General features: G+C 42.7%; 2 protein-coding genes, 1 long non-coding RNA gene, 1 other non-coding gene and 2 pseudogenes across 8 annotated transcripts; 3 read left to right on the plus strand and 3 right to left on the minus strand.

Moving 5' to 3' along the window:
• Positions 1 to 6,129: 6,129 nt before the first annotated feature.
• LOC111753741 (small nucleolar RNA SNORA2/SNORA34 family) lies at positions 6,130 to 6,266 on the plus strand. Its single transcript, XR_002788536.1, has one exon. It is a non-coding gene; the product is annotated as a small nucleolar RNA SNORA2/SNORA34 family (small nucleolar RNA).
• Positions 6,267 to 18,269: 12,003 nt separating this feature from the next.
• Positions 18,270 to 62,529, minus strand: Csnk1a1 (casein kinase 1 alpha 1). 3 transcript variants are annotated; one of them, XM_013141027.3, is made up of 12 exons: positions 62,406 to 62,529; positions 61,542 to 62,192; positions 60,832 to 60,938; positions 43,975 to 44,101; positions 40,007 to 40,105; positions 37,556 to 37,639; positions 33,251 to 33,390; positions 31,721 to 31,799; positions 30,573 to 30,647; positions 29,114 to 29,220; positions 27,850 to 27,998; positions 18,270 to 20,777 (listed from the first exon to the last, which is right to left on the minus strand). In XM_013141027.3, exons 2-12 carry the CDS (start codon positions 61,662 to 61,664, stop codon positions 20,770 to 20,772), a joined length of 1,098 nt encoding a protein of 365 aa, XP_012996481.1. In that variant the 5' UTR covers positions 61,665 to 62,192; positions 62,406 to 62,529; the 3' UTR covers positions 18,270 to 20,769. The 3 variants fall into 3 exon arrangements, with proteins under 3 accessions (XP_012996481.1, XP_012996482.1, XP_005007043.1); XM_013141028.3 differs by lacking the exon at positions 62,406 to 62,529 and having other exon boundaries at positions 27,886 to 27,998; positions 61,542 to 62,340; XM_005006986.4 differs by lacking the exons at positions 37,556 to 37,639; positions 62,406 to 62,529 and having other exon boundaries at positions 61,542 to 62,331.
• LOC111753698 (small ribosomal subunit protein uS19-like) lies at positions 55,488 to 55,879 on the plus strand (annotated as a pseudogene).
• A 21,019-nt stretch (positions 62,530 to 83,548) lies between the features above and the next one.
• Arhgef37 (Rho guanine nucleotide exchange factor 37) lies at positions 83,549 to 131,235 on the plus strand. 2 transcript variants are annotated; one of them, XM_013141201.3, is made up of 13 exons: positions 83,549 to 83,910; positions 97,941 to 98,131; positions 99,493 to 99,616; positions 105,524 to 105,671; positions 113,066 to 113,265; positions 114,687 to 114,817; positions 115,406 to 115,510; positions 117,152 to 117,259; positions 118,016 to 118,345; positions 121,358 to 121,486; positions 124,394 to 124,589; positions 126,035 to 126,189; positions 128,321 to 131,235. In XM_013141201.3, exons 2-13 carry the CDS (start codon positions 97,952 to 97,954, stop codon positions 128,528 to 128,530), a joined length of 2,016 nt encoding a protein of 671 aa, XP_012996655.1. In that variant the 5' UTR covers positions 83,549 to 83,910; positions 97,941 to 97,951; the 3' UTR covers positions 128,531 to 131,235. The 2 variants fall into 2 exon arrangements, with proteins under 2 accessions (XP_012996655.1, XP_023416239.1); XM_023560471.2 differs by having other exon boundaries at positions 83,551 to 83,887.
• Positions 131,236 to 145,234: 13,999 nt separating this feature from the next.
• LOC134471926 (uncharacterized) lies at positions 145,235 to 185,914 on the minus strand. 2 transcript variants are annotated; one of them, XR_010041676.1, is made up of 4 exons: positions 185,713 to 185,914; positions 171,427 to 171,761; positions 167,177 to 167,241; positions 145,235 to 146,287 (listed from the first exon to the last, which is right to left on the minus strand). It is a non-coding gene; the product is annotated as an uncharacterized LOC134471926 (long non-coding RNA). The 2 variants fall into 2 exon arrangements; XR_010041675.1 differs by having other exon boundaries at positions 171,485 to 171,761; positions 185,713 to 185,910.
• A 30,167-nt stretch (positions 185,915 to 216,081) lies between these two features.
• Positions 216,082 to 216,432, minus strand: LOC100734385 (eukaryotic translation initiation factor 1-like; annotated as a pseudogene).
• Between the last annotated feature and the right edge of the window lie 7,466 nt (positions 216,433 to 223,898).

Raw genomic sequence — 223,898 nt, forward strand, 5'->3', positions numbered from 1 at the left:
TTATAATTACTTTAAAGTATTAAGGAAAGTTGGGCATGGTGACTGAGGCAAGAGAATCACAAGTTTAAGGACAGCCTGCCTGCATCATGAGTTCAAGGCCAGCCTGGACTCTATAACAGAACCCTGTCTAACAAAACAAAATAAATCAAGGATTGGGGAATGTAGCTCAGTGGTAAAGTACTTGCCTACATTGTTGAAGTGCTGAGTTGGGTCCCCAATACCCCAAAACAAAAATAAAACAGGGAACAGAGTGAGGTGTGAAGGACAGGCTGTATGTTCACAGTGGGTAGCCTTGGAAGGCCTCACGGAGAAGATGGTATTTGGCAAAAGAGAAAAAGAAGATGTGGGCCCACTGGGAGTGCAAATGCCATGGGAAGTTGTGTCTCACTTATTTTTCTCTTTGTGGAAGTAAAATGCCCAACAGCCAAAGTTAAAGGAGAAAAGGTTTATTTCAGCTCATCGCAGGGCAGGGCAGCAACCGACAGGAGGTAAGCAGCAGCACCACCTCTGCTCACACCCAGGCAGGGATTCTGTCCCAAGTAAATCCACTCAGCCACACCTAGAGCTGTGCTAATACACATACACTTAATCTCAGTATCACACACCCTAGATCCAGCCAGTTTGGAAAAGCCCTACCTATGGGCACATGAGGTTTGGGGAGGACCACTAGATATAAACCATAACTGCCTAGACCTCTGGAGGGAAGCAGGAAGGGAAGAGGCCCTGTAGCTGGAGAAGAGTTTCAGGGAGGAGCTCTGGGAGCACCAGAGGACTGGTGAGTGCAGAGCTTCACCTTACTTTCGCTGAGAAGGGGCTCTCTCAGAGGGCTGAAGATCAGTAGGCTGCCACTGGCCAGGGCAGAGCGGCATGGGGTTGAAGCTCGAGGAAGCCTGGTTCTCCCACACTTGCTTTGCTTCTCTGGTCCAGCGTGGACCATGACTTGCCAGGCCAGAGAGGTGGTGGTGTGGAGGTCAGGAGGAGGGGGAAGAGGAGGGAGAGAATAGCCAAGCCTCTCTGACCATGAAGTAGGAAGCTCTCTACCAAGAGCCCCACGTGTAACAGACCCTGATTCTGGAGATGTCCTAGGGTAGTGACAGCTGCCCATCAAGGTTCACAAGTCCCTCCAGACTGCAGCAGAACAAGACCAGCCCTAGGACACACCTGCTCTCAGGCCCCTATGACTGGTGACCCAGCGGTGGCAGCCCTTCTGAGGAGGACCTGTGGACCTGGGACAGGCTCAGAGAGCCCTGTTTTAGCAGGACAACTTTCTGAGGAGGAACAGTGGAGTGAAGAGGGCCCCTGATTCTGCTGTCCGCCGTGGTGTTTGCACACAGCCAGCCAACCAAGGGAGGGCTGTGTCCCTCCCACAGCTGCTACCTTCTCTACTGTTGCTCACTTGTCTCTAACATGGGTTCCAGGCCTCCAGGAGCTGGGTCCAGAGGTACTGATCGCTTACCTCACTGAGGAGCAAGCTATGAGGCTGGTACCTGCTTGTGGGCATATCTCAAGCTGGCTGATGTTATGTCTTGTCCTCAGTGTCCATGCCCAAGGAACCATGCTGTTATGGTTGATACAATTTGTCAGCTTGAGAAGTTTAGAAGTTTAACTAAGAGAGGCAGCAGGGAGCCAGGAACTTTACTTTGTAAACATCCTCAACTTGTGCAAGAGGAGGGCACCGAGATTTTGCAAGTGCTACGTGGGTTCTGGGGGGAGTGGGAGCGGTGGCCTGTGTACAATATATGGAAGGAAGAGAGGCTTGCTTTCCTCCCTTTTTGCTCTGGCTGCTTTTGCTGGCTGCTGCCTTGAAGTGTTGCCCCAGTGCCGTGCCACCCTTGGAGCCAGCTGATTATGGACCAAAACCTCCACAGACTATGAGCTAAATAAACCTTTCCTTCCTTCATTTTGGGTGTTGCGTATTTTGTCTCAGCAACAAGAGAAAAGTAACCAAGCCACATGCCAAGCCTCACATTTGGAAACGCAGAGCCAACGGAAGTCATCCTCTGCCCTGCTGTGGACAGTTGCCCAGGTCCCGGGCTCTCCCTGGTGCTGATGACTCACTGAGCCTGGGAACTGTCTCCTGCTCATCCCCACAGCCTGCGCTCTACCTGCACACTGCTCTGTGGCCTCCCACCCTCACAACATCACTTCTGAGCCTCGGGCCATTGATGTACCTCCGCAGTGCGTGCTCCCTTCCTTCAGCAAAGGCCTGAGCTCTTCACTCGCCTGTCCCAGGCCCCTGGCCTTTCTCGGCTCTGAGTCCGTCTGAGCCCCTCACAGCCGGATGGACTGTAGCTGTCTAGTTGCATAGGCTGAACCTCCCCTCTCTTCCTAGTGGCCACCACTGTCCAAGGCCTGCTCTTTTCCTTGCTCTGCCTTGGGGCTTGGGAGGATAGGCTTTTCCCAGCAGCCACCGCTGATGCAGGCCCACCTCCCAGGTGGCCTTAGTGCTTTCTGTGCTGGGCAGGTAGGGCTGGTTGTTGTCCAGACACGCAGCTGCCATGACTCACCACAGCCTGGGCACCACCTGCTGCCTCTTGCCAGGAGCCATGAAATGCATCGGGGTGGGTACAAGCTGGCAGGAGCCATTCTCTCATCTCACTGCTAGCCCAGGCCTCAGCAACCTTGCCTAGGTGGACAAAGGACCTCATGAGCTAATGCAGTAACCTCTAAGTCCATCCACCAGTCGGACCTGTGTCTTTTTCTTCATCAAAACTACAGTCCCACTATGTTCCTGAGAACCAAGGGACATTCCTTCTGGGGGAACACACTCTCCTTATTGCTCACAACGGCAACTCACATTCATCAACAGCTGTATGCTTGACACTGTTCTAAATACAACAAAGCTTTTGCTTTTGATCTTTAATCCTAGGTAGGAGAATAGCACGAAGTGAAAATTGAATGTCTTGGCTTTGGGGGTTTTTTGATGCTGGAATTGAAGCCAGGGCCTCACCCAGACTAGACAAGTACTCCATCACTGTATCTCCAGCTCACTGGACATTTACATCCGGCTGTTTGGACACAAGAACTAAATGTCAGGGAGGAGAAGGAGTTAACCTGGTTCCTGATCGGTATCACAGTGAACTATGGAGGTTAGGACTGCAGCCAGTGGCAGAGTTCCTGCTTAGCAGGCCTGAGGCCTGGCGTTCGCATCCCACTATGACTGCAAAGAGAGTGCAAACTAATAACTTACTGGATCTGTAACAGGAACCTAGAAACTGCACCTCCGGATACCCAAAAGCAATATGAAGCTTGATGTCTCTGCCTTCATTTCACATGTCTCCTTTATTACCTTAAAACTCTGGGTCAGATTCCTGCTCAGCTCTGCACGTAAACATATTAATTCCTGTTGGAGAGTCCATCTAAAAACTAGCAACACAAAATTTATTAGCTCTAAGTTTTCTATTGCCCCTTTTCAAGACTGAAGACACCAAAATAAGAGTAACTAAGGTAATTTTCAGGATTTGTACTGACATCTAGTTACCAGCCAGTACTGGTTCACAAGGTCCCTTCCAGACCCGCTGGCGCAGAGCCTCGGTCTGGGCTCATTGTCTTAAACCTGTAGCCACCTGGCACAGACTGGAGAGCCTCTCAGAACAGATCACCTGGCGAAGACTCTGCTGCATGATGAGGTCACTCCCAAAGCAGGAGCAGTCAGTGTATGGAAACCGCCAGCCCCATGGACGGCTCCCAAAGCATCTCACAGAACCAGTTCTGAGATAGCCCATCAAGCAGACCACAGCCTGACCAAAGTCACCGCACCCCCACCCCCACCAGCTGTGCAAATCACCAACTGCTGCTTTGTTTTCCTTTCCAATAAAAGGCCCAATTTCCGGTTAGCCCCTTATAAACAAACCTGGAACCTCTTATCTGCCCTTCCCAGCACAGCCTTGAGGATTAAAACTGCTTCCCTGTTCTTCCCCATCGCGCTCCTTTGACTGATGTTTTGAGACCAGTGGCTGAGCCTGATCTGATGGGACCTTTCAAGCTGGGGCTTTTGCCCTAAAACTCCAGTAACAGATCTATCTCCTCTCACTTCAGTGCTGCTTTCATGGGGTGGAGCTGCCTCCTGGGAGCAGAGGATGCTACTTCTGTTTCAGAGCAAAGGTTAATGCAGGAGGAGATTACCAATGGCCCTGATGTGGCTTCGCCTTCATTAAGAATGGGAACAAGCCAAGGAGAGAATCCTGATGAAAGCTGAGATAATTAAAGTGGTTGGAAAGAGGCAAGAATCCAAGTAGATCTAGATACAAAAGCAAAGTTAATGGCCTGAGCTAAACTGCCAGCGGCAGCGAGTTAGGGGCCAGCCAGCATCACACAAATTTCCAGAGTGGTTCAGTGAGTTGGTAGAGCCTGCTGGCTCCCTGCATTGTGTGGAGCTGAATGTACAGGGTGCAAACAGCTGACACTGGGTGCTTTCAGCAAGCTGGCTTTAGAAAAGAACATCCTTTTGGAGGGGAGGTGAATGTGGTAGCCGGCTTTCCCAGGCCCCTCTGCTGCTGATGTCGCGTTTAAGAGCTGCATTGCAGATCACCAGATTGATTTGCTAATTATACAGGCTGAGACTGTCTGGCAGAGAAAGTCAATGGGGAAGGGAGGGATGGTTCGGTGGGAGGAAACAGAAAACAATCTCGATTTTGAGCTCAAAGAAGTTTTGGGTCCCAGATCCAGAGATGAATGCCTGGAGAGAGAAAGGAATGTGGCAGAGCTGGGCAAAAACTCCCACAGCCCCTTGGTTGGGGACCTGATGGCAACCTGGCCCAAGAAGCAGGATTTCCATGGCTCCCTATCAATGCACAGCCTGCAGGTGCTCTGCCTCGCTCTAGAGATGCCTTTATAGAACAGGTTTCCAGGAAAGAGGCTTCCGGAGTGAAAGGATTTTGCCCTAAATGGAATGTTGCTGGGGGGAGGCTGGGAGGCAGAACCAAGGGGCTCTATCTTGAGGTCACCTTCCCTGCCCCTAGGCTGTTCACCTGTGGTTCGAAATGAATTCTAATGGGCTACTTGTGCATCAGTAATACCCCTTAGGCTCCACCCCAAACCCAAGCTAGATGTATGCCCCCACACCACATGTCCGGCAGAGAGAAAAGCCAGACCTCAGTGATCTGGGTTTCTCTCTCCACATTCTTAAAATAAAGGCCACTTTTATTTCATATTTCTACCTTTTTAGCTGTGCTGAAAATTCTATCTCGGACCACACAACTCGAGGCAGGCACTGATGGATTGTTCAGTGGTTTTAATGAAAGACCTGCAACCACCCAGGCATGACTTAACCATGATTCTGGTGACCACAGGACCTCAAGATGCAACCAGCTCATGGAGTCATTAGAGATTTCTAATCAGAAATCAGGGACCAGTCCCAGGCTGAGTTCCTGCAGCCCTGGTGGGGAGGCCAGGAAGCAGTGGGAGATATTCGCTGGGCGGTTTTTACTGCTTTGGGAAGGAAGGCATTGTAACCCAGAGGCTGGCCATAGATCCGAGGGGCGGATGAAACAAGGTGGAGGCTTGGGATAGCGGGGTCCTCTATCAGAGGCACTGGTTGGGGTTAACAGTTGGTGAAGCTGAGTCGTAAACAGGGCCTTAGCGGCTCAGTGCTAGCTGCAGTGGGGCTGCAGAGAATGTTTCAAAACAAAGTTCTCACTGATCTCACCTGCAGCTGTTACCGGATTAATTTCCTGTATCTCCTGCCCTTTCACTTTCTGGCCTTTGTTATTAATTAGGACTTCTTGGAATTCCTTTATTTTTTCAATCACAGGTGTCTTGGAAAGAATCTAAAGAACTGAATGACACTGCAAAAGTAAAATGTCTTCCAGTTCCATACGATCCTGTGAGCAAGGCTTCTAAACTTCTGTTTGGAAAAAGATGAAAAAAATTAGGATAGTATTCATGGTGACCCTGTGGCAGTCCAGGAATAATGCTTACCGATTATGTATGAATATACATTTAAAAATCCATCTCCATAAATACAATTTGTTTGTTTTCTGGCGACAGAGTCTCTAATTCTGGCTGGCCTTGAATTCAGTACGTATCCTAGGTTGGCTTCAAACTTTTGGCAATCCTCCTGCCTTAGCCTCCTCAGTGCTGGGATTACAGGGGTGCACCACCATGCCCAGCTCAATAAATAGATTTTAGCTGGCCCTGAATCAAGGCCGACAGCTTCCTGACAATGGTGGTTTCAAGCAGGAGCCTAAAGAGATGTATTTCTATGGTCTGTTGGCCATTTCAGAACTTGGGCGGTGAAGTGGTCAATTCATTAGAAAGAAACAGCTTGAAGCCCCCCCCCCCCAATGGCTGTGAGCCTGGCAGGCTCCAGTGGCCCAGGACAGGAGACTCCAGCATTTACTGGCACCTGCACCATGCTGGGACCTGGAGCACCGGGAAACCAAGCAACCCCTCCCCGCTGCCTGTTTTGTTTTGTTGAACTTCAGTATACCTGAAAGTGTGGACAGCTGTTTTGAAGAGAACAAGAGACTCTATGACTGCCATTAGTGACTTCCCTATTGTCTGGTTTTGAAGACCTAAAGCGCCTTCCTCATTCTGTTCGGATCAGTTTTATACTATGTTGTTTTGTATGAACTTTCTGTATGAGAAGACATGGACAACCATTTAGAAGAAAACAAGAGGCATTATGATAGACATGAAGATCTCAGGTTGTCTAGCTTTGAAATTAAAGCTCTTACATTGCTTTCTTACGTCCTATTTTATTCTGTTTTGTTGTGTTGAATTTTACCCCTTTAAAATAAAAAGAAATAGATTTTTAACTGTTTATGTTTGAATTGTTATCAAATGTATAGTATTTGTATATGGCTTTGATCACTGGCTCTGATAACTATAATGGCAACTCTGGTTGTGGCCAGAGTGACTTTAATAATACAAGTTAAAAATGTTAAAACTGGAAGTTAAAATTTTAAATTGAGCTGGATGTAGTGGTGCATCCCTGTAATCTCAGCACTCTGGGAGGCTGACGCAGGATGATCACAAATTCAAGCCCAGTGCGGGCAATTTAGCAAGACTCTGTCTCTAAAAAAAAAAAAACTTAAAACGGGGCGGGGGTATACATCAGTAGAAAAAGCCTCAGTTTAATCCTCAGTACAGTTACACACACACACACACACATTCACAAATAAGGCACAAAAATGAATTCTGTGCCAGATGTGGTGGCAAATGCCTGTAATCCCAGTACTTGGGAGGCTGAGGCAGGAGGATCACTTTGAGTTCAAGCCCAGTCTGGACTATATAATGAATTCAAGGCCAGCCTGACCTACAAAACAAGACCCTATCTCAACAAAAACAAAACAAACAAAAAAGAATTGCATGTATATATTGATGGCGAAAGTGGAATAGAGAGAGAGATTCCAGGAGGGAAAGCATTATATAACATTTCAGACCAAAATCTGTCCCTATGTTTTCTTTTTTTGTTTTTGTCTTTTTTGAGACAGGGTCTTGCTATGCAGTTCAGGCTGGCCTTGAGCTCACTTTGTAGCCCAGGCTGGTCTCAAACTCGCAATGATCCTCCTGCCTCAGCCTCCCGTGTGCTGGGATTACAGGCATGCACCACCACACTCAGCTGTCCCTATGTTTTCAAAGGACAACAATAAGAAGGGTATGGGCAGCAAGTGCCACCAGCCCAGAACAACTGTACTTGAAAGGAGGTCACACTGTGGGTGCTTTTATCAACCTCTCATTTGGGATAACAGTGTAAACGGAAATTCCACAATGGAATTCTAACAGTCTCTGTGAAATGCAGCACCTGCAGAAACCCTCAGACTCTCCAAAAATCCTTTGCAACTACTTAAGGCTATGATAAAAAAAAAAAAGTGTCTACTTCAAAGTGTGCAAAGAGACACACCAGTTTCATGTTTCTCTTGGGGGCCTATGAATGAGAGTCTGAAGACAGAAGTGAAAAGCAGCCCTAGCAAACACCAAGATGCCCATTCATGGGCACTTTGCTTGAGGGACTCTAACCTACTTCCCAGCCTCTCACCTTGAGAGCGCTGAGAAGAATCATTTTCTCTCCTTTTCTATTCTAAGCCCCAGCGAACGTGAGAACCGTGAGGCTGTGGAAAGAACAGGATGAAGGGTGAGGAGAGTTCTGTGCCTCTGACTTGCTTTTTGGCCTGGGTGTAATCTGTGCTTCCCTTCTGGGATGATTTCTCGACTGTAGATCATCGGATCACATTCTTCAACATCCATGTGAAAGGCTCAGTCAGAGCAGGTGTGGTAGCCCACCTCTGTGATCCCAGCACTGAGAGGCGAATGCATGAGGAGGATCTCGAGCATGAGCCCAGCCTAGGGAACCTAGCAGGACCTTGTCTCAGAAGAAAAATTGGCTGGTGACACAGCTCCTTGTGAAGGGCCTCATTTGGACTCCCAGTGTTGCTAAATAGAGAGGCACAGCTGGCCCTAAAAAATTATGGCTGTGTGTATTTGTGTACCCATGTGTATGTGCGTGTGCTGGGGATTGAACCTGGGAAAGCTGGATGACTGGGCTACATCCCCAGCCTTTTTGTTTTTTACTTGAATACAGGAACACGTCAAGTTGTCAAAACTGGCTTTGAACTTGTGATCACCCTGCTTCGGCCTACTGAGCAGCTGGAATTACAAACATACACCACCATGCCCAGTAGCTTTGTGCTCTTGAATGTCCCTCCTAAGGTTTTTAGGCTCTGCTATTTTTCAACACCAAAACCTTGTATTCTCTGTCGCCTCCTGACCTATGCCTCTCTTGGAGAGGAGTGAATTCAATGATGGGTGAAACATATGCCTACTTTGAGACCCCAAATCCTTTAGATCGCGTGTTCCTTTCTGCTTAGAATTCACCTTAGCCCAAGGCTATTTGTTCAGCTGAGCTGGTGTCACCTGTGGGTTCATCGCTAAACAAATGCTCACTAAGCATAGATCTGCCGTGTGCACTGCACATGCGGGTGGAGGTGAGTTTTGGCCTTCGAGGAACTCAGTCAGGAGAGGGATAAATGTATCTAAGTAACTGCAGAAACACAACTGCAAAGACGGTTAGAGACGTGGTACAGTGAGGGCAGAGGAGGGAGTCATTAGCTTTCCTGCTGGGCATAAGGAAGCTTCCTAGAGAGATTTAAGTTGAGTTTTGAGCAGGCAGGCAGACTGGAGGAGAAACAGGAAACACAGCTGGCACACAGTGAGTCCTGGGGGCCGAGACTGTGCCTGGATACAGGGTGTGAGTGTGGAAACCCGAGCTGGGATAGAAGCCAAGAGATAAGGTAGACAGTTACGCAGGGCGCAGAGCACGGTTTGACTGTTAGCCTGAAATGGGAAAGGAGGAAGGCACACTCAAGAATCAGCCATGGAGAATGGGACCTAGCTAACCGGCTACTTCAAGTCAGTTAAGACATCTGTAATCCCAGGATTTTGGGGGGTTGAGGCAGGAGGATCAAGTTGCAAGACCAGTCTGGGCTAGTGAGCTAGTGAGCTAGTGAGACCCTGCCTGAAAAAACAGGGTTGGGGAAGTAGTTCAGTGTAAACAAAGTCCTTGGTTCAACCTTCAGACACACACACACACACACACACACACACACACACACACACACACACACACAGTTACTTATAGTGAAGAGATGGACATGTGTTAAGAGAATTACAGAAGGGACAGCAGATTTAGAGGCAAGATGCTGGGGTCATTTATAGTCACTGTGAGCCTACATTTGTATCACTGTGAGATATTTAGCTGGCCATTGCAGTGCATGGATCTTGCTTTCCAAATTGCACAAAAGGTTAAAAACCACAAAAGCACACAATGTAACCAACATACCAAACCACATTAAGCATGCATTCTGGAGCCAACTATTAAATAGAGACAAACAAGTTTTCTACAGCCTTTTGGGAAGTATAAGGGATGGCAAGTCCTTGAACAGTAAGCAAGCATAAGAAAGCACTTGTGTTTTAAAATCACTTGAAGGGTCAGCATGGATGGAAAAGGAAAAAAGAATTAAAGTTTTCAAATCTAGGCCTGCAACACTGACCATCTGGAAACATACACTAAAAACAAACAAAACCACCCAGGATGGTTCATGACCATATTCCCAGCAACTTGAGAGACTGAAGCAGGCGGATATCAGGTTTGAGGCCAGCCTGAGCAATTTAGGGAGACTAGGTCTCAAAATAAAGTAAAAAGGTAAAAAATAAAATAAGAGAGGTGGGGATGCATCTCAGCGGTAGAGTTCAATCCCCCGTCTTGCAAAAACCACAGACAAAATCCCTGATTAAATATTGATAAAATTATTTTTATAGTTAGGCAGATTACATTTCCATTTTCAAGAAACTAAATATAGGGGCTTGTTTTTATCCTTTTTGGCATAGTGCTGAGTGTTATGGATTAAGAACTAGTGGTGGGGCTGGGGATTTAGCTCAGCGGCATAAGCGCCTGCCTTGTAAGCAGGCAGTCGTGAGTTCGATCCCTGGTACCGGTAAAAAGGAAAATGACAAAAAAAAAAAAAAAAAAAAGAACTAGTGGTCAATTTAATGCCAGCTGGATTACATCAGCATGGCACTGAGTGTAGACACTCCACCTGAGGAAAGTTGCCAGCATAAATAGAGAAGTAGAGAAGGCCAAGGAGGCATTAATGCGTTATGTACTGTTGGTTCTCCTCGAGAAGCTCTGGTCCTCACATCGAGCATTGCTTCCTGGCTCCAGAGGGGAAGACATGTGCTGCTTGGTCTCCAGGGTGAACTCGTCATGCTCGCTTTCTGGCACGTACCGGACTGTGCTTGTCATTGGAGGGGGTAGGGCCTCTGTGTTGCTGAGGATGGCTGTGATGCTTTTCAGGACAGCCCTGGTCTTTGTTGTGAGTGTGACTTCTCGGCTCCAGCACAGAAGCCTCATCCCACTAGCACAGCTCCTTCACCCCGCTGGCATGGACTTTCTGGCTTCCCCCGCTGACCTTTGGGCCTTCCCGGCAAGGAGCTGTAAAAGAGACTGGCGCGAGTCCTTCTTGTGGGCTCTAGACTCATAGAGGCATTGTCATGAGCTCTGGGTCTTCATCTGGATTCAGGTGGGACACTGCTGTGGGATTTAGGCCCTTGACTAAATATTCTGTTTTTGGTGTTGCGGATAGATTTCCTGCATTTTGTGTTAACTCCCAGTGGCCATTATAAAAATATTATAAATTCCATGTCCTGATTCTAATTGTTCTCTGCACAACCCCTGACTATAACACTGAGGTCACATTTATGTACATGTATGTATAAATGTATGTACGTATGCATGGACTGCGTGGACTGGGCCATGAACCCAGAGAGTGTTGAACCTCAGCCTTTTTATTTTAAGGCAGGGCCTGGGATTACCACCATGCCAGGCTGTAAAGTCCCTTTTTTTTGGTTTGGTATAGTTTTGTTTTTTGGTACCAGGGACTGAACTCATGACCTTGTGCTTGCCATGCAGGCACTTACGTTGCTGAGCTAAATCCCCAGCCCCTGTAAAGTCATTTTTGAATCCAAAATCAGCATATAAGAATTTGTTTTCTTCCTTTCTCCTCTTCCTCTTGTTTTTGATGGGTCCAAGATAGATGCCACACATCTTGAGTAAACTACTGCAGTTTTAACACAGCCTTCCAGATACAAATCCAACAACATAACAACGCTAATACTATTCTGATCCACACTAATATTCAGTAGTGGTTTTACTGGTCACCTTTTTATGTGAGAGAGACTGAGTAAAAGGGAAAGCAGTTATGGCCTCCACCCACACTCTCATCCCAGCAGAGGTGCACTGCTCTCCACTCCTACTCACCAGCAGGGACTTCACCCCTTGGAGGTCCAACAGCTGTTGGTCATTTATGGGAAAGCTGCAACCCTAAACACTCAGCAGATTGGCAGGTAATTTCCTGCTGGTGTTTACACATTTCCTAGCAACAGAGAGACTGCATGGTTTGTTTTCCTATGGGGCAAGCCCTGAAAGAGAGGCGAGAAGCCAGCTTGAGACCCATCTGAGTTTACAGGATCCAGATGCTGTTTTCCTGGAAAATCCTGCCTGGACACGGAGGGTAGCAATGGATAGGGACTGCTTCCTCCACACATCCAACGTTCTCTACACTAGTGTGACGTTGGAACTGACTAGCCTCTTCCAGACATTTTGGGCTTCTGTTGCAAATAGGGACTGACTAGCTCTGGCCAACTGTCTGTGCAGAATTCTCCAGCTGGCATGATTTGTTGCCAATGTACTTCATTATTTTTCCATGCTGCATCAACCTGGGAGGCTTGATTTGCAGAGTGTAGTCCTAAGATAGAAGGCTTGCTACTTGGCTCGGTGAAGGGGAAGTACATTTTGTAGTTCTGTAAGACTTTGTCCCTTGCGGTAATTAACTGTGAGCACCTTGGCTAAATAAATAATGCAGCTGCCCCTTTGACCTCTGCATATGGAGCTCACTCCCTGGATGTCTTCCGTTAGGACTTCTTCCCTCTTTCTGATTCATCAGTCTTCATCGCCAGACTTGTGTTCAACACTCTTCACTTTCAGAGGAAAATTCTCAGCATAAAAAGATTTACCTGGTTCTAGAGGTGTTCAATGTTTGCCCTTAACAGGACAACTCCCAAATTCACATCTCTGACCTGGAGCACTTGTCTTCTGACCCCATGAGATTATGTGGAATGTGGGGCTTCTCAGAATTCCTGTATGAAGTCCTGTTAAAATAAACGTACAAAGCAGATTTCTCCTTTAACTGACATGTTTTTAAAGTTGCAACATTCAGGGATTCTATTATCAATTGTTTATTTAACTAATATCCTGGTAGCTACAAAATACTAAAAGAGAAATCTGATGAGTTTGTATCCTGGAACCAGTGATATATTGGTACTGATAAGGAGAAAAGCTCCGTTTGTAGGTTTTTTTTCCCCTTCCCTCCACAGTTTATCTCAACCTACTATGTTACTAAATGCAGAGCTGCAGATTTTATACATTTACCTAGTTAGCAGTACTGGGGACTGAATCCAAGGCCTTTACAGTAACCTACATACCCAGCTCCCCCACTTTTTTTGTACCCAGATGGAACTCAGGAATGCAGCAGAGCTAAATCCCCACCCAGCCCTATTTTTTGAGACAAGGTGTTGCTGAGTTGCTGAGTTGCCGAGTTGCCCAAGCTGCTGTCCACCTGTCTCAGCCTTCCAGAGTGTGGGACACATCTGGTGTTGTTTTGCTTTGCTTTGTTTCCCCACTTCTCAGCTTGTTAAAACTTCATGTATGGTATATGGAGATGAAAGAGCTCTAGGGTATCTAGCTCTAGATTTTACAAGCAGCAAAATTTTTTCTATTAGGCTCAATATTTGCTTGGGTGACAATATCTGAATATTGTCATAAAAGCCATAAAAGCTTTTATGACATAAAAGCCTCTGGCATTCACTCAGAATAAAATTCATGTATGATATTATCCTTCCTGATGTCTAATTATAAATACAACACATTCTTCCTCTAAGGATGGAAATCAAAGATACTCATCCTTTGAAAAGACATTAAAATCTATTTATGCTACAAGGGCTAATCATCAGCCTCAAACATGTCTTCAGCATCTCCTGGAGCCCAGTGAGTCAGCACTACTTCTTCAAGCTGTTCGTGAAGTTACTGTCAGCACCGCACATGGGACTTTTCAGACTTGTGACAGGATGAAGAGTTTTTCCTGGCTTCCTGCCAGGGACCAGGAAACAGCTCCATGCATATTCTACCCTTGGGACTCCTGCAAGCTCTGAAAATGGTGCCTCACTCCCCTAGTCGGCACGGCACAGCCTCCCCATGTCGGGTTTATGCGTGCTGCTTGCATTTGCTCACATTTTCTCCCTCTCCTCCTCTTCCACTTAAGGGCACTTACTATTTCTGTTCTATCTTCTTGACGGCAATGCAAGGAGTCTAGATCAATGAGTGCCTTGGTACTGGATAGGGTTCCCCTCCCCATCTATGTTCACCATTTTAACTTTGGTAAGGAATTTTTAATGACTGAAGGTTCTCAGCGCCCACAAACTTCCAGCGTTTAACCTCTGCGCGCCCTACTGCAATCTCTGCTAAGGAAATGGTACTCTGCTAGCTGCAATTGTTCAAGTGATTCTGCTACCATTCCTCCAAGTCAGTTTACTCATTACCCAAAGGAATCTCGCTCATTCTAGATACAATGGAGGCGTGATGTCTCCTGCTCACTAGTACCTCACACATTTCAATACCCCCTACTGCATATGCGTGAAATGTTACCTCTGAATTCCCAGGAGGCAAAACAGTGCCTTGCACAGATTCAGTAAATATTCTTTAATTGCTAACGAATACAATTAATCTGTGTTACTTTTTGTGTAGAACTTGCACTTTTGTACATAGGCCAAAAAATAAGCCAGGTGTGATGGTGCATACTTGTAGTTACAAGCTACTTGGGGCAATGAGGAGGAACAAAGATTACTTGATTCCAGAAATTGAGAGGGCGGCCTGGGTAACAGCAAGACCCCAGCCCAGAAGAATAAAAGCAAATCCTCCTCCACTCATGTAACATTCAAAGTAGCAATAGCTTAAACATTCTTCGTCACTCCGCAGGAAGCAGGGCAATCAATGATATAAAAAATTGCCTGAATTATTTACTTTCATTTTTCTTGGTTGCACACCAGAACTGGAATTTGTTTTACTAAATCTAGACTAAAACATAACACTCAATGGAATATTAGCACAGTGCAAATCAGTTCTGCAATTAATAAAAATATTTACTTAGCAACTGTTAAGACCAGTTTCTAAAAATACCTACCGCTTCCCTCTTCTAAATATCTAACACAGCACTTTATCACCAAGCTTTGTGCCACTGTCACTGGCATACAGAACTAATGGCTGGATGCCTAAAACCCATAGCAATTGTTTCCAACAGTTACTGTTTTCCTTCTCTGTTTGTAGCTTTGCAGACTTAATATGGTAATGTTGAGGAAAGGCTACGTTTTTGTATGAAAGATACTTTGCTCCACAAAAGACAGGCTATAAAAGTACTGTGCTTTAAGCCTTGGGAATGTCATTTCAGTTAAAGGTTGCTTGAAGCCCAGGTCAAGAAGGCATGCTTAGGATTTGATCCCTAGCCTTATCCCCAAACAAGTACTATAAACAAGAATCACTTCAGTAAATACATTGGTATATGAGAAAAATCTATATACATCTGGGCACACCGAAAAAAAATTTTTTTTGTGCAGAAATGTTTTGAGCAAATACAAGTTTTTTTTGTGGTACTGGGGATTGAACTGACAACCTCGTGCTTGCCCAGCAGGCGCTTATGCCACTGAACTAAATCCCCAGTCCTGAGCAAATATAACTTGATCAAGTATGGTTTTACTTTGCAGAGTGCAAATCATACTGTATCCCTGATCACTAGATATGTAACTTCTGTTTGTTGGTATTTTTGAGACAGGGTTTCACCATGCAGGTCAGGCTGGCCTCAAACTCAAGAGTGATCCTCCTGTCTTAGCCTCCCGAATGCCAGGATAACAGTCATGTGCCACCACGTCCTAACTTAATTTCAGTTAATAGTTAAAGCTGACTTTAAAAAATAAGTTTCAATTTTCTGGTAAGACTGTTAAGTAAGTAACTGGTTTACAATTTTCTTTTCACTATCAATACATAAATGAGATATTGGTGGTAACCAGTAAATGTTACCTGATGAATGCAATAAAGAAATTGTTCTTAATGATGTCACTACTGAAAAGTACTGCTTGGACTGGATTTTAATCTTGATTGGGGAACCTGAATTTCTTTCAACTGTTCTGCAAGACAGAATGAGCTCTCCCATTTGGTTCTCTCCCAGACCTTAGATCTGCTGTGGTTGAAATTGCTTTATTTTGGTGTGTGAGTAATGACTCCTTAGGAACAGCATCAATTCACCAGTGTCATCTTGGAAGACATACACAATTATTTTTATAGTATACACAAAATCGTCACAACCCCAACGCCTAAAGCTAGCCCTTTCACCAGTGGTCCTCGCATTCTTGCCTCAGATCATTTGAACTGTTATATTCTGAAAACCCCAACCTTACCAAACACCAGCATTTTTTTGCATATGGCTGACTCACTTTCCATTTGGTAAACTGAGTAATTCAAGAGGCTGAGGCAGGAGGACTGCTGAGTTGAAGGCCAGCTTGGGCTACAAAGGGAGTTCAAGGCCAGCCTGAGCTGCATGTTTAAAAAAAAAAAAAAAGCACTGGAAAGGAACAGCCAAGTCACCTCAAGCCTACTTACATCTACTTAACATGCTCTTCTGGGTTTGAGGACAGGAAGGTGACTGACTGCCCCTGCTGTGTAAAATGCCCACAAATTTAGAACAGAATATACTCACTTGCATATTACAGATGGGCCCTAAATGTTTTAATTAGGTTTCTGTCGACACAGTCACAACTGTCCTACACTCATTTTTATACCTGCATTACGCCTCATTTACAACACATGCTAGTTACATCACTAACCCATAAGCTTCATACTAAAAATACTTATAAATACTAATGAAGGGAACTGCAATGAAATCTTAAACCAGCTTCAAAAGGGTTGGCCGTGTAGCTCAGTGGGATACAATACCTGGGCTCAATCTTCATCACCGCCAACACCCACTCTTAATTTTGTCACCTTAGTGAAACTTACCCATTCTGTCATGCCTTGCTATACATGTGTAAGACAAGGCACATCCTACTTTATGGAGAGCTGAGCATTAGGCTAATACATATAAAGCGAAGCACTTCAAAAGCACCTGCCATATAGCATCCAACTCGCAGTAGCTTCTATTACCATTACTGGTTTCAAAGGGTGACAGAGCATCACTGTTTTAAACACAGGAAAGTGAACAGGAGGCAGGTTAGGTCCTCGCTCACCAACTGCACCAAGATGCCCCACCTCCAATAGCTTCACAGTCTCCAAACATTTTTCTTACAGTACCCATCTAGCTGTTTTGAAGATCAAAATGATATAAACTAGTTGTCCTTGTACTGCCTTTACTCGTGGGGTCTTCAGCAAGAGCTTTCTCAGAATTACAGACATTTATTCAATTAGCTGTCATGTCACCGTCAGGACTTCGGTAATGTTGACACAGATCTGACCACTCTGAACACTTCAAGTGGCTCCTGTGTTCTTTTTTTTTTTTTTGTCTTTTTCATTTTTATCGGTACCAGGGATCAAACTCACGACCGCCTGCTAGCAAGGCAGGTGCTTATGCCACTGAGCTAAATCCCCAGCCCTGCTCCTGTGTTCTTCTGACAGGAATCCACTGTACTTTGTGATCTCATTTCTGGCACAATAGGAGAGGTCCATTTTGTATCTCTCCTCAGGCTGAAGTCAATCAATACCTCTCACTGTATAACCTGGTCAGCTATCCTCGCCACACTTCCATGACTCCACTTTTAAGGGTGGTCTAGCAAGTGACTTCAGAAAACACATCACTTTACTTGATTAAACAGAATGCACAACCTCCTATTAATTTACACTTAGTTTATTGCCATCTCTGGCTGTTTCAAAAGCATACTAAAACAAAAACAAGCCAAAAAACCAAACATTTCTGAGGCTCTTTGAGTTAGGGTCTTGCAGCCCAGGATGGCCTGGAACTGATGGCTGCCCACTGCCTCAGCTTCCCAAGTGCTGGGATTTCAAGTGCACACCATCACACCCACCTATCCCTGGCTCACTGGGTGGGACAGAATGGGTCATGAATACAGCTAAATAATAGAGCTTTGGCTTTTTGGGGTTTCATTCCTAGCCCCACCCCTGCTCAGACTGCACAACTGGTATAAATTTAATACTACTACTTTATGCAGATCCTTTCACATCTTGGTCACGAGTATGAGTTTTAAAAACTGGCAAACAAAATACTGCTACTGCCAACTGTCTTGGACTCAAAGGCCTGGAAAAAAGCACTGTCAGTAAGGTTTTTCTTAGAATTCTGTGGCTTGTTCTACTCAAGAACTGCTAAGAAACTGCTCCTCAGAAATAGGATCTTGCTGTTTTACCTAAGTAGCCGGGGATACAAGTGTCACCACGCCAGGCTAGAAAGTCTTTTTCTGCAACCTTTAGGGAAAACTAGTCGGCTTTAGTTCTAAAATTCTTGATACTTATTGTACTAATGGAACTAAGCTTGTAATTATTGCAGTAATCTCTACTTGAAACATCAAACACTACTAGTATTCCAAGGACTAGTAGATGTGGGAAAATCGCTTAATAAAAACTTTGTTGGCGGGAAACCACAGTAAAGCAAATCTCCAAATATCCTTTTTTGTAGGCCTTAAGTGTAAGCACAACCGTGTGGGAGGAGATAACCAGTCTCTCCCTTCATATATATCTTTTATTTTCTTCTTATACCTTCCCAAAACAGACATTCAACAGTAGTTAGAAGGGCCATCTCCCAACATTTAGAAAAACTGCACCCCTCAATGGGTGAACAAAGTAAAGAGTAGTAACCTAGAGTTCAGCCGAGCAAGCCACTGCAGAGCCTTAAGTGGTGAGGTCTTCCAATTTCAGAGTGATGTGTCTTCAACTTGTATCATTTTGTGGAAAAACATAATTTAATTTTGGTGAAATGAGATTCATCTCCCGACAGGATTAGTAACAGCATTCACTGAATTTCACAATCTTCTTTTGTGAATTGTGCAGAAAATGAATGGTAGCTAGAAGATCAATGGGATTCCAGCTCCAGCTGCAGATGGAATAACAACATACCAGGGCAAAAACACCTATATTTTGATTTACAAAGCTAACAGCAGGTTTAAATCTGCAACTTAATTACAGACCAACTACACCACAACCTTTTCAAATGGCAAAAATACAAAAAAGTGTTACAAAAATATTTCAGAAAAAGTGCATAGTCTAAGTGCATAGTAAATAAAAGCACTGAAAAATATCTTGCTAGAGGGAGTTCAGCTTGGAAAAGTTGTTACCAAAGCTAAACAGTTTTATTTTACACAAACTATACTCAAAAATAGCTTTATGAGACTGATTTCTGGCTAAAAGTATCAAAGGGTTTATTAGTCAAGAAAAAAACACCTTAACTGACACAAGTGGTTAGAAAAGAAAACATAAGCCGCCTACCCCGAAAGTTCAGACTCGGATTTCTTCCATATCATACCAATATACCCACTAATGACAGAATGTGGCAAACATGGAATTAATTATTGCTAAAGTAGTTGTAAAATTAAAAAAGGAAAAAAAAATCCTTAAAAAACCCCCAAATCAACTTTAATACAATCTGACCAAATATGTCAACTTAGTTTCAAGGTTATTTTACAAGTAAAATACCTACATTTACACAATAAGCTCCTGGTGGCATTTTCGGACTACTGTTCTTTTAATTTATCCTGACATGCTACAACTGAATAAATTACACTATATAAAGAATTACTATCGATAAGTCTTCTTTCTCTGTGTCAGAGAAAGAGTGAGTAAATAAGACTGAGAAACTCACACGCACACACAGGTAACTTACAGAAGCGGGTGGGGGTAGAGGATAAAGAATCACTTGAACTTCACACAGCAAGACACTCGGAGGAGTCAAGTGCTTATAGCCATTTCACAAGTATTTTATAGAAAAACATTTTGGAGTCAAACCCTTTAATGCTTTCATCCTTATTCAAAATCAGCCCAGCTGTTAAGTCAGTGGCAGCAAGAATTACAAGTTCTGGCAGAGGCAAGATTAGTATTGTGCCTGCAGGTCATAAAAAAAAGAAAGGAAGAAAAGAAAAAAAAGAAAGAAAGAAAGAAAAGATGCCTTTTTCTTTCAGAGCAAAAGGGGAAAAAACTTTAAATAAAAAAAAAGAATTTTTAACACTAAATCTTTAAACAACTAGTAAAGGAGTGTCATGTAACAACAAATGGCTGAAGTAGTCTATCAAAAAATTGGGGAGATTTTTATTTCATTGAGTCAGCAAGGCATTTTGTTTGTTTTTCTTAAAAATCTCATTTCCTTACAGAAAGTTTTAAGTTTTTAATGAACTTGTAAACAAAAAAGCTCCCATTTCAAATAAAAACAAAATCCCAGATCATATAGATGTTTACAGTGATTACATATCTAAGCAACATACATACATGTTCAGTTGTAAGATGTTAACTAAACTTCTGTGACAAATATGGGTTTAATACCAAGAACATTATAGAGTTAATGCAGAGTCCTAAGGATAATCTAGTAGTCACTAAATTTTTCATAAGTCTTCGCTTTAGATGCTGTTATTTCTAGCACAAGTAAGCAGGCAGTCTTTCATATGCTCAAACACTGGAATCTTTGGTTGCTACCGTATCAGCTGGCTTGCAAACAAGAAGCCAACCATTTAAAGAATGTTTTAAGTGAACAACTTGCAAACCCCAGGGATTAAAAAACCCTAAGAATGCACAATTGTGAGCATTTACAACCATCACAACTGTGGCTGAAGACTGTTCATGCCATTCTTCTGAAATGAGATCTCAAAGCAGGATATTTCAAAATAAAAAGTTTTAACAAAAAAATTGGCATATGCACAATTTCTCCACCAATTTGTGTGTGTGTGTGTGTCTCAACCATTTAGTTAACTTTTCCACTTGAAAAAATGCAATAAAAAACCGGACACCATGTTTCACTATCTCAGTTAATATTCACAATTACAGCGGCTACAACTCCAGACAAAGCTTCAGCGACACTGCCCAGAGCCAGTTTATACTGAAATTAAGTTCTTTACACCAAGTAAATGGTTGTCCACAACCACTGGCTAGTGTACATATGAACTAAAATTTCTAGATTTGGGGAGAAACAAATGCTGCTCCGATCATCTGGTCTGCTTCTTCGGTTCTTCAATTCATGCTTAGAAGCCTGTTTAACAAAATCAAAACAGAAAAGAATGTTAAATTCCAAGTTAAGAATTCTTTTAAAAAAATGAAGGGAAACTGCGTAGAACTGAGATAACATAGCAGCTCATACCATTTTATCTAGTTGAGAGTCACAAGGCTTAGCTTTCTAAAACAAAAAGTAATCAATCGATAATTTTAAAAAAACTTTTGATTTAGATGGCCCCCAAAAGGAATGGTATACGGTGAATTAAAACCTCAGTATACAAGTCTCAAGAACTACTAGAAATTCAAATGAGTATGTTCAGTTTACTTCTTTACTACCTAGAGCATATTATGCTTTCAAAAATTTGTTCACAGTTCGGCCTTGTGGCACCCCAGCACTTTGGAGGCTGAGGCAGGAGATTACTTCACAAGTTTAAGGCCAGCCTGCGCTACATGAGCCAGTTCAAGGCCAGCCTGCATTATGTAACACCCTGTCTCCAATTCAAACATTTGTTTAAGCAATGACAAATGCATTGCTTTAACACTTAAGAGAATATAGTTTCAATCAAATATATATATTTATCAGTACCAGGGTTCGAACTCACAACCGCCTGCTTGCAAGGCAGGTGCTTATGCCGCTGAGCTAAACCCACAGCCCCAGTTTCAATCATATTTTAAGCACAAACATTTTTGTTGTTCTTGTTTAGTACTGTACTGGAGATTTGAGCTCAAGGCCCTTGAGCTATATCCCTGGCTCTTTTTTATTTTGAAATAGGGTTTCAGGCTGGCCTCAACCTCTGCATGCTAGACTGCAGGCATGTGCCAACCTGCCTAGCTATGAAAAAATGTAATTTTTAAACAGAAACTTTAAACAGCTTTAAACTTTACATCTACCTATTGACATTAAAAAAAATAGTTTTGTCAGTGATGTGAACAATGTAAACAAACAATTGATGCTTTTGGGGTTTTATTTCTCAAATCCTTGCACGCAGTACATACTTCTCTCTTCCCCTACCGGCAGACCTAGCATTTCTTCATAAAGGTAGGTCTGAATATAAGAAGTTTGCAGGTCATAAAGAGCTGTAGGTCTTATCTTTAGTTATAGGCAACGAGAAACGAAATATGCCTCTTAACCTGAAGACCCTTTATGTACCTTCTCCTTTCACCCAGTGTCAGACACTGCAATGCTCCCCTGATTCCTCTTCCAGAAAAACTCTTAACAGCTCTACTGTCTTTTTAACACCAATCATGCTTTTCACACCAAACTATTCCTTTTCTGAAATATTTGTTACATAACTTACTTTAGGTTTTAGGTGGGACACACAAAATACCCATTGTTTACTTATTGCAAGTATGATTTGGGTGTTTTTGAAAATAGTACCAAACACTTATACATTTTAACTTTTTCAATTTAAGAGTAGAAATTATCATCCTCCCTTATTTTGGTAATTGTACTAGGCCTTATACATATACAAAGATATAAGGGCTTTACTTTTTTCTTTCCATAGTGCTGGACTAAACAGTAGGTATATAACAGATATTGTTGCCTTGATGCACATTATCAAATCAGATGAACAAAGTGATCTCATTTGTTTATGATGAGGGTCTGACTATGTAACTTAAGCTCCCTTGAACTCTCAATCTTCTTGCATACAAATGTGGACCACTATTCCTGATTCTAAAATAAACTAAAAATGAACAGAAATAGTACAAAACCAAGCCTCAGGTAAAGTAACTAAATGCAGCTTTCCAAGTTAAGAAACTATGGGTTAGCCAAGTAGAAATGGCCCTTATACTATTAGGATTTGATTTCAAGTTTTGCAATTATTCAGTATGATAAAAAGAAACATTCTCACAACTACTAAAAACTGGTGTGTTTTCTTTTATCATAGTGTGCTTATGCGATCACATTGCACTGAATATTTGTCACATTCAGTATTCCCAAATGATTTCCAAGTAGAACACTCTGACCACCAACAAACTAAAAAGGAAACTTTTTATACTGTTTAGGAAACTCTTTTGTTTTAAATACTGGGAAGGCTCTAGGTAAGAATTTGATCTGTTCCAAATCAGTAGGTCAATCAGTGATTACAATTCTTTAAGAGACTGGCTAAAGGCTGGCCTAACAGTATTCTGGTCAGGGTACCGCAGCAGTCAAATCCAGATTGAACTCTTCAGATGAACCCATGTGGGAACACTCCACCCAAGACCAACAAGCTGTCTTCAGGGAATTGTCCAAAGAGATCCTGAGGTAGGTAAAATCTCAAAAGAAACATTCAGCAGGGATCCAACATTCAGTTTTCAAGTAGTAATAAACATTCTGTGCTTCAGTCTTTTTTATTTTTATCTTGCAGTCTGGATGACATCTCCTGGCTCCCAAAATTCAAGAATGTGTCTTCACTGTAACATCTTAAAATGAGGGATGAAACCTTTTATTCCTAAAATAGAGGGGAAAAGAAAATTAAAACAAAGTTGGAGGACTAATGTGATGATTCAGGAGTTAATAGCTACATTTAAGTTTCTTTTTAAATCTTAAAATGGGAAGACTTTATTATTTTTTATGTAACAAGAATATTCTACTCCTCAGTCTGTCTGAAATCTAAAAACTGAAGTATTTATGAATTCATTTCAAGTTTGATTGACTTTAAAAATACAACCAGAAACTATTTTAATGGGTTATTTATTTATAGGGTAGTTGTCTCCTCCCCCTGAACTTTTCTGAGACAGAATTTTACCATATAGTTCAGGTTGGTCTCAAATTTCTGCCTCAGCCTCCCAAGTGCTGGGATTATAGGTACGTGCCACCATACCCAGCAGGTTGTAGCAGTCTTACAAATCTGTAACAGCTTTCCACTATACAATCTCACTTTTATTAACTAACTTTACCGATATGCTTATGTGGTCTTTTGGCTACACAGAATTAAGCTCAGAGAATTTTGAATCAGACTGGTCATATATATAGTTTAAAAACAAAACAAAAACTACAGTAATTCCTCTCTGTAGAAACCATAAGTATGAAATTGGAAAAATCTCTTTATGAGTAAAAAAGACAATTGACAATTTAAGTATAGCAGATCTGTATCATCCTAACTGCATCAATAGACTAATGATCTGGATTCTCTGTCTCTACAGAATTAATTCTCAAGTAGATTTCTGAGGTCACTGAGTTTTAAAATACCTGTTACAACCGAATCCGTCTCTGGTTGGGAGATGGTCTGCATTATACACCACTGAAACACAGCAACACTGATGTTGTCCTTCTAGGTCTTCTGAAAGTTGCAGTGTCATCCAGATAATGTGACATGTTGAAAAATTTGATAGGTCCAGCTCTGTGTCACCACAAATCAATCCTTGCATACTCATCTTCATTTTCCTGTTGAGTTACTTAATTCTTTTCTCTTCAGCTTTACTGTTCACAATGAAAAAAGCTGACAAAAATTCAAGGTTTCAATGAGGAGATGAAGCTGACTGGTACTTCTTTGGGATGAGTGTATTCAGAGCAGATCATCTTCAGGTATTTCAACGTCTTCCCCTGCTATTTAGGTTATGTTGCTAAGTGACCAGCCATGTTCCTGGCAGTGATTGGTGAAGTCAGAAAGTTAAGCCAGACATGAATAGCAGGTAAAGCCCAGTACATACCAAAAGGTAATTTAAGGAAGACCACGGACACGGAGGGTTAATGTGATGGGAAAATATTTCTAATCTTTAAATGTCAACTTTTGAAATGTACTTACATTATTAGGATAAAGCTATGCTTATTATCTATGGTTGGTATGTTATGCAAACGAGTTAAGAAGACAAGAGAATATAATTATATAAAGATTCATCTTTGACTTCACTATTTTTGTAATTTCCCCCCATTTCTACCCACAGATAAAGAAATGATCAACTTATCTAGGTGATAATGCTTATTTTTTTCTCTTTTTTCAAAAAAAAAAAAAAAAGTGGGAGGGGTACCACGGATCGAACTCATAGGATTTCACGTAGTTAAAATGCGTCTATTAGTGTGTTGGGTGTGAATTTAGTTTTTCTCTTGAATGAGACTAAAAAAAATTATCTGTGGCACATGAGCACTGAAAAACTAGTACAGATAACAACCAATTGGAGAAGAGCCTTGTTTTCTTGGGCTTTGGAATGTAGCATTTGAAAAGTACTAAAGAAAAACAATCAGGGCTGCAATCTATTATATAAGCCTATGTTACCTAAATAAAATGAACTTTAGTATTTAGACATTTAAAATGAATTGCTAGAACAACTTACTGTAATTTTCCATGGCAAAAACATTAGATACAAGTATTTCAAAAATAACCATATAGAATACATTGGTGAATACTAGTATTTGGAGAATTTCCCCCAGAACAAGTATTTCCACAATACAGATTTATGAAGATTCATTTATGAAACTGAATTCACTGAAAAGCAAGCCTTAAAAAAAAGCTCTTACATAAGAAGGGAACTTCTAAAATTTTTAAGTAGAAAAATCTAATATTGTGTTCTATCATTACTGAAGAGATTTCTTGAGTTCTTCCTTAAATTAAAAAAAGCCTAATGTAGTGGGCCCAAGAGACTACGCTTTTACATATCTCTATGAATTACAGACTGAAATAAAAAGCGATCTAGATAATGCACTGGGGGTAAAGGTTTGGGGGCTAGGCTTCCCACACTTACTTGATATCACCTTCAGGCCTGCTGTATTTTCATGGGTTTACACACAAAGGGACTTGAATAGGACTTAATTAGGTACTAAATTCGATATAGGAAACAATACACATATTTTCAAGAAGTTAAGGAGCAAAAAATAATTCTGCTACTTACATTCTGTGGAGTGGCATATTTCAATAGCAAGCAATATTTTGCTTAGGGTCAATATTACCTAGGATTTCCCACCATACCCCCCCCCCCCACTTTCCTGAAACAGGGTCTTTCTGTACTCTGCAGGCTGAAATTCTGGGTTCAAGTGATTATCCTGCTTCAGAATCCCAGATGGCTGGGACTATAGGGCCACATACCCAGCCTTAGAAATTTACCTCTGAAAGTATTCAATATGTGATTATTCACTGAGACATCGAATTCTTTAGAATTTTATGAGTTCATTTAATAAATTGTATTTCTATTGTTTGGTGTGATGCTATGTTTGTAAGATTTTTACAAAAAACATACTAACTTAGTGGATCCAACTTCTCATCTTTTAAAAACTGGGATAAAGCTGGGTATAGGTGGTGCATACCTATAAACTCAGTACTTGGGACATGAGGTAGAAAGACTGGTGCAAGTTGAGGCCAGCTGTCAGCCTGAACTATATGGCAAAACCTTTTCTCAAAAAACAAATAAAAAAAAGGCTTGGATAAAGTAAGATAAAATTCTGCTTGTTGATTAAGCGATACACAATGAACAATGAAACTAGCTCAAAATAAGACAATTCTTTCTGAAGACTGCTAAATGCATGAAGTAAAATGTTCTAGACCAGATGAGATTTTAATCTAATTTTATGGTTTTAGAAACTGCAAGTCGCGATAATCCTATCATCCCAGCAGCAAGCTTGAGGCAAAATTAACTTCATTTTGTGAGAAAAAGCGAATATCCTATACATGCTAAGTATAAGAAGTCCTTGGCTTAGAAAGTATATTTGGTCTTAACTAAATAGTAGAACCATTCCTCAGTGACATTACCTATCTCATTATGGGTTTCATGACTTATCAGATATACAATCAAAACTTTTAAGAGGCAATCAAATCCCAACTAAGGTGTAGAGACAAGAGTACTGAGAAAACATTAGTGTTTGCTATCCTGACTTTAAATTTATTCATAGAATGATCCTACTACATTAAGATCTTCAGTTCTGAATCTTTCCCAAATACAGAAAGATGGTATAGAAGCACTTCAAACTTCATCTCTAATGGATAAGTTGCTAGACTAAGATAATATCACTTATACAGTACTTCCTGAAAAGTATCCTGAGATTAGAATGGATTATTAAATTACAAAAATTATTTAAATACAACCCTAAAGATATGGGTCAACAATCTATAAAGGCTAAATTCAGATTAGCAAAGTTAATCAGATTACATAATTAGAAAAAACCAAAAACACAATCTCCCCTCCAAAAAACCCCGAAAAATCTAATTCTTACCTCCCTACCACATGGAGAATGTAGGCAGGTGTTAGGAGGTAAGCTCCAGAAAGAGGAAAAGAAAATAAAAACATGAAAACAAGAGTTGAACTGAACAGCAACGGTGATTAAGAAACTGAGCTGTACCCTAACAGTCTTCCTCCACAGAAGTGAAGAGTACCAAACAAAGACAGAAAAAAAGCAGATGAGCAGTTCAGTAGCATTTGCCCCAGTTATCTTCAATGTGAGAGGCAGGCCTAACTGCACACTTACAGTCCACACTGAACACCAACCAACAGCCCGATATCTGCAGTATTTAAAATTAAGAACTGTTATAGTTGACTGTAAATAAGAGAGGTTTATTTTTGTGATTAGGAAAGATATATGTGCTTTGCAGTTGTATGAACATTTAGGAGTACATGAGATAACTCTTCAACTGAGAAGACAGGACACACTTCATTCAGGGCAATGCCAAAGTCATCGTCTTGAAATTAGAACATATTCACTATTTTCCCTTTTAAATGCTAAAGTATTAACATGCAAAAACTTCTTAACACTGTTAGTCTGAAAGAAAGTCAAAATACCATGGCAAATCAGATTCATTATTAAAAATCAACAAGTGTTAGGTCTAGGATTTTGGATTGATTGATAAAAATACCATATTCCCAACACCAAATGTTTATTTTGGAAAAGGGTTAATGAATGAGTAAAAAAGATGCAGTTGTTAAAAATGACCCAAAATCCCAAGAGAAATGATATAATAATATACACATATATATGTATATACAAATACATATACATATATATATATATGAACAAGGACATTTGGGTTTAAAGTTAGTAGTCAAATTTTCCAAGGACGTCTTTTTTTTTAAACACAGAGCCAAATTTGTATGCCTTTTAAAACCACCTCCTTGATCTAACACTGTTATAAATGAATGAATTACCCAATTTTGTATTCAATTTTTTTCCCTGTAACGTCACTTGGTTCTTGGCTACTAACCTTTCATGTTACTCTTGGTTTTGTCAGTTTGCTTGCCTGTGGGGGTTTGGGCCTGCTGACCCTGCCCACTGGAAGAGGCTGCCTGCTGTGCTGCTTTCTGCTTTAACATTGTCCAATCAAACGTGTAGTCATACTGGTGGTTCAAAGTCCTGGAAAATATAAATTACATGTTATTTCTGCCCCCAACTGAGGTATACACATTGTGGACTCTGAAAAATCACATGTTAATCCTTTCATATTATCAAGTAACCTAGTGATCTTTCAAGACATCAAAGGCATTTCTTTAGAACATCAATATTTCTTCATATAAAGATTTTTCTCCTACAAATAATTTTAACTCTTCAGTGAAATCTAACTTTTAAAATAACATGTCTGAGGGAAAGCTACTTGGGTAACACCATTTTTAGTCTCGCTACATTAGACAAAAAATAAGTCCTCTTTCAAACAGATCTGTTATTTCTTCAAAAGGGGCAAACGAGTAAGCAGGAATGAAAAGGCAACACTAGGTCAAGCACTCAGACAGGATTTTTTTTTTTTTTGTCTTTTTCCTTTTTATCGGTACTGGGGATCGAACTCATGACTGCCTATTTGCAAGGCAGGCGCTTATGCTGCTGAGCTAAACCTCCAGCCCCACAGCCCGGATATTGTAATGGAAGGTTAATTACTGAGAAGCCAAAAGAGCATTTAAGGAGCTGAAGCGTGTGAATGAGATGTGTGCATTGGTGCCCTGGGAGGAAGACTCTCCTGGGTTTAAAGAATTATCTCAATTCCCACTTTCTTCTAACTCAGAGCTTGAGCTACGTGAATGCTAAAGGAATGCCAATCTGGGACTGCCTCCTCATGGCAGATAGCCATGATGGCTATCTGGTAGTTTAATTGCTTTTTAATCTTGTACTGCACAGGGTTCTATATTAAAGCTGGAGTTCCAAGAGGACACTGACAGTTTCTTTTGTTTTTTGAGACAGGGTCTCATTATGTAGTCCTGGCTGGCTTCAAATTTATTATGTAGCCTAGCCTAACCCCAAACTTGAAGCTAACCTCCCAGATAGGTCTTTCAAGTGCTAGGATTACAGGTATGCGCCACCTCACCCATCTCGCTATTAGGTAATGTAAATTGCAATTACTTTGGAAAAATAAACTATGTTGATTCAACTGTTTCTTTGATTCACATTGGTTAACTAATTATCTGAACACACAAGTTAAGTGGAGTTAACCTATTTCCCTTGCTAAAGTTTACGGGCTTAAAAATATCTTAAAAACTGACCTGAAAAGGATGCGAAATAGCTGCCTCAGGTACATGTAATCCGGGGCTTCCTCAAAGCGCAGCCCACGGCAATAGTTTAAGTACATAGCAAATTCTGCAGGAAATCCCTAAAGATTTAAGAGTTAAAACAGAGAAAAATCTTTATTTAAAATAGGAAAATTATTAAATGCAAGCCAAAAAATGTGTCTGAATAGGATATTTTACTACTTTACAAAGATATGAAAAAATTATAGCCTGAGTATATTTCAACAGTTTTATAATTATTTTACCTACTGTTATATACATTATCTTTTCATATTTAAAGGAAATACTTATTTTTTTCCTATATAGTGGTACTATGTCCCCAAAATAATTCAGACATTCTGCTTGTTGATTTACTATCTTATCAGTGTCTAAAATATCTTGAAGATTTTTGTTTGTCTTTTTGAGACAAGATCTCACTCTACAGTTTAGGCTGGCCTTGAAGTCACTATGTAGCCCAGTCTGGCCTCAAATTCACAGTGATCCTCCTGCCTTGGTCCCCCAAGTACTAGAATTACAGGCACATGCCACCCTCCACCTCTAGCCTTTTAAGATTTTTAAGGCTCTTCTTGTCTATCACCAAGAGGATTATGCCATCAGCGATTTAAACATTAAATTCCTGTTATTTTTTTCCCTCTGAGTAAATACAAATGTGAAGGGAGCAAGTTATATAGGTGGCAATCTCTTCCCTCAACTTCATGATCTGAGAAATTTCTTATAGCCAGAAGTTAAGGCAGGACAGAATGGTTAACCCGGCAACATTTTATACTGATGACACTTATGTAATCAGGTTTAATGGTTACAAAGTACTCATGTTATTTTTGTTGTTGTTGAGTGAAGGCCCAAAACTAAAGCAATAAATATATTAATTACATACTTTTATTTTAGTTTCAGGTATGCAATTACAGTCTCAAAGAAGATCATATGGCCTTATTTCAATGAAAGAGAACATAGTTATTCATGAGGGTAAAATACTAACTCATTCTAACTTATGTGCCTTTTTATAAAGCTTGAAACTTCAGAGAAACAAGCCTAATTCATATTGTTGTCTAAATTTCTCTACTGTTGGAAAATTTCTATTTTTAGACTGGTCCTGCTTTGTTTGCCTCTTCTCTCTATTCATATACCAACTGCTAACATCCTCTCCTTTCTAACATCAGTTTATGTTGAAAGGAGACCATTTCTTAATTTTTCTCATAGATCAAAAAGGCTCTATCAGAAGTTTGCCTACCTTGTTAATTTTCCTCCACTGTTTCTATTAATTAAAGCTCTACGTTGAGACATCAAAAAAATTATTTAAAAATGATTCATATGTTTAAGCCATTGCCAAAGATACTTAGAATAACCAAAATGTAAACTTAAATCCTGGTTTGTTAAGTTTAAAAAAATCTTTTTTCTGTTCTTGTATTTTTAAATGATACTTGTCAAATACATTTACCTTACATAAAACTTCAACAGGAGTGGACATCTTCTTTTCACTAATCTTTTCGTATTTTTGTTTTTTTGTTGCAGCCTATAAAAGTAATCAACAAGATATATTTACTACTGAGAAAAATCTTAAAAAATTTAGCCCAATAAATATACACTAGACAAAGTTTAAGACCTGAGATTTAAGTAATCATAGGTGAGATAAAATTCATATTAAAGCTATCCATAAGAATGGAGCACTTTGACTATTTTGGACACTCATATATATGAACCTTTATCTTTTAATGGACCAATAAAAGATAGTCATTAAATTCTGTGTCATTATCACTGAACAAACAAAATGCTAGGAGTAATTGTACAAATAAGTACCACTCCTAAATGAACAGGTTTTACCTTATACCTTTTCAACATAATGCTTATACATGAGAATAAGAGCCCTTTCTTAGCAGGTATCAACTTTCATGTAGATAAAGTTAGCGATTAACAATGGGCACTTCTTTTCTGTCTCAAAAGAAATTAATCTCTAATTAGCTAAATTCTTACTGAAATGATCAGACTTTTCAAATAAAAGGCAAAAATCAATTCAATTCAGTCTCAGAAAAATTACAGATCTGGAAGGGACATAAAGACCATCTTCCCAATATTATTAATTTTTTTTTTGTCTTTTTGAGACTGGGTTTTGCTATGCAGTTAAGGCTAGCCTTGAACTCACTGAGATCCTCCTACCTCAGCTTCCTGAGTGCTGGGATTACAGGCATGCACAACCACATCCAGTTCCAATGTATTATTTTGGTTTGGTTTGTTTTTTTTTAAATCGGTACGACCACATGCTTGCAAGGCAGGCGCTTATGCTGCTGAGCTAAATCCCCAGCCCCCTCCAATGTATTATTTTTTGAGATGAGACTTTGTAATGTTGCCTGTGCTGGCCTCAAACACCTGGGCTCAAGTGATCTTCTCCATCAGCCTCCTTGGTGCCAAAAGTACTGGTGTGTCACCAGATCCAGCTTAATATGTTTTTTAACATTGATTTATTTATTTCGGTACCAGGGATCAAGCCCATGATCTCACATTTGCCAGGCAGGCATTTATGCTGTTGAGCTAAATCTGTAGCCTTATATTTTCTCAAAAACAAAACCCCAGTAATTTGGATCTGATTACCTTGAGTCCTTGCCATGGCAGGCTGGTTCTATTAAAATACATCAAAACATATCCTAATGATTCCATGTCATCTCGACGACTAGAAAAGAAAATGTAATTTTACAAACAGGAACTGTAATGGGTAACATGAAAAAAGCCAAATATTATATAGGGGAAAAATTTTCCCTAATGAAGATAGATTTGATGCCACATGCAAGACAGTACCTAGTTTACAATATAAAGTTCACAACAAATAATCTCTAAACAGATTTTTCTCACAAAATGTAAAATTTCAGGAGCATAGTCAAAAAAAAAAACACAAAAAAACAAAAAAACAAAAAAAAACCCAAAAAACCAAAAACAAAGGTGAGACTAGAACCCAGGGCCCTGTGCATGCAAGGCAAGAGCACTACCATTAAGCCACATCCCCAGGCTGTAAGTGTAATTTTTAAGAAAACAAGAGATTAAGCTAAGTAATTCTAAACAAGGTTAATGAAAACATAAAACTATGTAGCAAGATATTTTAGGAATGCTGAAATCACATTTTAAAGCTAATTAAACATCTACATGAATGTTACGCTCAGCACCACACATTCATTTGTGGTGCTAGTAATCAGACAGACTCCCAAGCCTTGCATATGCTAGGCAAGTGTTCTACCACTGAGCTACACTGAGCTATAAACACATATTTAAAGATAGGTTAATGTTTTAGCATACAGAAAAGGTGAAATCTTAAGATTAACCTAAGATATGCATGTTTCTTTTTAAACTGGAAATTCTCATGATGTTCTCAACCGAAAAGTATATGATTTGTTGTTATTTCTGGGGCGTAGAGGCGGAGGGCTGGGTTGTTGTTATTTCTGGGGCGTAGGGGCGGAGGGCTGGGTTGAGACAGGATCTTGCTACACAGCACAGACTGGCCTCAGACTTGCGGCACTCTTGCCTCAGCTTTCTGTATACTGGACTATAGGTATGTGCTACCACACCTGGCTGTTATTTCCATCTTTTATACGAAAAAAATTAGTAAAGAGAAATTAAAAAGCCAGAATGCAAGTGAAGATGTAGGAAGAAACCAGAGATTATTTACTTTAAACCAAAGCTTGTAATTTATGAGTAAAAAAAGTACAACAGAAGATGGTATACCAATCCTCTTCTGGCTTTTTAGTATTCTCCTAACCCTGTAAAAATAACCAATTTTCTCCCCAAATTCAACCCACATCACTAAAATATAAAATATCCAACATCAACATTTAAAACAATCAGTACATATTCACTTGTAACAAGAAATGTAAAAATAGTATTAATGCTTTTAACTTTCCATAATGCAGTATTTTATAAAGATACAAATTCGGCAAAGAAAACAAATGACCTCATATAATCGCCATCTCTGCAAAGGGCAAAAGCAGCAGGTAAAACAATTAATAAGCATCCTTTAAGTTCTCAGCCAAGAGACACATCCTTAGACACTCTAAAACACCAATTAAATATTTCAAAAGCCCATTAATAGTTTTTGCTATAGATGTGATAAACACACTCAATTTTCAGACTCACCTCTGCTCAATACCAAGATGTGCGTTGATGCTAGCGTATCGGGCAGTGCCAGTGAGGTTTTTATCTTCTCTGTATGGTATGTGTTGCCTTGTCCTGTTGTCTCTGTACTTTTTGGCCAAACCAAAATCAATAAGGAATAACTTTAAAAGAGAAATAAAGAGACATTAGGTTTTCAATCTTGCTCAAACTGTTTCTTATTCATTAACTGCAATATGTTCTATGCATTCAAATATATCAAAATAAAGTATTATAAGTTGAATAGTTAACAGACAACCCCTTAGTAATTACTAATTTTCTTCAACAAACCAAATTAAAAAACAAAGCAGAATCAAAAAACCTACTGAAGTCTAGTAGTTTATCCTTGTAATACGCACAACCTCACCAGTTTCAGGTCTGGAGCTTGTGTTTAGGAAGTAGGTACAGAAAGGTATGCACACTTGATGGCAGAGCTGTCAGCTATGCTGCCTGCCATAATGAAATCTGACAGATAATTACTACTAGTAAACAAGCATCATGTTTCAGAATCTACACATAAGCTATCTGGAACCCTTCCCTCCTACAAAGGCCACTCTTCAAAATGCCAAAACAAGACTCATTATCTAAAATAAGACAACCCTGAAAGTCTGATGGACAATAAAGACCAAGGTTTGTTTTCTTTTTAGTTACCAAAAAATAAGACTATTATAAAGAAGTATGTGTCATTCCATTACTGTGTACTGACATTATGTAATCAGATTAAACTCCCAGAAAATAGAACAAGTCCATTAAAAATCTAAAAAAGCACACTAAGATGTGATTATTGATAACAGTTTATATAAGCTAACTAAAAATAAAATTTGTGTTTTAGAATGTTTAGTTTTACATCTATACTGTACAGGCAAACAGGGTCCTTATTTAAAACACAGAATAAACTTTCTAAGTAATTCAACCTTATTCTCTAGAATTAAAAAAAAATCTTTTGAAAGAAAAAAACACTACTTTTGATAAAAAAAATTTTTTAAATGTGAATTTACCTACCATTAAAGGAAAATAAACTTTACTTCAAAATAGAGTGTTTATCATGTCACTTATTATACTATGCTATAATTAAGATTTATCCATAAGAATTATCAAGCTGGATAAGTCTATATACCCTCCTTACAGTACATAATCCTAGACTACTGGTCTTTTTGGATTATGCCTACATTTTAAAATTCTTTTCATCAGGCTATTGGGTCTCCTTCCTTCAGTGTGTAATCTGCAATGTCCTGAACAACTTGTTTATCTACCTTGCTGAAGTTTGTGTCAAAAATAGATACAGCAAGATTTAGGTTAAAAAATCTGACCAAGAGCCTTCTTTAGGAAGATGAGTATTATTTATTTCAGCCAGGCACTTTAAACTACTCTCAGTTATACTTTGGACAGTAAAGACATTACCAATTAAATTTGTTACCATGTGAACAATGAAATCCTTGTTTTCACTTGCTCTACTATTTTTTAAAAAAGATTATTAGTAAAGTATAATTATAAGATGAAAAGCTAAGTAATAAGAATAAACTCTTTAACCAATCTAGTCATTCAGGGGAATATAGAAAAGTCAATGGTATGAAACACTAAGAAGTAAAAATAAAGCTTATGTTTTAATATTGAAGCTCATTCAATATTCAACTGAGTGAAATACACTCCTGGTAAGCAAACAAAAATTTACAATTAAGTTCTGCAGATTCACAATGAAAACAGAAGCCCAGTGTAGTAGTGCACACCTGTGATTCTAGCACTTTTATGGCTCAGACAGGAGGATTGCCAGGAGGCCAGCCTAAAATATGAACTATATAGGCAAAAAGACCCTGTATCAAAAAACCTTAGTGAGGGGTGCTTAGGAAAAATTAACAGAAAAGAACATCTTAAGTATATATGAGGGGTTTGCATGAAAAGTCAGTAATCAGTACATGCAATTCCGTTTTCAGGAGAACGTCCCTTTTGTACTTAAAAAAAAAAAAAAAAAAAGGAGAAAAAGGGACCATTATAACACAGTCAAATAATTTCATTGAAGCCTATGTCTACGTTCACTATCTCATTTACAACTTAGTAATCAGACACTGACAGTCTCACAACCAGACTGCTTCATAGAAATTCAGCATTCACTAGAGTTCCTTCCTTCTACAAGGCTAAGGGGTAATTATATTTAAAAAGGCACTTCTTTTCAAAGCCTAAAAAAAAAAGAAATATTAAAGCATCTCAATCTTTAAAAACTAAAAAAGCAAATAAATCAATTTTAAAATTTCTATTACAAAAACAAGAAAAGAAATTTCATCAGCAAAGAAAGGTATTCAATGTTTAGCAAACAACAGAAAGAAAAACTACTCAAAACTTAAAAATCTCTTGGTAGAGCATTACCCCTTTGGTTACCTAGGCAAGCTTCTTTAATAGCTCTTTATAGATTTTCAATTTATAGCCAATATAAACATCTAATAAGTGTTTACATGAAACCCTGTGATATGAAAGATACAAATAACTGTAAATATATACAGTCAGTATCAAATATGCATAAGACAACATATTGATGTATCGGCTTGAATGCAGACAGGAAAATTTCTTTGGTGGGCCACCTTGCTTTTCTGTGGACTTCTACTAATATTTTAAGATTCAGTCTGTTTTAAAAACATGCAGCCTACCTATTTATTGAAAGGATGAAGAAATGAGTTAATATTTGATAGACTGGGGCCATTTTCTTTAGAAACACCACCTCTATTTTTGGTTTTTAATTTCTGGGGCAATTTTTCTCCTAAATAGAATTTATGTATTTCTGTCCTTTCAAAAGTTTTTACATCACATTACCTCACACCCTAACTAACCTGTATGTACAGAATATTAATTTAATGTAGCTTCACATGTAAATTAAAAAAACTGATAATAGGGAAGGAAACAATGGAGCTTCACAGCTTTAAAATTTCCTACTATATTATAATGTGCCTATTTACCTACCATTTGCTCTCATTCTCCAACCAAAATCTAGTCATAAAGATTTGGCATTTCTTAGCCTAAGTAAAATAACAATTTCTGAGGCCTTTTTAAAAGCAAGAAGTAGTCCCTGAAATAAGGCTGGGCAGTATATAAAAGGATTAAATTATTATTTAGATAATAAATATGTATAAAAAAGTAATACTGTTTTTTCTTTTTCGAGTACTTATACCAATACTTCATTTTGGGCATATGCTAAAGTGAAACACAAAGAATCATTTATTCAAAAGCATCAAAATGTACTCAAATTTTATTTATTTTCCTTTATTTCTTTTGAATTCATACAAGTGCCAGGCACATGATTCCAGCACTATGGAGGCTGAGACAGAAAGACAAGTTTAATCCCAGTTGGGAAACTTTATAAGATTTGCCTGAAATTTTAAAACACAATAAAAATAAGGGTTAGGGATGTAGCTCAACGTGAAGGCTCTGGGTTCAGTCCCTAGTACCACAAAACAAATCAAACGGGAAGAGCAGGGAGAGGCAGATGTGGTAGGGCATGCCTATAATCCTAGTACTTTAGAGGCCTGAGTTTGAGGGCAGCCTAGACTACATAGTGAGACCCTGTCTCAAAAAACAAAACAAAAAACGAAATCTATAAAAAAGCCTGAAGCCAGTCTTGTATTTTCTTTAATGAGACATGAATTCCTGCAATAATTTTTGGCCTGCCAAAATCTGAATCAGATTATGCATTCAGTTATATTCCATATTACTAATGATAAACTACCTTTTATTTTGGTAAGTGCTTAGTAACTATTATATTGTTAACACCTTTTAGTTCCAGGGCATGCAATGCTCTTTAAGTATCCATTTGGTGAAAGCTGAGGATTTACAGACTGTGAAAAATTGTGACCTATACTTACCTGAAATTTATTACAGAAGGAGAGAAATAAGGAAGAATAAATTCATTTTATAGTATTAATGCAACTGAATTTTTTGAGTAAGTTGTACAACTCCAAATGAATTTTAAGTACTAGTCTTTTTCAAACTTACTACTACATAAAGAATTAATACTAGACCAACACAGTATTTCCACATACGGATGTTAAGAGATCTAAAAGATAATATCCTATTTTCTTTTAGGTTTTCTCTAAAATTCACAAGTTTTAAGCAAAAGCCACAAAGGAGTATCTTAGTAATGTTATGTTTGCCAAGTATGTCTGAATAATGCCAACATAAGAGATGCTTGAGCAAGATCTACATTCTCCAGAATTAAAACAAAGTAAAAATAATCAAAATAAAGCAATAAAAAAAGAAAAGCACATGAATTTGGGATTGAGGTTGGAATAGGAGACAGTTTCAGACCTGGTTTAATCCTGAGAAAGATGGGTCCTGAGAAGTACTAACAGTCATGCTTCTTTTCCTCTTCCCCACTGGAGATTCTAAACACTAAACAGACAATAGAGGGTGGCAGTGCATCAAACAGTATTGCTTACATTGCAACAATGGCCGGCGCAGACAGGCAACACCGAGGCATTAGAGAAAGAATAGGGTAGCCAAATGCCATCCTTCTTCCACCAAGCACTGTAGCTTCTCAGTTTTCCAAATAAGAATCATATGCTTAAGAACATTTGAATTCTGGAGAATACTGGGGTTTTTAATGCCACTATATTGTGTCACTGCCGGAAACAGGGATAGCAATGGTGACATTTGGCTCTTGAATTTTTAAATCAAAAATGGGGAATTTAGATCTATAATCTTTGGCACACAATCTGCTCTTTCCCCAAAAAAGATTGCATAGGGGGATTAAAAATCTTCAGTAAGGAAGAGGTAGAAGGCATTTAGTCACCTTAAAATTTATTTTCAAAAGCATGCAGGGCTGATTACTCGAAGAGATGAGCAAATTCACTTAAGATTGTAGTGGCCACTCCTAAGTATCAAATTCAGAACAATTTTCCAAGAAAAAAATTTAAAAATTGATCTCAAAAGACCCTCCCAATTTTTCCCCCATAAATAGAAAGCTACTAGAACAAGCTGACCAAAGGATCCAGTCTTATTCAACTGGCATTTTTCAAACTACAATACAGAAAACACTAAAAACCAACTAACATAAACAGAACACTAACCTAAGATTTTCAAAAGCAACATTTATTACTTAGATCTTAGGTGAAACGCTTCACTTCTACCCTGAAGTATCTCAGAAACTAACAATAAGCAGCTCTACAAAATTTTTATCAGCAAGGAGGACACAACCTAAAAGCTTTCACCACCCAGCTACTTGGATTTCCCAACACAAATACGGGATTCACAAGGATCTTAGAGGAGGATAAAAACCAAACCAAAATAAGACCCCAAATTATCTAGGCCATCATTTAAATTTAAAGGCAAAAACCATGTACTGCACTGTCAACATGCAGACAGGTATCCTTATCTATGGGAATCTGGGTTCTTAAGGAGTAAGAAGATGTATAGAAGGGGGCTAGAAAATGGCTAAAAGAGTTACAGCGACAAAAATGTCCAAAAAATTAAATTAGTAATTTTTTCAATTAAACTCCAGGTTTTATAAGAACAATTAAGAACCTGGATGTTTCAAAGTGAGAAGCTACTTAGTCATTTTTAAAAATGCAATTTGGAAATAATAAGTTAATATGTAGACTGAAACACTTTTCATTAATAAAACCTCAATAAAAATTTAAATTCCTGAAACTTGGTCAGACCAACATTAACATCTCACACATTAACAAATAACACCAATTCTAATGGTAATGGCTCCAAGTTGGCATTCATACAGGCAAACAAAGGTAAACATTTACAGCTGGATCTAAAAACACCAAACATTCCTTAAAACAGTTTAATAAAACAAATGTGAATCTTCCTCTCAAAAACAAAACAAAACGAAACAAAACAAAAACAAAACAAAAAAGCCACAAAAACAAAAAGCCCCCAAGTTGTCCTGAAGTTGAGAATTTCTATCAAATCATTAGATCATAACATGCTTAGGGCATTGCCAATGCTGCCTGTCTGCTCGAGCTCAACAGTGAATGGATAAAGAAAGCAATTCACTCAATAAAACTAATCATTGCGGAAAACAATTCAACACAATTAGTTTCTATCTGCAATCATGCGTCACTAAACACAACCCAACCACCCTGCAGCTGGACCATCCTCAGAGACCCCAATTGCACTAGTTTTGCTGCATAGATATTCGGTTCACTTGTCTACATTTTCCTTTAAGACAGCTGAAGGAACTCACCCAACTTGGCACACAAGAAACTGTCAACTAGTTTTGAAGCAGACCCCAAGTTATCCTTTAAAATACACAAATCCAAGGACTGAGGAATTCGCAGTATCAACCATGCTCAGTCAGCAAATGTTAACACCATGGTGACAGATGGGTCAGTGGTTGCCACACTGGCACAAGCACATATATTACAAAATCCACGCTTTAGAGCCAAAGTTAAAATCTGCTTTTTTAGCATACAGGAGGGAAAGTATATATGGAGGTTTTCACTATTCAAGTGAATGAAAAATAGATACAAATCTTCCACAGTTAAATACAGATGATTACAGTTTATTATAAAGCCCTTGGAATTTTAAATATTTCCATATAGATAACTAACGTTGGTTGGGTAAGTTGGAAAAAATATATTTCAAGTTACTAAGTTAATAGAGTTAGCCGATTATCCTTCTAGCACAATCTTTTAAAGCAATTACCAATAGCAAATTCAATTTACTATGGCTTTTTAAGATTGAAAAGTTTACCAAAGCAACTCTTGTCAGTATTTCCCTCTTTCATGCAAAGAGCATTTCACTAACCTTATTACAGTGACGCCCAATACCCATTAGGAAGTTATCTGGCTTAATGTCTCTGTGTATAAAATTCTTTGTATGCACATATTCAATTCTACTGATCATCTGAAAAAAAAAGGAGGGGGAGACAAATGAGTTAAGTGATAAAACCCAACATATTTCTTCTTCAAGTATTACCATAGCTTAATTACTTAGAATTCACAACAGCATTAGACAATATTAACAAAAATTCTCCACTTATTTCTAGTTTGCTGGCTATCTAAGCATCAAGTATGATCAAAAACTAGTGAGGGTCAGGGATATGGCTAAGCAGCACAGCATCTGCTGGACAAGCTCAAGGTCCTGCATTCAATTCCCTGTACAAAAACAAACAAACAAACAAACAAACGTTGGCAAAACCTTTAACAATTCTGAATATTTTATTATAATAAAAGACACTGCTATCAATCCTCCTCAAAATATTTTCTCCTTTTTTGGGGAACACTTATTCCAGCCATTTTCTGAAGCAGTTCTGGCATTTGGTTCTTGTGAGTGTCTTCAGGAATGCTCTCGAGTCTGCCTCAATATAATAATTACTATTCATGATCCCTTTGATTTTGGGGAACAATCAGAAGTTGCAGTGCCATACATTTTTACAAGTCATTTTCTATTTGACGGCACTTGGCAGCAGCATTTGCCATATTTTTTTATCATATCTCATAAAGGCACCAAAAATACTTTCAGAACTGCTTCAGAGAGTACAACAACAATACATTTGTCCAAAGTGGCAGGAAATAGTCTGAGGGAGATTAATGACAATGTGTCTCTTACTGTAGTGAAGTTTTAAAAAAATTTAAATATTATATATTTCTATCAAACCTCATAGAAAACCTTTGGCTTATTTTTCCAATATTAATGGTTAAAAAGAGGTCTGATTTGACAGAAAACTTTTTGACATTCAAATTGTATAAAGAATATATTTGGATCTATTTAAATTGTAGGTAAAAACCTCTGTTAAAACAGCACGGTGAGGCAATGGTAGGTTAAAAACCTGTTAGAACAGCATGGCGAGGCAATGATAAACCTCTCAGTGTGTTTAGCATCTGCAAGGTCCTGGGTTGGATTGCCAATACAAAAACAAAAACAAAAAATCAGTAAAGTATGTCATTACTAAAGCCTACTTCCACACTATCCTTATAATTATACACACGGGTACTTAGGAGCAAGGGGTGTTGACTAGCCAGCAAATACAGGTAGAAGCAGCTTGCCATCTCAAACAGCCAAGCGTTCGATTATTTTTGTTCCCTCTACTCCTGACACTACACCCACTGCCTTCCATAATGGAAACTGAGCCCATGGTCTCACTGAGTCACTAGGTTGCCCAGGCTGGACTTGAACTTGTAATATCCTCTTATTCCCCCTCCCTGTTCCTGGAAGTTGGTTGTTACAACATAAACATGTTTTATATACAGAGAGACACCTACACATCAGGTTTCTTTCCTTGTGCATTAAAAAATTTCTCCCGTTTTTCTCCATGCTCATACTAACATGTCATTCTGACACACTTTTTTCATGTCTTAGAAATTATTTCAAGACAAATATCTTAATTATTACCTTTAGTGCTAGGGATATTTACAAATGTATTTCCATACCCATATGCAAGGCTACATGCATGTGAAGAACACACTCCATCAGTTAGTTACATCCTCAGTTCTGTAATATTCTTTTTAATGGCTATAAATTTTTCTCCTACTCACAGTACTGTTCCCAATTTTTCTCCCTATACTCAATGATGCTATCAACATATTTATGTATTGTTAGCCACTAGTGTTTTTACTGCTATTGATATAACTCTTAATCATAGGGGGTGAAGTGATACATACTTTTCATTTTGGTAGTTAACATTCAAATGCCTTTCAACATTTACTGACCAACTTGACTAGGACCGGGAATCAAACTCATGATCTCACACTTGCTAGTCAGGCACTGTGCCACTGAGCTGTATTTCCCACTGCCCTTCCTTTCAATTTGTAGGAGCTCTCTGCATACAACAATCTTTTTTATCTACTGCGACAATAGATTTTACTTTTAAAATATATCTTTTAGCTATTTACAGAATCTTGTATGCAATAGAAGTTTTGGCTTTTTATATTACCAAATATGTCTCTTTCTAACAAGTTACATTTTAAAAGGAATCGCAAATCTAAAGACTATTAACACTATTTTTCTACTCATATACTCTTGTTCTTCTCAGTAGTACATCTGTCCCTATTCCCCTCAGAAATCCTATTACCTTGGATATACAGATTTTAAATCATACTCTATTTTTGCATCTTTCTGAAGCAAAACTTAAACTATTTACACCCTCAAAGCAGCAAGTTTCTACAAAATACAAGTATTACCCTTTTGGTGTAGCAACTTTTACATTACAGAAAGTGAAACAAAATATTTAGATCACTTAATATGTATACTTGTCTTTGTTAAGCAATATCCATCTTTCTGTCTGTCTGTCTTTTTGAGACAGGGTCTTGCTATGCAGTTTAGGATCGTCCTAAGCTCACTTTGTAGCCCCAGCTGGTCTTGAACTTGCAAAAATCTTCCGGCATCCGCCTCCCAAGTGCTGGGATTACAGGTGTGCATCACTACACCTGGCTATATCCATCATTCTTGAGATTGTTGAATCACTGGGAAAAGGTCAACTAAAATTGCAAGGTTGAGGCAAGATGACTGTTAAGGTTGAGGTTAGTCTGGGCAATTTAGTAAGAATCAGTTTCACTAGAATAATGATAAACATGTACAAAACCCAGAAGAAGGGCTGGGGATGTAGCTGAGTGTTAGCTTGCCTAGCACTTGCAAGGTCCTGGATTCAATTCTCAGTATCAAACACACATACATGAGAAGGAAAGAAAAAGTCAATTCAACAATAATGACACAACTTCTAGCATTAGCTAATGTCTATTGAACAAGATTTTAACTGGCTTAAACAAAGCTTTCTTGCAACCCCTTTCCAGAAATTAATTCTATCTCATGTTACCAGTGTACCCAATACATACTTCCTTCACAGAACTCAAATAATTTATTTAACCATCTTTCTATCTGAGAGGAAAGGGACTTCTTAGCCCGTGCCCTCCAATAGTTAAGTACAGTGGTAGACTCTCATATATGTTCACTGTATAAATGCTTAGTATAACTGGACCTACAACAAATAAGCTATCAATCTTTTATTGATTTACCTCATATGTTAGTTAAAACACACTGAAAGGTATCATTAACTTTATGAAGCTTGAGTTTATAATACATTCCACAAATGAACACCTCAATTTGCTATTACTATTTTGTTTTAAGCCACACAGTTTTTATATTTAAGAAAGCTTGGGAAATCAGGTGCTAAAGACAGGAAATGAACACTGTTTAACAATATGAATTTATAAACTTTCTAAAATTCTACCTCAAATGCCAGTTGTTTATCATCACTTTGCTTCATGACAACTAATCTATATTTAAGAAATGTTAGCTCAGCAGCACAACACCCCCCTGGCAAGCACAATGTTCCGAGTTCGATTTCCAGTTAAAAAGAAGCGGAGGATTTAGCTCAACAGCAAAAGCGCCTGCCTGGCAAGTGAGAGGTTCTGAGTTCGATCCCCAGTACAAAAAACAAACAAACAAAAACCACCCCTCAAAAATAAAAATGAAAAATCATTATCTCAAGAAACATCTACTTAATGAAACAAATTCTTCCTTAAATCACTTTTGTGCCTCTCTTTGCTCAAAAATACAGTATAGCTTTTATAAGGATCCTTTCTCATAATCAGAGAAAATATTTATAAGGGTAGTAGGGTGGTACACTTGAATGACCACATGCTGTAACAGTGGGGTACCAAATCCCTTTTGCTTTTCCTAAAATGTTAAACAGTGACACAAGGATTGTAATATTCTAATTCATGAAATGCCACAGTAGCATTTTCAGTTTTTCTTTTTGTCAGAATTTCACATACCTGATCAGCTAACATAAGTACAGTTTTCATTGTGAACCTTCTTGAACAGAAATTGAAGAGGTCTTCAAGGCTGGGTCCCAGAAGATCCATGACTAGCACATTATAGTCTTTTTCCTGGCCATACCACCTAACAAAAGAGAAAAAGAGAAGTGAAGGTTATAATAAAACTCTAATTATCATTTAATATCATGAATTTTTAAAAATTACATTCTTAAAGCCCCAAGACAAAGACGGTTTTTCTTCTTTGGTTAAGGATATTTAGGATATTTATTTAGGATATTTATAAGGATATTTATTTAGGATAAGCTCTCTATTTAGGAGACGAATCCTCCAGTTAACTACATTGCCCAATACAAAACAGGAGTAGTTAAGATTTCTTTTCTCTTCGTGACCCCAACATCCTAAAAAGACATGCATGGCTGACTCTGACTTAACTCTCCTTGCCAGAGCAGCTGATTTTCTATACTCATCTGCCACTGAGTCCTCTGACCTTAGGCAAATTGCTTAATTCCCCCAGATCAATTTTTAACTGAAGAAATAAGTGCTACAGAAGTCACTCCAAAATGCTTCAGAAAGTAAATTTCTTTGATCATAATCCTGGTTCTCCTTTCCACCAAACTATACCTAATGATTATTTTTAAGAAGAGTTACATTTTTACAGCAAGCAACCAGTATTAACTCAAACAGATGACGCGAATCATGTTTTAATTATCTACTGCTCCATTATTATGGATAAATTTAATACATCACCAATATCTTAAGAACTAGTGTTAATTTCATTTACCCCAAGGACTAGGAATCAATCACACACAGTAAGTAATCTCAAATTTCGATGTTTATGAGTATCTACTTGAATTTCAAACTTATGCATGTAACAAATTCTGCATGGAAAGAAAACTAGCCAGGACATAAAATATTTTTTTTAAAAGTATTTGGAAAGTAGTTTTCAAGAATGGCTGAAGTTGCCCAGTACAATGCTGTACACTGATAATCCCAATTACCTGGGAGACTCAGCCAAGGAGAGTAAGTTGGAGGCTTGCCTGGCAACTTAACAAGGTTCCATCTTAAAAAGTGTACAAGTAAAACAGAAACTGGACTTCATCAATTCCAAAAAGCAACAGAATTGATACTAAGATTTACTATACTATAGTTAAGTTTGTTTTTTTTAAGTATTCAAAAAAAGGATTTTTTGAAATCTCATGGCTTAATTCATTGTTATTTTTTGAGATTTTGTTCTAACATGCTGTTTTACTAATGTTATTGATTCAAAGAAAATCAAGATAAAAAGTATCAGAATTTAATATTTTAATAACTTCATTTTTGTAGAAAATGCAGTTAGCTACATGTGTGACATTCTGGTTTCTTTTTTAAAAAATGGTCATCTACGCTTTTTTTTTTTAACTGACAATGTGGCTTTATTTGTAAAGTACCTGCCTAGCATGCATGAAACCTTAGAATCACCACCACAAAACAAAACAAAACAACAACCCAATCCAGACCAAAAACCAATCTGTTCTAACTCATAGTTTTGGATACCCATAACCATTATCCACTGATGGCATCTAGCAGAACTGCAGAATTTCAATCATAGTACCTGAGATAAATAAATAAACTTTTAATTGAGCCCTAACTCTTGAATCTAACATTGAAAGTAAAAGATCTTAGCTGGGGATTTAGCTCAGCAGCACAAGCGCCTTCCTGGCAAGCATGAGGTCATGAGTTTGATTCCCAGTACAAAAAAAAAAAAAAAAAAATCCTAAAGGGCGTAAGCTTAGAAGCTTCACATTCATTCTTGTCACTTTTGCCTGGTTTGTTGTGTACTTGGGATTGGATTCAGGGCCTTGCTCATACTATGAAAGCATACTGTTCTACAGCTGAGCTATATCCCCTTAGACATTAAAACATTTTTTTGAAATGAGGAGTTTAAATTGCCTAGCGTGGCCGCAAGTGTGCCTATAGCTGGAATTACAGATGTATGCCACTGCAATAGGCCACTTCAACCATTCTTGTGAACTACTTGCCAGATATAAAACATGGAAAAATGCCACTAAACACACAGAACACAATTTATGTTTCCCTTCCTTTTTTGGTTTTACTTAACTGAAGCCACAAATCTGTGGTAAGAGTTGTCAGTAACATCTATAAATGTCCAACAATTATGTATATATATTTTGAGATGCGGTCTTACCAAATAGCTGACCTCAAATTCTTAATCATTTTACCCCAACCTGCTGGGTGCTGGAATTACAGGTGTGTCATTTTGCCCAGCTTGAGTTGTAGCAGATTTTTAATATGAATTTAATACAAGTTTTTTTTTTTGAAAATCACAACAAATTCATAAAGTGCAAAAAAAGTGAGAGGAAGAAAAATCAACTAGGCTGAAAGGAAAGTGCAAGTCAACTCTCACAAAGACTGTCTCATTTCTATTAAACTTCAAAATAATTGGGTTGCTCTGTTCTACAAAGACTGGTACTTTCATCTCCTTAAACTCAACAGATGTTTCTTTCATTTCTTTCCACTTCAAGGAATATACAGCTTACTTCTCTAAAGTTAACACTCTACCCTCCATCTATGTTTTCTACCTGGACAAACTTACATATTGAGACTATCATTGTACGTGAATGGATTAGGAACCAGGAATGACCTGCTTTTCAAATCCTACTCCTGCTTTCTGCCATTACCTCCTATTTTCCATTCCTATTCCAGAACTTCTTTCTACTTCTAATCTCAAATTTTAAAAAAGCCTGATACAGCTGGGTGTGGTGGCTCATGCCTGTAATCCCAGCACTTGGGAGGCTGAGGTGGGAGGATCGTTGCCAGTTCGAGACCAGCCTGGGCTACAAAGTGAGCTCAAGGCCAACCTGAACTGCATAGAGAGACCCCCATCTCAAAAAAGACCAAAAAAAAAAAAAAAAGAGCCTGATAGCAGACAAACCTTCCTCATGTAGCTATCCTACACAGGTCTTCCATTTCATGCAATTTCACTCCATTGACTATTGCTTATTTCTACATTCTAACCTCCTGACAGTATAATATTCATGTAGTATTACTTGGTGTTTGGCTCTATATCTGGCTGCAAAGTGCTTACTATATTGTTTTGAACAGTCTCACAGAATTTGAGTAATAAATGCTAACCTCTTTGTAGATAATCTGAACTAAAGCAACACAAGAACATCACATCTCCATTTAACAGGTGCCTTCAATTTAGGCTCTCTCACCTTTACACATTTTTATGTGAAGTACATGTGATATTACTAAATATACTATTCAAGTGATGTGCATATTATACATCTTCAGATTATCTGTGAGATTAATGAAGTTTCATTTGCATTTTATTCTCATTATGTTACTACATGAAAGCGTTAAAATGCTCAAAGGAAAAATGTTCAAGGGACTCATTTTCTATTTTATTTTTTTAATTTATTTCCTTGGAGGGGATTGAACTTATGACCTCACACTTGTCAGGCAGGTACTTGTGCTGCTGATCCAAATCCTCAGCCCCTTTCTACTTTTTTAAATCAATACTTAAATTTATTAGATTTCAGTGCTATTTATCAGTAGGCTAAAGAATGAGTTCAAACTGATAAAAATCATCTTTCCTTACTTTGAATATTAACGGCACTTAAGGTCCAAAGAATATGCTAATAAGAAAGCAAGGTCCACCTCTCTGCTCTACTTTCCTCCAAACTCACATCCATGTAAATCTAGTTTAAAAACAAATACACAGAAAACACAAATGCAAGATACAAGCTCAAAGCCATGAGGGAACCAAAAATGTTAAGAGAATTCAAACGAGCAGGAGATACAGCGCAGCAGCACAGTGCCTGCCTGGCAAGCACCAGACACTGAAGTTCCATCACTGGTACCAAACAAAAACAAAAACCCGGTGAATCTAGACTAAAGGTCAAAGGGAACTAAACCAGTCTAAAAAATACTATGACACTGGTCTCCTGCCAAGCAAATGCTCAAGAATATATAACAGTCTGATCAAGAAGGCAGAAAAAAGTTTGTCGCTGGGATATAATAAACATGTTTTAACAGTATTTCTCAACACCAGTATGCGATTGGGAACTGGAGATGAAGAAATAATGACATGGGGACTGAGAAGTAGTGTATTGTATGTTTTAGGAATGCACTCAGTGACACCTAGGTTAAAGAATTAAAAACAAAAAACAAAGGAACAGTTGTATTATTATAGCTGAAGATGTGAAATTAGGGAGTTTTTGTTTCTCTGAAAAATCCCCTTCCAAAAATGAAAATATATGCTGGGTGTGGTGGTGAATACCTGTGAGCCTAGCACTTGGGAGGCTGAGGCTGAAGCATCATCATGAGTTCAAGGCCAGCCTTGGTTACACAGTGAATTCAAGGTCAATCTGCACTACACTGAGACTCAACAAAACAAAAAACACAAAAAGAAGAAATGTCTTGGAAAAATGAAATTTATTGCTATAAGACCCTGGGCTTTCATGAACAATACATCAGTGTAATTCTTACAATGTGCAGTTCAGATGAAAGTTCTCAAACAGACACAGTTCTCATTCAATCACTTAAGGACACACATAGAGCAAAGAATAGTATTTATTTATTTATGTCTTTTTCATTTTTATCGGTACCGGGGATCGAACTCACAACTGCCTGCTTGCAAGGCAGGTACTTATGCCGCTGAGCTAAATCCCCAGCCCCCAAGAATAGTAATCATTTAATGTAGATCCTCCACTTCAGATGTCAGCTTACTAGGCACTGCCATTTTATGTCTTGTTCACAACCCTTATTTCCAGCATCCAATGTTTTACACACAAAAAATAATAATGAATGAATTAGCTATTACAGGTTTCAAAAGAATAGGGAGTGCCTGATTTGGTAGATGAATTTAAAAAAAAAAATAAGGAATGTAAAAACATTTCCCTCAGTCAGTGTATAGTGTAACATCATAAAGAAGCATCAATTTGTCTTTGAATTACACAACTTTAAAAGTGACAGTTTTAGCTGGCTGCAAAAAAAACAATCACTTGAGACACAAGTTTCAGACCAACCTGGACAACAAAATCTATAGAGACACACAGACAGACAAACAGACAGACACACACACACAGTCTTTTCCTATGGTTCCTATGTGGAGGCTAAACTATTGCACATGTGCCACTCTGGGTTATTATCACTGCAAGCTTGAAAAGGTTTGTCAGCACCATTCTATATACCATTTATCTCCTCCATCTTTAGGTTATTAATATAGTCTTTACTGAACAGCTAAGAAGTATAAACACTGAATCAGTGCTGGAACACATTTAATGTAAGGTATCCAGATACATCTTTCAAATTTAAGACTTTTGACAATCTATCATCAAGCATCTTTTATAGGCGATCAGAACTATCATAGGGTAGTTCTGATTCTCTCCCTTGAACACTACTGCTAACAGTTCCAGATGCCCTGTGCTCTTTTCTCTGAATTTCCTTAATGTTCCTATACACTAATATTTCCCTGTGACATTATTAACCATGTTAACTTTGCCATCCATAATACAGAGCTACACCTCAAAATCATATCACTTCTTCCCATCCTTAATACCCAAACTATCCAGGCCAAACAAATCACCTTTAGGCAATTCTTGTTTACATTTCTCTATATTCCCTTAATTCCTCTTGTTTACTATAATCATGATATGTGGGATTCTTTTTTTCCCCTAAATCAACAGGTTTCAAACACTTTCTATTCTGAATTTAAATACCAGTCTCACAAGCCACCTATTCTTTTAGTATTACATTTACTAATTGATTTTTTTTTTTTTAATCGGTACCAGGGATCGAACTCACAACCAAGCGCTTGCAAGGCAGGTGCTTATGCCACTGAGCTAAATCCCCAGCCCTACTAGTTGATTATTTCTGGAAGGTGCAGGCATTTAGGCAATTATCAGCACTTACTAAACTCCATCTTATTAATGCTGTTTATTATGAAAAAGAGGATCCAAAAATGCAAGGCAGGTTCAGCTACACTTTGATTCGTGCTAGCTCTTCAGTGCTCATAAATACCCAACAAAAGTTTCTTCTGGATGTTAAGTCATCATAAACAAGAGTGCTACATGTAACTCATTTTCTTCAAGCTTCCTTGTTTGTATTTGTTCCTTTATTTCCTGGTCTTCATTTTACTTTCAATTTTAATATAACACATCAAAAATTTTATGATCTGAGCTTAAACGCCCCCCCTTTGTCTATTAGAAAAACTCAGCAAAGCATTTCCTTCTTGCTTGCAATTTTGCATTTAAAATACAATTTAGATTCTAACTGGCAAAGACTGAGTAGGAAGTGCCCAGTGTGGCAGCAGGTGCTTGGAGGTGTTCCACTCTGCATAGCTAACTTGCTCTTTCTTCTAAACCCAGAATCATGTTACAATTTTCTCAGCCATTCTACCCACTGATAACTCAGTTTCCAAAATATTCTTTCAAAGGTAAGTAACAATGTTTTACTCATACTCTTTTTGTGTGGTTTTTTTTTTTGTCTTTTTCGTTTTTATCGGTACCAGGGATCGAACTCACGACTGCCTGCATGTAAGGCAGGCGCTTATGCCGCTGAGCTAAATCCCCAGCCCCTCTCTTTTTGGATTAGGTTTTTTTTTTTTCGTCTTTGTTGAGACAGGGTTTTACTAAGCAGTTCAGGTTGGTCTTGAACTCATTTTGTAACCCAGGTTAGTTACAAAATCAAATTCCTGTCTCAGCCTCCCAAGTAATGAAGTCGATTAGTTTTTAATACAATTTCCATAAAAACAAAACACCATCAAATTAAAACTTGCAGAAATACCTTTGATATATTTGGGTCAAAAGAATTTTCACTAGAGAATTTTATTTGGGGCCATTTGGCTACTGCAAGGAACTGGAAAATTAGGTTTAGAAGAGAAAATAAAGTAAAAAGAATTCTGATAACATGATAATCTCAGGAAATGTTTGTCACTAACTCAGTTTTTAAGTATCACTGAACCTTTTGTAAAACTGTTTTAAAGCCTTCATTTCCTTTTCCTGCAGAGGTTGGATAGAACCCCAGAACTTCACATTGAGCTACATCCATGACTCATTCTTTGATTTTTGAGACAGGAGCTCACTAAGCTGCCCAGGATGGGCTCCAAATTACTATCCTTCTGCTCAATGTACCAAACTATCCATTCTACTTACTTGAGCCCCCTTCCCCCAATTTTCTCAAATTCTCAAGGGTCAAATGATACCCCTTTCAAAATAAGAGAACATGACATGCACATAAAAATGTTTGTTCTTTCCAGGCCTTGGGTTCAATCTCAAACACACACACAGAGAGAAAAATTCCCCTGCCCTACATTAATTGGCTTATCAAATTCCTTTTATTAGAACTAAGTATCTGAGGTAAACAGTATCTGAAAAGCACACAGGACAAAATTAACTGGAATTCTCTATATAAGTGGAGAAAATGAGTAAGAGAAAACAATTAACTATTTTAAAGTTTGATGCAACTTTCAAGTTGCCAAGTACAGGAAAAACAACACAAGGCCCGGGCTAGTGAAGTTGTATGAAGATACAGCAAAGGGAAAAATGGAAGAGCCAACAAGAAGCTAACACAACCTACTAGAACAGATCCACATAGTCTGAAAGAATACATGAATATCTACAAGTTCTATACACACCTAAACTAATAATAAAGAACTAAGCAAGACTCATGAAAATAAGCTCTCAGTGATCAGAAAATTAAAAATGGTCCAGTAAATCAGGAGTTGAGTTTAAGAACGGAAGGGCTGGCCTGGGCAAGTGGCTCAATGGTAGAGCACTTACTTAGCATTCACATGGCCCTGGGTTTAACCCTAACCACTACCCTCTTCCCCCGCCCCAGTGGGAATCTGGTTAAACTAAAAGTACGTATATACGTAACAGTGTACCAAGGACACAGCAAGCAGCCAGAAACACAGGTTTTAGTTCTGACTGTCATTTCCTTGCTCTGTGATTCTGAGTCATTTTTACTCATTGGTCAAAGATTCTTCATCTTTTTCTTCCTTCTGTTCTTCTTGAGATGCTAGTGTTTACTTAGAGCTTGTGCATACTAAGTGAAAGTGCTATCACTGATTTACATACCTTTAGACCTTTAAGATTCTTTATTCTACCTACTAAGAAGTTTTACAGAAATTATCTACGTAGAAGTACTTGATAAATTATAAAGCATTATGTAAATAAGAGATTATTTTACTATGAAAAGCAAATAATATATATAAAATGCTACCAACTAAGAGATGATAGCATTTGCTACATTAACCATATCCCTCATTAAAACTTGCTATTACCAGTTGTTTAATACAATGGACTGTTAAACTGCAGTACAGAATTTCTGAAAGTGGTTCTCTGGTTTTTGGGCAGAAATTACTTGAGGACAATTGTTGGAAATAACAGAATTTTCTACTCCTATTCTAAAACTGGCCAAATAATGGATGTAAGACAGAGAAACTTGGTTTCTTGACAAGCTCTACACAAGACTGGGCTTTGAGAAATGCTGGCTCAGCAGGACTCACTCATATCATAAAAACCTTAACAGGGCCTAGTGACCTGGCCAATGACAACAAGCTCTAATATGCTTCCAGGTACTCTTTCAGGCTCATACTAAATATACTATCCTCTTGATAGTAAGGAAACATTCATATCCTCAATGCTTGAGATTTAGGTATCTTTCTTAATTTTCAGTAGGAGACAAATTAACCACTGACACTATCTCAGACCATGCCAGATGCTCAAAATATAAGCCTCAAAAATTTCTGCTTGCTAAAATGTGCCCTGTATTTTAGATTGTGCCAGCAGTCAGTATACATATATATATAATACAGAAGCTGAATCAAACACTTATTACAAAGTATTATGAAATATGTTGTGTCTACCAAGACCATCAATCCAAGATTTCCTTAAAGAGACAACCATTAACCAAAGTTTTCCTTAAATAAAAGCTAATACCACTTCTGTGAAAGATACAAAGTATTAATATTATAAAAATTCAAAAATGTGAACACTACAATTCCAATTAATGGAACTTGAGGGTAAGAATAACTTCAATCATGAGTGAACAGCCAAACACGAACTAACCCAAGTAATCAATACTAAAGTGGATAGTAAGGCAATGGAAAAACGAAATTATAAGTATGAACTCCAGTCTAATTAGATTTTCATTATTTCTAGATTCAAATCTAAGGACAATGTATTAAAGACACTTCTCTAATGAAACCAAGACTTGAAAAATCTGAAACTTAAAGTCTATAAAATTTTATTCTACTACTTTCCTTTTTTTTTTTTCCTTTGTCTTTTTCCTTTTTATCGGTACCGGGGATCGAACTCATGACTGCCTGCTTGCAAGGCAGGCGCTTATGCCGCTGAGCTAAACCTCCAGCTCCCTCTACTACTTTCCAATGAAGTAGCTCTAAATCAGGCCTTATACTCCTCTTTCCATAAATGTCACCATGAGGACAGAATAATTTGTCAGTGTAGAGGAGTTAACAGAGGTTAAAAATTTAGAACGCTTCAGAGATGAGCTGAAATACAGATTGAATGCTTCTAAAAATACAAACCTTGTAACTTTTTGTAGTCAAATGTATGAACACATGCCTGTAATCCCAGATATACAGGAGGCTGATCAGTCAGCATGGGCAAATGAGGGAGACCCTGTCTCAAAATTCTAAAAAAGGGAGAGTGGAATGCTGGGCATGTAGCTCAGTACTGGAGTACATGCATAGCATGTGTGAACCCTTGGGCTCAATTCTGAGTACCACAAAACCTTTTGTGTGCCAACTTGATGCTCTAAGTGCTTCAGATTTTAAAGCATTTCAGATTTTCAGAATAAGTACCTTCAATTACTAAATAAAGTCCATATAAATATTTCAAAATTTGAATCACTTTTGGTACCAAGCATTTTAGATAAAGGATACTCACACACTACACAGAAACAACCTCAATCTCAGAAGGTTTTGCAAACTTCTTCACACTTAAAAATGGTGCAAATGAAATATATGGGTGGTTTGTACTATATTATACTATGTTGCTTCATTCTTTCTTTAAACAAAAATTCTTCAGTAAAAAATTGTTGCAAGAAACAATTTCACAATGTTGCTAACCTATAGTCAAAAGAAATTTCAAAGGGTCAACACTATTACTTATAAATTCTAAGAAGTACTAAAGTTGAATATTATCCCCTGTATGTCTTTACTATGAAGTCAAAACATGTCAGATTTTTATGACCATAGATAGTAGTACCTTTATATCAGTATACAAAACTAAAAGATCTAGTATAGCCACATTTCCATTCATAAATTAGTGGCCAGACTAGTAGCAGCTTCAACTGAATACTTAAGAAATAGAAATAACTAGTTTCTGAAAATTAGAAAATGAGGAATTGAACAATACACTATTCATGTATGTATAAACTCAATAAATATGTGTAGTAATTGTAACTTTCAGCAGAATTTCATTAAAGAATACAGCCTGGCATGGTGGTAACCTGCCTGTAACCCCAGCTATTTGGGAACCCAAAGCAGGACGATTTGAGTTTGAAGTCAATCTGGGTAACACAGCAAAACATAGTCTAACAAAGTAACAACTCTAATTCATAAAAGAGATAAATTAAAAACACAACCTCATTGAGATGTAGTTCCAGGAAAAGATGAGGGTTAAGAAGAAGGCAACGACAATTAATACCCAAAATAGTAGCTTCTGAACTTTGGGGTCCAACAAAATCACCAAATGAGCATTTAAAAAAGTAATACCTAGGGGCTGGGGATTTAGCTCAGCGGCCTAAGTACCTGCCTTGCAAGCAGGCAGTCGTGAGTTCCATCCCCAGTACCGATAAAAATAAAAAAAAGACCAAAAAAAAAAAACCACCTAATACCTAGGTCACATCCTAAAGAAATTAAATCAAAATATCAAAGTAAGAGTCTAGTCTCTCTATATATTTAAAGACTTATGTGAATTCAATGTGCAGCAAAATGTAGGAACTTCTGTATAGAGGAGAAGATTTGTTCAAATCATACATTAATGATGTAACTTTAGCTAAATCAACCCTCTTTGACATACTTACTACCTGACACCCCAAGTAACAGGGTTTTTTTTGGTTTGGTTTGGGTTTTTTTAGATAGGGTTTTGCTATGCAGTTAGGCCCCTGTCTGAGTGCTGGCACTACTGGCCTGTGGTACCAAGTTTGGCTCAGGATTGTTGTAATAATTAAAAAGATACTATATACAATATCTGGATAATGTTTGATTCTCTTCTTTTTTCTTCCATACAGGAGGAAAAAAGAATAACCACGATGAATTCAACTAACTACTCCCTTATTTTAACAGTACTTATCAATGAAAAAAAAATCAAAGGCAATTATACCACCTTACAGTTAGAATAACTGCATCAGAGAATGGAAGAAACATCTTTCATCCTACTGATTCTATCCATTTATATAATGCATTTAAAACTCAAATTTCTAAGTGAAAGCTAACATTAAAAACTACAGAATCTCATCTTTTCCAAAGATGTGGCAAGATGGAGCAGAAGCAGCAAGGAACCTTTTGCAAGTCTACCTACCTCAGCAGGGACCTTGACCAACTGCTGGGCATATCTACAAACAGCTGAGCAGCTCTACAGTGCCATGACAGCTGCAGACTTTGGCAGAAGTAGCACTTGCTGAAGTGCCTGTGGGAAGGCCAAAAAGGAAGCACCACCCATGGAAAGGCCAGAAGTGGTGAAGACACACCTTTGGGACATGATCCTTCTGCCCAAGATGGTTGAGTGTCTACAATGGTAGGACCTTCAACCAGATGGAGATCAATGGCCACTATATAGGTGAGTTCTCCATTCCCTACAAGCCCATGAAGCATGGCTAGCCTGGCATCAGGGCTACCCACTCTTCATGCTTCATCATTGCCTTCAAGTAGTCACCTGGCCAATAAAGCCACCACTGTCCCCAGTCTCAAAAAAAAAAAAAAAAAAAAAAGTACAGCTAACAAACAGAACCCAAACTCTGACTCAAAATGCTTTTTCCATTTCCCTTTAACAGAGGATCAGAATATACTCTTCAGCTAAATCTTTTTGTATAGCACTTCCAAAGCCCCTATTAGAAGAGCCACAACACATCCATCACTCACTGACCGCTCTTTAAAGGTGGAGAATAAGGTTAAGATATTAATTACCACTGAGCAGTCGCCCCAACCATCTAATTATTTTGTCAGGTAATCCTACAGTGTACTTCCATGTTGATAGATTAATAACCTGCAGTTTTCGGTATGAGCAACACATCAAATCCAGTTGTGTTAACTATCATTTAAAAACCTTTTTAAAAAAATTTAACCTTATGTGTCACAGAATGTCACTTACCAATGATTAGCAGTCTGTATATGCAAAAAGAGAAGTTATTCCTTATCTAACAGAGCTGCGGACGCACTTATCAAAACAGATCCAACCACACACTAAAATCTGCAAATTTCACTGCATGTAAATTGCACTTTCATTTTTTTAAAAATCCCATTAGGCCAGCATCAGTTCAAACTCTGTTAATATTGGTCCTCTTAAAAAAAAAAAAAAAAAAAAAATATTGGTCCTCTAAAACTGTTAAGAGCCACCCAAGAACAGTAACAGAGCCTGGCATGGCCTGTACTCCAGTACTCAGAGGCTGAGACAGGAGACTCACCTCAAGTTTGAGACCAGCTTGGGCTGCACAGCGAGATCATGTCTCAAAATAAAATAAAATACATTCACATACATACACATATACATACATAGAGGAAAGGGAAAACGACATCATTTTAAATCAGGTATTCATGCATTTAAAACTATGAAGTATTTTTATAACCCCAGCAAGATGTTTCTTTAAATTGAAGAACTGATTTATTTTGTAGTACTGGAGAACTCAATCACTTGAGCTACACTCCCACTCACTCATTTTAAAATTATTTTTATTGAGATGGTCTTGTTAACTTGCCTAGGCTGGCCTCAAACTCAGGTGGGCACCATGACATCCTAATCAAGGACTTATTTTAAAAACTCAATTTATTTTTATTTTGTTTATAGACCTGGTAATTGAAAAGGAACTCATGGCATCCCATAGTGTAATACAACTGAGGCACAACCTAGTCAGGTTTTGTGTGTGCACATGTGGTGCTGGGGATCATAGATTTCTTGACAGTAAACAACCTTTGTGAATACTGACAACTCATGAGAAAACTTTAATACTTCACATACCACTTAAACGTATTTTGAAACAAAATGATTTAGTTCTAATGACTGAAATCAAGGAAGTAAAACCCATATACTTCACATATGTTCACAAATATTTATTATAAGTTACATACAAATTAACAGTTTCCAACAAAAATTCTTATCCTGTAATCCTAAAAGGATTAAAAAAGGGAACGTATACCCTAAATTATAAACATCTAGTTAAACAGTATAAAGGTCGAGGATACAGCTCAGTGGCATTAAGTGTCTACCTGGCAAGCACAAGGTCCCGAATTCGATTCCTAGTACAAAAAAAAAAAAAAAGAAAGAAAGAAAGACTTAATACTTTTGGGACTCAACAATCTAACTTTTAATGTATGGTGATGAGGAGCAATTGGGTTATGTACATCTCTCAGTTTTTATCCAGTTCAAAAAATGCTACTGAGCATACATTTAGTGCCGAAAAGACAATTTAAATTGCTCTTAACAGTCAAGGTCAAGGACTAATTAGTACTTCATTATCTGCTGGAATACTTATCATTCTTTAGGGAAAGAACAAAAAACATGATTAAGGCCACATATGAAGATACACACACCTGCAATGCTATCCCCCAGCACTTGGAAGGCTGAGACAGAAGGATCATGGGTTTGGAGGTCAGTCTGGGTTACACAGCGAGGACTCAACCAGGACTACAAAGCAAGACTCAGTCTCAAAAATAAAAAAATAAAAAAAACCACACCAAAGAAAGAAAATCCCAAAGTTTTCTGTTTATCATCCTAGCAAAATTAGAAAATCATTAAATCAATCTTATTTTTATAGCTGAAGAAACTGAGAGGTTCAAAGAAGTTAAGAGACTGACTCTGGACCATTAGTCAATAGTACCTGCCAGATCTTGAGTTCAATCCTAACACCTACTGCATAGGATAAGCACTCTTCTGTTTACCATAATTGTTCCTTTAAAGAACATGTTAATTCAATTAAAAGGAAAAAAAAGAACTATAACAGAAACATAATAACTTTAAGTGGGCTTCCAAATGTCAATTCTGCAAGGATTTAGTTCCTTACAATATCGAGGACTGGATGCCACCCTTTCTCATTGCTTTTACACTGTACACTAGGCTTCTACTTAATAATAGGCCTCTCAAATTACACAGGAAGGACCTGATCAGGCAGGTCAGCAGCTATGCAAGCCAGGTAATTTTAAGCCCTTGTTTTAAGATACCCCAAAGCACAGCACTTTAAAAATCCAATAAACACGGGAGTGGGATGGGGTGCAACGAGTAAATGTGGCAAAAAAAAAAAATGCATTTTTTGAAATTATGTCATACTTCTAAGATTGGGTAATACAGTCTGCCTGTTTAAACAGTCAACTTAGTTCAATATTAATAAATAAATACTTAATTGGTAAAGCAAATTCTACATATAGGTGATACATAAATAATGAGGAACAAAGAAGATAGGAAGACGGATGGTTTGGTATCCAAATAATTTCCAGTCAATCTTTCTTTTGTCTTTCAGTGGAAAAACTATCGCTTCACTATTTTAAACCAGTGAACCACCTTTGTTCCTAGGTACCTGGTCCCTATCATACCTGAAACAATGCATGCTTTCCCCACCCTTAGCCAATTACATTCTGCCTTAAACATTACTCCCAGGAGCCACACACTATTCTTGGATGCCCAAACCAGTTCACTAAGCTTTCTTCCTTAGAGCCAGATCCTGAAATCTCATATCCTCTCCTAGCAAGCCTTAAATTGAAAGGCAGGTTAATCTGTTTAGCTCCACCCACAGAGTTTGTAACTACCATAACTCTCTCTGCACTCACCACCTTATAACAGGTACCTATTAGTCTGCTCACAAGTTAATTTCATTTATTTGTATGCTTTTTCAGCATCTTACTCATTGGCCTCACTAGTCTATATTGGTGTTGTCTTGAAATAAAAAGCTACCAGATAAAAGAAAATGTTCCTAACTTGGGCCTTGAAAATACATGTTCAATCATTTTAAGATTATTTCAAACACATTAAGTCCAACTTGTGAAATTCATAAAATCTCCCAACACAGATGAATATCAAAAGAATTTTGAAAGGTGCCACATTACAAATGACCTCATTATTGTCTGTATGATTCTATTTGTAAGAAATTCTGGAAAAAACAAGTGGAAAAGCAAGAGTTTTCCCTATATGGTTAAGTTTTTATTAAGGAGGGGAATTATTAAAAAGCTCAAATCTGGATTATCCCAAATTTCACAATCTTTGCTGCACAAGATAAATTTGGTCTTTTCAAGTTTTTAAAAAGTACATTGCCTAAGGGGCTGGGGATTTAGCTCAGCGGCATAAGCACCTGCCTTGCAAGCAGGCGGTCATGAGTTCGATCCCTGGTACCGATAAAAAAAGAAAAGAAAAAAAAAAAAAAGTACATTGCCATATTGCTTGTTTCCACTTCAGAATTAATGCAGGTAATACAATGCTTAATTTGGGATTTGAAAAACAAAAAGCCAGTATTGGAGAGGATACAGTATGTATCAATCCACTTAATTCTCAATCATTCTCACTCTTTTTGTAAATGTTAGAGTATTGCTGAAAATGTTATTAAGCAACGTTTAGTCTCTATCTTAGGAAAGAGGTTTCTTAATCTCAAAAATAAGTTACTCAGAATCGTTTAACCATCTAAAAGAAAAACTATCTTTTTTATCTGACTGATCACTTTTCATCATGACTATTTCTATTTGCACTCACCAATATCCAATCCCCCTACACGCCACAATTTCCTTGATGTGAACAACTCAACAGGTTAAAATTACTGATGAAACTGCGGTTAAGTGATGCTTTCTTTTACAACTGACCTAGGAATATTTCAACACAGCTGATGCTGCTCAAACTGCCTTTGCCATCACCCATTAAAACTTGGTACGGACTAAAATTATGAAGCATTACTATTCAAAAGAGAGTAGTTAACACCTTTGAGGGGAAAAGAAAGGCCTTAAAAAAAAATAAAACCAATTTCATGTTGCATCTGCTGCAGAGATCACAGACCTAACTGTCATTTCCTTCCTTATACACCACCACCTGCTGAAGCTTCATTGTTGGCTTTCCAAAGGGTTAACCCACGCAGGGCTGCTAAAGGAAGTCTCAAACAAGCAGAACTTGTAGTTGAGAAAAGGGCAGGAATATGGGGTTGAGTCACGTCGCTCCGCCATTTTCTAAGCGGAGGAGGAAGACATGTTGGAACAAAAACACAACAAAAGAGCAGCCATTTCCCTAGCCAGCTCCAATGGCAACCCGAACTGGCTAAGCCCGGTCACTCTGGCACCCTTGGATCCACTTCCCTGGACAAACCCCTGAACATCAGAGGTGCAGCCGCAAGGAGAGCAGCAGTCAACCCTCGGCGTAGGGAGCTGGACCTGAGATGACTTGCTCGCTCAACTACAAATGAAAGCCTCGGGGAGAGGGAAAACGGCGGAAGTAAAGACAGTGGAATGTAACAATGACATTTTCAACTAAGTTGCAAACTAGAATTTACCCAGTGCCTAGGATGACTAATGGTTGATGGGAAACCCCCGGGCTTAAGGAGCCAGAGCACAGTAACTGGATAGCGAGATCGGATCTGGCTGGTGCCCGTTTCCCCAGTCCACTGTCCCCGGCGGTCACCTACGTGCGCACGAGTGCTTACCGTATGTGGGGGATGCCGACCCCACCTTGAAGAATCTTATAGAGTTTGCTCTCGTACAGCAACTGGGGATGCCTGGCCTTCTGAGACTCTAGCTTCACTGCCACTTCCTGCAGGGGAAAGAGGGGGTGATGGCATCAACATCCCTACGGAGGAGCCGATGTCACTTGGGAAAGGAGAGGAGACATTAGCAAAGGTCCAGGTCGCGCTACTGGGGGAGTGGAGGGCAGGCTGGGAAGGGGAAGCTCTCGTAATTCTAAAACCGAGGCAACCAGCCTTCAAGGCCTCTTCGGGGGGTCATGACGAAATCCGCACGTCCTCTACATCTAAAGTGCAGCGCAACGATTCATCCAGCACCGGAATGCGAGATTTCGGGGGACCTGGGCCATCGGGAACTGTCCACACCGGAACAGGAGTCCCGGTCCAACCAACTATAAAGGAAAACACGGGCATCCAAGTGTTTTACCCGTTCCGCTTTTCTCTCTGACCACAGGACACTTGAGAGGCATTTTTAATAAGCTGGGAAACTTAGTGGACTCGGCCTCCTGCCGGCTCTTTCCCTTTTAGGGAAGGGGAGCGGAGCGGAGCGGAGCGGAGGAGGCTGGCGCCGGCCTCCCCGGTGCGTGCGCGCGGTGGGCAGCGGCCGGGCAGCTCGGGGCTGGAGGGGGCGAGGAAGGCGCCGCGCTACCCCGGACCCCATCCCGGGTGATTACCTCGCCGTTGGTGATGTTAATCGCCAGGTAAATATCCCCGAAGGAGCCAGACCCGATCTTCCGCACCAGTTTGTATTTCCCTCCGACAATGAACTCGGCCTTGGAACCGCTGCTGCTCGCCATCCTGGGAGACGAAGCCGGAGCCCGGGGCCGAGCCCCGACGCCTGAGGGAGGACGGAAGCCCCTGGGGCTCGTCTGCTGAGCACGGCTACGGAGGAGGGCGCAGGAACGGGAAAACGGAGGCCTTTCCCGGCGTTACAGGGCTAAGAACTGGCCGGGGGAAACCCGATCGCCGTTACTCAGTCAGATTTTTTTTTTTTTTTTTTTTTTTTTTTTTTTTAGCCAGGCCGCAGTTTGTGAGGCGTTTCTTGCTGTTACTTGGGTTAGGCTACTTGTTTCCGGGCGGCTGCCGCTGCCTCGCTTTCACTGCAGCGTCGCGGGCTGGAATAAGGGCGCGGTGAGTTAGGGCGGCGATATCGCTGCCACCACTGCCGCCGACTCCAGCCCGGGGAGACCCCTGTCACTCCGCTGACGCCGCCATCTTGTTACTCCGGCTCCAACCAACACAAAATGCCCCCAGTCCCCGGGAGTCGCTTCTTCACAGCGCAGGGCACTCTGGGAAGGGGATCGCGAGCTCTAGCCCCGAAGGGTCTGCAGTGAGAGAGAGGGCGGAACCAGACCCGTGAGACTGGCGGCCTACGCTCCGAGCGTCACTCTGTCGCCGCCCAGCCGCGCAGGCGCGTTGCGACGCCTGCCGACTGCGCAGCCGTAGCGTGGCCTAGCCTCACCCCCGCCCCGGGCTCTCTTCCACTTCCGGTCCTCGACTGTTTCAGTCTTGCTACCTGTTAGTCACTTGGGTCCCACCTGGTGTCCGTGGAGGCGCCGTGGCTAGAGGGTTGGAGGTCACGTTAGGGAAGGGGTCACCTGTATTACCGCGGAGATAAAAGCTGCAGACCTGCTTCGGAGTTGGGTACTGACCTTAGTCTTTTGTCTTTAGACGATTTTTAACCTTTGATATTTCTCGGGCCACTCCCCTGGGCGGGCCTGCGCCAGTTCGTTTCCGTTTGGAAAGCGGTTGTCGCCTCTAGTGGAGAGGAAGAGAAAAGCAGCCCTCGGCGAGCTGGGTTGAAGGGAAGGGCCTCTGGTTTCAGCAGATCTGCGCTGGTAACCCGTGGTTATAATTCTGGTCTCTCCGGAGTGTCAGAGACCCTCATTTTTACAGGAGGTGAAAAGGAGGGAAGCAGAGATTGCTTAGATGCCATGTCTTCTTGTTGTCCGTAGACTATACATCTAACAGCCGCTTGCTTCATAAAGAAATTTTAGTAATAAAAGCAACAGGAAAAGTTGACATCAGTAAAAAACCAAAACAAAACTGAACATAGTAAAAGTTGTTACTGCCTGCCCTCCCCCCAAAAGCCCTCAAAGAATCGTATCTTGGTTATATTGAAAATATACAGGATAAAAATGAAAACTGACAACGGTTAAACCACACAATACTTTCCTCTTTTTTATATTCTAAAAATTGGTCAAAAGGTCATTCTGTTTAATTTATTTCTTTTCAGCCAACGTCTCACTGTAGTCCAGGCTATCCTTGAACTCACTGTAAACCAAGCTGGCCTCAAACTGGCGGTGATCTACCTGTCTCAGCCTCCTGAGTGCTGGGAGTACAGGTGTGCGCCTCATACCCACTATAGCGTCAACTTTTGACCCTATTCTTTACAAAATTTGACCTGAGAAAATCGGACTTGGTAAATCACAAAAGAAAGCTCATGACTGACGTTCTCATCTGTAATGTGAATCTAGCATCGGCTGTAAAAATTTAAACAGAAAAACAACTCTAATATAATAATTTGTTAAAATGTAAATGAGAAAAAATGAAAATGAGAGTAAATATAAAGAGTTTAAGTGCAACTCGGAAAGCTGAAATTGTAATGGGGTTTATCTGGGAAGGTATATTGCCCAAACGGGAAAGAAACTTTCCCTAAGGTTTAGCATGGAGTTTGGAGTCACCTCCAAGATCTAGACAGCCTGACTTATCAAATCAGCACTATCAGACATTCTTTTTTTGGTGACTCTAAGTCATGTGTTCACTAATTTAAAATCCTCTGGTGTTAGAGTCTGCTAAAAAAAAAAAAAAAAAAAAAAAGTAACTGGGTGTGGTGGTGGATTTCTGTAATCCCTGTACTCTGGGCATTTGGAGTAAGGAGAATCCCAAATTTAAGCAGAATTTGAGCAATATGTACAGCAATTAAGCAAGACCCTGCGTCAAAATAAAAAATAAGGGCTGGAGATTTAGCTCAGGGTGAAGCCCCTGGGAGCTATCTCCAGTGGGCAGCGCTCCTGTGTGTGTGTGTGTGTGTGTGTGTGACTGTTAAAAAAAACCTGCTTGTGTGTGTGTGTGTGTGTGTGTGTGACTGTTAAAAAAAAAACTGCTTGAGTTATCCAGGGCATAGTTTCCTGCTGATTTCCTGTGATAGGCATTCAAAGTTGAATAAATTCCTCACCTTGAGGAATTCTTGGGTGTAGTGATACAAATTCTCAATTTTTGTGGTAGGGGTGGGGAGGGTGTTCCCAAGGGTCTATGGAAATGGATAGATACAAATGTAACATTTTTCATTTACTTAATTTCACAATCTTCTGATATTTTCTTGCACATGTATCATTATGCCTTTTTATAAAGTGATACTGATGGTAGATGATGATTTTGTGTATGTGTGTGGTCTTTTGAGACAAGATCTCCCTCTGCAGTTCTGGGTCTCTTGAGCTCATTTTGTAGCCCAGGCTGGTCTCCAATGCTCAGCAATCCTCCTGCCTCAGCCTCCCAAGTGCTGGGACTATAGGCATGATCCACCACACCTTGCTGACTGTTGTTTTTTAAAAATTTTGACAAAGTAAAAAGTCAACAATTAGACCTCCTTTTTCAGTGTTTTGTTTTTTGGAGCAGTTGTAAACCCACAAAATTTTTCTTTTGGTTCCAGGCATCAAATTCACGACTGTGTGCTTGCAAGGCAGGTACTTGTACCACTAAGCTAGATCCCAGCTCCATAAAGTCTTACTTGGGGAACCCATCAACTTTCAGCATGCTTCCAACATTGAGATTATATGTGTGTGTGTGTGTATAATTTTTATTCATATATATGTGTGTGTATATATATATATATATATATAGACACATATCAGAAAAAAATATATATATAATTTTCTGATATCTGTCCTCATTTGTTTCCTGCCATCTTTAGTCACTATTCTAGCATGGTGATATACTGAAATACTATATGAGTTGCCACAGCCTTTGCAAATGTGATTTCAATTGGATTCATTTTAAGCTTTAAATTTATTAGCTCTAAGAAGGGCAAACTCTGTGTGTGTGTGTTTAAGTGTAGGAAATGATGTTTTTAGATGTTGGCTATGACTCAAACTTCTTAACAATCCATGTATCATTTACAGTAACATTCAGCGTAAGCAAGTAAAGAATTATCTGTTTTAGATGCTGCTACTTTAAAATTACAAATCATTCTGTACGTATTCAATCAGCAGCAACCCTGGTATAATAGAAACAGCCTTAAAAGTACCAAAACACAATTGCTGGTTCCTAGGTCAGATGAATTCACTAAAAATATATTAAATAAAAATTTTAGAACTTGAGAAAAATTTAACGATCATCTAGTTAGTTCATTAGTGAAATTTATAAAGTGCGTTCACACATATCACTTGTGCCTTACTCTAGGAAAAACACCTTGCCCAAGATCATACAAATATTAGTGAGGGACACAGGAGTAGAACCCCAACTACCTAACCAAAAAGAAAAGAGAAAAAGCAAGAGAAAGAAAATTTGGAAAGGGTAGAACACAAACTGGGAAAAATAACAACTGAGTTGGTAGACAGCTCTAGATGGATTGAAAAATAACTTTCTGTTAAGCCACAGGGTTTAGTCAAGAAACGGTTACTATTCAGTGTGTTTTGAGTATATGTGCAAGAAGTTTAGATGCAAACTAAACACACATGAGTGGCCTGCCCATCTCCAGTGATCTTCAGTACAAATTAGACAAAGGCACTGCCTTAGAACATGTCAAATGCCGTCCCAGGTGTGTAACGTTTTCTTTTTGAGACAGTATCTCGCTATGTAGTTCAGGTTGGCCTGGATTCACTATGTAGCCCCGACTGGCCTCGAGCTCTCAATGATCCTCTTGCTCTCCCACCTGAGTGCTGAGATTAAAGGCATGCACCACCACACCCTGCTAAGTGTGTGACTATTATACAGCTTTTTTGCAGAGTCAGTATCAGATCATTGAAACCATGGCACTGTACACAAATGTACTGTTGGATCAGAGTGATAATCCATTCCACCTGTTTTCCAGTCTTTGCCAGTGACAGCAACTTCTGGAATGTGTTGTTTTGCTGTTAGATAGCATCTCATTCTGTATCCCAGCCTGACCTCAAAGTTTTCATCCTTCTGCCTCAGCCTCCCAAGAGTGGAATTACAGATATGTATCACCGTACTCAACTGCAACAGTAATTTCTAGATCTCTTTTTTATTTCTCAGTCTGTTTTCTTCCTTTGTATTGTTCACTGGCTTCTGTTAAAGTAGATTAAATTATTGCATCTATGATAGCAACTTCAAATACATTTAGAAATTCTTCAGGCATTTCTTATTTTTTAGGGAGTCATTAACTATAATTTATTTCAAATAATTTCATTCTTTGGACTTATTATTCTTTTGACCCATGTGGTTTCTAATTCTAAAGATCTGTAAGTTCCACGTGTTTATTACCCAATGATCTTTTAAAAGTCATAACATATATTGTTTAAAAGTCATAATTGGATGTGGTGGGACACACCTGTAATCCCAGCACTTGGGAGGCTGAGGTAGGAGGATGGCCCTGTGTTTGAGGCTAGCCTGAGCCATACAAGTTCAAAAGGCCAACCTGAACCACGTCACAAGACCCTGTCTCAAAACAAACAAACAAAAAAAATTGCTATTTGAGTCTTCTAAAAGGAACTGGCATTAGACAAAATTCACAGGAGAAATCCCTAACAAATTTACTTGATTACAATTTTATGTGATGAAAGAGCTTTCAGATTAAATCCCAAAAGACTCAGAGGATCTGATTCTATAGTTATGTCTGATGAAGCAAGGATAACCATATTAGAAGTGAGATTAGATGGGAAGTGTGTGAGCTAGCAGGAACAGACTGAGTGGGAAACTCGAAGGCCTGTCTTGGCAGGGCCTTCTTGGCCCTCAGTTGAAGCTTTCCTTCCTCCCAGGTGCAGTACAGAGCAGGACTCTGCCTAGGATGTGTTCTTAGGAGCTGCTTTCAGACAAGGTCAGAGAACTTCTTCCTGGCCAGCTCCTTGTCAGAAAGCTGGGAGAAGGTGAGAGTAATAATTCTAGTATTTATGGCTGGCTTTCAGGGCAAGGGGTTCTGGTTTCTATGACTCAACCTCGAAAAGAGGAGGGCTAGTTCTGTGATGCGCTTCAGAGGAGAGTCAGGGGCAAAACATGGAAGGGCAGATAAAGGTCAGACAGAAATGTTGTTTCTGAGGCTACTTCTGAACCTTTGCTTTGGCTTGCCGTTTTTCAGCACAGCACATCTGTCAGTATATGAGCAAAAAGTCAGAGTGCACATACTATTCAGAGACCTGTTTTTGTTTGCTTAACAATTTGTTGGAGATGTGTTTCCATATAACTAATCTTTTAAAATATTTTAAATGTCTATATGTTAAATTTGTATCATATGGATAGCATAGCAGTTAACCAATCCCAACTGAGTAGTCTGATTGCTTCCAGACTTTTGCTAGTATGAACAAACAACACTATAATGAATTTTACTATACCGAATGTTCACTCACATCCCAAACTAATTGGTTAGGATACTACTCCTCTTAAGACCCTTGAGAGCATAAAGAATGTCTCTTCATTCTGTCCCACAAAGAGGTTTGGAGGTTTTCTTTTTTTTTGACAAGCATAAGTTGACCTAATTAGTTTAATTTTTCAATCATCTCCACTTTGAAATCTCAAGACTTTTACAAGTCTTCGGTTTACAAGAATGCGTTCTTGCTATTGAAAATGTCCCTTTCGTATCACAGCTAAGAAGACATTTGTTGTTCATTAAGTAACAAATGTGATCTTGCAGGTAATTTGATTCAATTTAAGGAGAGGAGGAAAAACAGTTTCTTGGGAAGGAATGACAGAGGACCTCAGCCAAGAATACTTAAATAAATAAGTCAAAGAAAAATAAAAACTAAATATGAAGAAAAAAGAAATCTCTCATGTTTTGCATGAACTCAAGTCTTCCCACAGAAATACACATTGAACACCTTCAGGATAGGAAAGTTTCCATCTGTTACTGTTCCAAAATGAGATAAACTGAGGCCTGATGGGAAAATCTAAATGCTTGCGGTAGGTAACACAGTGAACTGAACTGCGTTAAATGTAAACGTACTTTTTAGCCTGTATGATGCGCGAAATGTTGCCATTTATTTTCAGTGTGTGTGGAAGACAGAGACATTTTCCTAACCCTATGCAAAAGCCCATGGAAATTATACTACACTTGTAGCAATCTATTTTATTGTTAACAACTAGTTGGGATGGGAGGAAAAAAAAAAACTTGTTGAGTATGTAAGAGATAGGATAAAAGGTGTAAGAAAACGTGTGTTGACCTAAACATTCATAATTTTTAAGGCCCTGGATTTGATCCCCAACAGAGAAAAAAAATCTAAATTTTAATTGTGACTCTCTCTTAAGTATTTTTCAGTGGTATAATCTTTTTTAAAAAAACAATTAAATTCTAAGATTTTTCTATAAGTTTAAAAATAAACTTAAAGATGACCTGTAGACACGAGAAACTAACATGTCTTTTTTCTTTGACAGTTGCTTAAAATTGACTCAAAATGTAAAATTCAAAATGAACAGTTCCTCACCTTGCTCCGCAATACTAAACTGTCAGGAAAAGCAGGTCCTCTGATAGTGACATTTTGTAGTAAATAGACAGAAATTAGAACAGACTACTAAATTGTTAGCGATTGGGAAGTATCTTTGATTCCAAAATATTTCAGAGAGGCACTAATTATACCTTAGTTTTCAGTATAGCTTTCCCTGGAAATAGAAGGACATCACTTAAGATGACTTTTGTGGGTCTCTTTATATCTAAAGAAACGAATCTTTGATTATATTTTCATAGAGGGAAAGCAGGAAAAGACCTTCATCTTCCACTGCAGTAGAGAAAAGAGAATGAACAGTGAAAAGTAGACAGCCTGTTTCTCTGCCTCTTAGAATATTATTTCCACTTGCCTCCCCCACTCAGAGGTGCGCTCCATCAATGCCTGTGACTTCGTTTGTCTGAAATGAACATCATGCAGTGTGATATATAAAATGATAGAGATACGTCCTGACAAGAAGGAAATACACATCAGTGGTTGAAAACCTTATAAAGGCCAGGCATGGGGGTGGGGGAGAGAGAGAGAGAGAGAGAGAGAGAGAGAGAGAGAGAGAAGAAAGGAGAGAGAAAGGGAGACAAGAAAAGACTGGAGTTTTCCTGCATCCCATAACCTCCTACTATTGTTCCGGTCAAACTGACCTGCAGTATTTAGATAATCAAATTGTATTTTAAATTTTCTGTTATAATCATATGAACTGCTAATCCCTGAAGAAGCATTGTCATGCAGAGCATTTTGGAACATTTGTGTCAGCTATTTTTATTTGGAAGACTTCTAAGTGTTGGAGTTTCTGCAGTGTCTCTGTTCCTTTCTTTTTGCAGCCCCTGTTCTCTTCCTCGGCATTGTTCATCCCCAAGGGCACGAAACCATGTTCTCTGTGACTCATGATTGCTTGCTAGAGTAATCTATTCTTCTTTGTGTGACTAAATTTGGAAGATGCTTGAGTTGCTGTTCCTGAGGAGAGCTGGTCCTAAGAATACATCCTGTTAACTCCCAGTTTTCCATGCTATTGCCAGGAGACACTGATACTTATCAATCATAGAAAACAGATTAACTGCTCCATTTGAGCCTAAATAAAGCCAACTCTGCTGAAGATTTTCTCCAGTCAGTATACAGAGTCAGGGGCAGGAATGGACAAAAAACAAAACAAAACAAAACAAAAAGCTTTGGGTTGCAGAGCACTCGTCCACAAGGCATAAAAAGTCAGATTGAGCTGGGCATGGTGGCGAACATCTGTAATTCCACCTATTCCTGTGTTGAGGTAGGAGGATCACAAGTTCTAGAGCAGGCTGGGTAACTTAGTGAAATCCTGTTACAAAATAAAAACTTTAAAAAGGCTAGCATGTAACTCAGTGGTAGAGCACCCCTGGGTTCAATCCCCAATAGAAGGAGTCAAATTATATTGACATTGACCTCTACAACTCATCGAGTGTTTTACAGCAAACTAACTTGTTCCTTTCCTAGCAGTACAGGAACCAGGCAAGCAGCTACGCTGTATCCAGCTCACGTGTGAGGAGGCTCAAGTTCTAGATGGTATAAAGACTCACTCCCAGAACACCAGCTTTGGGGAATTTCCTGCATTCCATACCACTCTTCTATGACATAGGTCGGCTCACCTTCACAGCAGAATGTTCTATTCAGTCCTTTTTGCTGCTTCTGGTGTCTTCTGGATTTGATCTGGAAAATTAGCGGTTACTGTCTAGCAGACCTACATTTGACAGAAACCATCCCCTTTCCAGCTTTTTTCCCCAGCCCATAGGCAGCTTGGTCAACTCTCAATATTAAGTTTTTTGAGACAAGGTCTCAATATGCAGTTTAGACTGGCTTTGAACTTGCTATGCAGCCCAGGCTGGTCTCTCAGTGATCCTCCTGCCTCTGCCTCCCAAGTGCTGGGATTACAGGCATGCACCACCACACCCTGCCCTCAATATTTACATTCTGCAACTTGATGTTTCATCAGGGTCTGGGGTCTGACATCTAACTGAACCTTTGAGGCCTAACTCTTCTTTTCGATGTCTAAATTTCTCTTTTTTCTATGTCTAAATTTCAAACCCAGCAATCTATGGCTCTTTGGTTCCTGATCCTGACTACCTGATCTAGTTGTTTGCCTCCATCTGTTTGTCTCTGCCAGCCAGACTTCCTAGATAATGGAGCATATTTCTGCTTCCTGAGTATTGATTTCTCCTCCTGCCCCCGACCTATTTAAATCTTAGTCACTTACCAGACTTTACAGACCCTTCTTGCTTCCCGTCAGACTCTCAACCTGGCCCACACCCCGAAAACTGCTTTTAATTTGTGTTCTTAGGCAAGTGAAGGCTTAAGCCCCTTCCTACTACCTTCTAGTTCCTCCAGCCTACACAGAGCTCATATTTTGATACGTCCTTATGTTGTTTAGAATTTCAAGTTGTTATCCTTCCTATACTGTATTGTCCCACACTACATCACTGGTTGCCATGGCCTCAGCCCCAGTTGAAATAGCATATGTGAGAGCACTTTGTTTAAGTCATAAACCTCACAGACCATACCTTGCAGCTGTTATTAGGCAATTCAAGCCCAAGGTGACTTCCTCTAACCTTCCTGGTAGAAGGAGATAGGCTGGCTGTAAGCTGAAAAAAGAACTTTGCAATTATTGTCCAAAACTCAAAATATTAAAAGTATGACAACTATAACACTACTGCAACTGATGTTTTTTATGTAGATGGTTCTTTTTAACCAGGTCATAGCAGCCTTTTAAATGTTACTGGAAATTGCAACCAAAATCTCTACATTATTCTGAAGGCTCAGAATCATTCTCCTAATCAAGTGAGACACCAAGTTTTCACATAGTATACACCCTGGTGATTTTCCCATTCTAAGGCAATAATATTTTCTCTATTTACTGTCTACAGAATTTTATATAATCCTAATAACAGCCATATTACCATGTATCATTAAAAAGATATAATAAGGAAAGTAATTGTGTTGTTTTAAAGTTTTTGGTAGGACAACTGGGGTCCAAAGATTTCACTTGTCCAAACGCACTGAGTTAGGGGAGCATCTCATGTTCTGATTTAGGTTTTATATTTTTTTTTCCCAAAGAAACTACATTTTCACTTCTCAAATGCATGCATCTCAAGGCTGCCAAATACCATGCAAACTAAACCACTCATTATTATAAGGTTAAGAAAAGATACAAAAATATACATTCACCTAATAGGTTATAAAGTATTTCACCAAAGGTTACCTTCAAGAACCTGTGGCGGATTGTTTTTCAATGATTATTCAACACTGCCATCTTGTGGATGTAGAAATTCGTTATTCCTCTAGTCAACCTCTGGCATTGTGTGGCTGGAATGACCTGGTTGAATCAGAACAATCAAATGTCAAATGCCCAGGAAGAGGCTACAGTTAGGGTGACTGAGTGAACTCTTGAAGAGTCAGCAAATTTCAGGATGTGGAGGAGCAAACTGTGGGGCTTTAAGAACAAGGTAAACAAAAGGCCCAAATCAGGACACACACAAATAATATATATAGGGTAAAGAGAAGAGGCCTTTGGTGTATTCCCAGAACATCTGTTCTTCCTTAGTGCAGCAGTATCACTCTGGGCTTCTCTTTCCTTAGTAGACTGTGAGCAGTGAGAGCAGAGATAAGGCCTTGTGGATGGTCACACCTGCACTGCATGCCAAGCATTAGTCCACTGGGTAATAAATCTGCAGCAAGCATTTTGTGAGTAAATATTTTGTGACATAGAAAACAGGACAAATTCAAAGTCATGATGGAATCCATTTTTCAGATTCCCAATCAGTGCTTCATTCACTATTCATATATATATGAACTATATATGTAACTATATATAACTATAACTATACATATAACTATATATATAATTATATATGAACTATATAACTATGATAGTTATATAACTATAACTATATAACTATATGTAACTATATATAACTATATATGAACTATATAACTATAATAGTTATATAACTATATATATATATGGAAAAACTCCTGAAAGAATTTGAAATATACCTGACCTTCAGGTGGCCACCAAGAAGAGGAACAAACAGATGGATATGGCTCTGAGCACAGCGCTGGCTTATTCACTGCGTATCTTGTTGGACCAGTTGTATAGTGCTGGGGCTGTTGTCTGGGAGGTTTGCAGTCTAGGTCTGGACTGTGCTACCCTCCTAATCCAACAGAGCTTCTCATGGTGTCATTTTTCAATCAGGAGATCTTACTCTGAGATCTAGTCTTAGTTTTTCAATGTAAGAAACTATTTTGTCTCCAGTTTCAGAATTAGTTTAAATTCACTGAATCTTCACAAAGTTAAGTGGTTAGTATTATTGTTTTATCCCATTTTGCAGCATTCTAAAGTTTACACTTTTTTCTCATAGATTATTTCATTTTTTGTCAATCGTTCCTGTAAAATATGTAAATATTTGAACACAAACCTCATAAAAATGAATAAACTGAGTCACAGGCTAGTTATCTTGTCCGATGTCACAAAAACCATGAGTCCAGTTCATGAATTTTAAAGTTCTGTGTCCTGTTATCTTGTGACAAAGACCAGTTTATTCACTATTAGATTTCTGTAGGCGCTATCAATTCAACAGGACCATTCCCTCTTTAGCATCTCCTCCCATTTCTAATTTATGGGTGTATATGTACACATATATATCATCTAACTATATATCATATCCTTTTATTCTTACACATCAGTGTGTATTTCCCCATAAGGACATTCACTTTATAACAATAGTCGTTTATAAAAATCAGGAAATTTAATATCGATACAATATGCCAGTCCACATTCCAGTTTCATCAATTGTCTCAATCATGATGTATATTTTGTCCAAGACCAGGCTCTCAATTCAAGGTCAAGCAATGTGTTATTTCTTGTTCTGTTTTCTTTAATCTGGAATCTTTAGCCTTTGTGTTCCTTTACTTGATATTTTTAAAATCTACAGGACTTTTATTACATAAAATGCAGTTTAATTTGCATTTGTCTTATGTTCCACATGGCCAAATTCACGTTATGTATTTCTTGCAGGAATATCTCTGAAGCAGCATCGTGTCCTTTGCTTTGTGGTGTATTAGAAAACACCTAATGCCAGTGTATCTCCATATTGGTTAGTCCCTGAAACGTGGCCACTTTGCCTTTGTAATTAATAAATAATGTGTGGCAAGATATTCTGAGACTATAAAAAGACCCTGTTCTACATCAAACTTTCATTGTCACATCCATTAAAATTTTTCTAAATAGATGATTATTTCTACATTTATTAGTTGCCTTTCTACTGGAAGAAGAACCTTCCCCGTCTTCTCCACTTATTTCTTTATTCCTCCAGTTATTTGTATCAACACAGATTTGTGGATGATTATTTTTGCTCAGTAGTGACCTGTTAGTGTTCGCTCTGCCATTTAAATTAGCTCAGGTTTGGCTGGTGGAAGATCCTTCAAGCTAACCCCTTTGTCCCCTGGCTCCTGTTCTTTTAATGTATTCCCTTGGTTTTTTGTTTCTTTTTTCTCACTAATCTTGTTTCAGGCTCATCAACCACTTCTTCAAGGAGCCCTGGCTCTTTTTAGTAGAAAATGGTGTTCAGAAACCAAGATCTGGGTGGCAGGTGTGTTTATTGCTACTGGTCTGTCATTACTTCTAGGACTTCCTAGATGGACAGATGACTGTTTCCCCTTCTCTCTTATCTTTCTCATCGGCTTATATACTTCAAATTCCAACCAATGCCATACATATCGTTGTGTCTTTTCCTTTCTTTCTTCTTCTTCTTTTTTTTTTGAAACCGGGAATCAAACTCATGACCTTGTGCCTGCTAGGTAGGTGCGTGTGTCGCTGAGCCAAATCCCCAGCCCCAGTTGTGTCTTTTCTTTCCATGCTTATGATTTTCTTTCTCAATGAATATTTGGTTCACCTTTATCTTTAACAGAGTCAATCGTTGCTAAGCCCTTAAATGGTATAGAAGGTAGTTTCAGAACTGTTAACATATACTACGGAGAAAAACAAGTTTAACAATTAGAATTCAATACTTACTGATACTATTTTGAAGTAAAATTTACATGCAGAGACATATAATTTTAGGAATACAATTCTGAGTTTTGCAAATGCAGATATACCTGTATCCCACAAATCCATCAAGATACAGTACATTATCATCATTCCAGAAGGTTCCTGTGTACTTTTTCTCAATCCGTCCATACCCAGAAACAACTGTTTGGACTTTTTTCAAAAAATATTTGTTCTAGAAATAATATATATATATATGTATTACATAACATGAGCTCTTTTATTCTATATTCTTTTGCTCTAATTTTTTGAGGTTTATTCATGATGTTGCATGTATTACTTCTTTCCATTATAGAGTAATATCTGTTGCACAGATATAACAAAATTTATAATACTATAAATCAATACTTATATTTTGAGATTTTGGCTATTATGCATAAAGAAATGACAAACTCTTTTATATGTGAATTTTATGGACACGTTCATTTCTTTTGGGGTAAATCCCTAAGATTTCCTGTGTCCTAATCAAGAAGCATATATTTAATTTTATTGGAAACTGTCACCATTTTTTTCAAAGTGAAAATATTGTATTATACCAGGTGTTTTCAATACTTTTAATTTTTTTTAGCCTAATATGTATGTAGTGGTAACTCTTATATGATGCAATATGAAAATATATAAAGGTATAAAAATTAGAAATAAAACTCTTTATTTAGAGATGACAGGACTATACACATAGAAAATTGTATGTATGATATTTTTAAAGATCTAGAAGAAGAATTGAATTTAGCAGGGTTTCCAGATATAAAGTCAACATATAAAAAGTTAGTTGCATTTCTATACATTAGCAACAAAGAAGTAGGAAAATAGTATTAAAAAACTAACAAACATTTTAAGGAACCAACTTAACAAAAGATAAGTATGACCTTTACACTGAAAACTGCAAAACTGCTGAGAGACATTAAAGAAAAGCTACATAAATGGAGATTTATATCATATTATGGGTTGGAAGACATTAGTGTGAAGATGTCTGTTACCAAACTTAGCTACAGATTCAACTCAATCAAAATTACAGAAGGTATTTTAAAAATAGATATCAAAGGGGCTGGGGATTTAGCTCAGCTGCGTAAGTACCTGCCTTGCAAACAGGCGGTTGCGAGTTCGATTCCCAGTACCGATAAAAAAAAAAGTTAAAAAAATAGATATCAAAAGGCTGATTTTTATGGAGTTTTATGGAAGTGTTGAGGCCTTGAATAGTCAAAACAATGTTGAAAAACAAAAGAAACTTATGATCTTATATAACCTGACTTCAAGAGTTATTACAAAGCTTATATATTCAAAATAAGGTAGTACTGGAAAAGAACAGACTAATTGATACACTGAACTGAATAGAATTCAGAAATAGACTTTCATGGTCTATTTTATATGATCTTATGTGGGGAGCTGGTAACAGCCAAGGCATAAAAGCAATTCAGTGAGAGAAAAGAGGATCTTTTCAACAAATGCTATTGGAACAAATGGTTATGTATATAGAGAATCTATACTATATATAATTTTTTGTTCTCTCCCATTCCCTTATCATATAACATAAAATTTATTGACTTTCTATCACAGTATTTATACATTATTAATTATCACAGTATTTAACAAGGGAAAGAGTAAATATCACCCAAGGACTTTGCATGTTCTTCTTGGGAAAGGGTTAGTACATTTTTGGATGTACATCAGACAATTATATAATGTTATGTGGACATACGCCCTTGTTAGTATCTAGTCTCAGAAATTAAGCATATTTTAAGGAGACACGTATGGAGATGGACATGAGCTGACACGAGACGAACTTGTGATGTGTAATGTGTCAGTTTGCAGCTAGTTGGTCACAAATGATTCTAGGTGTTTTGTGAAAGTAGTTTTTAGATAATATTAACATTTACATCAGAGGTTTTTAAGTAAAGCAGATTATCTTCCGTAATGTGGGAGGGCCTTCATTAATAAATTGAAGGTCTTAGCAAAACAAAACTATCTCCCAAAATGAAAGGAATTCTGTCAGTTGACTGCCTTTGGACTTAACCCTTCCTGGAGTCTACTACTGGGATAGCAAACTTTTTAAAGGCTGAGTGCCAAACTGCAACCCGCAACACTTACTTATTCCAAAGTGCCAACACTGAAATTAAACCTGAATACTGAGGTTTCAGTTTAGAAAAAACAACTCAAGCATTCCAATCTTTTAACACAGTAACAGGCATGCCATAGGTTCACCACCCCTGCTCTAGTCTGTTGGCTACTGCTACAGATTTTGGATTTACTAAGTTTCTGCAATTGCATGAATTTCTTAAATCTGTGCATATACATCTTGAAATGTTTGATACATTGTGTCAATTTGAGAAGTTTAGAAGTTCAACTGAGTGATTCAGCAGGGGGCTAGGGTCCTTACTTTATAAACATCCTCAGCCTAAGAGGAGGGAGGGGTGTAAGGGCTACACTCACCCTGGCCGGGTTGTGGGGGTGGGGGTGGGGGGCCGGGAAGGGGACAGGATGGGGACAGGCAGCCTATTTACAGTAGAAAGAAGAAAAGAGCCTTGCTGTGGCCTTTTTGCTCTGGCAGCTTTTGTTGTCTTCTATCGTCCTGAAATGTTGCCCTTGTGCCATGCCACCCTGCCTTGGAGCCAGCTGACTGTGGGCTGAAACCTTCCTATACTGACAGCTAAATAAACGTTTTCTTTCCTTAATTTTGAGTGTTACGTGTTTTGTTCCAGCAACGAGAGAAAAGTAACCAAGTCACATCTTTATCTGGGCAGCTCTAATGTTTCCTTAATTCAGGTCACTGCTAAAATGTTTTCTCCTTAGAAACACTTTTCTTTTTTTTTTTTAATCGGTACTGAAAGAGTTGCTGGGCCAGACCGGACACTTTAACCAGGAAAAGCTGCAGCCAAGTTAGAAAACTCCTGCCTCCCCCCACCCCCGCCCCCTATAGATTTGACTGTAACCCTATATCCCCATCCCTAAGAACCTGTGCGCCAATGAAATACCTGTACATCTCTAATGGCCTTAGGGCACTGCCCTAAGCTTAGGCTATTTATATTCCCCCACGCCACGTGTCCGAGAGAGATGCTGGCTGGTCAGAGAGAGATCGCCAGATTTTAGCAGCCAGTGCCCAGTCTCCTCTCCCCAGGATAACCACGGCCCGGGGTGCAGTGGAGAGGCTGCGCCCGGGGCCGGCGGGGGGGGCCTCTCCCCGCATTCCCGAAATAAAGCCACCGCTGCCCACTACTTTCACGGCTGTCTACTCCATTCCTTCCACGGACCTCGGACCTCTACCTCAACCTCGGACTTCTTCCTTCCTCCTCCCATCCTCCTCTCCCCTTTTTTCTCAGACCTAACAGGTACTGGGGATCGAACTCACAACCGTGCTTGCAAGGCAGGCACTTATGCCATTGAGCTAAATCCCCAGCCCTAAACACTTTTCTTGATGAAATATACATTATTATAATGTTTATATATTATTATACTGTCTATATACAATTTATATATTATATATTTATAGTAAATATGTGTGTGATGTGAAAAAAATGGAAAAATTTCCATCTTTTTCATTAATATATCCCCGGACCTGTGCCTTCTTTAGTTAAATCTGTTGTATGACTGATCTCACACATACATCTGCATATACACATATTAAGCGTAAGGTTCGGGGCTGGGGATTTAGCTCAGCGGCATAAGCGCCTGCCTTGCAAGCAGGCAGTTGTGAGTTCGATCCCTGGTACCGATAAAAAAAAAAAAAAAAAAGAAAAGCAATAAGGTTCTATGACCTGCTTTCTTCAAGTAATAATATTTCTTATCTATAAATCAGACATCTTTATATGTCTATATTAATAGACTAGCCTTCTTCTAATTGACCTCATAGTATCCTATCTGATGGACATACTGGAATTTATTTACCAGTATCCTGCTCATAATTATTTGAGCTACTTTTCTTACTTAAATTTTTAAAAGGTCTTAGCAATTTTTTTTTCTTTTTTTTTCTTTTTTTTTGTCGTTTTGAGACCCTGTGCATTCAGGCTGGCCTTGAATTTACTTTGTAGTCCAGCCTGGCCTCAAACTCCTGAGTGCTGGGATTACAGGCATGTACTATCACATTCAATTTAGCAAACATTTTTATGCGTGTACTTTTATATTCTTGTGTATGGTTTTTACAGGATACATTAATAAAAGTGAAATTTCTGAGATGAAAAGATTATTTACTATTAACTTATTTACTATTAACTTAGTTGACCTACTACAGATCATGAAATCTGTAGCAACAAATGGTTGAGATTGTACTCCAGGGCACTGCATGCAAGTTGGAGGAGGAGGAGGAGGAGGAGGAGGGGGAAGGGGAGGAGGAAGGGGAGGGAGGAGGAGGGGGAGGGGGAGGAGGAAGGGGAGGAGGGATACTTTCATCTCATGCAGTTTGCAGCAGACTCGTATTTAAGAATAAAAAAGAATAATAAGTTTTATAACATGTCTTCTTCAAAGATATCTTCATGGGGGAGAGTTTTGTTTTGTTAAGACCTTCAATTTATTAATGAAGGTTCTTAATTCAATTTATTAATGAACATGTCTTTTGATATCTTCAAAGAATAAAAAGCAAATATTACAATCCTTCAAACAATACTGGAAGGGTATTGGTCAGATATCTTAACTTGGTGGCATGGGGCCAGAATAAAACACAATAGTTGAAGGACACTACTTATCAGGAAGTTTTTAAAAAACCTGAATCTTCCTTACAGCTGTAGCTAACCCCTTTAACATACCATCATGGAAAATTCCGCATTTGACCTCATGTGAAAGTAAGCCACAGTCAAAAGGTAGTTTCACTAAAGATACTGTAAAAATAACCTCCAGCCCATGTGTATAAAGTAGATGTGAAAAATAAATGAGGTTCATATTTAGATTTGGAGGCTTACCCCAAGTTATCTCATTATATAATATATATATGCAAATATTCCAAAATTTTTAAAAAATCAGAAATTTAAAACATTTGTTGTGGTTCCAAGTATTTTGAACAGGGAAGCTTTCATTTAAAGCCTTAGTTGAAAGCCTTATTGTCTCTCCCTTGGCTGAACACCACAGCTTCCTACCTTAGCTTCAGGCTTATAGCTTTCTGGGATCCACTTTTTGTTTTGCGACAAGGTCTCACTACGTAGTTCAGGCTGCCTGAACTCACTATGTAGCCCACTCTGTCCTCAAACTTGCAGAGATCCTCCTGCTTCAACCTCGCTAATGCTGGGAAGGGATCCAGTTTCCACTCTCTAGACAGATGATGTTTCTGAAGTTCAGTGTTATGCTGGCCGTGTTCTTCAATGACTCCCTATTGCCTACGGAGAAAACTTAAATTCCTTAACAAAACACACATACTCTCCTTGATCCCGTGGCTGTTTACTTCCCAGGCTTATCTGACCCTGGACAAAGGAAAGTGTATTATTCAACCCAGTTATAATGAAATGGTTGTTACCGTATCTTTTTCTTGAAGTGCTTCCAGTCTGGCATAAGTTTCTATCGGCCTGGAAAGAATTCACCCCACCCTCACCCTCACTATGTAACTCCAGCTGGCTGCAGAGCTCAAGCTGCCCTCAAGCTTGCCTCTCTCTTTTCTCAGCCTGCTAAGTGCTGGATTACAGGCATAAACCACCTGCCCAGTTAGAAATCTCTCTCTGTAAAGATTCAATGGGCCAGGTGAGGTGGCCTGTGACACCAGCACTCTGGAAGGCTGAGGTAGGAGGATTATGGGTTTGAGCCGAGCCTGGGCAACCTCACTACTCAGCGAGACCCTGTTTCGAGGGAAAAAACAAAACTTGGGGCTGAGGATTTGGCATAGTGTAATGGTTCTGGGTTCAATCCCTAATTGGGAGCGATAGAGATAGATCCTGAAAAGGATGGAAGCAGTTGGAAGCAAGGAATGAAACCAACGACGTATGAAGTGGAGTTTGCAATACAAGTTAGAAAACAGACTCAGAGGTGATTGACATATAAATAGAAATAGAGGCTCTGAATCCACCAACATGCCTGTCCCAGTTCTGCGACTGCCTAGCAAGGATTCAGTTTCTGAACTTCTCAATTTCTGAACCTCCCTTATCTTTTAGGGTCATCTAGTAGAGTGCCTGGATTTTAATATGCCCTCAATAGAAGACATGTTATAAAAATTATTATACATTAGTAATGAGGTTACCAAACTAGTCCATTATCAGATGAATGTTTTAATTCTGTTAAAGACCCAGCAGCCAATAATGCCTTGTTTTTTTCTGACAGTTTAATACCTGATAAGACAGAAGAAATAGTTCTCAAGTTGTACACTGTGAACTCAGTAGTTTTAAAAAACAGTTATAGAATCTTGGGAAAGGTAATCATACAAGAGACAATATGGTCCCTGTCACCTATGACCCATGTAATCATGGGCAAATTACTTAATCTCTCACCCTCAATTTCTTGATCTATGAAACACAAATGATTCCTATCATGAAGAGTAGTTGTTAAAAATCTACAAAATACTAGGCACCCAGTAAGTAGTATCTTTCATTTATTACTATTGTAGAAATTAGAGAGGTACAATCCACAAAGTCAAATGAAAAGATACACATGGTCCTGAGACTGAGGCTTTCAAAGAAGTAGGCCAGTTTAAAGAAAATTTATCAGGAAATAAATTGGGTTTACACATGGTACCACGCCTGCTGGGATGCTAAGGACACATCTGACATAAGTGAACTTTTTCTCTCATCCTTCCCTTTGCTTAATTCTGTAGCTACAAATGATTCCAATAAGAAAGAAAAGGAAAGGTGTGGGACGAAAGTACAGGGACTGTAAAGAAGTTCTCTTCTGAGCTGAATTTGTGTGTCTGTGTTCCCTTGGTCATTCTGTACCTGCACTCCACCACTGAGCCGCACCCCCAGCCTAATAGCTGACATTTAAAAGGCTGAGAAACAAGTATAACAGGACCTCGTTAGCTTTTGACAGAACAGCTCAGTTGCTGCAGTAATTACATTACCCAGATTATATTCTCTCATTTTCTCAGATTTCGGTTTATAAATTATTATAAAATGACTTCAAGGTAGATATACATTTGTTATTTTCCTGCTTGCCCAACCTCCAAAGCCTTTGTACATCTGGGAAATAAGCTATCAAGGGAAACAGCCTCTGAATCTCATTGGTGAAAGCCCAAACGCCCTGGAGTCAGTTCTTCCTGACTGCTGACTGCTTGGGACCCCAGCATGGCTGATCAGCCACTGCATCGTAGGTTGTGATCATGGTGAGAGGTGTGAAGAGAAGCAGGCAACATGTAAAACTAATCAATTTTAGTGAACCACATTCAGTATTTGATGTAGTGTGACAATGGGGTCAGCTATGGCACTCCACTTTCAGGGCCAGAGTCCCATGGCAGGGCAAGCAGCACTGCTGGTGTCGAGAAGAATCCTTCCTGTGGTCTGCTTTCTTCCATAAATCTGATATCTGGCCTCCTTCAGTGTCAACATACACCCTTAGCCTAGCTCCCCAACCTTTCTATTGATTTTTTTTTTTTTTTTTTTTTTTTTTTTTTTTTTTTTTTTGTCTTTTTCCGTTTTATCGGTACCGGGGATCGAACTCACGACCGCCTGCTAGCAAGGCAGGTGCTTATGCCACTGAGCTAAATCCCCAGCCCCTGATTCTTTAAGCTCCCCCTCCTCTTTAAATGGATTCCTTTCTGTTTCAGTTAACCACCAGAATTAATCTTTGTTGCTTACAACCGAAGACGAGCTGGTGCATAATTTTTAGGGAACAATTAACCCACAAAAGTCTGAGCTCCCTGCTTGGACTAAAGATCTCTGAGGAGTCACAGTTAAATCAGCAGCTGGTTGGGACTGGGCATTTAGCTCAGCAGCATAAGTTCCTGCCTTGTAAGCATGCAGTCCTCAGTTCGATCCCCAGTACCGGGGGGCGGGGGGCGGGGGAGCAGCTGGTTTGGAAATTCCACCTGGACTCTGCAAGTCCTGTGAACTTTAGGCGAAAGAAGAAACACCAGGAAAAGGATTTGTTGTTTCTCAATTCTCCAGGGTCTGCTGCCCCATCCCAAACTACCTCTTTCTCCGCCTCTCACAATTTAACTCCCTTTCTGCATCCACCCACTCAATAAACACTGCATACAAGGCAATAGGTCAGGCACGGAGAGGAATGCCAAGATCAATGAGCCTTGACTCTCACAGTATACACCTCTGAAGTTCCAACCGTTCTTTTCAAAAAAAAAAAAAAAAAATAGCCAGAATTTAAAAATTGATTACTGTTGATGGAGGAAGGTAAGGAAAACTCTTATCTTTAGGTTTGTGTCACTGAGGCAAGCTGATGTCCATTTCTTTGGAATTGTTCTGGAAATCAACCCCATAAGGCAACTGCATTCCTTTTTAAGAGATTTCCAGTTAAAACCGAATAAGGAGCTCTCCTAAAGGATTAAGAAAACAACGCCTCTTCTAAAATTGACATGTGTGTTGCCACTGAAACTTTGGGTGCAGAGTGAGACCCTATCAAAAAACAAAAAACAAAACAAAACAAAACAAGCAATAAAACAAAAAGAGTACACCTGTTTGCCCTGATACATTTACAGCAGTTATCACTTTCAAGTGTGTGTCCAAAGTCTAGGACAGAAGGCCACACTGTTTCCAGGCAACTGATGGCCTTTGGATGCTCGGTTGCGAACATCCCTCCTTACACGCTGAATGCAGCGAGTGACTCTCCCTACCCTGCCTCCAGCCAAGCCCACACCTGGCCTGCTCAGTTAACTACAGGGTCTCCAGTCTCGCGCGCACCGGACAGCAGGGAATTCCCGCCTGTGTGCCAAGAGAGGGGAAGGCAGACTGTGGCAAGCTGTGCAGGAAAAGCGAGGCGAAAAACCCGGGATCGGGGAGCGGCGGGGGTCGCAGCCGGGACTAAAGCCAGGCCCCACCCTAAAGCTCCACGATCTGGACAGACGCACAGAAATCCAGGGACGCTAGGACCAGCGTCCCCGCCAGGTGGCCCCAGCGCTGGCCCCGGTTTTCGGGGTGGAGAGTCCGGGGCGCGGCTTTAAACCCCGCCCGCAGTGCACGGCGCGGGACGCCGGGCGCCTCTAGGAGCCGGCAGCAGAAAACAAGCCGGCTCCCGACACAGAATTAACAAAGGCGGGAGGCCGGCCGTCCTCACCGCGCGCGCACGCAGCGCCCGGAGGAGCCCCCTGGCGGCCGAGCTCGCGGGGCGCGGATCTGGACGGCGCTGGGGGCGCAAAGGCAGGGGGCGCTCGGCTCCCGGGCCCCGGACCCGCACCCGGCTTCCCGCCCCGCTCCCCACTCCACTTCCAGCGCTGCGTCCTGAGTCTGACAGCGGCGCCAGCCGCCTGATCGTGCAGATCCGAGCCTGTGTTCAGGTGGGAAACCGAGGCCCGGGGAGGTGAGCTGGGCCAGAACCACGTAACGATTCCTTGCGTCTTTTTCGCTGTCTGCTACGGTGTAGGATGCAGGGTGGCTTTTAGGGAGAAGTCATACGTTGGAACAATGGAAAAATGCAGTGATCAGAATCCTCGCCGAGAAACCGTAATTAGGACTAGGCAGTCGAGGCCGAGGGAGGAGAGAACAGAGCTCTGCGGCTGCATGGGGCCCCTCAGAAAAGTAGTGCCCCAAGTGGGTCCAGAACCCAGGACGTGCGGCCCCTGTCGGAAAGCAAGAGGGGAGCGGACCCCAGCCGCCCGCGAGGCCCTAGCCCGGGCCTTCTGCCCGCCACCGCCGCGGGACTAGCAGGTGCGGCTCCCGCAGGAGGGATCCCATCCGGCACTCCGCCCCGCCGCGTCTCCGAGCAGGAGGGGCGCACTGACAGAGCTACCTCTGCGAGCTGGAACACGCGCTCGAGCTTTCTCGGGGCCCAGGTTTAATTAAAAACTGAGATGAGATTGTTTGCTTTGTCCTCCTGGTTCTTGTGGACTTCACAATGAAGGCCAGTGCCGTGCCAGGCATGTAGTCACCTGGGTGCTCGCTGGAAAAGCCGAGACACACAGCTGTGCCAGTTAGGAAAGGAAAGAAATTGGACAGGATGCAAGATAAGATATAATGAAAATTTAAAAATAGAGAGCCAGCCCTCCCAGGACTGCGACCCTATTTACTATGCAGCTGTATCCTAGTGAAAAGATCCTACGTAAAGGTGTGTGAAGGATTGTACTGCTTAGTGTCTGACCCAAGGTCAAATGCAAAATACTCTAAGAGCTGTCTACTGTTTTTACTTGCTGTGTGTGTGCACGGGCATGTGAGGGAGGGAGAAAGAGAGAGAGAGAGAGAGAGAGAGAGAGAGAGAGAGAGAGAGAGAGAGAGACAGAGAGAGACACAGAGAGACAGAGAGAGACAGAGACAGAGACAGAGACAGAGACAGAGAGAGACAGAGAAACAGACAGAGATAGAGAGCGTGAGTCTGTCTCTGTGATCCCCAGCCTCAGCTCCAGCTCTGTGGTTCCGTGAGCCTCCCACCTCTGCCTCTCCAGTAGCTGAGACTGCAGGTGGGCCTGGCTCCCCTGCCCCTTTACATCGAGCCTGCACAATATGTTTTGCTTGGAAAGGGAGGAAAGAGGGTGCAAATCGGACACAAGCAGCACCCAGTCTGCGCAGTAATGGAGGCTGGCAGAGTCTCTGCGGCCATGCAGGCCTTGCCAACAGCTGGCTTTCATCCCACTTGAATCAGCAGCTGACTGTGGCAAGCACTGTCTTGGCTGATTCTGCTGTAGATCAAATCAATGGCTTTTTATTTAACTAATGAGGAGGGGTGAGCCTTGGGGGCTGTCACAGAAGCAGAATGGCATTTGTTGAGCTTATTGTCCAAAGAACATTGCTTGTTTATTGTCAGGCTTAGCAACTTTAAATCTGTGGATCTAAATTGTGAGGACAGGGCCTGGGTAGACCCATTTATAAAAAGAATTGCTCTTAAAAAACACTGTGTTGTCTCCTTTCTCTACCTTTTTAGGCTTTTCAAAAGAGCCAGGGAAATACGACTAAGGGCAAATAGTTACTGCTTAATTTGGGCAAAGATATTGCCACCTGTTTGGGGGATTACATTTCTCTCCCCATTTTTATGAAGGAAGATGTTGCTCATGGAGAGACAGGATGTGTGTGTGTGTGTGTGTGTGTGTGAGAGAGAGAGAGAGAGAGAGAGAGAGAGAGAGAGAGAGAGAGATATCTTGCCCACCCTCCTCCCTTCCAAACTGTCATTTCTTAATCCAAAAGAATCCTTTCTTGTCAGCATGGTGACTTTGGCATGTTTTTCTCTTCCTGGCTCTGTGATCTGATTTTGTTTCACAGTAATTTCTTAAAAATTAGAATGTTTGGCTGGGTGTGGTGGTGCGTGCCTGTAATCCCAACACTCAGGAGGCTGAGGCAAGAAGACTGCTGTGAGTTCAAGGTCAGCCTGGGCTACAGAGTGAGTTCAAGGCTAGTCTGCACTACAAAGTGAGACCCTGCCCCCCAACAAACGAACAAACAAACAAACATAGAATTTTGTGCTCCCTTGACCTTAGGTGCTCTATAGGTCAGTATAAGGCCATCACCCTATTTCAGGTACCTTATTTGAAACCACAGTCCCTCTTCTATTCCTTATAGGATATGATTAAGGGCAGAATTTCTCAAGAAATTATTTCTAGTACTCTTGCATTGGACTCCCCTGGAGATGTGTTAAAATGCCCCACCAAAAAGCACTGAATCAGAATCTTCAGGAGTGGGGCCAGTAATTTGCACCTTAGTAAGTGGTGCTCTTCGTGACTCTTACGTACCTCTGATTACATGTGTGTTGGGGTGGGGATTAGTGGGGTGGACTATGAACTCTCCTTCATACCTTTCTGTATTGTTTGTCTGGTTATGTGAGCCAGAGCCTCCTTCTTTATTGAAGCAAATGTTTTAAAATGTTGTCCAAGGGGGCTGGAGATTTAGCTCAGTGGCATAAGCACCTGCCTTGCAAGCAGGCTGTCATGAGTTTGATCCCCGGTACCGATAAAAAAAAAAAAGTTAAGTAAAATGTTGCCCCAAATAGCTATATGAGTGGCAAATAAGTGCCTTATTTAAAAAGTTGCTCAAGATCATTAAGCAGGGCTGGGAATTTAGCTCAGCGGCATAAGCACCTGCCTTGCAAGCAGGCAGTCGTGAGTTCAATCCCCCGTACCGAAAAAAAAAAAAAAAAAAAAAAAAGATCATTAAGTAGCAGGGAAATGTACATTAAATCCACAATGAAGTATTTCTTTGTGCTTTTAGGGTGGCTTAAATTTTAAAAACTGACAATATCCAGTGTTTTCAGAAGGTACAGAAACTGAAACTCTTTATATTGCTGGTGGGAGTACAAAATCATATATATAACTGCTTTTCAAAAACATTTTATTTTTTGGCTTTGCTGAGAATTGAGCCCAGGGTCTCAATGTGACAGCCAAGCACCCTACTACTGGACAGTTCCCTGTCTCTTTTTATTTTGAGATGGAGTCTTGCTAAGTCACCTAGGCTGTCCTTAAACTGACAATCTTGCTGCCTTAGCATCTCGAGTAGCTGGCATTCTAGATGTAAGTCACGGCATCTGACTTGTATACTCTTTAAAAAATCAGCATTCTCTTATAAAGTTAAGTATATACCTACTATGTGACCCAGACTTCCACTGTCAAGTCTGCTTTATTGTAATAGTAAAACAGAAAAGAGCCAGATGTTTATCTAGTGTGTTTATGAATAAATTGTTGTGTATCCATAGCAGAATACTGCTCAGCAATAAAAATAATGAAGTAGTGATACATTCTACCATCAGTGGATCTCAAAATGACTTTTTGAAGGAAAAAAAGAGTATATATTTTATACTTTCATTTCACATAAAATTCAAGACTAGTTGCTATCCCTCTCCTGACCTGAGATTTTTGGTGGCTTCCAAGAACCAAAGAGTTGTGCAGATTGTATTAATCTGAATCCATTTGCTACACTATCATTGGCAATTTGACCATTATTCTGTTGGATGCATCACATAATTTATTCATTAATTCAGTTAATTGAGCACCTATTATGTGCAGTATCTAGAGCCTAGGTAATGTATTTATGGATAAAGGAGCATGTTTCCTGTCTTCTCAGAGTTCACATTCTAGTGAATGAACCACTCAGTAATAAAATAAAGGGACTAAATAGAATAATTATTGGGAGGAAAAGGGTGAAGAGTAGTTCTTTGGTAGATGGGAGTCAAGGAAAATTTGTCTGGTTTAAAAAAAAACTTGTGAGATGGAGTCTCATTATGTAGCCCAGGCTGTCCTCCAGCTCACAGCAGTGCTGCCTCAGCTTCCTGGATGCTGGGATCACAGGTCGTGCACCACCATACCTGGCAGCTTTTAAAATTTAAAAAAAACAATTATTAGTACATATTTGTAGTACATAATGATTCCATTCATTGTGGGAATTGGTACCTGCACAACACACATTTTCATTCTTTTTACGTCTCTGTGTGGGTCTTGAGCAGAGAAGGGGCCAATTCTGGGAGTTTCTGTTTGTTCTAGTGGTGCAGGAGAAGGACCCCAGAAGTTTACACGTGAGTGGCCTTTGGGATGGGACGCACTGAAAGAATTAATGGACTGAATCAATAAAACAGGGTAGAACCTAGATGTTAGCACTAATCAACATCCCTTGAATTTGGCAGTATTTTGATATATTTATTTAGCTTCTCCTCCCTTTTTAAAATAATACTGTGGTTTATATCTGGATGTCCTCTCCAAAGTCTCATGAGTTTAGTGTCGGGGCTGATGGAAGGGGATTGAATTATGGGGTCTGACTTGCTGTCAGGAGGCGGGGAGAACAGTCCCTGAGCCAGTGACCTGCAGAGGTACCGTGTGGCTCCCTGTCCAGTGACTGCCTTCCTCCCTTCATTCCCGGGCCTCCTCCATGCCTTGAGCAGCCTTCCCCCCCCCGTTCCCCCCCAGCCTTCCATCAGAGAGTTTCTGTATTTAAGCCCACCAAACACAAAGCCTCTAAAAGCATGAACCAAAACAAACCTCTCCTTATTTTGTCAAGTGTCACGCATTGAGTTCCAGCAATGAGGAAAAGGACACAGACAAGCAGCTTTATTAGTTTTGAGGGTATACTGATGTCCTATTGCTGACCACTGGTGTCAGAGAGAATGGCGCCTTGCTGGGGCAACGTGAGATGCACAGGAGTACGGTATCTTTGATGTACAGATGTACTTGACTTCCAGTAAGGGAATGTAGGTACTCTGGCGTGACCTGCTTGTTTCTCTTTCCCTGTGCTGACCCCAAGTGATCCCATAGTTCTGATCTCCTTCAGGTCTTCTGATTAGTCAGGATTAGGTTCAGAGGCTCATTTCTTCCTTGTTACTCTAGTTTTGAAAGGGAAGGAATAATCAGGGTGACCATCACATTTCATTTGACTCCTTTGCTTTTAGTGGAATGATTCTTGGAACAAAGAACCAGGAGTGTTGAGTAATCTTTCCTTATTGCTGAAGGAGTTTTTCTTGCTGGTGGTACATGTCTGTAATTCCAGCACTTAGGAGGTTGAGGCAAGAGGATCGATGTGAGTTTCAGGCCATCCTGGGCTGCAAAGTGAGTTCAAGTCCAGCCTGTACTGCATAGTAAGATCCTGCCTTAAAACAAAACAAAACAAAACAAAACAAGACTCCAACTTGTTGCTGCATGTGAGTAGTTCTCTCCTATTTTATTTTTGAGTATTCAGTGTCATGGATATACCATAGTTTGTCTAACTGTTCATTTGTTAAAAGACATTTTAGTTATTTCCAGTTATTGATATTGCAAATAAAGCTTCTATGAATATTTGTATATAGGTTCCTGGGTGGATCTAAGTTTCTTTTCTCCAGGTTAGATATAAGGGAGTGGTGCGTATTTTATTTTTAAAGAAAGTGACAAATTATTTTGCAGAGAGGCTATAGCATTTTGCATTCCCTCCAGTAATGTATGAAAGATTTCGTCTCTCCACATCCTTGCTAGCATTTGATATTCTATAATTTTTAACAGCTTTATTGCGATGTAATTCATCCATTTAAAGTAAACAAATGGAAGTTTTTAACATCTATTTCTATATATCTAGGCATCCATCACCACAATCAATTTAGAACCTTTTTATCATTCCCAAAAGAAGCCCTGTACCTTTCAGCCCCATCTAATCCCCTACTCTTTCAGCCCTAGGAAATCATGACTCTTGTTTCTGTGTCTGTAGAGTTGTCTATTCTGGACGTCTTGTGTAAATGGAATCATAAAATATGTGGCTCTCCATGGCCGCCTTCTTTCACTTAGTATGACGTTTCCTAGATTCATTTGTGTTATAGTACACACCACTATGCTGTTCCTTTTTATTGCCAAACATATGGTATTTTTAAGGAAATCAGTGTGCGTTTCATTCCTGTACAAGTGTGCTTGTAGCCAGTGTGATTTTGAATAACAAAATGTTGCTAGAGAGATTTTACCAGGCCTAGGTGGGCCTGGTGCAATTAACCTACATGAAAATCAATGCTATTTTAAGCTTTTAGCAGTTGTCCATAAGGTATAATTTATGCTATTTATTTAACAACAGTTCTGAGTTGTGAGATCTGAATAGCTCTCCTGATAGTTTATCAGGATCTGTCCAGAGAAGCTGTGTACAAGGTAATGAATGCACGATGCAGGCCAGGGCAGCTCAGCAGACCACAGGCAGTTTTCAGTTGGTGGCTTGAACAGAGCTGTGCACCCAGCAGGATCTCACTGGGCCTTTTACCTTCTAAATAACCTTGCCCACCTCTGACGCTCACTTTAGGTACTCTCGGATCCACTAGCTGGTGTTCATTCCCAACACAGGACAATTGAACCACTATTGCAAGAACCATTTGTTTAGCAAACATGTAGTAATACACGTTGGTACTGTGAGCTGCAGAAGAGAATACAAGATCTTCCTGTCAAGCCAGAAAGGAAGTTCAGCCTAGTCCTGAACTTCCCATGGCCCAGGTCAAATGGGATGCATGCCACCATAAATATTATGCGATATTGTCTGGAAAATTTGTTATAAAGAACAATAGAATGACCACTCACATATTTATTTCCTAGCTTTGTTTAATTTTATTATTTTCATCATTTTGCCTTAAGGCTTTCTTAAGCAAATAGAGCATCTCGACAATAAAAGGAGAGAAAGGATGTATTTACATAGATGACTTAAATGAGTCCCCAGGGAATTATACTCAGTGACTAAAGCCAGGCCTATAAGGCTGCATACTGTATGATTCTCTGTCTATGAAATGGCATGATTAAAGAAAGGAAGAATAGCTTCCTAGTTGCCAAAGGTTTTAAAAATAGCAGAGCCAAAGAGTGAAAAGGCAGCCTGAAGGATACCTATAGTGATATTAAACCTTTCTGCCTGTATATGTATCTCTAGACAATATCCACAGAGTTACAAATATTAGTTACAAATAGTTACAAATAAGTTTAGAAAATAATATATTCTATGGACCTTTCTGGGACTTGCTCTGCTCCCTTCTTTACAATATTTGTGTCAACAAATTGATACATGAAGACATGGTTTAATTATTTTTCACTGTTCAGAATTCCTTTGGTGGATTACTTGACCAATTATACTGCATGTTATTTATCTGCTCTTGGTGAATATCAGCTGTTTCTAGTTTCCAGTTGTTCCTAACACTATTGCTACAAACATTCTTGTCCACATTCCTTGTATGTATGTAGAGAAATCCTTTGCAGATGAGAGGTATCTAGGAGCAGAACTGCTTGTCTTGACAGTTTGTGCATTTTCAACATTTCCAAATATTGCCAAATAGCTCTTTAGAGTGGTTGTAACATTTTACGTGATTGTATCAGTATATGAAACTTATTACCATTCTACAGTTTCATGGAGTTTGTAAAATATTTGCCAATCTAATGTGCAGGAAATGGTATTTTATTGTGGTTTTGACTATTCCCATTTGTCTTGTTACTAGTGAGTTGATCATCTTTTTATTTAGTTATTAAAGATTATACTTTCAGGGATCATTTCTATAGTGTTATTTGGTTATTAGCTATTTAAATTTCTTCTTTTGTTAATTACCTGTACATCTCTGTATTAACCAGGGTTTAGTTGGAGGTATCACAAGTCATTCTCTTAAGCAGAAAGAGATTTAAGAGGATATTGAAATATTAGGTCACTAGTCTGGAGAAGTGGGCCACAGAACAGGCTGTAGGGATGGGTCCCGAAGGAAAAGCCATTCAAAGGAGCGGTTGCCCTCTGCAACAACCAGGAAACTAGAGAGTTGGGAAACTGCTGACCCAGGTGCTGGATTCAGGATTCCTCTACTTCAGGCACAATCCATTGCATTGCCAGAACCGTTGACTTGTGAACAGTGCTGTACTTACTTGCCTAGTTAAAGGTATACGGAAAGCACTGCCTTTCTTCCTGGCTTAGTTTTAAATTCCAAGTTCAAACAAAACCATCTGATTGGTGGAGCTAAAAGTACACCTTAGACTCTCAGTAGTCAGGGAGCTGGGAAATGGGTTTTTAACTCTGATTTCGTTATAACAGCAAGACCCAATGAAAGGAGGTCAGACGTCAGGGTGAATGAACCAACATACTGTATTCTCAGCAGTTACCTTTGCCTGTTTTTCTATCAGATGACTTTGGTTTAATGATTCATGAGGGTTCTATAGATGCAAAAGTGTTAAACCTTTGCATATTACATTCAAAAACAATATCTTCTGACCCGAGTCCAGTCTTTTCCTTGATTATATAATTGTTTGATAAATTGAATATTTGGATATTAATGTAGTCAGATTTATCTGTCTTTATCAGTCTTTTCCTTTGGGATTTATACAATGTTTGTTTTATTGGAGAAATCCTCTCTAGCTTGGAAGCATAGAAAGTTTTTTTATTTTTCATCTAAAAACTTCAGGTTCACATTTAACTTTTAGGCCTTTAAAGCCATATAGAATTTACTTTGGGTGTGATGTCAGGTTGCATTTATTTATTTTCCTGAATGGGAAGCTAATTTTTCCATTATCCCTTAGACCATCCTTTCACTAGTGACTTACCATGAGACCTCTGTCATGTATCACCTTTACCTACTTACTATAGCCTGTTACGGGCTCTGATTTGTTTCACTGACTTTTTTGTTAGTGCCACCTGCTGAGTTACTGTGACTTCACAATAAATCTCACTACCTCGCAGAACAAATGCTTCAACATTTTCCCTCAGAGTTTCCTTGGCTGTTCTTGCCTTTTGTTTTATCTTTCTTTTTCTTGTCCCTGGTACTACTGGGGATTTAATCCAGGGCCGCAGTGCCGAGCTGTGCCCGGTTCTTTTTTGTTTTTTATTTTAAGACAGAGTCTCCCCAAATTGCTAAATTGCTAGTTGGGCTTCAATTTATCCTCCTGCCTCAGCTTCCCAGTGTGCTGGGATTACAGGTGTGTGCTACTGTGCCTGGTACCAGGATATTTTTGCCTTTTAATCTTCTGAGAGTTTTATTGGAAATGTGCTGAGTCAGTCTGGGGCAATTTTCATCTTTATGATACTGGATGTTATGATCCTCTCCATGATCATGTTACATTTCTACTTGTAATTAGTAAAGTGTAAAAAGTAGAAGATGGTTATGAAGAAAATATAAAGCTTTAGAGTAATTTTTAGGGTGTATTATAGCTAAATTCTAATACAAACTATTATAATTTCTTTCATAAGCATCTCATACATATTTTGCTTAATTAATATACTTGAATAAACTTTATTATTACAATTAATATACTTAAGGAATATACTTTATTATTACAACTTTTATAATTATGCTATCTTCCTTTAAATTATACTTATTAATGTTATTAGTATATATAGGAATACAATTTTTTTGACTAGTAATTTCTGACCAAACTGAGAAATTCTCATTTTTTTCTTACTTTTAGTGTTTAATTTTCATTAGTTAGGGGCTGGGGATTTAGCTCAGTGGCATAAGCGCCTGCCTTGTAAGCAGGCAGTCGTGAGTTCGATCCCTGGTACCGATAAAAAGGAAAAAGACAAAAAAAAAATTTTTTTTCATTAGTTATTAAAGCATATAATTTAAAGAGACAAATATTTCTGTTTATTATTTTAAAAACTAAGGCAGCTCATTCAAGAATTGTCCTCCTCTCTTTCTTTCTCCTCCAGCCCTTACCAGGCAATTGGTTCTACCTGTTAAGCTGATTGCTTCAGAGTTTATCTTATATCCTTAAATAGGATATTTAAGGAATTTCAAAACCTTTCTCTCTAAAAGGTTGCTATTTGAGTCTTCTGAACTAAAGTGCCAGCAGATGCATTGGAGAAAACCATAACAAATGTATTTAATCATAGTTTCACCTGAACCAGAGCATTCACATCAGGAACCCAAAGACGCAGGGGAAGCTATCTGATTTCTGCTTAGGTTTGATGAGGCAATAGCAGCCATGTGGAATATGACTGTACAAAAAGGGTATGGGATGATGGAAATAGACTGAGGAGAACCCAAGGCTTGTCTGTCCAGATTCCTCTTGACCCCTTGGTTGTAATGTGTTTTGCTCCAGGAAACAGGACAGGACCCTTTATCTTTTCTGCACAAAAATTATTACAATGATTATTTTGTTTGGTTGGTTGATTTCTTAGTTTTCTATGTATTACCACTGTAATTATACCTAAACACCAGATTCTGTACTAATTGAATAAATCAATGCTCAAGACACTCTAGAACCTTCTGGAATTCTCTAGACAAGACTGGTCTCTGCTTGGCACTGCCTGCATTCAACCCTAGATTCTTTTTTTTTTTTTTTTTTAACTTTTTATCGGTACTGGGGACTGAACTCACGACCGCCTGCTTGCAAGGCAGGTGCTTATGCCGCTGAGCTAAATCTGCAGCCCCACAACCCTAGATTCTCCATTCACATATCCCAGGCTTCTTTTGGCCCCTCCAGTGTTCCATCACCAGATTTCTATATCCTCCTCTTTCTTGGTTTATTTCTTTGTTTTTGTGCAACACATTCTCCATTAGTGTATGAAGTAAATTCCCCAGGCCTTCAGGATTGCACAGTTTCTCTTCAACATGTTTAGATGTGGATTTTTTTAAAAAAAGCTTCTTTTGGGGGCTGGGGATTTAGCTCAGCAGCATAAGCACCTGCCTTGCAAGCAGGCAGTCATGAGTTCGATCCTTGGTACCGAGAAAAACGAAAAAGACCAAAAAAAACCAAAACAAAACAAAAAACCAAAAAAAACTTCTGCTTTGGAATTGCATTTCCTAAATCTAAGTGTTTGTAACTTTTATACATTCTGAGCAGTTTTGTTATGGTTTAGATCTAAAATGGCCCTCAAAACCTTATGTTCCAAGATGGGGATTTTGAAAGGTGATTGAATTATGGGGTGTTACGGATTAATTCATTGATGAGTTCATAGCTAAGTATGCTGTGAGGCGGGAGGACCTGCTAGGCCGAGGTGAGTCATTGGCGGTGCGCCCTTGAAGGGTATATTTTCCTCCCCGGCACCTTGTTTCTACTCTTCATGAGGTAAGCAGCTGTCCTCTCCTGCTCTTCCAAAAATGCCATTTCTGCTCAGAGCCAGCTTTCCTGAACTGAATTGCCTGAACCATGAGCTAAATTAAACCTCTCCTCCTTTAAACTGTGGGTTCTGGGAATGTCCCAAAGATGGGGAAACTGACTAATACAAATTCCTAACCTTTTCTCTTCAAATATAGCCTCTCCTTGCTCTGTTTTTAGCTTCTAGAACTCATTTGTTACCTGGACTTTTTTTTTTTAAATCAGTTTCCCTATCCTTTAATCTTCTCCACTGTTTTCCATACTTTTCTCTGTTTGGCAGTCTGGATAATTTCTTATGACCTATTTTCTCTTTTTCCCTAAATGCTCTCATCATCTGTCAAAATCATTTTTAATTTCAAAGACTAAATTTTTAAATTTCTATATGTTCTGTTTGCCACTTTCAAAGTCATGTGTGTCTTTAATTATTTGGTAATATGTTTCCTTTTCTCTCATTTTTTAAGCTTTTATCTGATTAGTTGGGGTCTAATCTGTTGTTGTTTCTGTGCTGTTTGTTCACTATGGCATTCTTCTAATTTTGGATTCTTTTTTTTTTTTTAATCAGTACCGGGGATCGAACTCACGACTGCCTGTTTGCAAGGCAGGTGCTTATGCTGCTGAGCTAAATCCCCAGCCCTAATTTTGGATTCTTAACACATTTACAGGGCAAAGTTATCTGTGGCCTAGATTAAAGATGTAATCCTTCTCGAGACATTTTGTTTGTCTCTGAGTGTGGCCACTCAGAGTATATGCTGGCATCTTTTGTTTACATGAACGTTGCTGCTTTGGGACACTGGAACACATGTGATATAAATCTGAACTTAAAGCTCAGTTGGCTTGTGTCGGGGTTGGAAACCCTGAAGTGTAGGCCTCTGAAGCAGGATTTCTTTCTGCCCTCCTTCCCTTCCTTCTCTTTCCTTATTCTGCCTCAGACAAACTTTAGAAATTAGAATTTCTCTTTCCCAGGGCAGGTCATGAAAACACAGTCCCTCCCCGCAAAGCCAGCCAGAAAACCTGAAATATGTTTTTTTTTCTTTTTATCGGTACCGGGGATCAAACTCACGACCGCCTGCTTGCAAGGCAGGTGCTTATGCCGCTGAGCTAAATCCCCAGCCCCCGAAATCCTGAAATATTACTCAATTTTTCCCACCCTACTTTTCTGCCTAGAAGCTGGTCAAAAGAAGTTTTCTTGTTTTATAGTAGGTCAGAAACTTGCATTACAGAAAGGGTTCTGCCCCATACCAGAGAGGAAGGACTCCTGCACAGTGATGCCCGGAAGGACCTAAACAGACACGCCTCATGGAATTGCTTCACTGCCTCTGCTGGTAGCATGAGCTTAGACCTTTTGTTTTAATCCTATTTCGACATGCCTGTCCTGATTGTTTAATCTCAGCACAAAAATGGATAGTTTAGTCTGAGTCTTAAACTGAAGGCTCCCACGTCATTTAAAATGATAATCAAATATGTGTAGCTAGTCAGGTATGGTGGCTCAGACCTGGAATTCAACATTGTATGAAGTTGAGGCAGGATGATCACAAGTTCAAGCCCAGCCTGGGCCACTTGGAACATAGAGAGACCTTATCTCAAATTAAAAATAAAATACTTTGAGAATGTGGCTCTGTGCGAAGGCCCTGGATTCATGCCCCAGTACCAAAACAAACAACCCCTCCCCAACTATGACCAAATGCATTTGTTATGCTTTCCCATTGTTAACTTGTCTTTGTTATAGAAGAGTTGGTCCTGACTCTTCTGGTGGGCAGGAAAGGGATCATCCATTTTCTACCCTTACCTGTTACAGATTTTCAGAGATGTTTTTTACTCATATGGCGTACACACCAAAAAGGAGAAGTACTTTTGTCACTTTTTGTGAGGATGAGTGGACTTTTTTCCTGCTGATCCATCATTTCCCTGGGGGACCCCAATTTATGAAGGAGCTTATCTCCAAGTTTTCTGAGTGCCCATGCTTTCTCCCTTGCCCACGTCTCCACCCTAGGCCACAGCTGCATGAACTCAGCTGCTCCCTGCTCTGGTCTGGTTCCCCCTGGTTTGGCTCTTAAGATTTTCTTTATTCGCTTGCAAGTTCAGCCATGCAGTAAGAGGGAGGTTTACAGTTGCTGGGCCCTCTCTAAGTGGAAGTAAGGAGGGTTTTCCAGGTCATTTTATTCACACGAATATACTTTGTAGTTTTTAAATTTAGAAATAAAGGGATACTGAGAGTTTTAGAGAAGAAAATTACAGCTCGTAGCATGGGAATGCGAGGATCAGGAAAGGATGAAGTTGCGGGGTGGAGATGTCAAAGGGCACAGCAGGTCCAGAAGGGAAAGGGATGAAACCACACTGCAAATGTGGAGAAAAGCTCCGCCTTCTCCCGCTGGAGGGGAAAATGAGGTTGAATGAATCACTGAGCAGCAGAGAGCTATTAAAGTCTTACAACAGGGAGCACTGTGTTCCCGAGCTTTGTTTCAGGGACTTTAACCTGCAAGCGAGGCTGAGATGATTGTGTGTGGCTGGCAGTGGCACAGGGAGGCTTGGGTTTGGAAGGGGATCGTGGGGCCTGTGGAAATAGCCCAGGTGATAGGTTCTCTGTCCTCCTGGGGTAGTGGGAGGGAGGAGCCACTGGGAGAGAGGGGAAGAGGAACTGAGCTGAACTCAATTAAGAAATCTGGGCCATGAGCTGGAGAGAAAATAGAAGAAAAGCCAGGAAAGCGCGTTGTCTGAGTCTCAGAAAGTGAAAGGCAAATGTCAGCAGTGTGCTGAGCTGTTGTTCCTCATTCTGTCTAAACACTGCCCACAGATGCTAAGCAGGCCATCCAACAGCTTGAAGCTAAAGATGCTTTCAGGCATGTTGATGAATTGTTGTCTTTAAGTGAAGGACAACATATCCCAGTAGACCTCTCTGGAAGTGTCGGCGTGGTTTTTGTCTCTCCAGCACCTGCAGACATGGCCCATGGTGGGGCAGATGAGCCCCCCTCGGAGAGTCTGGATGGTGATGTTCAGAGCCCCAAGGACAGATCCTTGCTCCATCAGAGCCTGGCCATCAGGGAGCTCGTGGACACCGAGGTCTCCTATTTGCACATGCTGCAACTCTGTGCATCGGACATCAGGAGCCGTCTCCAGCAGGTACGTGGGAGAGGCCACTCACAGCCCGTCTTTCTAGGAGCAAACGTGGATCTGCTTCGGAGACTTCACTTTTGTCACTGGGGCAGGAAGCAGGAGGGGTGTGAAGTCGGACAGATCTGGACAGAATCCTCAGGACTGCTGGTTACTGGCCATGTCACCTTCAGCAGGGCCCTGTACGGCACAGTGTTAGTGTATTCATCTGCTAAATGGGAACAGGCACAAGCAAAAACTAAGTGTGCTGGGCTGGGGATGTGGCTCAGTGGTAAAGGTTTTATTTACCTCACAGACACAAGGTGCTGAGTTCGAGCCCCAGCACCACAAAAGCAAGCAAACAAACAAAAAAGCTTTAAAGAGGAACTAAGATATATCATGTACAGGAACAAATTCCTTGTGATCATTATGCATATCTAAATTGTACCAATAAACTTAATTATTAAAAAAAAAGCCCTAAGTATGCTAATGCATAAGCCCTTTTCCAGTTTAGAACAGATTATTTAAACTGACCTACATGCTGTGTGTTTCATTTGCAGGGTAGTGACATGGAAAATTTAACTCTCAGGGATTTTTATTGGTGTTCATTTTCAATATTTTTTCTGGTTTAGAGAAATAGAGACTCTCACTATAAAATTGCAAGGATGTGAGTTCCAGACAGGCAGACTGTTAGTGTGACATAGTCCCAGTCCTGACACATAAATACTGGGCTTTCAATTAGTGATTATTGAGTGAATGAAATACCAAAGTAAATAGCGTGGAGAATAAAATACCTCCTTCACCCTTCAGAAGTTATGAAGGCACCAAAAATATATGAATGTATGCCGTTATTTATTTTAGCAAAACTAAGAACATGCTGTACACGTTACTCAGCAGATACATTTCCTACCTGATTGTGCTTCTGGCACCTCCTTCTGTGCCTGTGTGTGTACGTAGATGTCCTGTCTCTATTTTCACAGTGGTGTAGCCAGGCTAGTCAGCCGTGGAGTTTGGAATGCATTCTCAGGGAGTGGTGGTAGAGGTCAGGTATGTCAGAGCTGGAAAGAAACTGGGTTTCCCACTGTCAAATGACAGATGGGGAAACTGGGAGGAAAAACATGACATTGGCAACAGGCTTAAGATAGATAAGTCCCCAGCTGACCTTTCCATCTGTGCTGAATGTCCATGTCTTCCTCTCCTTTTGTAGAGTAATGAAAATACCTAACTTGTAAGATTTTAAACCCTAACAAACATTCCACTAGGGCTGTCGGTCTTCCCACAAGTGGTGGACCATGACGAGCTGGGTGTTTAGAACCACTATGCGAAGCCTGCAAAGAAAGTCTCCCTGACTAGATGCTTGTCCACCTTTGTGACTTCTTTGTTCCTTTTAGCTCCCTCAGGGAGATCTGGCTATTCTGTTCTCCAACATCGATGAGATCATCCAGGTGAACAGCAAATTTCTGCATGGTCTGCAGGAGACAGCCTCCAAGGAAGAGGAGCAAGTGTACCTAATTGGTGAGCAAAAGACCTAGTGGGTGGCTGGTCTACACTTCCTGTGGAAATGTCTTCAGCTTATAGTCACTGTGGAGCTGTCCAGCGTTCCAGGGCAGTGAGGCTCAAAAGGAGTCTGTCAGAGAGAGCAGCAGCCCACAGATGTCTGGTACCCACGCCCTATCACCTCTCAACATTGTTGCGTGGATGATTAAGTCCCCAGTGCATGAACTTTGGGGTACACATTGAAACTACAGACCCTCATGGTGTTTCTTTTCTCTAGTGCAACTACATACTGGGTCACTACTCTGGCTCCTGCCGGCTCTTACTATGCAAGGGAAGCCCTTTTCCAAAGGATAACAAAAGCATTTCAAAAGATTTTTAGACCTCAGGCAAGCTGTCTGAGCAGTCTTTTTTTTTTTTTTTTTTTTTTTGTATGGGGAATTAAACTTAGGACTTAAGGACCTTGCGCTTGCCAGGCAGGTGCTTATGCTATTGAACTATATTTATGGCCCTCAAGCAGTCTTTTAACAGACCTTCCCCTTCCCAAAAATGAAAAGATAAAAGGAAAAGAAAAGCCTTTCCTTTGGTATCTTGTCTCACTTTCTGGGCATTCATCTTCCCTACACTCCAAGGACTAAATCACTCTTGCCCGAGCCACACTGGTGCGAGATAGTTTCCCTAAAACATTTGTCATACTCCAGGGTCACTTCTGCAAGAGACTTGCAGCTGACCTCCTACAGTCACAAAGACCCTCCCTAGCTGTAGCTTTGGGTCATCTTTCTCTCTTCCTGGCTCTGGCAGCTTCTCTTGGGAAACTCTTATTTCTTGGGATTGACTAGACTTGCATGAGGGAAGGGGCATAGTCCTGTGGCACTAATCCTACTCTGGGGACTTTTAGTGGGACTGTGCTTCTCTTGACATTGGCTGCCGTGCCTCAAGGGAGGCTGGTCCTGGTCAGAGGATGACTCTGTCAGTTGATGGGTTAGCTGGACTTCCTTAGTCCTTAGTCCCTGCTTCCTATTTGTGTGGTGTGGTTAAAACAGTCCTCTTTACCTTTACTGTTTCCTCCCTGGAAAGCCACCAAGTTCTCTTGTCTGAGTATTTATAATACCTTCCTAATAACTCTTTCTTCTCCTCCCCCTCCCCTCCCTCACCCCCTTCCCCTTCTGTTATCCCTCCCCCCCTTCTTCTTCTGTACTGGGAATTGTACTTATGACCTCATACTTGCCAGGCAAGTGCAGTGCTGATGAGCTATATTCCTAGCCCCCAATAACTCTTGCTTTCTTTCTTTCTTACTTCCTTTTTTTTTTGAGATAAAATTTTGCTATGCAGTTCAGGCTGGCCTTGAAGTCACTATGTAGCTGAGGCTGGCCTCAAACTCACAGTATCCTCTTGTCTCAACCTCCTGAGTGCTGAGTGTGCACCACCATGTCCAGTCCCTAGTAACTATTTCTGTTACTACTTTGTTTGTGATGCTGAGGATCAAACCTAGGGTTTCATGCATGCTAGGCAAGAGCTGTATCACTGAGCTGCATTAGCAGCCCTTCCCCCTTAAAATTTTTTTTTTTAATTTGAAAAGAGTCTCACTAAGTTGCCCAGGCTGGCTTCAAACTCAGGATCCTTCTGTTTCAGCCTCCCAGATGGCTGGGATTACAGTTCTGCACCACCACACCTTGCTCTGTCCTTATTTTTGACCCTTAGTTTAATCTCAGCATGGGACTGGACTTTTTTTTTTTAACTACTGGACTTCATTTTTTATAGCACTTTTAGGCTGATAGATGAACTGCTATGATCTCAAGAGTCAGAGCTGCACAGAGAGGTGTTTTCAGTGGGTTGTTGCTTTTTCTCTTTGATTCCTGCTGTGCATTCCATTCCTCCTTCTTCCCACCCTGTTCCATTCACACCTTTTAAGCAGCCAATCTCCTTCATTTCTGATTTTAGAATATGGAACACTTCATGCGTTAGCAGCCGTTCTTACACTGGGGTTATGCAAGTCTTCCCTGTGTTTTTCCAGCTTTAACGAATGCAGTGCAGAAATCAGATCCCAGCTCTCTTGCTCAAAGAGAGCTTCCTGCCACCTTCAGAATAAAGCAACACCTTGCTGCCCCTCACTTTGAGCCCCTGGGTGATGTGACTTTGACTTACCGTCTTGTTCTTCTCCTTTATAACCTTGCTTACTTTCCCTCAGTTGCTCTTACCTTCTTGCTGTTGCCCCCGTGCCCTCTCTAGGCCTCCGCCTAAGGATTCCTTGTGATTTCTGACAGATACCACATCTTCATGAAGACCATCCCTAAATAGAACCCTAACACCCTCTGGCTCTGTTCGGCTTGGTTTAATTCATTCATATGACTCAGGATATACGTAGTGAGCAACCATCCCTTGGCATCTGCAGGAGACGGTTATAGGATCTTTACAGATATCAACATCCACTGATGCTCGAGTTCTTTATATTAATGGCATAGTATTTGTATAGCCTATAAACATCCTCCTGTATACCCAAAATATCTCTAAATTTAATTTTTAAACTTTTTATCAGTACATGTTTGTAGTACACGATTACATTCATCGTGGGGATTTGGTACACATTTCTAAGTTATTTATAATGATTAATAAAATACAAATATTATGCAGATAATCATTATATGCTAATGTTTAAGAGATAATGACAGTAGAAAAGGCCTGTGCATGGTTAGTACAGACATATTTTTTTCTTTTGCATATTTTAAATCCCTAGTTGGTTGAATCTGTGCATGCAAGACCCACAGATAAGGAGGACCAACTCTGTTTATTTATCATTTTTCTTCTGTATTAAAGTATAAACTCTGTGAGGCAAGGCTTCATTTTGTTCCTAGAGCTTAGCAGAGTACCTGGTACATAATCAGTAAATAAGCAATTGGCAAATATTTGGTGAATGAATTTACAACAGATGAATTATGTACATTGTTTTATTTCATACATACAACTCTTGGAGCTGAGTACTAATCTCATCTCCATTTTGTAGATGAGAAAATAGAGGATTGGAGGGATCAGAGACCTCCCCAGGTTACAGGACTAGGGAAGGGCTACCCTGAGATTGGGCCTTCATTTTTTCTCATGTCAACATCCTTGCTCACTCGTAACTATGCAAACTGTGCTACATGTCTTTGGAAACTGGGGTTCCTGACTACTTACCATATATAGTTAATTGTAAAGATAACATGAGTTAATGGGCATAGTGTGTTTTTAGGCTATAAAGCACTGTCCAAATGTGAGCAGCACTGCCACTGCTGTCATTTCTGCAATCATATCTAACATTCATTAAGTAGAAAACAGTACAGGTTAATCGCCCTAAAATCCAAAATCTAATTGCTCCAAAGTCCAAAACTTTTTGAGTGTTGATTTGATGCCATAAGTATAAAATTCCACACCACATCTCATATGACAGTTCCCAGTGAAAACTCAGGTACAGGCATGCACACCAGCCACCACTGGGACTCTTCTGCTGGTAGCCAGTGTGGGCCAGGAGAACCAGCCAGCCACACTGTGGAGAAGCCCAGAGTGTCACCCTGCACCCCACCACCTCATGGGGAACCTGGATTATCTGACCCATCCCCCTACACTGTGGACCGAAAGCATCTGGGACCCCACAACTGGCTTGTTGGGAGGAGCCCAGCAAGAATGTCAAGACGAAGGAGCAAAGGGCAATCTCTGATCTCCAGCCAAACAAAACAAGTCCAGGAGACTTAGACATGAAAGAAAGTGGAAGCTGCACACCTGAAATTTCTGGTAGTAAAGAAACTACTTCATGAGACTGAAAAAAAAAATCAGATCAGAAGTAATATCTCAAGTAAAAGAAGAAATGGCAAACATCACAAAAGGGTTGTTGAGTGTATCTAAAGAAAACAAAAAAGAGCATAAGAAAATGAGGGAAACCTTGAATAAACAATATAGAAAAGAATTGGAATGCATGAAACAGACTCAAAGAAATATTTGGGAAATTTAAAAAGCTGGCAAAACTGTTTGAAAGAAAGGTTTTGCTTGAAGATAGGTTTTCAGATCTTGAAGGCAGGAGAGCAGCTAGTGATTGCAAAAGGAAAGATCTCTTAGAAATAACAAGGAACTAGAAAATAACAATTCAACAGCTGCAAAATGACACAAAGAAAAATTATTTAAAGAATGATAGGTGTCAGCAAAAAAGCAGGAGTCGACACAAATGACATAAAGAGATTATTTACAGAAGGCATAGTAGAGAACTCCCAAGCACGGGAAAAGGACCTGACATGCAGATAAGTGAGGTATATAGAACTCCAACTAGCCGTAACCAAAAGAAATCTACACCCAGATATATAATACGAGATATCTCAGAAACTCAGCACAAGAACAGAATATTAAAGGCAGAGAAAAGAAACAGATCACCTATAAAGGAAAGCCCATCAAAATCGCAACAGACTTCTCAACACGAGCCATCAAATCAAGAAGAGGCTGGAGTAAAGTATTTCAAGTACTGAAAGAAAACAATTTGTAACCCAAATTGATGTGCTCTGAAAAACTATCTTTCAAAATTAATGGAAAAATAAGATACTTCCATGACAACGAACAATTGAAGGAATTCATGACCACCAAATTAACCCTACAAAGAGTACTAAAGGACATTCTAGAGAGAAATAAAAATGACCACAGCCCCAGGAGCAGCAGCAGAGTGGAATCACCAAGTGGGGCAGACAGTTGAGTGGAGGGGGAAACTAGGTAGCCAGCAGCAGGAAAATAGCACGGCAGAGATGAGCCAGTGGATTTTGACCATAACCATCAGTGTAGATGGCCTCAATTCACCAATAAAAACAAACACGGGCAGGGTGGATCAAGAAATCAGATCCGTCAATATGTGGTATACAAGAAAACATTAACTCAAAAGGAAATTCATAGACTGAAAGTCAAAGGACAGAAAACAGTGCTGCATGTGACGGGGAACCAGAAAAAAGCAGGGGTAGCTTGCCCATAAACCGCAGAATGGATAAGAAAGATACATTACTTTTATCCAACGGAAGGCTACTCAGTTATAAAGGATATCATGAGGCTCACGTAGGTAAATGGATGCAACTTGTGACCATGCTTTTGGGTGAAATGGTTTAGACCCACACAGATGAATATTGTGTTATCCTAGTATAAAAAACTGAAGGAGTTAGTGGGGTCCAAAATGTACAATAGATATTGTGAAAGAAAATGAGGACACATCTAAAAAGAGAAGGTGGTAGCCTTTGGTAATTCCCTATTCTTTTATTTTGTTTCAAAGACCTATATCATTTTCATTGTTTTGTCTTGATTGGTTTTATTTTGTTGGGTTTGGTTTGATTTTATTATGCCTGATGGCATGGGCAGGCTATCTTGAAGATAACAAGAGGCATTATGGCAGCTATTGTTGATTTCCTATTATCTTATTTTGAAGTCCTGTATCACTTTCACTGTTTTGTCTTGATTGGCTTTATTCTATTTTATTTTGTTTGGTTTTATTCTCTCACAAATAAGAAAATGTTTAAAAAAGAAAACAGGTACACTAAATATCTGGAATATAATTACTTCTAGGCTAGGGGCAGGAGGAATGCATAAGACATAAATTAATTTTGAGTTTAATCTTTGGTCCTATTCCCAAGATATCTCATTATGTATATGTAAATATTCCAAAATGTGAAAAAACTCAAAATTCAAGCAGTTTTGCTTCTAAGCATAGGGTTACTTAACCTGCATGCACAGGTCAGCAGCCTGTACTCTACACCATTCTGCAATTCATAAAACTGAGGTGCAGAACAGGAACTTGAAGATGAGACAGCTTGCCTATGGGAAGCCTGGCAGGCTCACTGCAAAGTGTGGGGATGGCTCATTTACTACCTACCTGTTCCAAGCAAGAGGACATGCAGACACGCCTGATAACCACTGTTGCTTGGTCCCCATCAGGTAACTTATTCCTGGGATTCCAAGAGGACTTTGAGCAAGTCTACAAGGTCTATTGTGCCAACTATGACCAGGCCCTGCTGCTGTTGGAAGCGTACCAGAAGGAGCCAGAGCTGCAGCGGGAGATCCAGACTATCGTCCAGACTGTGCTGTGAGTCGTGTGACCATTCAGCCTGACAGTTTGTCTCAGGCTCACTTACGGATGCTCAAAGTGCTCCAGAGTGTGTCAGTTATCAGTCAGGCTGTGCCAGGCCCTGCTGCTGAGACAAGTAGCTCCCAAATCTCAGGAGTTTCAGACCTGGGTTTCCATCTTCTTTACGCTGCATGTTTTTAGGCTCTAAAGTGTTATCCAAATGTGAGCATCTCTGCTATCATTTCTGCAATGATGCTAGTGTTCATTAAGTAGAGTACAGGTTAATGTCTCTAAAATCTAAACTCTGAAATGCTCCAAACATTCTTCCCTCCTCTCATGCTCACTGCAAGATGCAGCCACTATCTGAAGCTTTGCCAGTAACTGACAGAGGACACTGGAGCTCTAGAGGCCCAGTGCTGGTTTTGAATGCTCTAGTTTAGAAATATTTTTCAGGGTGTATTGGCCTAGGCTAATCACTGCTCTGTCCATTTGCCAGGAGTCAGGACACAGAATCCTATCACATACCCAGAGAAACAGAACAGAAACGTGTAGTGGACAGCACTTAGACAATTTTAGGGAAGGACTGTGATGTGGTGGAAGCGAGGTTGTCAGTACCGGGGAAGGGAAGCAGATGTGTATCACCGTGACTCCCCTCTCTACGGAAAACTAAGTCCTGTGCCATGGAAAAAGGTCAGAACTACTCCCAGGAGCCTCACAGTCCAGAACTGGCGTCTGTGGGTGGGAATCCAGGTAGAAAAATGCAGGGAACATATTTTTTAAGTCTAAGACATTGAGTGAGCAACATAGTTACATGATTCAAAAACTGTAAGACATAAACATTTATATATTGAAGAATAAATAAATAAAACAACCTTCCCAACTGTCCCTTCATCTACCCAGTCACCACCCCAAAGATAGGATAACCATTTAGAATTTCTTATGTATCTTTGTGTAGTTCCTTTTTGTATATACAAGCAATTCCAAATAATCTTAGTTTTCTGCCTTTTAAATGAAAGTTTGTATTTTTTTTTAATCCTGCCATGCTTCTATCTCTCTCGGAGGTCGTCGCATTACAATACATAACATCCATGTCCTTTGACTGCCTGCATATCCTTCCACCAGGTGGCTAGACCACAGTTTATCTGATGAGTGTCTGTGAGTGGACAGACATTTGATTTGTTCCTATTCTTTTGATATTAGAGACAGTGCTACAATGTTTATTCATTATTCACTAATGTAAGTTGTCTCATTCTGGGGCATATTTAACTGTGACATTCTTTTCCAGAAATGGAATTGCTAGGTCAAAGGAAGTGTGTATGGAATATTTTGATAAACTGTAGCATCATCCTGGGTAAAAGCCATGTGACTTTATATTCCCATCAGCAAGAGATGAGAATAACTTTTTCCCCCACAGACCCATCACCAGAACATGTTATCAAATTTTAGGATATTTGTATAGGGGATAGGTGAAAAATGATATCTCTAGATGGTTTTCCTGTATTTATCTTATGATTTAGGGAGGTCATCTTTTTGTATATTGAAGAGTCATTTATCCATCCTTTCCTGCAAGTTGTTCTGCTTCTTTTCCATATATGAAAAAGGATTATGCCTTCCCTAGGGCAAGCTTACTACGTGGAGGTAAATGAAGATTGTTTTCTGAAAATCAGAGCAGTGGAGGAAAAGAGGTTATTATTAGTTTATCTTATGCTGACATCTCTTTTACCAGCAAGAGAATAGCAGTGTAGCTTTAGAAGAGGTGGTCTCCTGGGATTCCTCCTAACCTGTCTACTTTTTCTTTTTCTCCTCAATCTCCCTCTTTCTACCAAAATCTCTTCTTTTAAGTACCCATTTTCTAGTTTCTTGCCTCATAAATAACTGCTCATTTCCCACCTGTAAGTCTTACAAATGGAAGCTTTGCAAACTCTCCAAATCCATTTCCGTAGCAGTGAGGCAGATGACAGGAGCCCGGGAAGCACAGAGCTGGGCTGGGGAAGGAAGAGTGGACACCCGGGCACCCTGCGGAGGGCAGCTGCCGCATAGCCTGAGGGGCTGTTATTGCATGAAGCAGCTCTTGCCAGATAACCACCCCCAACACATAACGGCTTAAAACAGGCATTTATTTAACTCATGCTTCTGCACATCAGCGATTTAACCAGGATCAGCGAAAGATTCTTCTGGTTATGGCTGAGCACCTAGTGGATCTGCAGTCCCTGCAGGGGCTTTGCTGATCTTGGCTGGGCCCTTTCACGATCTGGGATACGTGAGCTGGCTCCTCTCTGGCCACAAGTTTCTTCTTCCTTCAGGCTGGCTGTTCTTATGATGGTCACAGGCTGTCACTCAGTGGTAACAACAAGGCCTTGAGAAGCCTCAGTGTCCTTCAGATTACTTGGCACAGCTAGCTCAAATCTAGGGGAGAAAAATAGATGCTACATCTTGGTGGGAGGGCCTCCAAATTCACATTTAAAGAGTTGTGGAGATAAGGAGAGGAATGATTATGACCCTGTTTTGCAAACCATCTGCCTTGGGTGTCATGTAGAATGTGAGTCCCTTGTAGCCAGATCTGTTGATCTCTTAAGAGAAGCTACAGACTGGAGCTGGGGATTTTAGCTCAGCGGCATAAGTGCCTGCCTTGCAAGTGTGAGGTCGTGAGTTCGATCCCTGGTACCTATAAAGACAAAAAAAAAAAAAAAAAAAAAAACAAAAACAAAAAACCGAGAGAGAAGCTAGAGACTTAGGGGTAATGTTCCCCAGGTGTTTGGTGTTGACATCCAGTGCAGACACATTTAAAGCACTGTGGGGAGCACTAGTCAGCCCAAGCTCCTGCTCTTTACGCTCTCTGCAATCTGAGCTTTTCTCCGACACTGGAGCCAGACAACCTGGCCCCTCACATCTCAGAACCCGGTTTCCTCATGGGTAAGGTACCTCATGGAGTGACCCAAGTGACACTCAGTGTATCTTGGCTGTTCTAGTTATCTTAACTGAGTGGAGATGATGTTTTCTCAGAGTGCTGTGGTTCTCAGCAGCATCCATCCCAATGCCCCCCTTTTATAATAAATATTAAATACATTTATTATCCTGAGATAGGGCTTTAAAAAATCCTACCTAATATTCATAACTAAAAAAAATCAATTTGATGACCTAACTTTAATATAAAGGAGAAATAAAAGAAAAAAAATTTCTAATAAAATGTGTATTTTGGGGCTGGGGATTTAGCTCAGCGGCATAAGCGCCTGCCTTGCAAGTGTGCGGTCATGAGTTTGATCCCCGGTACTGATATAGAAAAAAAATGTGTATTTCATTGTGCAAATGCTCAGACCATATGACTTGAAGAGACATAACGAAGCATTCAGGTGCTAGCATCTACTTATAACAAATAGGTCTGGATTTAAGGGAAGAAAAAGACTGATGTCATTTTGTGCAAGAACAGGAAAATGAAGAAGCAGAAGATTCGTGTACTGTAGGATAGCTAGGAGGAAACACATCTGATTCCTTGTATATGACAGAGAAAGAAGAAAATAATGTGATTGAAGGAGGAGTAACCTTACCCCTGGGAGGCAGAGCACACAGGGCAGGGTGATGTTCTTGCAAATGACTTTGGTGTTATGTATAAAAGGTAGTGTCCTGGTCATTTCCAGTGTGATGTCATGCAATGGATAGAGTTCAAGTATTACAAATGTTACAGTTCTCAAAATCACAGCACATTTAAGGCCTTGTTTAGTATTTGAACATTCAGAGGATGCCTTACCCACTCCATGCCTGTACCCCTAAGGTTGCCAGGAGCCCTGAATCAGAGATTGTGCCCTCAGTCTACGCCAGGAGCAATGTCCTTCCTGTCAGTATGCTTTTCGATCTCCTCCCTCATGAAGCGATGATCTTGGCTTTTTTGTACTTATAACTGTAAGATACTGCCCTGAGCTTGGCCAACTAGAATTACCATGCCAGCCGTAAGTGACCCTTTCTCAGACATCAGCATAGACTGTACTTCTAATGAGATTGGTTCTGAAATGCATGCCCCCTCCCCCTTCTTTGGGCAGGTGCTCATTTAATCCTATCTTCCAAGGGAACACGCATCTCTGAGAGCCACGCAGATCAAAGACTCCCCTCTGCTGAGGGCAGGGAGCTCTGCCAGAAGCGTGGGGTGGTGTCCCTGAGGTGTATCCTCGAGCTGTAGGTTGGAGGTGGACTTGCATCAGTCCGGCGCAAGCACCCAAGTTCCAGAATGATAGTTGAGGCAGCTCAGTTAGGAGAAAGCACAGAGCGACCTTTCTTTTCCTTTAGTTCATTGTTTATTTTATACATATAAGTAATATATATAAGTAATATAATATAAAAGTAATCTGTGCTTACTGAAAAAAGAAAAAGAAAATCATACACAAATATATAAAGTCTGTTTGCCCATGCTCTCCCATTTCTTCATTCCTCTCTTAGTAGTTAATGTTTTCCATGCAGATTTCCTTTTGCATATTTTCAGACAGACAGATTGACAGACAAGCGAGGAAAATATTTTTAAGGGACTGCTAGTATACACGCTGTTCCAGAACTTGCTTTCTCACTGAATCAATGTAGTTATGAATATCTTTTCATAACAGTATGAATCATTTGCTCTTGTTCTTTTAATGGCTACACAGAGTTCCTTCCAGGACAGGTTAGAGGCTCTAGTTTATTTGTGCCTTCTCTTGTTGATGGATTTTTGTACTATTTTCAATTTTTTTTTTTTGCAGTCATAAATATAGTTGCGGAATAACTTCCACCCTCATCTTTGTTTGTTTAAGCCAGCATTTCTCTGGGTAGGTTTTGAGGGTAGAGTCAGTGGAGCAAAGGGCTTAAACATAATCGTGAATTGCCCAACTGCTGCCAACAAGTCCTTGCCAAGAGACACTCGTGCCAAGAGACTGGAAGAAGTCCTGTTTCCTCACTCTCACCCAGATCTGCATGTTCTCCTTCTGGCTCTGGTGCCCTTTTCTTGGCATAAAAGTTTTCTCCAAATTACTTTGGAAGGGTTGTAAGTGTAAACAGCTTCCATGGTTCATTAGTGATGATTTTAGTTCATTGGTGATTATTCCTTGATGATTTTGAGGAAGGCGTGTGATCATCACTCTGAGGGATGTCCTGTGCCCTTTAACTCATAAGGTGAAACTGCTTCCCAGGAGGCTGTTGGCTCTTTCCCAGGGAAAGTAAGCCCAGGGGATGCAGTCTAGAAAATATCTGCCATGTTCCACCTCCACTACCCACTGTCAGCCAAGCTCTAGGACCTCTTGGTGGGAGCAGATGGACAGCAGAGGCAGCCCTGTTGGGGAATCCCACCCGGCCTCTCTGCATCTGTGGCCCTGAAGGGTTCTGCTGCTTTACCTATTCTTGGCTCATAACTGATCTTTCTTGGATATTTGGAGAGTTTTCCTTAGGAAGAGGCCAGGAAGTCACCAGGGAAATGCTAAATGCTGGGACTGAGCAGCGCTTGTAAAGCTTCTTACAGGCAGTACACCTGGAGGTTACAGGCGGAAATTCTGTGCATTTCCCAGAAACCAGTCATAGTTAAGATAAGCTTATTGGTGTCTGTCCCCAGTTGCCTTTGACTTAGGGGGCTCCTGATGAAATTCCAGACATCAAGAAGGGGCTCAGAAGTGGTCATCTACCCATCATGGATGCATCTGGAATGGATCTCAACACCATTCATCCCAGTGCTTTGTTCTGTTTTTCTAATAAAAATCTCAAACCTTTAAAAAAGTAGGATACAGTGGCATAAGCGCCTGCCTGGCAAATGCGAGATCGTGAGTTCGATCCCTGGTACAAAAATAAAATAAAATAAAATAAAATAAAATAAAATAAAGATAATACAACATTCCCATGTTGCCACCTAAACTGAGCAAGAGTTCACATTTTGTTTCCACTATTTAAGTGCTTAACTATTTAAAAGAAGTTACAAGAATTATGAGTTTTCATTATAATATAGATATTTATAACTTTATACTAAAGCATACATTATTTATACCTTAAATTCATCTTGAAAAATTAAATTCCTGTGATTTTGAAAAGCAGCAGAGGCCAGGCACAGTGAGTGGCACATACCTGTAACCTCAGCTATTGGGAAGCTGAAGCAGGATGTTCACTGCAAGTTCAAGACCAGGCTGAACTATATAGTGAGTTCAAGATCAGTCTGGACTACATAGCAAAACCATGTCTCAGAAAAACCCAAAACAGGTAAATAGCAGCAGTATAGGATGTAAGGGCAATCTGGCTGTAATATCTGTTACTGTGTTGATCACCTGGGTTGATTCAGCTGATCTAGCTGGCCTGGCTGGTGTCCCCTCTTCCCTGTTGTGACTTGTGTCTAGATGTCCTCCCCAAAGTGTCATGTGATCCCAGGTGGGACTTTTTCAGAGGTGGCTGAATCTGGAGTGTGTGAGTCTGGAATTTATTCCTGATGCAGTGCTAGGCTCAAGGGCACTAGGATTAATGACGTGAGTGCTGCCCGCCCTAAATAGCTTGGATAAAACATAAGGGTTAAAAAAGACTCTATTGGGGTCCCTTGCTTGCTTGCTTTTACCATCTTTTGGTTCTCCTTTGTGATCCCCCTCTGCCAAGCCACTCTGCCTTGGAGCCAGTCAGTTATGGACTGAAACCTCTGAGCTAAATGAACCTTTCCCCCTTTAACTTTGGGTGGCAGGTATTTTGCCTCAGCAGTGGGATAAAAGTAACTAAAAACTCCCTCACTGCCCCATGTGAGTCCCTCGCAAAGGTACACACTTGATCAAAGAGGATGACTGACTGCCCCCGCCCCCCGGCCAATCCTCACATAGAGGAGGACCAGTTCCTCACCAAGGGTCCCTGAGTAGTCACACTCCCTTGCTAGGACCTCCAAACTCTTGGAAAGCAGCAGGCCATTTTAGCAAGTGAAATATCCTATGGATACTCAACAGAGAGTTGTGCTTGAGACATCAGAATAGAGATGTTGAGCGGGGGGTTGAATATGTGAATCTGGAGCTCTGGAAAGAACTTGGAGGTAGAAATGTAGGTCTGGGATGTATTTAAAACCATTGGACCAAATGAGGTCACTAAGGGAGTTGGTGAGTGGAGAGGAGACTCCAGGATCCTCCCCAGGGTTGGAGCCGGGCAGCAGAGAAAGCAGTGAAGAGAAGCAGAGCACAGGAGTCTCGGGGGCTGAAGGAAGAATGTGCTTCAAAGGAAAATGGCAGAGGTCAGAGGTCAGTAAGCTGAGAGCAAAGAATGCACCATTGGATTTGGTACAGATGGGAAGCAAGGCTGGGACTGACATTGCCCATCTAGACTTCTCAGGAGGACAGTGAGGGCCACGGGGAGAGAGTGACTTGCCTGGGGCTGTACAAACGCATCCCAGGGCCCCTGGTGCCCTGAACGGTGGGCTTTACCTGCCTAACACCAGCCTTCTCCCTTAGGCCACAAGCTGGATCGTCAGGCCTCAGTTTCATACTGGTAATTCCTCTGCAGAGGATTACCAAGTACCCATTGTTGCTGCAGAAAATTCTGGAGAACACACTCCCCGATGACAGTGCCTACCCTGTCCTTCAGAGGGCAACCTCTGCCCTCCAGGACGTGAATGCCAACATCAATGAGTACAAGATGCGCAAGGAAGTGGGTAAGGACTTGGGGCACTTAGAGGTTACATCAGTGAGAACGCTTCGGTTACAAACACCTGACAGCACACTGGCTTCCCAAGCAAAGAAAATGCTGTGGCATTTGTAATCCAGAGGTAATACAGACTTTAGGTTTGACTTGATCAAGACCATAGCTTCAGTTTCCTGTGATTCTCTTGTCCCTGCCCTTAATATGAGCTTTATCTTCAAGCTGTGTCCTCTAAGAGTATCAAGTGGCTATGTTGTTCTAAAACTCTTCTGTTAGCCATAAAAATTGAATTGGCCCTTCATCGTGTGAAGATTCACAGGCCGTGTGCTCACCGTGAAGCCATCACTACCATTAGGAAATTGCCATGAGCTGATTAGCTGAGGCCTGGGAGTATGCCAATCACTGCTGGTCCAGCCACACTGCCAGGAGGTGGGTTTCTGTGGATTGGTTTATTCCAGTGAGCACCTACCCTGTGAGCCAAAGGGAGGTCAACCCTCTCCAAACCACGTGGCCGCTACCGTGTGGAGGAGCCATGAATCCTGGAGTGAGGCCAGTATTTTCGGCTGCTGCAATAGAAAGATTTGGAAAACTGAGCAGTTGCCCAAGTACAGAGACACTTAGTTGCACACAGAGACAGTATGATCATGATACTTTAGCTGATATTTCCTTTTCAAATTATTATTTCAGTTATACAAATATTTATGGGGTACTGTGATAATTCAACACATGTACACAGTCTGTAATGAACAAACAGGGTAGTGATCAGTTGATTTTTTTGAGAACTAATTAAGCAACATTTTTTTCTTTCATTATCTTAGTGGACTCATGCTAAGCCTCTGAGGTTGGGCCTGTTAACTCTGTTTCACAGTTTGGTAAAACGAGAGCTTGCCTCATTTGTCAGGGCTGGTAAGGGACAGGGCCAGGTTTCACACTCAGGCCTGGGGCCTTCATCAGCATGCCACGTTACATTTGGTGTCTTTGGATTCCTCCCTACTCGTTTCTCCACCCATGATGACAGGCAGCAGATGAGTAGAAAGCACTGAGCCGGGGCTGGAAGTGTGGCTTCCAGCTGGCCTGGCCAAAACTGTCCAAGGGACTCCGACAAATTGCTACTTCCTGGGACCTCCTCTATGACATCCCTTCATACCTTCAGCTTTATGTAATCTTCCCAGCAACTCTGCAAGGTGGCCAGATCATTTTACAGATGAGGCGGCTGAGGCCCAGAGGAGTGGTGACGTGCCAAGATCAGGCAGGTGGGAAGCTCACACCTGCAACAGAGGGCCCCAAGCAGTGGCCCTTATGTGACTCCGTGACTCCCCATTCCAGCAATGAATCCTGATGGAGCAGAGGGACCAGCAAGTGTGTCAGGGGTGCTGGCTTTCCTGGATCAACCCTGGTCACTGAAGGTGTCCTCCCTTTCCTGTGTTGGTGCAGCCTCCAAGTACACCAAGGTGGAGCAGCTGACCCTCCGGGAGCGACTGGCCAGAATCAACACGCACACCCTTTCCAAGAAAACCAACCGACTGAGCCAGATGCTAAAGCAGGAGGCTGGGCTTGTACCCAGGGTGAGCATGGCTTGGGTGGGGAGTCATCTCAGATCCTCCCTAGGGACCTAAACCTGTACAGTGGGTGAGGGGGAGCCTGAGACTCCTTTCTGAAGCGAGGCAGCTGAGGCTGAGATAATGAGGTGCCCAAAGAAGACCCACCTGTTTCTGAAGAGCCACAGTCCGCCCCTCTTCTGGGGCTTCTCTGTAGATGAGAGAGCTGGGCTCTGAGTTTGTGCAAACAGAGCTCCTGGTAGTGTTGATTGAGTGTTTCCCTTTAACCAGGGTTATTGGATCCATACAATGAAACTGGTTTTGCAGATAGATGAGAAAACAAGCTCAGAAAGGGATAAACACATGCCCGAGGCGATGCTGCTCGGAAGCAAATGTGTCACATGCTCACGTGTCAGATTCCATGATCCAAATGAAAAACCGCTGAGCCACCCTGTCTTTTTAATTGTCCCACTCAGCTTCAAGGCTGGAGGATCAAGCTCTGGCGGGTTGGTCTGTGGAAAGCTTGTCCCCAGTGAGGCCTTGGGACAAGGGAGCTGGTTAGACACTGCCCCCATGCGGATCCTCTCAGTCCTCACATGCAATGCTTCGCTTCAGACGCAAGACAAAGACTTCGATGATTTAGAGGAGAGATTCCAGTGGGTGTCTCTGTGTGTGACGGAACTGAAGAACAATGTGGCCGCTTACTTGGATAACCTGGAGGTGAGGACCCTGTGGAGTCCCAAGGGGTAGGTCTGGGCTGGTGCCAAGGTCATGCCTTGTGTCAGGGCCATGTAGATGAGGTCACCCAGTCAGTTGTGCTGTCCAATGCCTTCCCCACCAGGGCCACCACCCAAGAGCAGCTCCACTGGGTTGGGCCACAATCCACTGGGTTCTCACCTCCTTCTCCAGGCACCAGCACCTACAGGCAGGGAGACAAACTCAGATGTAGGCAGGTGACTTCACTTGAGTGAGGTATGCAGGGGATACAATGTGACAAAATAGGAGCCCCACCTCCAACAAGCTGTTTGTGAAACACGTTCAGCAGACTCATGCATGAAATTCAGGTGGCTCAATGATCTAAAGTACTTGACTTTGGGATATTATTGCTGTGTGGGAATGTAGGTCTGGTGTGACCAGTTTTTCGATTAAAAATAGTAGTAACAGCAACCAGACTCTGGAAATTCAGGTTTTTAGTTGAAATACCCTGATGTGTTAGCATGAGCAGCAGGTTAGATAAAAATTCAGATGCTACACAGGCTGAAGAAGACACCTGTCTTCAAACTGAATGCAGCCCACAGGGCCACCAGTTTGTATGTCTGCTGAGGACATCACTTTCCTGGGCCAGAGTCCCCCTTCCTCCGTGTCACTGTGGTGGCTCATCCTACCCACTCCACCCCTTGGGGAACGAGTTTGTCAATCACATCCATTTGCAGAGATCAGCTCCGTCATGGATGATAATGGCTCTGTGATAATGCAAGGTGGGTGGCATTATTGGAAGCATGCAAGAGGAAGGCGGCCATGGTTCCACACTGCTCCGTGTGTCAGGGTCCGTGCCCCTGCTCATGCCTGCTCTATGCAAGGCCCCCAGTGGAAGAATCTGAACAACCAGGATCTCACTGTAGTGCATTGAGCAGGAAGGGGCAGGGTTCTGAACCAGCTCATGGAATAGAAGGGAGGGACCTGCAGGTATCAGGCCCCTACAGGGAGATGTGAGGGCGTTTGCCAGGCAGGTGAATATTTGGAAGCATTGAGGCTGTGTTTCTTTAGGTGCAGATATGTCGTTAGCTGAAATTCCAGAGTGAAAAAGAAATTCCTGTTTTCAGCCCTCTGACCAAGTCCAAGAAAAGCCTCTGCGCTAGTTTGTCTTTAATACCTGCAGGACAAGTGGCAGGATGAGTCCCAGGGACTTCAGCAAGCAGTGGTGAGCAGGTAGAATTTAATAACATTGTTTTGTTTTTATAGCAATTATTTTCACATGCCTGTTGATGGCAGGTGTTACTAGTTTTTACTTTGTGGCAGCATTGTAAGTTTGGGGTTTTTTGGTGCATTGATTTAAATTGCAATTAATTTAAAGAAAAGTATCAACACATACAGAGTGTAAACATGGTCCAAAAAACCCATAAAACTATCACAGTATGCTGGCATATGAAGTCAGGAAGCACTTGAGGGGGTCACTGGGACATTGACTCAGTCTGGGGAGAACTTTCTACTCACCCACACTGTGCAGGATGGAAAAGGCTGTGTGCTTCCCTGACGTGGGGGTGAGCAGATTGCCTGGAGGCCCTCTTTGAGAAGTCTGCTGGAGGGGATTCAGGCAGAGGATGTGAGCTCTGGTTGCATGTTTCCTGGCCCCACACCCAGGCTTTCCTTCGCTTCCGGCCTCATGAATGTGACCTGGACATCCCCAGTGGGCCTGCGGTGCAGTACTGTAGCCTGGCCAGAGACCAGCACGAGACCTTCCTGGAGTTTGTGAGTAGGACTTCTCCTTTCTTCTTTCTGTGTCAGGCAGATGGCAGAGCCTACAAGTACAATATTTAGACACCATTGTCACATCTATAATCACTTTAGTAGAGGTTGGTATTAGTGCAGGGTAGGGGTTAGTATTAGTGTATTTTCTGATAAAAATAGCCACAGTAGTGTTATTGAGTCTCATCCTCTTCCAGGTGCTGTGCTAAGTAAGTCCTTTACACTCTTTACCTTATTCCCCCTCATCACACGCCTTTGGGAGCTCCTGTAAATAGCTCCATTCTGCAGAAGGGGGCTAGAGGCTCAGAGAGCATGACCTGCTGGGTCCTTTATACAGAAGGTCAGTAGTCCAGAGTGCTGACTCCCGGACTATGCTTTTGACTGCCACTCTATGCAGAATCTTTTTCAAGACCTCTGCACATGGGCTGTAGTTGTAGCTCAGTGATGGAGCATTTCCTTGGGTTTAATCCCTAATACCTTCCAAAGAATAGAAATAACAAGGTTTTTGCATATTATACCGAGAAGTGGCATAATTGAGTACCTACTTTGTACCAGGTACTTTTGGTGAGCTTATTGCAAGCCATTCGTGTTTTGGACCAGAAGATCAAGGCCTGGACAGATTAGATTATATGCTACAGGTCATGCCCAGTCAGTGGCATGGGGACTGGAAGCACAGGCAACCTGCCTCCAGTGCCTCTTCCCCTAGTCCTGCCCTCTGCCATCTCCTTTCTTGGCTCCTAAGCTGCCCTCTTCCCCCAGAAGCGACGACTGGAAGGGTTGGTGTGGTGCCCTCTGAACAGCCTGGCCAAAGTCCTGGTTGGCCCCCGAAACCTGATCAAGAAGCGTCTAGATAAACTCTTGGATTTTGAGAGGCTGGAGGAGAAGCTGCTGGAAGTGGGCAGCGTGACCTATGAGGAGGAGGCTGCCCGGCACACATACCAGGCCCTCAACTCGCTGCTGGTGGCTGAGCTCCCGCAGTTTAACCAGCTGGTGGTGCAGTGGCTGAGCCAGATCCTGCGCACTTTCGTGGCCCTGCAGAGGGATCTCGCAGAGCAAGTGCTACAGAAGGCAGAGGGCAGCATAGCTCAGGTAGGCAGCTGGCACTGCCCCAGCTCTGGGGCAAGGCCAGGCAAGGCCTCAACCCCTTCTTCCATGTGTGTGTGTGGGAGTGCGAGATAGGGAGGCTGAGCCTTCCAAACAGGCTATCCAGTGCCTAGAAGGAGTAATGATGAGGGGCTTCTTCTCCTTCTTTTAGTGAAGCTGGGCCATAAAAGCTAGGATAAAGCTGGGCATGGCAGCACATGCCTGAAATCCCAGTACTTAGGAGGCTGAGGCAGGAGAATCATTGTAAGTTTGAGACCAGTCTGGGTTATAAAGTGAGTTCAAGGCCAGCCTGTATTGCATAGAGAGCATAGAAAGACCCTGTCTCACAAACAAAACAAAACACCCCACTAGGATAAGGCTGGGACTCCAGGGCCTCCCAGGTTCTGGGACTCGGGAGCACTGGGAAATCAGAATATACTGCAAGTTGGTGACAAACGTGCCTTTCTACATAGAAGTACAGTAAATGTCTCAAGCTGCTGTTACTACTGCTGCTTCTAGAAGCCACTTCCTCATGAGCATAATTCTGTATCTGTTTGGAGCACTACATACACGATTATTTTATTTAATTTTCATCACAACTTTGCACAGTGAGTAATATGGTCAGCCTCATTGCAAAGGAAAGAACCAAAACAAAGCTCAGAGAGGCTGAGTAGCTTATGCAGGGGTCACACAGCTGGTCATGGATTTTGAGTCCTGCCCATTCAGTTCAGAGCTTGGTGTGTGCTGAGAATTCTCAATAGCATGCATAAGGTGCTGCCAGCTGAAAGCATAAATAGGTTCCGAGAGGTTTCAAGTTGCAGTTTAGAATTTGGGAGATTCGAGTTGACCCAAGGAGGACCCAGCCTCTTCTCTGCTTTTTCTGTGATGTCAGCTTCTGGGTGGCATGGCTCAGGCGTGGGCCTCGGGAGCGGTCTCAGTGCCCCTCACCCTGCCTGCTGTCTCCTGGGTATCTTATCTCTGCGCTCAGCTTTACCCACCTAATTCATTGCGTGAAATTGCCTGCAGGATTTGCCTCCCTGGCCCCTCTCACCCTTTGGGCTGGTACCCAACTCTCTGCCCACAGCCCCTCCCTCCAGCACACTTTCTGTGTTCCTGATGTGGGAACTCACTGGAATAGGTTTCCCTCTTAGGACTGCTCTCGTGTCCCGTAAGTCCCAGTATATTGCATTGACCTTGTCACTTAATCGTAGAAACTAATTTCTTCTTTAATGTCCTCTGTGACCTTTGGTTGTTCAGGAGGGCGCTATTTAATTTCCATGTATTTATGAAGTTCTCATGGTTTCTTTTGATGTTGATTTCTAATTTCATTGCACTATGGTCTGACGATATGCATGAGATAATTTCAGTTCTTCTGCATTTATTTAAGCACATTCTGTGAGCTAGTATGTGGCCTGTTTTGGAGAATGCCCCATGTAGCACACCATGTCTGAGGGTTTCCATGTCCTCTTTGCTCAGATTCCTCCTAGCCTGAGATGCCTCCCTGCCCATCAAGGTCTGCTGTAGTCTAACAGGGATAAGTCCATGATGCTCTCTGAATTCCCCTTCTGGAGCAGGGGTGTAGGAGAGCTCATCTTCCCATCCTCTATGCTCCCATAGCCCTTGGGATGAACTCCTCAGTGCTCCCCTGAGCGTGCTTGCTCCAGAGTCCTGGAGGAGGGGTTTTTTCCCAGCCGCAGGAAGACTGCACCAGGAGCTTTGCTTCTTCTTGGTCCTTCCAGCATTGAATGCAAATTTTTGTCTCAGACACATGCTCATTTAGAATTGGTTTATGCCTGGGCTTCTCCTTCCCAGCAACAGAAGAGCGAATCTGACTGCGCTATCTTTCACTTTCCTATGGTCAGGACTGTGTACAGGGATGCACAGAGCTAGGGATGCCGTGAGGGGAAGGTGACATTTACAAGAAAGTGAGGGCCCTTTTGGTCCTGTCTTGTGCACTGTGAGAGCCCATCGGGGACTGTGGAACCTTTCTGTTCCTAGTACTCTTTTTCCCTGGGACCTGTACCTATGGCACTAGGGAGAGGCCTGCGTGGCAGGAAGTTCCAACTCTGCAGCTGAGGGGAGGATGGCTCTGGGTCAGAACCAAGAATAACAAGTCTGGTGACAGCTCAGAAAGTTGGGTGTATCTGTGAGTAGTGAAGCTGGATAGGTCTTAGTTACAGCTGGGCTGTTGGAGCCTCAAGGAGTCTAAAGATCTTTAACAGGTTCAGGGTCTCAGGATGGTGTTCCTGAGAACTCCTTGGGTCATAGAAATGTTACAGAAGTTACAGAAATGCAAACCAAAGCAGCAGGAGCATGAAGAGTGTACAATCTGCACAGCAGGAGGCCAGGAGTGGCGTGAGGCTCAGGTACCCCCTCTATCTAGCAGGACAGGTGACACTGCCAGACTCTGTTTTGGTTTTTTTTAGATATGGTCTCATTATGTAGTTCAGACTGGTCTTGAACTCACTGTGTAACTCAGGTTAGTCTTAAATTTATGGCCACCCTCCCTCCTGCCTCAGCCTCCCGAGTGCTGAGATGATTGGCATGCACCGTCATGCCTAGCTTTGGGATTCTGGCTTTAATTTTGTCTTTGGCTCTGTTTCTTTGTCCTGCTTGGCTTTCTTTTCTACCAGGCATTAGTTCTGCACAGGGAGGATGGCTAGGGAGAGCTGCAAGTGTGTACCTTCCCCCCTGTAAAGCAAAGGAAGTGACCCTTTGCATGAGGGCTCTGATGAGCAAGTTCCCACTGGCCTCACCTGGGCCCATTGTCATCCCGAGTACAATCACTTGGTTCGGAGAAAGCATAACAGGACCTCTAGCCCTGCGGCTTCAGCACCATGATGGGCAGTAATGCTGGACCCCAAAGAGGACCCTTTCTTGTAGGGAAGTGGGCCAGCGGTCAGACAAAAACAGCAGCTGACTGTGATGGAAGTGGCCAGTGTACTACCTGGGGCTAGAGTGCTGGTGGCCAGGGACTCTGTGCCTCCCGTCTCCTGTTTACGTGTCTGTCCCACCTAGCTGCCCCACCACTGCGTCTCCGAGCCGGCCTTCAGGAAGCTGGTGGAGGATGCGATAGGCCAAACCAGTAAACAGCTTCGCTCCTTTCAAGAGAACTTCGAGAAAGTGCTGCCGCCTCCCACCTCACAAGTAAGTGTCCTCCCTACCGCACAACTGGCCGCCTCTTCACCTGCCAGTGGACTGAGGCTCCCTGTGCTCTCCTCTCCTTTTTCCTGCTCCAATATTATCTGTCACTCGTGGAAACGTTTTCTCTTCCCCTCTCTCCTTTCCGCAAGCTAGGCTGGGGGAGGTGAAAACTCCATCCCTGCCCCTTCATGGAGGTAAGCGGAGACAACACGGAACTCTTGGCTTGAGAATAAGCGAACCCACATATTTCACTGTTTCCTTTTTTTTTTTTTTTTTTGTCTTTTTCTTTTTTATCAGTACCGGGGATCGAACTCTCGACCACACATTTGCAAGGCAGGTGCTTGTGCCACTGAGCTAAATCCTAGCCCCACATATTTCACTGTTAAAGCGAAACTAGACAAAAGAATGCGCAGCTGGTGTGAACATGCCAGAATCTGGAACGTTCTCCAGTTTTTCTCAAAATGTTTCCTTTTTCCACTACCTTCTAACACCACTGTCAGTATCAACACTCTCAAAATAAATAACCACTACACAGTCATTTAAATTTTCCTTTTGAGATGGTTATTTTTAAATTGCAAATGACACCATAGCACCTACATGATGGCTTGTAAATCATTGGCTGGCCAAGTTTTTAAAAAAATATTTTCCTTTATAATACTATATACGGAGGCCAGATGGGTGGCACACACCTGTAATCCCAGTGCTCAGGAGGCTGAGGCAGGAGGATTGCTGTGAGTTTGAGGCCAACCTATGCTACAAAGTGAGTTCAAGGCCAGCCTGAACTGCATAGAAAGACCCTGTCTCAAAAAGGCAAAACAAAACAAAAAAACACTGTACCAGGAAAGGCATATTCCAGTCCACTCGAAGAGGGCTCCTGGGTGATATATGTGGTTTTGGGTTTTGAGATTTGTTTGTTTGTTTGGCAGAGGTTTGTTTGTTTGTATGGCTTTTTGTTTTGGCGCTAGGTGTTGAATCCAGGACTACTTCTTTAGCTATTTTTAAACATTTTTATTTTCAGACAAGGCCTTGCTAAGTTGGATGCTGGCCTCAAACTTAAATCCTGCTGCCTCGACTTCCTGAGTCTCTGGAATTGCTAATGTGCACCCTGTACCCAGCTTGTGTGTTGTAAAAGTAACCAGAGCACTGTGTGTGTGTGTGTGTGTGTGTGTGTGTGTGTGTGTGTGTGTGTGTGTGTGTGTGAGGGGGGCGGGTCTCCCAGAGTGACAAACCCAGATTTGAGAAAAATGTTCACTCGCAGATGCAATGTGAAGCTAAAGGTCACGAGAAGGTTCTGTGAGTCCCCAGAAAGGGAAAGAGGGCCAGGGACACAGAGAAACAGGTAAAGGGCCAGCAAAGCAGACAGAGGAAGGTGGCCTTCATTCCTGGCCAAAGAGCAGAGAACGGAGGACTAGTGTCACCACAAAGGGGAAGGGGGTGGCCCTGGGGCCACACCTGTCCCCACTGCCTGCCCTGTGGTAAGAGCTGGGCCCATGGAGGTCTCCCCAGGAGGTACCATGGCCCTGCAACTGGAGGACAAGGGAAGGGCAGAAAACAGCGAGTAGCAGCCCCACGACACATGCCAGGACTCTCCTCTGTCTTTCTACTTGAATTATAAAAACACTTTTCTTACTGGAAAAGCCATCCATCTTTATTGTAGAAAAAAATGAGGCAGGAAAAAAAAAAAAAAAGAAGCAGAAGAAACAAATGGAAACACCCGTGATCCCAGTGGTATGGCCACCGTGCCCTCGAAGAGCTGTGATTCCCTGGCTGATCTGGCCTGGGGAGGAGCAGTCCAAGGCGGGTGACAGACTTGGGGAAGAAGCAAGCTGTCTGCCACATCACAGCCCGCATGCTAGCCATACCAGCACCACTCAGAAAAAACCTTCTGGCTCCGCTGGCTGAAAACATGGGCCCCAGCCCTGCCCTTCTGTTTAAGGATTTGCTTAGGAACAAAGGGTTGGCTTGATTTTTAATGCCTTGTTTGATTATTTAACTTTGTGGTGCTGGGGATCAAACTCAGGGCCTTACACCTTTGAGGCAAGGGCTCTACCCCTGGGCTATATTCCCAGCCCTGTCCTAAGGATGTGGCAAATCTTTGCCCACATGTCCCTGATGGACCCCTGCCTGCTCCATACTGAACATCTCCCCCCAGCAAAATAACTGTACAGAACGTGGTAAATAAACACATATTCTACATGTACATATATAAATTTAAAAAGGAGTACTTATATATATATTTAACATATTTAGTGTCCCATTGATTTTATGAAGAGGGGACAGTCACCCCTTTGAGTCCTTTGTGCTGATGTTTTTGTCACAAACAGTGAATAGCAAAACAAAGGAAAGAGCAGGAGAGTTTCGGATGAGCTGAGAGCATCCTGATTTACTCTCCCCAGACAGCAGCTCCCTGTGAGCAGCTCTCCTGCGATTCTGCTGCGTCACTCACAGAGCAGATGCCAGGCCTTGTGCCTGTTAGGTACTCAGTACATACTTGGGGCTGGAGCTCACAGGCTGGGTACCCTCCTCCACAGAAGCCAGTCCCAAGCCATCTGAGGAGGCCTGGTGCCCCCCTGGAGCACAATGGAGAAGGATTGAGAGACCTGTGTGGGCATTTTCCTCTGGGATAGTTTAGCTTGATTTTAGAGGCAAAAGGCAGGACCCAGATCCAACAGTTCTAGAACTGAACCTGAATTAGTATTTTAGAGAGTCCCGGATGCTAGATGTCTCTTCTCAAATGTCTTTGGATGCTAAGATGCAGCCATCTGCTAGTAATGGCATGGCTGCCCAGTCGAGATGGACCCTGCAGGAGCAAGGCAGGGTCAGCAGGACCCCTGGCTCTCAGCACATGCTGGCGCTGGCCTCGACTCTTAACCCAAGCTCCCGCATCTGTCTCTGTCCCTCCCTTCACAGCCGCTCCTCCCAGGCTCTGAACGCCAGGTGCAGGCTCTTCTGAACAAGTATGGCCCTGGGAAGCTTTACCAGGTGACAAGCAACATCAGTGGAGCAGGGACTCTGGACCTGACACTGCCACGGGGCCAGGTTGTGGCCCTCCTTCAAAACAAGGACACCAAAGGCCACAGCAGCCGCTGGCTGGTGGACACTGGAGGTATGTGGTCCTCTGGGAGCCCTTCCTCTCCTTCTGGGAAGACCACTCCAGCCAAAGCTGGTGGGGAGACACAGGCACTCTTGTGAGCCAAGTCTGGCTGCGAGTGACAGATGCGGGCTCAGGCACAGGAAGCTTCCTGTGACTCAGTGGCACGTGGTGGCCGGAAAGAAGGATTCACTGTTCTGCTGTAGCAGCCTTCCTCGAGCTCCGCTGTGCTGGGTGCTGTGGAAATGAGAGGAATCCCAGCACTGTGGACTTCACAGGCGATCATGGTGGGCAGCCGTGAGGTGGGAACTTCAGCGGCCCCCTGAAAGACAAAGACATGCGCAGAGAAGGGATATTTGGTCCTAGCTAAAGGAAGAGGCATCACATGTCCACAGTGAGGGCAGTGAGGGTGCCTCAGCCTCCCTACTGGTCATGGCCTTGGCCTTGGGGTTGCTGCTCAGGTTCGGGTGCCCCTGTGTAACCGGGCTGAAGGCTGGTGGCCCCATGAATGTGGGATGATAAGATGGCCTTATTAGGCCTATTCCAGACATGGGCACATGGCTCACACACTGAGGGTTGACAGAATTATCATTCGGGGTCCTATAGGCAGTTCTGTTCTCCGCTGGATGGTTTGTTATCATTCCAAATTGTTTTAAAGTATATTAGAAAAGAATAAATAGACATTAAGCCCATGATTGCATTCAAGTTATTATACAGTACAGGACCAAGTTTCTAAAAGTCAGTCAATTTTAAAAATTAAGAAAGTGATACAAACAGGCAGAAATCATAAAAGAGCACTCTGAGGACTTAAGTGGGGAGATAATGGAAGGAGTATTAAAGCAAGGAGGCCCTCGGGATCTCGAGGACTGCGCCTGGATCCCAGCTTGGCCGCGCGCCTAACCGTGATTTCGGGAAGTCATGGAGCTCCTCTGAGCTCAGCAGCTCCCCCTACTGAGCTGACGATGCCGGCAGACCATGAAGACTGTGGCACCACATGTCGGTCAGGTCTGGCACCTGGCACCCGCGGGGAGGGATGGCAGTTTGTGGTGCGGCAGGCGGAATGGCACTGGAGTAGCTGATGTGTGAGAAGCAGCAGGGACTCCTGGGGAGGAGCAGTCTCAGCCTAAGGGGAAAGGCCTTTCTGGGGTGGGGAAGCAACCTTGCTCCAGGTGGCCCCTAGAGGGACAGGGTCCAGTGGTGTCAACACCCAGAAAACAGATTTCCTATCTGGTTTTTATTTGTTTAAGAGATGTTTAAGATGTAGTAGTTCACCCGGTAGGAAATGAATCTTCTGTTGCTGGAGGTGAGCAAACGGACGCTAGGAGCAGTGAGCACCAGGGCTGCCAGGTCCGCAAGAGTGCAGAGCAGCCTGATTGGAAGCATTCACTGCCACTGACCTTCCCCACTGCGGAGAGGGGTCGAAGGTGTCTTGCAACCAGATAACTCTGCTCCTTCCCTAGGACATCGGGGCTACGTGCCGGCTGGGAAACTGCAGTTGTACCATGTCATCCCCAGTGAGGAGCTCAGAGGACAGGCAGAGCTGCGGCGCGGCTCTCACCGTCTAGCACCAGAGCCTGCCCCCACCCCAGCGCCCTCTGTCCCAGCTGTGACGCAGGTGAGTCTGGGCGCTTGGCTCCCTCAGCTGCCTGGTCTGGGGCTCGGAGTTTCATTTCTGTCCAGATCCATGTTCCTCACATCTGGAGAGGTTGCCACCCTGTAAGGCCAGGGTTTTGATTAGTGACAGTGTCTCTATCTCGGATAAGGGTGGGACCTGGAGAGAGCAGCCTCTGTCCCTGCCACATTGTTAACAGAGAGCTAACCTTCGCCCCTCATCATAGGGCAAGCAGAATTCATTCTTTCTTTCATGCATTCATGCGTCTAGTCATTCATTAATAGTTTCCAATATAGCACCAGCTGTAAGATGTGATAATGAACAAAAGTAAGTCGCAGCCCTTGCCTTTCTCACGCTTATGATCTGGGGAAAACAGTGATTGGTAAAATAATTGCATGAACATTTGTAGTTATTAGGGCAGATAGGTGCAAGAGCCTGAGATGTAGAGAGGCTTTTCTGGAAAGAGTGATACTTTTTCTTAGACAGGAAAGATGGGTAAGGGATGTACCAGGGTACAGGTGGTGGGAGCTCTCCAGGAAGTATGCACAGCATATGCAAAGGCCCAGTGACAGAGGGGACAGGCATGGATGTACATGGATGAGGGAAGATGGGCAGGGTGGAGCAAGGTGCTGCCTATGAGGTGGACAGGAGCAGCCAGCAGGACCATGTGGAGGTGTCAATCTTTCTTTTAAAAGCAATGGGAAATATGTACATGTGAGTTCATGGCAGCATTATTCAAGACAACCCCAAAGCAGAAACAACCCAGGCACCCATCAGTAGGAATGGATAAACAGAACCCCGTAAGCGGTAGAATGTTACTCAGTCATAATCAGAATGAAGCAGCAATACAGGCTTCAGCCTGGGTGAACCTTGCATATATCATGCTAAGTGAAAGAAGCCAGGCACAAAAGTCAGGAAGATCATGGAATCCCTTTATATAAGTGTCCAGAGGAGGCACATTCACAGGAAGATGAAGCAGACTGGAGGCTGAGGGGAAGGGAGGAGGGGATGATTGCTGTCTAGAATGGGTTTTTTTCTTGGGGTGATAAAAATGTTCTGAAATTAGAGGTTACACACATTAATGAGTGTGCTAAAATGTTAGAGGAAGTAAATTATATTCAGAGAGAGAGAGAGAGAGAGAGACAGACAGACAGACAGACAGACCAACCCTGCAGTCCTGGAGGACAGAAGTAGCCCAGCGGAGCAGTCGTGAGGGTGGGTAGAACAGGCAGGCAGCAGGTGCACTGTGTGCTTCCTAACTGGAGACTGCAGGGCTCTAACCAGCAGACAGGGAGTGCTTCATAGGTGAGGGATAAACAACAGAAAGGCTGTGGACAGCATGGGCCAGAAGCCAGAGGCCCTGAGGACAGGCCACAGGGTGCCGTGGGCCAGGCACAAAGGCTGCAGAGACACCTGCGGAAGAGGCACCCACCACGCGGGTGTCAGGGCCAAGAGCCTCAGGCCTTCTCCAGCAGCAGTGCACCAGGGGCTGCAAAGGACACCTAGGAGTCCCACTCCAGGGTCTGATCATTCATCAGCTCAGCCCGGTCCACCGCTGTGGGGAAGGACCTGAAGTTGCTGCTGCCCCGCTGCCGGCTCTCCCAGAGAGGTTAAATAGTAGCTTAATAAGTGCCCTTCCCTCCATTTTTTTTCTCCAGCTTGGTGCTTTTCCCTAACAAGTAACCAAGTTATCCACACACCTGATTTTCCTCCAACCTGGGAACTGGCCTGGATTGATGACACATTTACGTCTGGGGAGGGACAGGCTGCTGAGTCTGCTCAGCCATTGGCCACAGTGGGTGGAAAACCCCTGTTCTGAGATCAAGCAGGCCTATTTTCATAGCTGTGTGATTTGGAGCAAGTTCCTTGACTTCTCCAAGTATCAATTTCCTTATCTGACAAAATGGGGCCAATAGAATGGTAGAAATGTGAAAAAAGACACCCAGAAAAGTGCAGGAAGAGTGCCATCCATGTAGGAATGGTTCGCTGTGGCGCTAGCAGGAATTGTTCTCATAGTGCGAAGGGTGAACTTGGGAGGCGGGAATGCCCAGCCGTGGGGAGCAGAGTGGAATGGGAGCTCATTAAGCAGCCTTCTGCGACTGACCATTTGCACGTCACTGGCCTTGTATTGCAGGTGGTAGCTGCGTACCCCTTCGTGGCCAGGAGCACACACGAAGTGAGTCTGCAGCCAGGCCAACCCGTGACCGTCCTGGAGGCTCACGACAAGAAGGGCAACCCCGAATGGAGCCTGGTGGAAGTGAATGGACAGAGGGGATACGTGCCTTCTGGCTTCCTGGCCAGGGCCCCGAGCCCCAGCCCCTGGGGCTGGACTCTGCCCTCATAGGGGGCCCTCCCTGGAGCCCGCATTGCCAAGGGATGGGAGGGGCTTTGAGGCTGTGACCCTGTTAGGAAGTGAAGCAAAGAAAGTACAGGATTGGCGAAGGAGACCAGACCAGGTGAATGGAGGCGCCTGGGTAGGTGGCCCTGATCACTCATTGTGTCTGTGGAAGGGAGCCTTTGCCACCTAGGGTCACAGCTGAATGGCCAGGACTTGCCATAGCTTGTAACCAGTTTTGCCTGTGCCTCTGTCTGGGCCTGGCTATCACCCCGGTGAGTGTCACCTGTGCAGTTGCAGGGAAGAGACTAGAGAAGTACAGGACTACCTGGCCTTACCGTGCACTTCCTGTGTGTGCAATCTGGGAACACAGGGCTGACTGGTCAGCTTTCGTTTCTCCATGCTGGGAGCTGAGTTATCTTGGACAGTTAACCCCTGGGAACCCTCTCCGTGGCAGTGGAGAGGTTCCCAGGAGACTCTTGCCTGGGCCTGGGAGTGGGTGTGATGCCATCACTGCTCTGGAATGTGTAGGAAAATTCCCAGGGAGCTCCAGGGTACAGGGGATTTTGATGGTGTGTCAGGTGAGGTGAATAATACCACCGGCACCTGTTGTAGCATGCTGCCATTTTCCCGGGAGTAGGACCTGCAAATCAGTGCAGAAACTCTGAGGACGCCGTCTCCAAGCTGGTGGGTGGGGAGGCAAGGCAATGGCACAGTTTCCTGATTCTGCATAAAAGAGCCGGGAACTCCATGGTTTCAGGTTGCCTCCCAGGGTCAGTTACTGTGGCCTTGATGCCATAGGACACTACTCCATTCCTCCCACCCAGGTTGTGAGACTGGCATGATGCCAAGGGTGCAGAGGCTCCTTGGGAACCATAAAATGTGACACCAGAGTCAGTACCATCAGTGGTGTCAGGATGGCTTTGGCCACCAGCAGATGGGAGGGTCATGCTGCCACCCCTCATGCTTGTACCCATGGCGGCAAAAGTAATCTGCCGATGTAGAAACGCAGGCTCTATCAGGGTTCTTTCTCAGTGTGTTCATTGTGGATTTGCAGCAAGGATTCTGCATTCTCAGACACATTTGTTGAGAGATTGTGTGTGGGACTGTCACAGAGCGTACTCGTAGAGAGTAGCCAGACGACTGCTAGATGATACACTATTTAAAGGGACCTCTGACAGACATGCTGTCCATAGGTGACTGCATGCAGCATGTGACTGTGCTATATCCTAGGTGGCTGATCTCTTGAACTCTGAGTGACTCACCCCTTTCTTAAACCTGGAAACCATGGCACCCTGCAAACTGTGTCCTGTCCCAGGCAGGCGGGCTGCTGGGGCAGCACTGGGTACATCACGGGGACCGGGTATATTGCAGGCTTCTCAGAAAGGGGAAAAAGTGACATACTGGGATCTTCATATAGTTCATATTTGGAACTGGCCGCTGTGAGAATGTGTGTGGAATAGGTGGCAATTAGATTCATTTCCAAGAATGTCTCTGTTATAACTAGAGTGCCTAACACTGTGAGCTCTGCTATCTGAAGGGCTCTTGAGAAGTATGTACTTGTCTGTGTCAGACAATCTGTAATGTGCCTCCTCTCAGCTTGTTAAAGCATGAAGACTGCATAAAGCCAGAGAACCGCAGCCCCCACAATCCCTTCCTCAGCCCTAAATTCACTTCACAAGATGCTCTGGATGCATTTTCTTTTCTTTCCTGCTCAGATTTCTGATAAAAATAGGGATCATAGGAGAATATGTTACGAAGTAGGATAAGCATTTGTGAGTCACACAGATCCTTACTGGGAGCCCACTGTGTGCTGGGGCTCTGGTTTGGGGCTTTGCAGCATGGCTGCTCACTGCATTTGCTTTAAGCTATGATGCAAGCCAGAAGCTCACCCAGAGAGGCTCCTGGCGTGGCCTCGGGTGACCTGAGCTTTGCTCTTCAGGGAGCTCCCCGGCTGTGGGCAACGTGCAGCCAGGCCGAGGACCTCTGCCCTAGACGTGCATGGTAGACACACAGACCTGGGATCAGAGATAGGAAGGGGTACACTAAAATGTGCCCCATCTGAGCTTTGTGCAGGCTGTTTAAACAGGCAGCACTGGAGGCAGTTTGAAATAGGACAGCCTGTTCTTTCAGGTCCCAGAATGTATATTTATTAAGTGCCATTAAAAGGGACCTGAACAAAATTGGATGTTCTTGTAGGCATAAGGGAGAAAAATGAAATCTGCGTGGAACCAAGGCTATCTTGTGAAGGGAACATAAAAATGTATTCAGTAGCATGTGGGTTATGGTTTCTCATAGACCAGGGGATGAGATTAAAAATCAGTGAAGAGTGAGAAAATGTGTATTGGGAAGAAGGAGAACGGCCTGCATTTTCTCCAGGGGGCTCTGTGTAATGTGCCTTTTTACCCCCCACTCCCACCCCATGCCTAGGACCATTGTACTATACCTCATTTATTTCCCTGGTGGCCTGTCATGGGCTAACTGGCTGAGATACTTCCTAAGAGCTGCACAGGACTTCCAGGAGGGGAAGCCTGGTCCACAAGGGCACCTCTACCCTCTGCAGCAGAGTGAGATGTCTCTAACCCTCGGGGCTCTAACTCAGTCTTGGATGTGAGGGCATGATTGCAATGTCTGGGGAAAGATGAATGAATTACTTGGTTGAACTCACTGAGTAACTGATGTGAACTTTTGGGAATAAAGGGCTTCAAAGATGACAGTGTCTCTGGAATTTGTGTGACTTCAGCAGTTGGATGTCTCACATAACATTCATTCCCTGGATGGTTGTCATGCATAAGAGTGGCATCTTTCTCATTCATGTGTTCATTTAATTGGCTACCATTGTTGTCTCCAAGAATTGAATTTATGGCACATGGCTGTAATCCCAGCACTCAGGAGACTGAGGCAGGAGGATTGCTACAAGTTCGAGGCTAGCCTGGGCTGCAAAGTGAGTTCAAGGTGAAACCCTGTCTAAAAAAAAAAAAAAAAAAAAAAAGGGGAAAAGAATTGAATTTAGATGCATGGGATACGGGAAAGCATCAAACACATTGGGCCTGACCTACCACAGCCCACGGTGGGAAAGGGAAACAGACAAGTTGGCAGTAGTTTCTGGATTGTTAGAGTTAAAATGAGGCAGAAACAGGATCTCGGGTAGGGGACAGCCTGGTGGTCAAGGAGCGCCAGGGTAAAGTGAAAGTGACCAGGCAGCACACACAAAGGCCAGAGATGACAAGGGTGGCATGTCCAAGAACTGCAAGGCCATCAAGCTGGAGCCCAGGTCATATACAGTGGTGCTGGCAGCGGTAGGGAGGTGAGTTGGCAAGGTCAGTGATAGAAAGCTCTGGGTGTATTTTGAGGGAGCCACCACAGGGCTGGAAGCAGAGGGGTGGGTGGCATGCCTGGGACTGTCCAGAGTGCCAGGCCCTGGCTGGTGCCTAATGTAGCCACGGGCAACTGCACATTCTGCAAGGACCAGGAAGCTCTAATTCATTTTAGAATCTCCCTAAGCCTCGGTCAGGTGCCACAAATAACACATGTTCAGTACATATTTCTTAGATAAGCGTCACAATGGATGGGGACACCAAAGTCTGTCCTCCACGCAGTCTCCAGGCTGGCTGCAGACGTGCAATTCTCAAGCAGTCTTATGACCCTTTGGGCACAGTGCCATCAGCCAAAGAGCCTTGTGAGGACTCAGACAGGGTGGGGGGTGATTTGGGAAGGTTGAGGTGGTCACAGATGCTTCTTGGAAGAGGGGCTGGTGCTGGGCCTTGCGGGATAGGTAGGATGGGAGTACAAAAACCAGAGGGGCTTCTCCTGCCTGGGAAGGCAGTGTGGTGTTATAAAAAACACCTAGCACATGGCCTTAGGAAGCCTGGATCCAAGATCTACCTGACCACAAGTAGCAGATGCACTTATCATGGCTCCATGTGTGGCCTTCAGGCTGCCTGTCTTCTCCCACTGGGCTCCAAGGGTACCAACTGCAGGATTCTGGCTGATCTTAAGCGATCCTTGGGTCCTCACCAGGGCCTGTCTTCTAACATGCATTGCAGGAACTGTTGTGGGGAAACGAGCCCAAAATTCTCTGGACTAGGGGTAAGGAAGGAGCTGGATTTCACTGGCAATAACATGGGGCCTGGGCTCCTGAACAATCTATCCACTCAACCTTGTTTGTTCTCTTTCAGTCTCTCTTTCTGTGTCTCTGTCTCTGTCTCTGTCTCTCTCTCCCCCTCTTTCTCTCTCCGCTAGGGGTTGAACCCAGGGAATTTTCACTGAGCTATCTCCTTAGCTTGTTAAAAATGTTACTTAGAAATTTTTTTGAAATAGAGTTTTGCCAAGACATTAAATTACTAAGGCTGGGCTTGAACTTTTGATCCTCTGACCTGAGCCTCCCAGTCATCTGCTTTATTACTGGTAATCTCTGAACTTCCCTTTCCTGTTTTTTCATCTGTAAATTGGGTCAATAATTCCTAAAATTCCTTTTCTCAGGGTTGTTGAGGGTTCAGTGAGACGGTCAGTGAAAGTGCTCATAGATTAGACCAGCAGTGTTACTGGTGTGTGCATCTCGTTGGAACGTGTGACCCATGACCACCAGGTGGCAGCAGGGCTCTTCCAGCAGAGTGATTGAGGATGCCAAGGCTGGGAAGACCCTGGGGCCACCTGAAAAGCCCTGGAGAGAGACAGGCCAAGTGAGAGACAGTGGGGAGCCGAGGGGACTGGGTTGGACCAGAGCCCCACCTCCCTTGACCACTGTCAAGGGAGCTGCGGCCTCCTGGCTCCAACCAGCTGCCACCAGGTCTGGACACGTGCCCTACAGGAAATCAGGCGTTCTGATTTTTCTAGAGAAGCCAGAAACCAGCTTTTTTGTTTCTTTTTATTTTGGTTTAGGAAATCTGTGTGGACATTGTGTGATCTATAGCAGACCCTGCTCTGCATCAGCATGGGAAGCTCTGAAGAATCAGTTTATCTTCCCTGAGAAATGCCTGTATGCGTCCTCATTTTATTCATCACTTTTATCAGTCATCAATGACTCTTCCTTAGCTCTCTGGGAAACATTGTTTCCCTTGATGCTCCTGTTCCTGTTATGTTACTTCAAGCTTCTACTAGATACTGGGTTGTGTTTTCTTCCCAATCAGTGTAGTCCCACAGCGCCTGTCTCCCAAGATCCTTCAGAAGAGTAAGTTAGATACTGATGTAAATCACTTAGCCCTGCATCTCACTCAGTAGTGCTCAATAAACACAGTGATGCTTCTGATGGGAACTTCAGAAGGGCTGCAGGGATATGCTCGCGCAGGTCCTGTCTGCCGCTCTGTGCGTGTTTGTGGACAAGGCCCAGCCACTTCCCTGCATAGGAGCCCCCTGGTCTCGTGAGCCTGCCCTCAGTCTCAGGGACCTGGACATTCTTGAGGCCTGAATAGAAGCTGAGCTCTGTGCAGCGGCTCGAGGTACAAGACCACCCTAAGCTCCGGGCAGCTGGACCAAAGGCAGCACAAGAGTCACAGCTGTTTCTCCTGAGCAGCTCCTTCTTTGGAGGGATTTTATTTGCTCTTTCTCACATTCCTGCCATTTTACTTCACTTTGTACTGCAGGGGACAGTGTTTCCCAGGCTCCTTTGGTCTCTGGTGGCCTGGTAGGTGGATCCATAGGAGACACTGGCCATGGGGAAAGCAAAAATAGCTGTGTCCCCCTGCCACCCCAGGGGGCCTGTCTGCTTCAAGCAGCATCTCTGCCAGTGGCAACTCTCTGCTGGTCCCAGCACCCCTCGATGGTCCTCTCTTATGGGGCCTGGTCCTGATGGACAGACCTAGTCTCTACCTCTGGAGTCTGTTTGGTGGCCCCAGATGCTGGACACCAATAACATTGCCTCTGCCCTCTATCTCTTCAGCCTAGGGCTTGTGATGTCTCTTTTGCTGTTGATAATCTCTGGGATGCTCCTCGCATTTAACTCACTCCTGTATTCAATTTATCTTTTCAAAAGCACGGACTGCTTTCTGCTTTCTGGTGTTACAGTAGCTGGTATACCATGCAGGAGCCTGGGGTGCAGGGAAGGGCTGGGCCCCCTTAACCCTCCCCACACAGAGCTCTTAAAAGTGTCTTTAGCCACAGACAGCAGAATGATCAAGCTCCAGGATGGTGGTGATGGGAATCTGCTGGCCAGCAGGGCTCAGAACAGACAGGCATGGAGGGACTCCAAGAGCCACTGTGAAGGCAGCTTTGGGTAAGGGCCAGGCTCTAGAGCCATGGAGGAGGGGAAGAGGGAAGGAAGTGATTTTCTTGCCACAGTACCTGAACAACAGAACAGCATCTGTATCTGGCCCTGCAGTATGAGGGGCAGCGAGCCCCAGTTCCAGGAGACAGGGAACAGAGTGGGTTCCTAGCCGGAGAGAGGCTTTCTTGAGTCTGGGGCTTCGGGGCTCTGGGAGCCACCAGCAGAGCCTGCGGTGCGGGACTAGACCAGCATGTTGACAGCAATAACTCTTTGCTACTCACAGGACTGCTGGGAGGTTACAGGAGGGAATTGGCTTGACAAGATTAATCCAGGGCTGGCACATAGGAAGCTCTCTAGCTAGGAGCTTAAACAAAACAAACAAACAAACAAATACAACTCTCAACCTCAGCCAGCCTCTGTGGCTCTTTTTTGGTAGGTATGTCAGGAGACCAGCCACTGGGACTGTGCCCGAGGGATAAGGTCAAGGGACACAGATCAAGTGCCAGGGATGCAAGAGGCATCACGAACCCCGAGCACTGTCCCAAGGGCCAAGAGAGAGGTAGAGGTGTCTAGCAGGTGGTCAGAGCCCAGACAGAGGCTGAGGAGAGGGACAGGCCTCTCTTAGTGTCCAGGGAGAACAAAGTTCAAAGCATGGTCAGAGGATGGAAAACAGAAATCAGCCTTTGGGCTGGAGTTCAAATACAGATCTCTGGAGACTTGGGCCTGTTAAAGACACAGAGGTTATGGTAGGGAACAGGGTTGAGAACTGAATTCGAGGGTAGGGTTCAACTTCATCCTGGGCCCCTAGGGAGACCTGGGAGGGTGTCAGGGATTAAGCAAGAGGGGAGGTCACTGCAAGATGCTTGAGTTCAAATCCTGACCCCACATTTACCAGTTGTGTGACTTATTTGAAACAAATTACTTTGTTCTCTCTAAAACCTCACCTTCCCCTTTGTGGGAAAACCAGTGAACAATCCTCCTCAAAAAGTTGTTGGGGCAAAAAAAATTGTTGAGACATCAACATGGGATAAAACATGGGCAGTACTGGACATTGTATCTTGCAGGTATAAGGGCTCAATAAATAACTGACTTGTGGCCATATAAACCATTTGGGTCTCTAGTCCCCCTTCCAAGCTTTGTAGCTCCCATGTGACCCTTTGAGGCCCAAGTGTTCCTTCTCTGGTCTAACACTCCAACCTTTTGCCCAGTGCTTGTGTACCTGATCCCTCCCTGTCTGCGGTCTGAAATATCCTATCCCCGTGTGAGTGCTTTTAAAACTGAAAGCAAGTAGACCGTTTCAGCAGCCAAAGGTTCTTCCTCTGGGAGTGCAGCACTGACCATGTCCTCAGATACCCTTTAGTGACTGGAATCAGCCATTTTGAAATACTCCTGCCCCTCAGAAGCTTCCCCAGACTGCTGAGGCTGCAGTCGTTGACAGTCTGCTGGTGGGGTGGTAGGTGGTAGTGAAGATAGTTCCCTAGAGTTTTTAAATGCTTTTTTCAAATTTCTGAATGTTTTTATTTCAAATTCCTTTTCACCCTTCTCCCTCAAACATAATGGGTCAGAACAATAGCCATAAAATAAGAATACACAATCATACATGCACACCCCCCCCACACACACACACAGAAGAAAATCTTAATATCCACCCCTTCCTTGCCCATTCACACTCCCTGGCCGTCTTCCAGGCCATAAACTCTAAGGTGTGAACTTCTCCTGTCAAACCTGTGTCCGCAGCCCATTTTGAGACTCACAGCCAAAAGCACTTTACCTAGATTTACTCTCTGTAGTTTGTGTTGTAAAGATAATTCGCTCTTTTAATACATACTATACATCTACAACCCTTTATTTTTAATAAAATTGGATACTGAATTTGAATTAGATCACTTCCTCCCTCAAAAGTCTGTCTCCCTTTCTTAGCCCTCTATCAGGTGCAACATGAACAAACATTTCACCCTCAGAGAGGATCCCAAAGTTACTCTTCCCTCAACTGTCCTCTCTTCATTATCTATTCATGCCAAAATTCTGAGACACATTCGTGGTTTCTGGCTTCCTGTCACCCCCCACGTCACATCCGATCCTCCAGAGAAGTCTGGCAACTTGACTTTTACAACTTACCTGAAACCTGACTGGCTCCCCTCTGCTTACAGCCTTCCAGGGCCTCTGTCACCCCACCGTCTCATCCATCTGGACCCCTGCAGTGGCCTCCTGGTGCCCTCTGTTTTACACCCTGTCACTCACCTTCAATCCACTCTCTGCAGTCACCAAAGTAAAAGAGCACACGAGAGAATGTCTCTCCTTTGTTTAAGAGTGAATGAACCCCAACTTCCACTGTGATCTGGAAGGCTGTTCTCTCTCTCTCTCTCCCTGCCACACTTTCTTGGTCACTGTACCCCCAGTCTCAATGCAGGGCCTTTGCATGGGCTGTCCCCTCCCCGGCATATCCCTTCCCCAGAGCTGCCTGCAGTTGGTGTGGCTTTGAGTCAGCTCCTCAGTGTCACCTTAGAGCGATTGCTCCATCCGAGTGGCCTCCAGCCTCTCCAACTCCCCACAATTCCGTGCTTTGGTTTCCCCCATCTTCTTTTTCATTATAGAACCAATTGCTTTTTATTTTCTTGTCAACTTATTTCTCTATCATCTGATCCACTCATTAGAAAGTAAGTTCCCCAGAGTAGAAGCTTCACTCATCTTATTAAATGCCATGATTGAATAATTTGGAGAGGGCAGAATTATGCCAAAAATGTTTGGTTTATCAGAAGTTCGAATTTAACCGGATGTCTTATGTTTCATTTGGTAAACTTTCTCGAGGCCCGGGGTCCCTCATCTGAGGGGCGCAGATCCAAGACAAGGAAGCTGGCATGTGAAGAAAAAGAGAAGATGACAGAGGAAAGAGACAGGGACACAGAGAGCCAGAGGCAGAGTGAGACAGCAGTAGAGGACGAGAGGGATGTGGAAGAGGGACACAGACAATGGAAGACAGTTACGACAGTTAAGACTGCTGCAGGGAGTGCCCACCACGGAGCCAGGGAAAGTGAACGGGGAGGAGGAAGACTCAGTGGAGACTCAGAGATCTCGTAGAAAGTCACAGTGAGTCACCGGCTGACAGGTACCTTCTGGCAGCTGCGTCCCATAGTTTCATGACCGCAGGTCAGCTCCGCCCCTGCCTCTTCTGTGGTCTGTTTATAGGCACCGATAAATTTCCTTTTGGCCTAAAAGCAATAACAGTTTCTGAAGATTTGTGAATGCCAGTCCCTGGGGCTGAGTGACTCAGGTGCATGATTTTGTTTTTGTCACTACCTTAGGACAATTCTGAGGATGTTACTGTCATCTCTTCTGCAGAGGAAGGACTGAGGAGCAGTGAACTTAAATAGTATGGCCAAGGTCATGGGGACACGAAGGGGCAGAACGGGGATTTAAACCCAGGCATTATTGCGATGAATGTAATCATTATGTTTGTCTAAGATGAACCAATAAGAAAAAGGAAGGGAAAAGAAAAACTGTCTAAAATTTTATAAGCACTCTTAGGATAGCAAAGATGATTGCGCTACAAACTCTATAAGCTCTTGGAACAAAATAGCTAACATTCATAGGATTGGAACAATTGTGCATGTTAGTGTATGGTGGTCTGAGGAACTCTTGAAGATCATTATGTAAAATAACAACCCTAGTTAAGCTCCTACCACCTTGTTTTGAAGGCCTGTATTGTCAGTGTTCTGGGATCTTTGCTATTGTTTATATGTCTTTTTCATTTCATGTTTCTCTAGGAATTTGTTTTGTTTTGTCTTGTTCTTCCCTCTAATAGGGTAGGTATACATGTAGAGATTCATGCATGCGTAGAACTTCTAAACAGTTTATGAGAATTGGTAATATAATGCATGATGAAATGAACAGCTACTTTGAAGAAAAAGAGACACTAAGGTACTCAGTGCTGATTCTGTAGCATCATTGTGTGAAATCCAGAAATGCTATTATTCTTTATTCAGAGTGATTTTAGTCTGTTTTATTTTGTTTAATTTCAACATACATGAAGGTATGGAGAGCTACCATACCTGAAGAGAATGAGATTCACTATGGTAGCCATTGTTGACTTCCTTACTGTCTGATCTTCAAGACCTAAAATGCCTTCATCATCCTGTTCTGATCAGTTCTATATTATTTTGTTTTGTATGAATTCATTGTATGTGAAGCTATGGACAACTATTTGGAAGGAAACAAGAGACAATACGATAGACAGTGAAGATCTCCAGTTGTCTTGCTTTGAAGTCTCTGTCTCTTACATTGTTATCTTATGAGCTGTCTTGTTCTGTTTTGTTATGTTTAATTTTACCCTCTTTAAAAATAAAAAGAAAATGAACCAATAAAATCTGATGGGAAAAAATAGGCATTTAGTTGCCAGAGCATTTGACATCTTCTAGGGCCACTTTCTGCGTGGCAATCGGGCGAGGATCAGCAGAAAGAGTAGCTCAGCACTGCACTGCCGACTGCTGGCCCTCTGGGGCTGGATGCAGCACAGGTGGGCTCGCAAATCAGACCATACAGGGTCAAATCCAATCTCCTCACCCACAGCGTGGCTTTGGGAAAGTCCCTTCCCTTCTCTAAGCCTCAGCTTCCTGTTCTACAGAATGGAATAACAGTAGCTCCCCAAGATGGACACGGAGAATAAATATCAGAGTGAGGGAGGAAGGGAAAGAGAGACAGAGACAGGCAGAGACAAAGATCAAATAAACAGAACATTTTTTTTTTTTTTTTTTTGTCTTTTTCCTTTTTATCGGTACTGAGGATCGAACTCACGACTGCCTGCTTGCAAGGCAGGCGCTTAGGCCGCTGAGCTAAATCCCCAGCCCCGAATAAACAGAACATTTATAGACATTGTTATTATTTTCTGCACATCCCTGATATCCAAAATTCTGGATTAAAGCAAGTGGTCAAGTTACCTCAGAGCTAGTAATAGCAGTAGCTAGAGTCCTAGTTAGTATTTATTTATTTATTTGGTTGTTTTTTGGTTTTCCTTTTTTTTGTACCAGGAATTGAGCTGATGACCTTGCACTTGCCAGGCAGATGCTGTGCCGCTGAGTTATATCCCCCACCCTGTGACCATTTATTTAACACCAATGTACTAGGCATTATGCTAAGTGCTTTACACACCTCAGTCTCTCTGACAGCCCTGTCCTGCGTGTATTGCTATTCTCATTTTACAGATGAGAATACTGAGGCTGAAGTCTATCGAGTGAGCAGGAAGGCCACAGCCAGAGGCCCAGAGCTAGAATCTTAGCCCTGGTCCATAAGGAAAGGCCCCCAGCGCTGACTGTGTCGCTTAAACAAAGTCAGGAGGCCGGCTGATGTTCTGAGTCGTTTTCCTGTGGGCTGAGCTTTCCTGGGAGCTTTCTTACCGTCCTCTCCCTGGGTCCCTGCGTGTCCCTGTCGATCTGCTATGTGTGCCCTTTCTGAGCCTGTCCCTAAGTGGGTATAAAGAGTGCCATTCTTTACTTCCTTTCTTTCTTTTTTTTTTTTGAGATAGGGTCTTGCTATGTAGTTCCAGCTGGCCTTGAACTTGCAGTATCTTCCTGCCTTAGCCTCTTGAGCCATCTTTTTGCCTCAGCTGGGATTTCCAGTTTGTGTCATGATACCTAGCCAACAGTGCCACTCTTTGATGGAGGTCTAGAGACCTGGGGATTTGCTGACAGCCATGCAGGAGGTGAGACCAGAGCACTTGGTTTTGTCGGGTTCTAAGGCCAGGCTCTGTCCAAGGTACTCAACTGTCTGACCCTGCCAGAACCCCCGCAGAGCATGGTGACCCTCACAGTTCCCAACTCTGCCACTATTTATGGTTCCTACTGCCAAAGGACACCCAAGGTTTGGTGAGCACCCTGTCTGATCCCAGTCTCAGCTCCAGCTCCTCTCCCACTCCAGCCCCTCCAGTCTTCCTCCCCATGCTCACCACTACCACAGATTGTCCTCAGACTTGCAGACTTTACTACGTGACTTCTTCAGAGCTCTTCACCAGGGCCTGGGGGTCCGGCCTCATTGACCCTACCATTTCCTTGAGCTCTGCACCTTGCTGAGCTGCTTCTGCACAGCTCTCTCTGACTCTTCTGAGAGCTCTCCCCTTTCCCCCTCACCCCTGTCACACCCTCCTTCACCACTTGGTTCCCATCACTTCCTCCAAGAAGTCTTCCCTGCTTGTCTCAGCGCCTCTTTCTTTGTGTGCATCTATTTAGGTCCTTCTCTCTGACTGAGTTCAGGAGGGCAGGGCTGGGTCTGTGTTGTTCACACTGCATCCCCAGAGCCTGGCTCTATGTCTGCACTGTGGGCAGCGCTCAGAGAAAAGCTGCTGAATAAGTAAACAAATGCACAAGCACTCTGCCATCATCGTCACAGTCACCGTGATCATCACATTTAGCATCAAGCTCTTCTTGTACGTAGTAAGCTTCCAAACATAACCACTGAAGAGCCAATAGAGGCTCAAGTACCCCTTCTAGCCCCATCTGCACGCCTCTCTGCAGCCTCCACCAGCTGCAGCATTCTCCTGCAGAGGAAAATGCATCTAGATACTTGCTTGACTGCCATGGTTCCCACTAGGAGGAAACAGATTGCTCCTTCAGCACCAGGGCCTTTAAGTGAGTCAGGCCATTCCTGCTGGTGCAGGGAGGAGGGAGCACTGAGGCCTCAGCTTTGTTTCAGACTGGCCTCAATTGGCCCTGAAGTGACTAATAGAGTGTGAAATTGACTTCATCCTCCACCACGCCATCCCAGCCAGCGTGTCCCTGTAGCATCTCCCTTGCTACAGTGGGTGCAGTGGTACCGCCATCCCCTCCGTCACTGGCAGACAGGAGCGTCATCAACGCCCACGCAGCCCCAGGGCCCAGCAGCTCTGCAGAGCCCATGACAGTATCTGGCCAGGAGCCAGGTGAAGCTGTGGACGCCAGAAGCCAGAAGACACTGTGCGTGTCTGATGCACCTTAGTCCAAGCTGGCCACCGGCTGCTCCTGTCCCATTTTACTCCTCTGGCACTGGCTTCTGAGGCAGGAAGGACTACAGGGAGTAAGGCATTGGGTAACTTGGTGACCCTCACCCCTGACCGCTATACCCCCTAGGGTGAAGAATCAAGGGTCAAAGGGGCTTCCCAGAGGTTTGTAAAAGGGTGGTTCTTTGGGTGCCTTGGGGGCTGCTTGGGAGACTATGGGAAGCTCCCAGCTCCTCTTTCTACTGGGACAAAGCCATTTTGGGTGTATTTTTTTTCTTCTCTTCTGTTTAGGATTTCCTAGGAGGAAAGAGATTCCATACATCCCTAAAGGCCCATGATGTATCCAGTGGTCATTCCCAGTCTTGCCTCTGAATCAGAATTAACTCTGTGATGGCATTAGATGCAGATTCCAAGCCTTGTAACACTTTTCTCTGCCCACATTTCTTCCTCCTCTGGGGAGCACCCCATGTTCCCCTAGGAAGCCACCCCTGCCCCATGTACCACCCCATGTGGTTTGGAGGGGAGCCTCATTTGATTCCTTGAAATTCCAAGGTCAACTCCTAGGCCTGGTCAATCCCAGGTGGAGTGAATCATCCAGGGCCATAACTAGGCTGGAGTGCGGCCCCAGGATTTGTCAGAGCCAGAGAGGGAGAGAAGCTCTTTTCTCTTAGAGGCCCTAGGCTGATGGCTGTCAGCCTGGAACTGCTGGCTGAGGAGGAAGCCAAGACAGAAGCAAATCAGGACAAGGGGTGGGGAAGGGATGAGGAAGAGAAAGAGAAACAGAGACCCAGAGAGTTGGAGGCAGGCAGACAACTCGGCAAGACCCAGCCTCAAAATAAAAAACAAAAGGGGGCCTGGGGATGTAGCTCAGTGGAAAGTTGCTTGCCTAGCACATGTGAAACCCAGTATTGCTAAAAACAAAACAAGACAAAATCCCATCTCAGATCTATTGAATCTTGATCTCTATTGATGGAGTCTGAATCTATGTTTCTTAAAAACTTGCCCCCGAAATTCTGGTGAAATTTCACTACAGGTTGAGACTCAGTAAACTTATTAGTACAAGGCTTTTCAAGAAGGAAGAAAGAGAATGGGGGGTGGTGGTACATATTTGCAATCCCAGAACTCTGGGAATCTGAGATAGGAGGATCATAAGTTCGAATCCAACCTGGGCAACTTAGTGAGATCTTGCATCAGAAATAGATATGAAAAAGCGCTGAGGGTGTAGCTTAGTGCAGAGGCCTTGGGTTCAATCCTCAGTGCTGGGGTAAAAGGTCTAAAGTTGTTGGATGGCATCTGCCACACGACTCCTCTCTAACTGCCTGGGTTTCTGCTATGCCGGAACCTAGAGTGCCCGGCAAAAACCCCAGTGCTGAAGGCGTGGGCCCCAGCACGGTGCCCTTGGGAGAGGGCAGGACCTTTGGAAGGAGGGACCTAGGGAGTGCTTAGGTCACTGGGTGGGTTTTTGAGGTGGATGAGGGATCTTGGCCCCTTCCTCTTCCTCTCACTCAATTCTCAGCCATGAGGTGTGGGCTTGGCTGCATCCCGTGCTCCTGCCATGATGGCGCAATGCGGTGTGGCCGAGGGAATTCAGACTGAAAACCCCTGCAACTGTGAGCTAAAGTAACCCGTTAGTTTTTATAAGCTGATGATCTCAGGTATTCATCAGTGTGACAATGCTAATGTAGCCTCCCTTTTTCATTTTATTCCCAGGTTCCAGCTCTTTTTTTTTTTTTTTTTAACTTTTTATCGGTACCAGGGATCGAACTCATGACCACCTGTTTGCAAGGCAGGTGCTTATGCCGCTGAACTAAATCCCCAGCCCGGTTCCAGCTCTTTTCACTACGGATGGTCCTTGAACTAAGGTCAACCCTCAAGTTCAAGTGCCGCCCACAGATCTTTGTGCCTCCTTCCGGTCCTCTCCCACGACCTGTGAGGCACCTGAAGAAGTGCAGGAGCTGCCCCCTGACATCACTGGGTTCTCCTCGCTTCCTTTTGGGTTGGCACCTGCTCACCAGCTGCTGAAAGGACGCAGCCACCCTGGGTGCTGGGCACGTGCTATTGCCTGCTGATCTCATTTCCCTGTTTCTAATTACAGAATCCATTCTTTCTGTCGGGGACTCACCCTGCCCCACTCTCAAGTCATGTAATGCAAGCAACCAAGGCCCAAAGGGACTCCCAAGCCCTACGGTGTCTCCTCCCTGCATCCTGTGGTATGTGATTTAAGCGTCTGTTCAGTCCCTCTGTGCAGCATCTCTTCCCCAGGATTTGGTGATAGACAGTAACTCCGGGTGGTTTCAGGAAAATCACTTCCTGGGCCTTGGAGGAAACTTACATTTCCATCAGCCACAAGAGCTGAGCCTGGAGCTTTTCACAACCATTTCACAATTTCCTGGGGGAAGGCTGGTCTAAGAATGAAGGTAATTCAAGAAACAGATCCTATGTTACTGGATCCATCTGGGCCGGATGCCAAACCCTATATATTTCAGTCACATGAGTTGTAAGTCCCTTTCCTGGGCAAGCCAGTCTGAGTGGGCATTCTGTCCTTTGTAATCAAAAGGCAGTAGTATAACATGCATTTTGGCCTATGCTCCCCTTTTGCTGTGACACAGATATGTGACGGGGAGTAATTAATAGGAACATTAGGAAATTAGGCTGAAATCTCATGTTTGGGAGTTAGGGAGGATGGGCCACCCATTCTCTGAGATCACTGAACGGTGCAGAATCTCTGGAGGCCTGGTGACCCCAGGAGTTGCCAAACAGGCTAAACTTTGCCTTGAGGGATCAGGTTAATGTTTTTGTAGCTGCTGATAAAGTAGAATTCTTGCTCTGGGCAGGCCTCAGCCTCTGGCTGAAAGGACCCAGCCACCCTGTGTGGCCAGCTCATCTCAATTCTCTGCTTCTAATTACAGAATCCACAGTTTCCTCTAGCGACTCACCCTTCTCTGCTCTCAAGCCACAGCCAGGGGAGAGTAGGGCGAGTCCTGCCTCACTGAGAATATCTGGAAGATAGGAGGGACTTGCAGATGTGAGGGCGATCTGGCTGTTGGTCGCCGGCGTTGATTCAGCTGATCTGGCTGGCCTGGTAGGTGTCCTCTTCCTCCCATGCTGCTCCATGTGTGTCCCTCCCAAAGCTATGTGTGTGGTCAAAGAGGATGACCACCCCTGAGAGAGGACCATTCCTGCATCAAAGGTGTACAAATAGTTGCTGGACCTCCAAACCAGCTCTCAAGGAGCTGCTTGCCCTTGTTAACTGCTCCTGAGGTTCAGGGTGGCAAGATTGGGGAGAAACGCAGTGCAGCCTCTGTGTGCAAGGCCTGCTTCTATTAATGCAGCCTGAGGTTGCCTTCAGTCTGGTGCCACCACACTACACTTTGCATCAAATGGGAGTCGCATGTGTTGCTTCTAAATCGTGTCTCTCTGGCCATCTCAAGCCTTCTCATCCTGCTCGCATCTTGGAAGATGCATTTTGTCCTGTAACTTTTTTCAGGACTCCACGAATCAAAAATGTTTTTGGAGAGATGATGTAGCCAAGGAAAAGACAAGAAACTAGCTTTCTTTCTTTTTATTCTTCAATAGTGGCAGAACAAAACACAAAGCAAACCACATACTGACATGCTGATTTACCCTCTAAATCATCTCCTGGTATGGTCAGTACATTTGTTCCTAAAAGATCCTCTTGGTTTTGTTTTATTTTAAGACAAGGTCTCACTATGTAGTTCAGGCTGGCCTTGAACTCACTCTATAGTCCACCGTGGCCGGCAACTCTCCCAACTGCTGAGATTACAGACATGCACCAAGGACCCTCCTGGAATAAGATCTCCATCCACATTACTTCTCTCCACCTGCATGTCCTCCCTCCCCTAGGACACTCCTCCATCTTTACCTGGGAGTCTCCTTCCCAGTGTCTGACCAAGAGCAAAGTGGCCCAGCACAATACCAGGGACCACCGCACCTTACTTCCTTTTTCTTTTTTTTTTTTTTATCGGTACCTGGGATCGAACTCACACCTGCCTGCTTGCAAGGCAGGCGTTTATGCTGCTGAGCTAAATCCCCAGCCCCTACTTCCTTTTTATTTTAAAGGGAGTAAAATTAAACACAACAAAATAGGACATAAGAAAGCAATGTAAGAGATATAAATTTCAAAGCTAGACAACCTGACATCGTCACTATCTGTCATATTGTCTCTTGTTTTCTTCCAAATAGTTGTCCGTGTCTTTGCATACAGAGAGTTCATACAAAACAACATAGTATAAAACTGATCTGAACAGAATGAGGAAGGCATTTTAGGTCTTCAATAGGGAATAGGGAATAGGTCTTCAGTAGACAATAGGGAAGTTACTAATGGCTGTCGTAAGGTCTCTGGTTCTCTTCAAAATAGCTGTCCATACTTTCATGTATATTGAAGTTCAACAAAACAAAACAGGCAGCGGGGAGGAGTTGCTTGGCTTGGTTTCCTGGTACACCAGGTCCCAGCATGGCGCAGGTCCCAGTAAATGCCGGTGGCTCCCGTCTGGGCGGCTGTAGCCTGCCACACTCACAGCTGCTCACCAGGGTGTGAGGGGTTGCTTGGTCAGATCTTTTTACTTCCTTTCTACCAGATCTAAAACATAAGACCAATGCTTAATTCGTCATATATATGATCTCATTTACATAATACAGTGTACAGATATTAGTCCAGTGCTTTACAAATATTAACATGCTTAGTCTTCAAAACAATCCATAACAGCTATTATTCCCATTTTATAGAAGAAGAGGAGAAGAAGGAGGGGCAAATTGAAGTACACACTGAGTAAGCAACACTGCCAAAGTTACAAAAAATGTTTTTCTAAAGTCACAGAATTTGTAAGTGACAGATCATAAATTTGAAACTACACCCTTGAACTTGTACTCAGGTTTTTTCTGCGGAGGGTCAAATGCACTTTGGACTCTGAGGAATGCATGCAGCCTCTGTTGTCACCACTCACCTCTGCTGCCATTGTGCAAAAACTGCCACAGGCACTGTGTGAATGCTGGGTACGCTCATGTGCCAATAGAATTTTATTTATGGTCCCTGAAATTTGAATTTCATAGCAATTTCTTCATGAAGCAGAACTCCCTTTTTGACTTTTCCCCACCACCATTTAAAAATATAAAATCTATTCTTAGCTCACAGATCACAAAGTAGATGGGAAGCCAGATATGGCCTCTACTGCCTGCTGTGCTACCGCTCTCCCCTTGTTCTTACAACTCGCCCCCTCATTTCCATTTCCCAGCAACAGCACTGGACCTGAAGAAGCTAGCGATGTGCCCAAGACTCCCCTTGCCCAGCGGGCAGGCTAGGAGTCAGTGTCACTCCCAGGTCTCCCCAGTAGGGCCAGATGGGCAAGAAGCAGGCCTCGGTTTGGGGTACCCATGCTCTCTGATTGCGCCTGTGTCATAAATCTACTAGGAGTTCACAGGGCCTTCCTGCCCCACCCTTATCTCTAGAACTGAGTGCAGTAGCCTGGGGATTCTCTGCCTGGATCTGCCACTGTGGTCTCATTTACACATTCTCTTGGGTAATGTAAACAACAGAAATGTTCTGTCTTTCAAAGCTGGTGCCAGAACTCCTGCAAAACCCAGGGGCTGGCTTGGTGCTTGGCCTGATCTTATCAACCACAGTCATCAAGGAAGGGCAGTGTTACAGTTTATAACTAGTCCCACCAGAGCCTCATAAATTCATAGGTGAAAATTTGGGGAGGTGATTGGATCATGGGTGTGTGGGAGGTGCACGAAATCCACCTCCAAGCAGATTAGTCCACTAATGGGTTTATCGCTAAAAGTGGATTGGAAGGTAAAGCCTGGTTGGAGGAGGTGGGTCACTGGGGCCCTGAAGAATATAGTCCTTCCTTCTCCTTTCATCTCCCTTTGCTTTCTGCTTGCCATCCCAAGGGCTGTTTCTTCTCTGCCATGCTGCCCTGCCTTGGAGCCAGCCAACTATGGACTATACAAACCAAGAACGAAAATAAATCTTTTCAAGTTGTGGGATCAAGGCATTGTGTCTTAGTGACAAGAAAGTAACTAAGACAGATTTTGTTATCAGTCTTTGCTGTGACCATGTGGTTCTGAAGCCTTTGGAACTGGTTTGTGGGAGGAGTTTAGAAATGTTTGTAGATAATAATCTCAGAATAGGCCCTAGAATGCTGTAAGTTGAATTTGAGGGGAGATTCTAAGAGCTCAGAAGATTAGAATGTTGACAGCAATGCAACTGGCAAAGACAAGGCTCAAGAGTTGCACTGGGAAGAAGAACTCCGTTGGCATTTGGTCTCAAGATGACATGTGTTGTGCTCTAACAAAAAAATTGTCTACACTTTGTTTATGTCCTGAGGTTTTGAAGGAGACTGAGATTAAGGGTGGCAAACTAAGTAATGTGGCAAAGAAAATTTCAAGATAGCCTAATATTGAGGTTGTGGCATGGATATTGTTAGGGGCTTTTAGCCAGAACTATGTTGAAAATTAAGAGCAAATGGTACAATGAGTGATTTTTAAAGTTTTCAGTTTGGCCTGAAAGGGAGCACCCCAAAAGTTGGGACCTACAAAGATGCAGCAGAGGAGAGCTTGTTGCTAAAATGATTAGTGTTAGAAGCCAAGTACTTTAAAACAGGACAGTAGGAAGGATGCCTTGACAATATCTATGGAACCAGTAAGGCCCCACCCGGTGCAGGGTCAAAATTACAAAAGTATAAGACTTTTCTCTGAGAAGACAGTCCCAGGGTGCCATGCTCCATAATGAGAATTCCCTAGGGAATTTGTTCTTTTTGATTCAGTTTTTAGGTTCACTGAACTCAGCCATGTAAGTTATTGAAGACATCTGCAACCATGATACAAGAGAGCCTGGCTTCTGCTTGGGCCAGTGGTAGACCTTGGCATCATTCACATGGTACTGGTTCTACGTGGATGCAGAATTGCAAGTTGTGGGGTCAGGAAGTCTTCTATTCAAATTTCAACGAAGGCCTGGAAGGCCAGGAAGTGTATTCAGGACACCGTGTGAAGCTGTAAGAGTGAAACTGAAAGTGCACTGGAGGACCCAGCATGTTGGAAAACCAGGAAAGTGGAGTATTTGAAGAAAGTCACTAGGAGTGAGCACAGACAGCCCAAGAGAATAACCTTGAAGGCTACAACCACTAGCAGGGCTGTTAGGGAGGGTCAGAACCAGCCAAGCCTTTTGGAGTTCACATTTCATATAACTTTCCCTGGGTGATAAACTCAGAATTATAGGATTAATGTTTGCCCTGCTAGGTTGCTTTGTCCAGTTCCTTTTTTATCTCGTATCCTCCTTTTGGAATGGAAATGTGACCCTGTGCCTTTGTAGGCTAGAAATGTTTAACTGCCTTTTAATTTTTTACATACTCACTACTAAAATCTCAGAGGAAACTTTGGACTTGAACTTTTCAGCAGTTCTGCTGTAACTGTGAGGACTTTGAGAACTCTTAGATATAGATTAGAGGATACATTTTTCTTAAAGAGATGCTCATGAGTCTTTATGGGGCCAGGGACAGAATGTTTTTTTTTTTTTTTTTTTTGTATTCCCCAAAGTCTGATGCACTCATAGGTGTGGCTTTTGGGAGGTGATCGGATAATGGGTGCACGATACTCAATGACTAGTCTACTGATGGGTTTATAGTTAAATATCGTGTTGGAAGATCAACCATGGTGGGAGAAGGTGAGTCACTGGAGAGTAGCCTATAAGTATATATCTCTCTTCCTCTTGCTAATTCTTTGTTTTCTGCCTACCATGCCATGAGCTGTTTATTCTTTGGCATGACTTAGATCCGGCCAAATGTGAACTAAAATCTCTACAAACTGTGAGCCAAATAAAACTTTCCTCTTTAAAATGTGGGTGTCAGGTATTGTGTCTGAACAATGAGAAAGCGGTGGGGTGGGTTGACTTGATCTAAAAGGACCATGAGATCCTACTTGTGAAGCTTCAGCTCTGGCCTAGTTGGAGTGGAAGAAGAAGCAAGAACAAGCAGAAAAGCATGAGAGAAAGGGACGAAGAGACACAGAGAAACATGGAGAGATGCAGATTGCATATAGACACACACACATATAACACACATACACACACAAAGGATACACAGGGGGCCTGGAGCTGTAGCTCAGTGATAGAGCACTTGCTTAACATGCACAAAGTCCTGGGTTCAGTCTCTAGCACCAGAAATAAAATAAGAAAACACATTCAGGAAGAACTTCTTTAACAGTTGCTTTTCTGAACTAGGACCCTAATATCTTCTTCTTCAACTCTGACAACACAGAAAGGATAATAATGCACAGGAATCTCCCCATGTTACCTACTGACACTTATCTGCTCTAGGTTTCTACCGTCTTACTTTGAGCAGGCCCCTGAGGTGGGTAATGCAGAGGACATTTATCTGAGGAAGCATATGGGAGCCACAGAACTCCAACAATTTGCTCAAGATTGCACAGAAAGTTAATGGCCAATCTGGAACCAAGGATTAAGATGCCTGACCTGTGGGGTTTGTGGGGTAGCTCAAAGGTAGATTGAAACCTTGGGTTTGATCTCTATCACCAAAAAAAAAAAAATATATATATTGATTCCCAGTACAACGTGAGACTCCTATGAAACATGCCCAGGAACAAAGGGATACTATGGTGCCTGAATCACATGTAGGTTAAGTGACATTCCCAAAGTCACAGAAATTCATAAGTGACAATGCCAGTGTTAAAAGATACAATTCAACAGAAAGAGATAACAATTGTAAATATATACGTGCCAAATGCCAGCACACCCAATTTCATAAAACAAATACTACTGAAGTTAGGAAAACATTAATACAATCATAGCTGGGGACTTTAATACACTACTCCTACAAATAGGTGAGCCAGACCCCCCAAAATATCAACAAAGACATATTAGAATCGAAGCACACTATCAAACAAATGGACTTTACAGATATTTACAGTGTTTCATCCAACAACAACAGAATACACACTTTTTTCAGTCGCACACAGAACTTTCTCCACAATAGAACACATGTTAGGTCATTAAGCATATTTAACACATTCAGGACAGGATCATAATTTATATGTCTTGCTGCTGGGCAGCTTGAATGCTTGTGATACACACATGACTGTTCCATGGATGACTATACTACTTCTGTCATTAGTGGTACAAGCTGCTTGATGAGACAGTTATGCATGTACCACAGTGGTTCAAGCTAGCAGGAACATGTTAAATAAATACAAATTAATCGCAACAGTCTCCTGCATACTGTTGGATCATGGTGGAATGAAACTGGAAATCGACACCAAAAGAAACCACAGAACTATGTAAACACATGGAAATTAAATAATACTCTCTTGAATAATCAGTGAGACACACAAATCAAAGAAGAAATTGAAAGTTTCTAGAACAGAACAAGAATGGCAGCAGAACATACTAAAACCTGTGGAGCACAATGAAAGCAGTTCTAAACGGGGTGTTCATTGCTGCAAATGACCACATTGGAAAAATAGAGCCATCCCGAATAGGTAACCTAATGATGCGTCTCAAAATCCAAGCAAAACAAGAACAATCCAAATCAAAACTTGTAGAAGCGAAGAAATGATCAAAGCAAAGCTGAAATTAACAAAATCACGATAAGTAAATTACTGCCAGGCATGGTGGCACATGTCTATGATCCCACTACTTGAGAGGCTGAGGCAAGAGAATTGCTGTGGATTCAAGGTCAACCCGACTGTGAGTTCAAGGCCAGTCTGAAGTGCATGGTGAGACCCTGTTTCAAGCAAAACAAAACAAATAAGCATTAAAAAAATATAGACGAGCAATGAACCAAGGATTGGTGTCTTGAAAGGATATACAACCCTTAGCTAAACTCACCAAAAGAAGGAAAGAAGAGACTCATAGCAATGCAATTAGAACTGAAAAAGGCAAAATCACAACAGACACTGCCAGAATCCAGAGGACTGTAAGTACATATTTCAAAAACTTTTATTCCAATAAATTGGTAAATCTAGAAGAAGTAGATATATTCCTAGATACATAGGAATTACCAAAACTGAACAAAGAAGCCATAAAAATGCTGAAAATCACAAAAATAGGCAATGAAAGAGAGACAGTAATAAAAATACTACCAACTAAGCAAATCCCAGGACTCAACATACTCAGCACTGACTTTTACCAGATCTTACTAATACTTTTCAAACTCTCCCATGAAATTGAAAGGGCAGGAGCACTGCCAAACTGATTCCTTAAGCTAACATTGCTGATACCAAAATCCGGCAAGAACTCAACAACAAAAGAAAACCACAGACCAATCCCCTTAATGAACATAGATGCAAAAATCTTCAAAGAGATTCTGGCAGACAGAATGCAACAAATCATTTAAAAAATGACAGACTGTGACTAATTTGGTCTCATATCAGGGCTAAAAATCAGCTTGCATAAAGCAATAAATGCAATATACTATATAAACAAATGTAAGGATAGAAATCAGGTGATCATTTCAATAAATGCAGAAAAAGCCTTTAATAAATTTGAATACATATTCATGATAAAAACCCTGACAAAAATAGGGATAGAGTGATCTTATTTTAAAGTGATGAAAAATCATTTATGCTGCTGCTAACATTATACTAAATGGAAAAAAGCTGAAAGCATTCCCTCTAAAATCAGGAATAAGCCTGAACTACACAGGGGGGCCCTGTCTCAAACAATCAATAAATTAGGGCTGGGAATTTAGCCAAACAGCGTAAGTGCCTGCCTGGCAAGTGCAAAGTCGAGTTTGATCCTTGGTACTTCCCCCAAATCATCATCATAATAATAAATAAAATAAAAAGTAAACAAATAAATTAAAAAAATAAAACCAGGAACCAAAGTATCTACTCTTGCCAATTCTGTTCAATATAGTACTTGAAACTTTAACCAGAGTGATCAGGGAAGAGAAAACAATAAAATGAATTCAAATAGGAAAAGAAGAAGTCAAACTATTATTCTCTTTTACAGATTTATGATCCTTCACATGGAAGACCCCAAAGGAACTTCACTAGAAAACTCCAAAAACCAGTACTTTCAGCTAAGTAGCAGGATACAAAATCAACACACCAAAATCAATAGTGTTACTGTACGCTAACACCAAACCCACCAAGAAATAAATCAAGAAAATAACCCCATTCAAGAAATTAAATATCTAGGAATTTAGTGAACAAAAAAAGTGGGAAACTTCTGTAATGAACAGGATAGTGCTCTAGAAAAAGATACTGGAGAAGACATTAGAAAGTGGGAAGACATTCTCTGTTACAGGACAGGCAGAGCCAGTATTGTTAAAATGGCCACATTACTAAAAATGATATATAGGCTTAATGCAATTCTAATAAAAACACCACCAGTATTTTTCACAGAACTAAAAAAATCAATTCCAAAATGTATATGTAACCAGAAGAGATCCAGGGTATCCAAAGCTATCCTGAGCAACAAGAGCAAAGCAGGAAGCATCACAAGCTCATATTTCCAATTCTGCTACAAAATTACAACAATAAAAACAGCATAGCACTGGTACAAAAACAAATGTGTAGACCGATGGACTAGAATAGAGGATGCAAAGCAGCCCCTAGCACCTTCAACCATATGATTTTTGGCAAAGGCGCCAATAACATACATTGGAGAAAGGTGACCTCTTAACAAATGGTGCCAGGAAAACTGGTAATCCACACGCAGAAGAATGAATCAAGGCCCATATCTCTTTTTCCTATACTAAAAATCAAATCAAAATGGGTCAAAGACCTAGATGTAAGTAAAGAAATACCGAATGTTCTAGAAGAAAAAAAATGGTAAAACTTGAAGACTTAGCCCTGGCGAATAGAACTCCAACTTTACAAGACAAAATACCTAGAATCACAAATGAGATTATGTAAAATTTAAAAGCTCCTGCACAACAAAGGAGCAACCAATAGAGTGAAGAAACAACACACAGAATGGGAAAAAATTTGCCAAGTTCTGCTCAAACAGAAGACTAATACTCAGAATATATACATAAAACTCAAAAAAGTTAGAACCCCTAAAATAAAAAAACCAACAAAAAAGTGCAATTGTAGTTGAATACACATTTTTTGGAAGAAATACAAATGCCCAGGAAATACACGAGAAAATATTCGCATCTTAGGCCACTCGAGACATATAAATAAAGCAACAGTAAGATTCCATGTTACTACAGGAAGAATGGCTATTTTCAAGGACTCAAGAAAAACAACAAATTCCAGGGAAGTTGTAGGGAAAAAAGAGCCCTTCTACTTTGGTGGTAGGAATGTAAATAAGTAAGATCACTATGGGAATCAATACGGTGATTTCTCAAAAAAAAACCTAAAACTAGAAATTCCAGTCGATGCCAATCCAAGCACTCAGAAAGCCAATCTGGGCTACATAGTGAGTTCAAGGTCAGACTGAACTACATAGGGAGAGCCTGTCTCAAAAAGACAAAAAGAAAAAAGGAAAGAAAGAAAAGAAAAGAAATGAAAGAAATTCCATTTGACCTGGCTATGGCCCTTGCAGGTGTCTTCCAGAAGGACTTACAGACATTGTGTTACAATGATAAATGCAGACCCGTTTATGGCAGCGCAATTAATAATTGTTAAATTGTGGAATTTAGCATCAACAGATGAATGGGCAAGGAAACATAATATATACACAATGGAGTACAACTCAGCCATCAAAGAAGGATGAATTAGAGCAATTTATAGGAAAATAGATCTTGAGGCCATAATACTAAATAAAATAATAGAAAATTAAATATCACATGGTTTCTCTGAGTGACCCATAATACAAATAAATTAAAAAGCAAAATAAAAGAGCGGTGGTAGGAAACGGGGAGACAGGCTCTGTGAGATGGGAGGCAGATCTGGGGAAGGAAGGAGAGAGGACGGTGTGGATGGCCAAGCTTGCTAAGTATATGGCCCAGTTCCCAAGATGACTATAATTATTATGTATCGCAAACATGCACTAATAAAAAAGTAACAGATAAGAACTTGAACCTAAGTAGTTTCCATGCTTACACCTGTACCAAAGTTTAGCCAGCTTTTTCTGTAAGGGGCCACAGGTTCTAGACATGGAATGCCACATACAAAAGGTTCATTTCCTCTCTTTCCTTCAATAAGTGAGCCTCTGAAGTCTCTCTCTCTGTGTCTCTCTGCCTCTCTGCCTCTCTCTCTCTCTTTCTCTCTCTCTCTCTCTCTCCTTTAAGTATTGGGGATTGAGCACAGGACCTTTGTACTAAGCCCTTTTTAAGTTTTATTTTGAGAGAGTGTCTCACTAAGTCACTAGGTTTCCCAGGCTGGACTCAAACTTGTGATCCTTGGTGTGTACCCCACAGCTGACTTTCTTTGCATGAGTAACCAACAGTGACATGGTGTATCTGAATGTGAGCAAAGTGGTGGGCAGGCACTGATGTGCTTATCAAATGCAATGGAAAGCTGTGAGGTGGGTTCCAGGCCAGTATGTGGACTGTAGCCAGTCGGAGATGGGTGCCCAGTTGGTGGGTAGGTTTTCATGTAGGCGGATGCTTTGTCACAGGACTTCCTATTATTAAAGTTGGATGATTTGAGCTCCCTTCTACCCCTCTGGAGAATGACTCTCTTCCCTCCCTGGGAGCCTCTCTTCCAGGATAACTCGCAGAGAGGTTATTTAGTCCAAAGAGACAAACTCCAAAAGCTGAATCACTGGGTACCCTGCTGTGGCTGGCACTGCCACATGAAGGCTCTGTGGAAGACAGGCAATTCAGTTGCCTAGCAACAGGTACCTGGAAACACAACCACCAAGGCCTTGGTCCAAGCCTGGGTCCAGTGCCCACGCTCTACAGATACCACTGTATCGATCAAGGCACATTCCACTTGGCTGGTCCTGGGTTTGTTCTCAGAGGGCTTTGTGAAAAGGAACAATCTCTCCCAAAGCCGTGGTCACCCATGACACATAGTTCTAGACCTACACACACTCGGATACAAGGGGACCTCCCCAAGGTCATCAACAGTGTTCCAGGTACTAGGTCAGACCCTCTCTCCAGGTTCAGGTCTATCTGGTTCCTATGGGCAGCAACCTCCTGGACTCGTGTCCTTTCTGGGTGTGCTGGTGGTTGGTGTTTGGAGTAGGGCTGTCCAGCATCCATTATTACTCCTAAAAACGCTCCCATCCCATGAAGGGACCCTGCCTCTCCCTGCTGTCCTGCACCCCACTTCTGGCCTCCTCCCCTTGAAATTAGATAGGTCAGATCCTGTCTTTCTTCTCTCCTGGGAGGCAGCGGGAGATACGTGCTGTAAAATGTTCTCCCACAAGACTTGTACAACCACTTGGATGGTTCTTGTCAGCGTCCTGCAGCACAGCAGTTGTGAGGGGCCATTGGCAGCTCCCGGCCTATATCCCCGTTACAAGCAGTCCCTGCTTCTCCTGCTTTCTGGGCCTCCATGGCATCTACTTCTAAGATTTGCCACACAGTGTTCCCTAAGCGGGCAGCGTGGGTCTTCTGGGGAGTCTCTGCCTTGCCTCCTACACTTCTTCACAGGAAAAATAACCCTAAAACTATATACGCCTAAGAAGCTGTCTCTTAGCTCAGGGGTGGGATGATAAGAAAGTTTGATCTTGTTCTTCTGTATCCTCTGGCAAAAACACTTTGCTCACATATACCCATTATGATTTGCGTATTTCTTTCATTGTTAAGAGAGAAATTAGAGAAGCGGACAAAGGACAACAGCCCTTTCCATGGAGAACAAGGAAGCCCTGCCCCACAGGGTGCCCTTGAGGAGCCGTGGTGGGGGCTGGCAGTGCCGGCTGGCTGCTATCACCCACTGGCAGGGCTGCAGGTATTGACAGAGCCCCGGGCTGAAGTCCCAGTTAGCTTTATCAACGCATGACTCAGGGTGAGTCCTTGTCCCCTTGAGCCTCGTGCTCTCCACATAATCAAGGAGGGATGGGTCAGAAGGATGTCTAAGAATTGTGCCTGGTTGAGATCATGGCCTGACGGAGGCAGAGCAGGCCTGGGAGAGAATCTGGAATCACACTGGCTGGGTGGGAGGTGCTTTGGGGGCCCGCATGGTCAGCACTGTCTGAGCTGAACAAGAATAAACACCCTGCTGAAGTGAGCTTCAGCAAAAAGAGAATCTGTTGGCTCATATAACTGAAATTTTGGGGTCTAGATTCAAGTTTAGCTGGATCCTATTTCCTTGGGTTCCTTCAGGCCTCTGCAGGTGTGTCCCTGGCTCAGTATTGTCACCGCCACAGGGGAGCAGGTCAGAGAGGTGAGTTCTCAGGCCTCACCCTGCGGTGGGCCTGGCGCAGCCTGAAGCTGACACACAGCTGCAGGCTGGGTCAGGTGGGGAGTGCTGATGACACCCTCACCCCATTCCTGACCAGTTCGTCAGGAAGTGCAGGGGCTGTGGGTCGGTCGTTGGCATTTTAAAGAGAGTCCCCCCAAGTGGCTGTCATAGAAGGCCAAGTCAAAGGAGCCACTGTTCTCCTCAGCAATTCCTAGTTTCCCAAGTGGCACTTAAGCAGGGATGGGGCAGTCCCTCTGGTGAGAACAGGGCCTTTAAATGAGTGACTCAGGAGCCAGCAACTCCAGCCAAGCGAATGTAAGGTGGCAGAGCCAGGGAGAACACCCACCTGCTCTGTGGGCTTTGCACCTGGCATTTACTACTTACGATGAACTAATCTCTACACCCTCACCGCGGCCACCTGAAAGATGAGCTGGGCAAACAGGAGCCACAATTGTCTGAATATATTCCAAAAATGCTACTTGTGCATGTATCTCATTTAAGCCACAGGGTAATATTAAGCAGGAATATCATGTGAAAGGCAAGGAATACTCAGAAGGAACATTAACTGTAAAGTAGGAACATTATGTAGGTAAACAAACTGCAAGTTACAACGATAAATCAGAATACACGTGAGGTCAGTAATGCAAAGCAGGATTATAACTGGTGAAAAGGTAATATTAAGCAGAAATATAACATGTGAAGGGTTAGGGTTGGGGTTGGGGTTAAGTAGGAAAACACTTTGTAAGTCAGGGGACATTAACAGGACTTTAACTTGTGAGGTAGGTATTAATAAATAGGAAAACAACTTGTAAGTGAGATATCATTATATAGGAATATATTCTAAGAAGTAGGCAATACTAAATAGAAAAATAACCTGCAATGTAGGTGATACTAAGTATAACACATGCAATAGATGAAATAATATAGGAACATAAGCCGTGAAATAGGTAAAATTGACCGGGAGTCTAACCTGTGAGCCAGGTAACATGGATAAGAATAATACCCAGGGTTACATAGGCTGGGAAGCAGGGACGAAGCTCTTTAGCAGAATACTTGGCTATAAGTGAGAGGCTCTGAGTTCAGCCCACAGAGGTAAAAGATGAATTTAATAGTGTGGTGTACATCAACATTAAACAGGAATAAAATCTGGGAAGTAGGTAACATTAAATAGGAATATAAACTACGATATAGGAAATATTGGGTAGGGATCTAGCCTTCAATTTAAGTAATGTTAAATAGGAATACAACCTGTAAGGTAGATAAAACTCAAAGGAAAATAATTTGCTCAGTCGGTAATATTAAGTAGAAAGATAGCCTGTAAGATAGGTAATATTGTAGTTGGGTAAATTAAGCTAGGCATATAACCTGTAGGATAGATAACAGTAAATAGAAACAACCTGTAAGGTTGGTCAAATTAAGGAGGAATATAACTTATGAGGTAGGTTGAATTAAATAAGAACATAGCTTTTGAGGTAGGGAAGTAACCTTTAACTAGGTAATCTTGAATAGGCAAATATCTCCAAGGAGGGTAATAATGAGGACATTACTTGTGAAGAATGTAATATTTTACAGGAAAATAACTTGTGAGGTAGCTAATGTTACCCAGGAATTCACTGGAGAGAGAGAAATGTATCTGTGAGGGGTAATACTAAATTCAGAGATCACAGGGTAAATAACTAGACCCAGGTGGCTGAGCAAGGATTCAAATCCAGGGTGTTTGGTTTGAAAACTGGGGCTTTTGTTCCCCCCTCACGCCCTGTGTGTAGCGAGGTCTTCTCTATGGTTAGGGGTAGAGGAGGTCGGGGAGAAAGTCAGAAGTGAATCTTCTCGTGAACCAGGGCTGCACTCAGAGCTCCATCGCTGAGGAACTTCGTGACCTCGAATGACATTCATTTATAACAAAAAAAGGAAATCACTTAATTATTTGCCAATAAATGATTGGCCAATGGAATTATGATAAAATGTTCTACCACGGAATGAAATGTAATGTTATGCCAAAGGCAGAAGTGAAGAAGTTCTGTAGAAACTGGCGTAGCTCAGTCTCTAAGGTGCACAACAAAAATAAGAATCCTTGAACAGTTTTGAGACCTCAAATGAGTCACTTGGGCACTGGATCCTTAGTCTGGATTTCTAAACAGTGGGGCCCCACCAACTGCCCTGGGAAGTCTCGCTATGCTCCACCATTCCGTGGCATTAACAGGAAGCTCCCAGGAGCAGGGTCTGCTTCCTGGGACCCCCAGGCTCACAGATGCTATGGTCATTCTGCTGGTTACAGAAGAATTACGGTGTTAAGGATTCCAAATCTTTTTCTTCTTTTTCAAAGCTTAGTAAACAGCTCATACCGAAGATCTAAATCTAAGGAGACCCTGGAGAACAGTGTAAAATCTCAGAACGTATTTTCATCATTTAAAACTGCAAAAATGAAACTGCTGCCAGGCATGACTCACACCCATAATCCCAGCACTCTGAGGGGACGAGGCAGGATAACTGCAAGTTGGAACCCAGCCTGTGCCACTTAGTGGCTTGTGAGACCCTATCTGGAAATCAACATTTTAAAAAAGGGATGGGGCTGCAGCTCAGTGTGGAGGCTTGGTTCCACTAACATTCCTCAGCCCCTGCTGTACCTGGTTCTGTGCTGAGACAGGTGTAGGGCAGCTCCATGGCTCCAAGGAGAACCACAGGTTCGGGCATAGCCTCACAGTGATCAGGGAGATGGAATTAAAACAAGATGCTCTGGACATCAACAGAAGAGTTGGGCTGGCGTGGATGTAATGAAATTTTGTTTGTTTTTTGAGACAGGGTCTCACTGTGTAGTTCAGGGTAGCCTTCAGCTCACTCTGTAGCCCAGGTTGGCTTCAAACTCATGGAAATTCTCCTGTCTCAGCCTCCCCAGTGCTGGAATTACAGGCTTGCTTCACCATGCCCACTCATATATACAATTGGTGGAGTATAAATTTGTGCAGTCATTTTCAGACATAATTTGGAATATCTTCAAAAATTTTTAATGTTCATATGCAACTCCACTTCTAAGACTATTCTCAAGAAATCTTCCTTTCAGACAGCAAGCCAAGCACATTCACTGGTATGCTGTGTGTTCTTTGTATTTGTTGGAAGCAGCCTTGGTCACCGTCACTGGGGAATGGCTGAACCAGGCTGTGTTCATGCTCTGGCAGACTATGCAATAGCTGACCAGCATAAAGTAGAACTACATCTAAGGAAAGGGAAAAATTCTCATGGGATAGAAATGAATAAAGCAAATTTCGGGATGCATTTGGTTGAACACACACACCACAATGAGATACCACCTCATACCTACTAGAATGGCTATGCAAAAAAAGTTAGATAAAGATAGTCCTGGTGAGGTACTGCATGACAAATCTCGAAAACCTTATGTTAAGTGAAAGAAGCCACTCACAAAATACTACCTATTGTACAATTCCACTATCAGAAGTGTCTGCAATAAGCCAATCCATAATAGAGAGAGAGAGAGCAGATTGGTGACTCTCAAGAGCTAGGAGGGAAAAGGGAATTGGGTGGTGACAGCTGAGTGACACACTTAAAAATGTGAGCTGTATGGTATTTTAACTATATCTTAACAAAGCTGCTAAAAACACAGAGGGATTATACATATTTATACATAAATATTATATATATATATATATATGGGGGGTTGTGATGAAACATTTTATAATAGCAAAAGAAAATTACTTATTTGTCAATAAATGATTGATCAGTGAAATTGTGGTAAATTTCACTGATGGAATAATAACATTATGTCAAAGGCAGGAATGGAGTTCTATATGCACTGGTGTAGTGCAATCTCTAAGGCACACGACAAAATAAGAAAAACAAGGTACAGGACTGTAAATAGCATGCTCCCCTCAAGTAAAAAAAAAAAAATGGTAAGACTGATCAGACTTACTTGGTTTTTATTTACATAGACCAGGCATTGGGAAACCAGCCTATAGATTAAATCAAGTTTGCTGCCTGTCGTGGTACAGCTAGTGAGCTAAGAATGGTGTTTAGATTATTAAACAGTTTTAAGAACAACAACAACAACAGCCAAAAGGAGAATTCATGGCACATGGAATGACGTGAAATTAAAATTTGTCTCTATAAATAAAGTTTTATTGGCACACAGCCATACTCATTCACTTCCACATAGCCTATGGCTGCTGCTTTCTCAAGATAATAACAGAGCTGATGAGTTGTGACAGCCACCACGAGCCTGCAAAGCCTAAAATATTTACGACCTGGCATTTGCAGGGAGGGTTTGCTGACTGCTTGCCTGGGCTCTCTGGAAGGCAATCTGTACTGGTGCCTCTGGGAGGAGACTGAGCAGTCCAGGCTGGGGACAAGAAGAAGATGTCTCACTGTGTGCCCCTTTGGGCCATTCGAATCATGTCCACAAAACAAAAGCTGTATATGTAACATATACATATACATGGTGTGCATGCGTGTGTGTATACGCATATATCCTAGCTCTTGGGAGACTGAGGTAGGAACATATGAAATACCTCAAATCTGTACAACAATGGGTAAACTGAGGTTCCTCCAAGAAATGGGTAGGGAGAAAAGAGGCAAGTAGCTTTGGCAGTAAATACCTGTATACCTCTGGCCTCTTTTACAAGAAGAATAACTTCATGTGTAATTTGTGCAACTGAGAAATAAGAATGCATTCATTAAAAAGAGAAAATTCAAGAATGTACTCATAAAAATAGCCTTCATTGTGCTTTTAGAGCTATGTGTTCTTTGAGGCTGTAGGATCTGCATAAAGCTCTTGGCTGAGGGGGCGGAGGGCGTGGAGGGGACGGAGGGGGCAGAGGGGGTTGCCATAGTACTAATCTAGTTACAGAAGGAATAGGAGAGCCCAAGAGATGTGTGTCAAGAATGAGAGCGCAGATCTGGGGATACAGCTCAGTGGCACAGCACCTGCCTGGCGAGCACAAGGTCCTGAGTTCAATTCCCTGTACAAAAGCCAGAGAGAGGGAGAGAGAGAGAGAGACAGAGAGAGACAGAGAGAGACAGAGAGAGACAGAGACAGAGAGACAGAGACAGACAGAGAATGGGAGGGCACTGGACAGCTTGTTGCATGGCCAGCAAGGAGCTGCCCAAGTGGCAGCACAGGGCATCTGGCCTGTTGTCACCTCAGCCCTTGGCTGTGGCACCCCATGGTGTGCATGCAGGTCCCTTGGCTGAGGAGCCTTTTAAGACCTTGTCGCTTCCTCCTTGAAGATCCTGATTTTGTTCATCCTTTCCAGCCTCTAGAGAATGCTCAGCAAGTGTCACTGGGGTCCGTTCAGCAGCTGCCCCAGGAACTGCTTTTTCAGTGAGCACCGGGGCTGTCCATGGCAACAAGAATCCCTGTCCAAGGGCCCAGCCTATGAGGCTGCAGCAAATCCAGGTGCCCAGGGACAGCCTGGTTCAAGAGACAGCTGGTAACAGAGGTGTCTCCACATGGACAAACGGAGGACAGTTTGCTTTGCTTGTCCTCACTCTTTCTTCCAGAAACAAAGTCCCTATTCTTTTACTTTTTGTTTCTTTGAGATGGGGTCTCTCTATGTAATTCAGTCCACTCTGGCCTTGACGGCCTCCCTACGTGATTCAGCTCATGGTGATCCTCTTGCCTCAGCTTCCCAAGCATGAGGGTCACCATGCCCCTTAAGGTCCCTATTCTCACTTAGAGAAGACTTTCTGTTTAGTCCATGTAGCATGGGTGGGACTAACGCAACCATAGATGCAAGATTGGGTGCGTCATACAGGCCTGGCCAATCAGAACATTCCATTTCCCCTATCACATGATTGGTTCAGAAGTGGACCTGTGACCCAAGGTGAGCCAATCAATGGCAGCTCCAGGATTTTTACTGGAGATATCAGGAGAACAGCCGTTGCTATCTTGGTTGTAGCTGTTATAGACAGAGGTTCACTTTGCTGGTGGACTTTTTGCCACAATATAGAGCAAGGCAACCTGAGAACTAAGCTGCATCTGAAGGAAGTGGAGCCGAGAATTAGAAACTGGTTTCTAATGACATCGTTTAAACTGGATGTAGTCGTACCTGAAGTTCTTACCTATTCCTGGCTTTTTCAATAAAAGACAAAAAATTTTTTTTCTCTCTTACTTAGGCTGGTTTGTATCGGCAAGAGGCAGAACTGCTGTGCAGGGTTGGCAGTTAAGCTTGCATCGGACTATGAACATTTCATGGCGATTTCCTTTCCATTACCTTTGCGGTGCACTTAACGCCCCCATTACCCTTCTGCTTTTGGGCAGCCCGAGGCAACAGCTTCCCTGACCGGCTTTCGTCCTCTTGTTGGGTGAGACAATTGTCCTACCTTGCAACCCGTGTCTCTAAATTCCAGTCCTTGATTGTCTGGACCTGAACCCTGCTATTACACACACACACACACACACACACACACACACACACACACACACAACCTTTTATGACTGAAATGCACTCAGAGACCGTTTTTGTTCTTTAACCTTCACAGAGTCTCACCCAGACTCTGTGCCAAGCACATTCTACACATAATCTCATCTAATCTCAATAACCCTATCAGGTAGGTTTTATGATTATTATTCTCATTTTCAAGAAATGGGAAGCAGTGGCTTGAGGAGATGAGGTCACTGACCCGAGAAGGGAAAGTCACAACACACCCACGATGAGGCGGAGTTGCGAGTGGGCCGCAGGAGAGCTCTGTGTTCTGCCTTCTGCACGGTGTGGTCCCGGATGGGCTGCAGGACCGCCTGAGTGCAGGTGCGCATTCTGGGGCCTCCCCCGCAACCCTGAGCCCTGACCCAGTGTGTCTGGGAAGCACCTTGGTTAAATAAGTGCTCCAGAGGCCGCTGAGCCATGAGATTCCAGGACTTCACCCTGTCAGTAGCCGCTGTCTGCCCACTAAGGACTTCGGCCCTAGAAACGGGTTTGGTGTTGCCAGATCCATGCTTGCCGGTGCTGAAGTTCTCCCTCAGCTCAAGAGTGATTAAAACACCTGGGGCTGGAGATTTAGCTCAGCGGCATAAGCGCCTGCCTTGCAAGCAGGCAGTCGTGAGTTCGATCCCTGGTACCGATAAAAAGGAAAAAGACAAAAAAAAAAAAACAATTAAAATAAATAAATAAATAAAAAAAAAAAAAAAAAAAAACACCTGACAGATTTCTCTGCTGACAGAAGAAAAAGAGACCATGGGCTTGTGAATGAGCAACTCAGCATGAAAAGAAAACAATAAACAATAATTAGGGGTCTGGTGGCCTATGCCTCTAATCCCAGCACTTTGGAGGCTGAATCAGGAGGGTCACTGCAAGTCTGAGGCCACTCTGGGTTACATAGTGAATTCAAGGCCAGCCTGAACTACATAGTGAGACCCTATCTCAAAATACACACAAACCTACATATGTACATACATACATACATACATACCTATACATGGAAAGACAAAAAGAAGAAAGAAAGAAAGAGAGAGAGAGAGAGAGAGAGAGAGAGAGAGAAAGAAAGAAAGAAAGAAAGAAAGAAAGAAAGAAAGAAAGAAAGAGAAAGAAAGAAACTCCCTAACTACTCTTCAGAGAGCAGTTATGAGGGTATGAACTGGTAGGGGTGAGAGCTGTAAGCCAGTGCCGGGGAGAAGTGAAATTCTACATAGGCTTTCATTGTTTTTCCCAGAGAAGGAATGATACACATACAGCCTCAAGGATAGAGATCAAAGTTCTTCACAAAGCCTAACACCCAATATGATCTAGCCCAGCTTTGCTGATGGCTAGCTTTCAGGCATGCTGTGTCCTCTGTGCAAATGCTGTTCCTTCTTGTTATGGTTTGTGTCTAGATGTCCCCCAGACGCCTCACATACTCATAGCTGGGGCTTTTCAAAGATGGCTGGGTCTAGGGTGAATATAGATCAAGAGTGTATTATAATCAGATTAGCCTGCTGATTGCTTCGGTATACTTCAAGATGTGGGTGAATGGATTTACTGAAGACAGAAGCCCACTGTGGGTATGGATGGCACCAACCTGGAGGTTTATACCCCGAATGCAACAAAAGAGGAGAGAAGAGCTGCTTCTTTCTGCTTCCTGCCTGTCATGGGCTGCCTTCTCCAGGATGCCACTCCATGATGTTGCCCTGCCTTGGAACCAGCTGACTACAGACTGAAACCTTTACAGACTGAGTCAAAATAACGCTTTCCTCCTCTACCTTGTGGATACTGGGTATTTTGTCCCAGCAAAGAGAAAGGCAACTAAGATGTTTTCCTTTTTCTCTTTTGCTTGAAAAACACACCCTCTGGATCTCTGGAAAGCCAAGTCTGAACACCAGATCTGGCTTCGGTACCCCCTTCAGTGTTCTCTTACCTCCTTGTAATGGGTCTGGGTCTGGATCCTACCACTCACACTGTATGTATGTGTTTGATTCTCACCATTAGACTATAAGGTTCCTGCAGGAATACCTGTATCTACCTTGTTCTCTATTATAGTCTCAACACCAGTCATATGACAACTCATTGAATAAATCAGTTAATGAATAAAAGGTTAAAAAAAAAAAAACTAGAACAGAAACTCTGGGCAAATTACTTGCAGTAATCCTTTTGACCACTAGGTGACCCACCACCATGACATCCCGCAGTGCTGGGCTGAGAGTGGAGGTAGGTAAAAGGATGAGCTAGGGGCTGGGGATTTAGCTCAGCGGCATAAGCATGTGCCTTGCAAGCAGGCAGTCGTGAGTTCAATCTCCGGTACCGATAAAAATGAAAAAGACAAAAAAAAAAAAAAAAGAGTAAAAGGATGAGCTGGCTGGGGTGGAGTCTGGCTGGGGTGGACGAGACCAGACTCCCCAGCTTGCCCAAGTGTCTCACTGCAGGACCTCATTCCCATCACATTGTCCTGCAACAGGCCAAAATGCTTCTCAGCATCTCAAGAGGTACTTCTTCTCTTGTGTGTCAAGCTTTTGGTTTTGTTATTGTGATCGTTGTTGTTGACTGCTTGAAATGGTTTTACAAATTGCTTTTTGTTAATAGTGCTCAGGAATTTGGTGTCACTTTTAGGATCTGAGCCTGTATGGAGCCCAATCCTCCCTCCTACCATTTATTTAAAACCTCTTTTGTGGTTTAAGAAAGACCACAGATTTATACATCTCTCTCTCTCTCTCTCTCTCAACCTCTCTCTCTCTTTCTCTTTCTTTGTCTCTTTCTCTCTGTCTCTGTCTCTCTGTCTCTCTCTCTCACTGTATGGGTGGTCTACCACTGAGTTAAACTCCTCAGCTCAGCAGCCAACTTTTACAGTACTACCAAGAACTCAGGTTGCAAGAGACAACAGCAGTGCTGAAATACAGCCTGTATATTACTTATTTCTGCAACAACCGCTCAGACCTATGATTCTCATTTAGGACCTGTGAAATAACAAATTAATAGACAGCATGGACTTGGTTCACTTACAAATAATGAAACCAAGTCACACCATCAATCTGAGACGGCAAACAAATGGCTAACTTGTTCATCCATGAGCCCCAACAATCCTACACTGTTAGAAGACCATGTCATTTGCAAAATGTGTGTCTCTGGCAGATCATCAAACCCTCAATGTGGCACAAATTTGGTGACTTGGAGCCTTTAAGAAGTCAGCAAGGAAAGACTGATCTAATGAGGTTAATCCTTCACTCCCTGTTCATGTTCCTGTGACTGTGTTAACTAATTTTGCTTCCTTATCTTCCAGTGGAGGCAGTGAACCTGCCAGGGCTGGCCTGCCAAGGGGAGTTTGAACCTCCTTTCTGTGCATATATTTGACTTGGAACTGGTTCCAGGCCAGTAGAACCTTGGTAAACAGTTGCAAAGGCCTATGGCAATCTTGTTTGCTGGGCTCCCCAACGATGCCAGTCTTCGCCCATTACAACTTTCCTATCTGAGGAGGTTGGGAATTATTTAGAAACGGCCTTATTTGAACAATAATCCTGCCAATATGACTGCCATAAAGATTGTGCTGTGGCTCCTTGAGCTGTTCATGAAGGGTGTAGAGGGAAACAGAAGCTGGATTAGTCAAGGGCTTCACACCAAGGTCGCCCAAAAAGGGCACAGTGGTAGTGAGGGTCCAGGACACCTGAGGCTCCTGGCAGCCCGATTGTGTGTTCTCCGTCTTGTGGGCTGTTTTCTGGTTTAAAAATGAGCAAGGGACTTGAATAGATATTTGTGCAAAGAAGATATGCAAGTGGCCAGTAAACACATGAAAAGATGCTTACCTTACTAATCATTAGAGAGATGGAAATCAAAACTTCGATGAGAAGTCGCTTCATATCCAGAATGGCTATGGAAGGAAGGGAGGAAAGAAGGAAGAAAGAGCAGATCAGAACCCAGAAAAATCACGTACTGCTGGAAGGAAAGTAAAATAATCCAACTGCGGAAAACGGTCTAGTAGTTCTTGAAAATATTACGATAGAATGAGCATAGAGCCCGGCAGCACCGCTTCCCGATGTGTGCCAAAAACAGGAGACAGTTTTGGAGAGATACCTGCTCTTCCATCTTCCTGGCAGCATTATGTTTTAGAGCTAAAACTCAGAAGCTACATAAGCATCTACTGAGGGATGCGTGAATGGAATGGATAAGCAAAATATGATACATGCCCTGTTCAATCTGAAAGTGGAAGAAGGTTCCAACAGGTGCCACACAACGGGCCAACCTTGATGACATGCTCAGTGCAGTAAGCTGGTCACAGAAAGATAAATAAATAGACTCGGTAGTACATGCCTATAATCCTAGCACTTAGGAGGCTGAGGCAGGAGGATCGCTGTGAGTTCAAGGCCAGCCTGAACCATATAATGAAACCCTGTCTCAAAAAGACCAAAAAAAAAAAAAAAAAAAAAAAAAGACAACTAATACATGATTCCACTTATGTGAGGCACTTACAGTAGCCAAAATCATAGAGACAGTCTAATAGAACTTACCGGAGACTTTTTGGAAGGAAAGTGGCAAATTATTTTTTAAGGGGACAGTTCACAGTTTCATAGACAGAGGCTTGGTGACAGTGCTCAGAGTTATGACTGTGTTTGATGAACTGCCGAACTGCTTTCACGTTACTGGCTGGGTAGGTGTGAGAAGAGACGAGCCCCCGGCCTGGCCTGTGAAAGCCTGCAGCGTAGTCAGGAAGGCAGGGTTAATGAGCCAAAAAGATGATGGTGAAGTGCAACTCCTTTAACGCCAGTGTCAGCCAGCGTCCCGTGTCCTTTGAGATTAAGTACAATTGGCAGGAACCTGGTCCTTCCTTGTGTGGGGAGCCCAGTGCCCTTCACTTGCCCTGCAAGTTTGTAGGAGCCTCTGTCCTCCCTACGTCCCCAGACCTTGGGACGGTTCTCCCCAAGGCTGTTCCAATTCTGGGGTACTTTTTGTTTTGGTTTTGGTTTTCCCCTGACAACTTGCTCTCTAGGGATATGAGTGCAGTCAGCTTTATGCGGTCAACAAGCAAGCGACTGTCACTGATTGACCATAGATAGGCTCCTAGCCGAACCCTCCCCTGCCTGGCTCTAGTCCTCTGTGCGAACGTGCTTGGCCGCTTGTCTTTAGGGTGCATTTTCCAGACCCCACCTCTCCCCAGGCGCCCAGGAATGCAGTTTTCCTCAGTGTGATGTTTGGACCAGTGAAGTCTCTGTACCCTCTTAAACCCAACTCCCGCACAAAGACTTGTTAGTATGATAGGCCATGAAGACCTCTGCTCTTTGGGGTTTGGGACGTTTGGTTGGTTGCTTAGTTTCACTGAGATAGGGTCTTGCTGAATAGCTCAGGCCGGCCCTGAACTCATTGTGCAGCCCAGCTGGCCTGGAACTCAGGGTGATCTCCTGCCTCAGCCTCTTGAGGGATTAGATGCTTGTGGATTGGGATTTTAGGATTAGATGCTTGTTCCACCGGGCCTGACTCACACTTTAAATTTTGTACCGTATGAAGCTATACTTAGTCCCAAAGAGTAGAGGGCTTCTTTGTTAGTATTTTACATTTTACTGTAAAGACAAATGGAAAAAAATCTTTAGTTTTGTTTGTGTTATTGTTTTGAGATGCGGTTTCACTATGTAGTTCAGCCCAGGTTTCCACTCACTGTGTATCCTAGGCTGGTCTTGAATCACATTGACACTCCTGCCTCAGCCTCCTGAGTTCTGAGATTACAGGTGTGCGCCTTCAAGCCCAACTGGAAAAAGTCTTTGTAATCTCAGTTTGTTGTTTCTTCTCCTTCAGCTTTTCCAAGAGAAGAGCCCCATAGAGAGTTAGAAAGACATCTTGTGGAGACACAGGAACTACGTTTTCCCTCTTGCAAACACGAAGTTGTTTGCTTGAGTTTTAAATGTCATTATTTTTTGCTCATGCTGCATTTACTACGTGCACTGTTGCATGCATTCATTCAACAAATGAGTATGACAGAAGGTGGACTTTATGCAGGCTGGAGTGGTCCAGGAGGATTTGTGGGAGGCATGGCTCCTGGGAATTGACCTGGAACTTCTCAACTGGGAGAGAGAATTTAGGACAAGACTCAGGGCTGAGCAGGGAGAAAGTCTGAGTAGGGCTGACAGGAGAGGAGGATGAGTAACTTCCGTTTAGTCAGCAAGCAGTGGCACAGCTCAACACAGCCGGACCCTGAGAGAGCCAGTCGGCTAGCGAGTGGCCTGCGAGAGGCGTGAAGTGGGAGGGAGGCAGGGTCGGTGGAGCCCAGCAATTAAGCAGAGCTGAAGACTGTGGGTGACGTGGGAAACAGTGCTTCCAGAGGAGCAAGTGTTGCTCATAAAATTCCCCAGTCGAGCTCCAGCCTGGGGAGCCGGTGAAGGATTTGCAAGATGGCATCATGGAGAGCCAAGGGGAGAAGGCAGGAAGGAGGCTGGGGATGCTAGTGCAGGGGGCCAGTCCTCGGAGGCCCCAGGAGGAGGAGGCCACGTCCCGGGGAAGTGGGGAGGCCGCGGGCTTCACAGCCAACCGGCAGGATGGCGCCTGATTGAGAGGGGTGCCCAGACGGGGCACAAGGAGGAGGCCTGGTAGGCGCCCACAGGAAGGAGTGTAAGGGCCCAGCGGCACAGCGGACCTCTGATGCCTGGCAGAGGTTATGGATTGGGCGAGAGCAGGTGGGAAAGAGCCCTGGACCCACAGGCAGGTGCAGCCTTGCAAAAGGCCACCCAGGTGAGCGTGACACAGCGCTGTCATAGCCTTTAAAACCCAAGGCAAGAACCCAGCCCTTCCTCAAGGAGGAAGCCCTGGGGGAGGCCAGCTTGTCTCCAGGCTTCCCTGGCGCCTGCCAGTCTCCCGGTTTGCAGACAGCGCAGGCCTGGGAGCCACAGCAGGCCACAGCGTCTAACTGGGACTTCATGCCGTGTTGTTGCGTTTCTTTCTGTGGCTGCCTTCTATTTATGGTTAGTAAAACCAGATTCCAGTTGGGGTTGTGATATCAAATTTTGTGTTTCAGCAAAGACACTTAAGCTAAGGGGAAAATGGGCCACTTTTAAACATACATTAAATAACTAATGTACAAGTGGGATCCACTCATGGCAAGGCCCGAGGAGGAGAGGCCTTAGTTTGCAGAAGGCCGGAAGACCAGGGCGGCAGGAGGGCACTGGGTTTGGAGTCTGACCATGGGTATGTGTGTAGGTGCTGTGCCCGCCTTTTCTGGTTGTTGTGGAAACTGGCTGACAACATCGTGGCTGGGGAAGGGCTCCAGGAACCAGATGGAACCAGGGAGGATGGGTGTAGGGACATTCCTACCTCGGGATCACAACAGGAAGTGACTCCACCCTGCCTCCCCCTCAGGGTCTGAGGCCTGAATGTGGGAGCTGGAGGTGTGGGGTGAGGGTAGTACTCATTTTGTTCTGAAAGGAGAGGGGAGGGGAGGGGAGAGGAGAGGAGAGGAGAAAGAAAGAAGAGGCACATGCCTGTAATCCTAGCACTTGGAAGGCTGAGGCAGGATGATCATTGTGAGTTCGAGGCCAGCTACATAGTTAAATTTAAGGCCAGCCTGGACTACATAGTGAGACTTTGTTTCAAAAAAAAAAAGTAGAAAAAGACAAGACATTTTATGCTGGGGAACTTGCATAGCACACTTGAGGCTCTAGGTTCCATCCCCATCAATGAGGAAAGGAATCAACAGAGAGAAAGAGAAAGAGAGAGAGAGAGAGAGAGAGAGAGAGAGAGAGAGAGAGAGAGTAAAAACAAATCTCCACAAAGAATAAGACAAATTGTTCAAACACTACCAGGTAGACTTTGTTCTCCAGAAGTAACATCTCAAAATCAAAATCTATCCTCTGGAAAGTTTGGAAGTCCATCCGCGGTCTCGAGTGTCACTCAGAAGTCCAGGTGTGGTGGCACATGCCTGTAATCCTAGCACTGGGAAGCTGAGGCAGGAAGAGTGCCGTGAGTTTGAAGCCAGCCTGGGCTACAAAGTGAGCTCTTCAAGGACAGCCTGCACTGCATAGTGAGGCCCTATCTCAAAACAAAGCAAAATAAAACAAAACCAAAAAAGAGGTACCTCAGTGCAATTTCTGATGAAGCAGATGGGCAGGCCTCAGGCGGCAGGAAGCTCTTACCGTGGACAGTCACCATTGCAGCACTGAGAACTTCTTTGCAGACCAGAGTTCTCTGGCTTTCCGTCTTGCTGTTGGGGGTGTCCTGTCTGCTGCCCTGCTGGAGCAGCTCCGTGGTCCCTAGGGTTCTGTCCCTCTCACTGTTCCTCATCGCTTGCTGGATGGTGATCGGAATGAGGCCTCCCTCTCTGCCAGGCTCACAGCCATCTCAGGTCCGGCGAGTGAGATGAACCAGCAGCTGCCCAGGAAAAGCTGGTCTTATTGCTCTGCAGACAGCGAGCTGAAGCATGTGGGAGACATGTGAAACAAGGAGGAAATTGGAAATTGACTTTTTCTTGCCCTTATGACCTCCTGATCCATAAAGGGATTTAAAGAATGATCCCTTCCAAATGAAAGTTCAAAGAATTTTAAATCACCCTGAGTTCAAAACCTAAAGCGGTATCTAAGGAGCACTGGTGTGCTTCCATTAGCTATCTAAGCCACAAAAATATTTGCCTGCGGACAAAGCCAGGGGCAAGAGGGTTCCAGGTGGCTCCATGGGACAGCTGGGCTGGAGGAGGTCATTCGCCCTAGTTCTCTCCCAAGGGGTAACTTGACTCAGTGAGTAGGACTGAGCTTCACACTGAGCATGCGCATCTCTGCTCTCAGCATGAGTGCAAATCCTGACTCTGCCATTAGGTACCCATGGAAAGTCAGGCAGGTGAGTTGCTTTACCTCCTCAAGTAGGGGTAACAATGCCACCTCTGTTATGGTTAAAACAGTGTCTTACTCATAACAGGTCCTGACAAAGATCAGGGGTTTTTTGGTTTTGTTTTTTTCTGAAATAGGGTCTCACATGCAGTTCATGCTGGCCTTGAACAGAGATTCTCCTGCCTCAGCCTCCCGAGTGCTGGGATTGCAGGTGTGAGCTACCATCGTCAGCAAGATTGGCTGCAATAATTATTTCTTTCGTCTTTTCTTTCTGTGATTTTGGGAGCCCAGTTTCAAGATTGTCAAAGCATTATAAATTATTTTGAAAGAAAACTATGCTACAGTTACTAGCAAATAAAATATTCACTTACAATAATGAGATAATGTCCACGAAACAGGTGTTGTCGGTGAGCTGGGGCTTGCTCTCCGCCACAGTCTCAGCAGCCTTCCTAAAGATGTGTGTTCTGTGCTTACACAGAAGCGCCCCAAGCAGCAGAGGCTTTGGGGAAGTCAAGCAGAGCTTGACTCATCAACCTGCACATGTAAGAGAGTCCCTCAAAAGCTATAGCTCTGTTTTTTTAATTCAACAAATTAAAAATAAGCCACAGATTTATAATTATTATCTGAAGGATTATACTTTGAAATGTAATATACTGATTGTGATAATTTGCAGAGAAAAAACAACTTATACATAATACATTTTTATGTCCATAAATTAATAAAATGATTTTTGACCTAGAAAGGGATTGCACGTATTTTAGTTCTCCTGTAACTTTTCACCCACCTCCACCCCATCTCCTCCAAACGCGGCGAACTCTTATCCTCAAGGCAGGAGTCTTCATTTCTGCTCTGGACGCCTCTCTCTTCCTATGGGACTTGCTTCCCATGACCCCACACAGAGGCCCACATGTGCTCGCCGTCTGTCTCTCACATTCAGCTTCCTCTAGAGAAACAAAGTCCTGGAGTGCCAGCACGCGGCAGATCTGGTCTGGGCATCTCCCTGTCAGAGGCTCTGCCCAATGATTGTCCTCAAGTTCAAGTCGCTCTCTCTTCCACAGGAGGGAAGGTGTTCTGGATATGTGTCTGACTCCCTGCTAACTGGTAAAAATGTAGCTGACTGTAGGATTTCCATTTCCTCTGTATGGCCAGTGGTGTTAGTCCCCATTTTACAGTTGGGGAGGGGGCACGTGGTACATGGATAACGTGTAAGCCATTCTTTCAGGAATGGTTTGCTTTGTTTTGCTTTGAGTGCTTACCATTCGGGGCCAGGCCCTGCCTTAAATGCACCAAACTGAAGGCGAGCAAGACAGGTCTATACTTTTCTGCAGCCCAAGTGTCTTTATCCGTGTAATGGGAATAATAATCCTGTAAGAGTGACTCTGGCCTCCTCCAGGGGTGTGTGGGGATCAGCTGAGCTAATGCATGTGAAAGTGCTTTATAAAATATTAAAGCGGGCTACAAATAGGAAGAATGATCAGGTACAGAGTTTACAAAGATGTTAAAAACAAAGCTTAGTTTTCTGCACCATTTTTGAATGATAATAAAAGAAACAACCATGCATCAGGCACCTAGGATGCACTGGCCATTTACATACCTTCTTGCTGGTCCCCAGGACGCCCCCACCCCACCCAGCTTTTCTTACAGGGTGCAGGCTGTCTCGCCAGAGGTCACACAGCTGGTGTGTGGTGGAGCCAGAATGTGCACCAGCTGAACCAGCATCTCAGGCGGGCTGGGGCTGGCAGGGTGTGCAGGAGAGAAGGTCGAGGGAAGGTGAGGGCAGAACTGAAGCATCACACCTCCTGCGGACCAGGGAGACAAAGCTGAGGCCCAAGGCCTCAGAGCACTTCTCAGAAAAAGCTCCGGAACTAGCAACCAGGGACGATGACTTAAGCTTTGCAAGAGTTTCCAGGTCTCCATCACTTCCTCTTACTGGTTCTTTCATGATTCAGGCTCCTTCCTGTAGGGCGTTGCAGTGAAACTCATCCTCCAGGCTGCCCATGTTTATTAAGTGCCCATTGTTCTGGTGCCAGGAGGAACATGAGGATGGGCCTGTGGACATCTCTGCAGAGACAAGAGCCAGGCAGAGCCCGGAGTCTTGTGCTGACCCACTGTGGTTGAGTAGAGGAACCCAAAGAACAGAGAGGCTGAAAGGGGAACGGAAAGCCCTTGGGTCTGCAGGCCCCTCACGGAAGACAGAAGGGAAGCGCAGAGACCTGAGTCCCCACTGGTTCTGAGCTGGGAGGACCCAGAAGGGAGGGGGCTTGACCCCAGCTCTGCAGCAAGCTGCTGCAGGACTGAAAGCAGCCTTGGGCTGGGTTGTGTCCTCCCCAGCCCTCCAAGGCCCTCAAGTTTCTCTTCCTCCTCCCTCCTCCTGCTCTGCAAGGGCCCACCCTCATTCTCAAGGAATCATAGGCTAAAAATAATCACTTGCCACCAGACTCAAGACCCAGGGGGAATTCAGCCCAAGGGGAGTCTTATGAGAGCGGAACAAGGCTGGGCAAGAGGGAAAGGGTGACAGTGTAAGGCCTAGGACCCTCAACTGGTGATGTAAATAACCCTGCACCTCCAATCTGGCTCCAGCTGAGCCAGATCTTCCAGACTTCAGCTCCATGACCTTCTACGGCTGGGGCTATTTAGATCCCAAGAAATGTGGCTGTGCCTGCTGGAAAGATAGAGCATGTGGCAAAAATAGCTTCACCCCCTTGCAATATTCCTACCATAACTGGACATAGTGAGTCTTTATCAGTTCAGAGGCATGCTTCCACTGGGGCAAAGGTGCTTTTCTGGGAAGACAGAACCCGTGACTCCTAGCCCAGGGGGAACTTCATAGGGTTCTCATTACCAGTAGCATTGCTGGAATCCTTTGGAAGAGAGTCCAGCTTTCTGGGTGGGAGGAGGTAGGGTAGGAGGAAGGGGCCGGGGACAGCCGGTGGCACACATCTGTCATCTAAGAAACCTTCTTGGATCTTAGCTGTCCTCTGCTCTCCTGCCTGTGCCACTGACAAACTCAAGTCCATTCCCCAAATTTGCTTGATGGATTCAGACTGTCTTCCACCTGAATCGTTGCTTAGACTGTCCACAGGGACGCAGGGGCTGGGAGACCCTCTCTGGCTCAAGGTTTACTCCATATTTAGCCATGTGGAGGCTGCACTTCCAGGGTCAGGGGCCCTGTGCTGCTATTAATAGCAACAACACTAGCTGTGCTGTGCTGAGCTCTGCTACTTTAGCATGCATTGTGATCATGACTTCATGTGACTTCTTGTGAATTGTCTCCTTTAACCCTCACTACAAGCCTGAGAGCTGTATGATAGTATCACACCCATTCTAAACAGGTAGGGAAAATGGACTTGGGGTCACCAGGTCGCCCATTTGCACACACACAGTGAGGGATGGAGCCCAGAGCTGAGGGTGACCTCAAGTCTAGTTCCAGATTGCATCCGGTGAGCCCCTCCCAAATGCTCTACTGCAGACGGGGACCCTAAGAGAAGGGAGATAGAGGCTACCAGTCAGTAGCCAGAGTCCTCAGAATGTTTCCCTGGAGCGCTATCGTGCTGTCCACTACAGGTGCCCCCAACCGACAGAGCCAGCTGCCTGTGGGACCTTTTCATATGCAGCTCCCTCTGCCCAAATGCCCATCCTTTGCTGTGTTTGCCTGCTTCCAGTCAGCCTGCAGGTCTCAGTTTAGCAGCTTTTTCCTCGGGGAAGCCTGGCCTGGCCAGGTTTGAGCTCACCCCACCCCATGGCCCGGGTTCCTAGGCTTTCACACAGATGTTACTGAAATGCATGCCAGAAGCCTTTTGTGGTCAGTGTCTGTGTCCCCGACTGGAATGCAAGGAGGGATTGTATATATCTGCTCACTAAAGTATTCATGCAGTTCTGCTCAGTGCCTGGCTTGTGCTGTAATGTGAGCTCGCTCGGCATTTGTGAGTGGAGTGAAGGGACACACGGACAGTTTGCTGACTGCTGGCTGAATGATCCAACAGTGATTGTGATGGATCTGAAAGTGAGGAGCAGCCGCCAGGGCACAGAGCAAAAGGGGGCTCGGATAGGGAGGAGGCTTCCCAGAGAAACAGTCTCTCAGAGATAGACAGCAAAGGGCTCAGTGACCTGTAAGGACCAGGTCACGCCGATATGCCTGTTGGTGTCCAGCTGTCAAGATCATGCTCCCCAGGGCCTTCCTGGTTTTCCTGAGCGAACTTTATGAGGAAGCAACTGCATACAGTTGCTTTGAAATGGTCCTGGTAGAAAAGCCCTGAGGATGGGATTTCTGAGGGTTTCTGCTTGCTGGCTTTTTTTTTTTTTTTTTGGAGACAGAATCTCACTATGTAGTCCTGGTTGGCCTTGAACTCACTATAGCCCAAGCTGGCCTAAAATTTGTAGTGATTCTCTTGTCTCAGCTTTCCAAATGCTGGTATTATAGGCAGAGCCACTACATTCGGCTAGGTGTCTGCTTTCTTTATCAGGTGTTTCTGCAATAAAACCCTCCTCTCTTGTCCCTTCCTCCCTCGAGAGTTCTGAGAGTAACAAAGGCAGGTTATCAAGGATGCTCTCAGATATCTACCGGGTGGAAATGCCTCCTCTTTGAGAAGTTTCTGGTTGCAGAGAATGAGGAAAAGGAGGGAAGAAGTGAGAGCTGACTTAGGATAACAGTGTCACTGATCACTTTTAATTTGTGTTATTTTTAAAATTAACTTGCGGGGCTGGGGATTTAGCTCAGCGGCATAAGCACCTGCTTTGCAAGCAGGCAGTCATGAGTTCGATCCCGGTACTGATAAAAAGATTAAAAAAAAAAAAAGTAAAATTAACTTGCAAAGAGAAAAGATAAAATAAAATTAACTTGCAGTAAGCTGGGCGTGGTGGCACACAACTGTAATCCAAGCACTCTGCAGGTTGACGCAGGAGAATCACCAAGAATTTGAGACCGGGCTACATAGAGATCCTGTCTCACTAAAAGCAAAAACAAAACTGAAACTAATATACAGTGAAATTAATGCACGTGTGTGTGTGTGTGTGTGTGTGTGTGTGTGTGTGTTTGCATAGTTCTAGATTGTTTTTTGGACAGAAACTTAATTGCAGTCCAGGCTGACTTTGAACTCACTGTGTAGCTCAGGTTGGCCTTGAACTCTCAGTGATCTTCTTGCCTCAGCCTTGTGAGTGCTGAAATTACAGGCATGTGCCAGTACGCTCACACCTGGGAAGTTCTAAGAATTTTAACATAGGTGTAGATTTGTGTAATCACCACACAATAGGGATATAAATCAATCTGCAGCTAGAAGCCCTTTCTAGTTGACCCCTTAGCCATGGCCTTTCCTGATTCTAACTGTGGCCGCCACTAATGGAGTCTCCATTCATCTGTCTGGTTTTGTCCTTCAACAAGGTTGCAAGGATAAAACCAGGCAGCAGGTCATCTTTTGAGACTCATTTCTTTTGCTCATTTTGTTGTTGTATCTATCAGTAGTTGGTACTTATTTGAGAGGGAGTTCTGGGGCTTGACCCCACGGCCTTTGCACTGAGTTACATCCTCAGGCTTTTAAAGTGTCTTTATTTTGAGACAGGATCTCCCTAAATTGCAGAGTTGCCCAAGCTGGGCTCCTCCTGCCTTGGCCTCTCAGAGTTCTGGGTTTAGAGGTATGTCCTCCAGGCAGTTAGTACCTTCTTCGCTGAGTAGTTTTGTAGTAGTGTAGAGAGGACATAGTTTACATGGTTTCACCCACTAAAGGACCTTTGAGTTGCTTCTGATTTGAAGCAGTTATACGTACAGCCATCGTAAATATTTGTGAACAAGTTTTTATGTGATTGTAATTGTTTCTTTAGGGAAATTACCTATAAATGAGATTGCTGAATTATATGTCAAATGTAGGTTTAACTTTGTAAGAACTGCCTAGCTGGTATCTACACTGTACTTTAAAATTCTACTAGAAAGCAATGTGTGAGGAGTAGAGTCACCGCTGAGCTTTGTCAGAGCTGGGTGTGGTCTTTTTTTAAAGCCATCTGGTAGGTGAGTGGTGGTATCTCACCACGGGTTTATTTACATCACCCCAGTGTCCAGTGCTGTTGGATAACTTTCTACACGACTATTTGCCATCAGAATATCTCTTTTTAATGAACTGTTTAACAGAGTTTTAGCATATTTCTCATTTGGCGTTACTTTTTTCTTTCTGTTGGGTTTTGAGAGTTCCTTTTATATTCTTGGAGTCTTTTTGTTTTTTTAATGGCCTCTTACGATGTTGTCCAGGTTGGTGTGGAACTTCTAGACTCAGGCAACCCTCCCACCTGAGCCTCCTGAGTAGCTGGGGCTGGAGGCTCGTACCACAGGTCCTGGCTTGCACACAAGTCTTTTGTGAGATAGGTGATTTGCAAACTTCTTTTCCAGACTTTAGCTTGGCTGTTTATTCTCTTAACTGGTGTCTGTCATAGAGCAAGCCCCCTCCTCCTCCCCTTTCCTCTCCTTCTCCTTCTTTTTCTTATTCTTCTCCTTCTTCTTCTTCTCCATCCTCCTCCTTCTCTTCCTCCTCCTTTTCTTTGATCAAGAATCGAACTCAGGACCTTGTACTCACCAAACAGGCACTGTACCACTGAGTTATTCTTTCTTTCTTTTTTTCTTTCTTTCTTTCTTTCTCACTCACTTGCTTGCTTGTCTGCCTTCTTGGTTGCTTGCACAGTACATTCTCAGTCCTTTTTATGTTTTTATTTTATGGCAGTTGCTAAATTGCCCAGGCTGGGTGTGAATTTTCAGTACTCCTGCCTCAGCCTCCAAGAATGCTGGGACTACGGGATTACAGACTTGTGCCATCATGCCTAGCTAAACATTTCTAATTTGGGTGAAGAAATTTTGTACCATTTGTTTCTCTTCCGTATCATACTTTGGATATCATGTCTAAGAATTCGCCTCATAAAATCATACTCAACTGCTTTGAAACTCTTTGAATTTGGTACTTAATCCATTTTGACATGAACAGTTTGTCCGGGTGCTCTTCCTTTGTTTGGTGCTCTACGGCAAGCTAGGACTTGGTGGTGCCGACTGCCTTGTGACTCACTACTCTTTCCCGCCAAGGCAGTTGATCTGCTCTCTCCTTTTGGATGCGCCTTATACCTCCCCGCACCAGCTAACTGTGAACACCATTTCGTCACTGTGTATCACATCTTTGTGCTGGGCATCGTAGCACCCTCCTGTAATCCTAGCACTGGGAAGGCTGAGGCAAGAGGATCGCTGTAAGTCTGAGGCCAGCCTTGGCTACAAAGTGAGCTCAAGACCAGTCTGAACTGCATAGCAAGACCTTGTCTCAAAACACCAAAAAGCCAAATGAAAACAAAACCTCATGTTTTGTGCCATCCCACACTGCATGTCCATTTAATCTTTAGTACAACCCATGATGATGCTACTGTTTTTACATCACCTCATATTGCAGGTGAAGAACCCAAAGCACTGACAAGTTAAATAATTTGCCGAAGACTCACTTAGCTTTTGGTGTCAGAGCTGGGATTTGAACACACATTCCAGGATTTTAGGAACCCGCCCTCCACCCCACCCGGCCTTCATCTGTAGGGTAATGTGGTGCTGCCAGTGGAAATCCCATAGAAAGCCATCCGGGCAGGAAGCGCACGGCATTTCCTGCATCTTGTGTCCATTTCTTAGTTTAAATGCCACCTCATTCGGAGCTCTTTCCTGGCCACCTAAAATAACTCTTTTCTTCTCTTCCTCTCTCCTTTCTGCTCCTCCTTCCTCCTCCTCCTTTCTGTTATCTTTACTCTTAACTGAGGACAAATCTATGCCATATCTTATTATCTGAAATTTGTTAGTTTTCTTCTACATAAATTATTTCTTCCCTCCCAGCAGGGCAATAGCAAAAATCTTCTCACCTCCTCATGTCCACCTTCTAGCCAAGTGCCTGGTGCATGCAGAGTGACCAATAAGTACTTGTGTGTAGAAGTTAGTGAACAGATGCATGGACTGATGAATATGTGGATAAGTTTCCCCCAGTTGGGGAAATCTGGCTCCTTGAACAGGAAGAATCTGCAGCCTTGAACTAATCAGGTCCCCCCAGAAAGCTATCTTCTACTGGAACACACGTGTTTGTTTACATATACATTGTGTGCAGCATTTGTGTTTTTAAAAATAGAATATATACATATTCATGCTAATATTTGCTAGGAATATAGCTGGAAGTATATACCAGAAGCTGGTGAACTGACTGCTTTCCGGGGGTAGAACTGGGCTGGAATACTAGCTAAAATAGGAGAGAACAGGATGCACTTTTCACTATGTACCCTTTTGTTCCTCCTGAATTTTCTGCCATGTACATCTATTGCATATTCAGAGAATACATTTCTTTTTAAAATAATAAGGACCTAAGTCTCTCCTCATGGGAGCCTGGGCCACAGAGTAAGCCACAGAGATAATCAGAGGAAGTGGTTCAGAAGACAATCAACACCTTCTTTCCACCCAGCAGCTGATGTATAGAAACTGAAGTAGGGTAAGGGTAAATGCAGACAGTTTTGCAAGCCTGAAAGAGTAGGCAACAGCTATTAAGTCATTGCTAATAAGCAGTACTTATTAACTAATATTTGTAATATAATCCATGCTCATTGCAACAAACAAACATTGAACTAAAAGGTAAATCCGAAGCAAAAGGCATACCCGCCACCCCATCTTCCACACACTGCAACTAGAACCCTAATTTCCCTTCCTTTTCCTTTGCTTATGCATCCAGAGTAATATGAGGGTGTTTATTTGGTTTGTTTTCTCTAAAGATGACATCAAACCACATTCATTATTTGTTAGTATTCTTTTCACATCGGATGTTTGGACATAATCTTAAATCGGTAAACACAAAACTACCTTTATTTGTTTTAATAGCTATATTTGTTTATGATTGTATCAGAGGAAGCAGGATTTTTTTTCTTGCTATTACAAAGATGTTGCCATGAATATTCTTGCATCTACTTATCTATTTATTGTTGTACATTATGACTTTCATATCTGAAAATTGTCACACCTCTTGGTAACGTATTTTGTACAATTTTTCTAAAAAGGCTGTAATTTTTCACAGCTCAACAATGGACCGATGATGGAGTTGGCTTTCTTATGCTGTCATCAGTCATAAATGTTCCTGCTAATTTTCATTTTTGCCAATATTAGGAGACATCCAGGAGCTCATTATTTAATTTCCATTTCTTTACTCATTCATGTGTTTGCTGCCCTCTTTCATTTCCTCTTCTGTAAACTCCTTGCAGCCTTTGACTGTTTCCCACTATGCCATTCATATTTTTTCCAGTTAACTAGCAGGAGTGCACTCATCCCAGAGAAGGTAAGACTTTGCCGTATGAAGTTTGAATATTTTCTCCAAACTCCAAAGTGTATCTTTTGACCTTGTTTGCAGTGTCATCTTGCTACACAGAAGTTTAAAATTTTACATGATCATGTCCTTCTATTTTTTTCTTTTAAGCTTTTAATAGCTACGGATGTTTACGTAACCTGGTGCTTTTCAAACTGTGCTCCTAACCCTAGGACTTCATGGGCTGAATGGATGCTGTCTTAGTTACTTTTCTCTGGTTGCTGGAACAAAATACCAGACACCCAGATTTAAAGAGGGAAAGGTTTATTGAGCTCACAGCCTGTAGAGGATTCAGCCCATCCTCAGCGGGCTCTGAGGTGGGGTGGCGTGGCTGAGGAGCAAGCGTTCGTGGCTGCTGACGACAGCAAAAGCGGCAAGGGAAAAAGTGGGAGAACAAGCCTCTTTTCCTCCCGTGCATGTCTTCAATCTCTCCGCCTGGGATAGGAGTAGCTCTTTCGATCTCTGTGGCGTCCTCTTGCACAGACTGGATGTTACAGAGTGAGGAGGCTGTCCTCCTGCTGAGTCACTTAATTAGACTTCCAAACTTCTCAGATTGACACAATGAATGACATCCTAGAGCCCTAAAGGCCTGTCCTTTACATCCCTAGGATGGGGAACTGCTGAGTTATTTAGTCAAGCTCCCAATCTCGTCAAGTGATACAGTGTATGGACGTTACAGACGCTGTGACAGAGGTGGGGTGAGTGGGCTCTCAGGAGCTCCCTGCCTCCATTTGCTGCTGATCTTTCTCCAGAGGCCTCCAGTGCCAGGTGGAGGAGAGCAAGGCCATGGGGCTATAATAATTTGCCTGGTCATTAACCTCTCTGAACCTTAGCTTCTTAGCTTTTCATCTGTGACCCTGGGATTTAGAGCATTGCTCACCCCTGGGCTTGTGGTGAGGTGTCAGTGAGCTGATGCCTGGACTTCACCCCTTTCTTGGTACTCACCCCATTACCTCACACAGTGTGAGGCATGTACATAGTCTTAGCTAGTCCCTGTAAGCACTTGTCTGTCTGAGAAGCCAGCAGGATTATCACCATTTTACAGAGGGAGACACTGAGCCTCAGAGAATTTAGGTACCTGGCCCAAAGGCACAAACAGAGCCAAGATTTACACCCTGGTCTCTGTGACTCAGAGACCTTGCATCTGTGCTACACTGAGATTTGCTGAGTACGTACTGTGTCCCCACCCATGCTAGGTGGACATGACAGTCCCAGTCTCTTGGTGCTTGTATCCATGGGGCAAGGGGACAACCCAAACTCCTCATACCGTTTCAAGCTTTGGGTAAGTGCAAATGTGCACTGAGTAAAAAGAGACAGTGACTACCATTGCTCTATTTTTTTTAGACAGGGTCTTGCCAGCTATGTAGTCCAGGGTGACCTCGAACTCGCTATGTAGCCCAGGCTGGCTTGAACTCATGACAATCCTCCTGGTTCAGCCTATTGAGTGCTGGGATTAGAGACATGCACCACAATGCCTGGCAACTGTTGTTATTTTTGATGGAGGTCTGATACTCAGGAGAGGCCTTTCTAAGGAAGTTCTAGCTGACTTGAAACAGTAAGTGCAAGTGGAGCAGGCCAGTGGGGCACATGTCAGCTGTGGGCTGTGACATGTCGGCAGGTGAGCTAGAAAGAGCTCAGCATTCTGCAAGAAAGAGAAAGTCTACATAGTAGAGGAGCAGATGATGTGAGGGTGGCACTGGAAATGGAGGGTGGAAGGGAAGTGGACGCTGGAATACGTGGGATCTGAGAACCCAGGCAACAGTGGGACCCTAAGCCGACTGCAGTGGGAAAGCATGGGGGTTAGAGTAGGGGAATGCTGTGGTAGATGGTGCCTTAGCAAGAACGCTCGGAACATTTGCATACCTTCCGTGAGTCAACTCAAATCCTAGTAGATACCCAACAAAAATGCATACTTGTGTGCACCAAGACAAAAATATTGACAATCATCAAGTATGGTATGTACACCTGTAATTCCAGTTTGACCCCAGATTTGTAATTCATGCAGGCCCTGTCTCAAAATTTAAAAAGCCTGGAGATGCAACTCAGTGGGAAAGCCCTGGGTTAAATTCCCAGTGCCAGGAAAAAGAATTATTGACAACCGGCCTCTTTGCAATATCCCAAAACCCAAACTAATCAAATGGAACTTGGCCTAATAAATAATGAAATATTCACACAGTGGGACACTAGATAGCAATGAAAATGAACAAACTGTGCAAGCAACAGTACAGATCGATCTCACAAATGATGAGAAGATTAAGGCAGATGTAAAATTGTAGGCATGTGAATCCATGCACATAAAATCCAAAAACAGGCAAAAGTGTTCTACAGTATTAGAAGTCAGGATACGGGCCACCATGCTGAGGACTTGCGAGTGACCAGGAGAGGATTTGAACAGGCTTCTGGGATGATGTTCCTTGATTTGAGTGCTGTTACCGAATTGTTTTCAGCTTTTACGACTTGCTAAGCTGAAAACTTTCACTTTGTGCCTGCGTCTCTCATTGAGCCATCCTGTCCCATCCCGTAGCCCAGTGGTAACCCGGTAGTGGAGCAGGCGACAGAGCAGGAGTTCCTGCAGGATTCGTGTGAGTGAAGTTGGCCCAAGGGGCAGGCAGCTGCAGCAGGGCTTGGAGAAAAGCCCCAAGACTGGCGACAGTGGAGGGTGGGCAGCGGCATTCGCGCTGTGTTTCCACTTCCTCCCGCATCAAGTGGAAGAAGGGTCGGACAGGCAGGGAAGGTGAGCAGGAGCCCCTTGAGGAGCGTGGCGGAGTCCGAGGCCTTGGCTCTGCACGTGCAAAAGTCAAAATGCTTCCAAAAGGCAGCATCACGCAAGCAGAGGGGCACATGGGTGTGCAGTAAAATTATATTTATAAAAAGCCTGCTGCTGCTTCAGAGAAAAGTAAAGTTTGAGAACCAACGTTCTAGCTCTCTTTTCTTTACACAGCATTTTCATTGCATTATCTTGTTCCATTTAATCCCATGATAAAGATGGTTCTCTCTGTCTCTGTCTCTCTGTCTCTGTCTCTATCTCTCTGTCTCTCTGTCTCTGTCTCTGTCTCTTTCTCTGTCTCTGTCTCTGTATCTCTCTGTCTCTCTGTCTCTGTCTCTTTCTCTGTCTCTGTCTCTGTCTCTGTCTCTCTGTCTCTGTCTCTGTCTCTGTCTCTCTGTCTCTGTCTCTTTCTCTGTCTCTCTGTCTCTGTCTCTCTCTGTCTCTCTGTCTCTGTCTCTTACTCTGTCTCTGTCTCTCTGTCTCTGTCTCTCTATCTTCTCTCTCTCTGTTTCTCTGTCTCTCTGTCTCTATCTCTGTCTCTCTCCCAGCCCAGTATTGGGAATTGAACCCATAGTCTTTGCACTGAACTCTCAGCTCATTTTTTCTTAATTAGTACAAATTTGCCATCCATAATGATCACATTCATCTTAGGGAATTTGTACATGTACATAATGTGTCGAAATTCTTCTTTATTTTCCTATTCCTCTCTTCCTCCAACTCTTCTCCCCCTCCCCATTTACAAAATCTTTGTTTATTTTGAATCAGGGTCTCAGTCACTAAGTTGCCCGGGCTTGGCTGTAATTCAACGCCCTGCCTCAGCCTTCCAGAGTGCAGAAATGACAGGCTTGGGGCCCCACATGCAGATGAAGTCGCTCACCTGTGTGTGAGGTGAGGTGGGGAGTATTCTAACTTCATGGGGAAGTTAGAGACTCATTCTCACGCGAGTGGTTCCTGCGGTGCCGCTGCCCTCTGTTAAAAGAGAACAGGGCCCCATGAACCTGCCGAGGGCGCGGTCCTGGCCAGGCTGAGCCATGAGGTCTGAGACCCAGGGTAACCAGCAGACAGGCCCTCGGACAGGAGAGCCTCAGGATCCCAGGCCACAGCTGCCAGAGACACGGGCTCTGCTGCCTTGATCTGATGTCTGTCCCTGTGTCCCCCGCCTCTCCGGACAGGCTCCTCCGGGGCTGCCCAGCCGCCAGGTCAGATGGCCAGGAGGCATTTTTCTCTCATCTTTCAGCTCCTTTGCTTAACACCCACAGGACCATTGAATACCTGACCTCTTTTCACTCCTGGCCTTTCTGCAGGCTTTGTCCTTGACCAGGACACTCCTCCAGTATAGCCAATGCCTACCCCTCAAGTCTCAGCTAAAGGCCATTTTCTCCCAGGAGGGCTTCCCCCTCCATGACCAGGCTGAGCCCCTCCCACTTTACCCAACTCACCCAGCTCTGTCCTGAGGCACCCTTCTTTCAGCTTCGCTAGTGGACTGTGAGCTCCAGGGTGGTGGGGATACGTGATGCTTGTCCCTCACTGTCCCCTCAGCATGGACACTGTGCTCAGCACAGAGAGGGCTGGCCGATTTGTCCCCTGACCTCTCAGACTGAAGGCTGTGCCCACTTTCTGGTTTTGGTTGCCCAACATCTCCTCAAAGCCATGTCCTTCCCTTGCTCTCTGAGCTGACTACGCCCTTGGGATCCAGCCGATGACCGGAAGCTGGTGATTCCAGTGTCCACAGCCCCAGGCCCAGCAAAACCCAACCTCCACTGTGTACTCATGGAGCTGGTCTTGTGTTTACGAAATCCCTCGGACATGCTCGTGACCGTGACTGACCCCATGCCTGCTTTTTCAACAGAATACTTGGGCATAGTTTACAAGCGTATTGGACCCAAAACCTGGACCTTCCCCTGAAGGACAAATAATGGTCAAACACTCATTCTGAAATGGTTTAATCCCATAGAGACATCCAAAGACCCTGTGAGCAGAGACACTGAAAGGCGCAACAGTCCCAGGGCACCAGGGCAGTCCAAACCCACATTAGGAAGCCTTACAAACATGACTACACTTTGCTATAGCAATTTCCTCTCCTGAGAATCCCCTTCTAATGAAATAATGCTAGGGCACGATACTAAGTTACGAGAATGTTCACTACAGCATCACCCATCACAATGAAAAGAACTCAGTTATCAAGATATTCAACACAGGGGACTGGCTAAATGTGGAAATCCAGACAATAGCTTGCTATTGTTACAACTGATGTGTGTGTTACTAGGGACATAGAGTTATGTCCTCAACACATTGTGTAGCACTGTATATTAGGAGCAAGTGGGAGGTAACAGACATTCATCTCCAAATGGAAAAAGCAACAGAGCAGGATCTGCTGGCTCATGGGATCTTAAGTAGAGTTGGACAACCAAACTACGGCAAGGACCACAGGGTGGCCAGGCCTAAAAACAGCCAGAACCCAGGCCTCAGGCAGTTTTAGGACTCTGTCTCCACCAGGTATGTTTGGCTTTCTATGCATGGCAGACTCACTTTCTTTTGTATACCAGATAGTGTCAAATAAGGTTTAGAACACAGGAAAGAGTCTATCTATAGTGTCTTTAAACCCACATTCGGGAATCCAAAGCAAGGAATATATTGCTTACCTTCAGTCAAATACTCCAATCTGAAGCAGTCAGCTGCAGGGGGCAGAGGGAGCCAGGGGCTGTGATCAGACCATCTCGGGTCAAGACCTGACTGGAAGCCAATCAACCAAGACCAGACTGAGTCTATGATCTAACCAGGGAATCTGTGGATTAAATGGAGAAAGGGAGGAGTAGTTCCTAATAGAAAGAAAGGAGTTGCTGATCTCATTTTTGCTTACGTATTGTTAAGCGAGATGGATTCACAAAGCAAAAGGCACTATGAGGTCCCATCTCTGTAAAGGTGGGTAGAAGGAGGGCAGTACACAGGCAGGAAGTCTGAAAAGATATTCTTTGTTTGTTTGGGTTTTTTTTTGAGACAGTCTCACTATATAGTTCAGGCTGTCCTTGAGCTCACTATGTCGCCGAGGCTGGCTTCGAACTTGCAACAATCTTCCTGCCTTCGGAGTGCCAAGATCACAGGCGTGCGTCACTATGCCTGACCAAAAAAGATACTCTTATGTTCAAGTGGTTTCCTGCAGCTGTACCGTGTTCTCTACAGTGAACACCAATTATGTGTAAGATTATATTTTCTAAGAGAGAAATTCTGTATTGACTCCAGTTTGGCAGCCTCCACTGACACTACCGTCTATAACTTTCTTCTCCAGTCACCCATGTAGAATTTGAAATGCTAAGTTGCCAGTTATGGCGGTGCACACTTGTAATCCCAGCATTTGGGAGGCTGAGGCAGGAAGATCATTGTGAATCTGAGGCCATTCTGTGCTACACAGTGAGTTCAAGGCCAGCCTGAACTGCGTAGTGAGACCCTGTCTCCAAAAATATAAAAGAAAGAAAGAAAGGCCAAGTCATCCTGTGAGCTGCAGACCTAATTTGGTCTGGGCACCCAGGCATATATCTACCCAATAGATGCATATTCTCTGGGCCCAGCACTCAGTTATTGGTAGGAGGCAGTGCGGGTGAGAGAGGGATCACTCCAGCTCAGACCTCGCCCTGCAGAAGCTACTGTCTGCTGGAAGAAACTGATGCGTACATGACCAGCTATGTTGTTAGAAGCTCTAAACAAAAGTGTGAGCCATGTGCTCGGACAATGTAGGTCAAAAGACAACTGATTCTACCTGGGGGACCGAGGAAGGTGTTGTGACACATTTGGTTGTGAGCTGGGCCAGGGACTGAGGCTGTTCATCTGTCAGGTGAAAGATTCAGCACACTCAGAGGTGAGAGGGTTCCCCACATGGCCTGGAGGTGCCAGATGCTTGGATGTAACAAGAAGCACAAGGGAGTAAATAGCAAATTCCACTCACTAAGTATTTAGTGAGAATTTAGTTTACGTGGCAAAGAGCATGCATACGACAGGAAAGGCATTCAGGACAAGAGTCCAGAGGGCCTGGACTGCTACAGTATCTCTTTTCCAATAAAACAAAGCTGATATTAAAATGTGGGCTTATCCCTTCCTGTCAGATGGACAAATGTCTATGTTACGCACGTTACCAGTTCACATGTCTGCCCCAGGGGAGGATACAGGACGGAGAACATGCAACGAAGGTATCCAAACACAGTGTTTCCTGGGCTTGTAATTCCACTAAGTTCCAGAGAAACTGGGGAATGCGACATGTGGGGGACCTGCCCTGAGGCTGTGGCAGTGGCTGAGGTGTGCTCAGAAGGCGTGGGCTGGGTTTTGCAGAGGCGACCCAGGGACCCCATCACGGGCAGCCCCTCTCCATCGGCGTGTCTGCAGGGACTCTGCAGAAGGGGAGTCGCTGGTCTCTGAAGTATGTCTCATGCACTAAGTCCCATGACCTTGGCCTCAATCGCTGAGGGTCATGTAAGATTAGGTAGCCACTTAGTCAAAAATAGCTTTCATGCTGACTTCAGCCCAACCGACAGCATCCGGGCAAAGGGGCACAGATGAACAGGGCTGAGTGAGCACGGGGAAATTCCTCACCCTTGCAAAATCACTGGAGAATGTTAGATGGGACTTGGAACTACCAACAGGCGATGTCCTGAGCTCCTCCATTTGGCAGCAGAAGCCTAACGGTGTTCCTGAGGCACAGAAACCAAAGGACCAGGGACGCAAAAATGTGGAGCAAACAGTAAAAGAGCAAAAAGGCAGAGCGGGCAGAAAGGGGCACAGACAGCGCTTTCGGCTGGTGCACCCACTTACTTCCTAGTGAGTAGCTTTCATGTATTCATTTCTACAATTGCTTACTGAAGAGCTATTATGTGCCGGAGATGTGCCAGCCCTGGGGATACTACAAGAAAAGATGCTATTGCTGCTCTCATGGAATTTTAGCTTGTGATAAGCTGTCTTGTCCCCCATACCAGCGATCTTAAATTTAGGAGAAATTCCTGCATCAGACTCTCTGCAAGACACTGTGCAGTAAATAAACGAGGCACAGACTCCAGCCACATGTATCTTGCAGACTAGAGGGAGTAAGAGTAAGCCAAGAGGGGCTGGGATATATCTCTGCAGTGCAAGCACAAACACAAGCAAGTGCAAGGTTGTGAGTTCAATCCCTGGTGTGAAGGAAAAAAAAAAATAGCAGGAAAAATAAATCCCAGTGCTGGGCGTGGTGGCTCATGTCTATAATTCCAGCACTGGGGAGGCCGAGACAAGAGGATTGCTGTTAGTTCGAGGCCAGCCTAGGCTACACAGTGTGTCCAAGGCTCAACCTGTACTGCACAGCGAAATCCTGTCTCAAAAAACAAAACAAACATCCAAGAAATCCAAAATTGTCTTTGCAATGAATATTTCAGTAGAGGTTTGCCAAGGGCCCTTCCCTTTCTGAGAGGAAGACGTCTGCAGATTGGGACCATTACTATCAGGTTCAGTTTCTGGCCAGCTGAGAAGAATGTCTGGGGCCTGTTTTCTCCCTCTGGAAGTGACTTTGGAGAAAAGTAATTTGGCCCCTGCACAAAGAACAGACCCATCTACTGCCGTTCACAGTGGGTGTTAGTCTGATATTTTTGGAGGAAAATTTGGCAACATTCATCAAAGCTTTAAAAGTATGCTTCTCCTTTGACCTAATAAGTTCGCTTCTGGGAATTTATCCAAAAGACATAATTGGATAAGTGCACAAAGATATACATTATAAAGAAGCTCATTGCAGTCTTATTTCTGGTAGTTGAAAATTTGAAGTGACCAAGATAGTCAATAATTAGGACTTGTGAAAGCACGCCTGTGATTTTAGTGCTTGGGAAATTGAGTTAGGAGGATTGCTACAAATCTGAGACCAGCCTGGGCTACATTATGAGTTCAAAGACAGCCTGAACAAACGATGAGAACCTGTTTCAAAACAACAAAAAAAATTAGGAATTATGGAAACAAAATGTAACATACCCAGTAAGTGACATAAAATAATTTTTGCACTCCGCATTACTAACACAGAAAGGTATTCATAGTAGGTTTAAACTTTTTTTTATAAAATTGTTTTTATAAATACACTGTGTGCAGATTGAAGATGTAGCCCACTAGTAGTGTTTGCTTAGCCTTTACAAGGCCCTGGGTTCCATCCCCAGTACAAGGAAAAGATAAACTCCAGGCATAATGGTACATACCTGTAATCCCAGCACCGCTACAGTGGGCTGGGGCAGGAGGAGCTTAAATTCAAACTCAGTCAAGGCACCTTAATGACGTAGCCAAACCCTTTCTCAAAATAAAAAACTTACAAAGGGTTAGGAATGTAGCTTAGAGCAAGGGCCCTGGCTCAATCCCCAGTATTGAAAAAGAGTAAAAGTGTATAATGATACCAAAAATAATAAAATAAAAGAGTAAATTTAACTGTGGAGATATTAAACCTTGTATACTGCAGCTAAGGAAATAGTTTTGAGCCTTGAATACTCCTGGCCATGGGTACAGTCTACTACATTGTAACCAAAACAAAACAAAAATGTTACTGAAAAAAATAAAATAAGATCTAAATTGACATTATGTATTGGTGGATTTGAAGACTTAAATTGCTTACAATTGCAATATTCCCTCAATTTGTGGATTCAGTGTAATCTCAACCAAAACCCTCAAATCTCACAGATTCCATTTTGCCAAAATGGACCAGAGTGACTGTGAAATTCCTGCGGAACTGTAAGGGATCTCACATAGCCCAAAGTCTTGAAAAAGAAGAAAGTATAAAGACCCACATTTCCCAATGGGAAACATTACTACAGAACTACTACTCTGTACTACTACAGAGCTACTACTACAGAGCTATGTGATAATGACATAAGGGCAGTGACACATAAATGAGAGGAACAAAGCTGGCAGTCTGGAAGTAAAGGTATATAAGTAGCCAAAAAGAGTGCCAACTATTCAATAAAGAAAGAAAAGGATTTTTGATGAGTGCTAGGATAACGGAATGTCTACACACAAAAGAATGAATTTGGACCTTACCAGGCCATATACAAAGATTAACTCGAAATACATAGAGACCTACATCTAAGAGCTAACTCCTTAACACTCATAGAAGACAACACAGGAGTAAATCTTCATGGTTGTGCATTTGACAACAGTGTCATAGACCAAAAGTAAAGAAACAAAAGAAAAGTAGATAAATTGGATTTCATGAAAATTTAAAACTTTTATATAACAAAGAACATTACCAAGAAGCAAAAAGAACCTATAGGATGGAAGAATACATTTGCAAATCAGGTATCCGGTAGGAATCTTATATCCAGGGTATAGAAAGAACTCACACAACTCAATAAGAAACTGGCAAGCAACCCAACTTTAAAAGTGGGAAACTGACTTGGATAAATCTCCCAAGAAGATGAAAAAAATTGTTGAATATCATTAGTTACTAGGGAAATGTAATTTAAAACCACAATGAGACCACACTTCATACACCCTAGAATAGCTACATAATAAAGCAAAACGAACAAAGGGACAGTGGCAAGTGTTGGCGAGGATATTAAGAAATAGGAGCTGGCCAGGTGTGGCCTGTAACCCCAGCTCTTGTGAGGCAGAGGCAGGAGGATCGCTGTGAGTTTTGAGGCCAGCCAGGGCTACATAGTGAGTTTGAGGCCAGTCTAGAATATACAGTAAAACCCTGTTTCAAACAAACAAACAAACAACAACAACAAAAACCAGGACCCTTTTTCCATTGCTGTGGGAATATTAAATGGTGCCGCTGCTGTGGAAAACAGCTTGGCCTTTCTTCAATAATGTAGGCACAGAATGACTGTTTGTCTCAGAAATTTCACTTTAAGTATAACACCCCAAAGAAACAGGTGCTGAAATAAAAACTTACACGTGCGTGTTCACACCAATGCTCTTTTTAATACTTAAAATGTAGGAATAATCCCAACCTCCTTCAATTGGTTGTCTAAAATGTGGTATATCACGGGGATGTAACTCAGTGGCTTAAGCATCTGCCTGGAAAGCACAAGGTTGTGAATTTGATTCCCAGTAAAAAACAAAACAAAACAAAAAAAGCAAACAATACAACATGGCATATCCATATAATGCAATGTTACTTAGGTATAAAGAAGAATGAAGTACGGATTCATGCTCCAACATGGATGAGCCTTGGAAATATTATGCATAAAGATAAAAAGCCACTTATTGCATGATTCCAACTGTGTGAAATACCTAGACTAGGCATGGGATTTCCTCCTGATGTGACAAAAGGGCTCAGAACTAGACAGTGGCAATGGTTGATGACATTGTACTAAATGTCTCCAAATTGTATAACTTTTTTTTTTTTTGAGTTAGGGTCTTACTTTGTAGTTCAGGCTGAACTTCAACTCACTGTGTAGTCCAGGCTGGCATGGGAATTCAAGGCAATCCTCCTGCCCCAGCCTTCCAAGTGCTGGGATTACAGGTGTGCACCACCATGTCTGTCTGAATTGCTTACCTTAGTATATTAAAATGATGAAAAATAACCAGAATGCTGGGTGATCAAATATTAACAATAATTATTTCTGGGTTGTACGAGTTGTGAGTTTTCATTCTCCCCTTTTTTCTTTTTGTACGATCTGAATACTTTACAATAAGTGTGTTGCTGTTATTATTGTTGTCAATTGAGACAAGATCTCACTATATAGCCTGGACTGGCCTCACTGTGTAGCCCAATCTGGCCTCAAACTCCTGCCTCAGTCTCCTGAGTACTGCCATGACAGCTGTGTGCCACCACGATACCTGGCTATAATAAGCACATTTTGCATTAATAATCAGAGTGGAAAAAAGTCATGGTGAGCTATTTTTATTTTAGAAGGGAAAAAGGGAACCCCTGTCTCCCCGCCCCCAGCCCTCATCTCTCTCCACCCCTGTGGAGATGTGAGCCCTGCTAGTGTCTGCCTACGGGTTTTAAGACTTGCTGGTTAGCATCAGGAAGGACGCTTTAGTGGACAGGACTGAGATCACCAGCCCATAGAAGTCCTTATGCATCCTGTGGAACAATCCACAAGACACTGAGTGCAGAAAGCAAGATTTAAAGCAGTGGCACAATTAGTGACACACAAGCATGCGCATTTACATACACCTATAATTACTAGAGACTGCATGTTCATGAATTTGCAAATGCCAAGATACTCTGCCAAAATGAATAAAAAGCAGCAAGAACGGTTTTCCCTAGGGAAGGCACCTAGGCTGGAAAAGGGGGGGGGGGTGCTTACTCTCTCTGCACCATTGCGTTCGGTAGTGTGTTTTAGTGTTTTCACTTGGTAATATGAATTTAGGACTTTTGTAGAGACATATTTTCCCGAGCACCTGCTTTGTTGTTAAAAACAAATTTCTGAATCATAGGATCAAAGTTGTTTATTTATTTTTGTGTTTTTTTGAGACAGGTTCTCACTATACAACTCAGATTGGCCTTGAACTCACTTTGTAGCCCAGGCCGGCCTTGAACTTGCAGTGATCTTTCTGCCCCAGCCTCCCAAGTGCTGGGATTACAGGTGTGTGCCTGGCAGGATCAAAGTTATTTAAGTAAAAACAAAACAAAACACTTTTTGTTGCTGCCCTATTTTGTATTTACGAAATTTTTATAACAGTAGGTATTACGTAACCTGTACAAAATGCAAATCTTCCTTAGCATACTGAAACAACCAGAAATGTTTGAAGTCAGAGCAGAATGTGCCTCTTCCTTTACTCTCAAGGGAAACTGTATTTACAAGGAAAAAATATTTTAAAACAAAGTAAAGGTATACAAAGCCATGGTTACTCCACACCTAAGTTATCTGTAATGCTATTTCTTATTTTATGCTGGCAAAGGTCTGTAATTAACTCAGGTTTTACATAAAAAGTTATGGGTTTGGGGCAGCTGGCACTGCAGTGCTGGCCTGACCTTGACCTTCGCAGAGTCCCCTCTGGCCCTGATCGCTGAGTCTCCTTGGCTGGCACCCTGAGCCCTGGCTGCCCCGCTGGCCTCACATACCCCAGCCAGCCTGCCAAGATGGCCCTTGGGACTCCAAGGCACAGGTGCTGGATTCCTTCTGGGGTACAGGGTGGGGGGCAGTAGTTTGGAAGAGCTGTTCTCCACCAGCACTTGATAGTGTACTATACCCCAAGGAAAACAGTGTCCAAAAGAATTTTTAACTCATACTTTATGGTGGGCCAAGCATGTTAAAGAAGGTGTGGGGACCCTGATGCAGATCAGACCTGGGCCAGCCCCCCAGCTAGTCTTCCCGCCCCTCTGTGGCGCAGCCGTGGAGGGGATTTGGGGTTTGATTGCCCCTCCCCTCCCCAGAGCCTCACTGGGTCCTGACACAGTCAGGAAAACCCCCTCCGGTTGCCCATGATCTAGGGCCAAGGTTCCACTGGAAAAGCCCCTTGCATTTGTAGAGCCTTCTCCATTTGGCTCCCTTGTTCTGCTGCTCCTGATCCATGATGGGGTGATGGCAGGGCAGGCGGAAGTGGGCCAGTCAGAACCTTTCCCAGGTCAACTGGGAGTTGCTGCAGCTGGATCCTTAATGCCTCAGTAGTCTCTTGACTTCTTGGAGCCTGTCCATTTGAGAGCCAGCTTTAAGGATGATGAATTCTGTATCCCTACATAAAAAGCAAACAAATAGTATCCTCCTCTGAAAGAGAAAAATGTATCGCCATAGAGAATATCAAAATGTAAAAACTGTAGCGGGGTGTGGTGGCGCACCCTGAAATCTCAGCATTTGGGAGGCAAAGGCAGGAGGATTGCTGTGAATTCAAGGCCAGCCTGGACTATACAGTGAGTTCAAGGTCACCGTGCATTACCTACTGAGATCCTGTTTCATTTGAAAATTAGCTCTTTTATCTGTTTGGTTTTTGACATGGCTTCACTGTATAGTTCAAGCTGGTCTCGGTCTCTATGGAACCCAGCAATCCTCCTGCCTCAGCCTCCCAAGTGCTAGGATTACAGGCTTGTGCCCCTATGCCTAGAGACCCTGTCTCAAAATACCAAAAAAAAAAAAAAAAAAAAAAGTAAAAACCTTGTCTCCCAAAACTGTCAAAAACCACTCCCCACCCCATACAGGGTCTCATTATGTAGTTCAGGCTGGCCTTGAACTCCAGTTGAACCTCGTACATCAGCCTCCAGAGTGCTGGGATTACAAGCATGCCTCACCACACCAGCTAGCAAACATTCATTTACTCAGGAGCTCTGTAGTATTTTTGGTACGTTTCACTGAAGTCTTTAAAAATAAATGAGTCATTTTTATTACTATTTTATCTAGTTGTAACCATTCTATATGTATATTGTAATCTTTAAAAAAAAAACATATTAACAGAAGCCTTTTCATGCTGCTACAAGTCCTGCTGTTGCTTTTTGAGTTATGCAACCTCTCTGTGCCCCAATTTCCTTACGCAGAGTGGGGATAATGCCAGTATCTATCATACAGGACTTCCAAGCAACTTATAATGCAAGTAAAATACTCTGCCATAATAAGATGCAAATATGAGCAATTTGGCTGTTGCTAACAGATACTTCCCCTTATTTGGTTTGTTTGTTTTCTTGTTTTCTGACACAGGGCCTCTCCAGGTAGCTCAGGCTGGCCTTAAACTCACTGTGCACCACAGGCTGGCCTCGAATTCATGGTGGTCCTCTTGAGTGCTAAGATTCCAGACAAGTGCCACCTATTTCCCTTTTTAGCTACTGCAAACAGTGCGAGTTGCCCACCACTGTCTACAGCCTTGTCCTTATCAAAATGATCAATTCCTTACAAGAAGGACCCAGAAATGGATTGGTGGATCAAAAAGGTCTGGATTCAGATTGCTATTGATATTCGTCCCAGGAGAGGAAGAATCCTGTTCTAAGTGTAAATCTGGTCTCAGAGGGTGGATTTGTCCCTGCCCGAGGCCAGCATACACAGTTTAATGTGTGTGAACCCTGTAAACCGAGGCCAGCCTCCCTCCTTCCCCGAGCAAGCCTGACAAGGAGTGTGATAAGTCTTCCGGATGACCCTGAGACCACAATTTCACTCCCTGTAAAGCTGGAGCCAGGATCTCACCCAAGGTGTGGCCAGGAGTAGTCAATGGCTAATGGCTAGAGTTGACTTTTGTCCTCCTGGCCATAAAAGACCTTTGAATTGCTTGGCCACTTTTGAATTTCTCAGGAAAAGTGATAACATGAAGTCAAAGTTCATACTAGTTGGCTGGGCTGCTTCCCGCCTGTACTCACAAGGCTGTGGGGACAGAGTAGATGACCACAGCTCCACAGTGCTGGGCTGAGCCCATAGGGGCTGGGATCACCAGCATGGGAAACACCTCTCCACTGATCCTCCCACATGTCACAGAGATCTGTTTCTCTGCCATTCCCACCCATGAAGCAGAAGGGTGTAAGCTTTGACATGTTAAGACAGAGGCCTCAGAATGATGTGAGGCTTGGTCAGGGTCAGCCCCGATCAAGGAAGGGGCACAGATGAAAATCATGCTTGTCCCTCCTCAGTCACCACCCAGCCTCCCACCACCACTTCCCAGAATGACTAAATCAAAATTCCTCATTCCTGAGTCTGGACATCTGCCTTTCATCAGGCTCAACAGAAGATTGTATCATTACCCAGCCAGGTCACAGAGGAGACAGGGATCTGTGCGTCCAGATGACATCTGCTTGGCTTGTCTCTGCTCCCACTGCGTGCACAGGGTGCACACTTCAGACTCCAGCCTCAGCTCCTAGCAAGGCATCCCAGCCTTAGCCCCGCTGCAGACCTCCCTCCCGATCTCCCCTCACCCACACCCCCTAGAGCCACTCCGGAAGTTCTGGACCCCAGAATAGGCTATGGATTTTTGAAGAGTCAAAGTGCTTTTGCTCCTTGGTTAACCTCAAGAAATCTTTCTGAAACTTAAATACCAACTCTAATGCTCCAACTCCGGGAATGTGTTGTTTAATTTCCACATATTTGTGAATCACCCAAATTTCCTTCTGTTAGTGAATCCTATTCTCTATTTTTAGAGAACAGACTTTGTATGCTTTCATCCTTTTTAAAGTTACTGGAATTTGCTTTATGGCCTAGCATATGGCCTATCCTGGAGAATGCTCCATTTGTACTAGTGAGAGTGTGTGCTCCACTTGGGTTAATTGGAGTGATCTTTAGATGTTTATGAGGTTTAGCTGGTTTATAGCATTATTTGAGACTTCTGTTTCCTTGTTGTTCCGTTGTGCCTCATAGAACTTTGTCTCTTCAATGGACTAGAAAACAGTGTCTTTGAAAATTCATTTCACTGTCCTTTAGATATTCTGCTTTGGAACCCTAACTATCCAGTTTGATTACCTGCACAAATGTATTGTTTTTCTGAGCCTCCAGGTTCAAATCCAGCATACGATGTGTTGGCTAAGGTTTGGAATGCACTAACTCAGTAAAGAAAGGCTCCCATACCTGAGCCCCTTGGACGTGTCGTTCCCAGGGTGGTTCCAGGTAAATCAGCCCTTGATCTCCCCGCCATCAAGACAATGCTTCCTTCTTTTCGTCCTGGTTTCCTGTTTCTCTTTTCTTCTTTCTCTCTCTTTCCTTCCACTGTTCTTTTTCCATCCAACCAGTCATCCACATTTCCTTCTTCTTTCATCCCATCTATTCATTTCTTTCTTCCTTCTCTTCCTTTTTTCCTTCCATTTGACCATCCACCCTGTTTTCCATCTATCTTTTTTCCATCTATCTACTCACCTTCCCTTACCTCCTCCCTTTCTCTCTTTGTCTCCATTTCTTCCCGCTCTACCTTGCTATTTTTTTATTTGTCCACTTGCCTATTTTTAGCAATAAAACTTTACAACTCGAAGCACCTGAAATACCTGAGCACAAAGCAAGTGTGGTGAGAAGAGTCTCATGGTAAGGGAATTGGTTTGTGTGGAGATGTTGTCCAAAGCCTTATGCAGTCCTTGGGAGTGGGCTTTTCAGAGGTGGCTGGATCTAGCATTTGTGATTCGTTCATGGTCCAATCCTGCCTCAGCCTCCAAAGTGCTTGGATTACAGGCGTGTGCCACTGCACCCGGCTGGCTTGCTCTTTCTTTCTTTCTTTCTTTCTTTCTTTCTTTCTTTCTTTCTTTCTCTCTTTTCCCTCTGTCTCTCTGACTCTCTCCCTCCCTCTCTCTCTGATCTTGTTTTCTTTCTGATACAAGGTCTTGCTATATAGCCCCTGTTGACCTCAAACTTGTGATTTGCCTGCCTCAGCCTCAGGAGTGCTGGGATTAGAAACCAGAAGGACTCACTTCCCACCTGAGAACTTGCAGAGTGTATAACAATGCTTTTCTATTCACAAACTCTTGTGCAATAGCTATTGAGATTCACATATAGTGCTTGCCATTGTACTAGAGATCAGAGCCCCACACAGAGCCTGCTGAAACCACAATTGGCAGCCATCACGGCAGAGAGCCTGAACTTCCAGGAAGCCAGGCACAAGGGTTTCTTGGCGAAGTAGGTGCTTGGTTGAGCTTTGAGGTATGTACATTTATTTCTTGTGAGATCCAGTGAGGTAACAGTGTGTGAGACCATAAAATGTAAGAGTGTCACAGACAGGAAGTGATATTTACTGCTAAGATACAACTGGTCTGCGTGGAAAAGATACTTATCATAAGTACTAACAAATTTCTATGCAATTTTTAGGGCTGCAGGGCAAGTCTGTTGTGGGCCGAATCAGTCACTCGCAGAGTAATGAGGCAAGCTAGAAGTGTCCTTCAGAACACGGCTTTGGAGTCAGACCCACAGGGCTCCCAGGCCTGGGGTCACTGGTTGCATATGCTCATCTGTGGCACACAGATATGATGACATGAGGGGGTTAGGTGAGGTGGCTTATGTTGAAGTTGGTGGCACAGAGTGAGTGCTTTATAACATGGCTTGTTACTGTTCATGAGAAAGAAATTTAAAGGTCCTAGAGCTCAGGTGGCACAGTTCATGCTTTTTCAAGAAAAATATGCATTTGTTTGTGGTACTTGGGATTGAACTTAAAGCCTGAAAATTTAATTTAATTTAACTTAATCTAATTTAATTTAATTTAATTTATTCAGAGGTGGTCTTGCCAACTATATTGCTCAGACTGGGCTCAAACTTGCAATCCTCCTACTTCAGAATGTGGGGATTATAGGGACACATCATCATGCCTGGCTTGAAAAGATTTTTTTTTTTTTTGAGACAGGGTCTTGCTATGGAGTTCAGGCTGCCCAGGCTGGCTTCAGACTTGGAGTGATCCTGCTGCCTCAGCCTTTTGAGTGTTAGGTCTACAGGTGTCACCATGCCTGGCCAACATGCTTTTATCTACTATCAAATAAACAAATATGAAACCTTATGGAAAGTACTTGTCTTTTCTTAGCTTTTAAATACAATTTCTAGCCTTTTAATACAGTTTCTCAGTATTATCATGAGAAAAGCAAGCTCTGTCAAGGGAAAGACTTTTGAAAATGATGAAACACAAGACTTGAAAATGAAATGTAAGATTTGAAAATGATATTCACTTCAATATTATTTATAATGGGGATGGAAATAAATAAATGTTCAAAAAGAGGAGACTGTTAAATTGTTGAACTTGTTTCAAAGGAACTGTAAAAAGACTTTAGGTCCCATAAGAACTAACATTTTCTCCACTTGTTGAACGCTGAATTTCTCCACATACAGAACAGTGCCTACCATGTGCTAGATGGACAGTATTTATTAAAAGAATCAAAAAGTAAATGAAGGAAAGCTGACATCTGATGGGCAGCCACCCGGCTGCAGTTTTGCTGCATGCGATGCAAAGCAGATCAGAAGCGTTGTGGGTGGTTTGAAGAGGCTGAGTGAGGAGCAATAAAGCCAGATAAGAGAAAACAGCTCTCAAGTAGGATGCTTGGTGGATTGTGAGAGATAACTCTCTCCTCTGTGGCCCACAGAGCATTCAGTAAATTACACAGCACCTGGCAGTGCTTTGGGGGTTGGATATGTTTCTGGAGAGAGCAATGAAATACAGTGATACCCTGGCTGTCGAACAGCAAAGTTCGAAAAATTATTCTCGGAGTTCATAACTTTGCTCTATAGTCAAACTGCATACCCCACCGAAAATCACATACGTGTATCGCATCTGGCCCCCAACACAAAGGGGCAAAGTGTCAGTCTAAGTGCCGCTCTCGCCCAGACAGTAGTGTGTTAAAACATTCATCACTGTGCTGTTTTGTAAAATACCATAACCATGGCTCCAAAGAAAGTTAGTGATATGAACAATAAAGCTAAGAAGAAGACTATGGGAACACGATAGTTAAAAGGAAAAAAATCACTGTGAGATTTGTTACAGTCCTGATAAAATGAATTTATAAGAGTACTTTTTGGGCCTCGGGACCAATTATTTGGTTTTCCATTATTTCTTATGGGAACAAGGTGTTCAGTTCTCAAAATTTTCAGTGTTGAAACACAAATTTGGAATGAATTGAGTTTGATAACTGAGGTACTGCTGTAGAGAGTCTGGCCTCAGCTGGAGAATACCTTTGGACATCCACTCATATCTGACTATCAAAATGCAGAAGAAACACTCGTACAAAAACTGACAAGTGAGTCAATGGAACACAATAGAGGAAGCAGAAACAACTCCAGGTTATTCAGTTATTTGATCTTTGATAAAGAAACCAAAACACACTCTAGGAAAGATAGCCTCTTTAATAAATGCTGCTATGAAAACTGGTTTTCACATGCAGATTGAGTCTAGCGCCATATAACTCACCATGCAATAAATTAAAATAAAAAAGACTCAAAAAACCTAAATGTCAAAACAGAAACATTTTCCAGGCATGGTGGCTCATGGTTGCAATCCCAGTACTTCAGAGGCTGAGGCAGGAAGGTTGTTACAAGTTTGAGGCCAGACTGAGCTACAAAGTGAGTTCAAGGCCAGCCTGGACTGCACCATGAAACTGTCTTAAAAAGACAAGCAAACAAACACATAAGAATTTAATCTGCTAAAAGATAAAATAGATAAAACTCATGAAGACATAGGTACAGGTGGAGACTTTCTGAACAGAACTCCAATGGCATGAGAAATAATACTGAGAATCAACAAATGGGATCACATCAAATTAAAAAGCTTCTGCCAAGCAAAGGAAATAGCCAGCATAGTGAAGGGACAACATACAGAGTGGGAAAAACTTTTTATTTTTGCCAGCTATTCCTTGGAGTACTAATATCTGGAATATATAAGGAACTAAAAAAAAAAAACAAAAGAAAACAAACCCCCTCCCTCCAAATAAAAATCCAATAAAAATGAGCAACTGAAATGAAGACTCTTCTCAGAAGAGGAAGTACAAATAGTCAATAAAACACATTTTTTAAAATGTTGAAAATTTCTGCCCATTAGAGAAATAAGTCAACACTGAGGAATCATCTCACTCCAGAAAAAATGGCCATCATCAAGAAATCAAATAGTAACAAATGCTAGTGAGGCTCAAGGAAAAAGGAACCCTTCTGCATTGCTGGTGGGAATGTAAACTAGTATAACCAGTATGGAAATCAGTGTGCAGATTCCTCAAAAAACTAAGATAGAAATTCCATTTTACCCAGCTGTTCCCTTTTAGGTCTTCTGGAAAAAGTTAAGATAATTATACTACAGTGATATGTGCATAGCCATGTTTAAAGCAACAAAATTTATAATAGCTAAATCTTGGAAACAACCTATACATTCACCTTTATGAAAAGGTAAAGAAAGTGCGCTGCTGGGTGTGGTGGTACATTCCTGTAATCCCAGCACTCCAAGAGGCTGAGGCAGGAGGATTGCCACAAGGTTGAGGCCAGCCTGAGCTGCATAGTGAGTTTAAGGTCAATCTGGACTACATAGTGAGACCCTGTCTCAAAAAAAGAAAGAAAGGAAAAAAAAAAAAAAAGAAAGAAAAGAAAATTTGCTATTTGTGTATAATGGAGCACTACTCTGCCATAATGAGGATAAACTTGAGGCATTTGTAGGTAAATGGATGCATCTAATACCATAACATTAAGTGAAGTAAAACAGACACACAGGTTTAAGTATCACATAGTTTCTCTTATATGAGAAATCCAAAATATAAATAAAGAGTAAACTAAATGATGATAGAAAATAGGGAGACTTTCAAATGAGAAGGAGAATAAGAGTTGGAGTTAGAAGAAGGGGAGGAGAGGAGGAGAAGGGGGATGAAAAAGAAAGAATTGAAAGAAAAAAAGGAAATAGAGCTTTTACAAATGGGGAGAGAACCGAGAGCTGGAAGGAGCAGCGCAGAATGGGAAGAGTAAGCTGAAAGCAGAAAGATGTGTGACCTGCACGTGCAAACACTCCGTGATAAACGTAACCATGGTGTACTGCAAACAGGTACTTCTAAAAACTTTTAAAATAAAAAATAAATAAAAGACTATATTTTTAATTAAAAATGTAGATGGAAATCTAATGACATGGAAAGACATTCATCATACATTGTTAAAGAAAATAATTGGATGCAGAAGGGGATCTATAATTGCAATCCCATTTTGGGTTAAAATAGAAAAACATCTGCTTACATCTGGATGATGAGACCCAGGGATTTTTTCCCCTTTTCAATTATTCACACTTTATGTTTTCCTTTAAACCGTATCTACTAGTGAGACTGAAAATAATGTGAGACGTTGAATGAACTTGAGCCGTCCTTATTGGCTTTAGCCAGCTGATAAAGAAATTGAGCTAGAGGTCGGCAACATTGCCAAGGTCAAGCCAAGCCTGAGTGGCCCATTGATTTATGGGCCGTGCAGTGACCTTTCCATTTCACTGGGAGGAAAGCCCCTCCCTGTGTTCCTTTGAGTGTCTTGGACACACAGCACCCGAGAGACCTAAAGTCTGGCCCGTGTCTTCTCCCATTTACTCTTTTTGCTGGATTCCAGACAACTACTGTGGTCCTAGAGACACTCACGGGCTGTAAGCGCATCCCCTCTCTCATTTCAAAGAACACTCATGATCTTTCTTTGCACTTTAGGCTGTAATACGACCCTCAGGCTCCTCTGGGTAGAGAATCATGTCAGGATGGCTGTGAAGCCTCCCGCGGACTGAGCCAGTTATAATCTGTGACTCACATCTGCAGATAACAATTTTCTTAAAGGTGTCTACTGAGTGATAAGGATACACAGAGAGACAGAGACAGAGGGAAACATACTGAGAGGTATGAAATCACAATCCTGAAACAGAGGGCCTGGAGAGATTCTCTAACTTGTGGCTGGATGGTCCAGGAAACAAGCTCGGGTTGTACACGGGGCCAGAACCCACAGAGCTTTTGTATTGTCAACACTTCTCCATTCCAATCTTCCCTTCCCCTTCTCCCGTTCTGGCTCATGGAACTATCACATCTTTCTAGCTAGTCTTTCAACGGATGCTATGTCACAGAGGGCCCTGTGAACCATATTCAGGAATTTGGACTTTAATCTGGGGCAATGAGATATCACAGAAGAATTTTTTTGTTTTTGTTTTTTGTGACAGGGTCTTGCTAAGTAGTTGAAGCTGGGCTAGAACTCACTATGTAGCCCAGGCTGGCCTTGATCTTGTGGCCATCTGTTATGCATTAAAAACTGGTGGTCAACTTAATGCCAGTTGGATTACATCATCATGGCGCTGAGTGTAGATGTTCCACCTGAGGAAAATTGCCAGCATAAATAGAGACATGGAGAAAAACTTGTTGCGTTGAAGTGTTGAGGCTTTGTGGGTTCTCCTATGAGTTGCCGTTTGAGCGTTGGTTCTCCCAGAGAAGCTCTGGCCCTCACATGGGGCATTGCTTCCTGGCTCCAAGGGGAAGACATGTGCTGCTTGGTCTCCAGGATGAACTGACCACGCTGGCTTGCTGGCATGTACCCAACTGTGCTTGTCATCGGAGGAGCTCGAGGCTTCCATGTCGCCAAGGATGGCTATGGTGCTTTTCAGGACAGCCCTGGTCTTGTGAGTCTGACTTCCTGGCTCCAGTGTAGAACCCTCAACTTACCAACAGAGCTCCTTCACCCCGCTGGCATAGACTTTCAGGCTTCCACCGCTGACCTCTAGGCCTTCCCAGCATGGATCCATAAAAGAGACTGACATGAGTCCTTCTTGTGGGCTCTGGGCCTCCAGTTGGACTCGTGGAAGGCATTGTCATAAGCTCTGGGTTTTCATCTGGACTCATGTGGGACATTGCTGTGAGATTCAGGCCCTTGACTAAATATTCTGTCTTTGGTGTTGCGGATAGATTTCCTGCAGTTTCTTGTGTTAACTCTTGGTGACCATAATAAAACAATATTTTAAACTCCATGTCCTGATTGTAATTGTTCTCCTCCAACCCTTGACTATAACACCATCCTCCTGCCTCAGCTTCCCAAGTGCTGGGATTTACAGGCACATGCCACCATGCATGGCAGCCCCAAATATTCTAAAAGTCATGTTTTCTGGCTTGTTTTCAACTCAGTAATCCCCTTTACAATAAGTCTAACAGACACCCTGTCTTTGGAATTCTCCTGGGACAGGATACTCTCAGCATCAAAATTAATTTATATTTGAAAATCAAGATAAAACAGTAAATAAATATGTTTTTTTTAAAAAAAATCACTTTTATGGTTGTATAATTTGCAAACAAAAAAAATGCTCCCTTTTTATTGTAGTGGAGTTTGATAAGTATGTACAGTCATGTAGCTATCACAGTCGGGTCAGAGGGTTAGTTTATGCTCCTCCACAATCAATCCTCTCTCCCTAAACCTGCTCTTTACTTTCTGTCATTATAATTTTACTTCTTCTAAAATTTTATTTAAACAAAATTATACTGTATTTATCTTCTGAATCTGACATAATTCACTTAGTTGAATGTGTTTGAGATTCATCTATGCTGTGTAGTGTATGTGTGTGTGTGTGTGTGTGTGTGTGTGTGTGTGTGTGTGCATGGTATTGCTATGGCAAGCAAAAATACTGAAATGACACTCAGGATTTGGAGACAGATTTATTTACATTGACAGGCACTCATAGGGATCATTTCCAGAATATCAGGACCTGATCTCTGGTGGTCCAGGGCTTATATGGGATAAGCAAGCAGGAAATACAGAAGCAGAATGGCTTGTCAGTTGGGGATTGGTTTATACAATGTGCATTATAGTGAGCAGCTATGTACCACAGTGACCAGCTATTCCTCAGAGACAGAAGCAACTGGAATTGGAACAGGAATTATTACCAGGGAAACTAAGAAACTAAAGTACATTGTCTGAGGGGGGGATGCATTTTCTGTTACACCCCACCCCCCCCTTTTAGTTTCCTCTGCAAATCTTCGCTGGGCGTGTTACATGTGATCTTCTGAGACAAGGCCCAACTTGTTGGTAACATTAGGGTTACTGGTGATCCTAGAAGGGGTCCTAGCCAAGCTCCCCAAGATTATCAGGAAATCAAGGACTGGGATCAGCATCCTGAAAAGACACACAAATCAAGGGAAATAAGTATGGAGCAATCCTGTGAACAATGTCCTCAAGCTTCAGCCATGCATGGACTGGTCAGCACCCAGAGTGACCAGAGTGGAGCTTTGAGGGCATTGCCTCTTCAGAGCGAGCCTTGGAGGGCGGCCTAGGTAAATTTTTCAGCAGATTTAAGGCCGAATTTCTGAAACGTATAAAAGTAGTTAATATGTAACTGGGTTAAAGCTGTTGCTTTAACTTTTCTAGAGCTTTGAGGTCTGTATGCTGTACATAGGTTTTTGTTTTGAGACAGAGCAGTTCAAGCTGGCCATGTGCTCACTTTGTAATCCTGTCTCCAGGACTGTCTCCAACTCAACAATCCTCCATCCTCAGCCTCTTAAGTGCTGGGATTATAAGGTATGCACCACCATGCCCAGCTATGTAGTTTTTATTTAATCTAGTTTTTGAATTACCTCTGCTACAAATGCAGGCCTGTTGTCACTGTCAGTGATCAAGGATAGGCCATATCAGTAACCAGGTATGGTGGCTCATGCCTGTAATCCCAGCACTGAGGAGGTCAAGGCAAGAGGACCCTTATAAGTTCAAGACCAGCCTGGGCTACAAAGTGAGCTGAAGGTGAGCCTGAACTGTGTAGCGAGACTGTCTCAAAAAAAAAAAAAAAAAAAAAACCCACACATGCACAAAAAAAAAGGTAGGCTTTGTCTAGGGATGATTTTCACAGCAGTACCCTACAAACTTTTATTATTTTCTCAGTATGGGTAGGGAATGAGAGGTCAGGGCCGGTGACATAGACACTAAAACCTGAGCTGGCTGCATGAGGTACTGGTGCCAGTGCAGTGACAGTGACTGAACTTGCAGAATATATGGTGGGGGCAGGTCTGGTGACTGGGATTGATGTTTCAGTCCATTGGCTGCCCAGAGGGGGCTGAGGCCTTATTCTGCGTTGTTGATGACAGGTTTACAAACAGCAGCATGAAGCAGTTTGCTATGAAGATTATCCCTGCAGGAGAGTTTTGGCCAAAATAGTTTTGTCCAAGATGACCACAGCATATCTAGTCTGTCAGACTTTATTCCTAACAGAACTACTTCCATCCACAAATAAAATGTACTCAGCATCTGTTGGAGTGTGTGTGTCCTTTTTTTAGAACAGTTCATCCCAGTACAGCATGTGGCACCTGAGCAGTGAGGTCTTGGCTTAAGGTGAGCTTGTCAGCTTTCTTTATCTGAAGGGCCGGGGCTGTTAGAATACAGAGGCAAAGTGGGAAGGCAGCCCTTAGCCACTGAATCCAAGTTATTGGCACAAGTAGGGCACTGGGCACTCCCAGGGGCTGGCAGTCTGAGTAAGCATCATTGTTTTTGTGAACTCAAGGGTCCAGATTTTATAGAAACCAACATCTCTCAGAAATTTGCAGAATTTCTTTTTTGTAACCAGTTTCAGGCAGATATTATTGCAGGGTTTTTGTGCCTTTCCAGCAAGTAGCTTGTGTGTCATCAGTCAGAAGTGCATGAAGAAGAAACAAGTGTTTAAATCTGTGAGAGTTTGAGTCCAAGTCAGTTAGCCTTTGAGTCCAGAACTGGGGTCTTTGCAAACAGGGGCTGGCTGACAGGAGCCAAATGAAGGAAAAGAAGGTATTCTTTAGGTACAGGCAGGTGTACCGGCAGATCATGGGTGGCAGAAGACTGGGGCAATGTATGTGCAGGGCAATTGTGGTGGCATTGGCAGCCTGGAGATCCTGACCTGGCTGTACAGGCAGGACAGGTGAATTTTAGCAATTTGATAAATATATATTTTTTGCCCAGGGGACTGTGATGGAGCCAAATCTGTTGTCAGAGGCTCTCTGAAAATGGTAGAGAGTTTTTAATCCCTAATGGCAATTGATGGTTAGGATTTTCCCAGTTGAAAGGGCTTAAGGGAGCAGCTCACAAGCAGAGGAGGCATCTTTTAAATCTAGAACAGTCCAAAAAGCATGTATGAGTTCAGAGAGTGCAAGGTGATGGCTGCATTGCTGAGGGCATGGCAATCTTGCCAACGTGGTTAACAGTCTATCAGGGTGCTGGGTGGCTGGATGCCTGTTTGTGCTTTCCACGACATGTGATAGTGACAGGGGTTGCAGTGAGAGCATGATTCAATGGCCATGCCCAAAGGCAGGTCGTTAGTCTATACCTCCGGGAGGAGAGTTTTCAGAACTATAGGATTGTGATTATCTGTCTCAGGCTGATGCAGGCATCATCTTCCTCTTGGGGAATAGTCAGAGCTGAATTTGCAAGGTTAAAAGAGAGAAAGGCTGACTGGCTTGGTGCAAAGGAGATGTCCTCTCAGGCTGTAAGTTTGTACCAGCAGAAGGGGAGAAAGGCAAGAGTCCCAGTTGCCTCTGTGATGGTAATATTTTGACTGAGAGAACTTCTGAAGGCAGATGTTTCTGTTCCATGGTCTACCAGGAAAGTCACAAGTTTGCCCCCAACTTTGGTAATGACCGCAAGCTCTCAGGGGCCCAATTTGACAGAACTCAGTCTGTCCTATCAATTCAGGCTTGATAGTGTGCAACTCATTTGTCAGGGCTGACAGTCCAATTTTTCCTCAGTCAAAACGTGGAACTAAAGAAGGAATTGTTGACAGAGATTTTGAGTAGGCATTAAATGCTCCATATGACCAGGATGGGCACATATGGTTGGGTGGGGAGGCGTGTGGCTGGATGCAGGCAATGGCTAGCTGGAACCAGGCAAGTCTGGAGAGAAGTTATAGGCGTTAGCAGCAGCGGTGGAAGTTGATGAGTGGCCAGGTGGAATTGTCAGGAAAAATGGGCCTCTTTTTCCTGGCTCCGGAGAGGAAGACGTGGCCACTTGATCTCCAGGATGAACTCACGTTGCTTCCTGGCAGGTACCCGACTGTGCTTGTCGTCGTCGGAGCTCGGGGCCTCCATGTGGCTGAGGATGGCTGTGGTGCCTTTCAGGACAGCCCTGGTCTTTGTTGTGAGTGTGACTTCTCAGCTCCAGCGTAGAACCCTCATCCCTCCAGCAGAGCTCCTTCATCCTGCTGGCATAGACTCTCTGGCTTCCACCGCTGACCCTTGGGTCTTCCCGGCACGGATCCGTAAAAGAGACTGGTATGAGTCCTTCTTGTGGGCTCTGGACCTCCAGTTGGACTCGTGGAGGCATTGTCATGAGCTCTGGGATTTTATCTGGACTCATGCGGGACATTGCAGTGGGATTTAGGTCCCTGACTAAATATTCTATGTCTTTGGTGTTGTGGATAAATTTCCTACATTTTCCTGTGTTAACTCCTGGTGACCATTGTAAAACTAATATTATAAACTCCATGTCCTGATTCTAATTGTTCTCTGTGTACAACCCCTGACTACAACAGTTGGGGATTGGTTTATACAATGTGCATCAGAATGACAAGCTATTTCTTAGAGACAGAAGCAACTTGAACTAGTGAGCTACTGAGAAACTGAAGTATACTGTCTGGTAGGCCATTTTCTGTTACGGTTGTTCCTTTATATTGCTTAATAGCATTTCATAGAATGGACATTCCATAATTGTTTATTCATTGACCTTCTACCAATTGAAGGAATAGTTTCTAGTTTTTGTCTATTGTTAGCAAAGCTATTATGAAAATTCATCTATATCCCTTTTTGAGATAGGATTTCACTATACAGTTCATGTTGGCCTTGAACTCACTTAGGTAGCTCAGATCGACCTGAAACACATGGTGTTCCTCCTGCCTCAGAAAAATTCATATATATGTCTTTATGTGAACAATTTTTCCTTTCATTTATCTTCTACAAATACCTAAAATGGAATTTTAGGTGATATCATAAATATATATTTAATTTTACTAGAAACTACAAAATTATTTTCCAAACTGTTTGCAGCATTTAGCAATTCTGCCAATATTATACAAGAGTTCCTGTTGTTCCAGTGTCGCAAACACTTAGTATTATGAGTTTTAAACTTTCAGTCACCATAGGAAGTAGGCAGTGTTAGTGTAGTATGATTTCTTCCTCTTCTTCTTCTTCTTCTTCTTCTTCTTCTTCTTCTTCTTCTTCTTCTTCTTCTTCTTCTTCTTCTTCTTCTTCTTTTCCTCCTCCTCCTCTTCCTCTTCTTCTTCTTCTTCCTTTTCTTCTTGATGATTCCTGAACTTTTCCTCTTACTTTGGAGGATCTTCCCCATTCATGAACTTACATTTTCTTATTTTTTTATGAGTCAGGGTCTTGCTATGTAGTTTTGGCTGAACTTGAACCCACTATGTAGCAGAGGGAGGCCTCAAACTAACAAAAAAAAATCCAAATCCTGGAACTGTAAGTCCAAATATTACTTTGAAAGAATCTGAGTACTGTTGGCATATTTTTAGTAATTTTAGGATTAAGGTACTAACTATAATCAGTTAAAATTAAGGTGGAGGGGATTGTGGTTTGACATAAGTTTCAGGCTTCTTGGAATATCTATTCAAATCCCCCGTCAAGCTGGCGAGGGCACTCAAGGCCCCATGGAACTGGCTTTGTAGTGAGTTAGAACCTGAGATGAGGCTTCCTGACTCTGCACCATTGCGTTGTGAGATCTTGTGTCGCACTGCTTGCAAGCTGGCTTGAGCTCGCTTTACTTAAAACACGAATATTCGGTGTAGTGTGTGCTGCTTTGGCAAATAAGTGAGGGATGATGGGAAAAGGGATTCATGTGGCCTGGGGCTCAAGTCTCTGCTCCATCTCTGCCAATCTAACCGCCTTAGTGAGCCACTTAATCTCCAAGTATTTACCGAATAACGGGAGGAACGCACACACTTCGTTCCCTGCCAGGATTATAGTGGCTCTGGACAAATCATACAATGGCCAGACTTTCTATTTAATAATTTTACTAAAATTATTTTTATGAAGGTCAGATTAAAGGCAATTTTTTTTCAGGTACCGGGAATCAAACTCAGGACCTCATGCTTCCCAGGTAGGTGCTATGTCACTGAGCTATATCCCCAGCCCTAAAGGGAATCTTTGTAGAGAACATTTTCTCTAAAATCTAAACTCAAATGCACAGTTTCCATCTCTTCATTTTTTTAAACTACTCCATTTGGGGATTAAAATGATGGTTAAAATGATTCATTATGAAGAAATTGACAAAAATATTAAGGATATCCTGAGTGAATTTTTATATAAAGCCCACCACTCAAATACACATTTCTTTGTAATGGTTTCCAACATTTACCTAGATTTCTTTACATTGCTGGGATCAGAGTGGCTGTCATTGTGCTCATTCTTTAAAATTTTTATTACTTAGTTTTCATCTCAAATTATTTAATAGATTAAGTTGTTTCATGAACCTTAATACTTGTGATTTGGGGGGTACTAGGGATCAAACTCACAACTTAGAGCTTGCAGGCAGGAATTTATGCCACTGAGCTATATCCACAACCCTGCTTGTGATTTCTTTTTTGCAGTACTGAGTATTGAATGCATGGATTGAATCTAGGTGTGGCTCTACCACTGAACTATGTCCCAAGCCCAGCTTGTGGTTTCTAATGGTTCCATATGATTTTACTTAGTAGGACATGTTGGTAACATAGACACTCAAAGTGTGCAGGAAATGACTTATTACTTACAGCCATCCCTCAATATCATTGGGGAATAGTTCCAGGATGCCTTGAGGATACTAAAACCCAAAGATTCTCACATCCCTCTTCTACAATGACATAGTATTTGCATATAACAAAGCCACTCACTCCTGTACCTGTAAATAACATCTAGATTACAATGTAAGTGCTGTGTAAGTATTTGTTATACTAAAGAGTATATCAGAAAATGGAAAGATAATCCTTGCTATTGGTTAGGAAGAGCCAACATTGTGAAAATGGTCATACTCCCAAGACTGTTATACAGATTTAATGCAATCCCAATCAAAATACCACTAATATATCTTACAGATCTAGAGAAAACATTCTTAAAATTCATTTGGAAACAGAAGAAACCTAGAATAGCAAAGGCAATTCTTTGCAACAAAGGCAAAGTAGGAGGCATCTCAATTCCTGACTTGAAATTATACTACAAAGCTACAGTGATAAAATCAGTGTGGTACTGGCAAAGAAATAGACCTGAGGAAGAATGGAACAGATTAGAAGATGCAAACACAACTACAAAGACACTCAGCCACCTGATATTTGACAAAGGGGCTACTAAATATGTTCACTGGAAAGAGGATAGCCTCTTTAATAAATGGTGTTGGAAAAATTGGTTTTCCACATACTAAAGACTGAAATTAGACCCATGAGTATCACCATACACTAAAGTCAAAATGGATCAAAGATCTAAATATTAAAACAGAAACACTAAATCTACTAGAAGACAAAGTAGGTAGAAATCTTGGAGACATAGGGATAAGCAGAGAATTCATGAACAAAACACAAACTGCATGGAAAGTACTTCAAAGAATCAACAACTGGGAACTGATCATATTAAAAAGTTTTGCACTTTAAAAGAAATCACAAACAAAGTGAAAAGCAAACCCACAGAATGCGAAAAAATTTTAGCCAGCAGTCCTTCAGACAGAGGGCTTATACCCAGAACATATAAAGAACTGAAAAACATCAGGCCCCCCAAATTCAAAGACCCTCTCCAAAAATGGGCATCTGAAATGAACACACAGTTCTCAGATAAAAATATACAAGTGGCAAATAAATATATGAAGAAATGTTCACCATCATCAGTAATTTGAGAAATACAAATTAAAACAGCATTGAGATTTCATCTCACTCCAGAAAGAATAGCTACATCAAGAAATCAACTGATAACAAATGTTGGCGAGGCTGCGGGGGGAAAAAGGAACATGGCTCCACTGTTGTGGGGAGTGTAGACTGGTGCAACCACTATGGAAATCAGTATGGAGAATTCTCAGAAGACTAGGATTGGAAGTTCCATTTAGCCCAGCTATTCCCCTCCTAGGTATTTTCCCATAAAAACTGAAAAGGTCATGTCACAGAGATATATGCACACCCATGTTCATAGCACACAATTTGTAATAGCTAAATCTTGGAAACAACCAAAATGCCCATCAATGACAGAATGGATGAAAAAGATGATATTTTTATACCATAGAATATTACTCAGCTATGAAAAGGGATGATCTTGAGGTTTTTATAGGTAAATGGAGGCAACTTGAGACTATCCTCAAAGGTGAAATAAATCAGACTCACATTTATAACTAATGTATTGTCTCTCTAGTGTAAAAAATAAATAAAAGTAATAAAAAACTGAAAGTGTAATAAGATCCAAAATATACAATAGACATTATAATAAGGAAAGAAAGTACTTAAAAGGAAAGTACAACTTGTAGGTATATGCATATAACTGTATGTACGTATAAGTGTGCAAGATGGATAACCATACTAATAAGTTTTTGTTGATTCATCAAAAAATAGTTTTGTGGTCATTGTTTGATTGTCTGCTCATTTTTTATGCTTTGATTTTGTGTCCTGAACAACTACTTCTAAGATAACAATATGTAATGTATTAACTAGTGTTGATTTCTTACTATTATTTTTTGAAATTCTGTATCATTTTCACCTTTGTTCTGTTTTGCTTTTTTTAAAATAAAAACTATTTGTTATAGTATATTGTGAAAGGAACAATGGCAAGAAAAAAATCTTTATGTGTTCAGTAAGGATATAATTTATTTGTTAAAGAAAAAAGGATTCAAAGTGAGTTCAAGGCCAATATGAACTCACTTTGAATCCTTTTTTTCTTTTTTTTCTTTGAGGCAGGGTCTTGCCATATAGTTCAGATTCACTATGCTGGCCTCGAACTCATGGTGATCTTCCTGCTTCAGCCTCCAGAGGGCTGGGATTACAGGTGTGCACCACCACACCCAGCCAGATGTAACTTTTCAGTGACTATTTTCAATCCGTGGTTGGTTGGCTCCTGTAGAGATGGAGCCAACTATATCTAGTGTAATTCACAAAAATCACTAAATCTTTACTATGTAGTCTAGGGCATCACTACAATTCTATAAGGTAAGTAATAAAATTACCCCATTTTACAAATCAAGTAACTGAGACTCAGATTATTTTAATAACTTCCCCAATCTCATAGAGACAGTTACCTACTGCTGCATAACAAATTACCCACAAATGTCATAGTTAAAACCCACGACCCCCACTCATTTGCTCACAGCTTTGCAGCTGGAGCAAAGTTGGGTGGAGCTGGCTCATTTCTGCTCCCCCTGTGACCAGCTGGGGTAGGTGCGCTGTGGCTGGAGTCTCCCAGGTGGGTTCACTGCAGATGCTTCTGCAGAAGAAGCTGGACTGGCGAGGGTCCAGCAAGGCTCCTGCTCCTGTGTGCGCTCTTGGCCTCCAGGGCTTTTTCTCCGCACACATGCTGTACCCGGCAGGTGAGCTGGGCTCCTTTCTGCAGTGGTTAGCATTCTCTCAGTCCCAGCAAGTCACAAGACCAATCCAGCACCGAGGGAAGGGAAATAGACCCTACCTCAATGCTCTGATGAGCGGGACTTCTCAGAGGGACGAAGAGGGTTTCCAGTGCAGCATGCTCGGCTCCAGGCTCTGTCCAAACTCAGTCCCACGCCCATTCCACTGTATGGATGCTTAACCTATCTAGCTTTTCTTTTCCTTTTTCTCATTTTTGGGGTGAATTCCTAAGAACAGGAAACTCTGGTCAGAGATCAGGAATATTGTGGGGCTGTGTGATAGTTCATATTGATTGTCAACTTGATTAGCCTACAAGATGCCTAAGAGCTTAGTGATGCTCGCTTTTGAATGTGTGTAGGTGAGTCATGGAGTCACGCCCTTGGGTACCCCAGCCCTTCCCTCTGTTACTCTTCTGGTCTCAGCTTCTTGACTGTCATGGCATGAGCAGCTTTATTGCACCCACACTTTCATTGTGATATCTCTGACTTGGAGCCAAGCAACCAGAGACTGCAGCCATCAGCCAAATAACCCTCTTTCCCTTTAAGCTGTGAATGTCAGGTGTTGTGTCCCAACAGAAAGGTGACTGATGCAGGCTCTATGTTGAGGTAAATGTGTGTCTGCATAGCTGAATGATCTCATGAATCCTTTTTTAAAGTGCTGTTTATTACTTAAGTCTTTTTCATCTCCTTTCTCTTTACAAAGGAGATGCAGGTTTAATTTTATGCATGCTATTGTTGCATCTGCTTTGGCAGAGAAAAATCTTGGCTCCTGCTTCGGAGAATCTCCTCAGGACTTCTGGGCAACAATACAGTCAGCAAAGCATCGTGATATTCAGCTGCTCCTGGGCTGTGCAGGAGAGCGTTCCCTGTGGATCAGGGGCACGTGGGAAAGCAATTTGCTGAACTTGACTTTTCACTGAACTTGGGATGTAGTTGAAAGAACATAGTTTACACTTGCCCGTATTTACCCAACGCTCTGAGTATGCCTGTTTCTCTTTGCTTGCAGTCCCTGTGTATAACTCTACTGTTCCAGGTCAAATTCAGTTTAGTATTGTTCAGAGCAGAGGCTTCTCAGTTTGAACAATAAATTGCATGACCACCTCACCTGCCCAAAAAACTTGCATAAGCCATTTTTCCTCCCAAAGCCTCAACTTCCTGCTCTGTACAATGGGGCTGACTGTATGTTTCACAGAAAGGTAGATGGGCCTTTATGTAACAGCATCTTCTACCTGAGAGCAGCTGTCTTGCCCTCTGGGAGATACTGAGGCTGACAGTACATGGCTCCTGCTTCTCCTACCCTGCTTAATTCACATTTCAACACGTAAGATGACTTCAGAGATTTAATTTATATCAGCTACTCAGCAAGGGCTCACCTGCGGAGATGAGATCTGAGCTAAGGCGTGAAGGATGAGAGCAGGCTCCAAGGGGAGCTGAGGGAAGAGCATTCTGGAGCAAGGGAACAAGGAGTACAAAGGCCACAAGGCAGGAGATAATTCAGTGCAGGAAATAAAATGCAGTTCACGAGTAAAGTCGTGCTGTATATACTGTGAAGAGTCCCGACAGTAATTATCCTACTAAAGGCTCAAAATACTCTCCCATCCTTTGTCTTAATGATCCCTAAAATAATTGCAAAACATCTGGGAACACAGAGCAGATTGGTCTTTTTTTTTGTACCAGGGATCTGACTCATGATCCCATACTTAACAGGCAGGCGCTCGTTACTGGTCTTGTTTTATGGAACAAAAAATTCTTATGAATTATCTTTGAATAGTTTTTCAAAATGGTCCCACTATAGTTCTACGCACCAATTTAATTTGATATATCTCTATTGTCTTTTTTTTTTTTTCTGGCTCTCTTCAGTTTATTGCACAGAGGAGTTATACTAATCCAAGCAAAAGCAGATCCAGACAATTACATTGTATAAGCTGTGGTGTTTAAACTTGTGACAAGGGACAGAAGGAACATTCTACTCATTGCAAGGAAATCCTCACTTAAGCTTCAATGAGCCACGAGCTCTTAAGACCCACAGACGTTCGACTGATCGCCCTTAGCCTGGCCAGTCTCTACAAGACACCAGCATGTGTTCTGGCGCAGGTCATCCTGGAGCTGATTCACTTCGCCATATTCTGGACACTTGATTACAGTACCCTTGCAGGCAAATGTCTTCTTAAGTGCCTTCACTAGGTTTTTTTTTTTTTTTTAAATCATAATCACCAATAATCCCTGGGATAGTAGAAGGAGATTTTCTGTCATTTCTCTGTTGAATTTTCCTATGGATATAATCCTCAGCATCAGTGGGAGGCAGGTCATCAACTTTATGAGGATCAGAAAAGGGTAGAAAGAGCAGAGGTTCTGGACAGAAAACATACAAAAGGATTCTTTCTTCTTCATGGAAACGGCCTGCAGAAAGAGGGGAGGTTGGACCCTGGAAGTGAGAGGTGGGGGTGAGCAGCTGAGTCCTCAGTGGTGGCTTAGTGACAGGGGCCCCCACTGACTTTACTGCTTTTGATGACTCAATCTTTTGGGAGCCAGAGATACCTTTGTACATACCTTCCTATTAGAATACTCACTTTTCTGGGTAAATCCTCATGTATAATTGTTTTGATAGAATTCACCAATGAAGCTATCGGGTTGGGACTTTCCTTTGTGGGTACTTTTTTGATTGATTCCTAGCTCAAGCTCTTGGTTTGGATCTAGTCAGAGGTTCTATTTCTTCTTGAGTCATTTTAAATAATTTGTGCTTGCCACGTGTGATGGCACACTGTAGCCTCATTGCTCAGGAGGCTGAGGCAGGGGGATCACCATGAGCTTGAGGCCAGCCTGGGCTATTCATAGGAGTTTAAGGCCAGCCTGAACTATATATATAAATAAGTAAGTAAGTTACGCTTTTGTGGGATTTGCACATTTTACCTGAGTTTTCTAGTTTATCACTGTAAACCATCTTATTTCAGTAAGTTTGGTAAGAATGTCTCCTCTTTTGTTTCCTTATTTTACAAGCCTGTCTTTTTTCTTGGTCAGTCTAGTCAAACTTCTGTTCCTTTTGTTGCTTGTCTTAGTCGTTCACATCAGACACCCACAACTTCAAGGAGGGGAGGTTTATTTTGGATTAGTACATGGTCAGTTGGTTCCAAGTCAGGACCTTACGACAGAGGAGCATAGTGGGAGGAAATCTGCTCACCTAATGCTGGTCAGAAAGAAGAGAGAGTAACGGCAGGAGCCAGAACCAGAGATGTATCTTTCCAGGTCATACCACAGTGAGCCTCCTCTTCCAACCAGGCCTGCTTCCTAATGGCAAGCTATAATCCAATCACCTTCCAAAAGCCTCCCTCTGAGCATATGAGACTTGGAGGGAACATCTAGTTATAAATCATAACACTCTACCACCTCTGCCCTCAAAAGATTCATGCACATCTCTTTTGCAAAATGTATGTATTTATTTGTTTGTTAATAATTTTAAAGAGAACAAAACCAAATAAAATAAAACAGAATGAAGCCACACAAAACAAAACAGCAAACGTGCTAGGACCTCAAAACAGGACAATAGAAAATCAACAGTGGCTGCCATAATGCCTCTTGTTATCTTCAAAATTGCTGCCAATATCATCAGACACAATAAAATCAAAACAGAACAGAATAAAACCAATCAAAACAAAACACTGAGTAACACAAAACAGTAAAATGGAGAAAAATAAAATAGAACATTATTGGATTTCAGAAACAAGATAGAAGAAAGCCCCCCACAGTTGTTACATTGCATAGTTATCCTCTAAATAGATGCTCAGACTACCAGCTTTAGACCTGCATAGTCAATCAAACAATACAAGCATTAAGTTGTTTTTTGTACCTCAGTTGCTATCAGCTCAGTCTGTGTTCCTCTGAGTTAGCCAGTTGCTTGTGGCTGGGGATGGGAGCATGGCTCTCCTTTTCTCCCAGCCTGTATGCTGATTGGCTCATGGGAAGGGCACTTCCTGTTTCTCCTCCTGGCTCATAGGAAGGGGGCATCTTCTTTCTCCTCCTGCTCATAGTCACCACTCTGCAAAGCATGTTTACTCCATCTCTAAGAGTTGCCAAAGTCCTAAGAGTTCCAGCATTGCTGAAAAGACCAAGGGCCAAAGTCTCCTCTGAGACAATTCAAACTCTTAATTGTGAGGTTCAATGAAAATTCAAAAAGGAAGTTAAACATTGCCACATACAATAGCACAAGATAAACATTCCCATTCCAAAAGGAAGGAATATGGGACAGAAACTAATGGGGAAAAGCAAGACCAAAATCCAGCAGGGCAAGCATTAAATTCTCTAGTTCTGTGTCCAGCAAGTTGTGGCTAGCTGCAGTTCCGAATGGCTTAGGTAGCCCTGTCATTATGGTTCTGCTGGTGGCTGTAGCCCTCATAGCTTTTCTCTTGAGCTGGCTTTGCTCACCACTTGCAGCTTTCCTCAGACATTTTGTGTTCCTGTTTGCTAATTCTCTGGGTCTTACTACATGTTCAGCTTCATGCTCATAGCTTCATGCAGGGCCCATTCAGGGGCACACGGCTGGCCTCCCAGGCCTTCTCCTGCAGTCTAGACAGAAGCCCTCCAAAACCCACAATTCTTGCATTCTTCTGCATATCTGTAAAACCAGCAACAGGTAGACTGTGCCAAGGCCACCAGCCAGCACAAGCAATAGCCAGGCTCTCTTGTATCGTGACTCAGAAGTCTCCAATTGCCTGCATGATTGAGTACAGTAAACAGAATCCCGTGGAACCAATTCCCTAAATAGCCCTTTAGGAGTTTGGTGCTTTAGGGCTCTTTCCTCAAAGAAAAATTTTCACTTTTGTAATTTTGAGTTTGTAAAGGATGGGGCCTTCTTTGTTCCTCACATGTGCTTAAGGTATCTTTTCTATTGTCCTTTTGTAAAATACCTGGATTTTTTTTTGTCTATTAAAGACAGGGTTTCACTATGCAGCTCAGGTTGTCCTTGAACTCACTTTGTAGCCTAGGCTGGCCTCAAACTCATGGCAATCCTCCTATCCTGGCCTTCCAAGTGTGGGGATTGCAGGCATGTATCACCATGCCCAAGTCTTAGATTCTTTTTAACGTTAATCTTTTTAGCTACCAAGGTCTCCTCTGTTCCAACTTTGCTGACCCGATCTGTCTGGGGAAACTGAAAACTTTTCTAGTGGGCTTTTTGCTCCAATTTTCTGTATAAATCTGACTAAAATCAGCAAACAGTATCCATTCTACAGCCTGAATATTAAGCTGCCTCGAAATTTAGGCTGCTGCCCTTAATCACTAGGACACGAATAGGATGCAGACTAATTTTCCGTCAGAGCATAAAACACATGGCCTGGAGTCTGGCTGTCAATGGAGTCCTCGTTCCCAGAAGAAACCTCTCTCTTTCTTTCTTTCTTTCTTTCTTTTTTTTTTCTTTCTTTCTTTCTTTCTTCCTTCCTTCCTTCCTTCCTTCCTTCCTTCCTTCCTTCCTTCCTTCCTGCCAGCAGCATTCTGGTCCTCTGAGCACAAACCAGAATGTCCTATAAAGCCTCCATTACTCCATTCTAGGGCTTTTTCTCCAGCCAGCATCTGCAAGCCTTTCCAAACTCCTCCTAGAACCAGCTTGAGAGGTTTTTAAGCCACATGATCAAGTCTAGTCACAGCAACAGCTCCACTTCTCCAGTCATTCTCATCACTGGAACGTGATACCTGACAACCACAATTTAAGTGGGGGAAAGGCTTCTTTTGGCTCATGTTTTGGAGTTTTAGCCCTCGCATGGCCAGTCAACTCCAGACAGAAGCCACATGGTGGAAAGGTCTGGGTAAAGTTCCTTAACTGTTGGCAGCTAAAAAGTAGGGAATGAAGGGTGGAGCCAGGCCCCTTCCAGGTCGTGTCCCCAGTCACCCACCTTTTTCAGCTAGACCCTACCTCCTAACAGCGGATCAGTATCACATCCCTATAATGTAGTCACCGCCAAAAGTCCCACCTAAGAGTAGATGAGGCTTTGGGGGGGCATCTAGATATAAACTGTAACATTGATCTTTTCTCTATTGTTTTTCTAATCTCCATTTTATTAATAGCTACTCAAATTTTTATTATTTCTTTCCTTTTCTTGCTTTAGTTTAGTTTGCTTTTCTTTTCCCAGGGTCTTAAAGCGGAGGGTTAGATTATTAGTTTGAGACTGTTCATTTTCTTGTTTTTCTTTCTTCTTTTATTCAACATAGGAATTCATTTATTTGCTACAGTAACATAGGCATTTAATGCTATGAAGTTTTCTCTGCCATGTGTAGTTTTGGAGTAGAGGGTCTCACTCACACTGAGGCATCTGGAGTAAAACAATCATATGTAGTGGCAGGAGCTTTAGTCTAGCCATGGTACTGCCACTCGCTGAGTGGCCTGAGGTAAGCTCCAGCTCCTCTTTGATTTTATTTCTGTCTAACCAATAAGATAAAGAGGCTATTCCATGGCTTCTATGGAAGCGCCCTGGCAGGCCAGCTGGGAAGGCAGGCTCCAGTCTGTTGGTGCAGAATTCTGCTGCTTCCTCTCCCTCAATACCCCTTCTTCTCCCCCTGGCAAAGGCCCCTGCCCTTTCCTTTGGGGAACTGCCCCTCTCCCACACTACATCAAAGCTCTTTTTTGTGCCATGGACCTGTCCGGTAGTCTGTGAAAGCCTGTGGACCACATCCCTCCTCAAATGGATGTTTCTAAATGTATAATATATTCTACATACGATCTGAAGGAAGCCAATTATATTAAAATAGTTACCAAACTATTAGAAAAACAAACTTGCAATATAGAAATATGTATTTCTTTATGAACTCATTAAATAACAAGGTGTGCTTGGTCTGATAGCTATTATAATCTCAAAGTAATGACGGACATAAATGATAATTTGAGATATCTGGGATCACTGTGATATGAAATGCATGCAGTATCTATTGATGACTAGTGTAACATTAAGCTGGTCTCTTCCTCCTTCTCCTCCCCTTCTCCACTTTCTCATTTTTAGTGTTGGGGATCAAACTCAGGGCCTCACATATGCTAAACACATACTCTACCGCCGCCCAAAGTTATAGATACTTTTCATACTATTGTGACTTGTTAATTACATTTAAAGAAAATGCTAAAATTCAGTTAGAGTTAGCAAAAGTGGGATATAATTTTTCCCATCCAAATAGTTCTTTATTAAGAAATGCTATTTGGGGCTTTGTATGAAACTGCTCAAGTCTTGGATCCAGAGGCAGGCATGTAACCCAGTACTAGCCAACAAGAGCAGGGATTGGTCAAGCAGTGGGTGTTTTGACCACAGTGGTCAAAATGTAGCATGAACCCAAGACTTTTGCTGGTGAATTTTGAGGGTTCCTTGCTGGACTTGCTAAGGAAGCTGGGTTGAGACCTGGAACATAGCATCTCACCTTCATCTGTCTCCGGATGAAGCCTACAAAGAGGAGCTGAGACATGAATATCCACATCTTTCTGAACACACCAAAAAGGGAATTTCAAAATTCTAATTCCAGGAAGATTATTTCTGTAAAGACAAAACTTTGGATTTCTCTACATACGTGAGTATAAATCAGGGCACACTGTCTGGAAGGCTGCTCATGAGGTGGGCACCTCTAGTAAGTGAGTGGTCACAGACACTGGTTTTCTTTGAATTGTTTCTACTTTCTATAAGGATAAAGTGATTACAAGATACTTGTGCAATTACAAATAATGTATAATTTTACAGTGAAATAATAAAACAACACATAGGATAAGGAATGTTCTTTCTCCACTATGTGAGGGGGTAAGGGATTGAACCCAGTGTTTTGGTCATGGTAACTAAGTGCTCTACCATTGACCCACACCTGGAGCTCACAACTTGATTTTTTCCTAGGTGTCTGCCACAATTCTCAGGGACGCTAAGACGGCAAGGGCTGTCCTGCAGGATGTCCTGCTGCACCCTTGATCTGTGCCCACAATGCCCTGCTTTTTTATGACACTGAGTCCATGATGCTGTGTATACCTGTGAGGTCATGCTTTCGCTCTGCAGCCTTCCTGGCTGCTCTAGGAGCCGAGGAGATCCCTCCCCATATAAAACACTCCCAGGGTGGCCTACTGACCTGAATTCTCTTCTCTCAGCATCCTGATTCAGCCACCTCTGCTGCCAAACTATGCATGGCCCAGATGACTTCTCCCACAAATGGGAAAAGGAATCAGAGCATCTCTCAGTCACCCTGGAGGGATGTCCATCTGCAGCACGGATGAGATGGCTCATCCAGATGAAGCCTATCAATGTGCAAAGGTAAGAACCTGTGACCCGGAGTAGAGAAGAGACTAGCCAAACTGGCCCCTTAACTCAGTCCTCCAGTCCCCACCCTCCCCCCAACTTTTTCTACTGAAGAACTTATTATACGTTACCAAATTGTGTGGTGACTCTGCTTTCCCCTTACAAGGTGGAGACAGAATTGTGAGTGTAGGGGAGTGCAGATTGCACTGAGGTCATCATTTGTGGATCTGTAGCATGTTGCTGATACTCAGCATATACCCAGAATATAAAAATGTTTTTTGAATCAAAGTGTGTATTGTATTATAAACATCATGCTGTGATTTTTCATCTCTTAAATCAGACCTTTAAGATAAATTCCTCCAAAGAACGTTGTTGATGTCTTAGAATAGTGAATGGAAATCATGAAGTCTTATTCAAAAGGAACTTGATCCACACAAAACTCTAGGGCAAGTAGGACAGACACGATGCTTTTCCCCATGAAGTGATTTCTCCCAAGGTCCCAAAGCCAGTAAATGATGGCTTATTCAGGAGTTCTTTTTATCTGCTTCTCTTATTTGATGATTATGCAAAGTTTGGTTTTGTGTAAACCATCGTGCCCTTTAATGTCAAGTGATTGTCTTTTTAAATATTGCTATTCTCATATAAATGTATATCAAATATCACACACACATATATAATATACATAATAGTATATATGTCTGGTGGAATTTGTATCTCTGTAAAGAAAAAAAGTGCTCACATCTCTGGATCTCTGTTTTCTGCACTCTAATGTGGATACAAAAAGAACCTTGTGTAGAATTTTTTTTTTTCTTGTACTGGGAATCAAACTCACAACCTCACAGTTGCCAGGCAGCTGCTTATACCACTGAGCTAAATTCCCAGCCCAATTTTTCTTTTAACCTGATAACAGATAGGAAAATCACCTATCTATTACCTCTACCTAACTTCGACTTATTTACATTTACTGCTACAATTTTATTTTAATTTTTTGGTACTCAGAATCAAACCCAGGACCTTGCACTTGCAGGGCAGGCGTTGTTCTGCTGAGTTAGGTCCCCAGCACCAACTTCTTTATGTTCATACCTTGTGTGGTTACTGCTGGAGCAAGGAGAGTGAGTGGAGGAACAGTAAGATTTTAGGGGCTGGGGATTTAGCTCAGTGGCATAAGCATCTGCCTTGCAAGCGGGCAGTCGTGAGTTTGATCCCCAGTACTGATAAAAAAAGAAAAAGACACAGTAAGATTTGACTCTTGAGCTGCTAAGTTCCCTTCATCTGCCTGCTGACTTGGAAGTCCTTTAACCATTTTTAGCAAATGAAAGAGAAAGTGATCTGCTCAATGTTTCCCCTAAATGTATTGGAGCGCTCCACTGTTTCTACAGGACAAAGAGGGTGAATACTAATACTGTCTTGCTTATCACGGATGGGCTTTTATGCATCAGCTCAACCCCCTGATAATCCCAACTCTGAGACTCTCAAATGATGTCATCTAGAGGATGTCTTTCCCAAGGACCAGCCCCGAGGAGACATTGGTCCTATGGAAGCAATCTGAGCACTATACATACACAGTCTGGAGCCCTGGCCTCCAGGCCT

Source organism: Cavia porcellus, unplaced genomic scaffold (genome assembly GCF_034190915.1).
Source record: "Cavia porcellus strain 051 isolate PalLab524CR breed Dunkin Hartley unplaced genomic scaffold, mCavPor4.1 scaffold_21, whole genome shotgun sequence".
Lineage (NCBI taxonomy): Eukaryota > Metazoa > Chordata > Mammalia > Rodentia > Caviidae > Cavia > Cavia porcellus.

Excerpts from the sequence above, each read along its gene's own strand:
- Csnk1a1 (XM_013141027.3), bottom strand. The coding sequence starts at position 61,664 with ATGGCGAGCAGCAGCGGTTCCAAGGCCGAGTTCATTGTCGGAGGGAAA. Across the intron at positions 44,102-60,831 it reads GTCGGCATCCCCCACATACG|GTGGTATGGCCAGGAAAAAG; the intron begins GTAAGCACTCGT and ends CTCTTTTGTTAG. Across the intron at positions 29,221-30,572 it reads CTGTTGAAGTTTTATGTAAG|GGATTTCCTGCAGAATTTGC; the intron begins GTAAATGTATTT and ends TTAAATCTTTAG.
- Arhgef37 (XM_013141201.3), top strand. The coding sequence starts at position 97,952 with ATGGCCCATGGTGGGGCAGATGAGCCCCCCTCGGAGAGTCTGGATGGT. Across the intron at positions 98,132-99,492 it reads TCAGGAGCCGTCTCCAGCAG|CTCCCTCAGGGAGATCTGGC; the intron begins GTACGTGGGAGA and ends TGTTCCTTTTAG. Across the intron at positions 114,818-115,405 it reads AGGCTGGGCTTGTACCCAGG|ACGCAAGACAAAGACTTCGA; the intron begins GTGAGCATGGCT and ends GCTTCGCTTCAG.